The 288,358-nt window shown below is 40.2% G+C and overlaps 1 protein-coding gene and 1 pseudogene across 2 annotated transcripts; one reads left to right on the plus strand and one right to left on the minus strand.

Moving 5' to 3' along the window:
- Positions 1-40,022: 40,022 nt before the first annotated feature.
- On the minus strand, positions 40,023-238,952 carry GAREM1 (GRB2 associated regulator of MAPK1 subtype 1). Of its 2 annotated transcripts, none has more exons than XM_042910137.1 (6): positions 238,815-238,952; positions 162,943-163,083; positions 79,507-79,637; positions 58,156-59,328; positions 42,569-42,735; positions 40,023-41,114 (listed from the first exon to the last, which is right to left on the minus strand). In XM_042910137.1, exons 1-6 carry the CDS (start codon positions 238,933-238,935, stop codon positions 40,220-40,222), a joined length of 2,628 nt encoding a protein of 875 aa, XP_042766071.1. In that variant the 5' UTR covers positions 238,936-238,952; the 3' UTR covers positions 40,023-40,219. The 2 variants fall into 2 exon arrangements, with proteins under 2 accessions (XP_042766071.1, XP_042766070.1); XM_042910136.1 differs by having other exon boundaries at positions 40,023-41,117.
- Positions 176,450-176,785, plus strand: LOC122203381 (annotated as a pseudogene).
- Positions 238,953-288,358: the final 49,406 nt, after the last annotated feature.

Here is a 288,358-nt window from a genome sequence, read left to right on the forward strand (position 1 = left end):
TAGACCGCTGTGGGTAGAAGTTGCCCAGAGCGGAGCTAATTAGCAGAAGAAAGTTGCCTTGTTGACCCTGAGGTAGCAAGCCTTATCTGTCCTATCCCCTAGGCTAGCTAAGATAAACAGACACAGCGCCTCAGGTCTGCTGTTAACCGTCTGCCTGGCGCCAGGATTTTGTTTTATATTGACCTAAACCCCTAACACTGTATATCTTGAAAACCCCCTTTCCCTCACGCCTGTGAGTTAATGTTCACAGATTTATTGTCTCTTTGTGCACGTCCATCACCATGTTTGTAAGCCTTCTGATCCTAATAAACATGTAACAAGGACCCTAACTCGGGGCTCTTGTCTTCTCCCGGACATTAGCCATCTCTTGCATTTAATCCTGTGTCTTGCTTTCTTGCTAGACGAGAAAGAACTCTAGACCCAGAGTCTATGACGGTGGGATGCAGAGAGAGAGGGAGAGAGAATCCCAAGCAGGCTCTGCACTGTTAGCACAGAGCCCCACGTGGGGCTCAACGTCACAAACCGTAAGATGGTGACTTGAGCTGAAATGAAGAGTTGGACGCTTGGGGTGCCTGGGTGGCTCAGTTGGGATCTCATGGTTCATGAGTTCGAGCCCCTCATCGGGCTCGCTGCTGTCAGCGCAGAGGCTGCTTCAGATCCTCTGTCTCCCTCTCTGCCCCTCCCCAGCTTGTGCTCTCTCTCTCTCTCTCTGAAAATAAGTAAACATTAAAAAACAAAAAAAGAGTCAGACACTTAACCGACTGAGCCACCCAGGTGCCCTGTACGGGTTTTATGTAGACATAAGTCTTCATTTCTCTGGGATACATGCCCAGGATAGCAATTGCTGGGTCATATGGTAGCTGCATGTTTAGTTTTTTAAGACACGGCCAGACTGATTTGCAGAGCGGCTGTGCCATTTTCCATTTTCAAAAGCAGCATGTGAGGAATCCAGTTTCTCTGCATCTTCATGAGTTTTTGGTGTTGTCACTATCTTTTTTTTTTTTTTTTTTTACATAGCCTATTCTTTTTAAAGTACTTCTAGATTCACAGCAAAACTGAGCAGAGAGTACAGAGTTCCCATATACCTCTTTCCCCCCACGCCCACAGCGTCTTCCACAATCAGCATCACTACGGTGGTAAGTTTATTGCGATCAGTGAACCTACATTGACCAAAGTATGGACCAAAGTCCATACTTTACATTAGGGTTCACTGTTGGTGATATATATCCCGTGACTTTGGACAAATGTATAGATGACATGTATCCATTCTCCTGCAGGGTAGTTTCACCACCTGAAAAATCCCTCTGTGCTCTACGTATTTATTCATCCCTCCCTCCACTTAACCCCTGGCAACCATTAATCTTTCTACTGTCTCCATAGCTTTGCCTTTTCCAGAATGTCATGTAGTTGAAACCATAAAGGATGTAGCCTTTTCAGAGTGATTTCTTTCACTTGTCACTATTTTTTATTTTAGCCACTCTGGTAAGTGTGCAGTGGTCTGTCACTGTGGTTTTAATTTGCAGTTTCCTAATGACTAATGACATTGAACATTTATCCATCTATCCGTTTATCTATAGTATTTTTGAGCGTACCTCTTTATACAGCTTTTATAATCGTTGCTCTAGGTATTACAATTTTTGTACATAATAATTTACATGAAAGTATATAAAATATGCTTATATTTATATATTAAATGTAGCATATAATTTATGTTCTATGTAATATATACTTATTTATATATTAACATGTATATTTATAGATAGCTATATAGAAATATATATAAATTCTATTATATATTATTATATTTAAATTATGTATAAGTATATATGTTATATATAAAATTTAAATTTTTTAAATTTCTATTTATATATATGAAAAAGATGTATACTCACTGGGTAAGATTTCATAAAGTTAGTAACGTTTACTGCTTCATTAAGCACATTCTTAAGTAAAAATGGCTTTAAAATCATTTATTTATTTGCTGTGAGTGTGCAACTATAAAAATGGCAATGATACTTCGGTACCCCTGCCTTGGTTTGTGCTAAGACACCAGCAGTTTTACCTATGATTACTTTTTGCTCCTATTTTTTTATTGTGGTAAAATATTTTAAACTATAAAATTCATGGGGCATCTGGCTGGCTCACCTGGTAGAATATGTGACTGTTGTCTCAAGGCTGTCAGTTCCAGCCCCAGGTTGGGGTAGAGTTTACTTTAAACATAAACAAATTAATTAATTAATTAAAAAAAAAACCCATAAAAATCACCATTTAGCCATTTTAAAATAGCGGTCAGTACTTTCACAATGTTATACAATCACCACCACTCTGTAGTTACAGAATATTCTCATTACCGCCAAAGAAAATCCTATATGCATTAAGCAGTTATTCTCCTTCCTCTTTCCACCCCAGCCCCTGACAACCACGAATCTGCTTTCTGTCTTTATGGCTTTGCCTAGTCTGGACATTTTATGTAAATGGAATCAGACACTATGTGACTTTTGTGTCTGGCTTCTTTCACTTAACACAAGATTTTCAAGGTTCATCCATATTATTTAGCATATATCAATATATCATTCATTTTTTAAAAAATGCCTATTTATTTATCTTTGAGGAGAGAGAAAGAGAGAGAGAGAGAGAGCACAAGCTGGGGAAGGGCAGAGAGAGAGGGAGACACAGAATCCGAAGCAGGCTCCAGGCTCTGAGTTGTCAGTGCAGAGCCCGATGTGGGGCTTGAACTCACAAACTGTGAGATTATGACACGAGCTGAAATCAGACGCTTAACTGACTGAGACACCCAGGCTCCCCATCCTTTTTATGGCCGAATAATATTCTATTGCATGAATATACCACAATTTTATACATTCATCAGTTGATGGACGTTTGGGTTGTTGACACCTTTCAGCTACTGTGAATAATGCTGCCATGAACATTTTGTACAAGTTTTTGTTCGAACATCTATTGTCATCTCTTTTGGGAATATATGTAGGGGTAGCGTTGGTGAGTCACTTGGCAATTCTACGTTTAACTTTTTGAGGAACTTTCATACTGTTTTCCATGTCAGCTACACCACTTTCACATTCCCATCAGCAATGTATGAGGGGTCCAATTTCTTCACATCCTCACCAGACTTGTGATTTTCCATTTTGTTGTTTAAAAAAAACCATAAGAGACTCCTAAATACAGAGAAGAAACTGAGGGTTGATGGGGAGGGCGGGTAGAGGAGAGGGGAAAATGGATGATGGGCTTTGAGGAGGGCGCTTGTTGGGATGAGCACTGAGTGTTGTATGTAAGTGAGGAATCACGGGAATCTACCTCCCAAAACCAAGAGCACACTGTATACACTGTATGTTAGCTAACTTCACAATAGATTATATTAAATAAATAAATACATACATATATATGTACACACGTACATACACACATACATAAAAGTAATGTCTACACCTAACATGGGGCCCAAACTCACGACTGTGAGATCAAGAGTTGCATGCTCTACTGACTAAGCCAGCCAAGTGCCCTATTTTTCATTTTTAAAAATTTAAAAATTACACCTCGTGGGTGTAAGGTAGAATCTCATCATAGGCTCACAAATACTTTTGCACCAGAAGTTCAAGTGTCAACACAGAAGAGGCAAATAACATGTTAGTATTAATATAACAATATGTTTTATCTCCATGACCCCATGAAAAGATTTGGGAGGCTGTTAGGCATCTATGGGCCACCCTTTGAAAACAGCTGCATTAGTGAAATGCAGGTAGTGCTTTTGGACTTTTCTGTACACAGTTAGTGATGTTTTAGATGATTTTTCTTGTCTGCTTGCCTTTCACAAAGGCTGAAGGTAGGATAGTGGCCTGAGTTTGAGTCCCGGCTCCGTAAATACTAGTTGTGTAATTTTAGGAAAGCTTCCTAATATTTCTGAGCCTCAATTTCCTTAGCCATCAAACGGGGACAATCACTACATATGGGGATTTTTATGTTTTTTAATAAAATAATAAGAGTAAGTTGTCTGGTGCATAGCGGGCATGCAACAAATGGTAGCTATGAAAAGTAGGTAGTGTTAAAAGTGTGATAAATGGGCGCCTGGGTGGCTCAGTCGGTTAAGCAGCCGACTTCGGCTCAGGTCATGATCTCCCGGTCCGTGAGTTCGAGCCCCGCATCGGGTTCTATGCTGACAGCTCAGAGCCTGGAGCCTGTTTCAGATTCTGTGTCTCCCTCTCTCTGACCCTCCCCCGTTCATGCTCTGTCTCTCTCTGTCTCAAAAATAAATAAATGTTAAAAAAAAAAATTAAAAAAAAAGTGTGATAAAATTTATTATCTAAACTGGACAATTTTGAAGGTGAAGAGAGCTGTCACAAATGACTATGGACAGCAGACTTTCCCTGTCTCAGACAAACTTGGAATAAAAAGAAGTAGTGATGAGGTTTTGGAGTGGGGGTGGGGGGGAGGGAGGGTCCGGAGCCGACGGCCAAGAAAGAATTCTTGAGACGTCTTTGGTGCAAAAAGGTGATTTTATTAAGGCATGGGACAGGACCCGTGGGCAGAAAGAGCTGCACTGGGGTTGTGAGGAGTGACTGATTATAAACTATGGAGTTGGGGGAGGTCAAGGCAAAAGGGAGTTTTCCTGAAGGACTTTCATATGCTAAAGAGGACTCATAAGATACTGGAGGTCTAGCTATTGTGAAGCTAAGGTGGTTTTTCTCTCCAGTAAGGCATTAACATTAAGACAGTAGGGAATTTCTAGAGAAATGTTCTACTCTGTTTGTCAGTGGGCTGCAAGCCCTAAGTGAATTTTAATTTTATCTACATTTTCTTCTTGCCTTTGTTCCCCACATCACTATGGAGGGGAGGGTGATGTTAAGGATCCAGGAAACTGAGTATATAGGTTTCTGGAGGTTAGGCTATTGATAAGGTTGCCTTTTTCTTGTAAATCATTAAGACAGTTGCAAACTGATGGAGACTCTTGTCCTGCACGACTGATCTCTATCAGTTAACCATTTGTTTTCCCCTTTCCTTTGTTCTTGGGTAGCCAGGAGTGCCTGAGGAATGTCACACGCATCCCACCTGCCAGGGAGGGAGGTTGCTAGGAGGTTGTTAGCTTGTGATTTGTCCTCAGCTTGCCTTTGGCTCCTTCATCTGTAGGAAGTCACTTTGGCAACAGAAGAGACAGGGTTGCCCACATGCCATTGGTTAAGGGTGATAATGGATTTGGGGATTTGTTAAAAGTAGTGTTTTGTTAGGGTCTAATTAGCAAAAGTAGTTACGTAAGTGCTTTTCCTCACAGTACATGTTCGTGGCAGTTTACAATAAAAATCCTTGTTAGGAAAATTCATCTTTAAAGGTTGATCTCCTTGTTGTGGTTTTCTGTGCAGGACCTTGATCATTTGTGTAGCAAGCCTTACTGGTCTCCCACAGCATGGCTCTTGGATGATTAATGCTACCAAGTTACGGGCAAGCTGTTACTGCTCCATAATCAGGAATTCCCAAATTGAGATGGAGATAATTTTTGAGAATTTTATAGTTTTTCATTCTAGAATAGAAGCATCCCTTCCAATTTCTTATATGTAAATGTAATCATACTACTCATATGTAGTGCATGAATATATCATACGGAATAGGGAGTAAACAGGTATACTTTGGTAAAATGCCATTCATTAACATCATACGGGCCCAGGGCAGGCTGCCCCAAAATGTGCCACTTTGGCATAAAGATTATTTTGAGTTGAAAGTAATAAAAACCCAACAGATGGAGGAAAAGCTCTGTGCTTCCCCCATAACTGCCTAAATTTATATTGGAAAGAAGAACTGCATCAGGAAGAGAAGTATTAACACAGGCTACTCTTTGCTTGGAATTCATCTGCATAATAGGACAACCTTGTTTTTCCAAAGTGTCCTCTTACCTCAGGCCCCTACCTTTTTCCTTAGCTCACACAAGCTTCCTGTGGCCTCATTGTCTTTGGAATTTCATGCATATCTGGACTCCCCATACATACACCTTTTAAATGTGATTTTCTCCTGTTAATCTGTCTCGTGTCAATTTGATTAAGTCAAGCTAGAAGGACCATAATGATGGGGAGAGCAAAGGAAAAAGAAAAATTAAACTTCCTTACGACTTACAGCCCACTGAAAAGTACTTGAGACAGGCAGCGTGACCTTCCTCAAGGAGCTTAGCTGCCTGGATGTTAATACTCCCCTAGAGGCAAGAGACAACTTTAGCTTAACACTAGCCCGACCTCCAGGATCCTGTAAGTGGACTTTAACCTATGAAAATCCCTTTGGAAACTTCCTTTGTCTCTATCCCCTCAAGATATATGTTAACAATCATCCTCCAAACATCCACCTCTGATATACATTTAAGGGTCTCATGATTAAGGTTTTACAGACAGTAGTAAATGACCTTATCCTAACAGCAGCTAGCCCCTCAAGGTCCTGGAAACCTTGCTTCCAAATTCCTTAGAGACTTACCCTATCCCTAAACCCCTCCCAACTTGAAAGTGTAGTGGCCAGTCACACACAGAGAGTCGGGACTTTTCTTTCCAGGAAGCAACTTTATTTGTGCCTGCACGGGCTCAGCGGGCTAAGACGCCAAAAGCCTGAGCCCCGAGCACATCAAGGGGTTGCCTTTTATACAATTTTTGCTCCTTTGTCTCCCATATATGGTAACATACAGTCTGAATGGCCGGTCTGTTACAGAGTTGTGAGGAAGGTAGCTCATGTGCACATAGCCAGGTTGCCTTCCCCTGTCTTGAGGTTTTCACCCCATTCCTTAGGGAGGGGCTCTACCACAAAAGTATATAATCAGATACTCTTCACAACCCCAGTGCAGCTCTTTCTGCCCATGGGTCCTGTCCCCGTGCTTTAATAACATCACCCTTTTTGCACCGGAGACATCTCAAGAATTCTTCCTTGACCGTTTGCTCCCAAACCCCAACAATCCATGCCAATATGGCAGAAGAAGATTTTTTTCCCCAACAATATTGTGTAGCCATACTGGGCCCAAATTTTACTTACATACATAAATTAGAAATAAGCCTACCTACCTTGTCCCTCAGGGACAAGGAGACTAGGAGCACCATGAAGCGAGGCTTTAATCGACCTTCCAAGAGGTGGTGTCTGAAGGACAGGCACACTCGGGGCAGTTAGAGCAGGCAGTTTATCTCCTAGTGCGCAAGTCCCTCCCCTGGTTCCTCATTGGCTGAGTGCTACAGAGGTTATAGCCTTACCCTGACGTCACCTATGCCCATGTAAGGCAGAAAGTAGTCAGACTGGAACAAATATACATTCCCTGAAGTGATGATGCAGAGACTTTCAGTCCCTCCTCCCTTTGCTTTTTGGTGCATGCTCATTTCAAAGCCCATGAAAATAAGCTCGTGAAAAGGAGAGGGGAAGAAAAACCAAGAAGTGAAGTGTCTAAGGGTTTGACACTCCATTGGGGGGAAGATGTGGGGTTCGTAGATATTTCCAGTAGGTTGTAAACTTATTGTTAACTAGACAGCACAGCTTTTATTTGTTATTTCTGAAAATGAATCATCTCCCTTACTTCTCACGCACACACACATATATATAGGTAATATATATAGGTAATATATAGGTAATATCATATATTACATATAGTCAATCGTTGGTTACTTAAATGCTCATTGCAGACCAACCCAGGAAGCAGAAACAGCCTCATGAAGATGGATAGCACATAACTTTTGGGACCTTGGAGATCAGCAGGATCAGAGGAACTAAACTTCCTCTTGGTCAGAGGAAGGAAACTAACATTTTGTGGGGAGCCTTACTCAAAGCTCTGCGTAAGCTGTTTCATATATTTAATTCTCAAAAGAGTCCTTTGTGATAGGTGATATTGCTGAGGGACCATAAGGCAAGCAGAGTGCAAAACACAAGCTGGCACAATCCCCCGCCCCCAATGTAGGATATGTGATATTCCTCAGGCACTCCTGGCTGCCCAAAAACAAAGGAAAGAAAAGAAAAATGGTCAGCTGATAGAGATCACAGTCATACTGGACATGAGTCTCCATCAGTTTACAAATGTTTTAGTAAATTACAAGAAAAAGGCAATCTTATCAGTAGCCTAATCTCCAGAAACCTATGGACTCAGTTTCCTAGAGCCCCTAATATCACCTTCCCCTCCATAGTGATGTGGGGAACAAAGGCAAGCAGGAAACGGCAGGTAAAATTAAATGTCTTTATAACCTGCAGCCCATTGACAAATACTTGAGGCAAATACAGAGTATAACATTTCTCCAGGAACTCCCAACTGCATAATGTTAATGCCTTACTAGAGGGAAAACAACCTTAACTTGACAATTGCCAGGCCTCTGATATCTTACCAGTCCTCTTTAGCATATCAAAGTCCTTCTGGAGGCCTCCCTTTTGCCTTTACCTCCCCCAGTTCCATAGTATAACCAGTCACTCCTCACAACCCCAGTGCAGCTCTTTCTGCCCATAGGTCCTGTCCCTGTGGACACTCCTATCTCCAGGTAGATAGTGTCAGAATTGAGTTGACTTGTAGGACACCCAGCTGGTATCAGATAATTGCTTAGTGACGTGGGGACACCCTCCTCACTCCCTACATAGCAGAATTAGGAGCAGAATCATTGGTTTGGGAATGTGAGGTAAAATCTGACTTGAAATTTGACTGTGACTACAAAGGAGTGTCTCAGACTGAGCAGTTTGCTTTACCAAGGAATGTATTTGACCCACCAATCCAAGGACTAGGCCTTGGACCTATGGCCTTTTCTCATCTCTGCTTCTAACTACTCTTGACCTTCCTAAGACTTAAGGCCTGGGTTCCAGGTTCTGAAATTCAGTAAGCCCTTTTGTCCCAGAGCTGATGGCCGTTGCAGTTTCTGAAAGAATGTCTTAAGATCTTCGCCCTGCTCCCTATCCAGCCACACCCATGTACACAGAACGAAGAGGTCTCCCAGAGGCTTAGGAGAGGCGTGCACGGGCAGGAGCAGGAGAAAGAGGGGAGGGTACAGTATTTCCTTTCTAATTTTCTTTTTTTAATAAATGTTTTATTTATTTTGGAGAGAGAGAGAGACAGAGTACAAGTGGCAGAGGGGCAGAGAGAGAGAAGGAGACAGAATCCGAAGCAGGCTCCAGGCTCTGAGCTGTCAGCACAAAGTCCAATGCGGGGCCTGAACTCATGAACCGTGAGATCATGACCTGAGCCCGAGTCAGACACTCAACCGACTGAGCCACCCAGGCGATCTTCTAATTTTTTTTTTTTTTAAGTAAGCTTTACACCCTATGTGGGGCTTGAGCTCATGACCCTGAGCTTTACCGACTGAGCCAGCCAGGTGCCCCTCCTTTTTAATTTTTTAAGTGACTAGATTCTTCACATGTGTTCCAGTAACTACATTATGACATCCATCTAAACTGTAAGGAGACATTTTAAAAAGGAATCTTGGGTACCTTTCATAAAACGACCTCAAGTGTAAATAGTTTAGTGTTGAGTTAGCTATCTGGGTTTTTAACATTTTCCTTTTCTAAATATTTTCAACATTACATGATCTTTTGGGGTTTAATTGCATTCTTACTCTAACAATCATGATAGATTTAATTTTTTGTCATTGTCTTCTGATAACTGCATAACAAATAAAGCAAAAATCACCCCCGAGTCCTCAAGAACTTACCTATTCTGCATAAATACCTTTATTTATTTATTTATTTATTTTTTATTTTTTTGGGACAGAGAGAGACAGAGCATGAACGGGGGAGGGTCAGAGAGAGGGGGAGACACAGAATCTGAAACGGGCTCCAGGCTCTGAGCAGTCAGCACAGAGCCCGACGCGGGGCTCGAACTCACGGACCGCGAGATCGTGACCTGGCTGAAGTCGGACGCTTAACCGACTGCGCCACCCAGGCGCCCCGCATAAATACCTTTAGATCAAAGATTTCCCCTCTGTGGGAAGAAACCTTAATGCCATAAACCTTAATGACATGAACCTAAATGACAGTGACTTGGTACACCCCGAAGCAGATAGGATTATGAAACATTTCTTTTTAGATGGAGCCTAGGAAAGTTATCTCAGGTAACGAACACGAACGCTGGGATTGTCAGGATGGCACTGGTAAGGCGGGCTGTACTGACAGCAATCGACACTGAACACTTCTTATCTGTCAACCGTAGCCATAGACACGCCCTAGTCACAAGGAAGTTCTTGGCTTCCGTAGTTTGGCAGTGTTTCCTGAATTAATTTTCAGCCTCCTCTGAAAACTCCCAAGCCTATTTTAGGGTACTATAAAAAATGAAGTTAATATCAGAAAAGGGCTGACTACATTTCTCTCCTTGCAAGCTCTGACAGTCCCAAGAAACTTCTATATTGTCTATTCTTAATCTTGTCTCCGAGCTGTGTCTTCTTTTGGCTGCTGCTGCCTCTCTGTCTGTTTTTCTCTCGGTATAGCCTCGTGGACCATTTATAATGACAATAGGAGAAGGAACAGGTAAAGGAAAAGCTAAAGAATGATGGCTCTGAGTGACAGAATGGGAGTATTTTCTGGAGATAATGCTATGAGATCTCACTGACTCATAAGCCATGTGATATGCCAACCTACAAGGAGCTTACAAAAAGGACTCCCCATTAAAGAGAACTCAGTTAAACAGGCCACTTTCTCCAGATGTCACTACTGGGCTTTGATGTCCCAGCTAGTAAAATGCTCCAGCTGAGATTTGATCATCATGTTCTGACCCAAGAGTCCACCCATTTAACCACTGTGACTTGCAGAGTCTGTGAGAAGTGAGAAAGAAATTGTAGTTGTCTTTAAAGACAATACGATCACTGCTGATTAGTCACGAACATTCCAGTGGCATTCCAGGGATGTGAGAAAGAGAAACTCCAGAAACAGTGAAGTTGAAACTCGACCTTTGGCTGTAGAATTCAGGACTCCTTGGGTTATGTATGAAGAAGTTTCAAGTTCGCCTCACCAGATGGGGACTTGATTGGCTTGAAATTCTGACCTTGGGGAGGCTGGGGCTCAAGCTGGCCCCAGGAACGACAGGAATCAGAAACATGTAAGCCACCAGGGCTTCCTCTACTCCTGGCTCTCCCATCTCTGTCTCTGTCTCTCTCTCTGTTGGCTTTATTCCACCAAACCAGCCTCCTCTCTGTAGCAGGAGATGTAGCACCCAGTGGTGCCAGCCTCAGGTGCTAACAACTCGGCCACACACAGGGCGTAGTGCTTTCTGCCTCTGGCTGCATTCTGAAGCATTCCTGGGAAGATTCGTTCCTTTCCCTGGTTTAGGGTAGGTGTCAGTTTCTTGTAGCCATGGGTAAAGTGTTGCAGTTGGTTCATTTTGGCTCAAGTGCACACTCCTGTGGCCAAGGAGGGGGTGGAAACATAGCTGCTGGGAAATCACCTTGTGTTGGATGCCCACTCTTTTTATTATTAATTTTTAAAATGTTTATTTATTTCTGAGAGAGAAAGAGAAAGAGAGAGAGAGACAGAGTGCGAGTCGGTAGGGTCATAGAGAGAGAGGGAGACACAGAATCCGAAGCAGGTTCCAGGCTCTGAGCTGTCAGCACAGAGCCTGATGGGGGGCTTGAACTCGTGAAAACCGTGAGATCGTGACCTGAGCCGAAGTCAGACGCCTAACCGACTGAGCCACCCAGGCACCCCCTGGATGACCACTTTTTCATGTCATTTCATTTATTTCATTTCATTATTATTTTTTACTTTGTGAGAGAGAGAGAGCAGGTGAGGGTGGCAGAGGGAGAGTGAGAGCGAATCTTAAGTAGGCTCCGTGTTCAGTGCAGAGCAAGACACCAGGCTGGATTCCATGGCCTGAGTGTCCTGTTCAATTTCTGCTCTGGATTCCATGGCCTGAGTGTCCTGTTCAACTTCTGCTCGGGTCGTGATCTCACAGTTAGTGAGTTTGAGCCATGCGTTGGGCTCTGGGCTGGCAGTGGGGAGCCTGGTTGGAATTCTTTCTCTCCTCTTTCTCTGCCCCTCCCCTGCTCACACACACACACACTCTCTCTCTCTCTCAAAATAAACAAATAAACAATAAACAAAAAAAAAAAAAAAAGGAAAGAGGAATTTTTTTTAAAAGGAAGGAGAATTTTTTTAAAAAAAGAAAGGAAAAACCAGAAAGCTAGGGGCACTTGGCTGGCTCAGAAAAACGTGTGTCTCTTGATCTTGGGGTCATGAATTTGAGCCCCCACATTGGGTGTAGAGATTATTTAAAAAAATAAACTTTAAAAAACCCCATAAAATATGCCTTAAAAAAAAAAAGAGGGATGCCTGGCAGGCTCAGTCAGTAGAGCATACATCTCTTGATCTCAGGGTTGTGAGTTTGAGCCACACATTGGTTATAGACATTAAAAAATCTTAAAAAAAAAAAAACAACAAACCTGTTAAAAATTATTAGAGGTAATAAATTCTTAAAATTGTATATATAAAAGAAGTATACAAGATTATTTGTACATTTGAATGCCATAATGCTACATGGGTTCTGTACCCAATTTCGATTCGTGTGTGTGTGTGTGTCTGTATAGAGAGGGGGGATTTCCCCCACAAACAAACAATTTTCAAAACAAGAGCTAGTGTCCTAGAATTCGACTCAGTTTCCACACTATCTACCCAGAGACAGCATCAGATTCCACAGGTGAAGGGCTCAGTCCTATAACACCACTCCTCACTCCTCACTTCAGATGCCAGTGGAAAGCCCAAGTTGATTCTTGTGCTTCCCATAAGGGGCTATAGATTGGATGTTCCCATACCCCCAGTCATGCTTTGGGTTTGGTTAACTTGCTAGAGTGTTCACAGAACTCAAAGAAATATTTTACTTACGAGGTTCCTGGTCTATTATAAAAGAACATGACTCAGGAACTGCCAGATGGAAGAAATGCCAAGGTCAAGGTATGTGGGAAGGGGTGTGGAGCTTCCATGCCCTGTCTGGCCACACCACTCCCTCTGTGCCAGGTTCACCAACCCAGAAGATCTCCATACTGTGTCATTTTGGGTTTGTATGGAGGTTCCATTATGTAGGCATGGTTGATTAAATCACTGGCCAATGATGATCGAACTCAAATTCCAGGCCCTCTCCCCTCGCCAGAAGTGAGGGGAGGGGTGGGACTGAAGTTTCCAACCTGCTAATCACAAGGTTGGCTTCCCTGGCAATAAGCCCCACTCTTACGTGTTTCCAAAACCCAGTTGTGCTGGAAAGGGGCTTCTTATAAATAGAACAAAACACCCATTTCACTGTGATGACTCTAAAGCAATTTCAAGAAGAGGACAAGAGATCAAATATTATGACAAAAAACACTCCTGTTGCTCTTATCAGCTCAAGAAATTCCAAGGGTTTTAGGTTATCTGAGTCATGAACCATGGACAATGACCAAATATAATGAGAAATATATTTTGGTTAATTAGATGATTTCTTATGAATCATAATATCACTGATTTCTTTTTTTTTTTTTTTTTTTGCTTGTGCAAATATTGAATTATTGAGGATTAACTCAGGGCACACAACATTTAAGAAAATCATAAAATTGTGGGGTGCCTGGGTGGCTCAGTCAGTTGAGCATCTGACTTCGGCTCAGGTCATGATCTCATGGTTTGTGAGTTTGAGTCCCACATTGGGATCACTGCTGTCAGCGTGGAACCCGCTTTGGATCCTCTATCCCTCTCTCTCTCTGCAATTCCTCTGCTCACACACTCACTCTCTCTCAAAAATAAATAAATATTTTTAAAAAAAAGAGAAAATGATAAAATTGTAACATGAAAAATAAAAAAGGACAAGAGTAAACAGACAGATATATAATATTCCCAGTTGAGAATTTTTTTTTTAAGTTTATTTATTTATTTTGAAGGGTGGAGAGGGGCAGAGACAGAAGGAGAGAGAGAAAATTCCACGCAGGCTCCTCATTGTCAGTGTGGAACTCACAAACTGTGAGATCATGACCTGAGCAGAAATCAAGAGTAGGACACTTAACTGACTGAGCCGCCCAGGTGCCCCATCCCAGATGAGAATGTTAAATTACAGAAGACAATAATTCCTAACTGGATGTAATACATAGGTTTATGCATTATTGATGCATTATCAATGGAAGTTGTAACGGAATAGAAAATAGAACTTGACAATTTGATAGTCACCTGGAGGACCAAAGAACTCAAAATGAATTTATAAATATGTACATATTTACATAAAACTGTTCTGTCATATTTGAAACATTTTAGAAAGTAATAAAAACCAAAACATTATAGTACTAGGTTAACAGAAGATAAATCGCCCAGGGGATTCTATTCCACTGTTCATATATTATAAAATTAATGTCTGATGAAACAGAAGCAATATGACAACTGGAGAAAGAGGCTATGGGGGTGGGGGGAGGGGGCAGTGGTTGGTAATTCTGCTCTCAGCTCACCTCTCTGCCTCCCTGTCTCCAGGCCTGAGCTCCTGCCATTCACTTGGCTAAGTGCTCTTACGGCCTGCCAGGTGTCTTTCTTCTCTACCCGCAAATCATTGTGTTGCCCTGTCTGGTATCCGGCCAGAAAGTGGTATTATCTTGTGGGGTGCCGGCTGTAGTTGGGAGATCCATATTGCACGTTCTAGCCCAGCTTCATCACATAGAGACATTGGGAGTATTAGACACCTACTCGATTCTATCAAAGCAGGACTTTCTTTCTTTAAAAGAAATTTTTTTAACATTTATTTTTGAGAAACAGTGTGAGTGGGGGAGGGGCAAAGAGAGGCAGATGGAGAATCCGAAGCGGGCTCCGCACCGTCAATGCAAAGCCTGATGTGGGGCTCGAACTCTCGAGCTGAGATCATGACCTGAGCCAAAGTCAGATGCTCAACTGACCGAGCCACCCAGGCGCCCTCCAAAGCAGGACTTTCTCACCTGCAGTTTCTTGTAGCAGGTTCCAAGTTCCTGAGTTCTTGTTCCAAGTTCCTTGGGAGCCTGAGGTAGAAGGGAAGGCTTGGATGGGTATGGCTGATAGAAGTGGATTGAGAATTCCTGATTCTCTAAGACTATAGTCGGAGAATATAGTACAGTACATTCTGTAGATATAGTGTATATATCTATATTATCTATTGCCAAATAATTACTAAATAAAAATTATAGTGGTAACTGGATATCAGGATATGGAAAAATTAATGTAGATTTATACTTATTCTATATGCTGCAAAGAATTTGAAACTTCACAGGCCCGAATATTAAAAAATACATGAAAAACTGGAAGAAAACAGAATAGCATATGTGCGATGCCTTAGCCTGGGCAGTAAAAATGAAGTCTCATTAAGAGTAACCTCAGCATAACAAAGGCCATACACGACAAGCCCACAGCTAACACCGTACTCAGTGGTAAAAGATTGAAAGGTTTTCCTGTGAGATCAGGGATAAGACAAGGATGCCTACTCTTGCCACTCCTAGTCAGCATAGTACTGGAGTCCTAGCCTGAGCAATCACGCAGGAGAAAAAACTAAAAGACATTCACATAAGAGAGGAAGAAGTAAAATTGTCTCTGTTTGCAGATGGTGTGGTCCTATTTACAGAAAATCCTAAAGACTCCACCAAAAAAACCTGTTAGAACTAATAAATGAATTTGGTAGGGTTGCAGGATACAGAATTAGCATACATTTCTCAACAGAAATCAATTGAGGTTCTATATACTAACTGAAATATCTGAAAAAATGAAGAAAAAAAATAAAGAAAACAATTTCATTTGTAATAGCATCAAAACAATAAAGGACGTGGGAATAAATTTTAACCAAAGAAGTAAAAGATTTGTACACTGAAAACAATAGGACTTTGACCCCCCCAAAAAAGTCCTTTTTGTTGACAAAAACAATTTGAAGAAGACACAGATAAATGGAAAGATAGTTAGTATTCACAGATCAGAAGAACTAAAGTTGTTAAGATGTACATACCTTCCAAAGCCATCCATAGATCCAATGTAATCCCTGTCAAAATTCCAGTTGCATACTTTACAGACATTGAAAAACAATCCTAAAACTCATATAGAATCACAAAAGACTAAAAGTAGCCAGAGCAATCATGAGAAAGAAGAACAAAGCTGGAAGCATCACACTTCCTGTTCCGAATTACATGATAAGGCTAAAGTAATCAAAACAGTATGATACTGTCATCGAAACACAAACATAGACTGGGGCGCCTGGGTGGCACAGTAGGCTAAGCATCCAAATCTCGATTTCGGCTCAGGTCATGATCTCACAGTTTCTTGCGTTCAAGTCCTGAGTCGGGCTTTGTGCTGACAGCTGGGAGCCTGCTTGGGATTCTCTCTCGCTCTCTGTCTCTCTCTCTGCCACTACCCCATTCACACTCTCTCTTAAAATCAATCAATCAATCAATCAACAAATAAATAAATCAACTTAAAAGAAAACCAACAGCAGATACATAGACAAATGGGATAGAGAGCCCAGAGATACATGCTGGCATATATAGTCAGCTAATATTTGACATGGTAGTCAAGAATACTCAATGGGGATGGAAGAGTCTCGTCAATAGATGGTGCTGGACAAACTGGATAATCACATGTGAAAAGATGAAATTAACCCCCTTACACCACTCACAAATATTAACTCTAAGTGGATTAAAGACTTAAATGTAAAACCAGAAACTGTAAAACTCCTAGTAGAAAACATAGGGAAAAGTATTCTTGACATTGGTTGCAACAGGTTTTTGGATATGACATCAAAAACACAAAAAACACACACAAAAAAAACAAAGACAAAAATGAACGAGTAGGATCATATCAAACTAAAAAGCTTCTGTACAGTAAATGAAACAATCAATGGAATGAAAAGGCAACCTATGAAATAGGAGAAAATATTTGCAAACTATCTATCTGATAAGGGGTTAATATCCAAAATATATAAGGAACTCATACAATCCAATAGCAAAAAAAAAAACCCAAAAAAAACCTAGATTAAAAAATGGGCGGGGGACCCAAAGAGACATTTCTCTAAAGAAGACATACAAATGGCTAACAGGTACACAAAAAGATGTTCAGCATCACTAATCACCAAGGAACTGCAAATCGAAAGCATAATGAGATATCACCTCAGACCTGTTGCAGTGGTTGTTATTAAAAAGAAAAGCAATAACAAGCGTAGGCAAAGATGTGGAGACAAAGAAACCCTCATGCACTGTTGGTAGGAATGGAAATAGGTGCAGCCACCATAGAAAACAGTATGGAGGTTCCTCAAAAAATAAAAACATAGAACCACCATGTGATCCAACAATCCTATTTCTGGATATATATCTAAAGGAGATGAAATCAGGATCTCAAAAAGACATCTGTACTCCCATGCTTATTGCAACATTGCTTACAATAGTTAACATATGGAAATGGCCAAAATATGGAAGTGAATGGATAAAGAAGATACAATATAGATGTACAATGGATTATTCAGTAATGAGAAAGAAAGAAATCCTGCCATGTGCAACATCATGGATGGATCTTGAGGCTATAATGCTAAGAGAAAAGCAAACACCATATGATTTCACTTATGTATGGAATTTAAAAATTGCAAACTCAGGGCGTCTGGCTGGCTCTTAGAGAGCACGTGACTCTTGATCTCAGGGTTGTGAGTTCGAGCTCCATGTTGGGTGTAGAGATTATTTAAAATAAAATCTTTAAAATAAAAATAGTAAGGCTGAACTCATAGAAACGGAGTAGAATTGTCGCTACCAGGGACCGGGAGGTGGGGGGAAAAGGGGAGATGCCAGTCAAAGGATACAAACCTCTAGTTATAAAAAGAATAAGTCTTGGGAATACAATGTACAGCATAGTGACTATAGTCAACAATATTGTATTATAATACCTTAAGGTTGCTAAGAGAGTAGATCTTAAGTGTTCTCATATACACACAAAAATGGTAACAATGTGAAGGTGTTAACTACCTTTCTTGGGGTAAACATTTTGCAATATATACATGCATCAAATCATCACCTTGTATACCTTAACCTTACACAATGTGATCTGTCCATTTTATCTCAATAAAACTGGAAAAGAAGCAAAAGGATAAAAGCAATAAATTGTATTTTTCAGTCTTTTGTCCCCATCTGCTTATGTGAGACCTCCCGGCACTTCTAAGTCCTCTACAATAATTTTGAGAATTGCCAGGGGTTTTCTCACAAGAACTCAATTACGTATGGCACCCATCATTCAGCCATACCTGCTCCGGCTCCTATCACTGTTCCTTCTGCTGTTATGCATATGTTGATATCCTACCATCCAGTACCCCAGAATATGACCTTATTTGAAAACAGTGTTTGTAGATGTAATTAGTTACATCTAGTTAGGGTGAAGTCATACTGGAGCAGGGTGGGCTCCCTAATCCAATATGACTGGTGTCATATAAAAGGGGGAAATTTAGGGATGCCTGGGTGACTCAGTTGGTTAAGCATCTGACTCTTGATCTTGGCTTAGGTCACTCATGATCTCATGGTTGACGAGATTGAGCCGTAAGTCAGGCTCTGTGCTGGTATCGTGGATCCTGCTTGGGATTCTCTCTCTCCCTCTCTCCCCCTCTCCCTCTTTCCCCCTTTCTCTTTCCTGCTCGTGCGCTCTCTCAGAATAAATAAATAAACTCTAAAAAATATATTTAAAAAGAGGAAATTTGCACCCAGAAATGCACACAGGGAGAATATCACAGAAAGATGAAGGCACAGATGGGAGTGATGGGTCTACACACCAAGCACCAAAGAGTGCAGCAAACCACCTAGGGAGGGAGAGGCATAGAACATTCTCTCATAACCCTCTGAAGGAAACAGCCCTGCCTGCACTGTGCTCCTGGAATTCTAGCCCCCCGACCCGCGAGATGATATATGTCTGTTATTTAAGCCACCCCGTTTGAGGTGCCCTATTACATCAGTCCTAGGAAACTAATACACTTGACAAGTCCTTTCTGGAATGTAAATGGTGCTAAGGCAGACACCAAATGTGCCTTGCTTGTCATTGTGTTACCAGGGTCTGTGCACAGTCACTCTTTCTTGAGTGAAAGCCGAAGTCCCTGCTAGTGCTGCTGTGGTGCCCACAGACTCTGGTGGGGCGGGGCAGCTGTGTCACGGTGGCCAAGCTGTGACGCTGTGCGGGGCCAGGAAGTGGCTGTTGTGAGGCTGTCCTTTATTGGAGGCTTGCTGCTGCTGCTGATTGCTAGAGCTTCCCTGGGTTCTCTGAAACCATGCCAGATGGCGTGGCAGTGTTACCAGTCTTGTGTAGGGATCTTATATAAGGATCATGGTTTGGTTTTTTCCTTTGCATTTGTGTTTTTCCTAAGGCTTTGATACGAATCCATCAGAGCATCCCGGGTGGGAGAAATATTGGACTCACTCATCATGTGCAGAACTCAAGATACTGCTTCGCCCCTAAGAAACCTGGTACTGTTTCTTTTTTAACCAGTCACAGAGTCTGATTGCTGAGCCCTCAGGGTGCTCTCTCAGCAGGTGCCTTGGTGGCCATCGGTGACAGCCTCTTGATTGGCCCATCCCACCTGCCCTCCCCACTTGCTCTATTATATCTGATTTACCAGTAAGGACTGTCTCAGTGAAGCTGTGGTCCCAACTCATATTTCAGCTCCCAAACATGTCCTTGCGGGATGGTACTACAGTGTCTTACATCTATGAGTTCACCAAGAACCTGTTTTCAATGTCTACTACTGAATGCAACTAACCACACAATCCAATTCATCCATCCATCGATTCGTTCAATAAATACTTTCAAACTGAAAAGTTTTGGTTCTTAAAATGGGGAGCTTCATCACCTAGATAGTTCATTTCCTGCTGGCAGCGAATGTATGTATAGTAAGTACTTTGGGACCTCAGCATACCAGAGATAGGCTATGTTAATTGATTGACTGATTTCATTGGCTTGTATTTGAATTTAGAGTCTTTTTTTATTTTGTTTTTTTTATGTTTTATTTATTTATTCTTGAGAGAGAGAGAGAGAGAGAGAGAGAGCATGAGGGAAGGGCAGAGAGAGAGAGGGAGAAAGAGAGAACCTCAAGCAGGCTCTGCCCTGTCCGCACAGAGCCTGACGCCGGGCTCGAACTCACAAGCCTCGAGGCCGTGGCTTGAGCCGAAATCAAGAGTCAGATGTTCAACTCACTGCGCCACCCAGGGGCCTCTGAATTTAGTCTTACAAAATGCCTATGTAACTCAACATATGAAGTGACACAATGCTTATTGAGATTTATGGAAATCGTCCAGTATTCTTACCCATGGAATTCTTATCTGTATCATTTTACCAGCAGCCCCTATATGCCTTTTTTGACAGCAAACTGAGAGGGACTTAGAAATGAGAAAGAAAAGGCGTACATCTATAGAAATATGGGTTATTGGTATCTTTTGAAAAAACTCATGCTAAAAATTCTATTTTCCTCCTTCTGTTCAAATCCAATTGTCCATCTGCTCTGCGTTCCTTGCTTCCCTATGGCTCACTTTGCACCTTTTCCAGGGTTTATTCACACTTGTCATTCAGTCATCTGTCCCTTCAAATCAGCAACAGCCACGGTCTTATTTAACAGCAAGATGACAGGCTGTTCCTCTGGCTTTCATGTAGGCTAATTTGCACGATCTGCAGTCCTCTGTTTATTTTATTTTCATTTTCAGCCTTCTGCGGATGTTATCTCCTAGCACAGCAGAGGACGTTTTTGTTTTCAAGCTCAGAGCAACAGATGCTCTGTTGATTTTCCCATAGAGAAGGCAACCAGCAAAACTAGAAGCATGGCGGCTTTGGGGGGCTGGGTGAGCCTGCCGGTAGAGCATGCTTCTGTGACAGCAGGGAAGCTCTCTCTGACCTCTTTTCGATTTTGAGTGCTGAAAACGCAAGTGCAGAGAGGCACAATCTTTTAAAACACGGGATGTTTGCATAAAAATGTTTTGGAACACATGGTAGGATGCTGGATTTAAGGATGCTTGTGGTTCCTAGTCAGCTTTACATACATTCCTAGCCTCCCCGTCATCTCCCCTCTCCCCATCCCATTCCAAGTGCTTAGAACTACTCAGTAAATATTTGTGGAACTGAGTTGAATAGATTAGCACAATTGAATAGATTAGCAAGGTAAAAAGATAACAACACATTTCAAAGAATTATTTTTTAGAAAGAAGCTTTAAAGTACAGACAATATTTCATTTGGATCATTGTTAGCCTAAATAATATTTAGGGTACTTTTCCCACTTGCCTATCGAATATAACTGTGCCATTTTCCCTCTTCTCAGAATGGCAGTCCTTCTGTTTGGCCAAAAGATGTTAGGGAATGAGCAAAACACATCATCCCAAATTTTAGTTTTTCATGACATTTGAACTAGAAAACCATAAACTTATAGCAAAAAGACAACACTGTCAATAATCCAGAATATATTTAATTTGCTTACATTATTTATATTGCTTATTGTTAAACAATTATATTCTTAGAGTTTGATATTTGTGGCGATGTAGCTCGAGTATCATGGCTGCCGTAGGCCTTGGTTCTGGCTATGACCCTTGTCAGAGGCACTGGGGCATGTTGAGATGTTGTTAGTGGGGGTGTGATGAGCATTCTGTAAAGTTTATTTCCTTGTAGAATAATACTGGATATTGATTGAAGGCCAATATGGGTGGAGGAAAAGTGAGTGGAATATGAAGTTTCGAGAAAGCAAAAGGGGCCTGAACTCAGGGCTGATTTGAGAAAATTCTGTGATATATATAGATATATCTATATATCTATATCTATATCTATATCTATATCTATATCTATATCTATATCTGTATCATCTGTATCGTCTATATCTACATCTATATTATAGATATAGGTAGTATCTATCTATCTATAATCTATCTATATTTTAGAGAGAAGAGAGAGTACAAGCAGGAGAGGGGACAGAGAGAGAGAGAGAGAGAGAGAGAGAGAATCTGAAGCAGGCTCCATGCTCAGCCCATGGGATCATGACCTGAGTCGAAATCAAGAGTCAGACACTCAACAGACTGAGCCACCCAGGCATCCCTATTCAAAAATATTTTTAAGCACACTTTTTCAAAAAAAATGTTTATTTATTTATTTTGAGAGAGAAAGAGAGAGCGTGCATGTGCATGAGCAGGGGAGGGACAGAGAGAGAGAGAGAGAGAGAGAGAGAGAATCCCAAGCAGGCTCTGTGCTGCCAGCACAGGGCCCCACCCAGGATTTGATCTCACGAACCGTGAGATCATGACCTGAGCTGAAATCAAGAGTTGGATGCTCAACCAAGTGAGCCACCCAGGCGCCCCCCATTTTTTTTAAGCATACTATTCTAGGCACTGGGGATACAGCAAACAACAACACAAAGTCCTGGCTTTCTTTGAACTTATGGGCAATGCTTAAAACCACAAGAGAAACAGTAGGTTTTGACAAATGTTAGTAAAGTTTATGTAAAAGAGAGTGGCCGACCAGGTGGCTACTTTATTTAGGATGTCTAGTAAAGTCTCTTGAAGGTGACAATTAAGTGGAAATCTGAATATGTCACAAGACCAAATGTGGGAGATACTATGGAATACTTGGAAGCAGGTATTCTTTAGGAATATTTTTGAAAGAGTCCTTGAAATGACCATTCGAGGGAAGGGTTGAAATCTGAAGTCCTGCTCTCAAAAACTTCACCACTGTTCTCACCTGTGTGATATCTTTCTCCTCTGAATCTCCCGCCTGGTACTTTCTGGGGGTGCCCTCTCAACATTCGGCTTACACATCTGTCATAGAGCCTAGAGCGCTTTGATGCACTGATTTGCACACGTGTATCTTCTTGCTTTCTCTGTAAACCTGAGGATAAGCTTTGTGTCTTCCACTTTTTATCTGTGGCTGGCGATTCCTGACATGGAGTAAGAAGTTAAGAATTGCATATGCAATGAATATATTTGTCTCATCTCCACAGCTTCCGCAGAAAGGCAGACCTTGAATCACATGAATTTTTGTACCCCCCTGAGTGCCCACCATCCAGAGGCCATGTTGTTAGTGGTAGGTCAAGAGCTGCCAATGGTGGGTTTGTAGATGAAAGCACTCAAAGCCCTTGCTTAAACCCCACTTGACCTTTGTGTCTTTGCTCAAAGAGCAAAATGGAAAGATGGGCAACCACCGAGAGGGAGATTGAAACAATAGTCCACCTTTCAAGGGTGTTTGTTGGATTATTGACTAGATCAACGTAGGGCTAGATAAAATGGGGAGGGGTAAGGTGAGAAGTGGGGAATTGGGGGAAGGCGATTGATGTATTGGACACAGGGTATTTGTTGAAAAGGTCAAATGATACTCTCAAGGATAAAAAATGTTTCTAGTAAAAGGCAATGCACATTTTCATACGAGAAAAAGATGACACTGTAATTGTGTTAGTTTGGCTTTTTGTTTTCTTGCTAATATTACATCACTGAGTCACACAAGCATGGTGAGGAGGGGACAATAAAAATAAGTTATCAATGCACTATTAACTCAGCGTGCTCTTACCTATTAATAAGACATTGATGTCTCCTCTTATGCGTGTCCCATCGAGAAGCACTTTCTCATTACCTCCAAGCAGCATACACAAAATGGCTTTTCTAATATACTCATGCCTGTGGATGCTTGGTGCTAAAGACTTGTTTAAATGGTCAAAGATATCCTATTTAAGAAACAGGAAACACTTACATTGCACATTATCAACATTAGAATAGGATCTCATTATCCATTAGCTGGTATTTGTGCGATTTATAACTCACTTTAGATTGAGTTTTGCAGAATTTCATGATCTTTGCCACATCATCAGCTGAAAACGTAGGTGCTATGTCTTTGCTCATCACTTTGATATTATTAGCCGGGATTATGGCCTTGTGTTTTCTAGGCTGCAGAGATCTTTTAAGAGATGCTGCTAATTAACTATTAAATAAACGCTTGGATGAAGTTATCTTCATAACAGATAAGCTACTTGGAAATTGCTTTCAATAAAATGGAATGAGTTAAATTTCTTTCTTTCTATTTTTGTTAACCTTTGCCTGTCTTCTCCAAATCTCAGAATGCTATAGTGTGTATTTCTTCTTTTTAGATTTGTGCTCTCTTAAAACTTTTGAAAGGAGGAACTAGAAAAGGGATTTCTCTGAAATGGCCTTTTTGAAATCAAGATGCTTCCAATGGCTACTTACGTACGTGCTCTCTGTTTTGAGACAAATCTGGCACAATGTAACTGCGTGTTCACATAGGGGAAGAAAGAAACCTAATAGAGGCAAATGTTTCAAACCATAAAAAGTAAATCACATGATTTACTTAATGAATAATTACATATTCATTAAGTTGCAGATTTTTATTTTAATGTTTTTTACCATTTTCAATGAGAAAAGATAAAGAAAAAAGAAAACGTTAGGGAAATTGGGTGCCCTGGGGCTCCTGGCTGGTTCAGTCAGTATAGCATGCAACTCTTGATCTTAGGGCCATGAGTTCGAGCCCCATGTGTACAGATTACTAAAAAAACAAAAGAAAACGCTTAAAGCAATTGGGTGTCCTGTACTTTTTTAGAGCTATGACAGATCATTTCATTGGACTGAAAACAAAATGCACGTTTCAACTTCAAGAACAAAAGAAATTCCTTAAATAGTTAGGAAAATACAAGTATCTTAAGACATTTAATATTTTTAGGAAACATTGATCTTTCTTTAAAAAAAAATATGACAAAGGGTGCCTGGGTGGTTCAGTCGATGAAGCGTCCAACTCTTGATTTTGGCTCGAGTCATGATCTCTCGGTTTGTGAGTTCGAGCCCCACATTGGGCTCTGTGCTGACCTGCATGGAGTCTGCTTGAGATTCTCCCTTTCTCTCTGCCCTTCCTCCCCCTGCCCTCTTGCCCCCCTCCCCTACCCCCTCTTGCTCCTCCTCATCCCCACCCTGCTCCTGTTCTCTCTGTCTCTCTCAAAATAAATAAATAAACTTTAAAAAAAAGACTTAAAGAATAATTTGTTTGCAAAAGGAGAGTTGAAATGGTTAATTTGTTTACATTCACTGTTCCAACAACATAAATAGTTATTGCATATGACCAGAGAGGGACAGGCTGGTGGGCTAGTCTTGGGGGACCAGGACTAAGATAAACAGGACATGGGAGCCCACAGTCCAGTGACAACATGAGAATTTTAGACCCCAGTTCACTATCTGGAAGAGACTGGCCCTGATACGAGGGTGTGCATACTGGTTCAAGCAGTATTGAGGACAGGACTGTGGGCAAGCATCGGGGGACAGACACCAACTGCTATGACAGTGGAGAAGAAAAGAGAGGAATTTGCTGAATTTAAGTCCACCAGCTAACTCATGCATTCACCCACCCACTCATCCATGAAATAACCAACACATATTATTGAACACCCACTACCAACAATTCGCTGTCGTGGTTGCTGGCAGGGAAGAGTAAAGACATATAAGACCCAGTTTCTGACTCAGAAGAAATCTAAATGCCATCCCCTTCCTTCCAGTGAAAAGGTCAATCCCTATTGGGTCATTATCTTGCTATTTTACATGGCAAATAATGACAAAGAGTCTCCTTTCCTCTTTCTACTAAAATATAAGCTTGGTTGCTTTTTTTGTTTTTCCTTTGGGCTCAACTTTCTTCTTTCAAAGAAATGAAAGTCTGGCTCTTGCTTCCTAAAGGCAATTTTATTTCTTCAACACCATTCCCGAGACTCTGTTTAGGTTTCTCCAAGTCAAATAAAGTTAGATGTGAGTTAACCTATACAGAGAGGCAGACTGACTCATAAACCATCCTTTGTGGAAGATACCACTGGTTTTCCTCCTTATTACATTTCATCCATGGGGGTTGGGGTGATAGGGGCTGTTGGTAAGAAGACATTTTAGGCTGGAAATGGAAGAACAGGACAAAAATAAATTAAAAGCTCTGCAGATTTGCCTGGAGCTAAGGCTAAAGAAATCAGCTTATTATTTTTGTTTCCTGCTTAGCCTTGCAGGTAAATCTGTTTATATCATCACATTATTTCAAAAGAAATTTCTTTTTTTTTTCCACGACTTCACGACTCTGAGATTAAATGGCACATGCTCTACAGACTGAGCCAGCCAAGCGCCCCCCCAATAGAAATTTCTAATGCAGAAGGTCTCCAATCCTAGTTCTGATTGAGTTTTGTTCCTGTTTTTAGGAATTTCCTTCAGTGTGAAGGACCAGTTAGATTGGTGGTTGCTTCTGATATGCATGTGTGTTGGTGGAGGGTGTCCTTTGGGGTCACATGGCTGGTTCCTACTCTGGTATAAAATTTAAGTTCTAGAACCTCAAACCAACTTGACAAAAGGGATTGATTGGCAGGAGAAAAATAGATCTTGGGCTTCACCAGAGTCTGCACTGGAGGCTTGGGTCTCTGGCTATCTAGAGAGTTTCTCTAATTTCTAGTTTGACCTTGTCAAGTTCTTTCACTCAACAACCACTATTTTAGCCCATCAGCCAACTGGCCACCTAGTATAGTCTATGTACTCTGTTATATATTGAAATACATAAATCAATAAAACATGATTCCCTTCCCCAAGGCACTCAAAGAGGAATTAAAGGCACTTTAATTGTCTTACTGGGTTTATTTATTATTTATTATTTATTATTTATTTGTTTTTAAAGCAAGTTCTATGCCCAATGTGGGGCTTAAACTTATGACCTCGAGATCAAGAGTCACATGCCCTACTGACTCTGCCAGTCAGGCACCCCATTTGTCTTACTATTAAGAAGACTTTGTTTGCTTTAGGGGCGCCTGGGTGGCTCAGTGGGTTGAGTGTCTGTCTGACTCTTGATTTCAGCTCGGGTTATGATCCTACGGTTGTAAGCCTGAGCCCCACGTAAGGCTATTTCTCTCTCTCTCTATCTCTCTGCTCCCATCCCCCAATAGTTTTCTCTCTCTCAAAATAAATAAACATTTAAAAAAAAAGTTTGCTTTAAATTTCTCTTCATATCCATTTATGATAACAGAATGAGTCTAATTTCTTTTTCACTGCATTTGATACAAACTTGACATAACCCCCTTGATAAGAGTCAGGGGAAGGTATTACCAGGAATGAGAGAACACTTCTAATGTTTTAGCATGATTTCATATATGCTTACGTATGTCAGTAAGAAGGGCAAACCTATTTAAACTCGCAAGCAACTGCTTCTTCTGAAATACGAAAATGTTGAAAATACAAATCATATATATCTGATCTGTACCTTGTTTGCCTGAGTCACCTATATAATTTCCCAGGCTCAGGACAAAATGAAAACGTGAAACCCCTGTTCAGAAATTAATTTCAAGACAGCAATCGGCGAAGCATTAGCCTGAGCGCAGGGCACTTGCAAGCTTGAGGCCCAGGAGTGTGCTCAGGAACCTAGGGTCAGACTGACTACCCTGTGGGGTGGAAATCCCGTACTTCTTATTCCCTGCCAACCGCTCAATTCTTAGCGAACCACATGGCCAAGAAGAACTAAATTGGATGACCTCAAGGTACTGGCCCAGATCAGCATTTCCAAAGCCTGGTCTGGAGAATGCTGGAGAAACTTGGGGTTAAATAGAGTCAAACAAGCTTTTCTTGAAAATTTCTCAGAGCCTTTAATATGCTAATATGCATTAGGTATTTCCAGGGGATGGAATATGATACACAGCATTTCTCACAAAATTTTGATGGGCTTGACACAACAAATACAAGCAAGAATCAGGATGTGATCCTGGAGAGGTAATGGTCTAACTTGCTCTAGAGCTGAGTTCTGTCCTCAGCTTCTGACTCGTGTATCAAAAATACCTCTAGCAGGATGGACTGCATTCCTTCAGCGGGCTCTGGGACAATGAGTATGTATTGCCCAAGTGCCTAGGCAGATGCTGCAGGCTGCTTATCCAAGGTCTAGTCTCTCCTCCCTTACTCAGAGAGCCCTGAGTAGTTCAGGGTTAGATATACTCGCCCATGTGACTCTTGCACTTAGGGTGGTTTCGTGACCTGGTTTTAGCCAAGTGGAAATCTATGGAGTGGAGCTTCTGGGAAATACATTTCCTGATTAAAAAGACACAGAGTTGGGGGGTACCTGTGTGGCTCAGTCGGTTAAGCTTCCAACTTCAGCTCGAGTCATGATATGGTAGTTTGTGAGTTCGAGCCCCATGTCCAGCTCTTCACTGTCAGCGCAGATCCTGCTTCGGATCCTCTGTTCCCCTCTCTTCTCTGCACCTCCCCTGCTTGCCTGAGCTGCTCTCTCTCTCAAAAACAAATAAACATTAAAAAAAGAGAGACAGAGACAGAGTCCATTGGCATGTGTCTATTTTTTTTAATGTTCATTTATTTTGAGGGAGGAGGGGCAGAGAAAGAGGGAGAGAGAAACCCAAGTAAACTCCATGCTCTGAGCACAGAGCCTAGTGTGGGGCTCCATCCCATGAACTGTGAGATCATCACCTGAGCCAAAATCAAGAGTTGGATGCTTAACCGAAGGAGCTAACTGCACCCGGGGTAAGTTACCCTTTTAGACTCAGTTTCTTCATCTATAAAAATGGGAAATACCTCTTCTTGCTTCTGTTTAAATTTAATGAGATGATTTCCTAAGTTCCAGTGAATGGAACACATTAAGTACTGAATCAAAGATTTGACTACTGTGCTAACGGTAAACCATCAACTTATAGACAGAAAATGTGTCTTGTTCACTAGAGCAACTCTAGCACTCAGGTCTGTACTGAAAACTTAATACATGCTCAAAAAACCCATACTAAATAAATGGATGGCCAGAAGAAAAATGTTATTCCTATCACCACCTTCTCATTTCTAAAAGGGTTTAGTTCTATTTTGAAACAGAATTAAGTCTTTGAACTAAGTGGTATCACATATATCAACTCATTCAGTTGCCATAACCACTCTAAGAGGTAGCTGTCCCTTTTCCCATTTTGTAGGTAAGAAAATGAGGCCAATAGTCACACTGATCATAAGGCGCAAATATCTGCTGCAAATTCACAACTGGCTGACCCCAAAGGCGTTCAATTATCGTCCCTAGAGAAACAAACCCTCCTTCAGGATATAGGATGGGAGCAAGTGTAAGAATACAATCATGACTGTATGGGTGGTATTTCCAAGCTTTTGCAGGGCATTTGGGTAGCTAAGCATGCAGTTATGAAGAGATCTGTCATTCATTATTGGGTCTATTTCCTTAGGGGTTTAGATTGTGAGTCTTTGAAACACGCATCTGTAGCATATGTGTGGGTGTGTGCGAATGTGTATACACCTGAGGGACACCTGGGATTATAAGGAAAGCGTATCTGTAACTTAGGCTGAGGAAACAGCTTGTAGCTGGGAAACAGCTTGTGAGCACACTTATAATGGTGCTGGGGAGAGAAGGGACGGAGGGAGGACAGGAAATGCCTATGAGCACATCTCAAGTGACACCTGTTCGCAGAAGCAACTATCCAACCAGAGGTGGTGCCCAGGAGCTCCAGTGGGCGATGAATAGCAGGAGGTGACCCTGTGGTCTGGGCAGGGTAGGGTGTAGTAGCCAGGACTGGGTGGATAACTGGAGAATAACTGAGTGTTGGTCAACCTAGGAGCAAATGAGACACACTTTCCCCTAAACGCATGGGGAATGTCTCTTTAGGAGCATGCCAAAGAGTGGAGGGCTGGTCAATAAATATTTTGTTGATAGTAAAAGCAATTTCAAGCCTAACTTTAGCATTCATACATCTAGTTTGAAAAGGCAAATTTTCACTGCCTAGGAATGATGGTAGGCACTTCCCCCAAATTGCTTCACTTAACGAACCCATGCAATGCCACACCAGGTGTCCTCCCTTCTTCCATCTGCCTATGAGATCAATCCAGTCTCTCCAGTGTTGTTTGCCTAGTGGATCTCTTTGGCTGTGAGTAAGAATACATTTATGAAATCAGGTTAGAGAGTGTTTTAAAGCACCCTAACAAGATAACTGGAGATAGAATGAGAACACATACAAGGAATTCAGGGAAATGTGAAATTTGGGCTAAATCTGGGTAAAGATCTAAGAAGGTCCAGGGAAAGAGGTGTGAGAAGAAACCCAGGGTGGGGGAAAATAGAGGAGATGGGGTCCTTTATTTCAGTGAAGAGCAAGTGGTCAGTGAGGAGAGGGGCTGGGCTAGGTCAAGAGATAAACAAATCTGATAGTGAGCTAATCCACAGCCTGGAACATGGCTTCTGGAATTGAACGTGGCTTCTGGAATTGAACAAATCCTCATCTCCAGCAACCACCGCCCACTTGCCCTTTATAATCTTCCTACACCAAAATCAAGCCCTGACCAGGGTGATAGTCAGGAGACAAAAGCCAATGGATGGAAGATGAGTGCTCTAAAAATGGCCAATCCTGGCAAGGTGAGGCAAAAAGTAGAAACAAACAACATGTCTCTCAGAGAGGCAAGGGTTAAATAATAGCGTTTTTTTTTTTTTTTTTTTCATCGAGCATTAATTCCGGTGAGATATACGTAATAGTTAACTGAATAAGAAGAACATGTACTTCATTTTCCCATTCCATATTTCAAACTGTTCTTTTATAGTTAGTTATCTGTGAAAGATAAATGAGTTATCTCAACATTCCAAATAACAAACTATCAATGATTAACCAATTCATGGATCCCAGTAATTTACGTTACTAGAATAGTGGGATCTCTACACGTTGTCTTTTTCTTTCTGCCAGCACAAATAATTCCCATGTCTTCTTATCATCCAGGAGGATTAATATAGAGAAATCTCACTTCTTCAAAATGTATAGATAACTAGCATAGAACAGTGCTGAAGCCTTGGTGACAAGTCATGTGCTATTCTCATCCCAGGAAAACTAAGAAAGAAAATGAACAGTCTGAGGTCTGAGAAAGAGTATAATAGAAAATGGCCCGATTCACAACTAATCTCCATGGAGGAATAGGTGAGCTTTTAAAAAATTGTGATATAGGGGGTGCCTGGGTGGCTCAGTCGGTTGAGCGTCTGACTTTGGCTCAGGTCATGATCTCATGACCTGTGAGTTCGAGCCCCACGTGGGGCTCTGTGTTGACAGCTTAGAGCCTGAATCCTGCTTCGGATTCTGTGTCCCTCTCTCACTCTGCCCCTTTCTCGCTCATGCTCTCTCTCTCAAGAATAAATAAAACATTTTTAAAAATTAAAAGAAAATTGTGATATAAGGGTGCCTGGGTGGCTCAGTTGGTTAAGTATCTGACTATGGCTCAGGTCATGATCTTACAGCTCTTGAGTTCAAGACCCACACTGGGCTCTCCGTTCTCAGTGCAGAGCCGATTCTGTGTCTCCCTCTTTCTCTGCCCTTCCCCCCCTTTATGTGCTCTCTCTCAAAAATTAATAAACATTAAAAAAATGAAAAAAATGTGATATAACTTACATACTATAAAATTGGGTGGACAACTTAAGTTGCAAAGGGAGGCAGAAAAGGAAGAACCAGGAAGTGTGCAATGTAGAAACGGGAACTTCTACCCTGGAGATCTCTACACATACAAATAAATCATGACAGTGTTTGAGGGTCTTTAAAGTCCTGTCCAGGACTCAGATTTTGCGTGAGTTCATGAGTAATCCTGACTCAAGATCAGTACAGATCTTGTCAGATCATCTCTCCAGATTGCCTTTGCTTTAATGGGAAAATGATAATTTATATTGCTAGACATTTTCAACTTTAGAAGGGGCCAGATAATCTTATATGAAGAATTGGTACAATTCTATAGTCTTCACACAGATGAGACACCAAAAGAGAGAGCTTTTGTGTATAGGACAGCGGTAACACAAAAAGAAACATGAAACCAGGAGAGCTGATCATTTTACGACGTGAAGAACGGTGTTTCTGTGACCTGTGCTCCAATTCCCAGAACTATGCCATTTTCCCATGACCCTTAATCTCCAGTCACTGAAATGTGGTACAAACAGGTAAGTCTGGCTATATGAAAACTTTGGCAATCATCCTGTTTCAAGATGACAACTCAAACTCAAACTGAAATGATTTTAATTGTTTTAAATTTTTTTTCATTTTTATTTTATTTTTTATTGAAGTATAGTTGACATACAATGTTACATTAGTTTCAGGTGTACAACCTACTGATTTGATAAGTTATGCTGTGCTCACAAATGTAGCTACCACGCGACTGCAATGCTATAGACTGTATTTCCTATACTGTTCTCATCCCTGTGACTTATTTGTTCCATAACTGGAAGCCTGTATCTCCCACTCTCCTTCACCCGTTTTGCCCATCCTTCCACCTCCCTCCCCTCTGACAGCCCACAATTTGTTCTCTATTTGTGGGTCTCTTTCTACTTTTTTGTTGCTTGTTCATTTTGTTTTTCGAGATTCCACATATAAGTGAAATCCTATGGTACTTGTCTTTCTCTTCCTGACTTATTTCACTTAGCATATCCTAAAGGTCCATCCATGTTGTTGCAAATGGCAAGATCTCATTCCTTTTTATGCCGGAGTAATATTACAGTGTGTGTGTGTGTGTGTGTGTGTGTGTGTGTGTACCATTTCTTTTTTTATCCACTCATCTCTCAATGGACACTTGGGTTGCTTCCATAACTTGGCTTCTGTGAATAATGCTGCAATAAACATAGGGGTGCATGTATCTTTTCAAATTAGTGTTTTGTTTCCTTTGGATTGGAAACTTAAATTATTAGTAATTTACCAGATTTGTAAATTCATCACCTTAAAAGTTGAATTGAGAGACTTCCTTTACCTTGTCAAAAATGGCACTGCTGAAAGTAGTAAAAAGCACAGAGAATGAAACATAAAGTTATTTATGCAAGAGCGGAAGTTTGACATTCTCTTTGTTCTTCCTTGCAGAATCAAATAGGTAGGTTCATGGTTTTATTAAGGTGAAGGAGGGCCACCCGGGTGGCTCAGTTGGTTAAGCGTCTGACGTCAGCTCAGGTCATGATCTCGCGATTGATGAGTCTGAGCTCTGTGTGGGGCTCTCTGCTGACAGCTCGGAGCCTGGAGCTTGCTTCGGATTCTGAGTCTCCCTCTCTCTCTGCTCCTCCCCTCCTCATGCTCTGTCTCTGTCTCTCTCTCTCCTTCAAACATAAATATTAAAAAAAAAAAAAGAGCGAAGGAGGCCTGAAGGAGTTGAACTTTTTCAATCCTAACTTGGAAGTCAGCTTTAGTGTAATTAATGGTACTTGAGAGATTTTGTTTCTGGTTGAGGGTTTTGTTGCTTACAACCAACCAATGGAAAAAAAAAAAAAAAGTACAGCTTTTTTTTTTTTTTTTAAACTCAAGAGCATCATTCACTTTCAAAATTCCAGAGACTCAGAACCAAGAAGAGACAAGGCAACTGATAGGCCAGTTTTGCATTTTGAAAATTCCTCTACCTCTTCCCCAGTGGATATATGTGTAGGATCCAAGGACAAGCCACCCCTAAAGGCCACTTTAGCATCCTGATTATTTTAAATAAAAGTTACTTAAGAGATAGCCCGATAGCCCCTGCAAAAGGATACTCAGGCCCTCTTCTGTCCCCCTGAAAGCAGGAAATAAACCTCCCATGTGAAATGTACCTCCCTGTCCCAGGAGATAAAGACACATCCTTATTATCAGAGATGAGAAATTTAGACCCAAGAAGGCTGTTTGAAAAACCTTTGTTAACTTTTTACTAATTTACTGCCCCAGCCCAAATTCTGTTCAGAATTTCTTTCTAACTGAAGTTCCCAAAGTTAATTGATTCCTCACAGGTTGTCTCTTTGTCTAAAAAGTATAAAATAAAAAACTGCCTGCTTTGGTCATTTCTTTAGGTCTCAATTTCATTACTGGGCCTCTGGGCACACAAAAGAAAACTTTGGTTCTTTCTTCTGTTAATCTGTTAAATTAACTCTTAGTCCAGCTGGAAGAATTTGACGGGTAGAGGAAGAATTTTTCCTTCTCTGCATATGGCTTGGAAAAAGCACAGTGCTCCACTTTCAAATTCCTTATCTTTTTTGAGCCACTTCTTTCTGCTTCCATGACTTCAGGATTCCAATGTGCTTGGATAAGGAAAGTGGAAAATTGAATGAGGGGAGGAGGCCACCAATATGACTGGACTTATGTTTTACTCTGCACTAATCCTTGCCTCACCGTTGTACTCCATCCCAGTTGACTGGAGTAATCCTTGTGTAGCCATTAGCTGGTTGGAAAAGCCCGACACCCTGCGGTCATATTTAGTACTACAGTTGCTTCTCCACTCTGGTGTCCCAGAGGGACTGGCCTGGCTGGATACAGTACCATAGAAGGTATGTGTGCTATGTGTAAGTTGTTGTTTACATTTTTTAAATCTTCTATTTGTCTCACTATCTCTGCTGAGTCATACTTTTTGATCAAAGAGCAGGAGATATGCTCAGAGCCTCCATTTTATAAGCAGGAGAGATTTCTCTTGATTTCCAGCTAGCACTGACTGGGTAGCATCGGTTGAAGATCTTAGAAGACAAAGAAGTTGGAGGACCAGGAAAAGAAACGCTATGCGCTGAAAAAAATTAACTTTTTAAAAGTAATCTCTATGCCCAACATGGGGCTCCAACTCATGACTCTGAGATCAAGAGTTGTATGCTCTTGGGGCACCTATGTGGCTCAGTCGATTGAGCATCCGAATTCAGCTCAGTCAGGTCTCATGGTTCATGGGTTCGAGCCCTGCATCAGGCTCTGTGCTGACAGCTCAGAGCCTGGAGCCTGCTTCGGATTCTGTGTCTCCCTCTCTCTCTGCCCCTCCCCCACTCATGCTCTGTCTCTCTCAAAAATAAAAACATTAAAAAAATAAATAAATAAGAGTTGTAGGCTCTACTGACTGAGTCAGCCAGGTGCCCCCTAGGAAAAAATTAAATATTATTATGGGGCACCTGGGTGGCTCAGTTGGTTAAATGTCCAACTTCAGCGCAGGTCCTGATCTCTGGATAAATCCAGAAGTAAGTGTATGAGTTAGCTAAGTAAGGAGCTGGAGGGTGATTCTTAAGGAAAAACTCATTTCAGTGAAACAAGAATTTATCCAGTGCTTAATCATTCTTTTCAGTGATTTGGCTTTTTCTAACCTCAGGATATTTGACTTTAACCCAACTTATATCTAAACTCAAATTTACTTTGCAATTTTCAGTTTGGAAAAGTCAATGTCCTAGCGTGTATCTGATTAAGCACTCTTAGGACCTTGAGCTAGATACTTGGATGCTTTAGCCAACCCATCGTGCAGGTTCAATTCTGTAAGTTCTTCCAGAGCATATCCTGGAAATCCAGGGAAGTGGCCACCTGTGGGTTTAGTTACAAGTTCTATCCCTGTGAAACAGGATAGAAGGGTTGAAGGCTTAAGTAGAAGATGGCTTGACAATGCTTTGTCTGGTGAAGGAAGACAGGAAGACGTTTCCGTGATTGTGAAGCTGGGGAGGTCTAGTCAGGGCGGAGGATGTGGGTTCCCATTGTCCTGCCAGCCCTTTGATTCTCCCCCAGAATCTCACAGTAAAGTGGTCTGAAGCTACTGCATGCTATTTTGAGTGAAACAGAAGCTCTCTTAAGCAACCTCCATTTGCCACTTGCCAACTTCTCTGTAAAACTCACTGGTGGGTGCCACAGTGAGCTGAATGCTCATGACTTTCTCTTGTACACCCATTTCTGCTCTTAATGCTGATTGTAATTATATAAATTAAACTGTGTAGAGAGGAATCTGTGTTGTTTCTTTTCCCCAAACACGAAGTGTTTTTTGTTTTTTTTTTTGTTTTTGTAAACCTCACCAGTTCATTATATAAATGAATTGTCTTTTGTTCTAACTTCTGACCACACAGGTACTGGATTTTCTTTGAATGCCATCAGGTGACCTGGTTCCCAGCTTCTTCTTTGTACAATAGCCATTGCTTTCCGCCTCTTAGTACGGAATGGGCTTGCAGCATTAAGAATCCCTTCAGACGCGCGTTCTCATCTCCTTCATGAGGATGGGGAACAGAGTTCTAGAAAACTATGCACTAGGTCCGACTCACTGAGGGACTGCAAGAAGAGCAACTTTTAAATTTTCTTTATTTATAGACATTTCAGAACCATTTAAATCAACCATGAATTTTTTTAGACATAACATACCATGTTTATCTTGAGGTACACATTGGGCCCATTAGATGATGCTCTGGAAAGTAATACAACTGTTAACTGGTATTTAACACCCTCGGTTTTCCAAGCAAAGAAACTATAAAGGCGGTTACAAAATTCTTTGAAAAGAATATACCATTTCCATTTAAATCAAGGAAAACTCCCCCATTTTTAATTAATTGAGTTTAATTTTTAGGCTTAGTTTCAACAATGTTTTAAATGGAACTTCGTGTGAAAATGGGAGAAGAGATTGATAGCTAAGAAATGATCTGAGCCCCTACTATATGAGATTGTAAACAAAGGAAATTTGTAATCTGATCAGCTCATTACAAAATTCATAGCCTAAAAATTAGAGCAGCAAAATTACAGAAGATATTTGTACATAGGTTTAACTGAAATCACATTTACCCCTTGTTTCTGGTTTCCACCATGAGATCAATTTTAAAACACCCAGTTTCAAAGACTAAACGGCAATGGGACAAGAAGCGGCTGTGAGAATTCCACACACAGTTTTACAGCCCCCTAGGGCAAAAATCCTCCTTCTCGTCATTTGCACTTTGGGTGTTCTACACTTCCTGCCCTAGCAGCCAGTTGCCTTTGTATTACTAGAAAAAGAGTGGGAATTGACGTATCCAACAGCAGATTTAGCTTTTCTGGTGGATGACGCAGAAATTTCCTTTGAATGGTTCACGAGGTACTTTGGAGAACTGTTTTGTTTTCCAGTTTGTGATTCAAAATGTTAACTTCATACTCTTTAGGCATGACGCGTAGCGACTTGTTACACAGTGTTTGGAAAATGGACCCTCTATCCATCCACAGCCACCCCCTGAACTTCTCAAGGAGTTGTAGGGATGATGTGCAGGTGGTTCTGGAATGTGAGCAGAGGGTGTTTATGTGTGTGTCTGAAAACAGTTGGAATGGATTGTCATAACAGTTTCCCGTAAGATCGTTTTATTTCTCCATGAGACAAGAATAAACACTGCAATTCAGTCGAATGGGCGGCTTGCTGCAACTTCATAAACTTGAATGGTATATGTGGGTTGAAAGAGTATAAATGTAAATTTCACAGTTCATAAAGTTGAGCAGCTCAACTTAAAAGAGAGAGAATGTGCTGGCGTTTACAAGATTCTGAGAAAGAATCGGTCTGGGAGGGTGTGAGTTCTCCCTTCCAGCATGAGTTAGGTCCATATTTTTACATTTTAGCTGCTTGATTTGGCTTATTGCTGATTTTCTGTTTTGATGGGGGCCATGCATGTATGCTCTTGGGACCCAAACAGGGTCCTGTTTAGACAGGCACTTTCCCCTAAGCCCCATGGTTACTGCCCTGACGGCAGGGAACCTGCTAGAAGATGTACTCAATCTTGACTTGGTTGATTAGAAAAGATTCTGCATCTGGGGATCTCTATGCATCGTGTTTTCACTGCAAAACTGCAGCTCTCAGAAGGGAAAGGCCGGTTCCACCCTATTCCCACACTGCCTTTCTGGCCATGATTCTAGCAATGCATGCCTCATCTAGTCAGGGTGCCGAGGTCCTCTACAGACAAGGGTTCAGCTCAGTAATGGCGGCTACCTTTATTTGTGCCTTTAGAGAGGCCAGAAGATATTACAGTTAAAAATGTTCCCAATCAGTAAAAGAGAACACTAGCCAATGGTAGTCCGAGATACTTTCTGCCTCCAACATATTCCAAGTTTTAATGGTCTCATGGTGTTTATTTTTTATCCCTTTAATGGAGACTGCCATTTCTTCCATCTGTGGATTCTTTCAAGACATAACACATTTAACTCTCCATACATCCAACTGCCCAGAAGATTTCATGTCTCTTTTCGTCACACATATGCAGTCTCAGCAACTGTGATTTTAAATATAAACATTAGGAGCTCCAAGAGGGCACAAGCCACGTCTTTTTTTTTTTTTTAGTATTGTCGAGTCACACAGCATGGTTCCTGGCAATAAGAGGTGTTCAACAAATCTGAATACATGACCCAAGGGCCACAGTGCCTGTCTCCAAGCAGTCTCTACATTGCCACCAATATAAGCTCGATATAAATATGCCAAGACAGAACGCAGAAACTATTTGTGTCAAGTTCTTGCAAAAGAAAAAACAAAAAAAGAAACATAAAAGGGGTCATTTGTGTATGTGGGGCAACCTTCATAGTAAACCCAAAGCCAGTCGGTTCCTCCTGCCTGAATTTGAGAATTGTGTCCAGGGGTCAGGCGTTTAAAAGCAGATTCCGTGAGGATTTGTTAAAGAAAAAAAATGCAGCTTTTCAACTGCATCCTGTCTGTTTTTATTTTCAAGGAAGTTTCTGAGAGGTTAATGTTGCTACGGAAGTGGTGGCTTATACAGAAGGATGTTTTCTAACCGGCAAAGTCACTGAGGGTCTCTTGTCATGTGAGTGCGGTACCAGAAACTCCTTTGTAATAAATATTTCAGTTATTCCTGGAGGGGCGCTCCACTATGACGAATTTTACAAGATACTCTCCTTATGGGGTCATTCTACCCAGAGTATTTACATTTTGGGAGAAATGTTAAGGGGGAAAAATGCCCCCTTAAAAAAAAAAAAAGATTTATGATGGCAAATGAGAAGACGCATCAACAATTCACCTCAATTCTATACCACGAGATGGATTAAGCATCTTTAACGTCAAGAAATAAAGCCATCTTGCATGTTGCCTTATTGTGGGTCTTGTCTTTACATTTGTTTACTTATTTTGGTCAGTGGGATGAATAGATAACAAGAAGCCAACCCTGAAGTCATGTTGGCACCTGGTTGGCTGACCTGTCACAGATGTCTGCACATCCAGAATCAGATGTGGGGGGAGACAGGGCTATGGCTGACGGCTTGCTCGGAGAACTCTAGCTTTCCTAAGATATACATTCCTTCAAAAAGTCAAGAATGATGACGAGGACATTATAGTTTGGAATATCTAATCACATTTGGCAAAACCTGTCAGAATCATGTCCTGGAATTCTCAATAATAAAAGTATGGTAATAATACATTTTCTTTGGAAGAGAGGAAAGAAGAGGCTTACGAACTAAACAAGTACTTACTGATACTTTAAAAAATTACTCAACATATCTAGCACGCACAATAACAGAAGATCGTATGTCTGATTTCTGAGCTCTGGTGAAGCACAAAGCACGTTGAGAACACCTAACACGCTCTGAGAAATGCTTTTCAGACCTCTCTCTGTCGGACACCAGGAATATAAGACCCTCAAACAGGAGACAAATAATCCTTTGACAAGACAGTCGTTTTCCCAGACACCAGCATGCGAGTATTGTATGCAAACTACCCCACATGGGCTTACAATCAAATTTAATTCTTCAATACAGACACTCTACTGATTTCCTCTAAGCTTTCAGTGATGAAGACCAGTAAGACTGAGCGTCAAGGGAAAGGGTTCTGAGAATCTTTGGAATCATTCTGCCCACTCTTCCTAAGAGGCAACCTAATTAATGGCCCCAAACCTCAATCGATATTTGAAAGTGAACAGATGTTATCTAAAACATCAGACCAATAATGATGTTTAAAACATGTTTGCATTGTGTATACATCTATACACATATATGTATACGTTCTGCTCTTTTCTTCCACTGCTCGAGAAAATTAGCAGCAGTTACAGATAAATTACTGTGGTCATAATTTGTATTATTTCTAAGGACGTCATACACCTTCTATCAACACATGACTTTTGGAAAATGCCTTTTGATGAAAAGATCCCCACCGAGCGTATAACAAACAGTAAAGTGTCATTTCATATCACTAACATTTTCAGGCACAAGAGTAAAACAATTAGCACTGAGCAATCCAAACGACAGAGCACAGGATAGTTAATTGTCTAAAGTCGATTTTCCCAAAGGAGAGAACTGTTGTTCAAAAGTGTTGTTTTTGTTTTTGTTTTTTGATTCTTATGTTTTTTTCAGCTTTGGCTATTTTGTAATAAATACCATACCTTCTCGCATAAACCTACTTGGGTAAGAATTCTCTCTCTGAACATGCCTTTTGTCTTTTAGCAGCTGTTGAGTGTTGAGTGATGTACAAGGCACACCTCTAAGTGTTCTGTACAGCATTTTTATTGATGTACAAAATAGCCTGTTCACCATTCAAAAACGTAATCTGCATAGTAGGAGTGTCTCTTATCCCTATTTACAGAGAAGGTTTTTAGTGCAAAAAACATGGAATTGTGTCCCAGCGCACCCCCTCTGGCACACACGTACATCAGTTTCGTCCAACGCTAGCTGGGGTTGTTTGGCTATATTTTGGGCCTCCAGCCATTAATGAATTGCATTATTTTCTTCACCTGCAGTTTGCTCAATTTGAAATCCTCCGAGAGGATTTCTTCCGTTAGCTGAACGAGCAAATTCCCGTCGATCTTTTCGCTAACAAAGAACGATATGACATCTTCAGACAAACCGATAAACCGTAACGATTTGGACACTTCCTCTATAGAGAGTCCCGACAGGTCAGCGGGTGGCTGCCACGGGGAGCCATCGCCACAGGACCTGGGGGCCAGCTGGAGGTGAAGCGGAGAGGAGAAAGGGTAGGAGACGGAGAAGATGTCCTGCATGCCCTTTTTAACAAAGTACTGGTCCTCGGAGAGGTCCGGTGACCCGGACTTGGGGTCTTCCTCAGCACCATCAATTTTCAGAGGCAAAGGAGAAGTGTCCGAGGCGGCTTTCTCTTCCACTGGTTTTGGGGCCCTGGGGGGTAAGGCAGGGCACGAGATACTCTGCTTGCTTGTGTCCGCGGCCAGCGTTTTCGCATCTGTGCTCTCCACAGAGTAGCTGGCTGACTTGGGACAGGCAGAGACGCCGCCACTGAATTCTGAAGTGACCGAGCCGGGGGGGCTGGCCGAGAGCTCATGGCCGTCAAAATCAAAGGGTGCTGGGCAGTTTCTCTTTGGTGTGCCTGGCGTCTTCTGTCTGGGGTAACTGTAACTCCTGCTTGGCCCCGGCAGGAAGTCCCCCCTGCTCTGGCTCTCCGACGCTCCCGAATAGTGGTTGGGCCACGAGAGCCTGGAGGAGAGGGTTTCAGCAGAAGGACTGCCCGTCGGGGACTTGGGGTCCACGGAATCGGCTTTCGCTCGGTTACAGGGATAGCAGGACACGGGAGCACTCTCAGAAGGACCGGTGTCACTTTTAGGAACGCTGCTTAAAAGCAAACACAGAAAGGGCGGTGAGTAACATAAAAGCCAACTACCAAGCCCATCTTTATCCCACAGATGTCACTTCTGAGTAGAAAAACAGAGGTAGGAAGAAAAATCTAGGATTTCTTATCATGAATTCGATGAAGTACCTGCTAACTTCACTGGGTTAAAAAAAATCTTTACGTTACTAAGATGCACTGGTAATTACGCATGTGAATTATAATGATTTAATGTGCTCTAGTGGAGATGGAAAAAATACATATGCTTTTTAAACTAACAAGAAAATCATTGTTAGGGGGTGCCTGGATCTTTATGAGGAGACACATTCTTTGGCCAGGTTTAGGCTTATCACCAACAGGCAGTGTCACTCATTACTAATGTCTGTAGTGGGGAAGGGTGGAATGAGGGCAGAAAATGGGAGCCTCATGCCTGTCATCCTTGTGCCATGGGACAACACTACCTCACTACCACCTATGTCTCTATTCCCATCCAAAAGTCTGAGGTAAGAAGAAATGCTTCAAACGCAATGCTTGCCTTGGTTTCTATATAACTGACTAAAACTAGCGTAAGGATTTAAATGTCCAGAGAATTACAAATACCTGCAAAAGAGAGCTATTTTTAACTGTGAAGACCATTATGTGGAGTCGTGCGTTCAGCTCTGGGGCCCTATTTTAAGTGTCAGTGAAGCCAGAGTGTGTTCAGAGGTGGGTGACCAGGCTGACGAGGGACCAGGCAGCGATGTCAGGGGAAATAGCTGGCGGAACCGAGGCAGCCCCTTTTGGAGAAGAGAAGACTTACATCTGACTTCAAATTATTCACAGGCTGACAAAGAGAAGCAGGGAGGATCTATTTTTGTGTTTCTAGACATAAGAAACAGTTGAAAGTTACGTGGAGACAGATGTCAACTGGATATAATGAAAGATTATGGAAAAAATTATTGGCATTTGCCAACAATGGAATGAGTTGTCCTGCAGAAGAAGGAGCTCCCAGCACCGGGAGGGTCCAGATAGAAGTCAATGGCTACCAGACCGTGATGGCCAAGAAGGGAAAGGCAGAGTAGAGAGCCAATAGGACCCTTTCAAGTCTAGGTCCCGGTAGAAGGTGCTGTCTGTCTCCTTGTGCAGAAGTCGGAGCAGAAAGAACGAGATGCCGGTTTGTGAGAACTGGCAGTCCTCCACAGCTTGCGTCTAAGAGAATCCAGTTGGCCTTTATGCTCCATTTCTCACGTAGGCTGCGGTTTCTTTTCTTCCTAGGACCCTGGCTCCTCCTTCCATCCTAACTTGAAACCAACAGGGGCCCCATCATGCTCTTCCAGTGAAATTCTTTGGTTTTTAAGGAACATTTCCTCTCCCACCTCCTGCCTAGGTTACGGCTACCTGGAAACCGTTCTCAGGACCCCGTGAGCTGGCTGACAATAAGACGCATGCGGAGGTGAGCCCTGGCATGGAGACTTACATGTCGTGCAGCCCTGAAGAATAGTAGGACAAGGTGGGGCTGGGAGAGCGAGTCTGCTGCCGCGCTGGCTTGGCTGCACGAGGAGGGACGGAGGGGCTTGTGGACAAAGGCTTTGCGCTTCGGGGTGGAACAGGAGGGGCGTTCAGGAGCCGGCACTCTTCCCTGACCTGGCGCAGAAAAGAACACTCTGGGTTAGCAACAGACTGACAATGCCACCGGTTGGGGGGCGGGGTGGGGGGGTGGGTTTGCGATTCTGCAGGGTCACGTGGCTACTCTTAAACAAAAACAGCAGGGGCGTAAGGGAGGGAGAGAGAAGACCGCAGCAAACAAGGAGGATGATAAACACAGATGCTGCCGGAGATAAAATCCACGCCTGTCGCATACTCGCTGGGACAGACTAATTTTCAAAAGAGACTGCTTGACAACTGCCTGGTGCTGCTGAGATTCAGCAAGTAATGTGAACTACAGCGAGTGCAAGAGACGGTGACATGTGAGATGTATACAACAGAAGCATTGAGAAAATAAGGACGGGGGGGCCTGGGTGTCTCAGTCGGTTAAGCGTCCAGCCTCCGCTCAGGTCATGATCTCGCGGTTCACGAGTTTGAGCCCCGCATCGGGCTCTCTGCTGTCAGCACACAGCCTGGAGTCTGCTTCAGATCCTCTGTCTCCCTCTCTCTCTCTGTCCCTCCTCCACTTGCTCTCATCTCTCTCAAAATAAATAAGCTTAAAAAAAAAAAAAAAAAAAAAAAAGGAAAGAAGCACATAAGGCAACCCTGATCTTAACAAAGGATCAAACTCCTCCACTGAGTTGTGTTTATTCCCCGTTTCCACTGAATTCAATTCGACCCAACCTTCGGGACTGGTGGCTCTTCTCCAGTGTTGAAGCTGCTTCTGAAGTTATGCCCAGGGCTTCTCACTCGGAAGTGTGCACGTGAATCACCCGGGGATCCTGTCGGCATGCAGACTCTGATTCAGCAGACCGGGGGTGGGGCCTGAGAGCTGCACTTCTCACAAGCTCCGGGGACACGGTCACCACACTTAACGGGACAGGGCTGCAGATGGAGTAACGAGGCAGACTTCCAAATCCAAAACATGGCACTCTTTGGAAGAGCCGCCCCTAACTTCATGTTCACCGTGGAGAGGATTAGGGGACCTGGGATTCCCACGGCTTGTGTAAGTCTGCCTGCCATCACCCCCGTTTCTTCTCCATTCACAGAGGCATTCAAGAAATAGGTTTCTTTTTAAGGAAGTGGACTTTTAACGCACTTCTCTGTGTCAGGCAGCAGGGGGCAGTTTATACCCGGTTCTGCTAGTCAACCCTAAGCTACACAGGTAGAAATGGAGCCAATTCTGACTTCGTCAAAAATGTCCTTGCTTGCTTTTAGGCCTTGTTCCTCCCATTTTTTTTTTTTTTCACCTTTGCCTTCAATTTCTTTCTGTCCCAGCAGCTCTGGGCTAATAAAGACAATGAAACAGCACGCTTCCATTAGCTTTGGTATTGGGTTTGCTTAAGACCAAATAAAATGGGTTCACGTTACACTGCATCCCTACCGCCTACACTGTGCGCTGGGCCCCTAACTGGCTTCCCAGACCCAATTCACTTGCCAGAAAAAAACAGATGTTAGGAAAAATCATGTGACCACAGGTGACCAGGCAAACCTCAATTCTAAAATTAGTGGAAGCAATTTAAGAAGTCTTATCCACTGCATTTTTCCCTAGGGCTGAGGACCATTGGGCCCACCCAGAAGACCCACAGCCTTGGTTACCCGGACCCCCTGGTGAAGTCTTTCATTTGGAAATGTTCTTTAGGCTAAACGAAAATATTCAGAGCAGCAGATTTTCTTCTCCACTAGCTGTAGGCTTTCCCCTTTTGAGCTTTTAAAAAGCAGGTGGTGGATGACTACAGAAGGAAAATCTGGGAGGACATGGGTTTGGATGAGGGAGAGAGAGGATCGTTCAGCCAGCCCAGGAGGACTCGTGCACCACTTAGAGGGCTGTCTTTTCCTGAGCCGAGAACCAATTAGGACACTGAAAAGCTCTGGGGGAGTCACCCCACTGGCTGGCTTTCAGGAGTATATACTGGTTGCAAAATAAGTAATCAAGATATTGCATCAGCTTCCCTCCTGTGAGTGATTTGTACCTTAGCCAACTATGCTTCTTTTCTTTCTTAGGGAATGTCTATAGAATTTAGGATGAATGAGAGTTACTTTATTATACACGTGCCTGATTCTGTTTATACTTATGGTAACAGGAATCATGGAAAATATAAGAAGATGGGGAGCCTGTGGGTTAAGTTTGTAAGTTTAAAAAAAATTTTAATGTTTATTTTTGAGAGAGAGACACACAGAGTGTGAGCAGAAGGGCAGAGAGAGAGGGAGACAGAATCTGAAGCAGGCTCCAGGCTCAGCTGTCAGCACAGAGCCCGATGCGGGGCTCGAACTCAGCAACGCTGAGATCATGATCTGAGCCGAAGTCTGACACTTAACCGACTGAGTCACGGAGGAACTCCTAACGTTTTAATGTTTAAAATAAACAGTCCCCTTTCAACACTGAGGTAGAGAAGAGCACAGGGCAAACACGGTTAATGCTGAGTTTGATTTAGAAATTTCTAAGTTCTGGAAGTAGTCATTAAATGTGACGTTTCATTAGGGCTCACTTACCTAGATGTCAATTATGATATGCTGAGATGTCAATGACTTAACATAACTGACTGACGTAGGTCTCAGAACACAGAAACTCAGCCACTTGTACTTGAATTTGACTTACTGGAAGTCCCCTCTTCCTGTTCTTATAACTAACCCCAGGAACTCGAGGTCACTTAGAGCTGGTTCTGCCCCCTACTTCTATAGCTGGGCAGTACCGAACAGCTTTCCAGTAGGCTTCCTGCAGGACAGGAGTGGGCAGGAAGTAGTCAAGAAAAGCATTGGTAGGTCATGGAGCCCAGAGGGGGCGGTGAGCTATGGCTAACTGGAGTGTTTATAGCTAAACTCCAAACTGCATCTGAGATACAGAAAGGGTTAGAGGTGGCCACATGAGTTAAGTGCGTACATGTGAGTCTGTGTGTGGTTCTTGTTCTTAGGGTATGGGGTGTAGTCAGTGAAGGGAAGTCCAGAGGAAGGTCTTCCTCCATTGTCACGGGAGGGCTGTTTGGATGTAATCATGAGTTCAGTGTGAAAGAACTAGGCTGACAGGAAACCCATCTTGGAGAAAAGGTAGTTGAAAACAAAAACCAAAAAAAAACAAGATCTTAAAAGGACCTGGTCCATGACAAGAACTTAATGTATAATTTTGTAGAGGCAAAAAAGAATGGGTTGTGCTCCCCCAAGCATTAGGACCACCTGGGGCTGAGCATAGCTGACTGCCTGCTCTCTACCTCTTACTTTCAATTTGTTACTTTCTTTTCTTTTTTTTTCTAAAGATTTTATTTATTGTTACTAAAAAAATTTTAATGTTTATTTATTTTTGACAGAGAGAGAGAGACAGAGCATGAGTGGGGGAGGGGCAGAGAGAGAGGGAGATCCAGAATCCGAAGCAAGCTCCAGGCTCTGAGCGGTCAGCACAGAGCCCGACGCGGGGCTCGAACTCAAGGACCGCGAGGTCATGACCTGAGCCGAAGTCGGACGCTCAACTGACTGAGCCACCCAGGCGCCCCAAAGATTTTATTTTTTAAAGTAATCTCTACACCTAACATGGGCTTGAACTCACAACTCCGAGACCAAGAGCTGCATGTTCTACTGACTGAGCGAGCCAGGCGCCCCTCAACTTGTTACTTTCAATGCGCTGCTGTAGACGCTCAAATGAAGTCACATGCAGTTTATGGGAAAAACTATATGCTTTGGTGAAATACATACATTTTGGGATCCAGAAGGTATAAATAATGAGGGTTTATTGTGCCCTCTTACCTCCTACCTCCTACACCCTTATAACAGGAATCGTTCTCCTTTTCTTTGCTTCTTGATTGGATTCAACATACATATCCAAGAGAAGTGTAGTTATATTTGAAATGAATTTTATGAATTTTATCTGACAATGAAGGGCAATTTACAAGACTCGATGGCCACTCACCCTATTTGCAGTTTTCCCTCATATTCAATTTCACTTCTAAGTGCCACATTTTTAGCAGATTCCCTCTAAAAGTCTCAGCATGTGGCTTTCATCACGTTTCTTGCCATCTCCAGAGGCACCCTCTGATTGCTGGATAAAGTCCAGCCTCCCCTGCTTCCCACTGAAGCTCTCTGCACTCCTTCTCGCTATTGCTTGTAGCCAGAAGAAATGATTCCATCTCATTTCATCTTTCCAGTTACTTCTCCCACCGCTGCTCTGTACAAACACACAGGTCCAGTCAAAGTGGCAGATTCAGTGTCTCCTCAACACACCTTATGCTTGTCTGCTCCTTCCTCTGCTTTGGTTCTTACTGCCTGTCTCTTCCAAAATGCCATTTCCTAAGGCTCAGTGCCGACCACTGCAGGCTCGGTTTAGGACCCCTGCATGTGGCCACCAGGACTTGTTGCTGCTCCTGAACTCAGCTCACGCTGTTTATATTTACTTACTTTCCAGGTATATTCAATTAGCCTGAACGTGCAAATGGTAAGGACCATCATCTCTGTTAATAGTGCCCTGTGGATGACAGAGTTAAAAAATATATATATTGTCACCTCTAGTGCAAATATGTCCCACAGAATTTAATAGAGGTAAAGGTTAATAGAGGTCACCAAAAATACAAGAAAAAGTTACTTTTATTTTAAAATATATACTATGAGAATGCTTTTTATATTCTTATGTGGAGATTGTTATTTTAAAAAATAATTTTAACGTTTATTTTAGAGACGGGTGTCAGAGAGAGGGGGACAGAGGATCCGAAGTGCGGTCTGTGCTGACAGCAGAGAGCCCGACGAGGGGCCTGAACTCAAAAACTGTGAGATCATGACCCGAGCCGAAGCCGGATGCTTAACTGACTGAGCCACCCAGGCAGCCCTGGAGATTGTTATTGGTAAGTCGGGGCTGTATGTTAATTTTTTGGTGTCCTCATAGAAGTGGTGATCTAGAGAAAAAAAAGGCACCAGCAGACCTGGCACATAAGACCACCGTTGACTCCACCAATATGCTTGACGTAGTAAGAGCGTGAAAATGACAATGGTGGTATTTCTAAGTTGGGAAATGCCAGCCCCCCAGAATAGTTATTACTCTCGGTGAGCATATAACAGAATACACCATGCTTGGTGGACCAGACTCCTCCTCTTCCTCTCCAACGCAGCATTTAGGACTGAACTTCAACTGGCCCCAGCACAGGGAGGATGCGGTTACCTGGATTATCAGGAATAAACCTCCAACACTGGTCCTAAGTGAGGGGGCAGGTGTTCTATCACAGATTATGTATGACCGTGGCTATGGGTAGTTTGGGTGTGTGCAGAGAAGCTCGCCTACTGGATATGGAAGTGTTGACGAACACAATATGGGTTCGGGTGGCAGCAGGGAGAGCAGACTCCCCTCTGTCCTCCGAGCCTCGTTTCGTGACTTCTCTGATCTAAAGCTTTTCCCTCCAGCAGTTATACCTCCTACCATTCTCTCATCTTTGCTCCTTCACAGGAGGGGCTTCCTTTCCTAAAATGTTCAGCGATTAAATTCTTATCAAATGTCAGATACCACTACTCAGGATTAGGACAACTCTCCTTAGTATTCATGCAGCACACTGCTAACCCACGGCTAAATACCGAAATTTTATGTAATTTATTAAAAGGTGGAAATGGTGAGCTCTGCTCTTTCTAGAACATTCTCTAGTCACTTTTCTTTAGTCTACAAGGAATATTCATGTGACTGCCATCTAACACACTGACATAATTTAACAGTCAGGGTTTGAAGTAAGCTGTAAAAGGTGTCTGGGGGCTAAGAGCTGAGAGCAGAGCCACTGTCCCTAAAAGTGGCCATCACTTTCCCTTCTCCTACACACTACAGTAATTCCATTTTGCTATTGACTTGTTCCAATGTATGTTGAGTGCCTATCACATGCTCATTGAGCTAGTGGGTATACAAAAATGAGTAGGTCATGGAATTAGTTGGGAAGAAGGGAGACAAACACATAATCAAGATACAAATTGGCCCTGTTATAACAGAAGTAAGAGCAAAGGTCAGCAAGCACACCATTGGTTTATTCAAGGTGACAGGAGAACAAATTCATAGGCAATTATCCCGAGAAAGTCTTCAGGAAGAAGGAATTACAAGTGCACAAAAGGTACAGAGGCATGAAAAAACCACCACAGTGATGCTCTGGTCTGGGGGCTTCCCCGACTAGACAAGTACTGGTGACATTTATCAGACAGAAACTTAGAAGGAAGAACAGAGTTTGGGAGAAAGAAGGGACCCAGTTATGAAAATACGGAGTTTGAGTTTGATGTTCTAACAGATGGAATCTGAGTGATGGTGGCATTGGGATCTCAGTGAGACGTGAAGAAGGCTGAACCCCTAAGGAATGGGCAGAAGATGAGACAAAGAAGGAGAGACACAAGTGACTACCTCTGACCACTCACAGAACAGAGCTCTACCCGAACAGTGTCCAAGAAGTGAAAGGAGGGGAGACAGCAAGAGAGTGTCAGTGTGAAGATAGTAGGGTGTCGGGAAGTCAGGGAAGGTCTGGAAGATATGCGAAAGCAGGTCACTGGGGATCTTAGCAAAGGAAGCCTGAAAAAAAAAAAAAGCCTTGGAAGCCAGATTCCAGTGAGTCAAAGCTAGAACGGGAAATGAGGGTGGACCTGGGAGGGCAGACCATTCTTTTTAAGAATACTGACTAGAAATGAATGAGGGAGGCAGCTATTAGAAAGGGATGGTGTATTGAAGACGGCATGACTTTTTCTTCCCCCTGAATTGGAAGAAACTTTAAAAAAGATGCCCAGTATGTACAAGCACATAACGTAACCTGGCGGCTGAGTGCTCACGGACTCCTGGGACCTATTTAAGAAGATGTGGAGAACACGCATTTTTTTCATTGCTTTCTGCCTTGGCCATTCCACCACTGGCCACTGTAAAGCTAGAAAAGAAATGAATGGTAACTTAGTGTAAAACAGCTAAAGCGAAGATAGAGCACACTCAGTAGAACGAATGCTTCGGAAAGCTTTGTGTTTCTAAGTGAAGTTGGTCAACAAAGTCAAAACCCCATCTCAATCCTTGGTTGAAAAAGAAATAACGTATCATAGAATGGGAGTGTTTTATTTTCAGAATGCTGTCCGTGAAGTTTAACTTGCTTTCCTGACGCTGGGAACAGCATTTAACCTTCCTTTCCCCTCGCTACTCCCTTCAGCTCTGTCTGGCTGGGAGGGAACTGAGCACAGTGTAAATGACCAATAATTTGTGAAAAATGGACAAGGAAGTCTTCTTCCTAAATAGTCACATGTTAAAAGTAATGCATGAGAATTTGTTCAAAGAACAAAGCTCATTACTACACGGTTAGAAAACAAGGTTACAAGTGTTTGTTTAGAGGACAAAATTCAAATGTTACATACAATTGGGAGCACTTTATATACATTACCTATGACCTTATTTCTTTCTCCTGTGACATTATCTTCCTTTGACACTTCCTAGGGATTAAAGAATATAAGAAACCAAATACACACCAAGTGTTTATGAAACAGCATAGTGTAGGGGTGGGGGATTGTGGTATGGTATTTCTTGGACAGTCTTTATTTCTTGGAACTCCCTACTTGTCTTCTATGGAAGAACTGACACTTTTTACACCCTTTCACTAACTGGACCAAAGAGATCGCTTAAGAAAAGTAAATGGAACCCTTATTATGACATCTTTCGCATAGCCGTCTTTTTGGGGGGAAAAATCAATTTTATAGCCATATACTCAGCTTTTAAATACAACAGCAGTGGATCTGGAGTTGAGGTCATACACTCCCCTTGTCTGTAGTTTAAAATGTACCATCATATGCCTGTGTGTGAAAATCTTTGGTCTCAAAGAGCATGTTGCTTAGAATCATGGACAGTCACCAAAGAGACACCGGCATACTTAGGTGGGTAAGGATCGTTTCACCTCTTTGTTGACAATGATTCCGAAAATACATAGATACTATATGTAAGCTTGATCTAAAACTGGACTCACCTGTACTATGAGTTTTCTTCTCTAAGAAGCCAACTTCAGGATAATGTCAGCAATGGAAAGAAAGGAGTTTTGTAACCATGCTTCCTTGAACTTTGCAACTTTGCCTTCACTGCATGCCCTCTGCCCTGTATTTTACATTGCTTCCCACACTCCCTCTCCCAGATAACAAAATCATTACAGCCTTAAGAAATCTTATTTATAAAGAGGCTTTTATACAGAGTTCATAACCCTGTCACATACCCATCAGGATATTTTCAGCTAAACAGAAATTAAAGTTTATAGTGACAAAATAGCAATAAATGAACCTCTATGTGATTAATTACGCGAGGGCAGATGTGATTTACAGTCGAAATCCTGATTCTTAGATGCATACTTCCCCCCCTCCCCACCCCGGTTTTATACACTGATGATAAGGACCTAACACAGACCTGGGTTTGAAATGACCTCCAATCTCCAAGCCTCGGGCGAGGGAGGCAAGGCGGAGGCTGTTCACTGGGAGGCAAGAAGGGCAAGTGGTTCTGAAAAGAATACTTGTTTAAATTCTAGGGTGTTTCTATGGACTCAGGAGAAGGAATACGCCATTGGGGCAGAGAATAAAGCCCTTTTCTGAGCAAGGAGTATAATACATGATAGACATATTTAAATAGTATATAACCTTCACATTAATGTGATTTTGTGCAAATGGTACCCAAGAGTGCAGATTTGAAACAAGAGCTATCCCACAGAATATTATAATTACTTTATTAACATTCTAATCGTTGAGACTTTCAATGGACACAGGAGAAAAACATTTCTTGGCTTAGAAGCTTTCATTTAAAAACAAATAACCTACATGAAACCAGAGGCAATTAGTTTCAAAATTACCAAAACACAATAATAATTTAGTCCTTATTTCAATTAACAAATGGGAACGTAGGTATAGCTTGCTTACAGGGTACTCCTCAAAAGTCGTAATTAAAATTAATTAAATGTCAAATGCCTTAGGAGACCTCATTAATTAGTGGAATCCTGAGTGAATCTTTTTGTAGAGCAATTACTTTGAAAAATAAATAGTCACTTCCAGAGTAATCTTTTTAGTACCTAAGCCTGAATATTGTGTCAGATTTATTTAAGAAAATCTGTCTTTTAATGCCTTTTCTAAGGTTAACATTTGATACAGGAAAAAATGCCAAAGACAAAATAAAATAAAAATTCAGAGTAAAATCCATTCTCATAGCCACTTTTCTGAGTTTATAAATGAACATCTTTTTATAGCTTTTTCCTAACTTTGGTAGTTATGTAAGGTATTCTTGAGAGAGAGAGAGAGAGAGGGAGCAGGGGAGGGGCAGAGCGAGAGGGAGACACAGAATCTGAAGCAGGCTCCAGGCTCTGAGCTGTCAGCTACAGAGCAAGACAGGGCTCGAACTCACAAACTGTGAGACCATAACCTGAGTCGAATTGGACGCCTGACTGACTGAGCCACCCAGGAGCCCCTTTGTTTTTAAACCCAGTACGTTTTTTGTAATATCTCAGAGACCCAGCAAAATGAAACTATCACATGTGCTTTTGGAATGTGGGGACAATGGCGCCCGCTTGGATACTGAGCTGGCCGTGGAGGGAGATGTGCCTGTTTCCGTCAGCCTCCTTGACCCTTTGAGAGGGTTTACCATACCCTCATTAAGGAAGGACTGAGGAAAAAAGCCTCCACAAAATCATTTTCTATCTGACCCTAAACTGGAGTCTATCCCATATGAAGTTATGGCCATTATTTATTAAATGCTTACCAAGTGCTCGGGCAAAGTGCCAAGCACTTTGTGTGGTATGATAATGCAATGAAGAGGCTGTTATTCTCCCCACAGGAACTGACTCAGGGAGGTTAAGTATTTTGCCAAAGGTACGAAGCTACTATGTGGTAGAGTGAGGAGGATTCCAAACCATGGCTCTTAACGTGCCTCTAATTATCTATCACATAGTGTGGCAGGTCACTTCTCTCCCTGCTTCTAGTTAAATTCCACCGAGACAGGGAAATGAAGTCTCTGGGGATGCTTGGCATTTCTTCCCATGTACCTACCAATTGTTTAGCCAGTCTGAGGCAGATTCACATACCCCAACTCACTTCTGTACAGCTCAGTCCGTTTTTTTTCCAGCACCTACTGGACTAGGTCCGATCAAATGTGGCATTAAACTCACCCTGTAAGTCGTATTTTTCCCCAAACACCAACAACACAGCGTGCTCCATTACAGGAACTTTATTTATGATGGACTTTAAGCCTTATGCAATGAATATATGCTACCAATCCATCTTATAACAAATCCTTGTGCTTAGTTTCTCAGGGGCTATGGGGAATCATGCTCTCACTACGGTTATCGCATTCTTCATCAATATGGCAGTAATACTTGGTTTAAGCCAGTGGCTCACAACCTAAAGTTCCTTTGATGATTTTCTTTTCATGAACCTCAGGAATTGCTGCCATGTCAATAACCAAGAGTGAACAGACCTTTTTTTCTGTTACTGAAGATGATGGAGGATATTAATCCCTGGGTTCTGGAGTCCCCAGGTTGGACACTGTTGCATAAATGATTTTAGAAGAGCTGTGATTCTACAGTTTTGATGATGATTTGTAATTCAGTGTGCAGACCAGAACAGCTTGGGACTCATACATTCTATTTGTAGAATTTCATGCAATATAAAGTCTTTCCATTATTGTTTTCCAAATGGCATCTTTTTTTAAAAAAATGTTTATTTATTTTTAAAAGAGGGAGAGAACGTGGGGCGCCTGAGTGGCTCAGGCGATTAAGCATCTGAGTGTAGATTTTGGCTCAGGTCATGATCTCACGGTTTGTGGAGTTTGAGCCCTGCATTGAACGCTGTGCTGGCAGTGTGGTGCCTGCTTGGAATTCTCTCTCTCTCTCTCTCTCCCCCTCTCCCTCTCTCTCTCTTCTCTCTCTCTCTCTCTCTCTCCCCCTCTCCCTCTCTGTTCCTCCCCAGCTTGCTCACGCTCTCTCTCTCAAAGTAAGGAAATAAACTTAAAAAAAAAAAAGCACCTTCTTATTTAAAAAAAAAGAAAAGAGGAGGTAGAAATAGAGAATATGAGTGGGAGAAAGGCAGAAAGAGAAGGAGACAGAGAATCCCAAGCAGGTTCCGCACTGTTAGCACAGAGCCCTATGTGGGGCTCAAACCCACGAACCATGAGATCATAACTGGAAATGAAATTCAGTCAGACGCTCAACCTACTGAGCCAGCGAGGCACCCCCAAAATGGCATCTTCTAAGGAGGAAAAAAAAAAAAGACAGTTCTTTAAGTTCTTAAAAAAAAAAAAAAAAAGACACTTGTTGAATGTATCCAGGTAAATATTTTAGACCTATCAACCGGTACCCAAAAAATTAAGATGAGGGAGAGAGGCCCACGATGTTATGAAGTAGAAGATGTGTTCAGAATAAATGTATGAACCAAACGGATAATCCACTTAAGAAGGACTGTCAGGTCATTCTGATTTGAGGGCACTTTGCACAATTTAAGAAGGTGAAATGTCACCATTCAGTGATCTGGGCCTGCCCTTTCAGTCTGAGCTCACCTGCAACAACTCTGAGGAGTTCAACTGGCTGCATCCTTTCTCTGTTTGGAGCTATGCTTACTTTCTCCTGGGCTATTCCTATAAGGAAGGGAATAGCTTCTCATATTCTGGAAAAATAACTGGCAGAGTTTTGTTTTCAAAAAAACTGTATTAAACAATCTTTACACAGACACGTGGCGACTAGAGCATAATTTAAAATTTTTTTTTCAACGTTTTTAATTTATTTTTGGGACAGAGAGAGACAGAGCATGAACGGAGGAGGGGCAGAGAGAGAGGGAGGCACAGAATCGGAAACAGGCTCCAGGCTCCGAGCCATCAGCCCAGAGCCTGACGCGGGGCTCGAACTCACGGACTGTGAGATCGTGACCTGGCTGAGGTCGGACGCTTAACCGACTGCGCCACCCAGGCGCCCCAAGAGCATAATTTTAAATAGCCACATCAAAAACAAAGTCTAATAGGGATACATCAACTACTCCTCCACTGAGGATTTTCTATCTGGCCCCACCACCTAGTTTTCCACCTTAAGATACAGGTGGGAAAGTGCTGAAAACATAACCCTGAGGACTCCGGAACTGCAGCACAGTGCAGGAAACACAGTAAGCATGATGGCTGAAGGGGAAAGATTCATTCTCACGGTTACAGAAAGAAACAGCTCCAGAATTTGCTGGGGAGAGAGCGCAGGTCCATGTTGTGACTCAGGACCCTGAGGTAGGAAGTGCAGGAGGAAGAGAAGAGTTAGAAGGACACGAATAGGCTGATAGACACTGCAATGGAGCTGTTGTACCACTGCGTCTTAACAGGCCTGGGTCATGGGCTGTGGCAAACGGAGTTCGTTCACTGATTACCAGCTTTGCTTCCCTTACTAGGAAAGACGTACTTTCGGGGCGCCTGGGTGGCTCAGTCAGTTGAGCGTCCGACTTTGGCTCAGGTCCTGATCTCGTGGTTCGTGGGTTCGAATGCTGCGTCGGGCTCTGTGCTGACAGTTCGGAGCCTGGAGTCTGCTTCAGATCCTCTGTCTCCCTCTCTCTCTGCCCTTCCCCCACTTGCACTTTGCTCTCTCTCTCTCTCTCTCAAAAATAAACATTAAAAAACAACAAATTAAAAAAAAAAAAGACGTACTTTCTTTGACTCCATTCCATTGCTCCAGCACCTTCTATCCCTAAAGACCTGGGGGGATTTGTCACCTTCCCAGATGATGTCTCACTTGAAAGTGGCCTCACTTGAAAGCTTATTACCATCTTTAATTATTAGGCGGGGCAGCTGTTAAGATACAAGGCATGTCTTTCTCCCAGGACTCACTCCAGTACAACTTTCCAAAAAAGTTTTATTTAATTCTGCGGGAGCACTTGAATTTATGCCCCATTAAAGTTTCCTTTTGAAAATTACAAGCTGAAGCCACATCTAACAATTATGACGTTCTCTGGATCCCACATACTTCCTAAAAATGGAAAACTCATTTCATGGTCACAGAGCCAATAGAAAAATATGACTTCATTTGAAATGCCTAATTTTTTCAAGTAAATTAAGTGATTTCAGGTGTTTAAAATGTTTTTTAAAAAGTATTCTATAAACACTGGACATGCTCTGAAAAGATTCTCTTGTAATAAATTACATCGAAGACTGGAGACCAAAATGTTTTCTTCTCCTCTGAGGTTGGCTTTTACTTTCAAATTTAACTCTCACATTTTTAGTACCAAGGTCAAGATAGAGCCTCTTAATATTTATGTTCTTACTCATCTTTCAATTATGCCACAGAACAAACAAGTGGCGCTAGGTTCCTATTTCTAGACTTAGTTACATAATGACTTTGGGTGTGACCACCATGGATGAGTCAATCAATCAGTCAACAAACATGAGTCCCCCCCTATGTGCCAAGTAGGACCAAGTTGCATGGGAACAGCTGGCATGGTCACAGCCCTAATGAAGATCAGGGTTCCAAGTTTCCAGTAACATCAAATAAAGAGCTGAGTTGAGACATACTGAAAACTCCTTACTTTCCAGGAGGAGTGTCTCCTTTACCTGTTTTCTTGGGGGAAGTGGGGAGAGGAACATCCACGGACATGAATGAAAATGCCAAGGACTCTAACTTCACCAAGACTTCCTCCCAATTTTCCATGGCCCCTACTGGGTACAGGGATCTTTGGGCTCGTGTCTTAAAGTCTGTGGAAGATCCTGTAAGGAGCAAGCGCAAGTCCAGATCGGCGGTCTCTGGGGGGTTATATCCTAGAGCAAATGGCCGGGGGGGGGGTTCTCTCTCAGGAAACTGCAGCAATGAGGGCTCTGCGTGGAGAGCTAAGCATGACGCCTGGTACAAAGTGCCGCCTGATGTTCAGGGCTGTCCATGACCTGCCTCCAGCCTTTTCAGCCATCACTGCCTTTCAGACATCCTAGTCACCCTATTCCACTGGCTCAACAGAACTCCTTGTTTTTTTGCACCTGTTCCAGCTTCCACACCTTTGCTTGTGCTATGCTGCCTGGAATGCCTTTCTTTCTCATTTCTCTGCTCTTCCAATTCATGTCTATTTACCAGCTCATTTAAAATGTCATCCTCTCCATGAAGCTTATCTCATGCATCACCCAACCAGAAGTTTCTTTCTCCTCTGGACTGCCACACACATTGTCTGTATATGTCTCTCTTCTATTGTTTATCATATTTTCACTTGTATGACAGTCATCTCATTTCATCTGTTAACTTCCCTATAAAACCCAAAGATAGCAGAGTCCAGTCTTATTGATGGTCTTATTTCTCACATCCCACCCAGTGTTTCCAGGGTTTTGAAACTGGGTTCTGCAAAGCTGCAGGGTTCCACAGAGGTGTCTTGAGACCCCCGGGAGGAACAGAGAGAGAACAGGGACACATGGAGACCCCTGCCCCTCAATGTGCTTCAGTCAGATGAGTTCTGATTTTAATTCTTCTATTTATTGTGATTCATGTCAGCCCTTTTTTTTTAAAGCTTCTGTTAGAGACAAAAAAAGAAAACCACTGCAATAGACAATGTCAAATAAGTGAATAGAACTACACCCTATGTCTCTAATGCTTTCTTGATTCAGAGAAAATGAATTCCAATGATTAAAAAGGAGGAGCAGAGGTTCAGAGGGCCTGTCAATCGAAGAATACAGTCACAACAGAGGGCCCTTTCTCCTGTCCCGTATTGACCTTTTTACATTAAGATTTGATAGAAGCCCTTGGAGCCCTGAACGAATTATGTTTAAGGCATTAAAACAGAACCACTCCAGCTGCTGGTTCTGCTCTGGTGTGTGAGTGTGTGTGCACATACACAGGCACACCTACTGTGCTTTGATCTCAATGTAACTTCAGGGATACAGGAAAGGGTTACATATCATGCCGATGTCTCTTGATCCCTCTCCTCCCACCCCCCAAATATATCTACTCTTCCTTTAGTCTGTACCACTGTAACTGGCTCTAAATACCCACTCTGTGGCTCAGGCTAAAGCTGCAGACGTTTTCCTTGATTTCTCTTTCTGTCACTACCCACATCCAATTTATCAGTAAGTACACTCGGGTCTACCTCTAAAACATGTTCTGAAGCAGCTCATTTCTCCCTGCTACCAACTGCTGTGGTTCAGGCCTCATCATTTCCTACCTCCATTACTCTAATGTGTCTCTTCTCTGGTCTCCCGCGGTCTGCCCTCTCCTCCCTATTATCCGCTCTCCAGGCGGCAGCAAAAGTCGTGTTTAAACCCCTCCCGTTACAAACTCTCAAGGTTTCTCATCAAATGTAGAGTACCACTCTGACTCCTAACTGGTAAAAATAATCTGGCAAGTATTTCTATTTCACTCCAAATTAAGCAGATTTGCTTCTCCGGATACTTTCCCATCGGGGAGTTTTCCTTTTCTTTAGGAAAGAAGATGCATTAGTAGGCGCCTGAGCAGAGAGACGGAAGGGTGCCATCACTCAAAAACAGAAGGGACTTACGGCTTCAGATTTGGGAGGCACTGGAGGCGGAGGTAGGGCGATCTCTGAAGACTTCACTGCCGCTCCCAGAGCTCCGGGGGCAGGAAGAGGAGAGGCTGCGCACTTGGACCGGACAGAACCTCTGGGCTGATCGCATCTGCTCTCCTCGCTCAGGGAACGAGTGAGGGGCTGCTGGCTGGGCTTGCCGTCCTCCAGCCAGAGCTCTTCGTACGGGAGTTCGGACTTGCCTGCGATGCCTGCTGACTCCTCACTGGCTTCCGGGAAAAGGTAGTCGCTCCCACTGTCACCCAGGTCCTGGTAGGGCAGGATGTCATGAGGAAAGGGGGCCCACTCTCCCCCCAGGTCCCTGCAGCCATGAAGGTTCACCTCGCTGTTGCCATGGAGATTGTTGCCATACACACAGACGGAGAGCCGGTGGAAGGACTGGGTGAGCTCATCGCGAGCGTAGCTAAGCGAATTGGGCACGTGGTTGTGGCCAGAGCACCGGCCCTTCTTGGGGCTCTTGCAGTCCTCATTCCAGTCAGTTTTCACGTCTCGGACAGCCCGGGAATACTCATCGATGTCGAACTGTTCCTGGCAGATACCCAGCCAGTGATGGACCAGGGTTTCGGGCCACACTTCTCCCTTCACCAAGTGTTCTGGGAGGCTAAACTTGGGGACGGTCAAGTGCAAAGGGAAGTGCATGGGGAGGATCTTGTTGTTCCGCAGCACACAGCAAACCACCACTGTCTTGGTCTGGATGTTCACAAACTTGTAGCGATGCCCCTCACGGATGAAGTGGAGGTCGTAGGGGTTCCTGGGGGGAGGGCTGGGCACAGTCACATTCACGGGGAGCCTGGTTTTCTCCACAATGTTGCGGATGGTGTGCTCGCCCTCCTGCATCTGAAGCTCCAGGGGACTCCGGGTGCTAAATCTGCCCTTGCACTGGAATGGAAGGCTAATGCTTTCATTGGTCCGGTGATTCATGCAAATGAGGCAGGGCATTTTGCCTTTGCCCAGCTTACTGATGGAATTGAGTTTCCCAATCTTTTTGAAGATTGTGTTGAGTCGTGACTTCTCTTTGAAAGTCTTTGCATACAAGATTTCTGCCTGCCCCATTAGAGTGAGTTCATCCCCAGTACAGAGGGTGATGTTGTAAACTTCGGTGTCCTCGTTGCACTCACCCGAAGCAACCTACAATAGGATATATCAAATTTTAGGTTAGTTTCCCTTAGTCCATTCCCACAAAGAAGGAGACAACTTGCCATTAAGATACACGAGCACACATACAGAGGAAAACGCTATTTTAACATTCCTTGTATAAAATTTATATGGTTAACAATAACATGAAGATAATCATTTAACCTTTTAAAAACACACTCTGCTCTGAAGAAAAAAGCAATCTGTTCATTAATAAAAATTTGAGAAGCACAGAGAAAAGACACAAAAAGAAAATAACACCCACGGGCCTGATTCAGAGACAGCCATGGTTAACGGTTTGATAAACATCCTTCCAGTTTCTTTGTCTATGTAGAATAGCCTATCGTATGAATAATTATTTGGGGACATTAATCTCATCATTCTGTCTTTTCCAGTTATAAAAAACGCTTCCATGAACACCACTGTAAGAAAATTCCTTATTTTTTAGTATTAAAATTTTATGAAACTTTCTGAAATTGGAATTGGGACAGAGGATGTAAAAATGTTTTATTTCTCCCTGTTCTTGAATTTTATTCTACTCATGTTCATTGGAAGAAATATTAGAAAATACAGATGTAAAAATGAACAAATTCTATAGTTTTACCACTAAAGATAATCTATGTTAACAATTTTATATAAACAAGAGAAAAAAAGAAATGAGACGTGTCGTCTATCTCAGAGATTTGTGAACACACACACAGTTTTCTTGTTTCGTTTCTCACTATATTCATTTTCTCATGTACTGACCTTCTGTATTTGATTATCTGGGGATGTGCCTTAATGTTTGACTGGTTCTTTATTATTCGATGAGTTTTCCCAATGTTTGGCAATTGTAAATAGTACTGCAACGAATTTTATTTTATTTATTTATTTTTTTTACAGTTCATTTCCTTAGGATAAAGGCCCAGAAGTTGAATTGCATGGGTAAAGCTATATATACACTTGAGAGGTCTAATATGTACTTGCTGTTGTGCTTTATCAATGTTATAGTTATTTATACTTCTTCCACTTTATGAAATTACCTGCCTCTCCATACTCAGGATAAAGAAGTTTAACATTTGCCAATATTAAAGGTAAAGCATGCATCCTGCGTTTATTCATTCACATTTTATTTCCATTTGCTTTAGTTGACTATTAGGATAGTGAATATGTTTTGGTATTTTTTATGTGGCTATTTAGGTCTCTTTGTGACTGTCTATCTGTGTCCTTCACCCATTTTGCTAATGGGATGGTCATCTTACCTGTTACTTTTCATGTAATGTGAATGTCCTTTATGCTCTATATTTTCAATTTGTTGCTTGAATTTCAACTTTATAACTTCTTTAAGTGCTAAAGGTTTGTCTTCCTATGTAGCAAACATTTTCAAAATTTTCCTTTGTAATTTCATTCTTGGGCATTATGCTTCTACTAGTTAATACAAATCATTGGTTCTGAGTTAGGCGTGATTTTGTCCCCATTCTCCAGGCCCTGGGGACATCTGACAAAGTTTGGAGATGTTTTTGATTGTCATGGCTGGGAGGGTGCTACTTATACCTAGCAGGTAGAGGCCAGGTATGTTGTTAAACATGCCACAATCACAGAACAATCCTTCATGGCAAAGAATGATCTAGTCCAGATTTCAGTAGTGCTGAGATTGAGAAAAACTGATATATTTAACCAATATTTTCTTCTAGTATTTTGATGGTGTTTCATTTATTAACTATTTAACTTATTTAATTAAAATTTCTTTGATGGATTATGAAAGGTAGAGATCTCACTTTCATTTTTTAAACAGTTAATGACTGCCCAGTATACTTCCTAAATAACTATTTTCATCACGTATTTGAAGTGCTGCTACTTTGATCATGCACTAAATTTATATAACACATGGGGTGCCTGCCTGGCTCAGTGGGTAGAGCGTGAGACTCTTGATCTCAGGGTTGTGAGTTCAAGCCCCATGCTGGGCATGGAGTCCAAATAAAAAAATCAAAAAAATTATAAAACACATACATTCATTGTAACTTATATTTGTATCTACTTTGGGGCCATTTATCTTAATGACCTTTCTGCCTACTGTCTCATCATAACTAAGTTGTTTCAATTTCTACGTCTTTATCTTACATTTTCAGATCTGATAACAAAAGCCCTCATTTGTGGTTATTCTGACTCAAAACATTTTTGGGTGGCAAGAAACGAGAAGCAAAGTCAAAAGTCAAGTAACAGTCTGAGAGAAAATATCTGCAATATTTCTGCAAGTAAAGAACTAACACCCTTAATACATACGCAACTTAAATTTTGAGAGAGAGAGTGTGCGCACAAGTGGGGGAGGGTCAGAGAGAGGGAGGGAGAGAGAATCCCAAGCAGGCTCTGCATCATCAGCACAAAGCCCGATGCAGGGCTTGAACCCACGACCCGTGTGATCATGACCTGAGCTGAGGTCAAGAGTTGGATGCTTAATGGACCTGAGCCACTCAGGTGCTCCTACATAAGCAACTTTTAAAAAAATGACCAAAAATCCTCCAGAAAAACTGGCAAAAGTCATAAAAAGCCAATTCACTAAAAAGAAGTGCACAACAGACTTCAAACCAAGGAAAAGATGTTCAACTTCTTTTATAATTAGAGAAAAATAAATGAAAATTATACTGAGATACCGCGTCTTATCTCGAACACTGATAAAAGCTTGAACTCATACTCAGCTGGGGAGGCTATGAGGAAACAGGTACTCTTGTTCATAGCTGGTGGAAATATAAAATGATTTCCCCATGGCGGGGAATTTGACAATATCTAACCAAACTATGCACCCATTTATCCCTCCACTCAGCAATCCTACTTCTAGGAAATTACCCAAAGACATTCCTCCATCAGTATGAAAATACAAATGCACAAAGTTGAGTATTATTTGTATTTGTACAATACCAGAACCAATCTTAATGCCCAAACATAAGAAATTGATAGGATAAACTGAGGCACAAACACAAAATATATTATGCAAAAAAGAACAAGAATGAGTTCAATGAATTAACATGAAATGACTTCCATGATATATTAAGTGAAAAAAAACCCAAAGTGCATAAAAGTTTATACAATATACTACCTTTTCATTTAAGAAAGAAGGAAAAAAAATCAGTATATATTTTTCTGCTTATTTTTATATATATAAAAAAAGGAATACAAGAAAAACAAGCCAGAAAACAATGAAATTGGTACTTAAGGGAGGTAAGGAGGGAGGGACACCTCTGTGAGTGTGCCTTCCTATCGAGTTTTAATGTTTAGGAGATATGCTAATGTTCCAACATATTCCAAAAATAAAATAAAGTCAACAAAAATTTAAAAGAAACTGAAAGCTGAATGCAAATGGAAACAGATAAATCCAATCTTATTTCAAAGAAAAACTTACCACACAGGGGACAGAGACAGAGAAATCATCCAAGTAACTTTAAAATGTTTTGACATAAATTGCCAGTAGGGAAAAAAAGACCAACTACTATGGTGTTCTTTTAGGTAGATTTGTTTTGCATAAGAGAATGGACATAGGGATTCTGAGACCATTTATGTATATTGTAAAAATAAACAAATGAGTAAACATATTCTCTTGAGAGCCAGAGTTTTCACTGTGGAGGGAAGACAGAAATGTGGAACTAGGAAAGGTAAGAAAGAACTCCGCTGGGTTGACTGAAATTGGGAGGTACTGGGATTAACTCATAATTTTAGGAAACTGTACATGCTCGCACACATCTATGTCTTAGCTTTGTTCTTTCCAAGGGATTAGAAGTAAAGACATCACCGAATATACATAGTGTCCCAAACCATTCCCTACTAAAAGGAATCTTGATTCCAGGACTAGGGCAGGAAAGGTATAAGATAAGCTTGGGACATTTTGTTGTGCCAGAAAGTGAAGAAGTGCTCCCGACATGATGGGAACATGTCAAAAGGACATAGGAGTCCGCCTGAATTGGCCTCCATTGGCCAAATCTGGGATGATTTGAGCATCATAATACATAAAGACTGCAATGAATTATAATCTATTGAACAAAGCAGGAATGCCTAAATCCACACTGTTATCAAAATGAAGAATGAATGAAAAAAATGAAGGGGGTAAGGTGACAAATGCACAGGAGTGGTGGGATTCAAGATTGGTCTACACAAGAAATATCAATGAAAGCTTAATTTATAGGATGAATTTGATTGAGTACGTTATGTGAGTGGTCTTAGAGTGTCTTCCTTCAAAATGCATACTGATTGCGAGGGGAGAAAAAGTAACTACAGACTGGAGAAACTTAACAACACTCTGACCAGGTGATCAAATTTAATACAACCAGAGGGGGATCCCCATGTCGTGTGCCTCTGGATGTGATTCCTGATTTTAGGACCTCAGTTATAGAACATTCCACCTGCAACTGCATTACTAGAATCTAATTACCTAATTACAAAGAAAGAACTGACAAACCCAAATTGAGAAATATTGTATAAAATACCTGGTGTATGTTCTTGAAAAACATCCATGTGATGAAAGACAAGAAAGGTTGAAGAACTGCTCCAGGTTAAAGTGAATTAGAGACAAAATGCAACATAACTGCAACACGCAATCCTGGAATGGATTCTGAACTAAAGGGAAAAAAATGCTATGAAGTACATCTTGGATGGATTGTAGAGTATCACATCACTTATGTAAAAATATACTCTTTTTACATAAGAAAATATCCTTATTTTAGAAATATACACTGATGTATTAAGGAGGAAAGGGCATAATGTATGTAATTCACTCTGAAATGATTCAGAAAAATATAAGTTATATGTGTGTATGTATATGTGTATATACGGGGTAGAAGATGATGAAACAAACGTGGCAAAATGTTAAAAGCTGGTGAATCTGGTAAGGTGTTTAGGGTGATCTGTTATTATTGTATTTAGGGAGATCTTTTATTATTCTTGCAAAAATTTTTTAAGACTGCAAGTATTTCAAAATAAAAAATTAAAACAGGGGGCGCCTGGGTGGCTCAGTCGGCTAAGTCCGACTCTTGGTTTTGGCTCAGGTCACGATCTCACCTTTTGTGAGTTCGAACCTTGCATCAGGCTCCATGCTGACAGTACGGAGCCTGCCTGGGGTTCTCTCTCTCCCTCTCTCTCTGCCCCTCCTCTGCTCTGTCTCTCAAAATAAATAAACTTAAAAAAAAGTTAACACAGGACACTAAGAAAATTTTAGATATTTTTGCGTATTTTTCCAGATGAACTTCACAATCATTTTGTCTATGGTTTGCATTGGTAATTTTATTGGCAGTGAATCTACCTGCTGTTTTGGCAAGGAGTGACATCATCATCATATTTATAAATAAGCACATGACAATGCTCATCATTTATTGAGATTTTATTTCCTTAATTAAGTTTGCCTTTGTTTTCGATCCCTGAACGTTGCTGTTCATTTGTACTTGCTGCATATGATTTGTTGCGATCCCCTATGTCCAGGAACCTCACTGCAAGAGTTTTTTCCAGTTGATCACCTTGAAATTCTTAAGTGACTAAATCTTACGTAACCAATGCAAACTTTATCTTTTTTTTTTTTTTTTTTTTTTTTTTTTAGTTTTCAACCCTTCTCCCTGACAACAGTATGGTGGTGAGAGTGTTGTTCCATATTTTAATATGAATATCATCAGTATTTTAATATCAAATGAGGAATTTGATGGTTTGACATGGATTTTTTAAATCATATTGGTAATGTGTCTTACCAATTCTAGTTTTCTAAATGTTTCTACAAGAATTTTTTTTTTTTAATGTTTATTTATTTTGAGAGAGAGAGAGAGAGACAGAGAGCAACGGAGGGGCAGAGAGAGAGAGAGGGAGAGAGAGAAACCCAAGCAGGCTCCATGCTGTCATTGCAGAGCCTGAAGTGGGGCTCGACCTCACAACTGTGAGATCATGCTAAGAGCCGAAATCAAGAGAGTCGGACACTCAATCAACTGAGCCACCCAGGTGCCCCTCTACAAAGAAATTTTAAAAATGTTTTTAATCAAATGCCATTTCTGTATCCAATAAAATAGTCATGTTTATTTTTAATTTTGATGTGCTATGTTTTATATGAGTAGATTCTCCAATATTGAAACAACCCTACATGCCTGAAATAATTATGAGCGTGGTGCACTTACACTACATGATTCTTCTGATACTATTTCCTCTATGACTTATGTATCTCAGTCACAGGTGAAATTAGTCTATAGCTCTATTATGTTATCTTTGTCAGGTTTTCGTATCAAGCTTATTTATACTAAGCTGGAGATAGATTTTTTTTTTCTTTTATGTTACTAAAAAAGCATCTGGGTAAAGTGACCAGCAATGTTCATGTTATTTACTAAGCGGTAATCATCAGTGTGTGTTTAGAAAACCTGTGGCAATCTCTGTAAATAGTTTCTTACTCACTATTCTAGGTCATTCTATGTAATTTTAAACTTTGGAACAGCAATCTGTCAATCCGTATTAGTGCTATAGAAAACAAACAGCTCCATTGTCTTGTTAGTGAAGTGCGTTTCTCTGTAGCAGGCACTATCAGAACATAAATGCCAGCACAATATTATTTTAATGGTAGTTCAGGCTCCCAAAATCCATTTTAGGTGACTCAGATTAAGTGTTGCTATTATTTTTAACAAGACCTCAATTTAATTGTATTTATTTTCAGACTCTGTATTCATCTGGGCGTCTATATTGGAATAAGTTTAGGAATCTAAATAAATAAATTAATAATAAATAAGCACAATTTGGGGGGCCGGGGTGGCTCAGTAGGTTGAGCATCTGACTCTTGATTTCAGCTCAGGTCATGATCCCAAGGATACTGGATGGAGCCCCGAATCAGTCTCTGTGCTGAGCGTGGAGCCTGCTTGAGATTCTCTTCCCCCACCCTGCTGACCCTCTATCCTGCTTGCACACTCTCTAACAAAAATAAAATAATAAAATAAAATAAAATAAATATAAATGAACTTATTTGGAATAATTTCAGATTTGCAGAAAAGGTGCAAAGTTGTAAACCCTTTGTCTAATTTCTCCTGTTAACATACTACTGAACCGTGGCACGTTATTATCAAAACTAAGAAATTAACACTAATACAAGACTACTAAGTCAACCACAAAGCTTTATTTGGACTTAATTAATTTTTTTCCCACTAATCTCCTTTTTCTGTTCCAGGATCAAGCCAGGATATCACAAGGCATCCAGTCCTTTATTCTGTGAGTTTCTTGGTCTTTCCTCGTTTTTTATGACCTTGGGAGTTTTAAAGAATATAGATTAGGTTGTTCTTTTTTCTAAAAAGAGAGGGAGCAAGGGAGTAAGTAGGCTCCATGCTCCTGATGCAGGGCTCCATTCTACGACCCGGGAGCATGACCTGAGCTGAAATCAAGAGTCAGATGCTCAACCGACTGAGCTACCCAGGTGCCCAGAGAAGAGGGTTTTTTTTTAAGCTAATAAATCATTTATAAATTATAGTATTTGGCACGTATCAGGGCTGACTTTCTTTTCCCACAGGACTTGTAGTCTCAAGGCTTCAGTTACTTTATTCTCTTGACTTTGATCACGAAGAGTCCCTATGAAGATTCATTTGCTATTCATTCTACTTTTAGTTTATCCCTAAGGCTTTTATTTTCAGTTAGCATCTAGCTATGTTTACAATAATACAGATCAGAAGTCAGCAAACTATTGTGCATAGTCCAAATGTGGCCCACCATCTGACTTTGTAAATAAAGTTTTATTAGGACATTGCTGTGTTCATTCCTTTATGCACAGTTTACGACTGCTTTCACTCTACAATGGCAGCGTTGAGTGGGTGCAATGGTAACTGTAAGCCCGCAAACTAAAACAAATCTTTTAAAAAGTAGTCTCCATGTTGGGTGTGGAGCACAATGTGGGGCTTGAACTCTCAACCATGAGATCAAGACCTGAGCTGGCACCAAGAGTTGGACTCTTAACTCACTGAGTCACCCAGGTGCCCCACCACAAATGTATTTATTCTTTGTCCCTCTACAGAAAAAGTTTGCCGAGCCCAGGGATAGATGAATGAAAAGATCTATGGCCTTTGGAAATTAACTGGAACAAAACTATTAACTAAGTTATGAGCTGAGTTTGTATCTGCCTTTAGTATTAGGTGACCTCAGGCAAAATGAGAACATTACCGCTACCGTCTACTCTACTAGCTTAATCAGTGTATGTAAACAACTTCCCACAGTGGCAAGTTCTCAATAAATAGAGGCCATTAATATTACTTTTATGAACAATAAAAACATTAAAGAAGTTGTAAAAAGTAAGCTCTGTGCCCAATTTGGGGCTCGAATTCACAACCCTGAGATCAAGAGTTGAATTCTCTACCAACTGAGCCAGCCAGTTGCCCCCCAAACATTTAAATTCTTTTATTTATTTTGAGAGAGAGTGAGCATGAGCAGGGGACGGCAGAGAGAGAGGGGACAGAGGATCTGAAAGGGCTCTGTGTGGACAGCAGACCGTGGGGTTGGTGCCTATGTAGGGCTTGAACTCCTGAACCGTGACACTATGACCTGAGCCAAAGTCAGATTCTTAACCAATTGGGCCACCCAGGCACCCCACAAAAACATTTAACTTCTTAATAATTCTGTTTCATACTGACTTTCACCTCTGTGTAGGTTCATGTTGGCTTCTATTTCTACCTACTACTGTTTTCAAGCCCTAACCACTACTTTAAGCATTATCCTTTCTTCTGTACTGAAGAATTGCTCAAGTTTTTATTCAATGTGTTATCCCAAAATAAAACTTAATGTCAGAATAGGGCCTGAAATATCCTTACAGTTACATCCCAAAGGAAGTGAACATATTGAAATGATTCAAAAAAAATATACCGTTTTAAGGCAGACTAGCCTCCAAAATGCTCAGATGCACTGCTGTACTTCCTTTTTAGTAAAACTTTGTAAAAAACTTGGCAGTTCATCCATTTGGATCAGGATGGAGACAGGGATGTTGAGAGAAAGGGTTCTCATGAGACTTGAGAAACACACACACACTCACTCACACAACAAACTATTTCCAGTTAACATCCAAGGAGCTTCTCAATTGTGACGGAGTAACAGAGCATATGTTTCTTTCTAGACCTTTAAATCAACTTAATATATTTTTCCTAATTTACCTTTATAAACATACACCTTCTAGATTGAAGAAATCATAGGGTCTAGTGAGTACCACACATGAAAAGAAATGAAAGCGAACGTCCGTGTAGCTTGTGAGACACAAATCAAGACGGGACGTGCACAGTTTAAACAGCTCAGAATTATCCTTACTAAATGTCACTCTCTGGGCACATTCAACAGTTTTGTCTACGTTCTTGTGTATGTGTATACTTCTAGAGGAAGTTACTCCTACTCCCATACATAAAAATGTATAACACATGTGAGTACAATCTGTAATTCCACGCTCCCAACCCTGATGGCATCATTAATGCCAGCAATGAGTTCTGCATAAATTATGAGACTAACGTCCCAACCGATCTTGTGGTCACTGTTGGTGACGGGTGAAGAATCTCCTGAATAAATGCTCTTCCTCTGGCAGTTGAGCCAGTCTCCTCTGGTTTCCACAGATGTGATTTATTTGCATAATTTCTTTCCTTTTTTATTTTTTTAAGAGCAAAAGAAACAATGCGTTCTGTCTAAGTGCTTCGGTATGCGTGCCTGCTTAACATTTCCAGTTTCAATGTTTCCTGAAAGGAAGTAATTCAAAGTGTGTTATCTAAACAACTCTAATAGGTCTAATCCAGGAAACTATCAGGGTTTTACTGTTCATAATACCATTCGGAATTAATACCCCATGGTCAAGCAACATTTTAAAACACTGATATAAAGTTTTACACACACCCACACCCACAGACAGCTCTGGCAACAGATAATCTGTTTTCTAAGAACAGTTGTTCTAAAGATCAAACATGTTACAGAGGTCAACATTTCAACTCTTGAAAAAAAAAATCAGGATTGATCTGACTGCTAGATCAAATAACTAATATGTGATTAGTATTAGGTCATTTCCCCCCAAACTTCAATTTTTGTATCTCTTTTCTTTGGGAAAATGGCAGAAAATGAGGAACAACAGGCATGAAGAGTTAAGATAAATGTCAATCCTGAGCGTTCCTCTCTCTTTTTAAACAGGAAATAGGGCAAGGAGGAGAAGTGCGTGGCAATGATTTAATTTGCAGTGGTAGGCAGAGGGCTTGCCAAATGGTCGTTTTCCAGACAAGGCCTCAAAACCTCAGAAGACCAACAACAACAAGAACAACAAAAATCAAAGCCACTGGGCTATCTTCAAACACTGACATAATTAACCTCACAATTGTATCCAATTTATCATTCTGAATGACTCTTGAAAATAAAGGACATCTGACTCATGGTAAAGAAAACACGCAATTAAAAAAATTTTTTTTCTTACATCTGACAAAATTTAGATTGACCAATAATTGATAATTTCTGATCTCTCTGGAATATAGTCAAGAACAAGGCAGTGAGCTCAAGGCCTCTGATCAGCCAAGAAAATATGATGTTAATGTTAGGGCTTATAGAAAAGCCTTGAAAGACCATATCTCAGCATGCTTACTCCCCTATAATAAAAATTCCATTCAAACTGTTACCAGACCACAGCAGAATAGAAGTAGGAATTAAAACTGGACATAGGGATGGTTAATTAAGGCAGGTACTCTAACCAATAAAAGGCAACAAACAATCTTACCGAGACCGTAAAACACCCAATTCTCGGGGTGGAAGGTCTCTTCACGCAAAGACTAAAGTCATACAACACCTCGGGAGATGGAGAGAAGTTTAACTTTTGTTCAAGGACTTCTCTTTAAGATGACAGAAAAGTATTATACATTTTAGGAAACAAACGAAATTATAGTTCTTTTTTGGACAGAACTTCGGATAAAATTCACAGCTCCCCCCCAAACCTGGCTAAGTAGAATTACTTGCACTTGAAAGGTTCCAGAGAGGTAGAAAATGCCAGAGCAAATAATCCCTATTCATTTTGAAAACTCCCAAGAAAAACCCACCTCTCTGATTATTACAATCCTACAACTTGGCGAAGAGATGCTTCTTCTGAATTGTCAAGACAGACACTAGGCATGGTATTTTAAACTAGGAATGATGGTTACACCTGAACTACACTCTTAACACGTACACCCACAAAATTCCCCCAAAGAAGTATCACTTTAGGACGACCATAGGATGGCCGACAAATGCAGAACAAAGGCAACTAGCAAGCTGTTTTTGCCCGAAAGACAAAATGATCAGGAAGATGTCCTAGAATGAAACAGACAAGAGTAGAATCACAAGCAGCCTAACACCTCTCAATTAATGTATTTTCAAGGCCTCGTCTGTAGTTGTTCTGTTAAAATGAGTAAAGAGAGTAGCATGACATATGTTTCACTTGTTAACTACTTTATACATGGAAATAAGATACAGTCCAACTAGTTGGCACAGGGGGAAGAGCTTTATTTTATCTTTTTCAGATGGCAGCTTAAAAAGGGTAACTAATATGTTAAGATAAAAGGCACATGAATTGCCTCAAATCTATGAGTTGGGGATAAAACCCTAGTGGATTCTCAGTAACTTGGAAGCCTTGGAAAAAATCCAAAGTTCAGCATTGAGTTGCACGAATCACTCACGTTAAACTTTAGAACTCTCCTTATTTATTCAATGGTGCATTGAAGCCACGTCAGTGTATCTTTAACGCTGCTTCAAGCAACAATGCAAGAACCCAACTGTATGTAGCCTTGTTTCTCTGATAATACTGGTTAATACTTTAAAATTTTGGGGCTAACCTTTACAGAAGTATTTTTGTTGTTGTTCAAAAGGGTTCACTTAGATATATGCTGCACGGATGCTGACAGTAAGTTAACTTGTAGGATTTTCTCTTTTAAATGCTTGCGTCAGGAAAGATCTAAAAACTTACATGTGTAACATTCATACTGTTGCCAAGTCCCATGTGTGAGACCATAGGTGTTCCAAAGTACAAAAGACAGGAAGATTTGGCTAGGTAGTAATTATTGGACACCTTTGTTTGGATTTTTAAATAAGAAAATGAATTAACCATGCAAGCTACTGAGTCAACGCGAAAGGGTATTCTGATCACAATTGTGAGCCTTATCTGAAATCCACAAATACCATTTGGGGGAGCACAAAGATGACCGGATTGAATCAGGAGACTAAGCTTTGCTGCTAAGTAGTTTTGTGGCTTTGTGCGAATCAATGAAGTCGGCTAACATCTGTTTCTTAGTTTTCCTATTTGCTAAAAGGAGTAGGACTCAGTGTTGTGTTAAGGGCCTTTCCAGATCTAAAACGTGACGATTTTCAAAACCGTCTGTAAATTTCCTAGTCCCGTGAGATTATTTATAATATTTTATTATTTTACTCTCAGTCATGTTTCTCAGTATTAAGAAGCTCAGTTAGCATTTAAGTCTCTGAATCTTAACAGGATTTTTTTTTTCCCTATTAAAAAAGACAACGCTGCAATCCTTCTCCACCCATTAGGATAGCTTTGCTGCTAGACATTATCACCTCTGCAGAAAACAGGTGCCAAACCCAGTAATCACAAGCCAAGATGTAGGTGACAAGAACGTCGGCTCGCTCTCGCCCCAGACCACATGGCAATGGCTCTGAAGAGATCTGTGCAGGCAGAGGTGGTGCCTATGCTCCCGCTCTCACTGAAATCTCACAATTCCCCAGTGGGACGTTTTCCCCAGTTGAGACAATGCAAACTTGTTATTTTGCCTCTGGGGAAATCTATGCTTGGAACAGCTGAAACCTTGGACCTCACTAGCTGGAATGAAAATAGCAACATTATAGCATCCAGATTAGGGTATTTGGACTCTCTCTGACTCGAGAGCACTAATTTTAATGAAGAGGCTTTTGGGCGACAGCAGTGAAGCCAGAATGTCTCTTCCACACTTAGAGATGGCAAGTTACCCATCGCCAAACTGAAGGCCATCTTTTCTTCCCTCTGCTTATGTCTCAGTAAAGACAGAACTGAAATTAGGACTGAATTTGTTAGTCATTATTTTGATGGCAGAAAGTGTATGTGTGGGAAAATTTTTCATCATTACTGGGCTGAGTTCAAAAGGCTGGAAAACATTTGAAATAATTCACTGGGTACCAGCACGATAAGTTTCCAAAGAAGTACTTGAGGTGAAGGGGTATTTTGCAACAACAACAGTTACTATGTACTGAGGTTTTATTTATTTATTTAAAAAAAATTTTTTTTAACGTTTATTTATTTTTGAGACAGAGAGAGACAGAGCATGAACGGGGGAGGGGCAGAGAGAGAGGGAGACACAGAATCCGAAGCAGGGTCCAGGCTCTGAGCCATCAGCCCAGAGCCCGATGCGGGGCTCGAACTCACGGACCGCGAGATCGTGACCTGAGCTGAAGTCGGATGCTCAACCGACTGAGCCACCCAGGCGCCCCTGTACTGAGGTTTTAATATAAAGTCCAGGGTACAAAGTACTAAATAAAGAGTAAGTGAAATAATCTGTGTTGGGAATTCTTTTTTTTTTTTTTTTTTTAAATGGGAAACTTAATTTTAGTATGATTTTATGTTCTGAATCAGGGGTTGGCAAACTTTTTCTTATAGGGCCAGACAGTAGTAATTTTAGACTTGTATGCCATATGGTCTCTGTACAATTACTCAACTCCACTGTTATATTGTGGAAGCAGCCACAGACACCGAACATATATGTATATGGATGCAGTGGCTGTGTCCCAATAAAGCTTTATTTGCGAAACAGGTGCCTTACTCCGAGGCTGTGGTTGGTGAACTCCAATACTAGTCACTTGCAAAGCACGTTAGTGCCATTACTTCATGAAATTCTCATGAAACGTTTACGAGGAGGGTGGAATCACCCCCATTTTGCAGGTGATGACACCAGGACCGAAGGGGTCATGTGACCTTTCTGTGTTCATAGTCAATGCCTGGACTTGGGGTGTGAACTCAGGTCCAAATTCAGAGCCTGAGCTACACTACGCACTCCAACATGCTCTTTAGATCCACGACAGCTTGTTTAAAAGAAGATGTATGCCTGCAAATTGTTGGGTGGCGATTTTTCTTATTAAAAGGTAGAGGAATGAGCCCTCAGTTGGGATGCCCAACTGAAATAGGTCATCTTCTGACTGGAAAAGAACACGACAATAGAGATCGCTGATGAACAGCTAAAAGAAACAAGAAAGAAAATGCCGGTTACAGTTAAAAACAAACATGCAGTAAAGCAGGTAAAAAGAAACAGAACTCTCACCACAGGAACCAAAAACTGAAATGGATAAAGGAAACAGTGTGAAAAGGGCAGGTGACTGTTGTTTTAAAAATATCGAATGCCATTAACTTTGGAGAGATTGGAGCCAATGTACACAGATAATGAGCAAGAGGCTACCTGTCCACATATTCTTTCATCTCCTTCACTATCTCACTTCCCATTTTCTTTTTTTTTTTTTTAATTTTTATTTATTTTTGAGAGAGAGGGTGTGTGTGTGCATTCAAATGGGAGAGGGGCAGAGAGAGAGGAAAAGAGAGGATCTAAAGCAGGCTCTGTGCTGACAGCAGAGAGCCCAACGTGGGGCTCGAACTCACGAACCACAAGATCATGACTTGAGCTGACGCTGGACGCTTAACTGAATTACCCAGGTGCCCCTCATCTTCCATTTACTACCACCTTAGTTAGATGCTCAAACAGAACATAGATTTGAAAAAAATAGCTACTCCTGTCATTTCCTATACAGTATTACCACCTAAAGTTTGATTTCAAGTATTTTATTTATTTTTTAAAGTTTATTTATTTTTGAGATTGAGAGAGTGTGTCTCTCAGAGTGTGTCTGAGCAGGGGAGCGGCAGGGAGAGAGGGACAGAGAAAATCCCAAAGAGGCTCCATGCTAAAAGCATGGGGCTCGAACCCATGAATCATGACCTGAGCCAAAATCAAGAGTTGGGTGTTCAACTTCCTGAGCCACCCAGGTGCCCCCAATTTCAAGTATTTTATATTCTACTACCACTCCAATTTTGCACATCACTTTCTTAACCAGTTCAGAAGTTCCTTAACCCCATATTAGGACTCCTAGGTTCTCACTGGGGTGATACTTCTTATATTCACACTTTTTTTTATCCAGTGAGGAGTCCACGGCTCATCACTATCTGTCACTCTAGGGCGTACTTCATCCACACTTTTTCTAATTTCTGTTACGCTCACCTAGTACAGCCCCAGCTCTGATTAAATGCAACGCTCTGTCTACTCTGTATCTGCATCCTGGAAGCCAAAGATGGCTGGAAGAAAACAGCTGGTGTTGAGTAGTCTCACTTGAAATTTATACCTTGACAAAACTCTGGGACCATCCTACTGTGTACTTCCCTGGCAAAAACTTACTTTCGGATCCCTGAGCTGTTATTTTCTTCCTGTCAAGGCTACCAAAGGCTTCCATTTTGCTGGATTTCACAGTGAGTTCCAAGTCCTCTAATCCAATCACTAAGTAACATTTGACACTGTTGCCCCTTCCTCTTTGAAACGCTTTTTGTCCTGTGGCTTCTGGAACATTCATCCACATGCTCCACCATCTGACTGTTACTCCTTGCAGTCTCTCCTGGACCTCAATGCAGGGGTGTTCCAGGGCTCAGTCTTTGGTCTCTTCTCTTCTTCTCTTCTTTATCTAGTCTCTAGGTCAGAGTTTCCTAGCTCCGGCACTACTGCCATTTTGGGCCAGATCATCTTTGGTGTGGGGCTGTCCTGTGCATTGTAGGGTTTTTAGCAGCATCCCTGTCCTCTACCTGCTAGAAGTCAGTAGCACTCACCCTTCCTCAATCAAAATTGTACCCCGACATTGTCAAATGTCCCTGGGAGGAAAAAAAAATCAGCCCTGATGTAGGTGAACTCAACCTGTCCTATGGCTTCAAATGCCATCGAGGAGCTTTTGAGCCACAAATGTATACCCCAAGCCCATTCCTTGCCCCAAGCTCCAAACCCTGTACATCTCACTGTCTCCTTGATCCCTTTATTTGGAGGTAGTATTTCTACTTGTACATATATTGTCTGCCAATATATATAATCTCAACTGACTATAATCTCAAGTGTTTGCATGTTTATTAACAGTGCCTAGACGTGCAGGAAGTGCTCAAAATATATTTGCTGTTTAAAGAATTAAACATTTAATATATATTAATTCATTTCATGCAGTTAATGATGGGGCAATCAGGCAGATAATTTCAAGCACATCAAGGCATCTTTTAAAAACACATTTAATTTTAGGGTGCCTGGGTGGCTCAGTCGGTTAAGCGTCCAACTCTTGATTTCAGCTCAGATCATGATCTCATGGTCCTGAGTTGAATCCCACTTCGGGCTCCACTCTGACAGTGTGGAGCCTGCTTGGAATTCTCTCTCTGCCCCAGCTCCCCCCCCCCCCCCCAAAGAAATAAATAAACCTTAAAAAACAAATCTTAAAGAAAAAGGACAATTTCAAGATAAAAGGAATGGCTTATTTTTGATTTCTTAAAAGTTATCTCTATGCCTAACGTGGAGCTCAAACTAACAATCCTGAGATTAAGAGTCACACACTCTACCAACTAAGGCAGACACCCTGGAATGGCTTATTTTTAATTCTTTTTTAATGTTTGTTTATTTATTTTAAAAAATTTTGATGTTTATTTATTTTTGAGAGAGAGAGAGAGAGAGCATGAGTAGGGGAGGAGCAGAGAGAGAGAGAGAGAGAGAGAGAGATGCACACACACAGAATCCGTAGCAGGCTCCAGGCTCCAAGCTGTCACCACAGAGCCCAATGCGGGGCTCGAACCCACGAACTGCAAGATCATGACCTGAGCTGAAGTCGGATGCTTAACTGACTGAGCCACCCAGGTGCCCCAATGTTTATTTATTTTTGAGAGACAGAGAGAGACAGAGCATGAGCAGAGGATGCGCAGAGAGAGAGGGAGACAGAGAATCCCAAGCAGGCTCCATCCAGGCTCTGAGCTGTCAGCACAGAGCCCAATGCGGGGCTCGAACTCACAAGCAGTGAGATCATGACGTGAGCCGAAGTTGGACGCTCAACCCACTGAGCCACCCAGACGCCCCAGGAATGGCTTATTTTTAAATAAATTTGTGTATAGTACTAATCCTAGCCATTAAATTTTTGTTCAAGTTCTGCTACAGTCTTGAAAGTAATAACACTATAGAGTTCCCATTCGTTTTCAACCCCTCTGTTCTACTCCATATTCTTATTATGCTTCATTTCTATTTGTTATTATAAGTATATATGACTGTTTATACAAACGTTTCTATTTCTTTATTTCAAATAATAATTGTGCCTTTTGACTCTCCAGATGCCAGTTAGCTACCAATTCTTAACTGTAAGTTATTTCTTGAGCTGTTTATCCTCTTGGTCTAATTTCTGCTGTACCTGAAGCGGAGAGTAGAGGGTGAAGTTTTGAAAGGAGGCCTGAATTCCATTACCACTTAAAACACTGCTTTCTGGATAACATCTATAGTTATATAATATTTAACATTATACATTTAATAGTATTTATTTATAACAGCTGTATTTATGAGTATGTTGTACTGCTGTTGCTTTTTTAAGTAATCTCTACACCCGACATGGGCTTTGAACTCACGACCCTGAGATCAAGAATTGCATGCTCTACTCACTGAGCCAGCCAGGCATCCCTGTTGTACTGTTTTTAATTATTTTTCCCCCTCTCCAAGCAAAGTAGTAACCAGGCACACAATTTCCTTACCCCCACTTGGCTCTCACATTAAGTACTGTGTACATGCATATGCACATTATGACCAGTTCTTAAAGACCATGACTTCCAACACTTTATTTTTGAGGGGTCCAAGTGGTATCCAGACATCTTTTCCATAAATCTCCTTGGTTTATTTATTTACTTGGGTGTTTATTCACTAAGCACACAGACTTTTGTGTATTTCTTTGTGCAAATTTCCTGAGGTTCCTTGATCAATTCTTCTTTGAATATAAGTGAACGATGTCTTAATGATTAATGGCAGATGGATGTGATAACATCTCAAAACTTTGTAAGTAATAGGGGCGCCTGGGTGGCTCAGTCGGTTGAGCATCCGACTTCGGCCCAGGTCATGATCTCACGGTTCGTGAGTTCGAGCCCCGCGTCAGGCTCTGTGCTGACAGCTCGGAGCCTGGAGCCTGCTTCAGATCTGTGTCCCCCTCCCCTCTCTCCACCCCACCCCTGCTTGTGCTCTGTCTCTGTCTTTCAAAAATGAATAAACATTAAAAAAAATTAAGAAAAAAAACTTTCTAAGTAATAGACTAGAAGTATTAAATATTCATGTATGGAGAGCACAGGAACTCAGCCCAAGTCCAGGCAGTTCTATGGATGCTGTAAGCTTGAATTCTGTACACTTACCCATTTGTCTGTGTCTCTGAGCCTTTTTGGGTTTTTTTAAGAAAAATTGTGATAAAATATATGTAACATAAAATTTATCATCTTAACCATTTTTAAGTGTACAGGTCAGTAGTGTTAAATAGATTCATACCGCTATGCTGAATTTTTAAATGGCATCTCTATTACATATGTTTGAATAAACAGAGTCTATCATGATATTCTGTAAAAAAAAAAAAACCCATCAAACTGTATTGATTTCAGTGTTATTCTTTCAATCATTGCTGACTTCATACAAATTCACACACAAAAAACAGCTGCTAGAGGCATTTAAAAAAATCTTTTACAAGAACAATATGCTGCAAAAGACTGAATGTTAAGCTTTAATACTTGACAAAATCTTTAAAAAGTCTTAACACATTTTTATGCTTGATTTCTCATGATTTATCAGCAAATGCATTGCTTTAAGAAAAGAGTTTAAAAGTATTAACTTTCCTTTCTAAATATTTTTTTTTCCAATTTAGGTAATTTTAGATATAAGTTTTAAGGAAAGGTTTAAATCTTATTGAGACAAGAATCAAATCGGATTTGAGTAACTCCTGACCAATGAATCTTGGTATGTTTAAAACTGAGCATGTTCTCATAAATCTTCGGTGTAAGTTCAAGACTCATAGACTGAGCTATTCAAGGACTTAAAAGTTATAAATATTTTTGAATACAAGCATAATTTAGCTAGTTAGGAATTTAACAGGACACAAAATCTACCCATTTTAATAATAAAACCAAAGAAAGTGGAGTAGCAGCTCTATTTTAGAATTGGAAGAATGACTTGGCTTAGCTGACCAAATGGGCAGGGCCACTGTTCCTGGGGGGAGGCTGTCTTAGACATTTCCCCCCTTTCCTGAGGAGTGTGGGTAGAGTGAGTCACCCACAAAGACACTGTTGCATTCTTGGACTAAGATACCCTGCAGTCTGTTTTTCACATAGAGTGGATTTCTAACAAACGGGCATCTTGCCCCCAAAATATTGAAATGTTTACCGAACATGACTTAGTTGGACTTCCTGCTGAATGAAGAGAGGTTAATGCTTTCAATGTGAACACTTTCTAGAATGCTGTAGCAAACGTGTGTGTTTTTGAAGAAAACACAAAGGATTTACAGGCAATAAGGTTGGGCCTTGGTGACAGGGATTCTCTGGTTAGTCCCTCTTCAACAGCAAGTCTAGTCAAAGGAGCTCGCTCATTATGCACCAGGGGACAGAACTGTCCCATTAAGAATGCAAAACAAATACAGCACAATAAACACAATTTAGCTTTTCTCTGATGACCAAACATCAACAAATACATACAGGGCAATATTCTATATATCAATTTTCCCTCTGTGTACTGATATAGATAGACTACAAATAATGGAATGAATAGAAGCTGATGTCAGGGCACAGTCCGGAAGATTCTCCCTTTTTCTTTAAGTAAGTGCTCAGTATTAGTGTTGTCATATGCCTTTTGCTTGCTCCCACAAGTGGAGCATCCAGCCTTACAGAAGAGCTGGCCAAACAACTGTTACATATTAGAGAATAAAGCCCAAATTAAAAAAAAAATCTTTTGATCTGCCTCGACAGTTGTTCTAGCAAAAGATAATGTTAACACAGTAACCTGTTGGAGAGTTAGGTCATCTACAGCACATGCAGTTCTTAAAAAGACCAGTTTGGGCCACTGACACGAATCCATCAGATGGAACTCTCCTATGAAGCACAGGGGGAACTCACTGTGTACATAGTGACCTGAAAGTTAACTTATTTCAGGGAGGATAAATATTCGGTTCTTCTAGAACTACCTTCACGTTGAATGTTATTTCCTCCATGACGTACACGCGTTCAGGAAATGCTTTAGCCACCTCCTCCACACTGTTGAAATATTGCACTGGCTCCTTTATATCCCGGTCTTGTTCCAGCAGCTTGAATTGCCCTAAAATACACGATAAACGGAAGAGATGTGAGATGTTTACGCTGGACAGCTGTCACCGTGGCGACAGCATCCCCTTTCTTTACTCCCACTCTTCTTTGACGAAGGCTTCTGATCACTATCATGAGGGGAAAAAGTTACCACGGCAGAAGGTTTTCTTGAACTGGAATCTATATTGAAAAGTCAGCTTAAAAATGAGTACAAACACATATGTTTTCTCCTTTGCATCTTTTTGTTCACATCAAGAGTTTATTACCAGATGACCAAAATCAAACTGAATGGATGCTTATTTGTAATTTGATCTCAAAGTGAAAACTTACTCTGTTACAAACGATTGCTCATTTTGTTTTTGATAATAATCCCCTTGTCATTTAGTTGTAATTAACACCCACACATGCTATGTTCTAAAAGAAAGGCCGAACGCCCTAGGGCAACTAATTTGTTTAAAGTAGTATTTCAAATTTTTGCAAGTAGGACAAAATAATATAGCGGACCTTTGGCTCCCACAGAATTGATATCCTTGGTTTCAGCAATATGTGGGCGATGCTGAGGGCGCATGAGCCGCTGTAATTTGTGGTGTTTCTGCAGCACAAGTGTGAAGCCTGAGCAGGGCAAGGCTGGGCCAGGGGGTGAGTGGGCCTGGAGAGGAGCCAGTTCCATCTACAGCAACATGTGGCTTCCTTCTCTCTTTTTTACTGTTCCGCATAAAGTTCATGACAGTAGGATATACCATTGTGGTATCTGTACTTTGGGGGGATTGTGAAGAACTTTGAACATATTCCCCAAAATGTCAAGGATCTATTATTGTTCATATACTTTCAATATTTATGATACTTCTGCTTCATTCTAGGAGTTGTTTTCAGTTTAGAATAAACCAAGCCAAAGACATAGTGTTCTTAGCACTCATTTTCTGAATGCTGTTTACACTATAACACTTGAGAAACTTGAAAAGGAATTAAAAGCTATAATGAGGCAGATCTCTCAGCGTGTGTCTACAGGACACCGGGCAGAAACAGGGAAACTTTCATTCATACTCTCAAGACATTTTTTTTTTTTTTGGTAGCATCTACGGTGGAGGCATCACTCTAGATGCTAGACAGAAGTCAATGAAGAGACCAGATGAAAATCTCTGTGCTAAATCTTACACTGTGGCAGAAGACAATGATAAACACGAAAAATGACTAGGGTATGTAATAGGTCAGGAGGTGAGAAGCGTTATTAAAAATAGGGCTGGGTGAGGGGGACAGAGAGTGCAGGGTGGCCAGCGTAGGTATGGCTGAGAAGGTGACCTTTGACGTCATTGGGAGGTGTGTTCTCAGAATTCTAACCGTAGCTTACTCAAAGACCTGTGGACAGATGGGTGGCTGCCCGCTTGGCATGCTGCCAGTGTGGCCGGAGCGGAGTGAATAACAGGTAAGAGGGACGAGAGAGAGAGTCAGAGAAAGAACAGGAGGCCAGATTGTGTACAGCTTTGAAGACTTGTAGCTCTTTATCTGAGTGGGATGGAGAGCCGCCGGGGGGTGTGCACGAAGAGGTGATCTATCCAATGTGCAGAAGGACCACTCTGGCTGCTGTTTTGAGAACACTGTAGAAGTGCAAGGTGTAGAGGCTGAGACAGCAGTTAGGAGGCTCCTGCAATAATCCAGGTGTGAGATGGCAGGGGGTTGGAAATGGCGGGAAAGTGTTACAAATTTGGCCTGAGCAGCTGAAGGAACCCGGGTTGGAGGGGTAGGGGAGTTCATTCTGGGATGTCTATCAGACATACAGAGATATCCCAGAAGTTCATAGATGATCATGTAAGTGTGGAGCTCAGAGGGAGGTCTGGCTGGAAACCCAGGAGGCATCAGCACACTGATTTTTTTTTTTTTTTTAATTTTTTTTTTTTTTTCAACGTTTTTTATTTTATTTTTGGGACAGAGAGAGACAGAGCATGACAGAGCATGAACGGGGGAGGGGCAGAGAGAGAGGGAGACACAGAATCGGAAACAGGCTCCAGGCTCCGAGCCATCAGCCCAGAGCCTGACGCGGGGCTCGAACTCACGGACCGCGAGATCGTGACCTGGCTGAAGTCGGACGCTTAACCGACTGCGCCACCCAGGCGCCCCAGCACACTGATCTTTAAAGCCATGGCACTTTGATGACGAAGAGCACAGGCTTAAGTATAGACAGAGAAGACATCTAAGGTTTGAGTCCCAGGAGAGTAAGAAGGACTGGCTGGGGGAGTAAGAGGCAGATCCAGAAGGGGTGCATTCTAGAAGCCACGGCTTGAGCACTTCAAGAGCGAGAGCGATGTCACATGCCGCTCAGAGAGGACTCTGGAATGAGGGCTAGCAACGGTCGGCTTTCGCAACTTGTATTTAACTGGGGACTTTGACAGGAGCAGTGGAATAGTTGGGCGGAAGCCTGACTGAGGTGGATTTAAGAGAAGGGAGAAGTGCGAATAACAGGGATGGACGGCAGGTGATGTTTGGGGAGTTTTGCAATGAACGGGAGAAAAGACATGGGAGTGCTAGTTAAAGGGAGCACATGGAATGGGATCAAGGGAGTGTTGTTTTTTTGTTTTTTTTTTTTTTTCTTTGCATGATGGATGCTGATGGGAATGACCAACGGAGGGACAAGCAGATGAGGAAGGGATTACTGGAGCATGTCCCTGGGTATAGGAGTGGAGGGGCTGGGCCTCAGCAGGAGCTCACCTGTGAGAGCTCAGTGGGAGCTGGTAGCTCTTTTTTATTGCTTCCATATTTCCAGCAAAAGTCAGAAGGAAGGCATCAGCTGAGAATAAGATTGAGATTGAGAGAGGAGGTGTGGGAGGGCTCAGGAAGGAGGGGAAGACTGTAGTAAGTCCACTGAGAGTGAATGACCCACCATGACTGTTGGACAGCCATAAGTTCCCACTCGAGGTTCATGGTCACGAACTAAAAGTGAAACCAAACAACAGGACAGTTGTACGTTTTTCTCCTGACAGTGTGCAAAAACAGGGGCTGGTCCAAAGTGGGCAGAGACTTGGGATTCAGCCGGGACTGTAAAACTGCCAAGTGAGTATGAAACACAAAAGAGGGGCACAGGAGCCAAGATGTATGCAAGGGAGTGAACATAATATCAGTCCGTGGAACTTGAGCTGGACCCAACATCTTGGGAGGGAGGAACGAGGGTGGAAAGTAGTGGAATCAATGGCTAGTGGGTTCTGATGGAGTCGATTTCCAAATCCTGGATGGAGTGAGCTCAAGGGCCAGGCAGAGGAGTAGTCAGAGTGGAAGGCATGCAATTTGAGAAAATGGAAGCATGCAGCTGTTGGTGATGACACAGTCTAGAGGGCAACCATGGGAGGTTAACGGTTGAGGTGGTGAGAAGCTAGAGAAACTGAGAGGCCAGGGGTATTAGCAGGATCGTATATGTATGCACTGAAATCCCAAGAATGAAGACAGAAGTAATGCTGGAGAGAATGGCAGTGAGCCAGGAGTGAAAATTACGGACAAATGAGGGAGGGATTCTGGGCATGGTAGATAACTGTAACACTGTTGGGGTAGTGGATGAGACAGTCTAAGGACAAGAGATTAAAGCTGAGAGTTTCTAGGGAGGGGGAGTTAGAATGGTCAAGGGAGCCCCAAAGAACACAGAAAACACTCACATCCTCTCAACTTTGGGGCAAAAAATAGAGCTGCCACCCGAGAAGACTTCAGGGAAGTGGAGTTTTCAGGGCATACCCAGGTTAGGGTTTAACAAGATACAAGTAATTTCAGAGAAAACTTTAAGGACATGGGGATTTTGCTGGTGACAGACCTTGAAGGGGGAGTTTTCAGGAGTTAAGGGGTAGGTGATGTTGACAATGTAGAGAATGCACTTAGTTATAATGTAACAGCTCATATACCTTTTAGAAATATGTAGGGGTAGGGGCACCTGGGTGACTCAGTCCGTTAAGCGTCTGACTTTGGCTCAAGTCATGATCTTGTGGTTTTTGAGTTCGAGCCCCACATTGGGCTCTGTGCTGACAGCATGGAGCCTGGAGCCTGCTTTAGATTCTGTCTCCCTCTCTTGCTCTACCCCTCCTCCATCATGCTCTCTCTCCTTCTCTCTCTCTCAAGAATAAACATTAAAAAAATTGAAAAAAAATAAATATGTAAGGATATGAATAAATATTTGAAAATATAGTCAAAATATGTTAGATTATACACTGAAGTATGTTCGATTATATATTATACATATGTTAGATTACATTCATAAAAACAACAGAATTTTAAAAATTATAGGAATATCAATACCACTTATTTAAACAAATTCTGCCTCCACAATAAAGCAACATTTTTGTTTGTCTCAGTTCTATGTAGTCTTTGAAAAAAAAATTTTTTTTTAAGACAGAATCTTAAGCAGGCTCCATGCCCAACTTGGAGCCCAACTCAAGGTGGGATCTCACAATTATGAGATCATGACCTGAGCCCAAATAAAGAGTCAGACGCTTAATCGACCGAGCCACCCAGGCGACCCTCCTTGTACAAACTCTTAATGATTATGAAGTATCTCCAATATAATCTCTGTTCCTTCCTATATTTTCTGACATTTCCCGACACGATACATTTATAATGTTTGCACAGCATTTCATAGTGGATTTAACTATTTTTCTGTTCTTAGTCTGAGTTAGGCTAGGACTGACTTAAGTGCAAACTCTGCCACTTACAAGTTTTAGAGAGTACTAACAAATTACTAATCCGTCTGCGCTTTGTTTCCTCACCCATAAAGTGTGGACACTGCAAAGGGCTGTAGCGAGGATTAACGGAGATGATTTTAAGTACTCAGCACAAGTAACCGGTTAGCAGTTCTCAGGTCCCTTTCCTGTTCTCAAGATGCACAGAGCTTTTCTTTTCTCTTTTTGGCTCACTTTTGTGGGATGAATTTTCTAGAGCAGGATTATTAAGTCAAAGAGTATCACACAATTCTTTGTGCTTAAAATACCTGGCTATCTAGCCTTCCAAAATCCCTAAACCAATTTATATGTCTATGAGTAGCCAATTTAGATTTCTTCCATGGACATCCCAGTTGGACCACAATCTTGCCAACCTTGAGTATTCTTTTTTTTTTTTTGTGTGTGTATGTATATATACATACATATATATACGTATATATATATACACATATATATACATATATATACATGCATATATACACATATATATACATGTAAATATACACACACACACACACATATATATATATATATATATATACATATATATATATATTTTTTTAAGTTTATTTGTTTTTGAGAGAGAGAGAAAGAGAGAGAGCGCACATGTGGGGGCGGGGGCGCAGAGAGAGAGAGCGGGAGAGAAAGAATCCCAAGGAGGCTCTCGCTGCTACCACAGAGCTGGATGCGGGGTTCCAACCCACAAACCGCAAGATCATGACCTTGCCAGATGCTCAACCGACGGAGCTACTCAGGCACTCCGCAGTGAGTATTCTTTAAGTTAGATAAGTCAGTAGGCATCAAAAAGCATCTCTTGCCTGTAATGTGCCATTTCTTTGGAGATCACTGAAGTATTTGAATTTTTCTTGTGCCAATGGCTGCATAAATGTATAAAAAACACATTTGATGGAGTCTAAATTTCTTTTAACTTCTAAAGACATATATCTAAGGGTCTATCGGATATTTATATTTGCAAGTCTAATAGCACGAAATTCAACATGTCTAAACTCAGGAAAGCACAGTGAGATGTTTACCATTCTTTTTTGGCATTAAGCCTTTACCATTATTTTTACTTTTATTATTATTACTTTTATTTTCATTACATCTTTAAAATGCTGAGTATGTTTTACACTGTGGCACACCTCAGTTCATAGCAGCCACACTGCAAGCATCCCATGTGTCTAGTAGTGGCTGTATCCGACGGTGCAGGTCCAGAACATCTCTGCATTCCTTTAAAACTCTGTTTTCAGTGGCGCCTGGGTGGCACCGTCAGTTAAGCGTCTGACTCTTAATTTCCGCTCAGGTCATGACCTCAGGGGTTGTGAGATCAAGCTGTGAGACGGGCTCCACACTGAGCTTCCATGGAACCTGCTTAAGATTCTCTCTCTCCCTTCCCCTCTGCCTCCCCCCACCCCCCCAAAACAGAACAAAACTGTGATTGCAGATACTGTTCAAGTCCTTTATCAGGTGACAGAGTACTCTCAGAGGAAAAAAAAAAAAATTCCTGGCAAGATAGGAGGTTTCCACTCATGAAATGAAAGTGTTAGAACTTAAAAAAAAATTTTTTTTTTTTACTTATATTTTAAAGAGAGAGAGAGTGCATGCACATGTGGTAGGGGCAGAGGGAGGGGGAGACAGAGAATCCCAAGGAGGCTCTGCACTGTCAGCCCAGGACCCAATGTGGGGCTCGAAACCCACAAACCCTGAGATCATGACCTGAGCCAAAATCAAGAGTCAGATGCTCAACTAACTGAACCACCCAGGCACCCTGAGCCTTAGAACTCTTACATTTGGTTTTCCTTGCCCTGTTGTCATGATTGCTGATATTCTGTTTCATATAACAGAGCCTGGGATTCCAGATATAACTACCTCTATCCCTTTAACACCATTTGCTTCTCTCCCAATTTGGGGGCTTGTCCTTCAAGCAATTCTTTAGTTATTTTTCTATCGTGTTTGTGATCTTACATTATTTTAGCAGCCTCAGACATATTGTGGCTTATGGTCCAAATGAATAATCATAATTGGTATGGCCGTTGCATCAATATCAAGTTGAGTAAATTCTCAATTTGTAGTCTCACCTGTGTTTGTCACCTCTGTTGAACAGAAAGACCTCAGAATCACATGCACATACGTGGGGGCACTTACAAGAAACTATTCTGAGACCAATTAACATACACAGATGAAAGAAAAAATAAAAATAAAGTAGCAGCTAAATATGACCAAATGTTGGGGCACCTGGGTGGCTCAGTCAGTTCAGTGTCCGACTGCAGCTCAGGTCATGATCTCACATCTCGTGAGCTCAAGCCCCACACTGGGCTTTGTGCTGACAGCTTGGAGACTGGAGCCTGCTTCAGATTCTGTGTCTCCCTCTCTCTCTGTTCCTCCCCCCCCCTCAAGCTCTGTCATTCTCTCTTCCAAAAAATAAATACACATTAAAAAAATTTTGTAAAAATTAAAAATATCACCAAGTGTTTTAACATTTGAACATACTGTACATCAGAAAAATAGACTCTTTTCATCCATTCTTTAACGTTTGTTGGCCATCCAACAGTTAACTTCCCTTTCCTTCTTTCCATATAGTTCCTTCAGGTTATCTTGAAAGATTTTAGTTTATATGTTTCTTTTTTTTTAAGTTTTATTTATGTAAGTAATCTTGAACCCAATGTAGGACTTGAACCCACGGCTCCTCCAACTGAGCCAGCCAGGCATCCCAAGCTTATGTTTCTCTGTATACATATATTATTATTTTAAACATTTTCCTGTCATACGTTTAATGATCTAAAACCGTATTTTTTAGTTTACATTTCTTACACCCTACAAATGCCTTCAAAATCTAAATATACCAAATGTCTTAATGTAAAGTTTTAAACAATGGGTCACAGTATATAAGTGACTTCTTACTGGGGGGGGGGGGGGGGGCGGTTACCAAACTTGTTCTGTAAAGATTTTAGGTCCCATGCGCTAAATGGTCTCAGTTGCCACTACTCCCGTCTGGTGATGTATCCCGAAAGGAGCCATATACAATACATAAACTGGAGCAGCTGCGTTCCGACCAAATTAAATTTACAAAGACAGGCAGCAGGTCCGATTTGGACTTCAGGCCACACAGTTTGCTGACCTCTGTCCGGCTGGAAAGAGTAGAAAGTATGGATCAGGGTAGTGGCAAGAAGACGGGATATTAGAATGACAGCGACCAGTCCTCATATCCCAACACGCGTAAACAGTTACACTGAGGTCTCTCGTAAGATGCCTTGTGAGGGGCACATCCCAAGCTGACCCTTGTTTATCTCAGGATGGCAGTTCTTCCTTTCAATAGGAGTCTAACACGAAGAAGGGTAAGCTGCAGAGGTGGATTTATTAGAAGAATCCAAAGGACCGGCGAACATGAGTGGCTATATTCTCTCACTGTATTTTAGAAGACCAATTTGCTACGGATTTTTACTTAGCTTCTATTCTTTTACAAAAGAATATGACGCTCGCAGATGAGTCAACTTTAAAGTACTCTGGGAAAGATGCTGAGCTCTTGGCATTACTATATTCCCTGTGACTGCTGTGGCTTGTCAGAGTCAAAGCCTGGAGACAATCGAAAGAGTGAAGAGCCAGTTCCCTGCCAAAATGTGAAATCGATTTACATAGCACATATTCCCACAACCCCCACACGAAGGAACTAATTTTTTAACAGACCGTTTCATGAATAACAGAGTCTTTGTGCCACCAAATAAAAACATTTGGAGATTGTCGAAACATCTGTTCTGAGATGTTACTGTCAAACTTGGGTCTTGGAGAGGAAGGAATACTGTGTTGTTTTTCAACAGCTTTGGTGATTTCAAAACGTCTCCATTGTGAGAAGCATTCTGGCTCAGAGCGCTGAAACTCGCAGGAACAAATTCAACACCAGTGACATGCACGTCAATTATAGCTTAAATAAATTTATGATAATATTGAAAATGCAAAGACTGGGACTAACTGCACTGCCTTCACGATACACTTCTAAAACTATACTGCAAAATTAATATGTTGAGAAGAACTGTCATCGAGAAAATATCCATTTCTGTGGGTGTGTCCTTCAAGATGATCACCGTGATTGATCTCAAAGGATGAGATGTGAAGCACAGCTAAGAGGCCAGAGGTCCTCCCGGAGGCATCTAAGTTTCAGGCACCTGTAGGATGCTAGAAGCTATACTACGACACATTCTCCTTTGCCTGTAGGGAAAAGGTCAGTTGTCGCAAATGAAAATGGAAACACACAAAGAAGAGAAAGCAATAATGCTGAGATGCACAGAGATAACGGGGAGTCAGAGGTGGTCAAATTCAGGTCTGTCATGTTTGTTACTGGAAGGGAAGTTATGATCAATGATCAGAGAGAAAGAAGTTCTATGCCATTGGTGAAGACGGGGCTCCCTGTGATTCGTGCTTCTCGGGTCTCCATAATTGCTGACAACGAGCATGCCCTGTGGTAAATCTTCTTTTACAGCTAAGGTTTTACTGTTCACCACCCCTTTGGCACAGGGGTCAACTTTATGTGTGTAAATAGAAAGAAATGGAATGAGAGCTGAGGCCTCTCTAGTATCCATCTGTGGGACCATAAGTCAAGAGAACATTTCCCTCATTCTGGGAGCAGAAAAAGTTGCATAAACTGGTGCAAAATGATAAAACAGAAAACAAAAGCAACAAAATTGGCATCAGAACATCAAAGCAACCTTAGAACAGATAAAATGAGCAGAAATGGCTACGAAAACGGAAGCCTGGAAGGTTGATGCCATGACTGTATCGATGTGATTCAGTGTGGCATCCCTAGCACCGAACCCACATGGTATATAGTAGGTGCTTATTAAACAGTGAATGAATGAATGAATGAATGAATGAATGAATATATTCTTCTCACTTCTCTTACCTCTTTCAGAGACAGGCCAGCAACATTAACTGCTTTCAATAGGTCTGTTGTGCTAATGAAACACAATCTAAATGGTTCAAATACCTGAACTTTAAAACCAATGGGCCGGGGCGCCTGGGTGGCTCAGTCGGTTAAGCGGCCGACTTCGGCTCAGGTCATGATCTCACGGTCCGTGGGTTCGAGCCCCGCGTCAGGCTCTGTGCTGACAGCTCAGAGCCTGGAGCCTGTTTCAGATTCTGTGTCTCCCTCTCTCTGACCCTCTCCCGTTCATGCTCTCTCTCTGTCTCAAAAATAAATAAACATTAAAAATTAAAAAAAAACAAACAAAAAAACAAACAAACAAAAAAAACCAATGGACCATTTCCAAATATGAAGGAATGAACAATCCTCCAGTGATAGAAATAATAAACCAGTTGCCATTTTTCAGGAAGCAAATAAACCTGGTCAGGAATCTGCACTTATACTCAAGATTTAACTGTACAAATACTCTTGTATTTTTATCTGTACATATGCATGCAGGCTGGAGTTTCCATAGGACTGAAATGTAAAAAGTAGGACTGCCAGGTAAATGATATGCAGTATATTATTTTGAACTGCACCAACCAATATAATGCCCTTTAAAAACTTTATGTAAATGTTTACTTCCACTAACAATGTATGAAAAGTCATTTACTTAAACACTTCACCAAAACCGTTAGCGTTCGAGAATAATTTAGCTTCCCGTTTCTTGAGTAAGGTGAAGAGTTTTACAGGTTACTTAATATATGTAATTGTCAAAAAATGCACATAGCACCAGAGGGTAGAGATATAGGGTGAAAAGTAAGTCTCCTTCCCGATCTATTTCTCAGATCTCTTTGCAGAAGCTGGGCTATTATTCTCTTGTACATCCATCATCCAGAGACAGTATTTGACACAATCTATCTATACACACAATGTCACTTTTTTCAAAACATATGGTAGCATTCAGTACAGTTACTTCATCATTCCACAAAAATCTGTCTCATTCTAAGAGCTGCACAATATTCTACCACGTGCGAATGCCATAACTAATTGAACCAGTCCCCTATTGACGGATATTCAGATTTATTTCAATCTTTTGCAGCCAATGATACTGAAGTTAATATCCTTGTGCCAAAGTCATATTGCATGCTTAATGCAAGTACATTGGTGAGAAAATAACTAAGTGTCAAATAGCTGTGCCAAAAGGTAAGTGCATTTTTATTTCTGATAGATACTGCAGAACTAACCTTCATAGAGACTGTGCTCACTTACAGTTCTAACCAATAACGTGGTTCCTCATACCTTTCCTAAGACTTTATTGCCAAATTTTTTGTCATTGCCAATTTGGTAGATGAAAAATAGTACCTTCTTGGGATTTTAATTCCATTTTTCTTATTATAAAGGTGAATCTCATTTTTATGATCATTAAGTTGTTTATATTTCATATTCTGTGAATTTTCTGTTCTCTCTCGTATTATCAATTTTTGAAATTTCCATTAATCTTGAGCATAATTAATAAAACAAAAACACAAACTTGAAATACAACACAGCATTTTCCTGTTCTAAAATCCAATTCCTACATTGCTTCTAGTTAGTTCCTAAAATTATCATGTTTTTGGAGGGTGGGAGTAGAAATAGAATTGGGGGAAAAGGAATATCAACCCAAAGGCTCAAAACATAAAACCACAGAGAATAGCGATTAAAGCCAAAGAACAGAAAGAAATCATTAGCCAAAATATAATGAGTTTCACCATAAATTATCTGTAGGTGTTTCTATTTACTTCTCTACCTAAGATTATACAACACAAAGTAGTCAGACCATTAGTTTCAATTCTGAAACTGTCCTTGAACTTAACTAGACCTGGATTCAAAACTGAAATCATTCTATTTCACACCAGACAAATGGTCTCCCTATTGTTTTGAAAACAGGAAAACTGCATTTTTCATTGTATCTAACTGGCCAGTTGCTTCTTCAGAATTCTCAGAAATTTTCTGGGGCACCACTACTGTAAACATGATGGAACCTATAAAGGTCTTAGATTTGAACATGGCTGCTGACCAGTTAATGTGGAAATCTTGGGAGTCATTTTTAGCTTTTTTCTATTATCATTTTTCTCCTAGGTCTTGCTCTTTCGTCCCTTGCAATCCCTCTCCCCTCAGCATTCACTGCTACTCTTCTGGCTTTGATCCTCATCACTGCATACTAGTATTATAGCTTCAGGTGTTAAGGCTATCTTCATTTTTGCCCTTGTAGTATCCCTTTGCTCATCTTAAAACAGCCTGAATGGATTTCATCTCACTCAAGAACCTCAGTGTTCAATGCACACTTGTAGAATAAATAAACGTGTAATCGCCCTTCAATTTCTAGCTCCACTCAGGCTCCTCTGCCTTAGCTTTCAAGTCCCTCCATAATCTCGCTCCACTCTGCTTCTGCAAGCGTTTCCCCCACCACCTGGGCAATCAATATCATTCCCTCCCTCTCTGCCTTTTTTCATGCTTTTTTCTCAGTCAGGGCAAAACTATGGATCCTTTTGGTGCCATTCTAAGTTCTGTGCACGACCACCTTCCTCCCTTATTCTACTTCTTCTCCTGCCCTCTCAGCTCTCCTGGAGGAACCCCTCTATCATCCTGGCTCCAAGGACCACCTGAAGGCTAACGACACACCAACCTTCCCTCCAGCCAGACCTAGCCTGAATTCCACATCATGCTACATCCTACTTGGTGTGCATCTTCAACGGCTCTGCCACAAAGACCTCAAAATTGACAGAATGCAAAACTGAACGCATCCTTTTAACTTCTTAAATTAAAAAAAAAGTGTTTGTTTATTTTTGGGAGAGAGAGAGTCAGAGAGCAAGCGGGGGAGAGGCAGAGAGAGAGAGAGGGAGACACCGAGTCCGAAGCAGGCTCCAGGCTCTGAGCTGTCCGCACAGAGCCCGACGCGGGGCTCGAGCTCATGAGCCGCAAGATCATAACCTGAGCAGAAGTTGGTTGCTTGACTGACTGAGCCACCCGGGCGCCCCTCATCTTTTCACTTCTTGAACCAGGCAGCCACCCAAGTGAGAATCCTGGGTGGTCATCCTTGACTCCTCCCTTTCCCTAATCTCTCACATCTAACTGTTGTCAGTTCAACTCCATTCCCCTTCCCGTGTCAATCGGTTCCTCTCCATTTCCACTACTACCGTAAGTTCCCAACTGCACCATCTCCCACTTTGGCCAATTTTCTAGTTGATTGCTTTGCTCCCTGACTTCCATTCTAGGAAACCATTCCTTACACTACTGATTCCAATTAAAATCTAATCATATTTTAAGTGAGGATCATTTGCAGAGGATATTATTTGCAATGGGACTATTGCTAAGGGTGCGTGGGTGGGCTGCAGGGGAAGCACAGTGATAACCTGGGAACGGTGTCAGAGAAGTACCACCATAGGCGTGTAGGGACAAGGGAAGGGCCTAGATACTGGAAGGAGAAAGTGATGTAAACCAGGTCACCTTGAGAAGGGGAGACACAGCTGCCTCCTGGTGATTCAAGGGAGAAAGCCAGAGAATGAAAGACCTGGACCTCACTTTCTTCCTGCCCATCTCTTGCTGGGGCTATCTAGCCACTGGCTGAACTTATCTGGAAATCAAAGAGCAGGAAAGTCTGGTGATTCAACCCTACAGGTCATCCTCTGGGGTGGCAGAGAATGGATTGGGATGTTTGCTCCTCCATCCTCTGACTTTGGTGGCTCTCTATCTACTCTAAGTTTCACTTCTTAATGAATACACAGGCCCTCCAAGATCTGGCCCTCGCTTTCCTCTCAACATGCTAAAACCCAACGAGATCCACCCATAGGGAACTATGCCTCTTTCTCAAACTGAACTCCTCATATGGAATGCCTCTCCTCTTTTGCCTGGTTTTGGCTTCTCTATTTATCCAGAATCAATTCACCCACCACCTACTCTCTAAAAAAAAAATCTTATCCCAGGTATATAATTGACCACACTCTTTAGTGATCTTATTATCTGCTCAGAGATCTTTATCCAAGCATGTATGATATTTTATATTGTCCTTATTTACTTACATGTTTATGTTTGTACACTAAACTCTCTAAAGAAAGCAGGGGAGGTGTCAATCACCATTTTATTCCCAGTGCCCAATACTGTGCAGGACACATAGTAGGTACTTAATAAATGATGGCTGAATGAGGGAATGAATTGAAGCATTAGTTCAAACCCAGTCATCCATGAAGTTTTCCCTGACAACCTCAGTCCATGCTGATCTTCATCTGTCTTTATTACCAGAGTTTAACGTTTAATTATTCCCCACCTATTTCACCTTTTTTTGTATTGTTTTCTTAGTTGACCACAGGTGCCCCGAGAGCAGAAATCGTGTCTTCTGCTTCTCTGACAGCACAGTTTGAGTCCACCCTACAAACATAACAAATGCTTGCTTTGAAGAGTAGGTGTTTATAAGCAGGAAAAAAAAAATTATATTTTTTGGAGTCTGAAGATCAAGTACTTACATGACCAGGAAAGTCTTGTAAACTGGTAAAATTGATAAAAAGGTGGAGATGGTAATCTGATAGCTCTAGCACCTGCTGATTTCCAGAGGCAGGAAATCTGGACTTTTATGTAAACATGTCCAATTTTTAATGGTTTTTAATGGTTGGCTCAAATAAAAATCTCCTCTAATGCAGACACTACTCTCTATTTTTGAGAGGAGGGTATGGCTATTGTGTTGAACAAGGGCTTATAACATCACTGGTCTAGATGATGCTGTATGTAAGTATGTGAATATTGGTCAGGAAATGTTCAAGAAATTTAGGTGGGAAGTCTAGGCTCTTGGAATGCTTCATTTCTCGCTGAAATGATGACCTTTACTGAGAGGCCTCTCTACAGCTTTCCGTGTAAGAGTTATGAGCAAGCTCGTGTAGGTTGACAGCTTTCGTGTAAGTTGACAGCTTTCTGTCATGACATATCCTGAGTTCCTACTCCTGCCCGGACAAATACACTCAATCTGAAAACGTAATAAAGAATGGTAGGTCCTGTCTGCCTCTGAATGCCAGGACACGTTAAATGCCAGCACTGGTAAGGATGAGAAGAGACAGTCACATACCAAATGACCAGCTTCTTAAGAAAGAGACTCAACAGGATATGGAAAGACAAAACAGAAAAGAAAGAGGGGTCTGAGCCTCTGGACCTGAGCCATCTCAGGATCTCAGGACACCTCTTCCCAGCCAGTCTCTCTCTCTCTTCTCACTAGTGTGTGCGCCCACACCCACAACAACGCCCACACACAATCTCACTCAACAATCCATGGGGCGGGGGTGGGGATTACTGGAGACTTGACCTATGAGGAAACTGAAGCTGGCAGAGATTAAGAACTGTGCCTTGGTCACAGCAAGTCAATAGCAAATCAAGGATGGGAACTCATATGTTCTTGCCCTAAGCTCACCTTTATTTTGCTGCTTCCCCAAACTAGCAATACCTCCCTCTTTAGGATGAGCTCAAAGGGTAAGAAGCTGGCTATGCTTTGTGTGTTACTGAAAAAATATCCTGAAGTTAGCAGGATCATTTACTAATTCTATATGCAGCTTTGCTGCATATAGATCTTGGCAATTGGTTGAATAATGACCTTGGCAATTGGTTGAATAATGACCTTGGCAATTGGGTGAATAACAAAACAGGTCTTCTAAGTGTAACTTAGGGTGACCAAAGCATGGAAACAATGTCACTGATCATTTACCCCGTTCTGTGGAATCAGAACCCAGCCACTCTTTTTTTTTTTTTTTTTTAATTTTTTTTTTAACATTTATTTATTTTTGAGACAGAGAGAGACAGAGCATGAACAGGGGAGGGGCAGAGAGAGAGGGAGACACAGAATCAGAAGCAGGCTCCAGGCTCTGAGCCATCAGCCCAGAGCCCGACGCGGGGCTCGAACTCACGGACCGTGAGATCGTGACCTGAGCTGAAGTCGGATGCTTAACCGACTGAGCCACCCAGGTGCCCCCCAGCCACTCTTTTTAGTCTCTGGCATTGTACTCATCACCAGGATGAACAGTTGTATCTATTAAGGATCAGACGCCTATGGTAAAAAAAATAAAAATCAAAGTTCGGGCATCTGAGTAGTTCAGGCTCAGGCCACGATCTCACGATTCGGGAGTTCAAGCTCTGCATTGGGATCCATGCTTACAGTGCGGAGCCTGCTTGGGCTTCTCTCTCTCTCTCCCCCTCTGTCTGTTCTCCCCTGTTAGCTCTCTCTCTCAAAATAAATAAACTTTAAAAGAAATTTTAAAAGAAAAATCAAGGTTCTAGTAAGTAAAAAGTAACTTTGAGGTAGGATGCTTTTGGAGAGATATAAAATAGTCTATCCATATAAGAAATTAAGAATAGCAAAAAAAAAAAAAAAAAAAAGTTCCAGAGAGGGAAGGAGGCAAACCATAAGAGACTCTTAAATACTGAGATCAAACTGAACGTTGATGGGGGGGAGGGGAAAGTGGGTGATAGGCATTGAAGAGGGTACCTGTTGGGATGAGCACTGGGTGTTGTATGGAAACCAATTTGACAATAAATTTCATAAATAAATAAATAAATAAATAAAACAGAAACATTCATATTAAAAAAAAAGAATAGCAAAATAAAGCTTTAATTTTTTTTTTTTTTTTTTTTTTTTTTTTTTTTTTAGTGTGCTGTATGCCCAATGCGGGGGGCTTGAATTCACGACCCCGAGATCAAGAGTTGTGTGCTCTACCAGCTGAGCCAGCCAGGCACCTGGCTTTAGTTTAAAATCATGTAGTTCAAAAAGTGAAGAATCAAAAAAGAAAGGTGAATAGAAAATGGGAGGCAGGGAAGAGAAATGAGGAGAAAGGGAGATAGGGAAACAGAATTTAAGAAGAAATGGGACACAGAAATTGACACAAGAGAAACATGTTAGACACAGATAAGCACAATTTCAACGCAGACAAGGGAAAGGAAGTGCCCACCAACGCAGACGGGCAAAGTGTGGATGTAACAACACAGCCAGACGTTAAACCCTGATGCTGTTTACACCCACAGGCCAAGATGAAGCATGCTGTATAGAATCAAAGCAGAGGTCTCGAAGTGTTCAAGACTACAGTTCTTATGATATGTGCTTCTTTCCCATGCCTTATGGAAGTATTTAAAAAGGAAAAAGAGAGCCAAACTGCACGTCCAAAGTGTGTGTGTGGGGGAAACACTCAAGGATTTTAACATTCCACCATTATTTCTCTATTGAAACATGACCCCATTCTTGGCTTCTTATTTGCTCCCTTTTCCACAGCCTAACAGTAAACTCCCACACACCAGTGGGACCACAGAGGAGAGACAATAATACAAGCAGCTGTTCAAGCTGTGGTTTTCATTAGGAAAAAAAGTGCCTTGATTATAAGGGATTTAGTTTTTAACCTTTCGGTCCAAACTGAAGTGATTAAAACTCCGTATACAGAAACATGAATGGTTTCTTAAAAGTATGATGTAGAGCATACTCAGCATTATCAAAGCAGAGTGGGGAGGGCAGTCTGAATCGGGACATCCACCTTGGCCGAATGCATGGACTTGGATATGGGAAAGCTGGCAAAGACACGAAATCAAAACATATCGTCTGGGTCCTAAATTTCGTTGTCGTAAAGGTCAGGGATACGTTTTCACTAAATTCTTTAGCTACAAAAGGCAAGGTAATCAAGCTGTAAAACAATATGGAGGAACCTGAAACACACATTACGTAAGTGAAAGAAGCTAATCTGAAAAGATTACATGTTGTATGATTCCAACTCTAGGACATCTTGGAAAAGGCAAAGCTATGGAGCCAGTAAAAAGATCAGTGGTTTCCACAGATCAGTGGAGAGGGAAGGATGAAAAGGTAGAGCACAGAGGATTTTTAGGGCAGTGAAAATATCACTCTGCATGATACTATAATGGTGAATACACTTGTACAAACACATGGAAGGTAAAATACCAAGAGCGAACCCTAAAGCCCACTACAGACTTTGGGTGATTATGATGTGTCAGTCAGTGCAGGCTCATCAGCTGTAACCACTGTCCACTCTGGTGGGGGATGTTGATCACCAGGGCAGGCTACACTGTGTGGGGGCATGAGGTAGGTGGGAAATCTTTGTACTTTCTTCTCAATTTTGCTGGGGACCTACGCTTGCTCTAAAACATTCAGTATTTAAAATAAAAAAAAGCAAGGTAACTCCTGAAAGACTTGGCATTTGCTGTGAGAGCAGAGTTGAGGTATAACACTCCCAAAGGCAGGCACATTTTTTTCCTCGAGGCTCAGCACGTGGGTTGCGACTCCTGATTTGCCATGTACTCATTGGTGACTCTTGCCTCCACATTTTCCTTCGCACAGCAGTTCGTGAGTGAACTTCTAGAGTTGAAATCCTGGCTTTCCTTCCTACTGTGCAACTTTGGTTAAGTCATAACCTTTTACACCTCCATCTGTCTCCTGGTACTACAATACAAGGGCAATAAAACCAATATCAGTAATTGGGATAAAACATATCTCAAGGACTTAATACAATAAGTGGCACATGATAAGGGCTCAATGAACACTGATGTGACAAAGATATACTTGTCATGAGTGAAAAGGAGTGTTTGAATCACTAGTTTTTGAATTCCTTTCTTTTTAGGAAGAAAGTATTAGCTCTTGAGAAAACTCCAGAGAGGAGCCATTAAAAAGTATTCTGGGAAACCTGGGTGGCTTGGTTGGTTAAGCGTCCAACTTCAGCTCAGATCATGATCTCACGGTTCACGAGATGGAGCCCCGCGTTGGGTTCTGTGCTGACAGCGCAAAGCCTGCTCGGGATCCTCTGCCCCGCGCGCTCTCTCAAAAATAAACATTAAAAAAAAAAAAAAAAAAGAATAAAGTGGAAAACCAGTTTCTTCAAAAAAAAAAAGTCTTCTATACTGAATATAGTTAAAGGAATGACACAACTGGTCATCAGGTAGACAGAAGATGAGAGGACAGAGAAATGCAGAAGATGGGGATTTGGGGTGGCATATTGCTGCCTGGTAAGAGACTCCTGCTCTGGGAAAGATAGACAGCAGGGGATGACAAATGCTACCTTTTCTATGACAAGCTGCCTCCCTAACCCTCTGCTCCAGGAAGAGCAACTCTAATGAAAATGCCTCACGCTTAAAATATAATTAATATATTTTTGACCACAGCCACTGTGGATGGAGTCCTATGCTTACTAGGAGTCAGTCAACACTACAGTAAAGGATGGAAACTCAAGCAAAATGAAAAGGCCCTACAAGACAGAGACGCCCTCATTCTTGCCAAATCTTTTTAATTAAAAAATGAACAAGCAATGGTCATGCTGTCGCTCTGAGACTGGGGGCTCCATTTTTTGTTGACGTGTTCAACGAAAGAACATGCTTTCCAACAGTAATAAGTACCTTTGTCCTACCCTTCCAGCGAATGGTTTCCTCTCTACCCCTTGGTGTAAGGGCCATTCTCTCTTCTTTTGTGTTCTCTAGTCTTTGCTGACAGAAAGCTCCTGCTCTTGCTCAGCAACCTTCTTCCAATACTTTCTTTTCATCCAAAGGCCTCCACTTTTATTCCCCACAGATCTAGCTTATTGAGCATTCTCTAGTGCCTTTCAGGTTTTGTCCCTATTCCATGTTAAACAGGCTGTGGTGCAAGTGTAGGACTGTGCTCAGTAAAATATTCCATCCAACAAGGGCAGTTATGTAAACAGGCTGCTTCTGGCAGGAACGTCCGATGGGATAAACAAGGCTGGAGAGAAAAAGCACTCTGGGAGCAGTGACTTTGTCAGGACACAGAGACATATTTCAAACAAAAATATTCTTGTTTCTAATGTAAGACCAGCCTGTGAATAAACCTAAATCACCAGGGAAAATTAAAAAAAGAAAACAACAACAACCAATAAGGACTGAGTCAGCAACTATTATTTCTGAAGCTGTACTACGGAGATCGACTTTCATTTTCCGGTGATAGAATTTTATTTCTTTAAAAATAAAAACCCAAAACATTTAAAGTGCCAGGGACATTAGGAGGCAAGTTTAAGAACTTATAACACTTTTTTTTACAATTTTTAAAAGTAGGCTCCATGTCCAACGCAGAGGCCAACATGGGGCTTGAACTCATGATCCTGAGATCAAGACCTGAGCTGAGATCAAGACTCGGAGGCTCAACTGACTGAGCCACCCAGGTACTCCAAGAATTGACAACATTTAAGAACCTACATAGATGCTGCATGGAAATTATGGTTAATAGCTTATCAGTTAATAAGATATGTAATCATCAGAAAAATCAGTAAATTGTATCCATGTTGATACAGAGTCTTATCCCTGTCTTCATTAATACTTGGTCCATAGGAACAGTGATGAAAAGGCAGTACATATTTAGCTTTGCAAACAGGAGTATATGCAGACAATTCACTATACTGAGGTGATGACAGCTCATAATGAAGAAAACAGGTATCAGTAAAACAAACAGGTCCTATAATGCCTGAAACTGGACACCGGCAAGGAAAGAATGACTAGAAAGTTAATGGGTTTTATTTACACATTGACTATACAACATATAGTGATGGACATTCCATGTCAGAACTGGTGTGCTTGGTATGAAATGTACAGTGTGCTAGTGAAATATTTTTGTGTAAATAAAACCACATGTTCATTTAGCCAAATATTACCTAGGCTTAATTTGCATTAATGGTAAGCAGTGTGAGTCGTGGACAAGAGCCCAGCCCAGGAGCGAAAAAACCTGGGTGGAATCTCAGCCCTGTCCCAAAGGAAATCTGTGACTTTGGGAAAAGGACATCTCTCTGGGCTTCAGTATCTTCACTTATCAAACTGGGATGATAATACCTATTTCATGGGATTTTTGCAAAGACTGGATGAGACCATGGATTTACAATACTCTCAAAAAGCAGTATACGCTTGGTTAATAGTGAGATGACTGATATTGTTTTTATTATTATCAAGATTCAATAAGAGAACTGTAGGTAAGGGCCAAATTATTTTTCTTCCTTATTTTACTATTAGTCAAAATAACCCAACAATTCAAAGCATATATATTTACTTTTTACTCTGTTCATGACAGTGTGCCAAGTGCTAAAGACATTTCAGGTACTCAGAGATTACTGGGCAGAACAATACTTACAAATCTGTGGGGTTTTTTCCTCTTTCATTTATATGTAAGTTTGAATTTTCCAATGTCTATCCAATTTCTAGGATGTGAATGATTTAGGGTAGCATGTTTTTTTGCATGCCCTGCAACTAATTCATAAATCCAAAATAATGGGATAATTGATAAACTGAATCACTGACAGATACAGTGAAATGGGATCCTAATTTATGCTGGATGAAATGGTTGACATCCTGTAGGTAAAATAGACAATGTCAACAAATTAAAGGTTTCATTTAACAATTACACTGTATTTCCACTTAGGGTCCAGCTGAAACCTTCCAAGGCTGGGATAGAGTGGGTCGATATTGTTTTCATGAATGTTATTCTTACTAGTCGTAGACTGGCAGCTTTTTCCTTTAACCTTCTGAGTTATTTCAACTTATACAAACATATGTGTGGAATCAATGAAGTTAGAGAGGGTTAGAGAAATGGAAAAAAATCTTTACATTATAGGACAAATACAGGAAAAGACTATTTAGTCTTTGGCGTTGGTAAAACTGGATGACTATATAGAGAAAAACTAAAAAGGAATCCTTCCCTGGCACTATCTCTGGGTAAGGAAGGACAGCAACAATTACACTAAAATTAAGGATTTCAATTCAGTAAAGGATATTATGGGAAAAGCTGACAGACAGGTGATAGAACACATGATGCTTACAAAGCCTAAAACTGAAAAAAGATGATATCTGAACTATTCAATGAAATCTTGCAACTTACAAAAAAAAAAAAAAAGTACCCTTGTCAGTACAAGCATGGACCACTAACATGAACAGGCAATTCACAAAGGAGGTAGCCTAAAGACTAGCAAGCATGTGAAAAGAAGCTATATAGTCAAGTAAATACAAATCAAGCTATTACTTAACAGCTATTAGACTGCAAAACTAAGTTCCTAATGGGGGTCTCCTCGCAGAGGGTGGTGGGAGTGAGGCTGGGGCAGCCTCTCTGGAGAGTGATCTGGCATCATTTAGTCAAATTAACTCTACCTATTTCTGAGTCTCAGCGGCAGTTCCATTCCTGTGTCTGTATCCCAAAGAAATTTTCACCCAAGGCTTAGGGGGAATGCAGGAAGATGCTCACTGCGCACGATTCTGGCTGTCCACCCTTGGGAAATCATACAAATATCCAGCAATAAGAATGGATTTTAAAAACACAGTGTATCTTGGGGAGCCTGGGTGACTCAGTCAGTTAAACATCCAACTCTTGATTTTGGCTCAGGTCATGATCTCATGGTTCATGGGATAGAGCCCGCCGTCAGGCTCTTTGCTAAGCGTGGGGTTTACCTGGGGTTCTCTCCCTCTCTCCCTCTGCCCCTCACCCCTGCTTGTGCTCTCTCTTTCTAAAATTAAAAAAAACAAGCTGGGGCGCCTGGGTGGCGCAGTCGGTTAAGCCTCCGACTTCAGCCAGGTCACGATCTCGCGGTCCGTGAGTTCGAGCCCCGCGTCAGGCTCTGGGCTGATGGCTCGGAGCCTGGAGCCTGTTTCCGATTCTGTGTCTCCCTCTCTCTCTGACCCTCCCCCGTTCATGCTCTGTCTCTCTCTGTCCCAAAATAAATAAAAAACGTTGAAAAAAAAAATTAAAAAAAAAAACACAAAAAAAAACAAAACAAGCAAACCCAAAAAACCCACAGTGTATCTCTAAAACACAGTGCAATATGAAAAAAAAAAGAAATAAGAGATTTAAGACAGTACAATTTATGTAAGTTTAAAATATTTGCACACAAAACATTGCAGTGTTGGAAGAACACATCCAAAGTTAAAAGGCACAATAAGGACATTTAAATAACTGCATATGGGAAGGTGGGAGGGTAATGCACTACCAGGATGAAACAGAATAAAATAAAATCCTCCCCCACACATTTATTTCTAAAAAGGAAACTTTTATCATGAGTATTTAAAACATTTATTTAATGTATCAGAAAGGGAAGAAAAATGAGTGAAGGAGGATAAAAGGTAGGAAGAAGGGAAAATTTTGAGTTTTCTTATAGGCCAAGCATTGGGTTTGACCAACAAGTTAAAATATTCTTTCTTGAAACAACAGCTGCCTTCCAGCGCTCTCTTCAAAATTCCAGACAGGCCCCCACAGGGATATACTCTGACATCACTACAGCCTCCCCTTTGAAGAGAATGGGAAATATCTCCCAACCTAACCAAGTGCTTTAGTTCACAAAAAGTCTATTATTTTACCATTTCCACCAAATTAATGCCATATAGAAAACTTTAGCTCCTGCCCCCTCCCCAATTGTATTCCATTCATTTTAGGGGTAGAACATTTCTTCCTCACATTTAAAAAGATGAAGAATGGTTTTGGAGCTAACCCTTCTTGTATTATAGTGTTCTCTATACCAACAGGAGCTTCTCAACTGGTTTCAGAAGCTGTGAAGAGTTTAACACCACTCTGCATTTACCATGGATTCCTCATCAAAATGAGAGATGACTAGTCCTGTGGCAGTAAGTGAAAATCGATTGGAACAGCTTTCAGGGATGCATCCAAATGTATATTACACAACACTGTGTAAAAATACAAATGTGGGCAAAATCGTGGATTTATAATCTCACTGTGGAAGCAAAATACTAATGTATGAAATAAGAAAATAGAGCAACACATCATTACATTCTAAAGGAGTCACATAAGCTATTGGTTCTCCAATGGGTATGCATCCAAATCACCTGCAGGGCTTGATAAAACACGGAGTGCTGGGCCCCACCCCAGTCTTGGATTCAGTGGGTGTGCAGTGGGGATTAAGACTCAAGTGTCTAAGGACTTTCCAGCTGATACTGCTACTGCTGTGCCCACCCCGAGAATTCCGTAACGGCTTATAAGAGAACTGGCACAAACGAGGAGAAGAGACAGATCACAATGGCACTGTTGGGACAGAGGAGAAACTGGGACACGAGGGACACCCTGAAGGTGGGCTGGGCTGTGGAATATTAGAAAATGTGGAGGTGGGAGAGTGAGGAGGCAAAAAGGGAGGTGATGAGAGTACCTGAGTGCAGGTAGAGCCGTGGGAGGAAATGACAAGCAGCAGGGACAGCCTGATGGGCTTGGTGACAGGCAGGAAGGCAGGTGGGTGAACTCAGTCTACTGAAACATTGTGAGCAGAGGACTGACACGAACAAACCATCACCTTGGACAGCCCTCCTGCCCACTGGGTACCCACTGTGTCCAGCTGCTACCCTCAGATGTGAAGCTGGGGACAGGACAGCTAAAAGCCCCCACCAGTGAGGGCTGCAGCCCGTCTGCAATGCTTTTGTAGCACTTACCACAATTCTGATTAAATAATTATAAACTTTTTTCATGTTTATTTATTATTTTTGTGAGAGACAGAACATTAGCAGGGAAGGGGGAGAAAAAAGAGAGACACAGAATCTGAAGCAGGTTCCAGGATCCGAGCTGTCAGCACAGAGCCTGATGCGGGGCCTGAACCCATGAACTGCGAGGTCAAGACCTGAGCTGAAGTTGGATGCCCAACCGACTGAGCCATCCAGGTGCCCCTTTAATTATTAATTCATAAAAGGAGTTGTATAAAGCATATTTCTCTCAATCATATGTGGGAGCTGCAGTATTTCTGGCATGTTACCCTGCACAGCTTTGCACAGTAAATACATATTGAATGAATGAGCATGCATGCTGGACCTCACACCCAAGCTAGTCAGGGCACAACAAACTCTTCCTGGCTCCCTCTATGGCTCTCCTTTAGAACTCAGTGCCAAAGCCTACGCTAAACCTTGTAATTCTCATCCCACCTTGGGCAGAGCCAAAGGTGCAGGGTGCAGGGAAGGCACACCAGAACCAAGTCTTACCACTCCAAAAAGGGGGAAGAAAAAAAGGGAGGGAAGGAAGGCACTTGAGTCCCCAGTCATAAAATCCCCAAGGCGCCTGGGTGGCTCAGTCAGTTAAGTGTCCAACTCTTGATCTTGGCTCAGGTCACGATCTCAAGATTCGTGAGATCAAGTCCCACATCGGGCTCTGTGCTGACAGTATGGAGCCTGCTTGGGATTCTCTCTCTGCCCCTCCCCCGCTCGCACACGCACACTCTTTTTCTCTCTCAAAATAAGTAATACTAAACTTAAAAAAAAAATCCCCAAGGGAGTTGCCCCCCATTACGCAACCTAGATGGTTAATCCATTCATTCCTCCATTCTGAAGTCTGCATCAGTCCTGTGATGTCTGGGAAGGAGGAGGGGAAAGAGTGACGGCTGTTCCCATCTCTGAATAGAGCACAGTTCTCTCTATGGGCCACCTGACGGGAAGCTGTGAGGAATAAGTGGCTGAGCGCAATACTTGGCACTCAGTGCTTCACACATGGACACTACTAAGTCTAAGCTCTTAATGCTGTCCCCTTGTACCTGAGCCCTGGAAGGCTGTTTGGGCCTTTGAGAATACTGGAATGAAAGACGATGAGTCATCAATATGGTGTAGGACATGGACTGAAATGACAACGACAAAAACAGACACAGCAGGAGAAGGATCCGGATTAGAGGGTAAAAAATTGTTTTCTCTTTGAAGAATCTGTGGCTGAGATGATAATACGACAGCAGAAGTGTATTCAGGAGGCAGCTGAACTTGGCAATGGGAGAAGTCAAGAAGGGAAACCTACAGGAGGTACCAGCGCAAGTTGCTAGAGTTAGGTTTTCTGCAGAGATGAGGAGACAGGACAGGCACTGACTCTTACGGTCAACATAAGTAGGGGTGAGCCAAAAGGACAAAGGACTGAGAAGATGGAGGGAAGTGGGCCATCAGGAAGCGTGGTTAGAAGAGTTTCAAGGACAGCTCCCACTACTGCCTGCTGTTGCAGAGTCAAAGAGCAGAAATGGGAAAGACCGTGGTTCTGACAACTGGAAGTCACTGCGACTTCAGGAGCCAGGGTTCAAGGGGGAAGTGCCGACTGAGAAGACCAATGCGCCTACAGAAGGCTGTGATCCACTCTCTACATTAGAACTTCTAGAGTTCTTGAGTAGCTTACCTTATTTCTCAGTCTACGTATACAAACTCCAATAAAGTGGAAACCTAGCCTACTCTTTTTCATTCGAAAGAGCCCCCAATACTGCAAGCCTATGTGATTTCCTGTGAAGAGGCAGCTGGCTCATGGCATTAGATCTCATCCTCTGCATCATTAGCTGCTCCGAATACTCTTCCTGGCTGGCAATAACACTTGACCTGGTGTTGATTTTTTTTTTTTTTAATTTTAGAAATTACTTCTAGGTGATCATCATTGGTGTAAATAATGTGGGGGGAGGGGGTGCATGGGGAACAGTGGTGCACTGGAAAAAGACTCCGATCTCTACGCAGGCTGTTGTGTGATTTGCAGACAGAAGAGCAAAGTCTATTTCTGTGCCACATGAGCATGAAGCCATAACCACACAGGCCAGCCCCTGCGGTGCTCAGGAGGATGATTCAGGGCAGGATTCATCAGGGATGCTAAGGACCATATTGTGCACTGAGCAGTTAAGAACATAGTGAAATTACAGTTAGAATGAAGCAGGTGTCTGGAGACAGGGAGAAAGAGCAAAAACCCACACAGACTGTAACCAAGCCAAATACTTCAATTCCCAATCTAATTTAGCCACCTTTCCATCAGAAAAATCTATAAGAGAAGAGAGAGCTTTATAGAGGGTTTAGTCAGTCAGACCCCAGGGGGTGCAAATTTCCGAGGCAGCTCTGATGAGTGATGAGAAAGCCCAGTGGTATATATTTAGACTCCACTGGGAACAGCTTTGAGACAGATGACACCCTGAGATGTCACAATTGTTATTTCTGTGGGAAAAAAACCCTGCTGCCAAGTTTTTATTTACCAAACTTCTCACCTTAAAGGAAAAATAAATGGAAAGTTGTAATTACACCAGAACAGTCCCATTTTGGCGGGAGAATGGAAAAGTGAAAGCAAGAATGGTCTTGATATTTTTCCAGCCCGATTAACATATGCAGAAGGAAGCTCCAACCTCATGAAGCAGGAGGCAGTTCCCCCTGAGTGAGGTTCCACTTGGGAAGAGGGTGACAAAGGAGGTAGGAAAATGGTAAACATGGAGTCGTTTCAAAGGGCACAGGCTGTCCTGACAGGGGATAATCTATTACTGGTATTTTTGGCTGGTATTCTGGTCTATCATCAATGTTAACTTTGACAAAAACTAAGGATATCCCAATCTTGTCTTCGTCCCTCAGAATATCTCCCTTGAGCTAACCGGGGGAATATGATGTCTACTAGACTCTCACGTCTCTGCTCCTTCTCAGTGACAGTCCTGTAATTCTACTTCCTTCCTCTCGGTGGAGGTGGGAACAGGATTGGGTAGGAGATATGTGGGAACTAGCCGGAGAACGACAGGGACACTGGAGACAATTGCAACAGGAGAGGGTGGCTGACAGCACCCTTTTGCCACTAATGCCCCCTCACACTGGGGAGCTTTTAGGAACGCCCTTTTCGCCCACTTCTTCCTCCCTCCTCAAATATAGCCACCTCCCCCCTACTGGCAATTTTCAAATTGGCACAATGATTAATGACCCAGGCAAGAACTTAATTTCCTGTCCAGTAGTACAAGGCTGATTTCCAATAAAAGAACTCACTCAAGACAACGATTTCCTCTCCACAGTTTCTAATCTTTTATTCAATTGTGGGCATTCTTCCCTCTCAGTGTGAAAGCAGAATCAATTTTGAACTTCCATTTGGTGAATATTCCAAAGAATCACAGAATGCTAAAGCTGGAAGGGACCTTAGAGGCAATGTAATTCGACCTCCTCTTTTCTTGCTATTCAAGCAGGACTTAAGATGAAGGCTTTGACTCACATCTTCTGTGTGCACATGGTCAAGCTGCAAGCAGAGAGGGAATTACTATCATTAAAGCACACAGCTTGGGTCCTCATTGGTCTCATTATGGAGTTACCTTTAATGAAACAGTCTATTTTAAATTGGGAACTAATCACCATGGGAGAATATTTCTGCAATTATGGGCTCAGGCAAAACACAAACAAAAACAAGTGTCAGTGAAACCCTTCAGACACAGCAACACAATTACCATGTTCAATTATCTCAGGACTCCTTAAATACCCATTGCAGATGTAATGACTTGTCCTGATTTGAACTACATGTATCCATCTCTCGTCTTTATTTCTCAGAAATGCTTGATAGATAACTCCATTGCTTTCTGTGAAATTAATTCTGAAAAACAGAGGTTCCTAAACAAGATGCTAATGACTGCATAATATAGTACCTTCTTTAGATGCCTGATTTCCCATAGACAAATCTAGTTACAATTCAGGAAATGCTCTCTGGGTTTCTGCCTAAGTTATCTGAAATTCACAAGTGAGGGTATGCAAATATCAAGGACTGGGTTGGGCTGGTGGTGGGTTGAGGGATAGCAGAGTGACCACAGTAGCAACAGAGCGTGTTGTAAGCAGGGAGCATTAACACTGGACAAACAGTAATGGACAGGAAGGTAAAAGATCTCAGTGCATATCCTGCTCTGCTTATTAGCTGTGTACTCTTCCCTAAAGATTGTATTCTTTTTGAGGCTCAGTTTCCTTATCTGTAAATAAGCAATAATTGAGGCCTGCTGGAATGTTATAAAGATCATATTAAATAAGTATGTATGAAAGCACCAATCACATCACCTAGCAAATACTGGTGCTCTAAAAATACTTGTTGGATTTAAATATTTTAATCTCCTCATGTTATACTTTCTTCTTAGCTGAAACATCTTCATTGCCATAAAAAACACACACACAGGGATTTATTGCACTTCATTATTAAAGTTAGCATATAGCAACCACAGGATCTGACAAATCAAATTTGCATTGGCTCTGATCGATTTTCCACTCAGATACTCTGATGAACTAAAAATCAAGTATGGGTCATACATGATCACAGAACTTAACGACATCAATGTGAACACTGTAATGAAGCAAAGCCTGAAGACTAGAAAAAGCGTGGGCTTTTTCTATAGGAGTTTCACTAGCCGGCAGCAAGACCCTGGATAGATTACTTCACTTCTCAGAAACTTACCTTCTTCATCTATAAAGTGAGAACCCTACCAGCAACTTCACAGGTAGTTATGAGGATTAAATAGCATTAGCAGATGTATGCAATGCAGCCAGCTGGAATCAGTGCCCTGACTCAACGCAGGTGACTAAAAATGGAACTGCTAAAAATATACCGTCCAGGGGGTCTTTATGGGAATGCTGTTCCCCTGATTCTACTTCTTTTATAAAGCGGTAATGACACCAGCTGTTGCACCTACTATACAGACTTGTTATGAAAATCCAATGAGACAATCTAGGGGGAAGTTCAAACCTATGACACATTAAAAACCGACTCTATATTCAAGGCAGACATTTTTACATTTTGGTATTGTCTTTGGGAAATTAATCCCTGGAAAACATTTTTAATGGCTTGGTTTTTAGCTCCAAAAAGTTCAAAAAGGTGCCAAAATGAAACTAACGAAGCCACGTGTAATTTGTCGTGCAAGACCAAACGGAGCTCCGGCTATAAACTTAAACTTCATTCATACAAACCAAGGTAGATGATATACACAAGGAAAGTTTTTGAAAACTTACGACAGGAATGTAGGTATGGCCAATTAATACACATTTTGTACTACAACTCGGTATCTGGTTTATAAGCTAGAGAGGGGTAACTCAGGACAATTCTGTAGGCCTGTGTGCTAGGACTCAGCTTATCCACTTATGGGTGAGACTGTGGCCCAAGGCTCACTGCTTCCCATCGACATTAGTCATAGGAAAGAAAGACAACTTCGCTTTTATAACCTTTGAGATCCAGATGATCTAAGGTAGAAAGTTACATTTTCAAAACTAAAGTCTTTACCACACTTAATGTGAGAATGAGTAGGGACATGAACCTTCAAAATGGCCAAGAGCTAGACAGCCAGAAGATATTTCCAAGGGTTATAGAATTTCTTAGCAGGATGTTATTTTCTATTGAAAACTCAATCTGTGTTCCAAGCGTTCCCGGCCTAAAATTAGTGGGTGGCTCAATCATCACCCAGAGAACTCAGCCAGTCTGCCACTCTTAAGTTGGACGGCACTTCTACCCTAGCTGGCTCTCTTAGAGGCAGTATTTTCAACTTCCTTGGTTGAATGCAAAACACATTAGCTAACTAAGCAAACAAACTGGAAGGAGGCATAACACGAGACTGAAACCTGGCGGACTCGAGGACTGTGAAAACACGCTCCGATGCTACGGGGCAGTGGGCAGGATGACCCAGAGAGTGAAGGAGGTGGTTTCTTTACAGTTTCAATCTTATTCATCCACAAATATAGTCACCAAAAATGCAGAATTAGAAAGAAATGAACTGCAAACCTAAACTCTTCTAAAGTGAAATACCCACAACCCCAGAGGGACCAAGTAAGGCATATAATCTGGTAAAATTTTTTCCCTCCTACTGTGAATTCAGGTAAGAGTTCTGTCAATATTCATTCTCATACTCGTTCATGTTCTCTGTGCTCAGTTTTCTTTCCCCTTAGAAATAAGTTTTGGGGGTGGGAGGTGTGGGGGGAAACATTCAATTTTAAGTGAAATGACCTGGGTTCAACCCAGCCACTTAATAGCCACCCATGTGGCAGGGAACCTAATGTTGCCAGTCTCAGTTTTCTTATCTGTAAAATGGAAAACCACATGAACTACTGATTGTATGCATGAGTGTATGTGCTTTCCTTTCCAGAGGCAATGCAAACTGCAAAACAGAACAAGGAAACTTTGATGCTTAAATACCTCTAAAGCAACAGCAAAGCTCCTGAACTGGGATAAGTAACAAAAGGCCTCTGGTTCTTTAAGGATCTCAAAATGTTGAATGTTTTGGGCACTTCACATTTAAGCTCTGGATGATCATGCTAAAGTCTGGACCTCCCACAAAGGGATCTGCAGTATTCCACAGCTTTCCTGCAGCAGGTTAATGGCACAGGCAAGGACAGCTTAATAGGTGTGATGGCCAATTTTGTGTCAACTTGGCTCAACCATGATTCCCAGTTATTTGGTCAAAGACCATTCTAAGTATTTCTGTGAAGGTATTTTCTGGGATACTATTAACATTTAAATCAGTAGACTAGGAGTAAAGCAGACTGCACCCCATCCCCAACACTGTGGTCAGGCCTCATCCAATCAGTTGAAGGCCTTAAGAAAAGATTGAGGTTCCTTGAGGAGATTCTCCCAACAAACTGTCTCTCGTCTTTTTTTAAAGTTTTGTGTTTTGTTTTTTTTTAATGTTTATTTATTTTTGAGAGCTAGAGACTGAGCACGAGTGGGGAAGGCGCAGAGAGGGAGACATAGAATCCGAAGCAGGCTCCAGGCTCTGAGCTGTCAGCACAGAGCCCGACATGGGGTTCGAACCCACAAACTATGAGATCATGACCTGAGCCGAAGTCAGATGCTTAACTGACTGAGCCACCCAGGGGCCCTGACTGCCTCTGGTCTTAAACTGCATCTCTTCTCTGTATCTTCAGTCTGCTGGCCTACCCTGAAGGACTTGCCAGCCTCTGCAAATGTATGAGCCAATTCCTTGAAATCAATCTATCTGCCTCCCTCTCTCTCTCTACACACACATACACACCCCACTGCTGTTTCTCTGGAGAAGCCTAATATATTGAGTTTCACCCTTCTTAGTTTTAACACTAAACCATAAAAATTTATTTCAGACTGTCCTTTGCTTCCACTCCAATTGTTGAAGTAGATGCCCATGATGAACGGCTAAAGAAGCATGGCTACTATGTAGGATTCATGTACATCTATTCTGTGAAGCCACGGGCCCCGTGTTGCAGGGAGATCGCTGAGGGCAGAAACGGCATCGTTGTATATGACACATTCTCCACAGGCCTCTAAGAAAAGCTTCTGAAATGAAAGAGTCTTGAGGAGCTAGATTTGGGGCACATAAAACTTACGAAATATCTACAGCCCAGGTCGGTATTTCCTACGCTACACAATTTAGGCAAAACAGGCAGAAGGACTGGAATCCCTGGAGACGGAAGTTTTCTTCACAGAAGACGATGGGCTTGGGCTTGGGCTTGGGCTGGGCCCATGCAGAGGGCTGCTGCTTGAACTACCCCATCTACACCTTCAGCATCTACCTGGTACAGACCTGTATCTTCTCAATCTCTCTCTCGAGCCCAGTCTGCCCTCAGCCTCCCCTGGACAATCCCTTGAGGATGCCTCACATACAATTAACATATACAAATCTCATTGTACAAAATTTCTCTCTAAATCTGATTTTTACCCCGTTTCTTCTCAAATGAAAGTCAAAATCCATAAAGGAATACAAACCAGGAATCCAGAGGTCACCTTCATCCATCGCCACATGGCTCCACATCTACGCCATCACACAGTAGTATTACTTGTTCTTATGAATATTTCTTGAAGCCTCTCTCTGCTGCCTAAGTTCTGCCTCTCGATGATTTTCATCTCTAGTGACTCCAGACTCCACCCACGCATCCATCTACCACACTGATGCTGGAGTAAGAGCTCTGAAATGCAATCTAATGCTATAGTCGTGGCTCTGGCTAAAATCCTTGACAAGCTCCTCAAAGATAGCTGCATACAATTCAAAATCCTTGCCAGAAATGACACTATCCTCCAAAATGTAACAGCTCCCTCCTCTCCAGCATCACTTCTGCCAAGTTTTCATAGAGCCCAGAGTCTCTCCGCACCTGCCTGCAGTCTTGGTTCTGTGGACACCCTTTTCCTTCTCAGTTTGGCAAAATGCTGTGCTAAGTACTGGGGACAGAACGGTGAGTCATATAGACAGTGTTGGCCCTTTAGACGTACGTTTTAGCCAAGTGATGCGGGTGGACAGGGTGTCGGTTTTTAAACAATGACCCAAAGAAATACAGAATCACAACCGGGATAAATGCTGTAAAGAAAAAGTGCTAGGGAGTCAGCGGCATCTGACCTTGTTTCGGGGCCTCAGGAAAAGGGTGCAGAGGAAGTGGAAGAAAAGCAGAACAAGATGGAAGTTACTAATACGCAGGTGCCTGTCACTCATAGCCTTGTAGGCAGAAATGTGAATTTCACCCAGATATTTTTGAGCCTCTTCATTCCCCTTTTCTTTAAAACTTTTAAATTTTTAAATTCATTGTAAAAGCAAAGTACGTTTATTTGAACATCTCAACAATGGAGAGAAGAAGAAATAACCGCAGCAAACACATAGCACTTACTAGTTGCTGGGCACTTTCCAAGCGCTTTCCTGCTCTTATTATCCATTACATAACATCCATAACAAGGTACAAAAAGGTTAAGTTTAAGTAACCAAGGTCATACACTTAGCACGTGAGTGCTGGATAGGGATTCAAGTCGTCTAGACCCAGAGTCCCGCTTTTAGCCACTGTGCTAAGGGCACCACTTGGCCCATCTCCAATCCTACTCCCTTAAAGAATTGATGTAAAGTGTTTTACATACCCTTGCATAAGTTCTTTTGTGCACAAATACATAAAAGCAAGTAGATTAAAGAGAATCAACATATGTTTGAATTCTTTTTTCCTTCAAAAAGAGAAATTTTGATCATTTGCTTTAAGGGCAATAGGAAACCACTTGAGTTGGTTTCTTTCATCACAGAAGGAACGCCATTAGATTTGTGTTTTAAATTCTCTGGGCATACTGTTGCATATTGCAGGATTTCCTTTATCCACTTATCAATGGACATTTAGGCTGTTTCTATATCTTGTCTATTGTGAACAGTACTCCAACGAACACTGGAGTGCTAGTATCTCTTCAAGATCCTCACTTCAATTTTTTTGGATAAATACCCAGAAGTGGTACTGCTGGAGCATATGGTAATGTTATTTTTTACTTTTTGGGGGATCTCCACACTATTTTCCATAGTGGCTGCACCATCTGCGTTTCCACCAACAGTGTACAAGGGTTCTAAAAATTTCTCCACATCCTTACCAAGACTTGTTGTTTATTTATTTATTTATTTATTTATTTATTTATTTGATAACGACCATCTGAACAGGTGTGAGGTGATTTCTCATCATGGATTTGATTTGTAGCTCTCTGATCTGTAACACTATGTATGTTTTCATATACCTGTTGGACTTCTGTATGTCTCCTTTGGAGAAATGTCTATTCAAGTCTTTAGCTCATTTTTAATTGGGTGTTTTTGCTATTGAGTTGTAAGACTTCTTTGTATACTTTGGAAATGAATCCTTTATCTGATACACGGTTTGCAAATGTTTTCTCCCATTCTGTGGGCTGCCATTTCACTCTGTTGGCTTCCTTTGCCATGTAGAAGTTTTTAATTTGATATAGTCCCACTTGTCTATTTTTGCCTCTGTTATCCATGCTTTTGGTGTCGTATCCATGAAATCACTGTCCAGGAGCTTTGCCTCTATGTTCCTTCTAGGAGTTTTAGTTTCAGGTCTTGTGTTTAAATTAAGTCTTCAGTCCATTTTGAGTTGTGCTTTGGGTATGGTATAAGGGTACACTTTCATTATTTTGCTGGTATGCCTAGTTTTCCCAGCACTATTTGTTGAAGAGAGTGTCCTCCCTCCATTGTACTCTTGGTACCCTTGCCAAAGATCAACTGATTGTCTATGTGTGACTTTATTTCTGGGCTCTCTATTCTGTTCTACTGGTCTATATGTCTGTCCTTGTGCCGGTACCAAACTATTTTAATTATTGTGGCTTTTTAGTGAAATCAGGAAGTGTGATACACCTCCCGTTTTGTTGTTCCTTCTTAAGGCTTATTTGGCTATTGACTGTCCCCTGTGGTTCCACACGAAGTTCAGAATTTTTCACAAGAGCACTTTTAGACCAAGCTAGTTAAAAGAAAACCAAAGCAAACCTGTGCTTCATTATAATCAATGTCATAGGTTCCAGATTATTACATATTCTAGTGTAACGTATTACCATTTCCCGAACACGCATTTACATCATCTCCATAGGAAACAGTAGTTGCCAACTCCAGCGCTATCTAGATCCATTTCCGCTTAGAATGACATCCAGTGTCAGCAAGCCACCCACCCCTCAGCAGCCTGCTGGGGGCAGCAGTCCAGGATATTCACAGGTACCTCCCACTCGTAGTTCTTCTGCTCAACGCCTGCATCCAGAGCTGTTGCCTGGTTCCCTTCCATTCCAAGCACTGGGCCAGGGGGTTTCTCCAATTCCTTCCTGGGCACAAAGGCAGTCTTTGGATCATCTCTCACTGTTTCTGGCAGGGTTCAGGTCACCAGGGGCCTGTGTGCATCCTGTTCTGGTCTTCTCACATCCTACCTTGGAGGAAGTCTTGGAAACGCCTTTTGGTAACTGGTATTAATATCACCTCTGTATTATAGTCACACGACTAGGCTGCCTCCCCCGTCCCACCTCCAGACCCCATCTGTCAGGCTTTGTTTCTCTTGGATTTGATCTCTTTTTGGACCCAGATATCCAACTAGACTTAGGCTGGAAAGGCTACATTTTTGTTAAAACCTGGGCCTGTACTGCTGACGTCTTTGCAGACATTATCAATAATTATGTCTAATCATGCTAAATGGAAAAAAAAAGCAACCACTTTTCATTCTGAATAAACAGCAATTTACTATATCTAGAAATGTCTAATTACTTGAATAATTTTTTGGAAATTAAATTAAATGGGTAAAAATTAAGCTTAAAGATTTCTTTAAAAAATTATTTTTTATTTGAGAGAGAAAGCGATCAGGAGAGAGGGGCAAAGGAAGGGAAGGAGGGAGGGGAAGACAGAGAGAGAGAGGGAGACAGAGAGGGAATTTCAAGCAAGCTCCACATTTAGTGCTAAGCCCCATGCAAGGCTCCATCCCACAACCCTGGGATCATGACCTGAGCCAAAATCAAGAATTGGATGCTCAACCAACTGAGCCACCCAGGCGCCTCTAAGCTCAAAGATTAAAAATAAAAAAAGTTTATTTTTGAGAGACAGAGAGAGCGTGAGCAGGGGAGGGGCAGACAGAGGGAGACACACAGAATCCAAAGCAGGCTCCAAGCTCTGAGCAGTCAGCACAGAGCCTGATGTGGGGCTAGAGCCCATGAACTGTGAAATCATGATCAAATGATAAAACACATGCAAATATTTATGCATAAATTGTAGTAATGAAATGGCAGGTCAGAGAGCTAGTAAATGGCCTACAGTAAAATAATAATCTATAGTCTTATAAGCAAACCAGAGCAGAAAAATGTATAAGCAAATCAAATATATGCACGGAGGACAGTTAACTTTTGATTATCTAGGGACAAACCAAATGCAAAGTCATGGCATTTGTGAAAAGGTTAAAATGAAAACAAATTAGTGAAATGTCTATGTACTAGAAGACCACTGCTGGGAATCCAGTATTGCTACCATAGCACAGGGAGTCTTATCCATCAATAACATTTCATCTAATTAAATTGTTAAAATCTGAACCGACACTAAAATCTCACAAGTTTTTAAACTGACAATTAGAAATAGCATTCAATGGTAAACCAGTAAAACAAAAAAAAAAAATCATGATATGGAAAAGATAAAGGACAAATAATTTCATTTTAATCTATATGGAGTTCTTCAAGAGAATGAAAAATAAGGAAACCTTTAAGAAGTCTCTCACTACAACCTTAATAAGGCAATGCTAATTTGGTTAAATTGGCAATGAGTACAGGAAATAGCAGTTTCTGGTTAAATTTGCTCAAATAAGCAAAGGCTTATTTAACTCTCAAGATGAAAGGTAATTGATGAATTTCTGGCTGGGATTTACTTGCGAAGTTGATGAAAATGACATTGGGGGCAACTTGACCTGGGTCTCAGATTCAGATGATGATGGCACTGTTGACTTAGGTAGTCAGAGGAAGGGTCCAGCCAGCCAAAAGCAGACCACGTGTGGTCCAGTGGTTAATCTTCTCAAGGGTCTAAACACTGGATGTGCTTCCCACTAAGATTATATAAAGTTTACTACCCTCTAGGCTGGTTTTATTTGAACTCTGACTTAGGTTAAAGTCTGGGAGTCCCCACATTTATGTTGCCATGTTTATCGAACGTTGACAATATCAGCATCAACATATTGCTTAATCATAAACATAACTGAAAAAGCAAAGTCAGGCAAGTATAGAACTTTGTTTTATTTTATTTCTAATGTTTATTTCTTTGAAAGAGAGAGCGAGCAGAGAAGAGCCGAGAGAGAGAGAAAGAGAGAGAGAGAGAGAGAGCGCATGCATGAGTGGGGGAGGGGCAGAGAGAGAGAGGGAGAGAAAGAGAATCCCAAGCAGCTCCCACACAATGTTAGTACAAAGCCTGACATGGGGCTTGACCCACAAACTGAGATCATGACCTGCGCCAAAAATCAAGAGCCAGATGCTTAACCAACTGAGTCACCCAGGTGCCTCAAGTATAGACTTTTATTTTTTATTTTTTAATTTTTTAATGTTTATTTCTGAGAGACAGAGAGACAGAACATGAGCAGGGGAGGGGCAGAGAGACAGGGAGACACAGAATCTGAAGCAGGCTACAGGCTCTGAGCTGTCAGCACAGAGCCCAACATGGGGCTTGAGCCATGAGATCATGACCTGAGCCAAAGTCAGACGCTTAACCAACTGACCCACCCAGGTGCCCCTAGAATTTTAAATATAACAATAAGATACAAACATTCCCACAAAACAAAATGACTGACTTAACTGGCTTAGATCTATCCATACAAACTCCCAATACAATTGGACCATTTTTTAATGAGAAATCATTTATGTATCCTGCAATGCTTCATCACTATAAAGCATCCATATAAAGCAAATCCTCTCATAAAAATGGATATCATTAGAGCTAACTTGCTATACGAAGAATGCGTCCAAGCCCTGGTTGATGGTTCTTTGTTTCAGACCATACACAGAAATAAAAGTCCAATAAAATCAAAGGAGCCAGATTCTCCTTTGGTGGCAGGAGAACAAATGGTTTATTGTTCTGGTTATTTTGTTGTTGTTGTGTCAGTGTTATGGGAATCAGAAAAATGATCAACTTATTATTCCTGGTTGTTTCGGACAACCAGGTGAAAAGTGAAAGGACATGGCATCATTTGATCTTGGGGAACTTAACAGCATCTGATTCAAGAATAAGGTTCCCCAAACACAAACTTAACATCAGAAGAATGTTTATAAAGCAGAGTGGAACTGCAGGGGAGAAAAGGCCTCACAGAAGGCAGCAGATCTGAAAAGAACTTCCCACAACAGGGAAGGAGGTCATCACCAGGGTTAAAAAGAAGGGAGGAGACAGGGGGTCGGTGTCGGCAGCGTCTCAGTTCAATTTGATCTCAGTCTCCGCTCTGTTTACACTATATTTCTATTTGGAAATAGAATGTGGTGAAGTTTGAACATAAACCCGCCCTGACAGAGCCGGGTCTGAAGCCTTCAATTTATAGCAATATGCATACCCTGTGTCCCCAGCTGCTGGCAATGTACATACAATAATAAAAGATGAAGTGATTTTCAGACAGAGATAAAAAGAATAGGATAGTTGAGACAACATAGGATTAAAGGTTAGTAACAAGAACATTACAACAAACACGTGGTTGCAGCTTTGGTCTACGGAATGCATTGCTCTACAAAGAAGGAAGCCTCCTGTCCTTCTTGAGCAAGGATCTCCCAGGACTCTACTGGCTGCTCGTAAACAGCAGGAAGGAAAAAGGAGCTCATATTGGAAATAAGGCAGCGAGAAATAGTAAATGGAACCAAGTTTAGCAGAACAATCTCTTCAAATGTGAACTGAGGGAACTGTACTAACTGGACAATAGAGAATGAGTTTGTATCAATTTGGGAAGATTTCTTGAGGAAGAAAGGGAATCTTTCTTCTTTAGGAAGTGCCTTGAGTGGTACAGAATAAACAACAGCTTTAACTCAAAATCACAGATAAACCAAATCAAGGTCAATGAAAAAAATTTATGTACTTTGTATAATATGTAAAAGTGGGAAAAGGGAGTATAATAGGGTTTACAAGACAGTTCTTGCCCGCAAACAGTAGTAATATCTAACAAACAACAACCTGTGCGGCTTAGTGGAGCAAACCCAGCCTTTTATGCCATGTAACTATCTCATTTGTTTAAAGACCTCTATAGTATTCCACTATTTAAGTATACCTTAAGCACGCACTAATTTTGAGCTGTCACTGTCATGAGTTAATTTCAGGGAAGGTAAGATCTGGAAGTCTGACATTGCTGGGCTTCAGGTCCCTTTCTCGCTCTGCAAATTCACTCTTGAAACTCCAAGATTCTAATACAGGAGTAAAACATTGGTAGAGGCCTCCTTCCTAATTTGAAAACTACTTTTGGAATCTGCAACTGTTTCTTAGAATAGAGATTTAAAAAATCTCTGAATTCATGCTAGATTTTAATTTATCTAGTTTAAGCCTCTTTTGAAACTTTTGTAAAAAGCCACAAGGGAATGCTGTACAAATAAATTATCAAAAGGATATATTCTATTGCTCAATGAGAACAGAGAGCAGAGAGCCAGGGTGGTCACTATGATTAACAATACCTGTCTTAGTTTTGGCTAGTAAATCTATCTCAAGAAGTTCTATTATTTTGAATGAATCAAAATTTGGCGACTGAAAGAAAACTATACCTCACACTGCCATAAGAGAGATGAGTGGTGGTTAATATCCAACATCAGCCTAGAACGTCAACCAAAACTCAATTTAAACATTAATATTCAAGGCCTTCTTCCTTCCCCAAATGTAAATATGTAATTTGCCAACTCACACGAGAGGCTATAAAAGAAATCAAATATGTGTATATCAATAACTATTAACTGGCATTTTATTTTTTAGGATAATTAGGTCATTAACTCTAAGAAAGTCATATAAACATCATCTCTTTGGTATTTACAAAGAATTGTGTCTGAGGACAAACGTTATTTCACAGAATTGATCATATTTATTCCAGCTGTCCTAATGTAGAAACCAAGTAAGCTAACCAATAACAAAGAAGTATCAGAAGATACCTGAAAATTCTGTACCATGAGCAACTTCTAAGTATTTGTTTCCAAAAATAGCTAGATGCCATTGTTATTGATAAAAACGTAAAATTCAATAAATAACAATACAAAAATATATTATAAACATAGATATAAAATATTTGCTGAATGAGGGAATTCTATAAATTAATAAAATTTCCATTTATTAGATTAACAAATCTTGCTGGTTCTACCACCCAATAAACTTTTGGCCATTCTGTGTTTCCTTAATCAACAGATACAAAATGTATCGTATGGGCCTGTTAACTGTCATGTGGTTCAAAACGGATCCTTGATCTGAAAAAGGTAGAATCAAGTATTGCAAACAATGCATGCTTTTCAAATCTAACCCTAAAACTTCAATGAGCTCAAAAAGGACATTTGCTCCAGTCCAGGGAATGTGAGCACAGCATGAGAAATGTGAACATTCTTGGTAAGCTGACATCATCACGACAACTTTGGCAGGGCTCCAAGTGTCTGAAGCAGAACCCAACGAGTCTTGTTTATGAAGCGGGAGAAAGAAACTTGGACTTTCAGATTTACACCTTGGCAACAAGGAGAGATAGTTAAAAGAAAGGGAACACTTTTTATGTATGGTATCTGGCAACATTCAGTGAAGAAATGAAAAGAAAGAAAGCTATTTGAAAAGTTAAAGACTAGCCGCCCCCCCCAACCCCCGGCTGCCCCGTTCAGAATGAGTCATTCAGAGTCTCTCTCCTCCCTAAATATATATACACATGGAGACATAAAAATAAGTCTATTTATGAAAGTAATATAACCACTTTACAGTTTGGAAAGTAAGAAATAAAATAACCCATAACAGCTCAAACTCAATAGAACTACTATTACATTATACTGATTAGGATTTTGGCTAATATTAGAACATTCTTGCCCCAAGTCCTTTAAAAATAGAGCCATGGTCTTTAAAGATATTAAAAACTGGACCCAAAGACAATTAAATTAGGTTTAAGGAAGGACAAACATTTCTACTCAAACTTGTGGATGTCAATATTTCTGACTATAGATGTGGTCCAGCTAAACACAAGACCCCTTCACTCTAGGAAATTTGAAAACAGCATTGAAATGCAGTTTAAAAACACCTTTATGTGTCAGATCAACTCTTGTAGGTTGTGGGATCACTTTTTAAAGTTCTTACTTGGACGTCTGTCCTTCATTATTTAGCAAACTATAACTTGAAGAGTTTTCATTTCTAATTTATGCAATAAAAGGATAACATGAGTTATAAAAACATCAAAATTCATACTGTAGAAACAAATCTAGCAAGGGCCTACTGGTTTCACAATCCACATGAAATCCAACTAGTCAAGGTTTTACATTTCTGTTCCACATTAAGTTTTATGGCACATCAGGAATGTAAAGCATGATGTTTTAATAAAATTACAATTTATTAGATAAGTTCCTACTTTCTGATGAACATACTATGTTTTTGAATGGTATGCCTAGTTTCAACTGGAAAGAGAGCAAACATCAGCAAAACAGTCAGTGAGGAAGTGAACACCAACATTTACATAGGTGTCTGTATCTTAAATTAATTTCTTTGTCTTTTGGCTAAACTTGTGGTACTCTGTCTTCTCAACTTTTAGCTTTTAGGGTGCACTGTTGTATTTCCATACATCATTAAAAAAAAAAACACTGAAAGTAATCAATGATGCTGTTTTAAACATAACTAAGAAGTAATTTTCATTCAGTTGCATTCAACTGGAAAGAAGCTCCCAAGCACCATGAGCGCCTTCGTCACATATCCTTTTAAATCACAATTATATATTCACTTTCTTGGCTCTCCAACAGTTTTAGAAAGGTTATCTTTAGATTTATTACTCATTAATCTGACTCAAATTTTTCAGTGGAGAAGACTTATGTAAAACTCTTGATGCAAGTAAGAGAACAACAATGACAGTTTTGGGGCCTAATTTACCTCAGATATAAATAATATGATAATAAAGGTTCAGATATTTTCCACAAAAAGCTTTACAGTGTGGATTAAAGGGCCTGTATGACACAAGTTTCATACAATTCAACCAAGTTGATGAAGACACCCTTCATTTAGCAAGTTTAAGCAAGAAAAGTGTGGAGATTACTTCAAGGATGACCGTGAACATTCAGTGGCCTAGAACCTGGGTAATAAATATTTCAGTATCTTGAAAAATGAAAATGTAAGTGTTTCTGAAGCAATACTTTCCCTTTTTATCAGGCCTCTTACTTAAACAGAAAACATCAGTGACACAAAACCCCCAAATTCTGCTCAGCATGACTCAATAGATACCACAGTTGACGTCGCCCCAGCTACTCCATGTTAAAAGTCTCAGTACTTTCTTTGAAAAGATGGATTAAAATATTAGTTTCCATGCCATGAAGAAATGCCTGTGGAAAAGAATCTTTTCCTCAGTGTAGGTACACAGCTGTTGATATGTACAGTTATGGAATTATATGTATCTGAAATAACATATTTTTCTCTGCAAATTACATTATGTCTAAAATACCCAAGCTTCAATGGAGAAATAATATAAATTAAGATGATTCAAAAGTGCCTTTAGAGCTAAATATTCTCAATGTTAAAACCAACGACCCCCTTCTCCCTTTCGACCCCCACCCCAAACAAAGCCCTTTTGAGCAGCTGCAGGGTACACGCTTATCAGAAAACAGGCAGGCACCAATTTACAAACTTATGGTATGCCAAAAGTTCATTTATTAGTCAGTTCTTCAAAACTCTATCATTTTCCCAGGGAAACAAGATCACAATCGGGGATGAAGTCGCCAGATCAGCACACAACACCCGATTAAAGCTATGATAATACTAAGGCAGGGTCAAGAGTTCTAGGACACTGGGAAAATGCATTCCAGGCCAATCCCACACGGGGTGGAAGGAGCCCATCTCTCTGTGTTGCCACACTGACCTGTCAGTGGGAATCCTGACCTCCTCACTGCCGGTCACTGTTGGAGGATTTGTGGGTGGAGGCTCCATAAGGCAGGGCTGGGGAGTGGCCTTAAGAGGGCCATAGTTTCAGGAGATGAGGGGCAGAGCTGGGGGTTTGGGATGACAAGCTGAATGGGAACATGGAGGGATGTAGAGAGGGGGAAAGCGGTGAGAAGTGGAAAGTGGAACAGAAAGAGTAGAGTGGGGTCTCAGGACAGGCCAGTGAGGACTGACGTGAGCCAAAGTTCACCTCCCTTCTTCTTTCTGTGGATCTACGTCCTCTTTCTCCGGGATCAGATTAAACAGACCAGACCTGTGAACATCTGTGATTATGAGAGAAGGCAAGAATCTCCATGGAAGAAGGGTTTGGAAGGAGGGGTGTGAGAGAGACATCCAGGCTGAGCTGGGGTCTGTAGAAGCCAAAAACTCCCCAGGTGTGGCTGTGGGATACAAGACTTCCCAACTACCTCCTTTCTGGAGCTGCTATTAATATAAAATGGTATAAACTGAGAACACAAAGGGAATTAAAATATTTTAAGTACCAAAGCGGTTCAATGAATTTTGTTGTTGTTGTTAGTAACAGACCAACTCACACTAATCTTTCAACAATACATTTCCAGAAGCCAACTAGATCGTCTGTTGTTTTCGACAGAATACTGAGTATTTAGAAGAGTCAGATGTTAATATGGAAATAGAAGTTACTTCAGTTTCTATTTGGAATGAGAACCTATATGTCCATCTTTCTTCACTGACTTTTATTCCACTTATGTTGAATTAATATTTTTAAATGTCCCCACATAAAGAAATGGACAGGGGCACCTGAGTGGCTCAGTTGGTTAAGTGTCTAACTTCAGCTCAGGTCATAATCTCTCGGTTCATGGGTTCGAGCACTGTGTTGGGCTCTGTGCTAATAGCTCAGAGCCTGAAGCCTGCTTCAGATTCTGTGTCTCCCTCTCCCTGCCCATCCCCTGCTTACACTCTGTCTCTCTCTCTCTCTCTCTCTCTCAAAAAACAAAAAACAAAAAGAAAGAAATGGACAAAAAAAGTTCTAATCAGATACTGATAAAGTCAGAAGATTCGTGTTTTTCAACAAATATCTTTTGAGGACCTACTGTATACCAGGTATTTTCTCAGTGTAGGGATAGAGCAGTGTTGGGTCAGAAAAGTTCTTTTTATTTTCCTATTTAAATCCAAGTTAGTTAACATATAGTGCAATAATGGTTTCAGGAGTAGAATTTAGTGATTCCTCCCTTAACACCCAGTGCTCATCCCAACAAGTGCCCTCCTTAATGCCCATCAGCCATTTAGCCCATCCCCCCACCCCCACCCCCTCCCCTCCAGCAGCCCTCAGTTTGTTTGGGTCAGAGAAGTTCTAAGTGTTACTTTTATTTCTTAGTGACAATGCTGCCACAAAGGAGGTATCTCAACTTGCAGCTGGTCTTTGAGAACCACTATTTCTTTACATAATAGCCGTTTCATTCATGTATGGCCAACTTTTTTGACCTTGGCCCAACTATAAAGGTTGAAAGAATTTGTTATACTTTGGTAAGTTCTCAAGTCACTGGTACAGTTTACTGAATTTCTTTCTTTGATTACATCAGGATCTTCAACTCTCCTCTTTAACTTCGGAGTTACATTAGGTAAAAGTACATCAGAAGGAACAAAAAGTTTACCAACAGATTAGGAATAGGCAGACAAAGAGGAGTCACGGAAGGAGAAAATGACTCATCAATTTGACTACTTTACGCTGAAATCATATCACCTTTGGCAAGTGGATTCTGAAGTGTTTTCGTTTTTTATTTTAATGTGTATCTCAAAATAAACATCTTGAGAGGGAGTACGAGTGTGTGCGTGTGCTAGCCTGAGTGAGGGAGGGAGAGAGAGAATCCCAAGCGGGCTCCACGCTGTCAGTTGCAAAGCCCCAAACGGGGCTCGTTCTCACAAACCATGAGATCATGACCCAGGCCGAAATCAAGAGTCAGATGCTTAACCGACTCTCTGATAGTGAATGGGTTCTATGCTGTTCTTTGAGTGTGTGATAACACTGGCCAGTGAAAACTGGACCTTCAGGATTTAGACCTGTTAGTAGGCTAGGGAGAGCTTAATAGAGGGAGAAGGGGGAGTAATGGAATTTGGGGAGGGGTGGGGAAGAAGGGACAACTAAAACTCTCCAAAGCCAAGGAAACAAAGTTCTAACCTTAGAAAGATTATACAATTTTTATTAATACATCGACTAGTTAGAAATAAATGATTACAAAGAGAAGATGTCCTATATGAGTCTATGTTAAGAAATTGATAATTATCAGCGAAGCCAAAGGAACCACAGATAACAGGGTGTAAACCATCTTATAATCAAAACCGACAAATTCATCAGCATTATAAGGCTGCAGTAAAAAAGAATCATTTCATACCAGAGGTTATGCCTTTTCTGCTCCACATTTATATTGTATGCTCCCTATACTGAAATTCCTATTAGTGATGAAAATATTATTTAACAATATAAGCAAAACAAAATTAGCAAAGGATTATGTGAGTTTCATAGACTTTGTGCACCCCTCTAAATATGAATAGCATAGTCTGAAAGTATGAAAAAAATCATTAAAATATATATATATTTGCCAAGTTTAAAACACCTGTATTATATAATACATTCTATTTTGGTGCATAAAAGAATGGCTGGCACATTAGGTCAATAAATATTTGTTACATGGCAATGAGTGTGAGACAAAGGCGAGATCGCTATAGCTAGAAAAATTGCAGTTTTCATCTGGGAGAGTCCAGAATTAACTCGAATTGCCATCAGCACTACCTCCACATGAAAACTTGTTTCTTTTCTACCTACAATGCAAATTTAAGACTTTAATAACACATTGTAGCTAAGAGAGAAACAAGCTACAGTTCTCTCTAAACCTCCACAAAATCAGGATTGATATTCTAATCAATCCCAGAATGGGCTCGGAAGATACCTCAGTTAGCAAAGTCCAAGTCTTTCAATTCATTGCTCAGACTTGGCCCAGAGAGGTTAAATGATTTGCTTGAGGTCACACAGCAGAGCAGTAATTACAATTCTACTCCTGATGACTTCCATCCAGTATTTTGTCTCATGAATGTTTTATCAGACACCAGAAGTCACAGGCAAGATATGAGGGAATGAGGGAAGAAACTACTCTACTCGCCTGACGATAAATTTACCACAGCGATCACTGTTTCAAAAAAACTCTGTTCCAGAAAACTCCACAAACAAAATTGTCTTTATAGGCCATTAAAAGAATGAAAATTTGGCCTGAGAGATGGAAGAAAAAAATTTTAAGAGAAGACAGCCTCAGCATCTTTATATTGAAGGGCTCACGTCTAACCATGGTATGCTATGTTTTTTCCAAAACTACTGATCGGTTATCCAATTTTACAGATCTACATCTAATTCCTTAAAAAAAAAAACAAACTCTCAAAACAAGAAGCCTATTATGAAGGAAAAAATAGTGCAACTTAGAACTGTATCTCTGGATAAATAAAAATATCTTATTTTGCATCTTTGGAATAGATAAACTTTAGGCATGGCTGTTTTATCTGGATTTCTGTGTATAATAATTATTCATAAATTCTACTTTAAGAAACCAAGAATAGAGAGAAAAGTGGCCAAAATTACTAGCTTTACTCTCTTGTTTTGAAGCATTACACTCAACATTTCAAGTCACTAACAGTCAGAGGAAATAAATTTAAAAAATATACAAACGTATTAGAAATTTTTTATTTCATGTTTACCTTTTTAAATACTAACAACTAAAAATCACTGATTTCATCCTGATACTTATAAATATGGGGGAACAAAGGACTTTTTTCCTAGTATCTTGTCACTCTTAAGTTTGATTTAAATTCACAGAAAGAAAAAGAGGGTGTTAATAGGTAAAAAATATTCCATAAAATGAATGGTGGATTTTTAAGCAAACAGAAGCACTTAAAAGGTTATAAGCCTACCAAACTGAATATGACTTAAGTCCACACAATTGTTGAAAAAAAAAAAAAAAGAACACTCAGAACAGTGAACAGGAAAATTCCACACCGACTTACTATTAGAGAAGGCTTATTTTTGAAAATGAATGTATCTGTAAGTGCTCTTTGTTGCTATGAGCAACATTCTTACAACCGCATTCTATTGAATCAGGTCATGATTACCTTTAAAGAGACCCTGCCATTCTAGAGAAGCCCTTTTTCTTTCATTCAGGATTTCTAAGGAAATGGTTTTCATCTTCGGCAACTAAACATCTGGCTTCTTGGTTTGTTTTAAGGAGCAGAATGGGAAAAGAATGAATCACCATGAAGCAGGTCAGGTTAGCAATTCTTTCCTATTTCAAAAAAAAAAAAGTTATAGTCTCCAAAAATTTTTCCGTGAGAAAATTTTTCCGTGAGAAAAATTTTCAGGGATTTTCAAATATGTCTAATGACCATTCACACCAAATCTCTCATGTTTGCTTTCTAACCTCTTACATACAAGCTGTTTAATTAACTATGATTCCACAAAGTAAAAATGCCAGGACGAGAACTGGTAGAAATTATTCAGGTTCCACCACCAGGCTTTCTGAGTTTTCCTATCACAAAGGCAATTAAATAAATGTTAATGTGTGTGTGGGGGGTTCCTCTCTTTGGTTCTTGGAACAGACTCTTCTATTTATCCCTATCCTACTTACTGGCCAGAGAGTTTAATTATTTATTCCTTTGCCCCTCTGCTCACTTACACTGGTTTCCTTAAATACATCCTAACAACAAGAAAGAAGACTACTATTAATTCCATTACCTCTAGATATTGAGAGCTTCTTAGAGGTCAGATACTGTACACATGCCTTGCATGTCTTTCAAACTCTACTATGGTATTTGGTATTATCATGTCAATTTTACAAGTGAGAAACTGAGGCCACAGAGCTAGCAAAGAGCAAACGCAGGATTTGAACCCAGGTTTATCTGACGAAGCCTAAAATCTCCACCAAGGTGTGAAAACTACCCTTATTTACCCCTTGGATGTATGATGATCCAAAACGTCTAGTTTCACCGTTCCCCATGTATTAATGGCTTCCATTGTATCTATAATTTTAAAACGAACACCTTGCTGGAGCCTTGGCTGTGTGTGGCCCCTCCCTGCCTTCGCAGTTTAACCCTATGCTACTCTACGCCTTCCTTTCTGAGCTCTGGAGATACTGACCTTCTTTGGATTCATTTCACACAAAGGGCTTACTCCTGCTTCAAGCGCTTCGCACATTCTGTTCCCTGTGCTGGCAATACTCTTTCTCCTAACTCATCCTTTAGCTTACAAGTCATTGCCTGAACTCAACCTAAATTAGCTCTTCCTTTTCAGCTCTCAAGACATCCTGAACTTTTTATTTATTGGCTTTATCTCCATGTGTAATGATTAGCATCTCTCCCTCCCTGGACTGTGAACTCTCCCAAGACAGAGACTGACTATCCCATCCAACCTGCATCTCCTGCGTCTAGCACAGTGTCGGGCACGTGACCTAAACAGATATCCAGAAAAGCCCCTACAGACTGGGAAGAAGAAAGGCCTCTGATGATTTTGTCATCTTCACCTAGTATTATTCCCAGGCGTGCCCGAGTGAATGTTACCTGCGTGGGAGCTGTCGCCCTTTAAAAAAACTGTTTTCCACAAAATGTAAAGAGAGATGATTTCAGCTAAGCCACAAGTCACAAACATCTCTTTATACTAAACACAGCTACCTCTAGAACACTGCAATTTTAAATAATTTTAACAATAAATAAGATACAACCGCAAATAAATCCTTTGAAGAAATACAGCAGAACACATATATCCAAATCAGCTGCCGTTCGAATGCATCGTTCTGGGGGCTGTGCCATGGCTGCCTTAACACTACGACTGCTCTAGACATTGCCAAAGCTCCTCTCTGCTAACTGCCTTTAAAATCAATTTACTAACCAAACAAGAAATTCTGCCTCCTCACCTCATGGTGACAAGTCATTATCCCTTAGTTGGCACTGTCTGCCCCCTGCTCCCATGCAGGCGTGACACCCTCAGCTTAGCCCCCACCACTGAGCTTGAATGATTCCCATCCCCCAACGCATGGGCGTTTGGCCAGGAGCATAAAGACTCGAGGCAGATCTGACAGGTTCGGTCGGCCTATGGAGGAAGGGGACAGAAGAGACCCTTTCAGAGACCGCACCAGACCGAGTGCTTCCCCAAACTGGCATTGTCAAGGACACACGTGGGGCACACACGCTGCCATTAGTGACCAGCCAGGAAATGGGAACTGACTGCAGAGGGTGTTGCTCCTTACAGGAAGCCAAGTGAGGTCTCCCCATCGGCCAAAAGGGGCCAGATTTCAGTCCTCTCTGTGTCCTTGCTTGGTGGGAGTCCTTTCACACCTCGGAGTTTCCATACATGTCTTTCTCCCCAAATGGAGCAAGCATAGCTTCTCACTACTCCGCTGGGGGACACTGATTTTCTTTCCTATGAAACCCACTGTACTCAGTGCGTACTTCAGAATTAAAAATGATCGGGGCTGGGGGGAGGGAGGGAGGCACACAGAGAGCAAAGAGGATTCTTAGGACAGTGAAACTACTCTGTATGATTTATAATGATGGGTAGATGTCATTATAAAGTTGTCCAAACCCACAGCATGTACAATCTGCTATAGACTGAATGTCTGTGTTCCCCCAACATTCCTGTGTTGAGACAGAATCCCCAACGTGATGGTATTTGGAGGTGGGGGCTTTATGAAGTGCTTACATCATAATCCCTCACAAATGGGATTAGTGCCCGTATAAAAAAGACCCTAGAGAGTTCCCTTACCCTCTCAGACATGTGGGGACACAGACCAATGCCTTGATCTTAGATTTCCCATCCTGAACTGTGAGAAATAAATTTCTGTTGTTGATAAGCCATTCAATCTATAGTATTGTTATAACAGCCAGAACTAATACAATGACCAAAAGTGTGTCCTATTGTATACTATGGACTCCAGAGGTAATAATGATATATCACTATAGGTTCATCAATTGTTATCACTCTGGTGGGGGATGTTGATAATTGGGGAGGCTATGCATGTGCTGGGACAGGGGGTCCCAGGGGGTCCCTGGGAAGGGAAATCTTTATCCCTTCCTCTCAGCTTTTCTATAAACCTAGAAACATTCTAAAAAATAAGTTCTATTAGCAAAATCCCCTGTGTCAAAGGTCTTATTTAAAAGAACAAAGATGAGGACACCTGAGTGGCTCAGTTAGTTAAGTGTTCAACTCTTGGTTTTGGCTCAGGTCATGATCTCACAGTTCGTGCGTGTGAGCCCCACATAGGAGCCTCCTTGAGATTCTGTCTCCCTCTCTCTGCCCCTTCCCTGCTTGTTCTCTCAAAATAAATAATAAAAGAACAAAAAATGAACTTAAAGATGACAGAAGAATTTTCTGGGGTGTCACGTAATATACGACTTCCAAATAACCTTGTGAGAAATGTCTATTTACTCCATTCCCTGTGGCCTGTCATGACTGGGTTCTGAAAACAACAGGCCCTAGAAGGTCAGGGTCAAAGGAAGTAGTTGCAACCTCAGTCAGTCGAGAATTCAAACAATGTATCTATTTGAAGCAGGTCTGGCTACACAATTTGTGCAAAACGAAAATGTGGGGCCCCCTGTCCCTAAATTACTAAGAATTTGAAACAGTGAGGGTAGAACCTTAAACCAAACGTGGGGCCTCTGTGACAGCACAGGATGCAAGTCCCCGAAGCCAGACCTGAGATGAACCAGATAAACATCCCCAAACTTCCCGCGTGCATTCGGTTCACATCCTTCCTACTGAAACATTTATGTATTGTGTCAAAACTGTATGCGGTAGGCTGTTGCAAAAACAAACCAACCATCCCCTTTGCTGCTTTCTTTAATTTTTTAACCAAAGTAAAAACATGCTCATCGTTTTAACAGTCAGATGGTACTGAGTGTCGTTTAATGGAAAAAGAAACACAGCCGTCCCTCCTGCCCCACGTCTCCCAACTGGATGCCTCCTTCCCACCAGAGGTGTACGTTTTTAACTGAGCAGTTTCTTCTGACATTTGTCTCCGGGATTCTAAATACGTATGACTTGTGTGTATCATGTATTGATTTCCTGTTATGTGGGAGGCATATTACACCACCTTTACTCATGTCACATCCTCCCCTCGCCAATTTGGTTCCACGTCTGTTTGGGGATTGTAATCAATATTCAATGCATATATGATTCAGTCCACAGTGGAGCCAAATGGATCACATATCTTTTCCTGTGCAATGTTTCATATCCCCCCACCTCCCTCGGGGGCTGACCGCCTCATTTCTACAGACGCTTTGGTTTTTAAGTAACTATCACTAGTTCTTGTTAATCCAAAGTATGAAAACTCTTCCCATATATGGTTAAACACATCAGGTAATCAATCAGTTCTCTCTTGAAAAACAAAAATGCTTAAGATCATGTCTGCCCATTCCTTTTCTGTAACACCTGTTATTCAACCACTGAGTCTTGTGGAGGGAGACATTCTCTAATTTCTTTTCTGCACTATCTTACACTCCTCTTCTTTAGATAATTTTACTTTTTCGGAAAATTCCTCATATTTAGTTATCCAATCATTCCACTACATTTCTTTATTTGAAGGATATTTTTATTTTATTATTTTTAGTTTGTTATTATCATTATTATCATTATTTTTGGTGTTTATTTATTTTTGAGAGACAGAACATGATTGAGGGAGGGGCAGAGAGATAGAGAGAGAGAGAGAGAGAGAGGGAGACACAGAATCTGAAGCAGACTCCAGGCTCTGAGCTGTCAGAACACAGGGCTCAAACTCATGAGCTGTGAGATCATGACCTGAGCTGAAGTTGGACACTTAACCAACTGAGCCATCAGGCACCCCTATTTTATTTTTCTAAAGTAAGCTCTATGCCCAGTGTGGGGCCTGAACTCACGACCCTAAGATAAAGACTCACATGTTCTACTGACTGAGCCAGCCAGGTGCCCCTATTTTGGTATGTTTTTAATTTCCCAAAGAACTTGCTTATTCTGACTGCTTCTTAAAAAAATATATCCTGTTTTTTCTTAATAAATCCCCTCTACATGCTCATCTCTTTGAGGCACTTAAGGAACTTTTCTTCTGCTTCCTGGAAGGTATTTCTTCCAAGATTTTTTCTCAAGATGGTCACGTTGCAGACATTCCTCACAGGCCTAATGCTACTGTTTGCCAATTTGTACTTATAAGGGAGGCACTAAAACTCAAATGGGAAGTTTTGTGTGCAGCAAAGGGCTTGCTGACTGGTTAATTCCACTGACTGGTGATCAGCTCAAGACCTGTATTTCATTAGGGGACCAAATGTTAATATCCATAGACCCTTCTGGGGGGAATCACTTTTCAACAAAACAAAACAAAACAAAACAAAACAAAACAAAACAAAACAAACAAAGCAAAACTCTCCTGCCTGGAAGAATTATACCTGACCAGTAAACTGCAAAGCCAAGTGGAAGAGGGGTCTGCCTGGGAGTTATAGCGAGTGGTTTGACTTCAATAGAACTGTTTTTAGTACACTTCACTATGGGCCCATTCCACTGAAAACTTGGTAGATTATGGGTGGAATTTCCTTAACTTATTCTAGAGATTTGTTAATGTCTTTCATTCTGTTACATCCTTTCCTTTTGTGTTTGTTCCTAAGGGTAGATATGTGTTCCTTTACTTCATTTTCCTGTGTTTGGGGAGAGAGCAAATACTAACTACCCATGCTGACTCTGCACCTTTCAACAGAGTTCTCCCTTTATTTCAGACTTTATTGTTTGCTTCTATATATATTTCCTTTGAGAGAGAGAGGGCGCAAGTGAGCAAGGGGGAGAGAGAGAGAGAGAGAGAGAGAGAGAGAGAGAGAGAGAGAATCCCAGGAAGGGAAGAGGAAGAGAGGGGTGGGAGGAGAGAGAGAGAAGCAGGGCTCACCCGATGTGGGACTTGAACTCATGAACTGTGAGATCATGACCTGAGCTGAAGTCAGATGCTTAACAACGGAGTCACCCAGGCGCCCTGAATATTACTTTTAAAATACTAAAATGCTCACAGATGACAGGCTTCTGATTTTTTCAGTCTAATTGTTTGATCCTGCTGCGAAACCATAAGAAAAAAAGGCACAGTCCTGTGAGGTCTTCTTGGGCAGGGGAGCTTTTCTTTCCTCTCTGTCACTGCCACCTTCATTAACTCATACAGTAATGTGTTCACACACAGATGACCTACTTTGAAGGTCACCTACAGATAATCTCAAAATCTCAAGATCCTAGATACCCCTATGACTGCATATAACTGGCCTACTTCCTCATTTACTTTTTGTTGGCACAAGTCTAAGGACTCTGGCTACTTTTCATGTTAGAACCATCCAACCGTGGTGAGAAAGGCAAATCTGTTGTAAAAATCAATCAAAAATATAAAAATATCCTCAAATTCAGTTAAAATATTTTTGGATATGTGTTTCCCTGCAATGAAATTAAGAAAGGAGAATCAACAAAAATACTACCTTCTGGGTGCACCTGGCAGGCTCAGTCAATGGGGAACACAACTCTTGATCTTGGGTTTATGAGCTCGAGCCCCACTCTGGGCATAGAGATGACTTAAAAATAAAATGTTAAAAAATAAAATAAAAAGTAAATAAAACAAAACAAAACACTACCTTTGAACAATTGGATCTTACAAACTTTAATAGTAATGATTACCTGAAAATGTATTTGGGTACACAGGCAACCTCTTTAGGTTCTGAGTTTAGATAGAAAATGATTTTCAAGCAAGAGTATTTGAAAATTTGACTCTCCTCTGCCCTCAACAAACGGGGAATGGCATTAAGACATTCTATGAAAGACTTTACATCCATATTTTATAACTTCCCAGTATCCTGTTTAAGTCAATTAATTTAGAAAAATGTATAAATTGTTTTTATTCTTCAGTAGAATTTATAAAATATACTATGTTTACCTCACATAAAATCAAGAAGTGGAATCAAAAGGTAGAAAATGGAATGGAATCTCTCTTTTGAGTCTATTCATCTGTCTTTTGAAGGCATGTGTCAGGTTAGTAATTAAGATGTTGCATACAGTGCATATCTTTCCATTAGTGTATATCTCTCCATTTTAGGTGTAATCACCTATTACATTAAAAAATGACTACTATCAAGCAATGGTACAAAAATGAAAGTTTATTAACCATTTCTACCACCTTCAACAGCTAATAGAAATGACTACAACTGGAATGGCAAGAGTGGGAAAAAAGCAGAAGGCAGAGGTACAATAATTATGCAAATCCTCAATATTTGACTACGTAGCTATGATCTTCAGTATCTCCCAAACCTCCCAAATTCTTGGTTCCAAGAATTCCTATTGCAGGACACAGTCTCTCATTCATTCATCTTGGCATCAGTATTCACTATTCACACTTCCTTTCCATTCTGGTACATTTACCCTTTGGGTACTCAAAAAGATCTCTCTGGAACCTGTCACTTTCTAAGTTAAGACATGTCCTTGGTAAAAAACCTTTTAAAGAATTTTAGTAGGTTAATGATCTAACATCCACTGGAATGTACTGTAAACTATTAATAATATTTGAAACTGTATTCTTTCACTTATAATATAAATATGTAATATAAATATATGTAGGGGAAATATATGTAGCTAATCAATAATTGAAAAACTGAATGTGTGATATTCTCGGTTTTTCATAATCAGCTGATAAAGGCCAATTACAGAACAGAAAAATTACTTGGGAACATGAAACAGTCAAATATAAATCAACCGAAAGAGACCAATTTACATGGTTTGACCAAATGATGGCCAAGCTAGTGCTTACTGGCATAAAGCACACTGCCCAAGACATCACAAGGATAGCCTAACCATCTATTTATACTCTAATCCACTCTTTCAGTGTCAATTTCAAAAGGCCAAATTCAAAATACTTTCAACTATCAAAACAAAAGTGTATTCTAATGAGAGAAGAGGTATTTATCAGCAGAGATTGCATTTTTAAAATAGTAATATCCCACTGATTGTACAGTTGCCCATTTGTGTACCTCTCTGTAACACTGTAAGTTTGTATCTATACTGAATCACTTTTATACTGACTAGCCAAGATTGCTCTTCCAAAGAATCCTTTGGCAAATATGTCACGTGTATAACCATTTAGTTTAAACACCTCTATATCTGGATTCACGTATTAAATTTGCTTAAATTGTGGAGGTAAACTGGGATCGTGGAATACAACTACTTTGTCAATAAAGTATATGAGAGGTTTGCTTTTGAATCAAAATTGATGGGCCTGTCTTAATAAAATATAAATACTCCTGAAAAGTTGGATATACCACAATTTTCCTCATGATTATCACAACAATATACCTAAGCTGCTTCTATTTATTTATTTATTTATTTATTTATTTATTTATTTATTTACAGTGTGTGTGTGTGTGTGTGTGTGTGTGTGTGTGCAAGCAGGGGAGGGACAGAGAGAGAGGGGGCGGGGGGAGAAAGAGTGAGAGAGAACCTCAAGTAGGCTCCATACTGCTAATGCAGAGCCCAATGCAGGGCTCTAACTCACAAACTAGGAGATCATGACCTGAGCCAAAATCAAGCGTTGGATACTTAACCAGCTCAGCCACCCATGTGCCCCACAAAAGTATACCTATGCTTCTTAAGGAAAAAAAATTCCTGTCTCTAGGCAAAACAATCTTACTTGAGGACTTACTTTAAGGTTATTAAAAACAATTGCCTAACCACTCACCATTAACTTTTCATCCATGGCTCCATTCCTTTGCAAAGATAAATGTTACTTTTTGAACATTACTTTGCCAATTTTTTTGATGTTTATTTATTTTTTAAAGACAATGAGAGACAGAGAGAGCATGAGCAGGTGAGAAGAGAGACAGGGAGACAGAATCCGAAGCAGGCTCCAGGCTCTGAGTTGTTAGCACAGAGTCCGATGTGGGGCTCGAACCCATGAACCGTGAGATCATGACTCAAGCAAAAGTGTGATGCCCAACCGACTGAGCCACCCAGGTGCCCTGCCATTGTTTCTTTATAAAATGAACATGGTGCTAAAACTGCATAGTTAATCATCTTGGTTAGAATTATCAGTGATCATCTATATATTATTTGTAGCAGGTAAAAGTGACATAAATAAAATTGTTTTAGAATTTCCTTGATTTTTTTTTATGTTTTTTTAACATTTATTTATTTTTGAGACAGAGACAGAGCATGAACGGGGGAGGGTCAGAGAGAGAGGGAGACACAGAATCTGAAACAGGCTCCAGGCTCTGAGCAGTCAGCACAGAGCCCGACGCAGGGCTCGAAATCACATACCGCGAGATCGTGACCTGAGCCGAAGTCGGACGCTTAACCGACTGAGCCACCCAGGCACCCCAAAATTTCCTTGATTTAATAAGATTTTCAATTCTTGGTGGGAGATCCCTTTTGATTCAGGCACTGAAAGCCTGGGTCTCAGTCTTTATTCCTAACAAACCAGGCTTAAATAAAAGATTTGAAAATTTTGCATATTTTCAAGCACAAGTGTAAGAAAAAGCTTAATGAGCTAACCCAATGCCCCTATTCCCACTCTAGGAACACTGGAACATCCTGAACTTTCAAAAGAGACAAAGCCTCACAGTTGGTGGATTTCCAGTCACAACATGTAGAAAGGAGGGTCATTTTAAAGAGGCTCAGGTATTCTTCCTGAAACTTTCTGAAATAACCAAAGGAGAAGCCCTTGCCAGATCTGACTTTAAGGTATACTCTGATCAAGGTTATCATTCTGGTACCACAAAAGTATAACTTCAACATTCCACTTCCATAAGCATTTATCCTAGGCCTCTCCTTCCCAACATAGAGCATGCAACACAGAAACAGTATGTGTGATAGAAAAACAAAATCTAAAAGCAAGAACATTATATTTATTGATTAAAAAAATATTTATTTATTTTTGGGAGAGTACAGGTGGGGTAGGGGCAGAGAGAAGGGGACAGAGGATCCAAAGCAGGCTCTGTGCTGACAGGCTGATAGCAGCGAGCCCAATATGTACCGCGAGATCATGATCTGAGCCCAAGTCAGATGCTCAACTGACTGAGCCACCAAGGTGCCCCAATATTTATTGAATTTTTAAAAGTCTGGTATGCTAGTGTTACCAAACATTCTAGCTCACGAATACATTAATGTTAGTAAAATATATCTTAGCTCACAAGACTGATGTAAAGAAAACTACTTTATAAACACAAAGCAAATATTAACAGAAGCAGAAAAACATAAGTACACCGGGAGATGAAGAAAATCAGATCAAAATTTTTAAATGTGAAAATATACCACGTGCCAGACACTTATAGGAGCACAAAAAACATCAAGCCTTTTATATATATTATTTTTTTTAAAGAAAATTAAAGAGGAAACTGATTTCCAGAGCATTAACTTAATGAAACCACAGAGTAGTGAATGGCAAAGCAAAAACTCAAACCCAAGACTACTTAAAATCTGTGTCCTTAAGTCATTTATAGGAGTTTTTAAAAATAGGCACAGGGCAATGAGATGGAATTGTTTTTACATCCCAGCCTTCAGGAAGAATGTTGGTTCAAAACAATAATTTCAAATATAAACAGAATCTTTATATATACAAAATTAATTTTATTTTCATTGGGAAACAACAAACATCATTTCAGTTGGCTTTAACTTTGATGTTCTACCATTTTGGCAATGAGAGATATTTTAGTTTATTCAACTGGAAAAAAAAATATGAGCCATTCACATCATCACAAAATACTGTCATTCCACACCCACAGCTACACTAAAGTAACAGAAACCATCTTGATTTCAAATATTCTGGTCACTGTACAAACGTATCAATGGAGATTTCCTGTAAATCCAGTAGTCAAGGGTCCAAATCTCTTACAGGAGGTGACACAAACTTTTGTTATAAGATCATGGTTTCAGTTTTTAGTTCAACAAATATGGACACTATACACAAATATTATATATAAGATAAATGTCCTTTATATATAATGATGGGGAAATGGGAAGTGTAAATGAGGAGGCAGGTTGATCAAAACCTCCCTAAATCTCATTGCTTCATACTCCAATTGCCTTTGAGCTATCTACCACCCATGCCACCAAAGTCCCTCATCCAAAGGTCTTCTTCTCAACATGAATCCTAATTCCCTCAGGCTCATTTTGGAAGGAAAGCAACACCATTAAGATAATGCAAAAAGAAGTGTAATTTTTTTTTCAGTAGGAGTTAAACATATGGATATAATGCAATTTCATAAGTAAAAGTTAAAAGAGGAATTTCAGTGTAAGGCAGGGAAGGATTTATGGAGGTGGCTGAAGACTTCCAGAACCCCTTCAAATAATATTCCTCAGATGTTGCTGAAAGTCTTAGTAAATCATGTATGGTCCTCCAGATCAGCCTCCTGGTTACCAATTCAGCTCCACCTCCCCATTTTTCCATCTTTAAACTGTTGACTCCAGTAGTTTCAAATGTACAAGTTTATTTCATTGAAATATACCCCTATCTCTCCCTATCTGTAATAATCCTCTCCCCTTGCTATCCTGTGACCCAGCAGGAACATCACCCTGTAGTTACACCAATTCTACTCTAGTTTAGTTAGAAGCCTTTTCTAGATGGTCCCGTAACACCTGTGTTTGTCTCTCTAGTGCTCTGTATTGCCTTACATTGTAATAGTATTTCAGGCAAGCTTAAGATTTCCTTGTGCTTCAGTGACTAGCACAGTGTTTGGCATAAAAGAGTCCTCGATAAATATTTGCTGCATAGATGAATTTATAAATAAAGTTATGGCAAGGGCTACTCCAAGAGAAGGCAAGAAAGAGATATGTCTCTATTTTATTTTATTTTTTAATGTTTATTTTTGAGAGAGAGAGAGAGACAGAGACAGAGAGACAGAGGACCCGAAGCAGGCTCTCCACTGACAGCACAGAGCCCGATGCGGGCTCAAACTCACAAACCACGGGATCGTGACCTGAGTTAAAGTCAGATGCCAAAGATAGGTCTTAAAAGTATACTACGTTTTTGGGGCGCCTGGGTGGCTCAGTCAGTCAAGTGTCTGACTTTGGCTCAGGTCATGATCTCACGGTTTGTGAGTTTGAGCCCCGCGCAGGGCTCTGTGCTGACAGCTCAGAGCCTACAGCCTGCTTCAGATTCTGTGTCTCCCTCTCTATCCCTCCCCTGTTTGCTCTCTCTTTCTCAAAAATAAACATTAAAAATTTTTAAATAAACATTTTTATATATTTATAGGAAGGGACTTGCATATATCAGAGAAACATTCTTGTTCACTGAGATCTATCCATTCAAAAACCTAAAGGGTTGGTAGACTAGAAAGCTGTGGCAATGAAGCTTTTAATCATCTTCCCTATCCATTTTTATAAGAAAGTCCACTCACAATGTCATAAGTAGGAGATAAACTTTGGTTAAAACTATTAACTAAAACTAAGTACCAGAGCCAACTGGCAATTATGCAACAAAGAAGAGTGATTGAAATTATATTTTGCTTCCGGCTAGCTGGGAGGTCTACATACCAAAACTGGGTTGGCAGCTTTTAGTTGTTGAGAAAGTCCTACAAATATTCTGGAAAAACCAGTGGGTGGAATTCAGGTCCTCAGTAACACAGCTTTTACTGTCAACAGGTGAAACGCAAAGTTGAGAAACCAAGTATCATCATACTGGAGTCATGTGCTTCACACTCAATACCCTGAATTTAAAAGAAGGAAAAAAAAAAAGCACGGAATCCTAATAGCCCTATTTAAACTTTTAAAAGGAAAAAAAAATGGAGTGAAGTTATTGATGTCAGTTAGGTTACATGGAAAGGGCAAGGCAGGAATCTACTTAACCATCTTAATCTCCCCTAAGCCTTCCCTACTCCTACAGCCATCTAGCAGTGCTAATGTTCTTAATTTATAAACTTGCATTTCACATTTTCAAATGGATCCATGTCAAATAAAACCAGTAACAATAACAAAAAAAAAAGCCGACTTTCTTTTATAATGTATCTATGTAAATCCCTTCATTTTCTGCAAAGCCCCAGGAAGTAGTCTCCATCTAAGTGAAACTGATCAACTACTGTTTTCAAACAGTATTTAAAAAAGACTACCATTAACCATTAACCAGCAGCAGCAACATCAGATACTGATTTCTGACTGGTAAAGGAACCCTGCTTAGTAGATAAGCATATAATACCAGCTGATATGGGTAAAAGCATGTGTTTTCTTACTATAAATTCAGAGGCAATCAATTGGTTGTCTAAAACTAAGACTATAACTTTGAATCTAAGATGTAGACTATGCCTTTTTCTTCTCCTAAGATAGTTTTATAGTATCTAGAAATAACCCAAATTCCAAGGATTTACAGAAAACATACTCCTTTGAGAAATTTCTTACACTTCATCTAGTTTCGAAATTACCTGACAAGACAAAACAGGAAGACCAATCTATGAGTAAGGTCCTCATGGCCAAAGTCCAAATTTTGTTTTGTTTTGTTATCAAGCATCTCCAAGCTGGGCACTCTTCCTAGGTGTGGGGGATACAAGGATGATGTTCAGGGTCCAGTCCCAACGCTGAGCAAGCCAGGAGGACACAAATGAAATGTAATAACCATATGAAGTAAAAGGCTAGGTGGCAGTAAGCAGAAGGAATTCACTTACCAGAGGGATAACCAACTGCTTAGGGGAGCCAGACAACGTTCTGCATGGGAAGTGACATTAATTTGGGCTCAAGGATGCATAGCGAGAAGGGCATTTCTGGCACACAGAGACTTGATATGTTTGAGGTGTTTCCTTCTACACTAATCTCCCACTCCACACAAATCACAGCCACTTACTTTTTACGTTTTTTAAGATTTTATTTTTTTTAGAACAGTTTTAAGTTCATAGCAAAATTGAGAAGTACAGACAGTTCCCATATACCCTCTGCCCCCACACGAACATAGCCTCCCACGTTACCAACATCCCCCACCAGAGTGGGACATTTGTTAACCTGCAATGACACATCATAATCACCCCAAGTCCACAGTTTGCACTAAGGTTCACTCTTAGTGTCGTACATTCCATGAGTCTGGACAAACATATGCTGACAAGTATGAACCACTATAGTATCACACAGGGTATTTTCACTGCCTCCCATCATCCTCCTCATATCACCACTGCTTGGCCCTCCACGGGAAAAAACTGCTTAAGAAATGTATGCAGCCAATGAGGACCGATGATCAATACTGAGCTATTTATTATTTCAAAATTTGACCACACTTCTATTAACCAATAGATCTTCATATCTGTTAGCAATGTGTCAGGGGTGGTCAAGTAATTTTCATGGACTATCAGGCAAAAAAAAAAAAAAAAAAAAAAAAGCTACTTAGTAGAATTGAAAGAGAGGTCTCAATGAATTTCCTTAGTTAGTAAAAACACCATTTTCCTTTTATATTCTGAGTCATTGTTCCCACTGCCTTACTGATAACCTCTAGATTGCAGGAACTCTGTCTTTTATATATTAAGGTCATAGAATCTCTACAGACCCTGATGCTAAGTACCAAGTGATTAAATTATTCATTTTAATGAATGGAAGTGGATCCATAAAGACCCTTCCCAACCCAGCCCTAGTTATTACCTTCCTAACTCATTCCTGGTCATTTTTTTCTCCTCCTTTCACATACTTCTCTCCTCTTCCCCTCCTCCTTCCCCTTCCTTCCCTCTCTCCCACATATGCACACACAATATGAATGTGGCTTTTCAAAAACAGGCTGTGCATTTTGATCAAGAGTCTGAGAAACCCAGTTCCCCGGCAATAATAAAGAACAGTGAAATTACACAAACAAAAGGCATTGCTCAGCACTTTCATTTAAATATAGCCAACCAAGAAAAATCCACTTGGGGATTCAACATAAAATGTAGTAACTGTCCTTTCAGAAGGTGGACAATTAGTCTGCATGTGATCTGAATGGTATACACCTATGCCACTGCTCTCAGTGAAGACAGATCGGCACAGGCATCTGAATGTTACTTTTATTACACTGCCTTTCCAACAAATAAGCTTTAGGGATGATTATATTCCAGCATAGCTCTAAGTTATCAGACATCCTGAGAATGAATGAGTGGAAGTCAAAACTAATTCCGAGAGTACATTCACATTTCAGGGCCATATGCTTCTTTACAAGATGCAGAATGGCTTTCACATCATCAATTTGGACAATGAACCAAATTAGTTAAAGTATGCATTTGTTAAGCATATGAATGTATACTTTACATATATACTTTTTAAGTATTTTTATACTTTAAAGAAACGACAGTTAGAAATTGGCCTTCTAGAGAATTTTTTTAAAGCCTACCAGTTTACAGATCTGGAACTCTTTCCTTCCACTTTCAGAACTAATAAAGAGAGGTACTTTGTTGACAATGTTATTTGTTGCAGGTTATATATATATATATATATATATATATATATAATATCTCTTAAATGTCTCTTAAAAGAGACATATATATCTCTTAAAAGAGACATATATATATCTCTTTTAAAATGACAGAATGGTTAAGTGTATGGCTGTTGATAAAACTTTCAGTTGAAAACAAAATTTTTTTGTGAGGTTGGGTGTTGGGTCAGGTATCATTTCAAATAAGGACTTCTTATTTAATTTCTTCCTGATTAACTACACCACATCACGGGGCACCTCATGTGTTTTAAATACCAAGGACCTTTCTGGCTACTGTGTGGGTAGCAAATTTGGGGGAATAAAACTGGAGGCAGTTCAAAGGCCACTGTAAATGAAAAAGGAAGAGGGTTTGAATGAGGGCAGCAGGAATTTTTTTTTTTTTTTTCCTAAGGATACATTTGATATGCAGAGTAGATAGAATCAGTGGACTTTTAATCACAGGATGTGGGGGATGAAGTTGTGGGCAGACTACCAAATTTCTGGCTTGGGTGGTGGTGCTACCAAACAGGATACAGGAAGAAGAGCAGGTTGAAGGGCGAGTTGATGGAGATGCTCCTAAAGACAAATGTCAGGGAGGGAGAGGAGTGGGCCAGGATGGCACTTTGGGCGACACCAAATACCAGGTGTGGGGGGCTGATAGTGAGAGCTCGGAGAGGAGCCAGGAGTGGGTGGTGACGTCCCGGCAGCCTGGAGGTCCGGAATTCCAAGGAGCAAAACAAACAGTAGTCTTCAATGTGGTAGAAACGTCCAGCCACCAAAGAACTGGAAAATGTCCGGTAAGTAGAAAGTAGGATGCACTAAGGATCTTTGTAAAGGCCACTTCAATAAAGTGATAAGAACAAAAGCCAGAGCACGAGTTATTAGGTAAATGAGAGATGAAGGGTAAAGATGCTTGGTGGAGGAGTATGAAACAGAGACACAGAGTTAAAGAAGGGGTTTGGGTTGGTTGGTTTTTAAAATCGGGTGGTATCTTAACCACGAGAGATGGCCAATATTGACATCTTGGTGACCATCCTTTCAAACATTCCTCTGTGTGTGTCTACAGGTGTGTGCATATGTGTATGTAAAATACATATAAAAATACATATAGACACACACATATATGCACAGAATGCAGATATAAAGAATATTTATTGTTGACAAGATTATTAGATACTGATAAAACAAATCATATCTTTATATTTAAACCACCTTTTAAGTTATGAGAATCACCAATACATACACAAAAGGAAGTACAGTCTCCTTGCTAAATCAAAACACAAGTCCTCTATGTGACGCACTCTACCCTTTGACAAAACAAATGTTCCTTACTTCTGAGAAACATAGGAAATGGACACACCCAATCCTATTGATTTTTAGAAGATAGGGAGCCATTACCCACTTGGAATGTTTCCAGGGGATTAAAGATACAATCTTAGAAGTAGAGCCCTAGGAGCTCTACCTCTGTGGGCAAACAACCTCCTAGCAAGGGGGTACTGATAATATACACCCAAAGAGTGACACCCAGTGAGTCATCAGAGAGGGGCAAGTTCCACCCTGCGAAGCTTCCACACCTGCCTCTGTCTCACCATGACAAAAAAGAATCACACACAGAGCTCTCTGCTGTGGTGTTGCAATGTCAACAAAGCTGGGAATACTGGTTAAACTGGCCCAGTTGGCTGAAGAGCCACTGGATTTGGCTTGGGTTCACTCTACCAGGAAATGGGACAAGAAGTCAGAATTAGAACATAAAAAAAGGTAGCCCCCAAGGACATCCAGAGAAGAAAGCAGGACGTGGGTTGTTACTGCAGAAAGCTGAGCGCTGTGCCAGTTTTTAGGACAGGACACGGCCTCCTAGCAGTTTCATTTTGGTTAGAGTTCTGTCCCCTCTCCCTTTCACTCCTACACTTACTGCTCGCATGCCAATTTCCCTCCTGTAGAAGTTTTCCTAGCGGTTACCAGAAGGAACAGGTCTGATAAAGCTTTCTGTATTACTTACTCTCTCTAGTCTGTATACAGCACAAAGATTTAAAAGCATTAATGAATGGTACATCTCCCTAAACAGTAGATAAATATCTGAATTTTTACTTTTAATTAGAGAATGAAAAACCAAACCATCAAATAGCTTAGCTGGAGGAGACATGCAAAATTGCTCTATCAACTTGGAAGATAATACTGTTTCTTACCTATAATGTCAAAACTCAACTCTTTCTGGACATGTTTTAATAAAAGGGCATTTTATCTACTTAGGTAAAAACTAGGTTCCATTTGTGCGGAGAGGGCATTTCTTTCTACCACCTTGGAACAGAGACAGGTATAAAGTCAATCGAACCCTGGGATACAGTAGACAAGACTGGGTGGAACTCAAAGCCCAAAACATGTTCTTACGGGAGGGGGCATGAAGCGAAGGGGACAGTGAATCACAGGCACTTCCTGCTGGGCACATCACTTCCTATTCTCGCTGGCAGATCACAGAATTCAGGGAACAGCAGAACTCGCAGGTGCCCATGTCCCTCACCTACCTTCACTCACAGACACGCGTGGAAAATGGTGTAAAACATAAACTGAGCTTTCTCTATTCAGGAAACAAGTACTTGATATCATCTTCTGGTTTGGTCAGATTATTAAAAAAAAGAAAGGAAGAAAAGGAAAAAAAAACACCTATATTTTTCTCTTCCTGCACATTTTCTGCAGGAAAAGACGACTCTGACAAGAAACAGTGACGACATGAATTTTCAAGTCTTCAGGGTATATCCTTTACAAGTAAAGCCACCTGAAACTAAGGCATCCAGAAGGTGACACCAAAATGGAACAGGTGCCATATAATACGTTCTTGCTGCCCACAAATATCCCCATAAGATTGCTAAGGTCGGTCACTGTGTGTTGTTCTGTTTTTCAACCCTCAGAGATAGAAGAACCTGGTAATTTTCCATCATCTGCTTTAAAGTGGATCAGATTTACTGTCCATGGTGTCCATTTATGGGAAGCCTCTTATAATTATTTTTGTAAATTAGTCTTCAAGGCCTTATAAAACTGCAGACAAGAATTTCGAGAAAAATAAACCTTAAAATGATACCACTGGGATTCACCCTAAATAAACTATGAAAACACAGTGTTCATGATTGATGGAGAATGTGCTCATGGATTTCATTTTGCCAATAAACTGATTTGCTTAAACCAAGTGTGTGATTTCAGCTGCTCTCATTAATAACAGAGACAAGATTGGTTTGAGTTCTTATACGTGAAATGCTTCAGCTCCCGCTGAAGAATATGAACCCAGTGCTCACACTACTTATTTCCTATCAAATGTTTCAAACGTGATCTTAAAAGACATAAGGGGGTGCCTGCGACTCTTGATCTTGGCTCAGGTCATGATCTCACGGTTTGTGACACTAAGGCCTGAGGCCAGCATTGGGATTCTCTCTCTCTGTCCCTCCTCCACCCATGCTCACTCTCTCTTGCTCTCAAAATAAATAAATAAACTTAAAAAAAGGCATAGGAAACATTCACGTCAATTTTAGAAAGACGACACTCTGCTGAAGGTAAAGGGAGGTCACACGCTCATCTTTTCTAGACAGTTGGCCAATTTCATACAGGGTATTCACTTATTACACACCACTCCACTTCTTGCTCTGTATGATAATTAGAGTGCTTCCTTTAATTTGCAGGTTGGTTTTCTAAATACAAGTTTATGAGTTCTTGGATCAATGACTTAACTCTGCACCTACCCTGCAAGTGATATTTCCCTTGTGTGCACATGCCCATACGATAACGTTCTACCTCCAAATACAAAGAACTAATAATACTCCCCTTATGCTAGACTCTTTCTTAATATTCAAGCAAAACAATATCGCTCCAACAAAAGTAAACTGAGCACTAGTTTTAAGCAGTACTTCTGGAGAAATATATATATATATATATATATATATATATTTATATTTATATATACAAATAAATCATATATCGTAAGGGAAGACAGAAAAGTAAAGGATGAAAGATGAAAAGAAAATACTTGGATGATTCTAAAAATAAAAATTTTTGTAAAACATTTGCCTTTGAGAACAACTCTAAATGGTAAATAAGACATGTAGCAATCTAATACTTGTTCACATATTCATTTGTTCAACCATTTAAACATCTACTATGTACCTAGCAAACTGCACGGGACTATGAAGAATGCAAAGAAAAACGAACTACCATATTCAAGAGCTTATAATAAAGTAGCCAGTACAGGTAAAAGGCATTGTATATCCTGGAGCACCAGACACGGTTTCAATAAAGTGCTATGAGACTTACAAGAAGAAACAGCTTTCCTCTCAAAAACAGCATTTGAGGTGAGGGCATTTAAAAGAGCTTCAAAATCAGGTATCATTTATTCTAAGCACAAAAGACACGCACTTTTCCTAAAGAAGGTGCCAAGTATATGGAAAACCAGGAAAATCTAGTTCTACAAAAAGTAATGCTTTACAAAAGTATAGTTCATTATAGTTTGCAGAACTTTTATGTGTAATACGTTTAATATCATAAATATTATTATCATTCTTTAAAATTTGGGACCTGAGAAAGGATGAAGATACTTTTTTGATGTTACAGATCATTAATATAAATTACAGAGGTAAGCACTAGAAGATATGGCTTCTGACTCCAACTTTAAAACCCACTGCACCTCACACAGTCACCCAAGAGTCTGCACACTTGAAAGAGCAATTCTATTTTCATTCATTCATTCATTCATTCATTCATTCATTTATGTATGTATGTATTTATAGCGAGTGAGTGGGAGAGAATCCTAAGCAGGCTCCACACTGTCAGTACAAAGCCAGATGCAGGGCTTGAACTCATGAACCATGAGATCTTGACCTGAGCCAAAACCAAGAGTTGGACCCTCAACTGACTCAGCCACCCAGGTGCCTGGAAAGAGCAATTCTAAACAATGGTGGAAATGCAAATCCTAAACTATATGGGTTTTTTCACAGATCTGTCTGAGTTTGGGGAGCCTCCCTATCTTACTCATTCAGACCAGTTAAACTGAGTCAAGAATCACTTGGGAAACTCAATCCATTCAAAAGCTGCCAAATGGAGTAATATTTTCCTTCAATTAGGTTTCCTGTAGGCACAGCATAATCATGCTAAATATCCTGCCTATCCTTATAGGTGGTCAAACTGGAAATCATTTCATTAAAGGCAATAGTTAGATCCAGTGATTTAGAATTGATTCTAACAGTGAATAGATTTGTGGCACATGTCTGGCTTTCAATCCAATTTACATGTACTTTTTGGGAAAATGATCAAATAGATTTTGTTAAGATTCAGTACTGACTTCATATGGCCATCCCAGAGTAAGGCCATAATCACTACTGTGTAGCCACATGTGGATTGTCAGGAACCTTAATTTCTACCTATACTTAATGGAATTAAAAAAAAATCTGGCCAATGGGGCGCCTGAGTGGCTCAGTCGGTTAAGCGTCCGACTTCAGCTCAGGTCATGATCTCACAGTTCGTGAGTTCGAGCCTCGTGTTAGGCTCTGTGCTGACAGCTCAGAGCCTGGAGCCCGCTTCGGATTCTGTGTCTCCCTCTGTCTGCCCCTCCGCTGCTTGCACTCTGTCTCTTGCATTGTCTCAAAAATAAATAAACATTAAAAAAAATAAAAAAAAATCTGGCCAATAATCTAAAGAAGTGGTCTCATCATACCTCACCACGTTCAGACAAATGGCTGAATTAGAAGTATGTCACAAACTAATCAGGGTATCTAAAAATAGGTTATTTGGAAGAAATCTGTAAATAAGATCCTTCAGGTAAAGGTAGGAAGGATATTTTAAATATTAAAACAAATCTATACATAACATTTAACATGTTTTCACATGCCAACAAAGAATCACTTGTCTTACTGAATAATGGATGTGTTGACATTTCAAGGCTTAACCTTAAATCTTCATTTAGATCAAAGATCTCTTACAATGGAAACAATAATGTGTTCTGGATGCTGTTCTGTACAACTTTGCAAAAAAATCCATTTTCCATTTGGTTATTTCTCGACTATTAGAAATGTTATGGATTTTTATAACTTAATCTTATACTTGACCACTAAATTCTGCTATTAATGATAATCTTTGGTTCAGTTGATTTACTGGGATTTCCTAGGAAGACAATCGTAAGATATCTTCCTCTTCCTTTCCAACGTTTGGAATCTTGTTTCCTTTGTGTCTAACAATATAAACTACACAGTAACGGCAACAGCAGCAGAAACTAATCACAGAGAGACACTCGGGATATGCCAGTGCTCTTCTAAACTTGTTAGCTACATATATATATATGCTCAATTGGGCCTCACAGGAAGTAAATGAAATAGGTATTAGTATCCCTATTTTATAAATGATGAAATTGAGGCACAGAAAGTTTAGGTAACCTATATAAAAGATCGCATAGCCTCTAAGCAGTTGAACCAGGTCAATGAACCACCTTTTTTCATTGTTATTTTGGTATGTACAGAACTACTCTAGTTGGGGGGAAAGTTACAAGTTGGTCAGGCCACGGCTATGAACTACCTTTCATACCTTGAAATCCTAAAGCCCAATGTGTTGGTACTAGAAAGTAGGGCCTTTGGGAGGTGCTTAGGCCATGAAGTGCTCTTAAAAGAGACCCCAAGGAGCTCCCCAGCCCCTTCCACCATGTGCAGACACGGTGTGCCCAGCCATCTGCAGCTCAGAAGAGGGCCTTTGCCACAACCTGGCACAAAGATCTTAGCCTTCTCAGCCTCCAGAACTGTGAGAAATAAATTTCTATTGTCTATAAGCCACACAATGTGTCGTATTTTGTTATAGCAGCCCCAAAAGACCAAGACAGCCACAAAAGTAAATGTGAAAGTGGGAACCCTCATCTCATTCCTGCTTCCATACTGCTGTTTTTGCCGCAAGGAAAGAAGCGATAAACTTGAGTCTGCCAGGAATCACAGAGCTGCTGATCCACAGGTGATCCACCTCAACACCTTGCAGCCCGAGTCATGCAAGGTCTAGTGTGACTAGTGAATCACAGTGTGGCACTGTCTGGCTGGTCAAGCGTGAAGACAGTGGTCCAGGGGTGACTGGAGACCAGCAGCAAGTGGGTACTGTTTCTCCAAACAGCAACACGCTCATTGGGAATGACAAAACTCACCAGGAACACAGTATCAAAGAGAAGATCATTTCTGTTCTTTAAAAAAAAAAATTCTTTAATATTCATTGATCTTTGAGAGAGAGAGAGAGAGAGAGAGAGAGAGAGAGAGAGAGAGAGACAGTGTGAGTGGGCGAGGAGCTGAGAGAGAGGCAGACACGGAATCTGAAGCAGGCTCCAGGCTCTGAACTGTCAAGCACAGAGCCCAACATGGGGCTTGAACTCATGAATTGTGAGATCATGACCTGAGCTGAAGTTGGACGCTCAACTGACTGAGCCACCCAGGCGCCCCAAAGAGAACATAATTTCTTAATAGTTCCAGCAACAGGTAAAATGCATCATCTGGCTTTCCCTCTATCACTTGACAAAAAAAGACTACTCTGTCACTAAATAACAACATATGAATAGATGTGAACTCAGGAAGAGAGCAGGACAGAGGTGAAGTGAAGTTATATAGGCCAGGAAGTCTGTAGTTCAGTTTAAATGTCTTTATTCTTTAAGTTTCTATAGTTGTCTGCCCTATTCATCCAGACGTGGAGTTTTGCTCACACGAAAGGACTGCTCTTTCCCCAGGAGTTTACACCCTGGGAACACACAGAAAACGGTTCTGCGTGGTGCTCCAATGGGAGAGAGGAACAAAAAGTCCTCGAATCCGTGAGCTTTTCCGCTAGACAAGCGGAAGGAAGAGACTAGATGAGGGGAAGAACAGTGTGTAGGTCTGCTGACTGACAAGAAGCTTTGTTAAAGGTAAAGGAAAGAGAAAAACACAAAAAGGACAATTACAGCCTCAATCAAAATGCTTTCTCATACCTGAGATTATATCCTCTTCATGATTCACCCGGCCTGCCCAAGAGACTTAGAAGCAGTCCCAAAGAACAATGGAACGTATTATTTGCTATTTCCACCTTCCTTATGCAATTTGCGAGTCACAATGGGCCACCCCCCACTTGCTGCCAAAGAGTTATCTCTAAAACACAAATATAATATCACGGGAGTGAGCTCACTGCTGACAAGACACAATCCAAATCCAGAAGATTCAGAAGAACTTTGTGATCTACCCACTGTGGCAGGAGGCAGGTTGAGTACTCAGGCTTCACAGGCTGATGGCTTTGGGTTTGAATCTCAACTTCACCTACTGAATGTAGGACCCTGGCTGAGATCCCAAAGCCTTGGTTTCCTCATCTAGAAAGGGACAGCTTCTATGATTAAATGTGTGATGCCCTGGCCCAGCAACCACACCGTGGGGGTCCCTGTGCGCTCACTGTTGTGGGTCTTAAGAGCCACAACGCTCCCTCCTTCCCAGTGGTCTCTCTTCTCTCTGCACCCATTGCCCAGTGGGTAATAGGTATTCAGTTATTCAGTCAATATCCAAAAATCTCCACAGACCTGCTCCAACAGCACTGCTTCAGTGCCTCCCCTCTAGATCTGAACACTAAATGTGTTGCTGGGATGTAATAAGAAGATGCTGCTGTTAAAATGTAGAGAAGGGAGAAGATATAGCAATAAAAGAAAAATGGTGATACATTTCCATTTAGAGAGTTTGGGAGAGGGGCCCCCAGATCTTGACCCCACACAGATACACCGTATTAAATTCTTAATTTCAACAGCATTTATTCACTCTACTTTTTTTAAGTTTTATATATTTATTTAGACAGAAAGAGAGAGAGCACACGTCTATGAGTGAACACAAGTGGGGGAAGGGCAGAGAGAGAGAGAGAAAGAAAGAGAGAGAGAAGGAGAGAATCCCAAGCAGGCTCTGTGCTGTCAGCAAGGAGCCGAACACGGGGCTGGATCCCTCGAACTGTGAGATCATGACCTGAGCCTAAATCAAGAGTCGGACACTTAGTCAACTGAGCCACGCAGGTACCCCAGTTTCAACATCATTTTAGAACCATATGCTATGAGGATGTATACCGCAATCTAAAGCAGGAACATCAGGTTTTACAATGTTGTTTTATTTCTGTTTACTCCAGGCATTTACAGATATACCCATTTTTAATACAAAAGAAGGAAAGAGCCAGAGTAGTGTGGAGGATAAACAAAGCTTTGCAACTAATGAGATTGCGCCTTTGCTGCCCCCTGAATTTTTCTGCCATGACACTCACAGTTCCTGTTGGTCTGATGCACTGTATGCAGAAAGTAATGTCTATTCACAAAGCGTGTAACATGTTTGTTTTTTAAATTTTACTCCGGGCAACGCTGTGTTATGTTTTAGAAATTAACTCTGACACTGGCTTTCTAGACAACGTTTGTCTGGCGACCTCTGTACAAATAGTGAGAATTTTTTTTTTTTTTTTTTTTTTTTTTTTTAAATTTTTTTTTTTTCAACGTTTTTTATTTATTTTTGGGACAGAGAGAGACAGAGCATGAACGGGGGAGGGGCAGAGAGAGAGGGAGACACAGAATCGGAAACAGGCTCCAGGCTCCGAGCCATCAGCCCAGAGCCTGACGCGGGGCTCGAACTCACGGACCGCGAGATCGTGACCTGGCTGAAGTCGGACGCTTAACCGACTGCGCCACCCAGGCGCCCCGTGAGAATTTTTGATACTGATTACCAGGAGAAAAATAATAGTAAGACTAATAATTTCTGGGTTTCTCCATCTTGACACCACTGACATTTTGGGCTGAAAGCTTTGTCTTGGCAGCTGTCCTGTGCATTACAGAATGTTCTGCAGCATCCTTAGTGTCTACCTACAGATGATAGTAGCTTCCCTCCTCTCAGTGCGACAACCAAACATGTCTCTAGACATTGTTTGTCCCAGAGATGAAGAGGTGCAAACTCTCAACTTGGTTGAGAACCACTGGTCTACCGTAAAGAAAGAAAACAATCATTTGTCTTCTTAAAGAAGTAACAGAGTCATTAAGAACTGTGATCAATTCCATAATAGAAGTTTTGATCTTAACAAGTCAACCTACAATTTGGAGTAAGACTCCAAACATACTTTGCTGTGGGATTATCTCTGCTGTACCTGGCATCAGAACTAAAAGGATAAGAGATTCTTCCCCATTAGGAGGAGGCTCAGCACCTGAGATGAGGAGAATCTTCTGCTAGAAAGTTCCAAATCTTTACTTTCCTACTCTCTTTATTTTTACAAAGAACATGAAAGATTTTTTTGTTGTTGCCAACACCTATTTTAAGGGAAAAGGGTGTTTTAGCAAAAAAGAGAACAATAGAAATAAATTAAACCCATTAAGAAAAATTGTGCACGACCAAATGCCGATGCTTGGGAGGTCAAAAAATTTAAAAGGTCTGTTTCCTTAGAAATGGGACCCCCCCCCCCAAACAAAATCTCAGAATTATGTGTCTCCTGTTATCTTGTTCCTTGCAACAAGGTATCAACTTCTAGCTCATCAGCATTTCCCCCAGCCTACTTCAGGGCTTCATTATCTTTCATCAGGTCTATTTCAACAACTTCCTTATCTGGTTTTCTCTCACCTTCTCATCCTTCTTTCTGGATCAGTGGGGTAGGTGGTGGAGTGTGGGGGAAGGCAGCCTCTCGGAATCTTTTAGAAACAGATTCTGTGAGTGCTCCCCAGGCACAGAGGTGACGGCTCCCAATATTCCAGAACTCAAACCCCTTTGCCACCTGTTCTAAACTTATTTCCCAAGTACTCCTTCTCTCTCTTCCCACAAAGTCCTGAAATCACTTTCACTCTTGCCCACAATCCAAACCTTTGTTCAAGCTGGTATGTCCAGAATGCACTTTTCTCCCAGGTTCACGTGAAGGCCCTCACCTGCCACTCCCAGACAGCATGGATCTCCCCTTATTCAACAGCCCATCACCATTTGTTTGTGCCTCTAGTAGGGCAAATGCTTACTGTCTTCCTCTAACCATGTAGGGGCATAGCGTTCTATCTGCCTGCTCCAAGGGAATATGAGACTAGGCCAGTTCTTCAGCATCTTCCGTCAACCTGATGAAAAAAGTTTGTCCTTTAAAGACGAATCCATTTCAGTTAGGTCAAAAATATTTAGTTCAGCCCTTGAAGTTTCAAGCTTGTGATATGACAGCCAGGACTGTCCTCAAGAAGCCGTCAGCAGAGAGGAGAGTAAGGGCAAGACGAAAACACTCTTGGGCACAAACTGTTAAAGATGGAAACACTATTTGGCATGAACTGTTACAGGGATTCCAAAGTGGAAAGAAGAGGAAGTCCCTTATCCAGATACCTGGTGTGGAAAATTAGGGAAAGCTTCTTGACGAAGGTGGTGTTTGAGGCAGGTTTTCACAGTTGGGTGGTGACTCTGATGGGCGAGCCCCCCAAGTACTAGATACAGAAAGGGGGGCAAGGCCAGGCAGGTGGGGCCAGGGGAACAACGAACAGCACAGGGGAGTTGGTACCCAGTGTGGTGTCTATGGGTAGTAGGGTCCTTAGTCCAATGGACACCAGGCCTCAGAAAGGCTCTGTGTTACACAAGAGTCTGCACCCACGTGGGGACACCTCTGCCAAGTCCTAGCCAGCGAGCAACAGAGCCACGATGGAGGCACAAGAAGCTGGCAATAGCACCGAAGATTGACTGGAAGAGGAGAGGGGACTCTCGGGTCTTCAGAGCAGGTGAGACCCAGTGAGGATAGCTGGGAAGTGAGAGCAGCTTTGACAGGGACTGAAGAGATAGCATCCACAAGACCGGACACACACTAACTTCAGAGATAAGAGGTGGATGAAGACTAAAATTCCCACCCAAGATGACTAGCTTATTGAAGTAAGAAAGCCAAGATGATGAAAAGGTGTGAAGAGCTGTAAGGAAAACAATAATTGCCACTGGGCATTAAACTCGTGGAATATTTCAAGTGTTTATGTACCCACAACATTTCATTTACCTACAATGATTTCTTTTTTTTAAATTTTTCGTTTATTTTTGAGGGGGGGAGGGGCAGAGAGAGAGGGAGACACAGAATCCAAAGCAGGCTCCAGGCTCTGAGCTATCAGCACAGAGCCTGATGGCAAGGCTCAAACTCACGAGCTGTGAGATCATGACCTGAGCCAAAGTGGGACGCTTAACCGACTGAGCCCCCCAGGCACCCCCACCTACAATGATTTCTAACACTTAGAAAATAAAAGCTCTGTGTTTATTTTGCTTGTCTCACGCTCACTCACTGGCTTGACTCACTCTTGGGGACAAACCCCATGATGTTCTATAAACCAGTCCCAACAAGTTGGAGGCCCTGCTAATGCAGACTTCACTAAAAACACACATGAATGTGTCTGAATCATCTCTCCTCTTGCCCTAAATGTCAAAAAAGCCGGCCTGGACCCCGCGGTTCGTTGTTTTTCTGTGTCGAGGATGCCTGAGGACAGATGGGGAAGCAGTTTACCAGAAGGCCAGCACTCAGCCTCATGGAGAGGGAGTCCAAAAGGTAAGTGATTCCAGTTCTAAGCAACAGAGTGGAGTGACTTCCGGAAGTTTTACCAGCACTGCAATCAGTTTTGGAACGTTAATATTATTAAGTCTGTTTTCTGTAAAGAAAAAAAAAACAACTCAAAACAATTCCTAAAAGCTGAAAAGGAACCTTTCAAAAGGTCACCTTTTAAAAAAAGATCTGTACTCATTTAGAGGTACAAATCCAACATGGAAATCAAATTATGAAGTGAGACTAGTCCATCCCCAGTGCTATAAACACTCCATTAACAGTGTGGTTTGAGGCAACTTGTTCAAACTTTCCACCTGATGTTAATCGCATTATCTCATAGGTTAAGTTATACTTGAACTGGAGGTATCCCGTTCAAGTACCAACTTTCCACTCAGCACCAACATACAAGTAGAAAAAATGTAGAAAACAGCAGTCTAGAGTTGTAAACCCCAAAGCCCATCCCGGTTTTGCGCCTGAGTTTTTAATTTTTTGATCCTAGATTTTCTGCTGGTAGAGTCAGTGTATGATTTATAAGGAGAGTCAACGGGCTGAAATGTGAAAATAGCAATCGAGGGATTCTCAAGGTTTTATTAAAGTCATTTTACTAGCATTTATAGATCAAGAGAAGCCACACCAAATACCTCTCCATGAAGTTGCTCATACATTTCCCCTTTGCCTATCTCCCATAAGGCTCTTAAGAAGAAACTAATAAAATATTTTTCCTTTCTTCCCAAATCTTACACACATCCTTTTTGCCCCTTCCCTTAAATCACTACCACGAACTGGGGTACCCCCTGGAAGCTAGCCCATGCTGAGAGCAATCCTTTCCTCTTAGGAAGGCAGTCACTGGATGGTGCTACCATGCTATAAAGATGGAATCATTTCTTCCCGAGTTCATCTTTCACTGGGTTGTTTCCACAAACACTCAGCACTGGAACAAAACCACCCAGTGGACGGTGAACTCTCACTCCTAACAGAAATTACTTAAGACTATAAATAAGACTCAAGGATTGAGGCAGAGTGGTTTGGTGAGACCACCACTTAAGAGTTTTATATTACGATTAACTTTGCTGCTGGCTGGTAAGTCAAGGTCCCCCCCCACTTTTTTTTCTTAATTACAAAAATTTCCAAACAGAAAATTAGGATAATGAACACCCCATCTATCCTTCACCAAAATTTAACAACTTTAAGAGCTTGTCTTACATTCATCTATTTTTATGTTTGTTTTTGCCGAAGCATTTTATAAACTATAATCACATTCCCCCCTAAGTAATTCAGTACGCGCCTCTAAGAAACAAAGATATTTTCTTCATAACTATAAAACTAGTATCACCCCTAACAAAATCAAAATATTTCCCTAATATCATCTCATCACAAAGATCACTCATATTCAAATTTCCTTGGGGTTATTGTTCTTAAGCGTTCAGAAGAGACACGAGAGAGCTATACCAAAGGATGGCAAAAATGCTTGAGTCATAGTTCTACCAAAGGTAGATGTTTACATGATTTCTTTATCCTTGCTTTGGATTAAAGTGTCAGGGTAAATGCTGAAGTGTAGAAGATACATCCTCCTAAACTTCCGACTATGAATCTAGGTTATAACAGCTACAGTGATGAGTTCCTGAAGTAAAGGAGGGGAGGGAAAGAGGGAACAGACAACTTTCAAGAGACAAAAATGGCAATGACAATTTCCCAGACACTAGGCTATGATATTACCTAAATAATCTCCCCCTCTTTTCTCTTCTGATTCATTCCCCCTAGCCTAGAAAGATTCTTCAGACTCCATTATTCTTAAAAATGAGTATTAGAAACGTTCTGCTTTTATGTCCTCTCTCTTGGCTTCTTTGTAACCCATCTTGACAAGAGTAATCGCTCCAAGCTTGCTCTTCCTTCCACTCATTTTTACTCCCGCTTTGTTATCTAATTGCCTTGCTCTTACTCACTGAGATCCACCTTTTAGAGACTGACAATTTCCTTATCCACATTTAAAACATGCTTTCCCCAGGCCTCAACTTGCCTGTTCCCAGCAGGCTCCCCACACATCGCCCTCTCCACCCTCTCCAAGTCCAAGGGGCTCCCTGGGAAGCTCTTCTGTCTTTGCTTCTTCCTGGTAATTTATGAGAATGTCACCTGTTTGCGGATGACTTATAAATCTGGAAAAGGTCAAGATAAATACATATTTACTTAATTTCCCCCTAGAGTCAGAATACAGTTAGTGAACTGTGTGTAAAAGGCGAGGAAAGTGAAAGCATTCTTCACCTTACTGGCTGATTCTTTCTCTCTCTCCACTTTTTTAAGTTGATTTATTTATTTTGAGAGAGAGTGTGCGCACATGCAAAGGGGTTGCAGGGGGAAGGACAGAGACAGAGAGAAAGACAGAATCCCAAGCAATGCAGAGCCTGTCATGGGGCTCAGTCTCACGAAGCGTGAGATCATGACCTGAGCTGAGATCAAGAGTTGGACACTTAACTGAGCCACCCAGGCACCCCCTTACTGGCTGATTCTAATAGATCTCTCTTCTGTACAATAGTTAGAATGCCTTATGTGTGGACAGTGCCTTCTAGCACTTTCCAGGCAATAATAGTGAGGAAGCATGCTCTGGAGTCACATATCCTGGGTTCAAATCACACTTAGTAGGTGTGATAAGATACTTAACGTCTTTGAACTTCAATTTGTACTTGTGAAAAATGCAGATAATAGAACCCACTTCCTGGCTTTGTTGTGAAAGTTCCATGAAGAAATCAAAGTAAAATGTTGAGTTAACAAAGTATCTAGAAAATAGCACTAAATGAATTTTAGTGATTTCAAACTGTGACCTAAAGATTCAAATATGAAAAGTGGTTACTCCTTAAGTATAAATAAATCTAGTATTTATTACTAGAAAAACTGGGGGGGGGGTGGATAATGTTTCTTGTTATACTCTTATTAGTCCACAGGTCGTTTTGAAAGAAAGTTTGGTTATTCCCATTTTAACACATGAGCTATATCTCATGTAATACAGAAAGTACACAAAGTGTTGTTCAATGCTAGCATTTACTTTTGTAAATGGATGATTCATGCTAATTAAACTTGCAACCCGGGAGAATAAAATTAGCTTGTTTCGACATTTCCTTTTGTTCAGTAATTACACTCCAAGGTTAGGTAGATACCACATTACTATAATTTTGCCTGAGAGACAGACTGCACACCCACATTTTTAAAAACAGGCATTGCTGATAGCAACCCAGGTGCTTGCTGAGTAAGAGCCCTGCAGACTTCCTAAGCAAATCTTACACTAACCTTATGCTTCAGTGTCACTTATTTCTGTGCATATTGTAGCTAGTAAGGAAGTAATGAGATCATTTTTGCTTGTTATAGATTCACCGGATTTGCAGGAGGATGAGAATTTAAAAATAGAAGCCAAACGTGGCTGCCATTTATCTCTGATGCTTATGTTCAAGTAGCAATCTGTTCACCCATGATGACGGCAAGCATTCCATTAAATGATTTAAATTTTCACAAACCCTCTCAGAATCCTACTACTTCTCAAATTGGTAGACCAGAGACACACAGATACGTCACATTCTGACCCATTTGGTTTCTCAAAGCTTTGTCTTTGCAGACAGCTATTCTGGGTCGGTTTTCATGAGACAGGTGATAATGAGGAAGTAACATTTATTTAGTACTCATTACTGTGCCAGGCACAGCGTTGAGTCATTTACACACATTAGATCATAAAGAATCTTCGTGACATTTTCTAAGTAAATCTCCTTTCTACAGATTGGAAACTCGGAGCCTTAGGAAGATAAATTAAATTCCAGAGGCAATGGCATATCCAGGTTTTTGTGGAGCCTGAAGTTTATATTAGTTTTAAAGGAAAAAAAAAAGTCAAATTGTGAGTACTAAATTTGGTTTAATGCCCTAAAGGGGTCAGCATAAATAAGGAATCCTGATGTATGAGCTTCAGCAGTAACCAACTTGTGTCTGCTTGACTGACCACTCCAAGCTATAGAGACAAAGGAATCTGATGAACAGAAACGCGAATTGTAAAATGGAAATCACTCACCTTTAGAAAATCTTGGCTATAATGCAGTTCACTAGGTTTAAAAAAGTTTTTTTGAATAGATTTGTTTTTCAGTTCAGTATGTCAGGAGAGACAGGGCAGCGAAAGGGGTGGAGCGGGGGGGGGGGGTGGCACATGCAGGGTGAATGAGCAGGCTTTGATAAAGTGCCAAGCAGTAGCTTACATGGTCTGAGAATGCAGAAAAATTCTGAGTTCTGCATTGCATGTTCCTTAGGAAATCTTTGCCCTCTTGGGAGCAGTGAGAACTTAGAAAGTTTAGATACAATTTATTTGTGATGCCTTCTGAATAAAACTTGTGTGAAAGCAGCAATCGCTTTTCTAAACACTATGCCAATTTTTCTTGAGTGGTTTCTCCGCTGTTAGCAAAATATGTGATGCTGACTGAACACATTCTCTCTGTTGGAATCAATTATTTGTTATACCAAGAAAACTCTTTCTTATCCAAAATGAAAAACTTATTTTGCCAGAATGAGGGAGGTCTTTATTTTTTTTCCCCCAGAGCACATCTAATAATTTTAGAATTCAGAATAAGGTAACTCTCCTTACCATCCATAGTGCTGTTCTGAGGAGTTCAAGTCCTATTTATCTTTTCTCAATTTTATTAAATTATTTCTTCTCACATGAGGAATTTCATGAAAATTTCTGATGAAGGGTATGGGAAAGGCAGTCTGAATCGTGATTTCCTTAAAATGCTGAGTTTTACTATATTCTAGAATATATGTGAATAGAGCTGCATACAGCTGCCCAGGCTGTGCACTACACAACTCCAAAGGACGCTATTTACACAAAGTGAGGAGCAATGCCTAGAACAGGACAGTGCAGTGGCCTCAAATGAAGAGCACACTGACTGAAATGAATGGTTGCTATATAGGCCAGAAAATAAGTACATGCTTGAAAAGACGAAGGGGGCACATGTCACAGAGATACATGGGTTAGCTGTCCCCAAATGGCTAACTTTAGGACAATATGAACATCAAAATAAATAAGAAATGTATTATAACCCACTGAATGAAGTAAGAATCCATAATTCCATAATAGGGGAGTAAGTAAACAAATGGCAGAAAGACAACTAACAAGTAGAGCAAGTAACAGGGGGGTTCCAACTCTTGATTTTGGCTCAGATCATGATCCCAGAGTTGTGGGATCAAGCCCTATGTTGGGCTCTGCACTGAGTATGGAGTCTGCTTAAGATTCTCTCTCTCTGCCTCTCTCCATCTGCCCCTGTTTCCTGCTCATGCTGTCCCTCTCTCTCTCTCAAAAAAAGAAGAAGAAGGAGAAGAAGAAGAAGATGAAGAAGACAAAGAAGAAGAAGAAGAAGAAGAAGAAGAAGAAGAAGAAGAAGAAGAAGAAGGAGACAAAGAAGAAGGAGAAGGAGAAGGAGAAGGAGAAGGAGAAGGAGGAGAAGGAGAAGGAGAAGAAGACAAAGGAGAAGGAGAAGAAGAAGAAGACGAAGGAGGAGAAGAAGAAGACGAAGAAGAAGAAGAAGAAAGAGGAGGAGGAACAGTGGAGTTAAATTAGAAATGTACCATTTTCTCACCTTCATGGTAACAACCAGATCAGACAGAAATCAATAGCTGCGGAAGTGGGGGTGGGGTGATTTAGAGAAAGACCACTCCTCCTTTCAAATGTCCTAGTAATCACAAAGTAATCCTCATGAATGGGAATAGTGCCCTTATCAGAAGAGGCAGGAGAGAGATGGTGGAATTCTCACTCCACCAAGAGAGGACACAGCGAGAAGACTACCACCTACAAAGGACAAAACGACCCTCACCAGACACTGGATCTTTCCTGCCTCCAGAATTGGGAGAACTGAACTGTTCATAATCTACCCCAACTATCTGTTATAGCAGCCTGAACTAAGACAGTCCTATTTCAAGGTTTTTTTTCCTTTAATGTATTTTTTTTTCCTTTTGTGTAAAGTGGTATGATCTTAGAGTCCATGGCACCTCAAATTTTCATTTAAAAAAAGTATCGTTTTCTTTTTTTTTTTTTTTATAAATTAGGTTATTTAAATTAGGTTTACTGTAATTCCAGTACAGTTAACATACAGTATTATATTAGTTTCAGGTGTACAACAGAGTGATTCAACATACCCTGTGCTCATCGTGACAAGTGCACTCCTTAATTAATCCCCATCACCTATCTCATCCATCACCCACCTACCTTCCCTCCGGTGCCTGGATTCCCAGTTAAGTGTACTGTCATCTTCCTTATAGATAAAGAGGGGGCTATTGAACATACCATATCTTTCTTCCCAGTGGAAGCTGAATGGCTGTTAATTAATTTTTTTAACGTTTATTCATTTTTGAGACAGAGAGAGACAGAGCATGAATGGGGGAAGGTCAGAGAGAGAGGGAGACACAGAATCTGAAACAGGCTCCAGGCTCTGAGCTGTCAGCACAGAGCCCGATGCGGGGCACGAACCCAAGGACCGCGAGATGATGACCCTAGCCCAAGTCGGACGCCCAACCGACTGAACCACCCAGGCGCCCCGGCTGTTAATTTAAAAACAATGTTCAAAACAATAAAACATTTACAAATACTTGGGGAAATCTTTTCTTCTGACACTATGAATGCCCATCCCAGAGCAATGGGTCCCAACCTTGGCTGCATAATTTAACCATAGAATTCAAAATTCTGATGCCCAACCCACACTGGCAACCAACTGAAGCAGAACCTCTGGAGATGGGACCTGGGCACTGGTCATTTTTAAAGCTCTCCAGGTCATTCCATTGCGTAGGTAAGTATGAGATCCCTAGATCAAGCATCTATAGCCGTAAAGAATTATATCTTTTATGTATGGATCCAAAGGATTCACAAAGGAGTTTCAGAACTGGTTTCACTGCCTTGGGGTGCCTGGGTGGCTTAGTCACTTAAAGCGTCTGACTCTTGATTTCCGCTCAGGTCATGATCTGGCGGTTTGTGAGTTTAAGCCCTACTTTGGGCTCTGTGCTGACAGTGCAGAGCCTGCTTGGGATCCTCTCTCTCCCTCTCTGTCCCTCCCCTGCTCACACTCTCTTTCTCTCAAAATAAATAAATAGACTTAAGAAAGAAAAAAAAGAATTGGTTTCACTGCCTTAACTATAGAGAATAAACAGATGGTTACCAGAGGGGAAGGGGGTGGGGGGAATGGGTAAAATGGGTGAAGGGAATTAAGACTACACTTATCTTGATGAGCACTGAGCAATGTATGGAATTGTTGAATCATTATATTGTACACCTGAAACTAATATAAGGCTATATATTAACTATGCTGGAATTAAATTTTTTTTTTAAAGTTAAAAAAGAAGAATTGGTCTCACTTGTTGAGGAATGTACAGTCTCAACTGGCAAATGAAGATATGTGTGTATCTGTGAATGAAGACTGGGGGCATGTGCTCGGTGAATGTGATACACAAGAAATGTGGAGGCCATATAGGCACAGTAGGGATGCCCGTACCCTCCTGATGCACGGACAGGCTCTGATAAGAGCAAGGCTGAGGAAGCCTAACTCTGGCTGGGGAATGGTGTAAATGGAAAAGTACCCGGTATGTCCAGGAAATAGTGAGGGGACCAATCTAGCTGGATGGAAGGTTCCTTCTTCCGAGTAGAAAAGGTAAGTTTGGAGAAGCAGATTAGACCCAGCCCCTGAGGGCTTTGAGAAACAAGCCAAGGAGTCTGGTGGCAGTTTGGGGTCTCTAAGGAGATTTGAGTCAAGGACCAAATGCAAGCATTCCTTGGGGAAGACTGCTTTGATGGGCTACGCACAGTGCGGTCAGGGGAGAGACTAAAACTCAATCTACTATGAGAAGAACGTGCACGTTAGATCAAACTGTATATGTGATGAAGCACAATCTTATACCTTCCCTTTCAGTTTTCCACAAAAGACCAGGAGTTTGGGCTTCCTAGAAACGGCACGGATCCCACCTGTAGTGGGACCCCTTGGCAGGAGAGAGTGGACAGGATGCAGGATTGGTCTTGTCTTTGTCCCTTTGGCCTGGCTCCAAATTTCACAGTTGTAGTACTTTCTGCTGCTACCTATTCCTCCTTTTTTCATGAAGGCTACTCTTATGGCCAGGAAATAAAGTTCTAGGGGACAAAGTTTCAGGCTAGAGAAATTCTTTCTTATAATTTTTTTTTAATAGGAGTATCTGAGAAGCTGAGTGATCCCGAGGTCATACGGGCAATTGGAAGACTCCTAGGAACAAAAGAAGGGGCCAAACGATTCATTTACTCAATAAATATTGAACACTTACCATTTGCCGCCATTCTAGACAATGGAAGTACAGCAAGGTCCCTTTTCCTGATAGGCAACTCTCTGGGCATTGTAGAGGTTTCACTCAAAAACAAAAAGGCAGTCTTGTCAAGCCTTTGAAAGGCTTTTGTAAAGCCAGTCACAAAAGCAACATTTAAGTTGTACCCAGGGTTACTCAGAGACACTGGAGCTCAGAGGCTGTCTACACATATTGACTGCCATCCCAAGACCATGGAGACGTTCTTTGTATTTGTAAAATTTTCATTTTATAAATAGCTGATAAGAATCCACATGTAACTACATGCGTTGATTAGAAGTACTTACGACAAAATGAAACTGAGCTTTCACTGATAAAGTCACCACAAAAAGTGTTTGATTCTTCTTTTTCTATGTCATTATATTCTAGTTTATAGACAAGTCCTATTTTCTCACTGTGGAGGAAAAAGTTAGCATATGCAAGTCCCCTTCTTCTGCCTTTTCTTGCCCCTCGAGAGAAGTTTTACCTGCATAATGTACCGGAATCTCTATCTTTGGCCCAATGACGTAGTGCCCCTCCTCCAGGCTGTGGGCAGTGATAGTGGTCCACTGACGGCACGAATGAATCAGAAGGTAGTCATTTTCCCGCAGCCCTTCTATGCATTCTCCTAGAAAAGATAATTTTATAGGAGAAACTTAGAATTAGCATCTGCTTACTCCACACTCTGCAGTGAAATTTCATGGGTTAAAACTGCACTACTGCGGAACTTGGCAGTTCATCCTAATATGACATAAGTTTGCTTCTGAATTAGCAGTAAGAAGGCATTCCACAACAAGCTGACAATTGTACACAGGATTCCATAAAAATGTTTCCCTCTTATCTGCAAAGATATTTTCAAAACCTCATTTTATCTCAATGACTGTTTGCAAGGATACTAAAAGTTATTAAGTGCCAACAAAGTGTTAGGCACTATTTAGATGCTTTGCACATATTATTTCATGTGATACAATAATATTATGAGGTAGATATTGTCCCCTCTCTACAGGTGGGAAAAAAATCAAGATTCAGAATGTTAAGTGATATGTCTAAGCTCACAGATTTAATAAGCAGAAAAGTGAGGATTCGGGGCTAGGTCAGACTGATTCTAAAGCTTATGCTCTTAATCGTTAAAATACAACCACCAAAATACATAATAAACCTATCTCTCTGTTGAAATACTGGTTGAAATTAGATGCCAGAATCTCCTTTTAAATTTTGTGTGTTTTGCCAGTTCTCTCTGGCCCCCTACCAAACTTCCCAATCAATTAAAAATAATGAAGCTTTATAGAATGCAAATGAAATTATTTTTCATTTCGATATCTTCTGAGGTACATTTTTAGCATTTGAACCAATGACAAGTTATTTCAAAAGAAAAATCCATCCCCTGAAACTTAAAAGACATTTTTTAAGACGCTGAAATAAATGATCCGTCTCATGAATCCTGGTTTAGTAATTCTAAGTGCTCAGATAATGCCTGAAAAGGCTAATTTCTTTATACAGAAAATAATTAGCCTTTTTTATTTTTGATGCTTATTATATTGTAATAATCAAGAGTCAGTGATATAATTGTATGTTTTGAAATGGAATTTATAGCTCACTTAAAAATTCTTAAAAGTTTCACTGCTTCTATAATAAAAAAAAAAGTAGAGGAGGCTGTAATGATCAATTTGGTTACCACAATCATAAGCCATCAAATTTGTTCCCAATCCAGTAAGGCCACAGTCTTTAAAAAAAAGTCTTCATACAAGAATACTCTATTGTTGTTGCAGGAGATACAAATGGGATGGGAGAAGAAGAAACAGATCTGGAAACAGAGGTATCCTAGTAGGAACGAGAAGGTCCAATTCACCAGGGGGAACTTTCCAAACCAGATTCCCCTGCCCCTCTCACTTTGGGGCACCAGGTTCATAAAGACAGCTCTCGAGGAGACTGCTGGTACTTATGAGCCCGTTGTGTCCCCCTCAAGCATGGTAGGGCAGGAAAGAAAGATCTGGAATTGCTGCTCCATAGGAGCCACCCTTAAGGCTCCCCACCAGGAGGCAGGCAGGTGGGAAGGGCACACAGACATCAGGCAGGCATTATAAGCACAGGCCTTGAAGCCCAACAGATCTGGTCCAGTCAACGCTCTGCTCCTCACCACTCTGTGGTCTTGGGTAGAAACCCTCCGACTTCAGAGTGGTTGTGAAGATACACAGTGACAGACGTGGAAAATGTGTAGCACCAAATCTATCACATTATGTTAGGAGTGGTTGGGAAACATCGGCTATTAATCTCATTTACTGTAAGCTTTTTCTCCCTAGAATTAACACTCTAATTCAGGTCGTGTTATCCCCTTACAGGTGAGGAAATGACCTTCAGAGCAAGTCAGGAAACTTGCCTATCACTCTGTGGCAGAAACGGACTTTGGGGTTCCTCTACCTCTCTCCCTGTTCTTTCCACACCACATGGACTTTTGCCTTGAAAACGGCCAACGATAATCCAAACAACAGGGAGAAACTGACCCTCAGCTCCAAGTCTCACTCATTCACTGAATCAGTATGACAGGCACTGTTCCCGGCACCTGGGAAACATTTGTGAACAAACAGAGACCCCTGCCATCCAGGATGCTTACGATCCAAGGAAGAAGCGAGACGGTATCAGCAACAAAAATGAATAATTAAATTGTGAATTCATTAGAAAGTGAAAGGTGCTATGGGAAATGGAAAAAGTGAAGGGTAAGAGAATCAGGACTACGGTATATAAGAAAGAAGAGTTTTGCACGGTCATCATTTTGAGATATTCATTTACCCAACAAACATGTCTCTGCTTATTTGTTTAGCTTTTTCTAAACACAGCTTGAGGAATAACTAACATACAAAGAACTGCACATATTTAATGTGTATGATCAGATGACTGTCAAACATTTATTTATGGAGGCTCTTTCACGCACAAAGCACTGGAAGAGTGGGCAAAGATGGAAAGACAGCGTGGTGTCTGCATTCGAGAAGCTGACATTCTCTTGGCGAGATGTATTCACACGTAATTTTATGTAAGGTAGGACAGGCTGGGTGCTACGCAAGAGAAATAAGAAATCTGGAGTGGAGACGGGGACTTTAGCAGAGAAGACCAAGAAAATGTCAAGAGGAATATATAGTTTTGGGGCTCGTCCTTCCTTCATGGATGAGCTGGGCTCAGAAAGGAGGTGGGCAGTGGGGAGTCAGAGAAGGGGTTGGGATAAGAGAACGGCCAAAGCTCCGCTTTAGGAAAATTAACCTGGCAATACTATAAAAGCTGGATCGGAGAAGGGAGAAAACAGAGCCACGGGGTGTATGCAGGAAACTCAGAGGGAAAACACACCACCATTCGGGGAAAAAAGAAATGTCGTTTTCCGCAACTAAACAGTTATATCATACAACTGTTTTAATTTTATTCCACAGTGGGCTCTAAAGAGGCAGCCAAGAAACAATTGCAGTCAAGTTAATCAAAATGAAAATTTAATGTTAAATCCTACTGCTAGCTGCTAGTAAACAGTCTGTCAAGAGGATTCAGAATGATTTTCGAAGCTATAAAGTAGTAAGAAACCAGGGCCTGTTTTTGAGCTTATGTCTTTTTTGTTTTTTTTTAACAACTGCCTGCTTCAGGCAAAATAAGTTTCACAAAAATTGTCTAGAAGTAAAACTTAATATAATCACTTAAAATGTCCTAGGGGAGGCCACTAAGAGAGGCACTACATTAAATGAATTCATAAAGTAAACATTTTTGTGACATAATTAGCCTGTTGCTTAACTACTATATATAACATTCTAAAACTTATATATTTAGCTCAAAGATGTAGTGACAAGAAGTCTAAAAGCAATGTGTGTTAAATTCCAAAATATGTTACTGCCATCCTGAAACTTCCCCACATCTAGCATGCTTCTGGGATATGCTCTATTTGCCTGGTTTGACCTTGATCCCCTCAACATTAAGTCTTACACACCTATTTAAATTATTTTTAATGCTAGGAAAACTAGAATCCATGAATCCTTCTAAGTATGCTTTAAAAAAAAACCAAATAAAAAATTATAAATAAGTATTTATAAGCTGGAAATGCATAAATTCTCCTCCTGTGGCTGGTGGCCTTTATAATCTCCTGATGCACCTTTCTGATTTCTCCTTGTTACCTTCATGGTTCACCCCCCCCCCCTCCCCCCCCCCGCCCTTTTACACATTAGCTATAATTGTAGGAGTTAATCAAGTTCACCATTTCTCTTTCCTTCACAATCTTACACACCCCGCACGGACTCAATTAGTTACGGACAACTCGCAAATGCATGCTCTCAGTTACCAACTTGTATGCAGCGCTCTTTGTCCAGGCTTTATCTTCTACACTTTTCTACCTGGATGTCCCCATGCTGATTCATTCAGCCATCCTACATTCATCCAACAAACACGTACTGAGCACCAGCTATGTTCTAGAACCTGGAGATACAGTATTGAGCTAAGTACCTGCTCTCATGGAGTTGACCTCTTGGCTGGGCTTTCAATCACCGTTTTTCACTCTTTCAATTCATTTAAATATTGCTGTAGATTAAACTTCCAAGAATACAGCACGGCTCATCAGACTGATTCTTCTACTGACATCTGCCTTTAGTGGTTCTCATTCATACAGAACGAGGCCTGAATTCCTTGGCTCAATACTCAAGGTCCTCATGATTGTAGATCATCAAAATATTGGGAGATCATCAGAATAGAAGACCTATATCCCCACACCATACACTAGAGCCCAAAGGACCTGTTCTCTGTGCCACACACACAGTGCAGTCTCACTCACCTGGGCCCCCTCGCTTTCTTTCCTTGGTCCGAGCCTTATCTCCAATCCTCATTTACTCACTAGTCATCATACTCATTTTTGAAAGACCAGCTCAAATGCCACCTTCATGAAGGCATTCCTGATACGAATCCTAATATTTTCCATTTAAAATGCGGCAATTTTGTAATTTTGCTAATATTCTATGCCGAATTTATAAACTTCTGACATTTTAATGTTTATGTATGTTTAAATGGCATAATAAAAATAATTTAACTATACAGGAATTATAGGCATTTTTTTTTCCTTTTGAAATTGGTCTATATACATTTCGTCAATTTTGAGAATCACGGTTATAAGGACAAAGTACAAGGATAATTCAAGACTATAAAGACTGATAGACAAGATCCTCTCTAAACTTCCTGGTCTTACTAGCATCCACAGCAATGCCATGGAGTGGCCCAGATTCGCTGCCCCACGGTTCTATTTTGCTTTTTAAATATTCAGATATAATGTTTACATTTATTTAGAGTATTTTCCCCCACAGGGCGTCTGGGTGGCTCAGTCAGTTAAGTGTCCAACTTTTGCTCAGGTGATGATCTCATGGTTCACAGGTCTGACCCCTGCATCAGGCTCTGCGCTGACAGCTCAGAGCCTGGAGCCTGCTTCAGATTCTGTATCTCCCTCTCTCTCTGTCTCTCGCCCACTCACACTCTGTCTCTCTTGCTCTCAAAAATAAAGAACATTAAAAAAAAATTTTAGAATATTTTCCCATAGACACTGAATCTTATGTTTTTATGCAGCTTGTACCTATTCTAGCATTGTTTAACTTGTAATTAAATTGATTATATTTGAATATACTGAATCAGTATATGACTACAGTGCCTTTATATATGAATTACATAGAATATATCTCAATCAAGTCAAACAGTTGTATAATGTCTATAACAGTAGAATCCAAATTTCTATTAAATGCTTTTTTATTTTTAAATATGAAGCACAGTGTACTTGGATGACAATGTATAATGTTTTAATATTAAATCTGTCAATTTACTGCTGATGGATTTTCTGTTAAAGTTGGGCTGAGAACAACACAGACACATACCCACGTTGGTTTGGTGTTTTGCTATCCTCATGGCACAAAGAACAAATGTGTGATTTTACACAATTCTCTAAGTTGTGTTGTGATTTTGGCAGCTCTTATATTAAAGTGTTTTTTTTTTAATTTTCCACATTTGTCTCTCTTTTTCTTAGTGTTGGCATCTCACACCAGAGTAACACGTTTGGTCAGCAATTTGGGGCTGTATCTCCACAGAAGGCATGCACTTTTAATCCTTTCAACTCTCAGAATACCCGACTTTCCAATTTGCATGGCAAACATATAATCTTATATTGCTGATTATCTTTCTTTTTAAACTATGGCTTTATCTTCATTTAGCATGGTCTCTTCTCAGCATGTGAGGAGAATCGTGTCTGTGGTGGATATTCATGTATTTGTTGACTGATTAATGAAGCCCCATTGAAATAATCTGATTTGTTAATACACGTGTAATGAGAATCAGATTTACTGAACTTGGGATCGTTTTTATCTGTTTGGATAGAAACTGCTCCTTATGTTGTAGCTAAATCTATCAACAATGGGTAAATTAATACGTTTTATGGTATCTGTTACTATTTACTACAAATCTAATTTAGCAGTGGTGCATTGTTTTATTTTACTAATGTTAAAAGAAAAGCTGGTCAAGTGACAACACAGCACTTTACCTCCTCATTGTTAACAAATAGTGTTGTTTCATTTTTTGTGTGTTTATTTTTGAGAGAGATGGAGACAGAGTGCAAGTGGGGGAGGGGCAGAGAGAAAGAGGGAGAGAGACAGAGAATCTGAAGAGGCTCCGGGCTCCGAGATGTCAGCACAGAGTCCAACGTGGGGCTCAAACTCACGGACCGTGAGATCATGACCTGAGCCGAAGTCAGACGCTTAACCGACTGAGCCACCCAGGCGCGCCCCGTACAGTGTTGTTTAATTTTAATTAGGTGTTTACTTGATCTTATAATCCTTTTCATGTAGACAGGAACCCTACTGAGTCAGTCATACACTCAAACCACTGCATTTCTCTTGCAACTTAAACTCTTTTTTTAAAGTTTTATTGAAAAATAATTGACACACATCACTATGTAAGTTTAAAGTGTACAGACTGATGTCTGATGTACGTAAATTGTGAAATGACCATTAACATCCATCATCTCATGTAGATACCATAAAAAGAAAAAACATTTCTTCCTGTGTTAACAACTTCCCTGTTGTTAATGACATCCCTAGCACTGATTTTTCTTATAACTGGAAGTGTGTACCTTCTGACCACTTTCCTCCAATCCCCCGTCCCCATTCCATTAAAAAAAAAATACCTTCAACAGCAGGGGCTGAGTACCAGCCAGGTTTCCTCTTCTTCTGACTCCTCCTGTAGTTAAGGGGTGCCACGTCCCTGTGTGAGCAGAAATGACATTTTCTACTTTCTGTCCCTACCCGTGAAAAATGCCTACAAACCATCCTCTATGCTCTTTTCTCAGGCAAGGGCTGAATACTGATTACAAGGAAGACCTCGGAGCGAGCTGAAGATAGCAGAGCTGCCGGCAGTATGGGCTCCTGAATCGACACACAGTGGAGCCAACCACCTGCCCGTGCCCTCACCGCACCCTGAGCCGGGATGTGAGAAATAAACTTCGACTGGGATGTCGTGGCAGTGATGTGTTGTAGTTTTCCTTTTTCGTTTCAGTGGTTAGATTACGTTAACTAAAACATCTACATGCATGACCTTCGACACCAGCAAAGACTCCCGATTATAGTGATCACAAAGGTTTTGTTACAGAGGCTATTCCTTCTAAGTCCTCTTCAGAAATACAAAACTTGAATTTGCCAAGGTGGCTTGGATGTAGACTAAAAATTCCTTTCCTCATTCTTTTAGTTACATCTTATCCCATAAGCTGAGGGATATAATTTAATGCTGCTTACTTAGCATCCTCAAACACTGTCAGTATGTAAAGTCTTAGGTGTTTTTTCCAAACCAGCAATATTTACTGTGAGAAGAGAACATGGCACTATGATAATGTTTCTTTGTCCCAGGGGCACCTGGGTGGCTCAGTCGGTTAAGCATCCGACTTCGGCTCAGGTCATGATCTCACGGTTCATGAGTTCGAGCCCCACGTCGGGCTCTGTGCTGACAGCTCAGAGCCTGAAGCCTGCTTCGGATTCTGTGACTCCCTCTCTCTGCCCCTCCCCTGCTCACACTCTGTCTCTCTCTCTCAAAAATAAACATTAAAAAAAAATTAAAAAAAGAGTTCTTTGTCCCAAAGAACTACAATCCAAATGACATGACATGGTAAGTAAAAAAAGGATATGGGGGTTGGGGGTGGGGAGGTAAAGGAGGAAGAAGAGATGATGTCGTAGCAAATTGCTCTAAGACAGTTAAAGAACAATCATGAAACCATGAAATTAAAATGTTGTCTGCAATGAAAAAGCAGTAAGGTGTTCCAATGAGAAAGTAATAGAAGGGAAGGAAAATCCTAAAAGAATTAACTAATTAGTAACTAATCAAGAGACAGAAAATATAAAAGGGTCAGGGAGGATGTGGTTATTTTATGTGCTTTATTACTAAAGCACAGGTAATAATTTTGAAATCTGTGGAAAAGAAAGCTCTAGGAAGAAAAGAAACTGTTTTTAGCTTAATGGCTGAAGTATTTATAAGAAAGAGAAGGACAGGACAGGAAGGATCAGGCATAGGTATTAATCAAATACAGGTATCTGAAGTCACTTGATAAGAGCTTCTCAAAACTCATAGAAAAGAGTAAACAAAAATAAAGCTGGCACAGACACCAAGAACACAAAGGACAATGGGTGTCGTACCCCTGGGCAGGCACAATGAACAATTTTAGCCACCTATAACTGTCCCCTACTCCAAATACTGAACAACAGAACGATCCTCCGATGACGGGCACACACCTGCATCTCCACATTCATCCGCTTCAACAGGACAGTCCTTTTCTGGGCGATGGCATCTTATGACCGCTAAGATGCATCTTGTGGAACAGAGAAAAGCCTTGTGGATGGATGTGGGGTGGGAACAGTAGACAACAGCATTTACTTGAGCTTAGCTGCTGTCCAGTTCTAAACACTTCTCAATTGAGAGCATGTCTGCTTCTCTAGTCCTGCCTCTGTGTGTCACGGGAGGAACCTACAGCCCTGAGGAAGACTTTGGCTCTGACCCTGGGCCACATAGCCCTTGTAATCTTCTGGGGACCTGTAAAAACTCTAGTGGCTGGGAGGGGAAGGGCAACACATCGACCACTGAAATCAGAATCTCTCAGTGAAGTCCAGAGACCTGCATGTCCTGAAATTTCCTTGGGTATCCTATTGTGCAGCCCAGGTTCAGAGCACAACCAAGGCAGTTAAGTGCACAGGCCCTGGGGAGACATCACCCACCGGGGACTCCTTTCTTGCACCTATTGTGAGAAGGGGGCAAGATAAAACTTATCAGGTGCTACAAAGCATTAGCCACATAGTAAGCTCTCCAAAAGTGCAATTACTATTATTATCCTCAGATACCTAACGTTACAGGATTTTCTCAGGCTATGACACTTGCATAGCATGTATTGTCTGCTTTTTTATATAGTTTTTGCATTTTGCAGTAATTAAAAAGTAGCCTGTGTTATTTAGCATTTTATGGATACACATTGTATTTCTCCAATTAGACTGTGACATTTTTGGGTGGCAAGGACTTTTCTTGTTTTCTTACCAGCCCAGGGTCATACACCCAGCTGTTATCAGTAAAAGCATCACTGATGATTATTTGACATGGTTATTTAACTATTAAGTTCCCACAAATTGACACATTGAGCTAGCAGATGAAATTAAAGGTATTTTCCTCTTTGTCTTCATTTCACCATAAAGAATAAGGGCAATTCTATTTTCTCAGACTTCATTTTGTATTTAAGCCTTTTTAAAAAACCAGGTTATTATTGGGGCGCCTGGGTGGCTCTGTCGATTGAGCATCTGACTTCGGCTCTGGTTCAAATCCCACGTTGGGCTCTGTGCTGACAGCTCAGAGTCTGGAGCCTGCTTCGGATTCTGTGTCTCCCTCTCTCTCTGTCCCTTCCCTCCTTGCGTGCTATCTCTCTCTCAAAAATAAGTAAACATTAAAAATTTTTTTTAAAAACCCAGGTTATTATTTCAGGCTACTAGGAAGCTTTTCATCAAGAATGTTGACTTAATGAGAAGAACTTGTAGCAGTTTTTCTGTCACGATTCAACTCTAATTAGAAAGTGGCAGAAATTACTAGATATCCACCAATATTTCACTCACTCCTTGTCCTTGGTAATAATCCCCTTATATTAGCTGGGCACATGGCTGCCCAGAATACAGAATAATGTTCCCACCTGCATAGCAAGTAGGTTATAACACTGTTAACTAAGTAATAGTCAATAGGATATAGTGGAAATGTGCAACTTCCAAGATGTATTTTTTAAAAATAGCTTTCATATACCAGAAAATTCACTAACTAAAATTTATAATTCAATGGCTTCAGTGTATTCACAGAGTTGTGCGAACACCACAATCTAATTATAGACTATGTCTATCACCCCAAAAGAAACCTTATATCCATTACGTCATTTCCTACTCCCCCAGCCCAGCCTGAGGCAACCACTAATCTATTCTTTGTCTATAAATTTACCCATTCTGGACATTTCATATAAATGGAATTATAAAACGTGACCTTTTGTGCCCAGCTTCTTAGCATAATGTTTCCAAGGTACATCTATGTTGTAGCATATATCAACACTTCATTCCTTTTTGGCCAAATAGTATTTGATTGTATGGATGTATCATATTTTATTTATCCACTCATCAGATGATGGACATTTGGACAGTTTACAGTTTTGGTAGTTAGAGCATGCTGCTGATATGGACATGGGTGTACAAGTTTTTGTGTGGACGTGTTTTCATTTCTCTTGGAAATATACCTAGTGGTAGAACTGTTAGGTCACGTGGTAACTCTATATTTAACTTTTTTGAGAACTCCCAGACTGTTTTCCAAATTGGCTGCACCATTTTACATTCTCACCAGCAAAGAATGAGGGTTCCAATTTCTCCACATACTCTCCCACACTTAATGGTATTACCCATCTTTTTATTATAGCCATCTTAGTGGTTGTGACATATGTCTCACTGTCCTTTTGATTTGTGTTTACCAAATGATGAGCGATGCTGAGCCTCTTTTCACGTGCTTATTGGCCACTCCTCTATCTTTTTTGGAAAAAATGTTTATTCAAATCCTTTGCCCAAGTTTAAATTTGTTTATTTATCTTTACTGTTGAATTCTTAATAGTTTTCTGTATAATCTGCATACAAGTTCCTTATCAGATACATGATTTGCCAACATTTTCTTTCATTACAGGGACTGTCCTTTCACTTTCTTGCTAGTGTCCTTTGGACCACAACATTAAAAAATTTTTGAAGTCTTTTTTTTTTTTTTTTTTTGGTCATTTGTGTTTTTGGTGTCTGATGTGAAAAAGTGTTGCCTTAACCTAAGGTCATGAAGATTTATGCCTATATTTTATGGGCTTTAGTTCTTACATATTTACGTTTGTAACCCATTTTGAGTTAATTTTTGTGCATGTTGTGAGTAGGCATCCATCTTCATTCCTTCGAATGTGGATACCCGGCTGTCTGAGCACCAATTGAAAACTTTCTTCATTGAACTGTCTTGTCTCCTTGTCGAAAAATCAATTGACCGTAAGTGTAAGGGTTTATTTTTAAATGTAAGGGTTTATTTCATCTTAAATGTAAGGGTATTTCTATCCTCATGCCAGTACCAGAATGTCTTAATTACTGTAGCTTTGTAATAAGTTTTAAAATTGGGAATGTGAGTCTTCCAACTTTGTTCTTCAAGACTGTTGTGGCTTTTCTGGGTCCTTTGTATTTCCATATGAACTTAATGGATCAGCCTGTCAAATTTTTGGCCCTAAAAAACCACGCTGGGATATTTTGATAGTAACTGTGTCCAACCTATCAATTTGGGGAGGATTATCATCTTAACAATATTAACTCTTTTGATCCATGAACATGGAATGTCTTTGCATTTGTTTAGATCTTTATTTCAATGAGGTTTTGTAGTTTTCAGTGTGCAAGGCATGCATTTCTTTTGTTAAATTTATTCCTAAGTATTTCATTCTTTTTGATGGTATTACAAATAGAACTTTTTAAATTTCATTTTTGGAGTATTCATTGCTAGTGCAAGAAGCACAATTAATTTCTGTATATTAATCCTTTATAACCTGAAATCTTACTGAACTTGTTCATTAGTTCTAATAGCTTTTGTTTGTTTATTTATTTATTGTAGATTCCTTAGGGTTTTCTATATACAAGTTCATGTCATCTGCAAAGAAAGTTTACTTCTTCCTTTCCAATCTGGATGCTATGTTTTTTTCTTTTGCTTACGTAATGACTCTGGCTAGAATCTCCAGCACGACACTGAGGTGGCAACCATGATGTATGTTTGGAGAGGATGTGCCCTTCTCTTCCCTTTATTCTTCCTGATAGATGGACTGTGGATGTGATTACTGGAGCTGGAATGGTACGACCATTTGGGACTTTTAAGGGAACTTAGGACCAGAACTGAATCCATGACATGGCAACAATTGAAAAGAAACCTGGGTCCCTGCCACCCTGGGCAACATGCCAACCTATGGTTTTTGTTTTTGGGTCTCTGTGATTTACAGCCAAACCCAAGCCCAAATTGATGCAGGGGTATTAGAATAAAGTAAGAATTGTGGTGCCTGCATTATTCAATCAAAATATATGGACTAGTTTCAAAAAAGAAAAGAATTTTTGATTTTTTAGAAAAAACCAATAGTATTAAAGGTGGCTATATAAGGAAGTACTGTTTAAGCCTGGCTCCTGGTTGTAAAATCTGAACAATGTCTGGTATCTTTTCTTGTTGTTGTTTTAACTTCAAAATAATGCCACAGAGTTTAGAGGAATAGCATTCCTCAATATTATGCTTCTGATAATTTCTTTCAAGCTTCCTAACTCTGTGATTGTAGGGGCTATATTACCAACCACTCAAGTTTACTTCATAATTATTACTCAAAAATCACTAAAAAGGGGCACCTGGGTGGCTCAGTTGGTTAGGTGACTGACTTCGGCTCAGGTCATGATCTCACAGTTCGTGAGTTCAAGCCCCGCATCGGGCTCTGTGCTGACGGCTCAGAGCCTGCAGCCTACTTCAGATTCTGTGTCTTCCCCTCTCTCTACCCCTCCCCTGCTCATGCTCTGTGTCTCTCTGTCTCTCAATAATAAATAAATGTTAAAAAAAATTTTTTAAAAACACTAAAAACATTATCACCCATTTAATAGGCCTCTTTATTTGTATCTAATTACAGATAGGAATGATATATTAACTCACATTTGGATGGTTACATTAACATAGATTATGAGCTTTGGCTTTAAATTATTTATGAAACCAAATCAGGGACATGGCTCTAAGGTGAGCATCCGAATGCAGAGAGAAAAATAATGTGTTTTTAGATTAATGGCAAAAAAAAAAAAAAGGTTATGAGGAATACAGATGAAACAACTTCCCTGAAATTAACCATCAATAGGAGAATTAGTATCAGCATTGAGTACTTCAGTGATATCACAAGGAGAGTACCACAGAAAGGAAATCACTCCACAGCCTGCCAGTTTTGTATCCAGTTGACCATTACTACGAATAAAGATCCAGTAACTACCTCTCAACTCCTTCCCTTGCATCTCACGTTGGCTATGAACCTGCAGCACAGAAACTCTAGTTATTTCTGCTAAGTAGCTGCTTGTCTTCTGAAAATGTGTACGAATGTAAAAGAAAGCAACTTAATTCTTTGAATCATAATCTACAATAATATGCCAACTCAATCAGAGAGGTTTTCTTTCCTTTGAAGCCTCCAGGATATTTTTATTTTGGGAAAATATTCTGATTAAGTTAAAACAAATATGTGCTGTCATACCACGTTGACTAATCCAAAAGTGGTTTCCAGCTCCTTTACTGACTAAAAGTATCAAAAGTTCAGAAAGATAAAACAAATGCTAAGTATTTAAATCCCCTTAGCAACTCTTTCCTTTCTCGCTCTCAGCCATTTTGGCAGCTGCTTTTGGTTGACGCTGTTTGGAACCTAAGGCAGGAAGGCACATGGTATGGTGACCACAAAGAAGGCGAAAAAGTTTCTAGAGTCGATCAGCTCTAGCCTCCAACTCATTATGAAAAGTGGATAGCACAGACTTTGAAAATGAGCAAACATGGCAAAGCAAAACTGGTGTCCTCACCAACAACCATCCAGCCTTGAGGAAATCTTAAATAGAATACTACACCATGTCGGCCAAGACTGGTGTCGATTACTACAGTGTAACCCTGAACAGGGCACAGCACGTGGGAAATACTGAAGAGTATGCACACATATAGAGTATGCTATCATTGATCCAGGTGATTCAGATATCATTAGAAGCATGCCAGAACAGACTGGTGAAAAGTGAATCATGCAAAAGTTTTCTTTAATAAAACTGGCCAGAGCTGGTTTTTTAAAAAATAAATAAATCCCCATAACACCTGTCTTCACCTGAGTGCTATGCATGGAACAACTAGGTCACCTTCTCGTCTCCCCAACTAGATCATGTTTACATTCCAAAGGACTGATGGGCATAGACCAGGTCTATAATAAGTGCTTTATGAATGAACAGTCTTGGGTAGAAAATGGTGAGCATTCACATCAAATACGTGTAAGTATAAATTAAGCACTCAGATTTTATTTAACATTTAAACACTTCGAGGAAAGCAGAGTATTTAGAAAAGACTATTTTTTTTAGTATCTCCTATTGATGTCTTCCTACCCTACACAAACATCCAGAAATCTACATTGCCTAAGATCCCATCTTTAGATGAATATTCTATTCGAAGGCCCAAAGACTGTAGTCTTGGGTTCTAAGCAAGTGAAGGAGTTGTTGTATTTTATGCTTTATGGTTTACTATGAAATCCCAACAAGAAGAAAAGGAACTAGAGATTAATTTAGACAAAGTACTAAGTGCTAATGATGTCAAAGAACTTCATGAGGAAATCTAAGCAAAAAAGGAATGCATGAAACAAAAGAGAAAGATGTTTAAAACGAGAAAGAGAGATTAGGGATATATTATTACCTTTTTTTCCAGTGAACCCTTGGACAAAGGATTCCTTTTTCAACAGATTGACCAGGAATAATAGACCCCTGCTGTATGAAACAGAAGTATGCCTACTTAGGTCAAATCTGAAATGTTATGCTCTGAAATGGTGAAACGAACCTAACATTTGAAAGATAAGAATTCTATGTCAAGTGATGTTTGGAAAAACAGGTGAGCAATTGTAGTATTTCCTCAAACGTTTAAAATACATGAAATCTAGCATGGCGCCCGGGCACATACCATGGAATCACATTTCTGGCAGGCGAGGAAGGGGACTCAGATTTACATCAGAAAGCCGACACGGGAGAACTACTGTTGGGCAATCCATAAAAGACAATAACTGACATTCCTCTCTCAATAAGTCTCACACATCCAGTGTGTCCTCCAGTGTTGGACAGTGAATGTAGGATGATGCATTTGGTTGGTGTGATGTATGTACTTATCGCGCTGTGTGAGGAGACGTTCACACCAAAAAAAGGCACTGAGAGAACCAGACAAGCAAGGCAAGCATTGTTTCGGGATCTCCCCAGACATCAAGCTACCTGAGAGGGCAAAGGCCAAATCACCAGGCACGTTTCTCCCCTTCACTGTCCCCAGCCTTCTGCTTCCACTTATTTAAATGAATTTATAATACGTTAAGTGGGAGGCAGTGTGAAATCTCAAAGATAACCTCAAGTTTGGAACCAGATTTAGGTAATTGTGGTTCTAACACTCACGAACTGTATGACCATGAGCAAATTACCTAATTTCTCTGAGCAACGGTGTTCTCACATTTACGATGATAGCAATAATACTAAGTAAGTTGAAATGATTGAAGGGGAATAAATATAAAGAATTCGGGATAGTACCCTGTAGATAAAAGGCTCAGGAAAAATATGACTTTGGTTTTATTTTCTTCTTCAGTAAGTGTCCTTTCCCTTATTAGCCTGACTCAGGTACACAATACAGTTTCTTTGTCCGATGAGAAAATACTCCACGATGTACAATCATTTGTATTTTATGCTTCACTTCTACTTCAACAAAATAAAGGGATGGTATTCACCATGTAAATATAATGTTAAAGCTAACAATTGTAGTTCAGAGGATAAACTGAGCCATAGGTCAACTTAATGGGATTTTCATTGTCATTTTTAGTTTCAAATTTGATTTAGATCCCCTTGAATTTTATTATGTGACAAATAAAACATACAATATTAAAGAATCAAATTTAAAAATGATTCACTGTCATAGAATGTCATAGAAGTTACACCAGAAGATATGTTCTTTTTTTTTAAAGTTTATTTATTTTGAGAGAGAGAGAAACCTTGTGCACAGCATGGAACCTGACGCGGGGCTCGAACCCATGAACCATGAGATCATGACCTGAGCAGAAACCATAGTCAGACTTCCTAACTGACTGAATCACTCAGGCACTACAGAAGATATATTCTTAAGAAAAAAATTTGAATGACGTATTTGGCAATTTTTAGAACTTTCTCATATTAAGGGATTTCCAAAAATCCCGCACAGCCTTAGAACAAAAAACCAAACAGGATTTTGGAAAAAGGGAAACAAAGATTTACACATATGCCACTGCTGATATTCTCATCATGTTTCTAGTATCAGTACACAAAAACAGTGAATTTTAATATTCTCTGTACAAATCAAAGAGAGTTAATAAGAAAAATACAGATAACACCCGAGGTTTTAGTTTTTCCAGGTAAGTTGCCCTGAAGGCAAGAGCCACACCATACTTTGCCTCTATCACTTCAATACACAAACAGAAAAAACTTCAATATGAAAGAACACTCCCATTAAAATACGAGACATAAACAAAGACTTAAGAAAAATCAGATCACCAAATTTTATAGACAGGTCTATAAAGATATAGTAGGCTTAAAACAAATGCAAAGCATGTCTGATAAGCAAGGTGCAACTTCTCAAAATAGAACTGGAAAACAAAATTTTAAAAATCTGTTCTTTCAAAAAATGTCAAGAAAACCTCAAAACCCCAAACACCAGTAGTTTATAGACACTGACCTGAAGACGTCATCAATTAAATTGGTACTGTGGTTACCTACATCCCCTAACCAACTATACTGCTTACAGATAAATTATTAATATAATTTTCCATGGGAAAATGTAACAAAGAAAACTACCTTGACATCGAATCCTCTGTATACAGGGCCATCTAAATACATAATGTGAGACATGGAATATTTAGCTGACTTGAACAGAGGCAAGATACAGTTGCAAGAGTTCAAGTGTATTACCTATACTTTTTAAAAATAAAAAATTTTAGTGGACCAGAATTATGTTGGCAGTTATAGATAAAAAAGGTCTGTGTTTGCAAAGTTTAAATTGTGCACATTTAATAACATCTTAAAAAGGTTTTCCCAGACATTGACAAGTAAGGGATAGAACAGCCTCAACACATGGGCAGGGGGCAGGGACAGGGTGTCCCTGACCAAGGCCTGATAGCGAGCCACTATGTGAAAGTGACCAAAATGAGTCAAAGTGTTATAAGCTTGCCCAGATAGACAGATAATTGGAATCCATTGCAGCGTATGTAAATATATTAGATTTTTCACAGATAAGGGCAAACCTAATTAAAGAAATTTACCTCAATAACGTGGATACATTAAAAATGAATAAAAAAAGCCTGCTACTCCATCCCCTTCTCCCTTCAGGTCTAAGAAATTTAAAAAAACAAAACTTTTTTGTTTTTGTTGTTGTTGTTGTTTTTTTACAAATTATCCAGTAGACCAGCATCCAGAATGTGATTTCATGACTTATTAAAACGAGAGACTATTTCCTTCCATTTCAATGTTTTTTTCTAGATGCAAGAGAAATACTAGGTAGAGGATCCAAATGTAACCAAAGAGACTAAAATAGAACTATCACACACATATAATCTGTTCTTTTCCCCAACGTGAGACTGTCACATTGAGATGCTTTCTTCTTGGCATGCTTACAGACTTCACTGGTGAGATTCCAATATCCATGACCAGTCAACTGTCCCTTGTTGCTGTGTACTACAAACACCCACCGGCACATTCCACACATCTCCTTCTATTCTAGGTCCCAATTCCACCTCTGCTATGGCAGAGCCACATACAGCTCTTTCGGTTACTTTCTATGTGTGAAATGGGAACAGACCCAGTCCAATGGATAACACGAGAAACATCTACGGTATAACATCACCAAGAATTACGTCATTAAAATGAAAAGGAACAGAAACTTTAAGCATGATACTTGAACAGTATAAACATGGAGAGATTAGAGCCTTCCCTACTTCCTTCCCAGAGGATGAAATCTATACCAAGAATCCCAGTAAGACAGAACCAGTAAGACTGGGCTCAGGTTTTAAAAGAGAAAAGGAGAAAAGAAATTGAAGTCTCCTTAATTCAATGGCTATTAGGAGAACAAATGGAAAACATACCAATGCAAGCTTGAGAGACGGTAACGCTGCAACTCTGAAGACTAATAATTAGCATCAGTAGAGAGAAATGGAGCAAGGGAGAAGTATTAGTTTTCTATTGCTACATAACAAATTACCACAAATTTAGCAGCTTAAAAATTGCACAGAAATCTTGCATTGCATGGCTGGGTTCTCTGCTTAAGCTGAAATCAACTGTTGGCTGTCCAGGTTCTCATCTGGAGCCCAGGGTCCTCATCTAAGCTCATTCATGTTGTTGGCAGAATTCAGTTGCAGTTGTAAAACTGAAGTTGTGTTCTTGTTGGTTTTTGACTGGAGACTGACCTCAATTTCTAAGGGCGCTCACAGGTCCTTGCCTGTGGTCCCCTCCTTTTCTGAGCAATGGAGAACCTGTCTCACATTTGAATCCCTTTCATGCTTTGAATTATCTCTGACCTCACTTCTGTAACCAGCCAGAAAAAAACTCTCAGTTTTCAAGGGCTTGTCTGATTAGTTTGGGTTCACCCAAACTAATAATCAAGTCAACTTGATAACTTGATAATCAAGTCAACTGATTAGGGACCTTAATTACATCTGCAAATGCCCTTTGCCACATAACATGACATAAACTAGTATAACACCAGGGGGTGGCAATCAAGGGGCCATCTTAGAATCGTGTCTACCACAGAAGGGAATATAGAAAGGAAGCCAGTTATTCCAGGAGAGAACAGATACAGAATTTAAGTTGAGTGTTATGGGCAGACTTTGTGTTTAAACATTAAATTCCAAACAGATTTTATAGCTAAGAGCAATCAAAACTTACACTTTGAGATAACAGGTATGAAAACAGTTGTTACCTTGCCCCAAGTGAGTGGAGGAGCCAAATAAGAGTGCAATTCAGCTTTATTTTTAACATCTCAAGTAGGCCACAAGCACACAGTTCACTTAGACTTGAGATAAATAGAATCTTACAATCAGATAAGTTTCATTGAAAAAAAAGAATATAGCAAAAACTTATCAGTCTATACGTAAGAACAGAGTTTTAAGTAATTTCCAACAATTTTACTTGGCTTTTAATCTTTTTTAATTTATTTTATTATTGTTTTTTATGTTTTATTTTTTAAATTTTTTTTATTTTGAGAGAGAGACAGAGTGTGAGTGGGGAAGGGGCAGAGAGAGAGGAAGACACAGAATCTGAAGCAGGCTCCAGGCTCTGAGCTGTCAGCACAGAGCCTGACCCGGGGCTCGAACTCATAGACCGTGAGATCATGACCTGAGCCAAAGCCGGATGCCCAACCGACTGAGCCACCCAGGTGCCCCTACTTGGCTTTTTAAAGTTAACTGAACATAACTGTCAGAGATTTAAATAGTTTCAAAATTAATACTCTGTGTATGATGTTTAGGTCTCCACACTTCTTTGCTATGCTTCTTTGGCTGTATTTTTAAACCCTAGATTAGAGGGGGGAAAGAAGAGAGGGAGTTCTTTTTTCTGAAAAGGAAGTGCTTATTACTGACAAGAGGGGAAACATGTACTTCCATTTAAACTCCTGGGCCTCCCTACCTCTTAGGATGATGCCTCCTGCTACCAGTGGGCATGGGCTCCCAGTGACTCCTCTGTTCTTTGGATCCCATGTTCCTGATCATGTCACCCTGGCTAGGGTTGAAACCACCATCTTGTTCATCCAATTCAAAGGACCATCAGGCAACCACACTCTTGGAAAAGATAGGCAGAGAACATTTCTATTTTATTTTATTTAAAAAAAAATTTTTTTTTTAACGTTTATTTATTTTTGAGACAGGGAGAGACAGAGCATGAATAGGGGAGGGTCAGAGAGAGGGAGACACAGAATATGAAGCAGGCTCCAGGCTCTGAGCTGTCAGCACAGAGCCCGACGTGGGGCTAGAACTCACAGACTGCAAGATCATGACCTGAGCGGAAGTTGGCCGCCTAACCGACTGAGCCACCCAGGTGCCCCAAACATTTCTATTTTAATTGTAAATAAAATGGAATGCAAAGTTGGATGCAAGAGAGATGCTAGTATTTAATCACTCCCGTTTTGTAAACGTGGATGTTATATGCTGTGGAGCTGTCTTCATTACAAAAAATCCAACAACTTTGAGGTTCCTTGGACTATTCCCACTCACGCTGATAAAGGAGTTCCTTCCCCAATATATGTGCTGCATGTACCTATACAGAGATGCAGAATGGGCATAAAGTTCTACCCAGCCCTTCAGATAGAGGATGATGATGAAAGGGTCACTAAAAACAAATTCGGCTTCGCCAATTCATTAGTTTGTCCTAATAAAACTAGTTGTAGTTAGCGTTATACATCACTGCCAAGCACAGACCCATCCTGAGCTCCAAGTCCAGAGTCGACCCTTGAAGGGTTAACTGATAGGGTCAGAGATGACCCTTGAAGAACACAGGTTTGAGCTGTGTGGGCCCATATATAGGTGGATTTTTTAACAGTATGGTACTATAAATGTATTTTCGTTATGATTTTCTTTTTTTTTAATGTTTTTATTTATTTTTGAGAGAGAGAGAGAGCATGAGCAGGGGAGGGCAAAGAGAGAGAGAGAGAGAGAGAGAGGCAGAAGATCTGAAGTGGGCTCTGCGCTGACAGCAGAGACCCCAATGGGGGGCTCAAACTCACAAACCATGAGATCATGACCTGGGCCGAAGTCAGATGCTTCACTGACTTAGCTTTGTGATTTGAATAACATTTTTTCTTTAGGTTACTTTATTATAAAAATACAGTAAATAATACATACAACACACAGAGTACGTGCTAGTCAACTATGTTATTGGTAAGGCTTCCAGTCAACAGTGGGCTATTAGTAGTTAAGTTTTTGAGGACTCAAAAGTTATACAAGGTGTTTTGACTGCACGGTGAGGGATCAGTGCCCATAACCCTCAGGTTGTTCAAGGATCAGTGGTATATCCAAATGCCTTCTGGATGCTACCAGCTGAATGCCCCACAAGAACCTGGAAACTTGGTATTTTCCCAAAATTATCATTCCACAAGATGCCTCTTGTCCTCCTATCTCAGTGAGTGGTATCTCCAACCTCCTGGTCCACCTAGCAGTTATCATCGATGGCTCTTCTCCCTTCATCACCTACATCCAACACTTCACCACATCTTACAGATGCTTACTGATTCAGAGGCAAGACAATATGGCGATTACAAAGTGTGGGCTCGAAATAGATTGCCTTGGTTCACATTCCCAAACTGCCCTCACTGGCACCAGGTTATTTAATGTCTCTGTGCTTCAGTTCTCTCATCTATAAATGCAGATAATAATAATAGTGCCCACTTCACGGGGCTGTTGTGAGGATTCAATGAGTTAGTAAATATAAGGAACTTACGCCAGACATCTGGTACCCTCAATAAATCTCAGCTAATATCATTGTTGTCATTATTGGAACTCAGTGACTCTCAGCTCCATCCCCTTCTCTACATCCCTTCTGCTCTGGGCTTAATATAGGTTCCCACAGTCCTCAGTAGTAGTATTGTGAGGGTCTCTGCCAAGATCCTGGGCCCTGTAATTTAGCTTCCATTCTGTTGCCATTAGAGTCTTACAGAAGCAAATCTGCTGTCATTATTATTCTGCTTGGAAACCTTAATGGCTCTTCACTGCTCACAGAAAAAGACCAAACTCCATAGGATACAGTATGAAACCCTCCCTGGGCTTCCAAAGCAATTACACCAGGAAAGTCTGATGGCCAAAGAAGGGCCGACAGATGAAGAACAGCACAATCCCCTTTACTCTCTATCTTGGCTCTTCGTGGTTTTGTCCTCACTCTTGTTGCCTACAACGTCCTTTCTCCATGGTGTTCAAACTAGAAATTTAAGAGTCTAACACTGCCTCCTCTGCCTCTTTGCAAGGGAGCTGCTCTTCCTTACTTTCTTAAAATGTCTCCTTAATGCTTAGGATGGTCTCAAGTCCATACAGACTTTCCCAAGCTAGATACACATTACTTCGGCATGTCATCTGCCTCTAATAGGTGACATAAACAGAACTACCAGAGATTCTCTGCAGCAATCTCCTCAAGGTTTCTGTCCGTTCCTCGGTATATGCTTCCTTGTACATAAAATGGCCGTTCCATCATCTGATAAGTAGGAAGCACATAATTCCTACTACTTCCCAGCCGATGAGCAGTTGGAGTAGGTTGTTAGCAGTAACTAAGATTATTATAGTAATTAGGAATATAAGGAGGTGTTTAAAAAATCGGTTAATGTATGGATCTGCGTGTATGTATCATATTGAAAATTCTATGATTGATCATGTAACGAAAAGTGCCATGGGTACAAAAAGTCTTGAAGTCTTTCCTGGTGCATCTCTCCTATTTTCCATTCCACAGAGGCAACTGCTTCTGTTACTCTCTTGGCACTCTGCACACATCTTTCCCAGGGTCCTTCTAATTACAGTGACATTTCAATATTTGTGTGTCTGGCTTCCATGCTAAGCTGGGAGCTCAAGGTCTTGGCAGCCCAAGTACTTAATACTGATGCTCAGTTTACATTTGCTGAATGAACTCCTGTGTAACTGGCATTCTGTTGTCATTTTCCACTCTTCAAATTCAGGATGAGTGTCTTAACCATGTGACACTATTTCTTACAGAACAGATTTTGGCATATAAAAAGTTTTCTCAGAGTCACAACAAAGGGATTCTGCTGCTACACTATCCAAATCTCAAAGCTTATCAATTCCTGGCACAGACTGTTAGGAGAAACTTAGTGCAAAAATATAGACTAATCATGTGAGGCAAACCACTTTTTTAAAACAACAATTTTGAGTGGAAGAGTAATAATTAAAATTGAAATCAAAGAATTTTAGAACTAAAAGGAGTCTGGAGAACCTAATAGCCAATTGCCTTCAATTTCTAATTGAGGAAATGTACACAGGGTTCCCAATCAGGTATCAACATAAGAGTAGAAGCAGACTTCCTGTTTTAGTCTTAAGCCACTCTACCCCTCTTGCCAGATGTAAAGGAAAACTGTGTTGCCTATTCTACAAATGTGATGCTCGGATTTCACACAAACACATATGCAGTTCACCTACATTGTGTGTCTCAGCATAGTTTTAAAGCAAACCCAGCTTAGACGAATTCTGTGAACCAACAGAAAGACAGACAGCTGGTTCACTCAGATCAATGGAACAGAATAGGGAATCCAGAAATGGACCCACAAATGTATGGCCAACTAATCTTTGACAAAGCAGGAAAGAATATTCAATGGAATAAAGACAGTCTCTTCTGCAAGTGGTACTGGGAAAACTGGACAGCAACATGCAGAAAAATGAACCTGGGACCACTTTCTTACACCATACACAAAAAAAAACCTCAAAATGGATGAAAGACCTAAATGTAAGACAGGAAGTCATCAAAATCCTCGAGGACAAAGCAGGCAAAAACCTCTTTGACTTTGGTGACAGCAACTTCTTACTCAACACATCTCTGGAGGCAAGGAAAACAAAAGCAAAAATGAAGTATTGGGACCTCATCAAAATAAAAAGCTTCTGCACAGTGAAGGAAACAATCTGTAAAACTAAAAGGCAACCGACAGAATGGGAGAAGATATTTGCAAATGACGTATCAGATAAAGGGTTAGTATCCAAAATCTATAAAGAACTTACCAAACTCAACATCCAAAAAACAAATAATCCAGTGAAGAAATGGACAAAAGACATGAACAGACACTTTTCCAAGGAAGACATCCAGATGGCCAACCGACACATGAAAAAATGCTCAACGTCACTCATCATCAGGGAAATACAAATCAAAACCACAATGAGATACCACCTCACACCTGTCAGAATGGCTAACATTAACACCTCAGGCAATGACAGATTATTGGTGAGGATGTGGAGACAGAGGATCTCGTTCACACTGATGGTGGGAATGCAAGCTGGTGCAGCCACTCTAGAAAACAATATGGAGGTTCCTCAAAAAATTAAAAATAGAACCACTCTACACCCAGCTAGGTATTTTCCCAAGCAATAGAGGTGTGCTGTTTTGAAGGGGCACATGCACCCCATTGTTTATAGCAGCACTATCAACAATAGTCCAAGTATGGAAAGAGCCCAAATGTCCATCAGTGTATGAACGGATAAAGAAGATGTGGTATATATATACAATAGAGTATTACTCGGCAATCAAAAAGTATGAAATCTTGCCATTTGCAACTACATGGATGGAACTAGAGGATTTTATGCTAAGCAAAATTAGTCAGTCAGAGAAAGACAAATATCATATGACTTCACTCATATGAGGACTTTAAGATACAAAACAGATGAACATAAGGGAAGGGAAGCAAAAGTAATATAAAAACAGGGATGGGATAAAATTATGAGACTCTTAAATATGGAGAATGAACTGAGGGTTACTGGAGGGGGTGTGGGAGGGGGGATGGGTTAAATGGGTAAGGGGCACTAAGGAATCTACTCCTGAAATCATTGTTGCACTATATGCTAACTTGGATGTAAATTTAAGAAATAAATTAAATAAAAATTAAAAAAAAAAGAGGTCTGAATGCAGAGTGTGAATCCTGCCACAGCACAAGTTGTGTGATCCTAGTTAACTCACATTAATCTTGAAGGTAGTTTTCATACTCAAATGCGAACAATGGTGTCTGTTTCATAAATTGTTGTGAGGATTAAATTAGAACATCGATGAGTGCATTCCATGAATCATAAATGCCACACAATTGCTATATATTAATAAAATGAAAGGTTAGGTATTAGTTTACACTGCATTTGTTTTTTAGCACTGAAAACTCATCATGAGTTCATTATCGTTTATCCTTATGCCTTATATCCTCTCTTTTTTTTACTCTGGCACTTGCTCTGCTCCTTAGAACTGCACTAGCTCCTAAGTAAGAAAGGAAAGGTAGGTATTACCTGAATATGCAAAAATTCAGGTTTTTCCCTAGGCTCTACCGGCAGTGAGAGTATTATACAAGTATCTTTTTAAAATAAAGCCACAAGTATATAAATAGTCAAAACTGTGTAACACAGATTGCTACTTATATTCAGACAGACTAAAGGTCTCACACAATTTCGATGTCAGTGAAGACTAGAATCATCAGGGTATCAATGCAAGGGGCATTAGGAAATCATCTAAACCTTATCTTTTCTTTAAAGCATATTTAAGTGAGAAGCCTAACTAGAATAAAAATCATAAATTATACTATTTTACATTTCAACACGTTAATTATTTTATAGGTTGTACCTGACTATAGATTATATTTGTCTATTATTAAGTAGAACTATGTCTGGATGTCCCATGGAACATTCATATGCTAACTTCATAGGTTTCATACGCTAAAATCTATGACAAATTAAACTTGAGATATATACTTAGCTTGTGACTTTGAAATAGTACTATAAAAATTTTCGCCAGTTATTTTTCCCTTTGGACATTAAATCTCACTGACCTTTATTATATTTGCCTATGTATAGATACATAAACCTATAAACACACAGTATAACTTCCACTTGGATTCCATTTTTAGGGGGGAAAAACATAGTTACTTAAGATTATAAACTAAGATAAGATACTGGGATAAGATCAAAGCCGAGAAAAGGAAGTAATTGTGAATGTGTCCCATGTTACATATCAGCATTGCATGAATTTGGTTAATACAAATCAAATTACCAGGGCCTGATACATTTCAAACCAACAAGGCAAAAAATTGGATTCTGAAATAGCATCCACGATATATGTATTTGAAACCAGATAACATTATTTTCTCTCAGAATACATATTCATACATATCGACTAAAATTTTAAAAATAAAGTTTTAAGCATGCCTTTATACTGCTATCAAGTTACATATAAATAGAACTTGTAAACATCAGATGTTTTACCCACTTTCCTTTGTGAAACATCCTTATAACATTCCCTTAATTCAGCATGTTGTCAAATAGTACTTATTAAGCACTATTCTCAGTAAATGAAACAGAACAGTCCCTTGTTCTGTGTCGTAATTTGGCACAGACAACGTCCACACAGGCCAGCCTTCCAAAGGGTATATCAGAACTGTTCTAAAGAAAGATCACAACAGTAAGGCCCAAGAAAAAGGCACTTAAAATTCTGTACCAGTCCCAATTTAGTGTTTGTGATTGAGTGAAGTGTCAACCAAATGATCACTCAGCTCCTCCACTCCCCTATTTTTACCCTACTGGATTGGCATACGTTAATTAGTTACTACTCACTTACATATTCCACTACAAATGTGCTTAGGAGTTTCTATATATTTCGTTTTTAAACTCTATCAACTCGGCAGCTCCTACCTTTTTTTAAAAAGAGAACTTTCCCCATATTTAGTGATAGGAGACAGTTACTATACCAATTTACTACACTATATCATGGCACAACATTTTTTTTGGAGACTTTTCCCATTAACAACTGTGAAAACTTCCCCAAGAAAAGAATTTCTATTTTTAAATGGAATTTTCTTCTGTTTGAAGCGAGGATGATTCCAAGTGATGATGATTCTGATTAAACACTGGGGGGAGAAAAATCTGCCTGAGTAGTCTGCTAATTGCTCAGGGCTAACAGTCTCTTTCAGTGGCTACAAGAGTTTGTTTTGTGTTCTGTACTACCTTATAATTTGGAGAAGAAAGAAGAGAGTTGGGGAAGCAAAAGAGAGAGACTAACACTCATCCATCCATCCATCCATCCATCCATCCATTGTATCCAAGAAATATAAGAGAGTACCATGTAAAGTGCTACTTTAGGGCTGAGATTTTAAGTCAGAGATGTTCAGGGAAGGCATGTAGCCGACTTCATAAGGACACAGCGAGCCAAGAACCCCGGGCTGTCGAGTCCAGTCAAAGATGTATAGAACAGCAGTCTGACCACAGATTTCGCGCCTTGCTCTCCTTTGCAAGAAGTACTTCTAAGTCTCTGTGAACCATTTCCCTTCAGTTCGCAGTGAGAAAGGACACACTGCTCAGCATCCTCGTCAGTACAACCCTTCACATATTCGAAGACAGTTACTAAGTGGCCTCTTGAACTTCTCTTCAAACGAAAGATTCACAACTCCTTTACCCCTTCCTCATGGGCCTTAATTTTTAATAGTCCTTTGGTTCCTTCCATTGCTCTTCTCTGGATCCTTTCCAGTTTCCGTTCTTTAATGGTGGAGTCCAAAAGAGAAAATAAAATGTTCTACTAATGGCTTGGCCCACAAGGGGCAAAAGCAGGATTATTTTACTATTCTTAAAGATTGTAAAAAAAAAAAAAAAAAAAAAAAGACCACACTGTATTCTTTTATTGATATTGAAATGTGAGTCCCAGGACCTAAGGTAGAACACACACGACTGCAATTCTCACTTCAACCTCTACTTCACTTTATTGTATGCAAGTTTGTTCTCTTGACTTCCTCCTACGTAGTGGATAAATGCATCACTATTTTCTTTTTTTTATAAGGAATTTATCTTTTAATTCTACTTAGAGCTTTCACAATTTAATCAACTCAATTCAATAATACCTGAATAGCTATTGATCTTGCCACTTATTCAATCAGTTCACTTCTAAGTCTGTTACCCTCACTTACCCAACTTCCCAGGAGAGTTCCTGGGAACTACAAGTTTTGGAGAGCCATATACAATTGCCTCTGCAAAGCAACAAAGTAGGTATCAAATAAAGCAGGATAGGGGCTTTTCATTGGTTCAGAAACATCTCCTTTATTAAAAATTAGTACTAATTACCATGTTGTGAGCAATGATTATTTTCCAGGAACTATGATAAGTATCGTTTTTAAAGACAAGTAGCTCTATAAGCTCTTTTCTCTGAATATACAGATGAGAAAGACTACAGCTGAAATTAGTGAAATAATTAGCCCAGGGTCACCTTGTTCATAAATGACAGAGCTGGAGAGAGAATCAATAGTGCCTGCCTTCCAGTGTTGGACATGGAAATCAAGAGCTCAGTCCTCAGTTGGTGATATGGAAGGTAGCTGTGGTCTGGGTGTAACACCAATACCACCAGAAGAATAAACAGAAAAACTGATAGAAGCAGCATGCTTTCCACTCATAACCACACATGGAAATTTCTACTCCAAAGGGCTGTAGTATTATATTCTGTCATGTCACAAAAATTAAAGTCAGGCATATGGAAGTAAGTGATACTCTGCATTTAAATTAAGCATCTAACCTTACAGAAAAACTGGCATTAAACTCACTTAGACAACTAAAATGACTCACAAATATTTCCGATTTTCTTTCCAACCATAAAAAATGTGACCTTTCAAAAATGCCACATCATTTACTGATACATGAAAGTTATATTTTCTAAATTTGAAAATTAAATTTCTTAGGTCTTAAAAAAATTTCAACACACAACAGCATGAGGAAAGGGAAGGAAAGGAGTCCAGTACAATTAAAAAAGTTACATGAAAGATTATGACTATATATGGAGGGAAAGTATATTAAAGAGTTCTAAAAATGGTGATGGATTATGTAAGAGGAAAAGGAAATCATCCCTTTAAAAAATATAATATCATTAGAAATGCAGTGATCTCTGAGATACAGAGCAGTCACCGGGAGGAAAATTGTTAGAACAGTATGACAGCTTGCGAATGAAAATGGTTGAAAAACTTATCATACTTGCAATTTGATGAATTTTGTAACATTCCTAAAGGCCACACACCATTAGAGGTTTTAATTATAATAAGGAGGCAAATTTAAACATGGTTTTATAATAGATCACTTTGGGGGAGTTGTCTAGTTTAACCCCTCACCTTTAAATGTCACTCTTCCTCCACAGAGGAAGAACCCTAGAGGTGACATTTGGACTCCATGCCCAACTTCCCAGATACAACTGATTGGCTCATGGGTGGATACATCACTCAACATGAACCAATCAGAACATTTCCCATCTTTTCAATTCAGCCCTTTCCTGCATTCCTACCTTTGGATTCCATGAGACTCTTGTATTCTTCTTTGATTAAACACGTTGAGTTTGTTTTATCATTTGCAAAGCCTGGCAAAATTTTACATTTTCAAAACCATTTATACAATAAATTTTGTCTCTTTGTGCACTGCCCCATCCCCTGAAAAAAATAACTCTCAAAAAATGAAGACTGCAATGATCACTTCCTTTCATTAGAGGGGAAAAACAGAACAAGGTCAAGTTTGGGGATCTCGAATCTAGTGACCATATTGCCATTAACGATCTCCATGAAAGAATAAAGGGAAATGCCCCAGTTCAAATTTGTATTCACCATTAAGCTTTATGTACACAGTAACAATGAAGTTAATTAAAACAATGTATCATTCTATACTAGCTATGAGAAATTTATTCCTCTTGGACCTCCCCAGTGATATTCCAAGTCATTTAGTGATTTTGAGACCAATGATCAACCACTTAGGATTGTTTCTATCATGAGAACCATCATATAAATAACAACTTCAGCATTCTGGATAATAATGTTCACCTGCCCAGAATCACTGTTACCAGCACTCAATGACCAAGCCTAAACCTTTCTTCCTAACAAAACAAATCCTTTCATCAAAGGTAGACAGTCACCTCAAAAGGAGAGGTCGCATGCCATTCTGAATTCTGGTGTTGCCATGATATGTTTGAACCTTGCAACACAGTATTGTCAAATTCTAAAAGTGAATTCAAGCCGTAAAGATAGGAGTTGAGAGAAGCCAGAGAGTGCTTCAGCTCGCCAGCTGTGTTTCCAGCCTGGGTTCTTGATAACATTTTAATCTATGCTGATAAAGGACAAGTTACATCTTTAATGAAAAACACTGATGCAACCAGAGGTCAACCTTAATTCTCAACGAACATCCTTTCCAGTTCACCCTTTTTTGGTGCAAGGGAAGAATGATATTCTTTAATTTTTACTGCTGTTGGCCTAGAGTATGCATGGAAGAAAGCAAGAAAAAAAAAAACAGATACATACTTGGCCACTTTCTGCATACCAGGATTGGTTAAAATATTCATAAAAGACCCAAAATCATGGTTTGCCATGGACGCTCCAGTAACATCCAACTGAGGAACACGGTAAAGCAAGAATTTCATTTCAAAACCCGTGTCCCAGTCTATCTTCATCTGAAATCTGAAGTACAGAGGATGTCATATGAAATTTTAAAATGCCTGGTGCTCTTCTGTTGGCAAAAACATCATAGGTCAAATGTCACAGCGTAATCACCAATCGAGTCCTAGAATACTGTTTGCATACCAGTACTACAGTACTCCCATCAGAATGGATAACAGTTGCTGCTGAGTGAGGTCAAACTCGAGAGGAGGGTAGTAACTGGAAGAAACAAGGAACACTGAGGTATAACTTTGCATGCCTTCACACCCAGGAAACAGACCCAAGACAGCCATGTTGGAGTGTGCTGGTATTTCAGGGTCTCTTAAAAATGTGAAATCCAACCTTTAAAATGTTGTCTTAACAAATGAATCTGACTATATTACAAAAGAATGGTATATATAAATACAGTGAAGGCATGTAAGGAGCTGACCCAGGTAGCTTTGGAGGCAGTGTTCCTGACTTGGTATTATAATGTTAAATAAAAAAAGACCTATACGCAAATATTGTACTCTAATGGCAAAATCTGTTTCTCACAGGAATGTGGGCTTAGAAACTCCTCTTTCTCGCTTCTACACACACACACACACACACACACACACACACACACACACACGGGTTGAACAAGCAAGGGGGCCTTAGCCTCACTGGGACTCTCAGAAGAGCCACAGCCTTCCTGGATTCCAGGTAAGATAAGAAATGCCACTCTGTATCTCCGCTGAATCCAATTACAAATCTTGGACAGAATACACAGAACAGGATTCTAAGGACTTTGAAAAATAAGTGATCAACAGGCGGGCTGGAGAAGGGGACATGATTTTGACACAGCAGAACACCGAGGCTTCAAGCAGACTAACGGCAGTGGCAGTGGTAGCAGGAGCTGGGCAGATCCCTGAAATTCTGAGGAGTGGAATCTTCTCCCACCAGAGAAGTGGTGGTCCCAAGAGGATGGGCAAATCCTTGCTGCTTTTTTGTTTCCCTATCCTCTTGCAACATGGGCAACTGGGTACAGGTGCAATCCTGAGAAGTGCAGGGCAGACAGGAAAAACTAGAGTTTGGAATTTTTGGGCTAGTAGACTGGGAAGAGTGCCCCCAGGAGCCAGAACATGGCAGTGGGATCACAGAGGGAAGGGGGCTCAAGAGAGCCATTCCATAAAGTTGTAAAGAACTCACGGGCTCACCTCCCAGCTGCACGTGATCTGAATTTCAACAAACTACCAACGCCTTGAGAAATGAACCGGCTAAGGGGTGGGGCATAAGAGGTCAGATCCAATTATCACAGCAAAGGCTGTGAAAACTGAACTGACATTGGAACCACAGCCCACAAAGGCAGGTTGAAACCTGTTACCTGAACCCAATGTGTTGAATGCCTGCTAACACAGAGCAAAACAAAAATCCATTTTCTGCTTAAAATTTAAACAAGACCCTGAGTTTCAGAACAGAACACCTAACAAGTCCAGATTAAAACCAAAATTACTTGGCATACAAACAACCAGGAAAATTTCAACTTCCAAGGGAGAAGACAGACACCAATTAAAATATTGGAATTATGAGACAAAGACTTTTAAAGCAGCTGTTAAAACTATCGTTTAAGAAGTAACAGTGAACACTCATTAAACAAATAGGTAAAAAGTCTCTGCTCTCCCCCTAAAAAAAAATAGAAAGATGGAACAAACAGAAACCTTGGAACTGAAAACACAGTAACCAAAATCAAATATTAACTGGTAGATTCAATAGCAGAATGGAGATGACAGAAAAAAAAATCATGTAAATCTGTAGATAAATTAATAAAAACTATCCAACAGAAAAGGGAAAAAAAAGACTGAAAAAAAAAGAACACATTGTCAATACCAAAATGTCTATAACTTATGTCATCAGTCTCAGAAGGAGAGGAGAAAGAGAATGATGCCGAAAAAGAAATGTTTGAAAAATGGCTGAAAAGTTTCAAAATCTTGTAGATATAAATTTACAGATTCCAAAACCTCAGCAAATACCACACAGGATAAGCTCAAAAAAATCCATGCCCTGACACATACAAACTGCCAAACACTTAAGAGAGACAGAAATCTTGAAAACAGATCAATTATAGTGACACACTACCTAAAAACACAATGGCTAAAATGGTGACTTACTTTTCATTAGAAATCATGGAGACCAGAAAGAGAGCAATATTTTTCAAGTCCTGAAAGAACTGCCACCCAATGAATTCTACATCCAGAGAAAATACTCTTGACAAATGAAGATGAAATAAAGACATTCTCAGAAAAACTAAGAGAAAATTTGTTGCCAGTAGATTTACTCTTAAGAAAAAAAAAAAAAGGTAAATAAAGTTCTAAACAGAAGGGAAATGGCACCAGAAGGAAACCTGGAACATCAGGAATGAAGGAGAGCAACAAAAATGGTAAAAATTAGGTAATTATAATAACTATTGTTCTCCTTTTAATTTTTGTAAAATATGTCTGATGGCTAAGTGAGCAAAAAATTATAACAATGTGTTTTGAAAATCTCATTGTATGTTGAGCTGCTACTACAGAAGTGATTAGTAATGGTAATTAAAAAGCAGAGTGAGATAAACCCAAAACAATCAGAAGGAAGGAAATAAGAACAGAAAATTTTAAAATGTTAAAAAGAGGAAGGAAATTAGAGCAGAAATCAGTGAAATTAAAAACAGAGAAACAGAGGGGGGAGAAACCAATGAAACCTAAACCTAGTTCTTTGAGAAAGATCAATAAAATTGATAAATTCTAGCCAGACTGACTAGAAAAAAGACAAAAATTATCAGTATCAGACAAGGACGTATCAATAAGACCCAGCAGGCATGAAACGGAAAAAGTAACACTTAAAAACAATTCTACACGTGTAAATTTAACAACTTAGATGAAATGGACTAATTTCTCAAAAATCACAAACTAGTGAAGGAAAACAGATGACCTGATTAGTCTTCTGTTAAATAAATTAAACTTGTAGTGAGAAAAATCTTTCCCGAAAATAAATCCCAAAGCCCGGATAGTTTCATTGGCAAATTCTACCAAACATTTAAAGAAGAAATAACTCCAATTCTATAATTCCTTTGAGAAAACAGAGGAGAAGGATACTTCCTAACTCATTCTATGGGGCCAGAATTACCATGATACCAGAACAAGACAAAGAGAGTACAGGAAAAGAGAATTACACCAATATCCTTCATCGACCTAGAATTTAAAATCCTCAATAAAACATTAACATTAACAGAAACACACTACTTCCAACTGGAGTTTATGCTGGGAATTCATGCCTAGGTTAATATTTGAAATCAACAATAGGGCACCTGGGTGGTTCAGTGGGTTAAGCATCCAACTCTTGGTTTTGGCTCAGGTCATGATCTCACGGTTTGTGAGTTTGAGCTCCGCATCAGGCTCCATGCTGCCGGTGTGGAGCCTGCTTGGGATTCTCTCTCTCCTTTTCTCTCTGCCCCTCCCCAGCTTGCTCTGTTTCTCTCTCTTTCAAAATAAATAAATAAACTTTAAAAAGGTTAAAAAAATATTTGAAGTCAACTAATATAATTCAGCATATCAATAGACTGTAAAAATATACAACCCACACGATTATTTTAACTGATATAAAAAAAGCATTTCACAAGATTCAGCACTCATTCATGATAAAAACTTTCAGCAAACTAGGAAAAGAAGACAATCTTTCTAACCTGATAAAGGACATCTATAAAGAAAATCCAGAGCTAACATCATACATCATAGTGAAAGAATACATGGTTTCCCTCTAAAATCCATTGAGTAGAAGGTGAGGAATCAATTCTACCTACTTTTATTCAACATAATATTGGAAGTCCTAACCACTGCAATTAAGGTATGAAAAAGAAATAAAAAGCATACAGATTGGAAAGGAAGAAATAAAATTGCTCCTAATTGCAGAGAACAAATATCTACACAGATAAAGAATCCACAAAGGTTCTTAGAATAAGAAAGGTTGAAGAATATTAAGTTAACTCAAAAGTCAATCACATTTCTGTATTGTAGCAATGGACACATTGGAAACAGAAATTTTAAAATATAATATCACTTTCAATAGCTCCCCCCCCAAAAAAAACCCACTTAAATATAAATCTAATAAAACATGTACAGGATCTCTATGTTGAAAGCTACAAAACCTTTGAAGGAAATAAAAAGAAGACGTAAATAAATGGAGAGACACAGCAGGTTCTTGGATTGCAAGACTCATTATAGTTAAGAATATCAATTCCCCCCAAAATGATTTATAGACTTACAATTACAATCAAAATCCTGGCAAAAGTTTGGTTTTTGTTTGGTAAATACAGACAAGCTGATTCTAATATTTATAGGGGAAGACAAAGGAATTAGAACAGACAAAACAATTTGAAGTAAAAAAATATATTGGGAGTCTCACTACCTGATGTAAGACTTACTATCAATCATGACTGTGGTATTGGTGAATGGACAGATACAAAGATGAGTAGAACAGAACAGAGAACCCAAAAATAGACAGATATGGTCAACTGGTTCTTGATCATGAGAGGTAGTTTCTATATTGGAAAAACAAGTCACAAATAAGCAAAAGAGGGAGGTTAAAATGAACCTTGTTCTGGAGATCAAGCAGAGGTTATACAAATGGACTCCCCAGGTCATATAAAGATAGATATGGAAGTATGTAGAGATGTATGTGTGCACACATTTGTTTACATACAAATATTTCTAAACTCTATCTGCTGAGAGACGTGGAAGCAGCGACACTTCCAGCAGCAATACACATACCTTCGTTAAAATGAACTAGGGCTCCTTGGAGAACTGGATTCCAAGGCTGAGGCAGAGAAAATAGAAAATGAGTCTGAAGCATCTTGTAGTGTCAGAAAGTAAGAAATGCCTTAAAAAAAAAAACCATGGAGGCACACTGAAGGACACAGAAGCCAACATGAGAACTCCCTATGGCCAAAGTTAGAAAAATTCGGGCAACAAAGTAAATAGCAACAATACGGGATCATAACACAAAGGATAAAACAAGTATCTGATTCCACGCTGATATAAATTAATGGCCGTATATAAATAAATGAGAGAAGAAGAATCCTTACAGAAGAATTCTGACTCATAAATGTAGAAGTGATGAGGGAAATAGGAAACCACCATTAAAACACCACTGTAACATTGCTGCTCGCAAGATCCACAGATCTAAAATGAGTGCGTAATGTGGAGAAAAGGGAACCTTCTTGCACTATTGGTGGGAATATAAACTGGTGCAACCACTTTGGAAAAAAAAACAATATGGAGAGTCCTCAAAAAATTAAAAATAAAAATGTTCTACAACCCAGTAATTCCACCAATGGATATTTACCCAAACAAAATGGAAACACTAATTCAGAAAGATACACGCACCTCTATGTTTACAGCAGCATTATTTACAGTAACCATGAGATGGAAGCAAACCAAGTGTCCATTAATAGATGACTGGTTAAAGAAGGTGTAGTGTGTGTGTGTGTGTGTGTGTGTGTGTGTGTGTGTGTGTGTGTATTTACAGTGGAATATTACTCAGCCATAAAACAGAATGAAATCTTGCCATTTGCAACAACATGGGTGGACCTAAATAGTATTATGCTAAGTGAAATGTCAGACAGGAAAAAAACACCATATGATTTCACTAACATGTGGAATCTAAAAAACAAAACAGAAGAACAAACAAACAAAAAAACAGAATCAAGGGGCACCTGGGTGGCTCAGTTGGTTGAGCGTCTGACTTGAGCTCAGGTCATGATCTCACGGTTTGTGAGTTCAAGCCCCACATCAGGCTCACTGCTGTCAGTCAGCACAGAGCCTTCTTCGGATCCTCTATCCCCCTTTTCTTTCTGCCCTTTCCCCATTTATGCGTGCACTCTTTTTCTCTCTCTCTCTCAAAAATAAATAAACATTAAAAAAAAAACAACAACAACAAACAGAGTCAAATACAGAAACCCAAACTATGGTTGCTAAAAGAAGGTGGATGGGGGCAAGGGCAAAATGGGTAAAGGGGATTAAGAGGTATACACTTCCAGTTACAAAATAAGTAAGTCACAGAGATAAAAAGTACAACATAGGGCATACACTCAATAACATTATAATAGCGTTGTTTGGTGACAGATTACTGAGTGATGCACAGAATTGTCCAATCACTATGCTGTCCACCTGAAACTAACACTACACAGTATGTGAACTATACTTCAATTTAAAAAAAATGAGTGGGCAAAAAGAGAAAGAAGATATATGCACAGTCTCAAAGCATTTCCACCCAAATATTTATTCATTACACAGGGAACGATAGTAACTTTATAATGCAGAACCCTGGGAAACACCACTTTCCCCAAGTGATGAAGGTTAGCATCACCTGTAATTAGCTATATCCACATCATGTACCTCTGACATAACATACTGAGAACACCATCTCCGCAATACACACAACTAATCAATCTAATCAAAAGAAAATATCAGACAAACCCAAACTGAGAAGCATGCTACACAATAAATGACCAGTAGTCTTCAAAAGTGTTAAGGTCATGAAAGACAAGGAAAGACCAAGAAACTGTCACAAATCAGAGAAGCCAAGGGGACAGAACAACTGAATGTAATGTTTTAAAAAAAATTTTTTTTAAAGTTTATTTATTTTTGAGAGAGAGAGAGAGAGAGAGAGAGAGAGAGAGACAGAGTGCGAGTGGGGGAGGAGCAGAGAGAGGGAGACACAGAATCTGAAGCAGACTCCAGGCTTGAACTCACGAACCATGAGATCACGACTTGAGCCAAAGTCAGATACTTAACCAACTGAGGCACCCAGCCACCCAACTGAATGTAATGTTGGATCCTAGATTAAATCTTGGAATGGAAAAAGGACAACAGTGAAAAAAAACCAGGTGAAATCCAAATGAAGGCTGTAGTTTAATTAATAGTATTGAACTAATGTTAATTCTGTAGTTTTGGTAACTGCACTATAATAATTAGGGGAAGATGAGCTAAGGGTATATGGGAACCCACAATACTATTTTTGTAATTCCTATGAATCTAAACTTACTTGAAAACACAAAGTTAAAAAACAAGGCAGCAGTTTTGTTTCTAACATTTGTAGAAACATTTCACAGGCTTACAGGATATCCCACAAAGTCTATTTAACCAATAATGGATTTTTTTTAATATATGAGGAGAAATCAGTGTAGTTATAATGGGAGTAATTAAAGATAATGGTAACACAGGAGTGCTTGGGTGGCTCAGTCAGTTGGGCGTCCGACTTCAGCTCAGATCATGATCTGACAGTTCGTGAGTTCAAGCCCCACGTCGGGCTCCGTGCTGATAGCTCAGAGCCTGGAGCCTGCTTCAGATTCTGTGTCTCTCTCTCTCTCTGCCCCTCCCCGCCGCTCACATGCTGTCTCTGTATCTCTCAAAAATAAACATTAAAAAAAATTTTTTTTAAAGATAATGGTGACACAGACTAAAAAACTGTTTAACATGTTGCTACATAATGAGAAGCAGTACATTTAAAGAGACAGATGTTGTTATAGATGTACAACTTCATGAAAGCATTTAAGAGTTAATGTGCCCTTGGGGCGCCTGAATGGCTCAGTTGGTTAAGCATCCTACTTCAGCCTAAGTCATGATGTCACAGTTCGTGGGTTCGAGCCCGGTGTTGGGCTCTGTGCTGACTGTTCAGAGCCTGGAGCCTGCTTCAGATTCTGTGTCTCTGTCTCTCTCTTTCCCTCCCCTGCTCATGCTCTGTCTCTCTCTCTCTCAAAAATAAATAAACATTAAAAAAAAATTTAAAAAGAAAGAGTTAATGTGCCCAACTTCACAAGGGAACCTGGAAGGGAGAGAAAGACAGGGATGAGTGAAGAGTGTCAAGTCCGAATTCCTAGGGTGTACCAAGCCCAGTTTTACGTGCTTTTCATGCATGAGTTTAGACAATCTTTCTTACTACCTTGTGAGGAAGGTATTGCTGGCCCTGTTTCACACTTTAAAAAAAAAAATGTCACAGGTCTTGTGGCTAGGGAAGTGGCAGAACCAAGTTTTGGTCTCAGGTCTGATAAATTTCAATGGCCCTTTCTCTGAATGTACTGCATCTAATGAAAACGTAGTAAGGCTCTTCCGATAAAGGGCACGTCTTCAGCGGCTGAGAAGGAAAGGCACCAAAGGAGCTGAGGATCATAAAAGAATCAAGACAGAACGAGTCAAGTGTTAACTGATAAAAGAAGGATGCTAGGAGTGGAAGAGGTTTTAGATTCGCCCCACCCACATGAAAGCCACAGGTTTGGGGGATGGGAAGGGATGTCAGAGATGCTGTGCAGAACAAGCCTACAGAAGAGCTGTTCTCCAGAGAACCTCTGAAGGTCAAGGAAGTAGAGCAACATGGAACACGGAGCCAGTACAGCTTTGCACTCTCGCAGTTCCTGTGGCTCTGCTTTCCTATTCATTCAGCGTATGCGTGTGTGTGTGTGTGTGTGTGTGTGTAACTTTGATTGTTTTATACCCCAGTAAGAATATGCCATATATTTACTTACATCTTTCTAACATAATACTTCAAATTAAAAGCTGGAACATAAATTCTGAGTAAAGGTTTATAAAATTAAAGCAAGGTCTCTCTCTTTTTTTTTTTTTTTTTTCAGCCAAATATCCATGTCATTTCTTATCCAACCAGTTAACCTGATGAAGCAGCTAAAGTCCAGTGTGATTTCTGGAACTTCAAACTGCTTTCATTATTAGGACCATTTAAATGCATCACCTTAACACATTTCAACAGCTTCCCTTGAAATTTAGTTTTAAATTAAAGCAGAGCAGGATGATAACAGTTTAAGAAAAACCCATTATTCTGATGAGACACTTTCAGATTTATAATTGATGAAATCTCACATGTGAGGACTTTTATTAGGCTGAATATGTAACTGTGGGGTACTGAAAGGGCAGAGATTTGGAAGACAGAGAAACAGTTTCAAATCCTAGCTGTGGGCCTTTAAGCAAGATGTCTTTTGAGCCAACAGATGTGAAGCCTACTTTGAAGATCCTCATGGAATTAACCAGAAATACCGTGTATATCTCAACCCTGCATCTGCATGTAGCAAGCCTTTGAAAGAAAAGTAACCATATCACGTGCTTCTTCATTTCACACGTGGGCTTTAAACCATTATAATGATATACAATCATTCAAATGACAAAAGTGACAGCTGGGCAACAAACACGTTGAACCAACCAAAGCAATCCGTTCTGGTTAAAATAGCACCAGACAGAGGCGGGAGACATGGGCTTTAGTTATATTTCAACTACTGCTCAGCCAGTGACCTCGAGGTGAGTATGCAACCTCTTGCACCAGCCTCTTCTTGCTGTCTCCTCCATCATATGAAGGGGACAGGTTGGGACGGTCCTGGCACTTCCTCCTAGCATCAAAGTCCATGCTATACTCTACTGGCAGGCTTGGAAAAGAGTTGAGTGAGAGAAAGGGATAAAAACTGACAGATGTGAGTTCTATAGGGAAAGGAAGAAGGAGGAAGCAATTTGCCTGTCTGCAAGCATTCCACAGGTTACCCCAAGCTCTTTGGGTCTAAAACTCCACAATCAAAGATGCTGGTGAAAACAGACTTTCCAGTAGTTATAGGCCAAGAAGAGAGCAAGCATCAGAGATCACGAAGGTCCGTGATGATCACACCTTCAAACAGGTTGCCAGGTGGAATGTTCCAGAAAAGTCGAGGCCATCCCACCTCTGTGGTGAGGACAGATTTACTGATAGTCAGACAGCAAATGGGGGTGGGGGTGGGGGTTACACAGGAAAGTAGGAAAAAGAATGATACTTCAGTTGCTATATTTGCTTCCATCTTAAAAATTAAATACAAATAATCAAACAGATGTTTTAAAGAACATTTCAGTTTTAAATTTGGGAATGCACTTTTATTCAGTTCCTGTGCTCTTCACATTCTTAAACTAGGCAAACTGAACTTACTTTTACGCAGTGTTTATTACCTTCATGCTTCATCTAAAATTGACTGGATTGGTCTCTTTAAAATAGTAAACTAAGGTCCAATAGATCGAAACAACCAAAATTCAGCAGTCTTAAAGACTAGAATAGAACAGTTTATTGAACAAACTGCTGCTTCTACCAAAAATGTGAGGAACATGTACCGACCCCTTCCGTCCCCTATTTCTATATTCTTTCTTTCTTGCTTGGAAAGGAATGAACTTCAGCTGCCATTTCTACATACAGAAAAAAATAAGGAAGAAGGCCTATAACATACAATGAAATAAGAGACAAAAATAAACATGCTTTATCTGGCACAGAAAGCCTGTTTGCTCTGGTCTAGGCTCACGTGCAAGCCAGCAGTCTTGGGATGGCCACCTGCCCTGTGCATTTAAGGGCTCCATCCGTGAACTTCCTTCCATGGTCTAGCTATGCCCTCACACTCTCCTCACTTTGGCCCCCTGCTTGGCTCCCTGATGACTGCTGGCTAGTGCTCCTCCAAGAGGCCCCTTCTGCCCTAGAGGCAGCTGAACCCCTTAACAAACTCACTCTTCCCCTCAGGGAGCCTGACCTTCAGCTGAGAAAGGGGGTCTGAAACAGTGACAGCCCTCCATTCTTTACTGGACCTGGAACAAAAGAGTATCAGGAACAAAAGCCCATCAAATCCTCATCCTGATAAGTGACACTGAAACATGACAAGGAACTGACTGTGAAGGATTTGTACGTTTAAAATGGAAATTATCTTTTATCTTTGGGCAATTATCTAACTACTGAATCTTAGTTTTCTTATCTGTGAAGTGAAAACCAGAATGGTGACATCTTACAAGATGGCTTTCGGGATCTATATGGCTACCAGTAAGAATCTAGAAGTAATTATCACTGGGGCGCCTGGGTGGCTCAGTGAGTTAAGCGGCCAACTTCGGCTCAGGTCATGATCTCATGGTTCGTGAGTTCAGGTCCCGTGTTGGGCACTGTGCTGACAGCGCAGAGCCTAGAGCCTGCTTCAGAGTCTCTTTCTCTCTCTCTCTCTCTCTCTCTCTCTCTCTCTCTCTGCCCCTCCCCCTGCTCTTTCTCTCAAAAGTAAATAAACATTAAAAAAAAATTTAAGACATGAACAGACACTTCTCTAAAGAAGACATCCGGATGGCCAACAGGCACATGAAAAGATGCTCAACGTCGCTCCTCATCAGGGAAATACAAATCAAAACCACACTCAGATATCACCTCACGCCAGTCAGAGTGGCCAAAATGAACAAATCAGGAGACTATAGATGCTGGAGAGGATGTGGACAAATGGGAACCCTCTTGCACTGTTGGTGGGAATGCATATTGGTGCAGCCACTCTGGAAAACAGTGTGGAGTTTCCTCAGAAAATTAAAAATAGACCTACCCTATGACCCAGCAATAGCACTGCTAGGAATTTACCCAAGGGATACAGGAGTACTGATGCATAGGGGCACTTGTACCCCAACGTTTATAGCAGCACTCTCAACAATAGTCAAATTATGGAAAGAGCCTAAATGTCCATCAACTGATGAATGGATAAAGAAATTGTGGTTTATATACACAATGGAGTACTACAGGGCAATGAGAAAGAACGAAATATGGCCCTTTGTAGCAACGTGGATGGAACTGGAGAGTGTGATGCTAAGTGAAATAAGCCATACAGAGAAAGACAGATACCATATGTGTTCACTCTTATGTGGATCCTGAGAAACTTAACAGAAACCCATGGGGGAGGGGAAGGAAAAAAAAAGAAAAAAAGAGGTTAGAGTGGGAGAGAGCCAAAGCATAAGAGACTCTTAAAAACTGCGAACAAACTGAGGGTTGATGGGGGGTGGGAGGGAAGGGAGGGTGGGTGATGGGTATTGAGGAGGGCACCTTTTGGGATGAGCACTGGGTGTTGTATGGAAACCAATTTGACAATAAATTTCATATACTGGAAAAAAATTAAAAAATTAAAAAAAATTTAAGAAATTATCAATAAAATAAGTGTTAAGCTTCACAAAGTGACTAATCTGGAGGCACGATGTCCTCCAAGCTTGAGCTTCAGGATGGAGGACAGAAAGGGAAAAAGCATGGCTCTGACTTTTGTCTCCCACCCAACACACTCCCATTATGTAAGGACTCTTGGTGGGGTGGGGTGGCGAGGATATATTGTGTGGGAAATGCCCCCAGCTGATCCCTAATCCCGCACTCAACCCTGCTTTACACAAAGGTGGGATATCTAAATGTGACTAACTTTTGGCAACTTTATGGAACAGACACTATTATTTGCAAGACGGCGAGTTTAAGCTACAGGACTGCCGAGAATCCTTCTACAGTTCTCTGGAGGAAACACCAGTACTCCTATTTGAGAGACAACAAAACAGGCTCTGGAAGATTGCCAGGCACTGGAAAGCAAGTCCACAGAATCCTAAAGCCCACTTTCTTTGCCCCATGGTGACAACTTCTGTTATTGAACATGAGGAGTTGTAGAGGAGTAGAGTTCTTCCTCCAGAAGGACACGGAAGAAGAATGTAGAATTATATGAAATAAGAGCCTTGGTTCTGCCCTAGGCTGATAGCAGATAAGCACGGAATTGGCTCACAGATCAAGAACCCAAAGAAGGAAAACCACGAAAGGAGAAATTCCATGACTGTTCAGGTAAATTTACTTCTGATAAGGCGATGCATCAGGTTTCCCCAGTCCTATAAAACCTCTTCAGCTGCGAGGGCTCAGTAGGTTTACAAACCTGTGGTTGGCCCTGATCCTGGGCCAGATTTCTGAACCAGAAGATATTGGAAAAGCAGTAAAAATCCTTTGGTTGCAAAGTCACGAATGACCAAGCTATCTTCAATTAAAAAACAAGACTTTAATTGGAGGGTTGTTTTTTTTTTTTAATTTTTAAAGTTTATTTATTCTTTTTGAGAGAGAGAGACAGAGACAGAGAGTGAGCAGGGGAGGGGCAGAGAAAGAGGGAGACACAGAATCTGAAGCAGGCTCCAGGCCCTGAGCTGTCAGCACAGAGCCCGACACGGGGCTTGAACCCACCAAGGAATGGTGAGATCATGACCTGAGCTGAAGTCGGTCACTCAATCAACCGAGCCACCCAGGCGCCCCGGAGGGGTTATTTTTGATAAGAATGTTCCCAGTCAGTGGTTGAGATGATTGAATGAGAGCAACACCCGGGGTTTCCATTGCTCCCCTACAGTCTCCGTCAGCCACCCACCTACATTTCTGACACACAGGTGACCTTTACACTCAGGGAATGTGCTGTGTAAACTAAGGTGTAAGTACTGCCTCCCACACCCTCGTCCCCAACCCTACCATGGGATTCCCATTGTTAGGCTCCTCCAGTAGGGAAGGAGGCCCTCATGGCCAGCATGGGCCCTCGCCTGCAGTTTCTGCACATCTGCTCCATTCTCTCTGTTGGCTGGCCTCTGCTTATACCTGGTTCCCAACTTCCTGATTATATCAGTCATTTATTTGTTTGTTCACTAATTTATTTAACACAAAATAGCACTTATCAATATATAGAGCGATGTTTTAAAGGTACTACAGAAATCAACTTATTAAACCAAAAAAACTCTGAGGAGGCTGGGGTGCCTGGGTGGCTCAGTCCATTAAGCATGTGACTCTTGATTTTGGTTCCACTGAGTGTGGAGCCTGCTTGAGATTCTCTCTCTCTCTCTCTCTCTCTCTGCCCCTCTCTCCTGCTCATGTACTCTCTCTAAAGTAAAAAAAGAAAAAAGAAAAAAGAAACACTCTGAGGTAGAAACTATCATCCTTATGGGTCTTTTACAGATTAAAAAAAAATGAGGCATGGAAAAGTTAAGCAACTTCCTTAAGATCACACAGCTTCTGCTTGGCTATAATGGGCTTCTGGCACCTCTCTACATCATGATATTTTAGTTCCAGATCCCAGTTTGAATTCCCAGCCAACATGCTTAATACTTGCCTTAATACTTAACACTTATACTTACTTAATATTAATACGTAGCACATCGCCCTTATACTTATCATGACTAATAATTAAAACACGCACATTCAAGAGACAAAATGAACCCCATTAAACATGATGAAGTTAAGATAGCTAAGCTTTTGATTTTGCATCTTCTTCTAATACTGCAATACTATATTTTAATTTTACAATCAATCTCCAAAGTTGGGCTAAATCTCACAGTCACTGCTGGCCAGTTGGTGGCTGTGATACATTCTCATTTCTTGTGCATACCTATTAGAACTTGTAGTTTGGAAGACAGTCCTGGAGACAACGGTAGAACATTCCTAAGGAACGCTATCAAACCTCACCAATGCTCTTGCTGGCGCAGAGGGCCATACGATATGGAAAAAACATGGGCATTTATGGATGGAAAAAATAAAGGGGGAGAGTTCAACGTGGAAGGCAAAGAAGACTTAGAAACACCTGAATTTAATTCCCATATATTTTCTTGTTTATATGGCCCAAGAGTGAAAGTCTACATCTAAGGAAGTCTCAAGGCACATATTAACAAGTATAAAATAGAATTTTAGGTGGTAAAAAGCACTGCTAGAGTTTACTGGACACCTGCTTCCTTCCTTCCTTCCTTCCTTCCTTTTTTCCTTCCTTCCTTCTTTCCTTCCTTCCTTCCTTCCTTCTTTCCTTCCTTTCTTCCTTCCTTCCTTCCTTCCTTCCTTCCTTCCTTCCTTCCTTCTTTCCTTCCTTCCTTCCTTCTTTCCTTCCTTCCTTCCTTCCTTCCTTCCTTCCTTCTTTCCTTCCTTCCTTCTTTCCTTCCTTCTTTCCTTCCTTCCTTCCTTCCTTCTTTCCTTCCTTCCTCCCTTCCTTCCTCCCTTCCTTCCTTCCTTTCTTAGCTATATATAAAATAATAGTGCCTCTGACAACTGATGCTTTTCTAAGATATAATAAAACACAGAACGATAAACCATAACTAGGGGAAGGTGTCTCAGAGACTTAAGGGACTTCAGGATGCCAGCTCCTATATTTTGAGAGGGGAAAAGATCCTCTGAGGAAGCCCAGAAGTGCAGGTACAAGTTCTCAAATCATATGAGTCAATATACGGAAAGCAGTATCTTTTGTAACTAAGAGTACCTAAAACTTTTTCCCAAAGTTCACCAAAGTATCTGGGCCCGGCAGCCGAAGTCCATGGACAACCTTCCTTTCCCATTCTCCTCTGGAAGACGGGGCTGACAACAGTCCTTCACCTGGTGCTGGTGCTGTAAGGATTAAATAAACCATCTAAAGAAAGCATACCACTCGGTACAGATTAAGCACTCAATAAATGTTAGCTACTCCCCCTGGCCATCAGTCCAGAAAAGACAGCTTTTCCAAAAACTAGAAGGTGCAGGTGAAAAAATGCTGCTACCTGTTGTACTCAAGCACATGACTTAGGTTTCTTCCGTGATCACGTTCTCTATGTAACGACTGCTCACCCAGACACAAGCAATTCTTAAACAGACAGAGCCTTCCCTTATATCCAGAAACAAAAGCAGCCCCCGCTGCAGTTTTATTTCTGTTTCTATAATCACATCCAGATCTGAAAGGGTTCCTTCTTCGAACACAAGCCAACCCACATGGCAAACCTCTCCATGCACAGCCCCACCCTCCCAACCCCATACAGAAAGAAAAGTGCTCTTAAAGTCATCTGGAGAGACAATGTGCCAATATTTTTGCTTGCATTCCAAAATACAGCAAACTTCCTGTCCCTGGTGCAGCCTACCAAGTTCCTCGGAAAGGTCACTGTAATAGCACTGGAAGCAATTCACAACCAGCCCCAGAGCACAACCCCATGTGGCTGAACACTGCTTCGACCAGTTCTCCAGGCAGGCGCAAACGGTAATTTCTTTCGGCAGAAGAGGTCCCTCTGAAGTGGCTCAAGCAGCTTTGCCAAATACTAAGTTACTGAACGGTTACCTGAAAATTATTATTATTATTATTATTATTATTATTATTGATCTATCATTCAAAAGTAAAAATCAGTATTGAAAATCTGTTGTTCTATTTCATACTAAGTAAACTATTCTACGATTTGTATGGTACCCATTACCCTTTATATCACAAGTATGACGGTATCAGACAACGCGAGAGCTTTCCATTTTTATATTCATTGCCATAATGTGTGAAAGAAAGCTATTTATTACAACACAATTTTTTAACAACTTGAAAAGCTAAGTACACCAAAATAATAAGTAAAGAATACAAACCAATTAACATGAATTCAGTGCAAAAATTCCATTTCAGCTTTTCATTCAATGTGTGATATTTCAAGGAAGCTGAAGCTCTTTGAAATATAAAGTCCATTTTAAGAGATACTGACACCCTGAAATTTAAAACATGTCCTTTATAAAAAGAGCAGTATCACTGAATGGCTGAACTAATAAGCAGTATCACAGAACTAAAAGGCATCTTGGTTTAATGAAAAATAAAAATAACAGCTGACTCTATAAAAAACTTTTGAGGCATATTATTTGAGGAGCAGAATAGACGGTGAAGTTTCCCAAGCTCAACTTGGGTATGGATGTAAATTTCCTGCACTTAGAGCATATGGGATGTGGCAGTTTCCAAGTCACCTGCATGTCTTAAGCTTTTGCCCTCCACTCAGTAGCTTTGTTCATTGTGCAGATAAGAGGCTGATGGGAAGAGAGATGCTTTCATTAAAAGATCCCAAACAAATGTTCTCAGAAAATGAAGATATTGTTCTAGAACAGAGACCAACTGTTCAGGTTAACAGAGCAAGAGTCTTCAGTACTATACTGTCTTGTATTTGCTACTGTAAAAGAGAACATGGGTATTCTTCAGCTCACAATAGCATTAGGCTTAAAAAAACTGAAATTAATCACTGTATGTCAGTAAGCTGACTCCCCCAAAGGATCAACGTAAGACACAAAAGAGTGGAAACTGGAGTTTTTCTGAAAACTTTTTATGTAATTTCAGGTGGACTGAAACGCCAGAAATATTTTAAAAATAAAAGAGCTGGAAAACATGGATAAGCCACCATTTAAAAGTAATCTATACAAAAATCAACTCAATGTGGAAAGACCCTAATGTAAAACTATAAAACTCTTAGAAAAACACAAAGGAGTAAATCTCTGTGACCCTGGATTAAGCAATAGTTTTTTATATGTGACGCCAAAAGTGTAAATGACAAAATAAACAGATAAACTAGAAATCATCAAAACTTAAAACTTCTGTGCTCCAAAGGACAGCATCAAGAAAGTGAAAAGATGACTCACATAATGCTAGAAAATATTTTCAAAACATATCTGAAGAGGGCATGTATCCCCAATACACAAGGAACTTTCACAATTAAACCACAAAAAGACAAATATAACCCAAATAAAAAGGGGCAAGTAATTTCAATAAACAATTTCTCCAAAGAATATACACAAATGACCAAAGAGATACTCAACATCATTAGTCGTGAGGGAAATGCAAAGCAAAACCACAATGAGGTATCACTTCACACTCTAGAATGGCTAAAATCAAAAAGACAGACAATAAGAATGTGCAGAAATTAGAACCTTCATACATTGTTGGTGGGGATGTAAAATAATACACACATTTTGGGAAAGAGTCTGGCAGTTGCTTAAATGATTAAACGCAGAGTTAGCACATGACCCAACAATTCCACTCCCAGGCATATATCCAAGAGAAAAGAACACATAAACACAAAAAATTGTACATGAATGTTCATTATCAGCAGTATCCATAAAAGCCAAAGGTGGAAACAACACAAATGTCTGTCAACGGATGAATGGACACATATAATGAGATGGACCCAAACAATGGACAGTTATTCAGGCATGAACATGAATAGTACTGATGCACACTAAAACATGAATGAACCTTGAAGACATGATGCTGTGTGAAAGAAGCCAGTCACAAAAGGCCACATATTATATGATTCCATTTGTACCAAAAGTCTAAGACAGGCAAATCCATACAGACAGAAAGTAGAGGGGTAGTTCCCGGAGGCTAGGGAAAGGAAGGTGAGAAGTGACTGCTAATGGATACAAGGTTTCTTCCGGGTAGCAATAAAAGTGTTCTGGAATTAGATAGTGGCGGTGGTTATATAATTCCATGAACATACTAAAAACCACTGAATTGTACACTTTAAAGGAGTCAGTTTTATGGTTTGTGAATTATTCCTCGATAAAGCTGTTAGTAAATTTTTTTACAAGTCATCTACGCTGTGCAAATAGCATAGGCCTCCGAGGTAAGGGCCTCAAATCCTGCTCCGTGTATGTCCCCAGGCTAGCTAAATGCCAGTGGCTCTTTCAGCCTTAGTTTCTATATGTGTCAACTGCTTGACCTGTGCTCTAGGATAGAAGGCCCTCCCCAGTTTCAACCAGGTGATCTCTGATCATGCCAGGTCTCAAAACACAGCAACAATCTCACTGCCTCGTTGGGAGTCACTAGAGATTTTTCATTCTATCCTAATTAAGGTACAGTCATCACACGAGGCATAATTGTCAAGAGAATTAATACTTCCAAAACCAAAAAAAAGATCAAAAAGGAAACAGTAAAATCAGCTGAACCAAGCCACCCCTGGAAAGCCCAACCACCCAATAGCTGCCAGCTGCCACCCCAGGTCTTTCCAACCTGCCCTGACAAATTAACCTAGCACTGGCAAGGGAAAAATTCCCTATATCCTTTTACCTAGATGGACTTGTTCAAAAAAATCTATACCGAATGTATATGTTCATATGGAACAAACATCTAAAAGGGTATAACTTCTGAAGACTAACAGAAGGCCACATCCAGGTAAGAGGTGTTCAAGAGACAGAGAAACAGCCCTCTTCAGGGAGCTAATTCCTATGGCTTTCAAGACTCAGCAGGGGCAACAATTCCTCCTGGAAGCATATCCCCAACCTCCATTCCCAATTCCTCCCTTTATGCCATCCTGGAACATCTGTGCCCATGCACGGACACAAGCAACAGTTTGGAGGACATCTCCACCTGGAGGTCTCCCCAACAACTCAGGATCAGCACGTCCAATCCCTGACCTTATCATCTGGTCTTCTCCACTACCCACCCCAAGGCTGTTTTCTTACTTTTCATTTTGGAGAATGGCATCACCATCTATACAGACTAATGGACGCAGGTGGAAAAATCTATACACGTTAGTAAAAAGGATGCAGTAAAGAATTTTCTGAAAAGATATATAGCTTTCACTCAGGATCACACACACAAGGCCAAAAACCGTATTATAGATTTCCCTGAGCATCTTTCAGGAACCAAAGAGGATGCATTCAGAAGCAGCATACCTATTATTTATGTGTAAAATAATACATCAGAAATGCTTAATAGCAGTCTGCTCCTCAAATGGAGTTACAGTTAGTCCTGGAATAACACAGGGCTTGGGACACTGACTCCCGCACAGTCGAAAATCTGCGTACAACTTTTGACTCACCCAAAACTTAACTACCAATAGCCTACTACTGACCAAAAGGCTTACTGACAACATAAACAATCTATTAACACATATTATGTACGTTATATCTTGTTGTATTCTTACGAGTTACTAGAAAATCTTAAGGAAGAGAAAATATATTTGCAGTACTATATTGTATTTGTAAAAAATAAAATGAATAAAATAAAAATCCACATAAGTGGACACGAGCAGTTCAAGCCTGTGTTGTTTAAGAGTTAATTGTATATATTCCCCTAGTACATCACTCACATTGCTATTTGAAAAACAAGGAAGAAAAGGAAAAAGAATGGTATCAATAAAAAGTTTTGTCCAAATGATTGCATATGGTAATATTTAGAACTCATGAATCAATAATTTATTGCCTTTGAATATAAACCAGAAATTTCACGACAACAGATAACTAAGTCAAGCTGAATGGCTAAAGATACAGACTCCTAGTTAAAACTGTCCAAGTTCTGTGCACAAATACAATTTAGTCTGTTTTGTAGGATTCTAATGCACAATCATCTTACTATAGCATAACAAATGACATCCATCTCCTAAAAATGCCCTCCTCTGTGGTAAATCCCAAACATTTAATTAGCATATATAATAATTCCAGAATCAAATCATATTCTCATTTGTCTAACAAAAAATATATTAAGACCATAGCAGATGACAGAAATTACTCTCACAAATTATTTCAGTAGCAAAACCATGTAGCCTGGGAAATATACTGTTGAGGTAAAATGTATGGGGCTCATCGAAAGAACTGCTCTAAGGGGAGCCTGGGTGGCTCAGTTCGTTAAGCATCTGACTTCAGCTCAGGTCATGATCTCACAGTTCGTGGGTTCAGGCCCCGAGTCAGGGTCTGTGCTGACAGCTCAGAGCCTGAAGCCTGCTTCGGATTCTGTGACTCCCTCTCTCTGCCCCTCCCCGGCTCGTGCTCTGTCTCTGTCTCTCTCTCTCAAAAGTAAATAAACATTAAAAAATTAAAAAAAAAAAAAAAAAAAGAACGGCTCTAAGTTTTAAATGATGCTTTGTCACAAGGGTACCACAGCCTTCAAATTAATTCAGTAATAGATGGGAATACTGAAACAATGATACACAGGACTGTGCACGAAAAATTTCTAATGACATTAATACAATAATTCCTTTCAAAATACAGAATGACTACATAATGATCACTCAAAATTGTCACCCAAATATTCTCTCCTTTTCCCAGACTTTCCATTTCTCACTTTCTCAGCAACTTCCCCATGGAATGTATGTATAACATATACATATAACATATAACATATGTAACATATAACATATATATGTAACATATGTATATGTATATGTAACATATGTATATGTAACATATACATATAACATATGTAAAATAAAATCAATCACCTTTATTTTAGAGTTCACTGTCACCTACTATAAACAGAGGTTTTATTTTTATAAACCAAAAGAACCATGCTCTTCATTTTCACTTAATTTCATATTATCATCACACATCACAACAAGGCCAGGAGGGGGGTATTATCTCTTTCACCTAGAAACTGGTTTTCCATATAACATACTGTCCAAACAAGACACTTCTAAGAGTGAAGAGGGCACTATTAAGAGTTATGGTGCGGCAGGAGGTACAAACTGGGACTATCCTAGGCAAACCAGGATCGTTCATATAAGGAAACAGAATCAGAAATGTTCTTTAATTTCCCAAATTTACACACAGGGTCAACAGGGGTTGAAACCCATGTCTGAGTGGGGTCCAAAAGAATAACAATTTCCAAAACAAAGCAAAAATCAGCAGGAAGCCAACTAACATAGTACCAGTGCTTCTGTTTCACATATTGCTATAATCGTGAGCTCTTCAACATGAGTTATGCAGGCTTCTTGAGTTGATTATTATTGCTTCCACTAACACTTGCTCAGATCCCCTTGCAATTCCTATAATTATGCTAAGTAAGTTCATGTGGGAGTTAAATTTTCAAGACACTAGGGGGATGAAACATTATAGAGTGCAGAATGAAAACAGAAAAACCTAGCCCTGGTGAGTGTTACCGAGCACAATCGGCCAACAGTTAACAGGGTAGCAATATCTTATTAAGGGATGTTTACTGTACATACATCATCTCAGGAGGCTCAACTGCCACAAGATATCAATGGCTCTAATTGTACTGTATACATAGACAGCACGGAGTCCAGGCAACTTTGCTGCTTTTACAAGTATATAGGCTGTTCCAACCACAAGCATAAACCAACAACACTCAAAAGGGCTTCACACAGATTAACTGTCAACATCGAGTTCACATTCAGTAGGAGGCTGTGGGTGGGTTTCTGATCATTCATTTACATTTGCAATACAAATTATCCCTCCACATTTTAAGCCAAAGAATCCTTGAATATGCATTACCAAATTTAAGAGATTTTTTTTTTCCTGGTTGGAATTTAGTATGTATAACTCTAATAAGAAATCAGTTAATTTAGCTGTATCAAAACACTCAACTAAATTCTCTATTTTCAAATTTTAGTTTTGCATATTTAAAAGCTTATTAAGTAAAACTGTTCATCGGGGCAACTGGGTGGCTCAGTCGGTTTAGCATCTGACTTCAGCTCAGGTCATGATCTCACAGTTCGTGAGTTCAAGCCCCGCGTCGGGCTCTGTGCTGACAGCTCAGAGCCTGGAGCCTGCTTCAGATTCTGTGCCTCCTCTCTCTCTGCCCCTCCCCTGCTCATGCTCTATCTCTCAAAAATAAACATTAGGGGCACTTGGGTGGCTCAGCTGGTTAAGCTCTGACTTCGGCTCAGGTCATGATCTCAGTTTGTGAGTTCAAGCCCCACACTGGGCTCTGTGGTGACAGCTCAGAGCCTGGAGCCTGCTTTGGATTCTGTGTCTCCCTCTCTCTCTGCCCATCCCTAGCTCATGCTCTGTCTCTCTGTCTCTCAAAAGTAAATGAACATTAAATAAATAAATAAATAAACAAACATCAAAAAAAATTTTAAAAAACGTTCATCATATAAATTTCTAAGTCATTAAGTCCTACTGATATTATGATATATACTTCTCTCTATATTACAAAAACTTTTCCTTGTCTTCATAGAAAAGTAACCTTTTTAAGAGGAAATATACATTAAAGCAACTTTTTCTTCTTTATCATATATCAATGTAGTGATGAAGTCTAGATAACTCTATTTGTTTTTCAGGAATCAATGAACACTTTAATAACCACTTCTCAGGATTGGTAAAAAATGCAGTTCTCTTCTTAAATCTTCCAAATCTACTGGACTAGTTGTAAAAAAAAAAAAAAGATATACTGCTAGCACTAAAAGATAAAGTACTAAATTAAAAAAATTTTAAGGGCAGGGGACTTACACTTGTTTGTGCCTCCCATTTGCTTTACACATCACAGGCACATTCCCAAGGCTGTTATTTTTATTTCTATATGCGGTTCTTAGTGACATTAATGAAAAGAGGTACTGTGGATAATCCAGGAAACCATATGGTTTAGTATTTATGTTGCTGAAATTCATCATGTGTAATTACTAAGGTGGTTTTGCTTTTGATTCTATACTGTGTAGTGTTATACTAAATAATTTCGTTTGTACTGATAAGTATACTCAGAGAGAGCACTAGAGAACCTGGCCTGAGATGGAAATTATGGCACTTCACAAACAGCTAAGGATACAACCAATATAGGATTGTATATTGGACTGCTTGGGGATTTCTCTTGTCCCATTTTCAAAGAGATATCATACATTAAGCCCACTGTTAAATGAATGTACAGGACACTGATCTATGCCCACATTAGCTTCCCCAAATCTATAGACACCTCTTTTATTTACGTAAATAAACAATACTAATCTCAAAGAAAACAGAGGAAGAGTAGATGGCTTAGGACAAGGGTTGCCAACTTTCTTCTGTCAAGTGCCAGGGAGTAACAATTTTAGGCTCTGTGAGCCATACAACCTGTGTCCTAACTACTCAACTCTACTGTGTAAGTGCAGAAACAACCAGAGACAATATATGATAACAAGGGCATGGCTGTCTTCTAATAACACTTCATGTACTTAAACAGGCAGCAGGCCAGATGTGGCCCAAGGCTTAGGTAAACTCATTGCTGTTTGGTCGGTGAAGGGAAGGGTGTATGGGGGGGGGGGGGGGGGCGGGGGCTCAGGCAGAGCAAAATCAGACTTGTGTGCATAATGCAGATAGGTTTCCATTTTTGAGAAGCCTTCTCTACTACTTCTCACTCCAGGGCACTTCCCCACCCCCGAGCCGGATAAAATCCCATCCTGAAAGCTGTCTAGTAAACTGAACATTTTAAGATAAAATAATACTTTGTTGGGTTGTGCCTGTCCCTTCCTAATGGCATCAGTGGCTGTACTGTGCTTGCCTATTTGCCCCACTGGAAGGGGGCAACCGCATACTATGCAGTGACTGAACACACTGGCTCAGGGTTCTGAGTCCCCGCTTTGGGAAAGAGGAGGGGCGGGCAATAAACCCTCTACAATCGTACGAAAAACTTCGTGTTTATACACATGTGTATTTGCAGTTTTCTTCAGATATCCAAAAAGTTAAGCAAGAATCACCACTAAAGTTGTTCCAGTCAATACACAATGTGAAAATGCTGTCCCGTCGAGATGGCACTGGGGGAGAAGGAGGTCGCCTGCTGGTGTTGGAGCCTGAGTATGACCACACGCCCTGATCATGTCTCTTGTGTTCTTGTCATTTCTGAGGGCACCAGCCTATCTTGGTTTCCACAGCATTTGCTTCGATTCCACAGCATCTGCTGTTTCGCTTCGTAATTGTACAATATACTACTCTTCAGTTTGAGGATATTGACTGGACTACAAGTGTGGGCTTTGTGACTGATGTACATCAGAAGCAGAGCCTCTCTGGGAGGAAGGCTAGAGTTTTGCCAAGTCTCACACCAAGGTAAGTGAAGCATATTACTATACATGAGTTTATAGAAATCCCACATATATGCACATATGACTGAAGGCAATTAAGGAACACACATTTTACATGTTCCATTCCACCCCAAGTCTGTCTTTTTTTTTTTTTTTTAATTTTTTAATGTTTGTTTATTTTTGAGAGTGGGGGAAGGAGGGGCAGAGAGAGAGAGGGAGAGACAGAATCTGAAGCAGGCTCCAGGCTCTGAGCTGCCAGCATAGAGCCCAACGCGGGTCTCAAACCCACGAACTGAGAGATCATGACCTGAACTGAAGTCGGACACAACTGTCTGAGCCACCCAGGCGCCTGCCACTCCCAAGTATTTCTCATTGGGGAGGATGGGAGAGGAAGATGACAAACATTTAAAGTAGAAAACCTACCTCTGGAATTCCTAGTGTCCAGTTCAGTTCTCCTCTTCTATTAACAGTTCTGTGGGGCCCCTGTGGCTCTCTTTACTTCAATTAATGCGATCAGGCCTATCCTTGGCACCTTGCCTATTAGTGATTCTTTATTTATTTTTGTAATGTTTTTATTTATTTTTGAGAAAGAAAGAGCATGCACATGTGCGAGCAGGCATGGGCAGACAAGAGGCGGGGACAGAGAATTCTAAGCGGGTTCTATGCTGACAGCAAAGAGTCCAAAATGGGGCTTGAACTCACAAACCGCGAGATCACAACCTGAGCCGAGGTCGGACGCTTAACTGACTGAGCCACCCACGTGCCCCAGTGGTTCAATTTTAATAAAGATGACTGACAAAAGGGTTTCTCATTCTGTAATGTGCAATGTGAGTGGGAAAAGACTCCTCCTGTTGGTCTGAGAATAGGGACAGGCAGGCTAGAGGAACCGTTAAAAGTTAGAACTGGCTGCTGGCTTCACTTTCCAGCTTGAGCTAATTATTCCCATTCTCTCAGCCTCTGTTCCCTGTAGGGAACTTATGCCAGAGTATTTGCAAAAATTAAATGAGATAATGTATATAATGTGTTGTACAATAACTAGCACCATCATTAGTCCTCAATAAATGCTAATTATAATCATCATCCAGGAGTAAACACCAATCAATGGCTTTGCTTATTTGGGGAATACAGAAGTTACCTTTTTTTAAAAATTTTTAAAAAACATTTATTTATTTTTGAGAGGCAGAGAGAGACAGAGCAAGAGCAGGGGAGGGGCAGAGAGAGAGGGAGACACAGAATCCGAAGCAGGCTCCAAGCTGTCAGCACAGAGCCTGATTGCGGGGCTCGAACTCACAAACCGTGAGATCATGACCCGAGCCAAAGTCAGACGCTTAACCGACTGAGCCACCCAAGGGCCCCCAGAACAGTTACTTTTAATAGTTTTATGGGTCTGGGTCAAGAAGGTGAAAGCTATAGCTTCCTTTTCTTTTAATCCTTCATAGTTTAATGCTATCAAAAAGTAGGAAGCTCTATGAATACTTGTTCACCTCAAGTGTAAAAACCAGAATTACCACTTTACCATCACTACTATTGTAATTCTGCAAAATTTCCTTCAAAGAGATAATGGCGATATGCATTAAACCAAGTTTGATTTTTCATTTTCCTGAGAGGTACATAATTTTGAAAGGAGGGAAGTTTATTTTGGGTAATCACATATGTCTACAGGAAAAGTTTAAAGACGGAGCGATTCAGGTGTAGACCCCTGTGGAGGCCGGGCAGGGAAAAGCACAGGAACCTTTTAAGAGAATGGAGAACAGAAAAAAGCATGTCTCTAGACACACTGGCCAATGGGGAAAAGTGCTATTTAACTACCTCCTTTGCCAGTAACTGGAACTATAAAAAGAGTATCATTACAGCAAAGTTAAGCCCGCATCTTTCAGTCTGAGGCACCACAACCAGTTAGAAATTTTATAAGGATTCTAATTTTCTGAGTACTCAGCGATCTTAGTATCAATCAACTTGTAACTGGTCTTCAGATCAAACTACAATAGCTATCCTTTGCAATACTTTTTCCTCCCTGCTGGGTCAGGAAATTGGCTGAAATCCTACTGCAAAATCTAAAGGCACCTTTTAAATTACTAAGTGCAAGTCAGCGATTTTGAAGTCTGAAAACGCTAAATTCTGTTTAAGTGATTAATTCAACTCCTATGCCAACAGTTACTTAAAATTATTTAAAAGTTGTAACAAACTGCTATAAAAAAATACCGCTTAGGGTTGCAATATTCATAACCACAAGCTTATTAACCTTGATCTTTACCATCATCGGCTCAGCTTCCATTCCTTCCTGATCAATGTCATTCACTCCTGTGGCTTGTTCTATGACCTTCACGTTGAAATATTCCACTACTACTTCTCTAGCCCTGAACTCCGTCAAGATGCAAGCCCAGATTTCCAATTCCTTCTGAACGGAATCTCCCTGAAATACAGACCTCAAGTTTAACATTCCCACAAATTAGCATGCTGACTTTCCACACCTCCTACCACAATGATTGCTGGAGTCACATTTCCGGTATAGGGACAGACTACACATCTCTACCCTCTCGAAAGTTAGGTGTGGCCATGAGACTTGCCACTAACAATGGAATGTGAGAGGGACATGAGGTACGTCACTTCTGGGCAGAAGCTTTAAGAGGTCAACACACGAGCTGCCATGTTCTCTCTCCTGTCTCAACAGGTATAGAAACACAAACAAGAGTTTCTAGGCTGGGTCCTCCAGTGAGGATGAGGACACAGAGCAGAGCCCCACCCCCAACCTGTCATAAATGTATAACACATGGAAGAAATAAGCCTTTGCATTTTAAACTACTGCCCTCGCAGCGTTGTTACCTCAGCCTAACCTGGCCCACCAGGACTAGTGCACCCACCTGCAACCTGCTGTTCTGATCTCTGATGAGAGCATCAGCAGCCAAGCCAGTAAACTCAGGACTACTGAACGTTTCCCTCGTCCTCATATCCCATATGCAAACATAACTCCTGGAAATCTTACCTTTGAAATATTTCCAACTCACCCCTTCCTCTTTATTCCCACTTAACTAGTTTTGGCTAGAGGCCATCTTTCTGCTTGATTATAACCCTATAGCTTCCAAATATTGTCATTCTACGATTCTAAACTTCTCCTGTTCTAAATGGTCTTCCAAAATGACACCACAACGATCCTTCTGGAAATGAAATATGATGGGGCACTTCCCATATTTAAAGCCCTTCGACATTTTCCCACTGTTACTATTAACAAGCACTTGAGGAACACTTTTGTAAACAGGCACTGTGCTTGGTACTCTGGGAACAAAGATGAGTCACTTGCCTAACACTGATCTTCCAATCGATATATGGTGACAGAGCTGGTTGTAGAATGTGTTGCTCAATACTACCATTTAGTAAAATTGGGGCAACTCTGCATGGAGCACATCTACTGGCACCATTTTTCCAACAGCATATGCTCACTTCATGTCTCTGTGTCACATTTTTGTAATTTTCACAATATTTCAAACGTTTTCATTACTATATTTATTATGGTGATCAGTGATTATGACTCACTGAAAGCTCAGGTGATGGTCAGCGTTTTTTAGCAATAAAGCACTTAAAAAATATTTATTTTTGAGAGAGAAAGAGAGGCAGAGCACGAGCAGGGAAGGGGCAGAGAGAGGAGACACAGAAACTGAAGCAGGCTCTAGGCCGTGAGCAGTCAGCACAGAGCCCGAGGCGAGGCTCGAACTCACGAACCAGGAGATGATGACCTGAGCCGACGTCGGACGCTTAACCGACTGAGCCACCCAGGTGCCCCAATAAAGCACTTTTTGATTAAGGTATGCACATTGTTTGTTTAGACATGATGCTATTGTACACTGAACAGACTATAGCACAGTATAAATCGAACTTTTATACACACTGGGAAACCAGAATATTCATCTGACTTCATTTATGGCGATATTCTCTTTATTGCAGTGGTCTGGAACCAAACCTGCAGTATCTCCAAGTTATGCCTGTATTCTGTCCTAACACCCTCTGCTATCTGTGTCCTGGAAGCGGGGCAAAAGGCTAAGAGCCACCAGTTTAGCCACAAGATAAAGGTCAAACTTCAACATGTTACAGCTCTTCAAAATCTGCTTCCAACTTGCCTTTGGGGCCTCATCTCCTATCACCCTCCATCAGCGGCCCCTGCTCAGGACGTTCCTAACCTCTGTTAGAAAGAACATTCCCCCTCTTCCGAACCCACCAAATCTCTACTCGTTCTTCAGGGACTAATTTGCTGGTCAATTAACATTTTCTGTGAAACTTTCCTCAAGAGCTCTTGGCACTATTAAGCTGACCTTTAGAATGAAGCATTTCTATGCTTATTACGTGTTAATAGTTGTCTAAGAATAGACAATCTGCTAAGTCGAAGAACTGTCAATAAATATGCTCTCAGCAGGCCTCTGAAGTATCAGAACTACATTTATTCACCTTTGTGTTCCCACCACTTAGTACTATGCTCATAAGACAACAAGCATGGGGTCCATAGCTATTAAATGAACACCATTATGAAAACCACATTCCATAATCCCACCTTATGCATCAGCCTATTGATGAGTCCTAGGGTAAACTCTATTATTTTGAAAATCTAAAAAAGAAGATTATATATTTATAACTTCTAATTTTAAAAGATGTCATTTTTAAAAATTACAGGCTAGCAAAACTTGTGTGTGTGCTCATATGTGTGTCCTTCCACGTACGTGTGTATTTATATACACGTAGTAGTTTCCTATGGCTGCCATAACAAATTCCCACAAACCGAGTGGCTTAAAACAACAGAAATTTATACTCTCACAGTTCTGGAAGCCTGAAATCCAAAATCAAGCTGTAGGCAGGGCTGCACTTCCTTGAAGGGCCCTCGGGGAGATTCTGTTCCCTGCCTCTTCCAGCTTCTTGTGAGCTCAGGCAAACCTTAGTTTGTGGCTGTTATCACTCCAGTCTCTGCCTTTCTCCTCTTGGAAAGACACTTGTCATTGGATTTAGAGCCCACTCAGGCAATCCAGGATGATCTCATCTTAACACTCTAATCTTAATTACATCTGCAAAGACTCCTTTTCCAACTAAGGCAATGAGTAAGTTACAGCTATTTAGACACAGACACATCTTTTTGGAAAGCCACCATTCAACCCACTACACTGTGGATATCTGTGTATGTCTGTGTATTAAAGATTGTGCCAAAGAACGGTCCTTAAATCAGGCTCTACTGAACACTTACATGTTGCCAAGGTGACCATTTGGAAACTGCTGGGTGCTGGGAACACAATGATAAACATGAAAGACAGTGCTTGCCCTCATGGAGGATGGCGGGAGATATATAAATCAAGTTATTCTTTAAAGTTGAAAAATGTACTATGAAGGAAAATTATATAGTTGTATAGAACAGAGAACTTTGCCTTATCTGTTATTAAATGTAACCCTGATATTTTCTCATTAGAGATGGATGACAGCTCAGAGAACGTTCTTTGATTTTCAGTTTAGATTATGTCCCACATTGTATTGGAACATCCACTAAAAAGTCCTTGTTTCACATGTGTGCTTTGCCCTTTAATTCCTCTGACTCAAATATACTGCATGAACTACCATAGTTCACGTAATTTAGGATGCCATGACTCGTAATACAGTCATTACTTCACAAGAATCAAGAAAGAATAAACATGGCTGATTAAACTACGACATGCCATTAATTACAAGATGCATCCCAATTTCAGGGCTATTAAAATGCACACTTCAGAATTAGTGAAATATGTCCATTTCCATTTTCAAATACATCCACCCAACACATCAGGACAAATTAAACAGCTTTTGATTAAGTAGTTATCACCAAATCTCAGTGTTCTTCCAGCCAAATTTTAATGCTGAGTTGGCTTCACCCAGACTCAGAATATTTTTCACCTTCTTTCCACGAGGTTAATGTATGTAAATATAATTCAAGAAGTTCTAAAATAAGACATATCCTCATATACTGAGTCTCTTCTAAGCTGGAGATAACTTGAGAAGTCAGAGACTGGGGAAGAACTCTAAAATCCTTGAGCTGAAGCAGGATGGAATGGCTGCTGGAATTATTCTTCCCTTGCCCAGAACTTGCTAAAAGGTTGGAAGGTGAAGGACACAGGGCATGCACCTGTGTGTGTAGTAGGGCAGGGCTTGCAAATACTTTAGAAATAAACTGGAGTATCCCAAACGCCCTGTGCCAGATGCTGCTAGACCGTGTGAAATGTGCAATGGGAAGAGAAGCCAGGACAGCCTGCTATCTGATGGCTTAGAACGACATATCTAAAAAAGAGAAGTGATAAAACTTCTACACATACCCAGCTCCAACCTAATAAAGTTCCTCAAGGAGTTCACGACTGCCATTTTGTTATAGTTTTACTCAGAGATCATGCAGAAGAAAAGGCTTCACAGAATAATCTGTTAAGAGTTCTTTTCTCACACGACTTATTTTTCCTTTATTATGCAGTCTGGGTTTTGACATTGAGATACACAGGTTCCATGTTGCCCTGTTTTCCCCAAAAATATTTAATGTTAATCCTTGCCATGTGAAATTAAGAGGAATTGGGAAGGCAATGCCATCAAAGATTTTGTGGGAGGTAAGGACGTTGTAAGAGAAATTTAAGTCTTTAAATTTTTTTTTAATGTTTTATTTATTTTTGAGAGAGAGAGACAGAATGCAAGCAGGGGAGGGGCAGAGAGAGGGAGTCACAGAATCCAAAGCAGGCTCCAGGCTCTGAGCTGTCAGCACAGAGCCCAACGTGAGGCTCGAACTCACGAACTGTGAGATGATGACCTGAGCCAAAATCAGATGCTTAACCGACTGAGCCACCCAGGCACCCCACTTTGTCTTTAAAAATAAACAGACACAGGTCATTATGAAATTCTTAAGCAACACACACACACATGTACATTAAGAATGGTGTGTGAAAGGGGCACCTGGCTGGCTGAGTTGGTGGAGTGTGCAAATCTTGATCTTGGAGTTGTGGGTTCAAGCCCCATGCTGGATATAGATATAATTAAAAATAAAATCTTAAAAATTAAAAAAAAAAAAAAGAATGGTGAAAAGTGTGCCCTTCATCCAAAAAATAATGGAAGAAATGTACTTTAAATTAACTAGTCTAAAGTTGAGCGCAATTTGCAAATGCTTCTTGAATTCTGAAAGGCACATTCTCTGCCTCTCTCTCTGTCTCTCTGTCTCTCTGTCTCTCTCTCTCACACACACACACACACACACACACACACACACACACACACACACACACACACGAACAACAGCTTAGTAAAGTATCATTTTAAAACAAATTCTTCCCTGGAGAAAACTTATTGCCAAAGCATCTGGACTATATTCCAGAAGGCATTTAACAAGTTACTATCATTTCCCAGACTCACCAGAGTAGTGCTGGCTTTAAAATGAATTAAAATTTTCTTTAGAAAAACAAATTTCAGGCCTCCCACAGCCTTTGGAAAAGAAGAGTAAGTCAAGATTGGGGTGGCCCTAGCCACAACTTCTCTTCTTTAAAAAATAAAGGATTGTTTTCAGATTTCATCAACTGTAAGTATTCTTAGATCACAGCCCAATGCATTCCCTGAAAGACAGGTGCGATTGAAATGGATTTTTCTACTTTTAAAGAGCAAAATGAATTTGACAAAGATAGTTCAATTCAGTAGTTAAGCATACTTTTGAGTAAATGGGCTGGCACAACAACAGGCTAGAAGAAAATAAAAATCTTACATCATATGCAAAAATTAATTCCAGACAGATTGAAGACTTAACTAAAAAATTTTTAAATCTTCCTAGAATATCTAAGAAACTACATATACAATCTCGAGGTCAGGAAGATCTTTCTTAGCCAAGAATGAAAACACAAGAAAGAGACTTGTCTGTGCATATAAAAATTAAAAACTCTGAATGGATAAATAGAATATAAACAAAGTCAATAGATAAATGTAAGTAAGGAAAACTTACATAATATATGTAAAATATATATATATATATATATATATATATATATATATATATATGGAAACATATATAAGGAAAACTTACATAATATACAAACAGCATCTAGAAATTGGCAAGAATGAGTCAACAAAAACCAGCAAAAAAGTATGATTTCAATTTGCAGAAGAGCATTCTAAGCGGTAATCATATAAAAAGGGCACAAAATCACTAACAGGGAAATGTAAAATAACATAGCAACAAGATCTCATTTTGTATCTGTTAGGTTTGCAAATATTTTTTTAAAACTTTATAATAGCTAATGTTGACATGGATTTGGAGAAATGGTATTCTTACACATCAATGATGGAAATGAGAATTGTTACAGACTTTTTGGATAGCAATTTGGCAACATCTATTATATCATTTCTAGTTCTGTGAATTGTGATACTGGGATGAAAGACCCCCTTTCCCTCATATATATATTTTTAATGTTTATTTATTCTAAAAGAGAAAGAGAGAGAGAGAGAGGCAGAGAGAGAGAAGGAGAGAATCCCAAGCAGGCTCCGTGCTGTCAGCATAGAGCCCAGTGAGGGGCTGGATCTCACAACTGTGAGATCACGACCTGTGATGAAATCAAGAGTTGGGCACTGAACCAACTGAGCCACCCAGGTGCCCCCCCACATGTGTTTTCTATAAAGAGTTAATTTTGATCTTTGCATGTGAGGTTAAGAGAATCAGTAAGATAGTGGTATCAAAGATATTTTGGGGAAGAAATAAAAGATAGAAATCATGGACTTCTATAGAAACAATGAGCAAATTAATGACTTATACATATGGGGGTTTAGTGAAATTCAGAGGCCAATAATTAGAAACAAATTGAACACCAATCAATAGGAGTATTTCCACACTGTAGAATATTGTGCAGCTGTTAAAAATGAATTTGTTTTACATCCCATGATTCAGAAAAATTCTCATGAGTGATATAAGCAAAAGGCCAAAAGACATGTATAATGTAATCCCATTTTTATACAGCAATGATAGATTTCTGTTTCAGTATGTGCCTTTGTATGTGTATATAATGTTGATGTGGGATTATGTGAGTATGGAGAAAATAGAAAGGATATGTACTGTATTATGTGAGTAGGCAGGGTTGGATTGGAGGAATAGGGGTTGAAGTGAAGGGAGAAGGCAAAAAAACCAAACAAACCTAAAATGTGCGCTTACGTAAAATTGTAATGTGTGTCTATGTGTGAACAGAGGATACATGAAAAGGACAGTCACCAAATGCTGATGGTGGTTATCTCAGGGTGGAGGGACCTCAAATTATCTTTAGTTTTTAAATATTTTTATGTATTCAAATTCTTTTTAATGAATGTATTAAGTTCAAAATCAAGGGCAATAAAGTTTTGTTTCACTGTGACAATTTAAAAACTAGATAGGTTAGACTTAGTTCATATATTTCCCTCCTCTTCTCCCTGGGCTCTACTCATTAGCATAAAACTCTTATAGTATCTACTGCACAGTATTCAACTGCATACAGTCTACTCATTGATCTCTTCCCAACTGAGTCAAGAAAGAGAGAGAGAGAGAGAGAGAGAGAGAGAGAGAGAGAGAGAAAACTGTGGGGAGGGGTGAGAACAATTCAAAAACTACCTGATTTACTGTAAAGTTAATTTGAGGCTTCTTCTTTGACAGTAGAAAAGAATCTCAAAGTCATCTCGTACTTCACTTTTAGCAACCGTCACCTCAACCCACTGATAGAACTATTCAGAGAGTTCTCTGTGCCTAGTTAGTAAAGGGATATATGTATATTATTCCCCATCAATCACTGCATATACACAGAGAATTAAACTGGACTTTCCCTCTTATCTGTGGTTCCCTTCTTTTTTTAAAACAATATTTTAAATTAAATCCAAATTAGTTAACATATAGTGTAATAATGATTTATGAATACAATTTAGTGATTCATCACTTACATATAACACCCAGTGCTCATTCCAACAACTGCCCTCCTTAATGCCCATTACCCATTTAGCCCATCCCCCCACCCAATACCCCTCCAGAGCCCTCAATTTGTTCTTTGTATTCAAGAGTCTCTTATGGTTTGTCTCCCTCCCTGTTTTTATCTTATTTTTGTTTCCCTTCCCCTATGTTCATTGGTTGTGTTTCTCAAATTCCACATATGCGTGAGATCATATGGTATGTGTCTTTCTCTGACTGACTTATTTCACTTAGCATAATACTCTAGTTCCATCCACATTTTGCAAATGGCAAGATTTCATTCTTTTTTATTGCTCAGTAATACTTCAGTGTGAGAGTGTGTGTGTGTGTGTGTGTGTGTGTGTGTATGGTTCCCTTCCTCTTAGACATTATAATGAAGTTGACATTTACACAGATGTTCAACAGAAGAAATGAAATGACATCCAAGCCATCATGTTTGCTTCTCTCCCTATCTGGAAGTTGTCTGTGAATTTCTAGTATTTATTCTCTCACATCAGCACTTGGGTTCTAAGCTTCAAAAGGCTCTCAAACTGCCCAAATGTAGCACTTCAGGGCTCATTATGGATTACCTGTAAAAAGAATGAAATATTTTTATAAACTTGTCAACTTATTCTTAACCCTGAAAACCAAATAGTGACGAACCTTATTTGTCAGCTCAATTTCATGCAAAGCACAGGAATTTTCAACAATGAAGTAGCTGTGGGAACCTCTCCATGACTTGAATTCAAACACAGTTGTGAATACACAGCATGGATTTACCAAGACTTTCACGAGATTATTTTATTTTATGCAATGGAAGAGGATTCCTTCTTTCAGAGGACAGGCCACAAGGCAACAATGAACATAACACTTAAAACCAATATCCAGGTTGATAAATAAAAGCAATCATAATTATCCAATTTCAGGAACAGAGGGAATACCTCTTTATGAACATCAACTGAGGAAAAATAGAAGGAAAGTTTTAAAAAGTGATTAAACCCCACATGAAACCTGGAGATTACTTATAAACACTGCAGAAAACCAAGGGAAAAAATACTAGCATTTTATTTTTTATTACAGCTTTGAAAAACTCTACCAAAAAATGGAACAAAGAACTCATAAAACTCACAAAAGAAATATGATAAAATTATTGATGCTATTCTAATAGTAATCAAAGAAATACAAATTAGAAAAAGTGCCAATTCTTAAATGATCTAAATTGGCAAAGACTAAGAAATAACTACGATTTCAGTGATGCACAAAATGATTGGCTTACTCAGTCACTACTAATGTACAAACTTTCCTAGATACAATTTAGCAACACATATCAACAATCTAAAAATAATAAATTCTGAATAATAATCCCACTTCCAGGAACCCCAAATAACTAAATGTTAAAAACTGACCAATTCAGTTACAAAGATATCCTCAAAAATATGAGACTCAAAACAACCAAATGTTTAACAACTAAAAAATGGTCAAGTAAATAGTGGTTTATTGGTAATAATAGATTCCCACCCACAATTTTATTTTCAAAGAATATTAATAATGAAGGAAAATGCTCATGATCTCATGTAAAATCAAAAACATAGTTTTCTCTCTCTCTCTCTCTCTCTCTCTCAAATATAAATAAACATCAAAAAAATTTTAAAAAGGGGGGGTGGCGCCTGGGTGGCTCAGTCAGTTAGGTGTCCGACTTCGGCTAAAGTCATGACCTCTCGGTTTGTGGGTTCGAGTCCCATGTCGGACTCTGTGCTGACAGCTCAGAGCCTGAAGCCTGTTTCAGATTGTGTCTCCCTCTCTCTCTGCCCCTCCCCCGCTCACACTGTCTCTCTCTCAAATATAAATAAACATTAAAAAATTTAAAAAGAAAGTTTTTTATATGGCTTGGTCCCACTTTTAGATACAGTCTCCATTTACATGCCATGCCTGCAAAATAGGAAAAGGTTAATAATGGTTATATAACAAGTTATATAACTTCTGGAATTAAAGCTGATACTCATTTTTGTCATTTTTTTGGTCTATGTTTTCCAAATTCTCAATAATAATGATATCTGCAGAAAACCAGTAAATATCTTTTTAAAACACAACTACCAAGCCTCTCTGTCAAAAAAAATAAAGCAGGGGGAAAAGCACCTTTAAACAACTGGACAATTATTCCCATCGTGTATATCAGATCAGAAAGAAAATCTGAAAAGTATGCATGCCAAAAAAGAAAGTGAGAAGTGTCTTATAATAATAATTTCCCACAAATACATAACTTTTCATGGCTTACTTATAAAGTACTTTCACATATAATAGAGGGCCTTTAAATAGAACTGCTTTAAGGTTTTAGCTCATGCTCAAGGATGAAAAGAGAAAAGTTGGAGCAAGAGGTTCATACTATTTAAGCTAAAGAAAAACCTGAACAAGAAGGTGTCAAGAAATTAGGGCTGAACGCACGGTTAAGTTTTGTGAAGGAAAAAAAAAAGTGAAGAAAAAGCATCAAAGCACAAATCTGAGTGGCAGAGACTGCTAAACAGCTTCTACCATCCAATGCTCCGCTCTCCTGCAGTAAGAACCCACGGGTACTGTGCCCAGTTCCTTACTTTCCCGTCTACAGAAGAGTGTGTAAGTCCTCACCAATGAGATGGAAAGTGAAGTGCTGTGTTAGGAGTTGTGGTAAGGCCATTAAACTTCAGCTAAGGTCATGATCTTCTGGTCTGAATTCAAGCCCTTTTACCTTTCCTGCTGTGTAAGATGCAGGCATGATAGCTAGAGCTCCAGCAGCCATTAAGTGCCATGAAGTGAAAACCACCTCCGAAGGATGACAGAGCACAAAGACATGAGGAGCCTGGGTCCTTGACTCTGGATCTGCCATATCTATCCTGGAGTATATACCTTTAGACTCCTTTTATACGAAATGAATGAAATCTCCATATTGTATAAATCACTATTTTTTTTTTTTTGGTCCTATTATACACAACTAAAGTTAACCTTAACTGATATACCTGGCCATGAGGAGCTTGTGAAAATTTCTTCTGATCCTATCTATTCTCAGTGGCTCTCCTGTCTCCCAAAAAATGGGACCAAAATAAACATGAAAACAAGGAAAAAAAAAACAAAACCCCAAACAGAAGAATATCTGTATAAAGCCTCATGTTATTTACTTATTTTTAAGTAGGTATTCTGAATCTTCTAGAGCTCTATTTAGAGATTAATTAAACTGTTTTTAACTTGGGTCTGGTGCTTGATTGATTTTGTGGGTCAGTGGTTCAAGGTAAAATGGATCTTGCATTATTTCAAACATTAACCTGAAACAGACTAAAAGTGAAGACCTTGAAGCCTAAGCTTCCCGAGGACCAGGAATGACAATGGAATGGATGTCAGTTCTTCAATTTCAACCATCCTTTGCTCATACATTGCTGCTAAAGGAAGAGTGAGGCAATTCAGGGTGTCAGTCATGAATAGAACACCTTCACAGATGGATATCCTTAAGTTACCAACGTGGGCTTCCTCAGGCATTTCATTAACCTTTTTCTGAATGGATGACAGAATGTTATAACCACTGAGTGCTTCCTAACTACCTACAAGGTTAACAGAATATTTAAAAATAGAAAAGTAAACACTTACCTTTTTTCAGTTACTTTTAGATATTTGAATCTAGTTCCTTGCCAAGAGGAAAACACTGTCAATGTGAACTAATTATCAAGAGCCTATTCTCACTTCTAACACCTTAAAGACTGGTATATAGAAAACTCATATTTAAAAAATGTCTGAGCAAGGAAGTTTTCCTCTACTGAGTGGAGAAAAACAGAACATAACTTATTTTAAATCTTTACAGGGAAACATCCTTCAGCACTGTTCATATTCCCTTCTACACTGTAACTAGCCTAATCGTAATAACTTACTGAAGATGTTAAATATTAACCTAAGTAACAAATATCTTCATAAGACTTCACATTGTACTTTAAATTCAATAACTTGGAATTTATTAAACAACCATTAAGTCATCAAAGCCCAACTGGTATTTAAATACTTCAAACTAGGCTTAAGAATTAGCAGAATCAATTAAAATGACTTGCCCTTTAATTATAAAGTAATTCATCCACAACACTGGAAAAAGGCTTGGGAACATTGTTTTTTCCTTCTTCTACCACCATGCAGTATCCCTACAAGGGCATAAAAGGAAACTCACTGTCTGGGATTAAGACACTAAGGCTTCAAGTCAATCTTGGGGCTATTCTAGGAAGATGACAACTGTACCAAATTAGCAGTTGTAGTTTCGTAACACTATTTAAACCAAGTGGCTTACTTTGCTTAGAAGTAAAATCCCTGGTACCCTGGGAACATGAAACATTGAATAGTTAAATGGTTAGCTGACTATCCAATCAGTCCTATTCTTTATTATAGCATAAGAGTTGACCGATTCCAAAGATTTATGGTATTCTAGTCCACATAAGATTAGAAATTCAATGACATAGCTACATGTTAATATGTAGAGGAGGCATCTGAATTCCAGAACAAAAGAACTAGCAAGAAGCCAAAGAATCTAAAATTGAGTTGAAATTTCTAGAAATAATTTAGTTAAAACATTAATAACTGGGGCACCTCGGTGGCATTAAACTTCAGTGAAGGTCATGATCTTCTGGTTTTAGTTCAAGCCCCATATTGGCTTTGCTGCTGTTAGCACAGAGCTCACTTTGGATCCGCGGTTCCCCTCTCTCTCTGCCCTTCCCCTGCTCATGCTCTTTCTCTCTCTCTCAAAAAATAAATGAAAAACATTAAAGAAAAATAAAAAATAAAATAAAATATTAACAACTAATGATCCTAAGAATCATTATTTCATCATGATGGTCAACTAAGTCTTTATTTTCCCTACTGCTAATTTTAGGACATAGCATCTTAGTTTCAAGTTATGTATTTACGCACATGTCTAGCTCAACTGAAACAAAAGTGAAATTCTATTTCAAACTTATAGAGGTCGCAGATGCTTTAATAATACAGATGTGTTGGACCTGAAAATGTTTAATACTGAGATTTGCTCATTCATTTATTAACTGCTTATGGGATATCTCTTCTATGTCAGACATTGTGCTAGGAGCTGGCAAATAGCAAAAATAATTGTTAGATACCTTTAACCTGAAATTCAAGTAAACATTTTTGTGCCACTAGGAGTAGGGGTAGGGGCTGAGATGTGGGGGAGCATCATCATGTGGAAATGTCTTCTAAAAGGCTTAAATCTCATAAGATTTAAAATATTTTAGTATTTTCTATTTTGTTAAATATAACACAATGATACATAAACCAGCAATAAAAGTTATTTTTCAAGTTGCATAGCATAGCTGGTGTTCTTAAGATTGATAATCCTGCTGAAGACCAGAGGAAGTTTATGAGTTTTCTTAGAACTGCAGCTCAGTGAGTAAAAAGACAGATACCTCAGGAATCTCAAACAAAAATAAACGAGTTTACAAGCTGGCCTACAAGGACTTGCCACTTCAATAAGGCAGCCAAATGAGCAAAAGAGAGTCGAATGCTCTTTAAACTATGATATGGTTGATCAAATGGTCAAACCAGTTTTCCTTTTACGGATGACCAAATGTCTTAAGACTTCCAAAACGGCCATCTTACTTGAAAAACAAGAACACCGAAAGAGCGATATCCAAATCTTGTCTTGTGGGTCTAAGTGCTTATCACTGTCCATGGTCTTCTAAAAGGTCCTTTCCTATTCTTCCATAATTTGTAGGCATGGCGAATTAGAGGTGATAACTAGAGGAAAGTAAAATAATATGGTATGTAAAAGAATACTCAAGGGACTTCCTTCATCACCCATTTGGTGCAGAACATTACACATTACACAAGGCATGTTTTTCCTAACAGTTATATAACTATAAGTGCTCAGAAAATCATCATCAACCCAGTAAAAGCAGTGATTAATATCTACTAGAAAGAGATTCAAGTGGGTTGGTAGCATTTGGTCAGACTTGCATGTGATTCTGGATTAAGTTAAAAGCTTCTTTCCTAACTTCCTGTTCTTTCCCAAATCCAATCTTGGGTTAGTTCACAACACTTTCTCTCTGATAAAAACCTTACATCACCTTTTTATAACCTGTGGATTACTAGATCTCAAATACTCTGAGGGAAATAGGTAGGCTAAAGTCACCCTGATAAAGTCAGTATCTTTAGCTTTACAAAAATAATAAAATACTATTTGGTGGACTTCAGTTGCCTAAATGATACACTCTGAAGCTTCTCTCTCAACTGGTCTGCACCTCCATTACTCTAATCTTATCTATGTGCACTCTTTTGCAATACACATGTATTTCACATATATTATGCGTTTAATTATCACAGTAAGCAGATACACAAGAATGCAGGTTGCATGAGCACAGAGGTGTCTGTTATATTCAATGTTATTGTCCCCATATTTGTAACAGGGCTTCATACACAGCAGGGACTTAATAAATATTGATTGAACAAACTAATCAAAAACTATGAGATACATGGACCAGTATAATATACATTTTTTCTGCACGAGAAAACTACAAATCAAAGGGGTTAGACTTGACCAAGATCACATAACTATGAAATGGCAGCTCCTATAACTGAACAGAGGTTTCTAAGACCCAAATCTAGCATCCTTTAAACTACTGTCTCTCCTACCTGGGGCATGCATATGTATGCATGTATGCATATGTATGCCTCTTACAATATAGAATGTCAGGGAAAATGAAACCACAGATAAGCACATCTTCTGGGAACAAGATTCACACAAAGTTAGTTTAGAAAAAATATATACATAAAACATCAATCGTGGAGGTTTTGAGAACTTAATTTCAAAAATAAAACACAGATCTAGAAACACCTTTGATATCTGCAAGAGCCACATGGAGCCTCCCTGAGTTCAGTGTCCATGTTTCTGCTCCTTCAGCCTTACAGGCACTTAAATGGTAGTTAGAGAAGCACTTCAGCACAAAGCCAGGACCAAGTTCCCACAGTGCCAACACACCTGGGGATTAGCATCAGCTCTGATTCCTCTGCACATCTGGAAAGGAGAAGTTGCTGTTGATCACTGCAGCTGCCTCCAACTCCTACTATCTTTTTCTCTCTCCCTGTCATTCCATGCAGGCTCAGTCTTCCTCTTCCTTTCAGTCAACAGGACCATAAACTCATCTTTCAGTGATCTAGGCAATCATTCTTCGAACAGGGGTACACGTTAGATGCAAAGCCAATACTTCCCATCACAGCTGTCAGGGAATCAATTTCCAGAGCCCCAACTTCCCAATATTCTCTGGTCTAAAAATTGACTTGCCTGGGATCACAGAGAGACGTCCAACCCAGGATGAATAGAAGCTGTCCTCCACCACCTCCCCTTCCCAAAGACCCTTCACCCACTTTACAGAAACAATGCATCTTTAGATCTTTCTTAACTGCATTACCCCAGGGTGTAAAGACCTCAGGGCAACTAACAAAGCAACAAATAAAAACCCTACTGCATGTAAAGGATTGAGTCTTTAGCATTTGGGTAGCAATGCCTTTTCTAAATCAGGGAATTTCCAATTCTTTGTTTCAAGCAACCAGAAATATTCAAATATGAAAAGGCTTAAGGTCAAAAGAAATCTAAAACACTGGGTTTCAATTTATATACATATTTTATAACAGAAATAATGACAGAGTGATCCGTAAGACACTTTCAAACATAAAAATACATTACATTAGGATAGAATTCTGTAGCAGAAGAAAATGGGAATATAAATTTAAGGAGAAAAAGGTATAAAAATTTTAACTGTTTATGAAGAACTTATTCATGCATTTTAAAAAACGAAGGATACTGGGAATCACTTATAGACCTACTAGAGTTTTTTTTTTTTAATGACGTAACAATTTAAAAGGTCAAGATTTATAATATACTGAAAGATGACATCCTTTGCAACTGTTTTCACTTAAGATGAAAAGTTTCAGCAATCAGCTTAAAAATATGCTGAGGGTACAAACTTCTACAGAATCGTTCAGGAGCTACAGGAACAAAAAAGTTGGAAGAACACTGTTCTAGACTAACCACTGGAGCCTTTCCAAGGTGAAATAATTGAAGAGACAGAGAATGTTCAATTTCCCTACCTAGTTTTGAGTTAGGATGGGTTGGAGATTAGCATTTGCTCCACCCTCTTCTTGGTCAAAAACACATGTGTTGAACCTGGTTCTACAGCCAACAGTTTCCAAGATTGATGACCAGGTTAAATATCTGATCTCAACTGTATTGCTGCTGACTGGGGTTAGCTAGCCTTTGCCTGTTGAGCATGTATCTCACCCCCGTAAGAAGAATCACTACTTTTGAGTACTTTTCTTTGTGTTTTTCAGAAAAATTCATGAGGCAATACCATGAAGGCTCATTATTCTGTATTTCTCTTATCATATGATGACAAATTTCACCCCTGGGGATGCAATGTTGACTGTGTGTATCTGACTGGCATTTCATAAGTAACATGCATAATGCAAAGAACTGGAGAGTTCTTTACTGTGGGGTTAATATTTTAAGTATGGCAAATGTCCTGAGGAGTGATTTCAACAGGCACATCTAAATACATAAGCCATCACCTCAAACACCACGTTTTTCCTTCTTTTTCTGATTTCGTACTCTCTTCTTCCCCACTGCTCCTTTCGTCTTTTCAGCCACTCCTCTGGGAAGCAGAAAGGAGTCTAAATATGATGGATGAGGCCAGCACTTAATTCGGTGTCTACACTGTTTGAAAAATATTGACTTTCCGGTCCTCAAACTCTCAGAGAGACAGTGGGGCTATTTAGAGTAGACATTAGACCTACTCTAAACCTACTCCCATTTAGTATGAGGAGGTAAAATTTGAGATAAAAGGTCTTTCTTTAGAGTCAGAAAGTTGGCTGAAAATCCCACTCCACACATTTACCAGGTATGTCACTCAATTTCTCTGAATCTCAGGTTCCCAAAGTCCTTAAAATGGGGTGCTGAGTATTTGAGACAATGCATCAAGCAATGAGAAATGTACAGCACGTAGTAGGCATTCAATAACCAACAGTTATAAAATTAGACGTTTAATGTTCTTTAATGACTGCTTCAAATTAGCCAATAGTTCTCTCTTGGCATAAGGTCAACTAGTGGCATGTTTTTCAGTTTCTTTCTGGTCTCTTTTAAAATCAGTGATTTGGAAAATGACTACTTTTCATGGCTAAGTATAGGGTGTGTGTGTGTGTGTGTGTGTGTGTGTGTGTAAAACATACCTGCAGTACTAAAACTGGGAAAAGGACAGACACAGAATGAGGACTGCACAAAACTGGAGATTTAAAAAAAAAAAAAAAAAAAAAAAAAAAAAAAAACTGGAGATTTCACATACAGCTTTTATAAATATGGCGGCATATCCTTAATATGTTCTGGGTGCTGCTGTGGAACATGGTTAAAAATAAGCAAGGAGTCAATGATCGACTCTTTGAAAGACTATCCAAATTTAATTGATAAGCTAACACTTTCCCCTCATCATATTCATTTTTTTAAGGATATTTAACACTGTAAGGCTGTGGGGAGAGTGGTGCTCCCCCAATTCTCATGTGTATCGAACTCAAAAAAGGATTCACATATACTTATTCAGAAAGGCAGGAATATATACTAACCTGAACAAACAGATTTATGGGTAAGGGTATTCATGATATCACAATTTGTAACAGCAGCTCATGTCCACCATTGGGGACTAGACTGTTGGGTATAGCCATCCGCTCGGAATATTATGCAGCTATTAAAAACAAAAAAAAATTTTAATAAGATGGGATTGTTAAGTGAAAAAACCAAGGTATAAAGCAGTATTTGGCTGGGATTCCAAATTTGTGTGAGTCATTGTGATTCTCAAGTGGTAATAAGCGAAAATTCACAATAAAGAATTGGAATTACAGTGATCAAAATCCATTCCACAGCTTGAAAGGGCACAGTGTTAAGACTTGCTACCCACGTCCTAATTTTAAAAAGAAGTGTGGGATGAGTACAGTGCTGATTCAGATCCTTCTTATGAATGACAGGGATAGGACAGCAGATAATAAAGCTAAAAGTTAGGTCTGCAACTGACATTCAGCCTCTTTAAACTTTCAGTTTAATGAAGCTTTTGGGTGACTTTTACACCACATGCATCAATGCTCTCTGCCTAGCTAAGGGTTTTGGCAGAGTGTGCAGTGATGAGAGAAGGTCGGAAAAGGTGAGGACTCCTAACCTTCCAATATACACATTTTTGCACAGTGGAAGAGGAAATGAAACTGTGAATACACACATACCCACACATACAAATTCAGACCTGGAGATATATAGTTATATAGTTAAAGCACCACTTTCCCACCCCCACTGTAAACAGGAATGCCTCAACATACCACCTGTCCTTCTTCCTGAGTTCATCTGCACTTCATTACTAGTTTGAAAACTCCTAGTTTATTCTCACCACTACCAAGACCAACCAAACAAGGATAGAAAGCATGCCATGATTGTTTTCCAGGATTCATGAACTTTCCTGCATTGCTTTCTCCCATCAGTACTTCAAATGTCTAATCTAACCCCACAGATTAAGAAACAGAATAAAAATGCCTTTGGACATTTACACATCTCACGTTACCCACTGTTGTTACTCCCTTTCTGGAGTAACCCGAACCCTTGTGACTTGAAATGACATCTTTCTGCTCAATGCTCTTCTGACTTGGCCTGTGTGACCACAGCTCTATCTGCTTGCCTGCCAGCCTGGGCCCAAGGGCTTCCCGCAGCCCTACAGCAGAGCAAGCATGTTTCTGTGAACAGTCCGAAATCACATGAAGCCCAAATCAACTGAAGTTATAGTGAAAATACAAAACAAAACACACCTGAATGGACACCTTACATGGTACAATTCAAACTGACAGGGGTCTACTTGCTTGACACTGCACTTGTTTGCAGAGGTCACACTGCAGAACAAACAGCTGGGGGATGTTTGGCTGGTTTCTGGTGGTCAGTTTCAGAAAATACAAGCATTTCTTAATTCTGTGCTCAGGTTCCAAATCAATATAGGTTTTGGTCACTTAATTTTTTTTTTGCCAGGCTGGAAATGTGCTAAGCTAATAATTAACCTTAAGCATACCATCACTTCTGCTAAAAACATTTTCTACACTCAGCCCCAAATTACTTTCAGTTCGGTTAAACAAAACAGACAAGCTGTAATAAAAGGTCTCTGAGAAATGTGATCCCTTTAGTTGGTCACCCAGGAGCTTTTCCTCTTAAATCTGCTGCTTCTTGTGGGGGTGGGAGGGGGGTGGGGGGTGGAGGGTGGAAGAAGGAAGGAGAGCATCCAAAATAAAGATGCCACCCAAAGCACAATGATTTTGTAAGAAAGTTGCCTAAGATAACTCTTCAGGGTTTCCCAGGTTGAGTAATTCCTGCAGGAGGGTGGGGAGGGACAGCTCGCCTCCAAAATTACAATCTGCAGAGGTTTCCCCAATGTTGATTTTTTTTTTTTTTTTTAAGGCGTCCTTTTTAATTACACTGCAAGGGCTCTGATTTTCCCATCTCTAGCTGTTGCTGGGGGTAGCTGAGAGCAACGCGCCAGGGCTGCGGCAGCCGCTCGGGCCAACTCCAGCGCCGGGGGTGGGGGCGGGGGTGGGCGGGCAGCCCACTCCCCACCCGGTCCCACCCTCCCGAGCACACGCGCGCACACCCATGCCGAGACTGCGGTCCGCGCCGGTCTGCCCTGCGCCGGCGGCCGGGCCGAGACTCACCGCTGTCCAGCCGCGCGATCTGGGGCAGCCGGTAAGTGCTGACCAGCAGGTCGAGCGGAACGGCCACCGAGCTCCACTTCACATCCTTGAGGCTGCAGCCCAGCGAGGGCGCCGGGTCCATCTTCCCCGCCTCCTCCTGCCCCGCGCTCCCGCCGCCGCCGCCGCCGCCGGCACCACCCGCGCCTCGGCGGCGGCCGCTGCTCGCGCTCGCGGTCTAGGGCGCGCAGGAGGCGCCGGGCACTCCGGCCACGGGCAGCTCGGGGGCACGGCGGCTGAGGCGGCCGGGAGGGAGGGGGCCCGCGCCCGGCTCAGCTGTCGCTACGCGGCATGGCCGGGACGCCCGGCGTGCCCTCAAGCCGGGAGAGGACTCGCAGCAGCCCCGCGGCTGCGGGCGGCGGCGGCCGGGGTGGCTGCGGCGGCTCCCGCTCCGCCTCCTTCTCTGGCCCCGGGTCTGCAGCTGCGACGGCCGCCCGCTCGCCTCCTCCTCCTCTTACCCCTCCTTCCCTCCGCCTCGAGCGTGTGAGGAGGAGCCGCGGGTCTGAGAAACGCCATAGCAGCGCTCCCAGCACTGACCAACAAGGTGCGAGCAACGCCTGCGCAGCTCGGGGAGACGCCGCCTCCGCCTCCGCCTCCCCGGCGCAGCCCGCTCCGCCTCCCGCTCGGCCTCCGCCTCCCGCGGCCCGGCGGGCTCGGCTGGGCGTCAGCCTCTCGGCCGCGGCCGCCGACGCCTGCGGCTCGGCGCGCTCTGCAAGCTTTAGCTCTCGCTCCCCCGTCCGACCGCTCCGGCGCCCTGCAGCCTCGCCGGGCGCCACGGCGCGCCCTGACTTCTTCGCAGCCCAGGGCCCTTCCCGGAGCCCAGCGGGAGCGGAGCAAGCTCGGGAATCTTTCTCTCAGTCGTGGCGCCGGGCACGGTCCCCTGCTGCTCCTCACTCTGCCACCGGAGTTGCTAAGGCCACAGAAGAGACCTCTTTGGTGCTCACCTCTTGAGAGTGCCACAGACAGACCAGGCGGGGAAAGGCAGGCGTGGAGCAAGAGGCCGAGCCATTCTCCCCCAACCTCACAACTCTGTAAACGGAGCTGGAAGTTAATCCTACCAGTCTAGACTTTGCTAGGCAGCCTGGAAAAGGCCGAAGCACCCAGATGGAGAAAGGTGATTATGAATGATCAGTGCCCACAGAAGGGAAGGTGCCCATTGGGTTCAGTACCTTCGTTGTATGGAGACCGTGGGGGTATGAGGCCACTGACCCCGATAAACACGCCAAGGGAAAGAGCAAACGAGGTTACTGGGGGCCTTCTGCGGCCAGCTGTTTTCACATGCTCTTCTCAGTCAATTCTCTTCGATCTTTAAGGTTGGGATAATTCCAGTTTTCTAGACACGCGTACCTAGACATTAGGTAGTTTGGCAAGATTACACAGTTTGCAGATGGCAGTGCTAGGATTCAGACCCACAGTTGACTTCCCAGGATAAATCGTCCTGTTTCCCCCAGTATTGAGCATGGCCTGCGCGCTGCGGGACATAGCTCAGAAAGTAGAGGTGGCTGTTCAATTCCTGTTTATTTAAGCCTATCCTGACTTTTATGTGCTAATCCTTTTTTTAGCATAGTTTTACACCAGGAGAGGTGAGTGGTTGTCAGGTGGAAGGCTTGCATATCAACTCTGTTTTCCAACACGTATTCCATGTTCGGTGCATGATAAAACAGACCGAGCTGCTTCTGCGTCGCCCACCCAAGAGGTCTTGAAAACATCCTGCCGCCTCTCAGTGGGCCGACTTAGGTCTGTGTCAATGAATAAACCACTCTGTTAGCAACTTAAGAAAACCCCCAGGTTTTCAGAAAACCACACCTCCTTTGTCCTCTCACTTTGAAACATTGGCAATACTTTTCACAAAAATTTTTTGCTGCAAGTTCTGACCTTTGTGTCATGCACATCATTTTTTTTTTAAGTCTTGGAGAAAAGTGGGAACTATTTTAATATATTACCCAGAATCACAGGTCCATTAAAGTTACACGATTTTGCTCATATAAAGAAGAATTTTTTAAAACCCTAAGGAGCTAGGGGCGCCTGGCTGGCTCAGTTGGTAGAGCATGTGACTCTTGATCTCCTTGTCATTAGTTCCAGCCCCACCTTGGGCATAGAGTTTACTTAGTAATGATTTTTTAAAAAGAAGAAGAAAAAAAGAAGGAGCTAAGTGCCAGCTATTTTTTTTCTATCTAAATTATTTTTTAAAATACATTATATTTTGGGGGGGTTTAATTTTAATTCCAGTTGGTTAACATACAGTGTTATATTAGTTTCAGGTGTACAATACAGTGATTCAACAGTTTCAAATATCACCCAGTGCTCATCATGATCTAAATAATTATTTTTGGAAATAAAGTTCAAACTCCGAAAATGACATAGGAAACACTTAATAATGGGCAGGGTTGGGGTCCTTCACCCAGTAAGTAGATCCTTAAACCTCATATGATAGAATGAGCTTTTAAAAATCATTTTCTGCTGTTATGATATCCTCTTTAAAAGCTTCAGGGAATAGCATTACTGTAGTTCCCTCTCATGCAAGGGTTGGTGACTTAAGAACTAGAGACAAGATAAAAAGTTAAAAGATTAATGCAGTCAACTTTTTTTTTTAATCAATAAAGGACATACATTAGATTTGCTCTTATTGCTGACCTAGCAGAAAAGGTTGCATTTTAATCTTAAGTATTAAAGGGAAGACACTTTAACGAGCCACAGATTCTTATGTAAGTCTCATGTCCTAAAGAATACTTACAGAAAAATTTTATTTGTGATATGGAGAGAGTTCTAGTTAAGCTGTGAGGAAGGTCAGCTAAGAAAGGTAGTCTTTCAGTCTGGCTGAACTGTACTTTATGAGGAAGTATGTTTCTTAAGATTGTTGGACCAACGCAAACCGTGTATATAAAGGCATAACAACTGGATGCAGGAGCCAAACTTACAGGGTTATGTAGTTTTTTAAAAAAGGGAGTACCCAGGAAGTTTTCTGTAAAGCAAAATTCCATGTCCCTTGTGTCCTACTGGGTACTTTATAAAACTGAGATTTATGGGAGGCAACACATTATCATGACTAAAAATACCAACTCCAGAGCCTGATGGCATGGATATGATTAGTGCCTCTGTTTCTATGTAGGATCTTGGGCAACTTACTCTTTCCTCCTCTGAAAAATGAGGATAATTGCTATAGGCTGAATGTTAGTGTCCCTCCAAAAGTCTTATGTTAAAACCTAATCCGCCAAGTGATGGTGTTTGGAGGCAGGCCTTTGGGAGGAGATTAGGGCTATGAACCAGTACGTGGCCCTCTTAAAAAAATTTTTTTTAATGTTTATTTTTTAGAAAGAGAGAGAGTGTGTAAGCAGGGGAGGGGCAGAGAGAGAGAGAGAGAGAGAGGGAGACACCGAATCTGAAGCAGGCTCCAGGCTCTAAGCTGTCAGCACAGAGCCCGACCTGGGGCTCGAATTCACGAGCCTTGGAGCCGTGAGGATCATGACCTGAGCTGAAGCCGGCCGCTTAACCTACTGAGCCACCCAGGCGCCCCAATAAGTGTCTCTCTTTAGACATGGAATCTTAGAGCACATTGATCTTGGACTTCCCAGCCTCAGAAGTCCGAGCAATAAATTTCTGTTGCTCACAAGCCACCCAATCTGTGGTATTCTGTTATAGAACTTGAGTAAGCTAAGACGATAATAATAGTCATTGTTTCATAGGGCTGATATGAGAATTTAATCATTTAATATCTGTTGAGCATTTAGAATAGTGCCTGACACATGGAAGTGCTATGGAAGCATCCACTGATATTATTAAAAGAAGTATTGGCTTTGAATGGGACAAATTTTAGAGAAAAGATGAGGCGACACATGGAGCTGTGAGGTAATGATTAGATTTGGGAAGAACAGTTTATATTAGCAAGAAGAAGAGGAACATTCCTCAAATGGGAAACCCAGGTGGTTGCTCCCAGCTGTGAGACCTCACTCCCCAAATCTAGAGTCTCCACCATGAGCCTGCCCTGCTGCACAGCAGATCCACGCAGTGACCTTGATGACTCTTCATATGCTGATCTAATGATGCTGATAAAGCCAAGGGTGAATCAGGCACATGATACTGTAGAACTCATATGAGGGATGCTTCACAGCTTCCGAACTGTGAAACTACTATTTACACATACGTAACTTGTTAATTCCCTGCATTATCAGCTTTGAAAAATAAAAATATTGCATGTTGGTTTTCCTCATATCAGCGTGTCCTGGGGCACATAATATGCTAGCAGTCAATTGTGATATCAAAGTTCACAGCCCCAGTGGTTTCTAGGTCTCTAAACTCTTTTCCCTTTCAATTAATTTCCACACCATTGCCAGAGTTGACTTAAAAGTTACTCCCTGACTAAAACCTTGTATGGTATCTGTATTCTCACTGTCTGTGGAATATAATGTAAAGCCTTCTGCATGGTATAAAACGTTCTTCCCGGGGTGCCTGTGTGGCTCAGTCGGTTAAGAGTCCGATTCTTGATTTTGGCTCAGGTCGTGATCTCATGGTTTGTGGGTTTGAGCCCCACATTGGGGTCTGCACTGACAACGCGGAGCCTGCTTGGGATTTTCTCTCCACTCTCTGCCCCTCCCCTCTTCACGCTGTCTTGTCTCTCTCAAAATAAATAAATAAACTTTAATTTTAAAAAAGTCCCTCCCTTATGTGACTGAGTCTGCCTCCCCAGCCTCATTTTGGTTGACTACCTTCCGACAGCCTGGAATCTAGTAGCAGTATCTTTCTGTAATTACCCAAAGGTACCATGCTAATATACAGCCACGAAGAAGTCGTTCTCTCAGTGTGGTACCCCTTTCTCTCTCTTCCGTGAAACTCCTATTCCATCTCCAACTACAGTAGATCTCCCTTCATCTGCGGTTTTGCTTTCTATGGTTTCAGTAACCTGGTTAACCGCAGTCCAGAAGCAGATGACCCTTCTTCTGACCAAAGGTCAGAGGTCACAAGTAGCCTGTCTCAGTTCCTGCCTCTCTCACCTCACTTCATCTCCTCATGCGGCCATTTTATCGTCTCCTGTCATCACAAGAAGAAGCGTGAGTACAGTACAATAAGATATTCTGAAACAAAGAGACCACATTTACATAACTTATTACAGTACATTGTTATACTTGTTCTATTTTATTGTTATTATTGCTAATCTGTTACTGTGCCTAATTTATAAACTAGACTTTATCATAGGTGTGTACATACAGGGAAAAAAATAGTAGAGCTAGGGTTCAGCGCTGTCTACAGTTTCAGACATCCCCTGGGGATCGTGGAAATATCCTCTGTGGATAAGAAGAGAATATCGTACTTGTATTTCGTGAAATGCTGTGTCTCCTCCTGCAAAATGCTGACCACTTCTTTTCCTGTATTCCCATTGTACCTGGCAATACCCCCTTTTTAACTGTGTTAATTACACTGTGATTTATTATCTGTTCGTATGTGCGCTTTCCCTGCTAGAGAGAAATTAACTGTGGCCACTGAAAGTGTATTTTAGTCACCTCTGTTTCTCCAGCTCCTGTCACCATGCCTGGCCCATGGAAAGTGCTCAATTAATGTTTGTCAGGTTGAGTAACAAGCTGAGTCATGAGTCGTCCTCTGGCTCTAGATTATTTCATAGGTCACTACATTTCTGAATTATAAACAATTATTATTTATCAAGTCCAGAAAACAACAACATTTCCTATCAGTTTGGATCCGAATTTTTTTCATTCATCTGAAAATTTAAATTTCTTTGAAATCAAGATCTGCACTTTTGCCACTGAACTGGGAATGTACCTTTGGACTATCATTTACTAAAACTGTTAGTGTATTGTTAGCTTATTGTTCGTTAATTTGTGGTCTCCCTTACTAGGACTTTACCCTCAGAGGTGCTTACTTTATTATCTTTGCATCCCTAGCACCTGGCATATAGAAGGCACAGTCTCTCAATAGATATTGGATAGATAGATAGAGAGAGAGAGAGAGAGAGAGAGAGAGATGATAGATATAAACAGATAAATTGGTCTTTCTTTTATCTATCTATCTATCTTATTGAGAAAATGGATAAATGAAATCCCATAAACATATCTGGGGCCCCTGGGTGGCTCAGCCAGTTGAGCGTCCGACTTGGGCTCAGGTCATGATCTTGTAGTTCATGAGTTTGAACCCCATTATTGGGCTTGCTGCTGTCAGCCTGTCAGTGCAGAGCCCGCTTCAGATCCTCTGTCCACCTCTCTCTGCCCCTCACCCACTACTCTCTCTCTCTCTCTCACAATATAAATAAAACATTAAAAAAAAGCATATCCTATATGGGTATTTTTAAGAAGGATTCAAAAACATATTAGGAAATTTATTTTATCATCTTTTCCTTTCTTGCTTTTGATATAGGGTCTGACCTTCTTTAATAGATAAATAATACAGACATTACAGTGCCAAAATAGGAACATTAAGGAGAAGTATTCTATATTAAGGAAAAATATCCCTAGTTACAAATTGGGTATTGTGGGACATGTTTGTTTTTCAAAACAATACACAACATGTTGTATCCCCGTTAAAAAAATTTTTTTAACATTTATTTATTATTGAGAGACAGAGACAGAGGATGAGCACGGAAGGGGCTAAGAGAGAGGGAGACACAGAATCCGAAGCAGGCTCCAAGCTCCAAGCTGTCAGCACGGAGCCCGACACGGGCTGACTTGAGCTGAAGTCAGACGCTTAACCCACTGAGCCACCCAGATGCCCCTGTTGGATCCACATTTAAACGTACATATCGCATTGTGACCCAGTACACACATACATTTATAACTGAAACAAAAATTTTATAAAATAATACTTTTTTGTGTAATTCTAATGTGTACTGCATCCCGATCTTGTAATCTATTATTTTACATTTAGTTTTTTAATATTAGTCATGACCCACTAATTTTATAGGTCTATAACATGACCTATAGTGTTAAAAACACTATTTTAAGTAATATTGTTTTAATTTTTAAAATGTTCTATTTATTTTTGAGAGAGAGAGCACAAGCGGGGGAGGGTCAGAGAAAGAAAGGGTCCAAAGATCCAAGGCAGGCTCTGCGCTGATAGCAGTGAAGCTGATGTGGGACTCAAACACATGAACCGTGAGATCATGACCTGAGCTGAAGTTGGATGCTCAACCAATGGAGCCACTCAGGTGCCCCCAAAACTACTGTTTTGTACATTAAGTGTTTATAGTTCATCAAAACAGGGAATATTATGACTGAAATAGTAGGAACTTATGAAATGCAACAATAATCTGAAATGAAAAAGGCAAATTATTAAAGTTGCCAAAGTTATCGTGGATATGTGTGCATATGTATATAGCTTTATCGGTTAGAAGTTTGGGTTTATGTAGCATCTAAGTCTTTGTAAATGGTGTTTTTCCTCTCAACCAAGCACAAGACCTCAGTTTGAGAAGCTGCTGGTAACAAGTAGTGGTCCTGGGTCTGGTGTAGTTTTGTAAATTATGAGCGAGGCTTTCCAAAGGAGTGGTCAAGTGATTCATAGGTTAGCTATACAATTCTGCAGTTTCAAGAAACCCTTTACTAAAGTAAGGCACGGTTACTAACTAATCACTAATTATTCATTTCAAATACATTAATAAATTATTTTTAATGATACATTTAAAGAATTGTTTAAAGAAATAGGTAGCTTAATTGGCTATTATCACTTATGAAGTAGACAAGCTAAGGTTCTTTTACCTAGTAGAGTCTATAGTTCATGACATAATTTAGATTTTTCTCAATAAACTTATATGATGTGACAAAGCACAGGTAGAAAAACTTTCATTTTATTTGTGCCAGAATAATAATTAATATTATTAAATATTTCTTAGTGCCAAAATCTTAGCAGGGTATGTAAAAGTTTATTGATGACATTCTGGTGATTTTGAAGCTTCAAATGAGGTTTTTTAGAAAATTTTTTTAATGTTTATTTTTTTTTTTTTAATTTTTTTTTTTTTAACGTTTATTTATTTTTGAGACAGAGAGAGACAGAGCATGAACAGGGGAGGGGCAGAGAGAGAGGGAGACACAGAATCTGAAACAGGCTCCGGGCTCTGAGCTGTCAGCACAGAGCCCGACGCGGGGCTCGAACTCACGGACCGCGAGATTGTGACCTGAGCCAAAGTCGGCCGCTTAACCGACTGAGCCACCCAGGCGCCCCTAATGTTTATTTTTGAGAGAGAGACAGAACGTGAGCATGGGAGGAGCAGAGAAAGGGAGACACAGAATCTGAAGGAGGCTCCAGGCTCTGAGTACAGAACCCATGAACTGTGAGATCATGACCTGAGCTGAAGCCAGATGCTTACCTGACTGAGCCATCCAGGTGCGCTTAGTTTTAATGTCAGAGGCAGTTATAGATAGCTTCCATTTTTAAGGCTTTTTCAAGAAAGATAATGAGATTTTAGATTCCTACTGACAAATACTCTAAAGAAAAGCCATCATATAAGTTTCTACCCCTCTTTTGTAGTAAGCAGTGAAAAAAAGACAGAAAGATTGTGGTTATACTACACACCTCTCCTGCAACCTGATCCAAACTGCACGCACTTTTCCACTTTGATCGTTCTTATTATTCAGGTTTCTGGTCTATGAAGACTAGAACATGTCACTTTAACTTACTTAGAATTGCTTAAGATCAGGGTGCCTGGGTGGCTCAGTCAGTTAAGCATTCAACTCTTGATTTGGGCTCAGGTCATGATCTCCCAGTTTGTGAGTTCAAGCCTCGAGTCAGGCTCTGCACTGACAGTGCGGAGCCTGCTTGGGATTCTTTTTCTCTCTCCCTCCTCTCTGCAGATTCCCTGTTCGTGCTCTGTCCCTCTCTCTCTCTCAAAATAAGTAAACCTAAAATAAAGTATGAATCTTTTTAAAAGTTATTTTTTACATACTGCCAATTTACTTTCCAGAAATGTATAAATTTTCTCTTCTGTCGCTTCAAAACTAAAGATACTATGTTATCTTTTCATTTTACATAATTAGGCAAAAGCTTTAAAAATACTTGAACAAGTAATAAGTGACAAAAATTGAGTGTTGTTAGTAATTAGTCCATATGAGCCTATGCATGAAGAAGATGCATGAACCTGGGTAACACATTCTTCCTAAATTTAGTAAGAACGCCTATTAAAAGAAGAATAAGAAAAAATTTTGGAGATATTTGGGGAGGCCAAATTTAATAAGAAAATTATCAGACAAAGGACTGGAGTCCAGTAGGAGGCCATTGAATGTCAAGACATGAAATGTAAGAGGGAGCACCTGGGTGGCTCAGTCAGTTGAGTGTCCAGCTCTTGATTTTGGCTCAGGTCATGATCCCCTGGTTTGTGAGTTCCAGCTCCATCCACATGGGTTCTGTGCTGACAGTGCGGAACCTGCTTGGCGTTCTCTGTCTCCCTCTCTCTCTACCCGTCCCCTGCTCTCTCTCTCTCTCTCTCTCTCTCTCTCTCTCTCTCTCTCTGTCTCTTAAATTAAATAAACATTTTTAAAAAAAGAAATAGTAAGAGAATATTTATGTGTATCGTTATCCATTAAAAATTTATATGCACTTTGATTAAAATGCTATATAAAGATTATGCCTCTGTTCCAGATCTACATTTATAGATTAACAATATAGAAAGATAAAACATATATAGCTTAAGTTGATTTACCCTCAGAATCCTATGACATTTAAATAAATGCTAGGGAGTCCTAGAGAAGGGAAAGACCAAGTTCCACGTTGCTCTACACTATCAAGCTAAAGTAGTGAAAGAAGGTACCATTAGAATGATTATGAAAACTCTAGGTGTCATCAGAGGTTCTGACTGTGTACTTGTAAAAAGTATCTCTGCTTTCCTTCTCTAACTCCCATCCACATTCTATTTTGAGATACATTTTTTTTTTAATTTTTAAAAACATTTTTAAATGTTTATTTTAGAGAGAGAGAGACAGAGCACAAGCAAGGGAGGGACAAAGAGAGGGAGATACAGAATTCGAAGCAGGGTCTAGGCTCTAAGCTGTCAGCACAGAGCCCAACGTGGGGCTCAAACTCACGAACCATGAGATCATGACCTGAGCTGAAGTCAGAGGCCTAACCGGCTGAGTCACCCAAGCATCCCTATTTTGAGATACATTTATCTTGTACTATTGTTTATCTCAGATGATTAAAATATCTTTATTGTTTTCACTACTTCTTCTGCAGCAACAACTTGAATTCCTATGTACTATTTTCCAAATATTTTATCCCTTTATATCATCTATGCTCTGTACTTTCTTTTTCCTTCCCTGTTACATACTTTATAGTCACACTGGAACTAGTACCATCAGTCTTTTCCAAGGACACAAGTCATTTATTACATTTGTTTTTGAATTCATAAAAATGGGAATGAATCACTATGGAGAAAGAGAAGGAAAAGGAGGACAGCAAAGTAGGCAATATTAATATAAAACTTGGCTTATTACATACTTTATTGTTATAAATGCTTTAAATTTACCATTTAAAAAGAGAGTAAAGATACCATTTTGAAAATAATGACTATGTTCCACTTTATCCATTATGTGTCTAATTTATCAGGGATATAGGGACACCTGGCTGACTCAGTCAGTAGAGCATATGATTCTTGATCTCCCAGTCCTGAGTTCAAGCCCCACGTTGTGGGTAGAATTTACTTAAAAAAAAAAAAATGAGAGAGAGAGAGATTAGCAGGAGAAAAAGAAAATATTTATAATAACTGTTGGAAGAGAAGCCATATCTATCCCATTGTTGATATGTTTATCATAGTAACTAATGTCCTTTCAGTAGAGCACTATACTGTAGTCTGTCCATTTCTCCATTCATTAAAATTTTAAATGTACTTTGATTAAATTTCTATATCAATATTCATAGCTTATCTCCAACTCTTCATTCATCCATCTACTCATCTATCTATCCATTCACTCAATAAATATTTATTGAATACTTATGTGCCAGAAACTATTCAAGCCAATAGGAATGGAAGGATGAGTTCTTGCTCTCAAGTGTCTTAATCTAGTAGGCGAGCCAGAAGCACAGTAAATACATGTAATTACAATCCAGTGTGTTAAGGTTAGAGGTAAGTAGTGGTATTTTGAGAGTGTAAGCAGAATCCTCTTACTTGGGAAGGAATTGGATGAAAATACTATGGACTTCTTTGAAGAGATGACTAACTAAAGAAACATGCAATGAAACAAATTTGCTAACTCAAGACAGAACATGAAGAGAGGACTAGGAAGTGAACACTAGGAAAAAGGAACAGTGTGAGAAACAGCTTGGCTTGGAGATGAGAAGAAGCATATTATATGGGAAGAACTTAATTAGATTGGTTTTGCTATATCTTGAGATTTCAAGTAGGAAGTGGTCAAGATGAGGCTGGAGAGTTAGACAAGATTTAGATCATGGAGAGATTGTCTGTCCTATGAGGAAACTTGAACTTTATCTTAAAGGACCTATAATAACTGATCTGTGGTGTTAGTGGTGGGAGCTACTGGGCCAGGAGGGTCGTAAGCAGGGAGTCTGTTAGTCAAGTTTGAATTTTGAAAAGAAAGTTTGAAGAGAAAGAGTATACAAGCTAAATTTGAAGAGGTTAAAACTGAACAAACAGAAGCAAATTAGGAAGCAGTAGAAGTTGGTCATAGATGACCAAGGGTTGAACCAGGATAATATATTCCCAGAGATAGAAATAAGGGAACAGATAGAAGATATTTATTAAGGAGATAAAATTCTATTAAATTTTATTAAGGAGGTAATAAACTTATTAAGAGTTTCTTCATTCACTTCATGGGGTGAAGGAACTCTCCCAAAGTCATGATGATTCCATTGGACCAAGCTGATCTGTGTGGAATCCAGTTTAAGTAGGCATATGGTTAGTGCACAGGGACAATTATGAGGAACCAAGAAGAACGTTGAAATAATAATAGTGTTGAACTATCAAGTCAACCAGTAATAGAGTAGAGATAAAGAAGTCACTCTGAAGGGACAGGACAGCTCCCAGGTCATAGTGTTTATAGACAATACCTACACTTAATGGGCTGCAGCAGCATAGTGTATTTCAGGCTGATACTATTAAACTAACTTTCTTTGCTCTGATGACGTGGATAACTTAGCAATGAGATTTTTTGCAAGTTTCTTGCCTGAGGCTCTGGGAATGATTCTTCCATTAACAGTTATAGGGAGGAAGAGAAAACAGTATGTTAGGGAAAGAGAGAATGGGTTTAGTTTTGGACACCTTAAATTTGAGTCACCTGTAAAATACCCAGTTGTGAAGTAAGCATTTAGAAACAGGGAGCTGGAGCTTGGAAAGAAATTAGAGACAGACATGCATATTTGATAGCTGAACTCATATGAATGGATAAAATTTCTCAAGAAAGAACATACATTGCAAAGAGAAGTGGGACAATGACACTCCACTGGAGTGTTTGGGTGACTCCAAACAGAGGAGGAATCAGTAGAAGATATTGAGAAAGAATGGTTGGAGAAATAGGAATAGAAGGATAATTTATGCTTTCCTTTTCCTAGATGAGTTCCTTCTCTTAACTTCCTACATGAAACTCTCTCTTGGATAGAATTAGTTTTGTTCTTTTCTATAGTATTTTGGGTAACTATTACCATAATGATAACCTAGTATGGTTATCTGTGTGCTTTTTTTTTTTTAATTTTTTAATGTTTATTTTTGAGAGAGAGGGGGGTGGGGGAAGGGGCAGAGAGAGAGAGGGAGACACAGAATCTGGAACAGGCTCCAGGCTCTGAGCTGTCAGCACAGAGCCAGACATGGGTCTCGAACTCAGGAACAGCGAGATCGAAGTTGGACGCCTAACCAACTGAGCCACCCAGGCACCCCTGTGTGCTTTTCTTAAATGTTTATTAAATAGTAAATTTCTTGATGGCGTTGTCAAGAAGTGTGATGTTCTAAGAATTTACCTATTTGCAGGCTAACAAGTTAGCCTGCCACAGTTTCATGGGTGTTGGCAGTAGACAGGAGATTCCTGGTTCAGAGACAAAGAATTACTCTTAGTATATCAGGCAGCATGAACTTCAGTTCTCCTTGTCCTAAGTCCCATGCAGTGACTCAGAGTGGCCCAGGTGGATGCTGCACAGAGAGTGTGTTTATGTTATAGCAAAGAAACCCCTACATTAGGAAAGCAAATCTTTGACAAGCAAACCTGACCTTCCTATTACCCAGAGAGAGATGCCCTTTTATTTATTTATTTTTTAAATTATTACATTAGACATTACAGAAACTGCCTTCTGCTCTAAAGGGAGACATTACTTTTACCTTCTAAGGCTGTTCACTATAGAAATATCCTTGAAAAGCTGATCCAAAACAAAATCTGTCAATGCCTCTGCTCGCAAGATGTGTGGAAACGTCGGAGAACCCAAGGAGATTTGTATCCCTATAGGCACACTTAATGTCTCGTATATTTGTATATACCCCTTGCACCTCCCAAGTAAGTGCCTTGCATATGACAGGTGCTAATAAATATTTGTTGAAATAATGATTTAGAAATAACATCAACAATAGAAATAGTTTACAAGATGTTTCCCCAGAATTATTTACAATAGGCCAGTACAAAGATTGCTTTAACTTCTGCCATATGCTATTTAGATAAGCAGTGCATTTATAACTGTAATGTTCTTGAGAATGACAATGCGTATTGTTTTTGCTTCCTATAATCTAAAACAGAGCTTAGAACATAATAATAGAGAAACAAAGATTTGTTAAATAAACTGAAATATGTGGGGGATCCCACAGATGCAAGTGATGCAGAATTCATAGTAGGTTGTTTGTCCTTCTTTGGCTTTGCTGCTACTCCTTGGTAACAGTGCTTGCAGTTTTTATGCTCTCCAAACCATCTGAAGAAAGGAAGGTGAAAACACCAATTCCTGCTAAATGTTAGTGACTTAATAGATTACTTCTACACAAAGCTTTTGCTTTTTCTTTTCTTTTCTTTTTTTTTTTTTTTTTACCTTGAGAGCAGTCTGGATGTTCAGGATATGATGAAATGAACTTTCTCATATCTCGTTGGTGGAAATGTAAATTGGTCTTTATTTACGTATTTGGTTATTTTCAGTGAGGCTTTATTATTATTATTATTATTATTGTTATTATTAATGTTTATTTACTTATTTTTTAAATTTTTAAAAATTGTATTTAATTATTTTGAGAGAGAGAGCACAAGTGGGGGAGGAGCAGAGAGAGAGAGGGAGAGAGAGAAAGAATCCCAAGCAGGCTCCACACGGTCAGTGCAGAACCCGATGTGGGGCTCAAACCCATGAACTGTGAGATTATGACCTGAGCCGACGTAGGATGCCCAACCTACTGAGCCACCCAGGTGCCCCTAATGCTTATTTATTTTTGAGAGAGAGAGAGCGAGAGAGAGAGAGACAGTGTGAATGGGGGAGGGGCAGAGAGAGAGGGAGACAGAATCCAAAGCAGTCTCCAGTCTCCATGCTGTCAGCACAGAGCCCAATGCAGAGCTCAAACCGACAAACTGTGAGATCATGACCTGAGCCGAAGTCAGAAGCTTAACTGACTGAGCCACCCAGGCGCCCCTCAATGAGGGTTTAGATGCCTACCCAGCAATTTAATTTTTGGAAAACTGCCCTAATAAAATTAACTACAGAGAAGTTTTTTTGCACAAATATATCAAATCCAAAACTGTATTTGTAATTGCATAAAATTTGAAGATTTTTATTCATCTTAAGAAGGGGTTCTACCCTGAAGTAGTGAATCTCTGTTTAGAGCATGGGAAGACACTGCCAAGTTTTCCTCCTTGGAGATCTTTAAGAATAAATTATCACCATTGCTAGACAATTTAAATATTGGTGCCATGTGTCTTTCCCAAGATCTTTTCCATTTCATTTAGTCCAGGTTATACAATCTATCTCTCTCTATAATGCAAGATAATGCGGTTTTCAATTGCTTCTCATATTTGAGGGTTGATCTTTACAGTGATACTCAGCTAGAAGGAAGGAATTGAACTCTCTGGGGATGCATATTCAATATTAAACATTTAACCTTTCTAATGGTGGGGGGGAAAGTATTGACTTCAAAATTGTTGCAGAGTCTAGAAAGTTGCTTTTTAAACTTTGTTTTAATATAGAATCATCCTGGGATGCCTGGCTGGCTCAGCTGTAGGGCAGACCACTCTTGATCTCAGGTCTCACATCAGGGGTAGAATTTACTCAAAAAATATGGAATCATCCACTATTATTTGTATTTACTCAAAGACATTAAGGAAATCAAATGAGATCTTAGCAACTTATGTCCTATTATTCTGCCCAAAAAAAGTGTCACCAATTCAGATCAAATCAGGAAACAGGAGGCAGAGGACAAGAATACTTACCTAGGGCTTATTTCATGTAAAAATATAAAATTCTCATGAAGTCTATTTAGTCCTTTCAGGAGTTTGTTAAATTAAGTGTTGCTACTAGGTTTGCACAATGTCAAAAAGCAAATCCCACATCTGGAGGGAAGATGGAAGTAATTTAATAAAACATTTGACCTTTTCATATTAGTCATAATTCCATCCAAAAAAAAGGAATTAATAGAGTTCTTTTTATTAGTAAGTCTCATCGATGCCAAGATATTCATCGGTATATTTAACTTGCTATTATTTAAAGTATCCACTCTTGGGTCTCATTGATATGCATGTGAGATTTGGTGTCTTTGATTTTCAGGGAACACCCCCCCCCCCCCCCCAGTGAGCAATTTATACCACCTTTCTCAGGATTTTTATAAAAAGATTTTTATTTTTAAGTAATTTTGACACCCAACATGAGGCTCAAAGTCACAAGTCTGAGATCAAGGGTCACATGCTCCACCAACTGAGCCAGCCAGGAGCCCTTACACCACCTTTCTCAGGATTAAAAAAAACACAAAAGTTTGTACAGTTGGCCAATATGGGCTTTTCTACTTTCTTTACATTTCTGTGGTCGATCTATAAAAGTGAAAAGACAGGATTATTATCTTCTGGGTTAAATCCATCTCAGGCTCTCTAGGAAGTGAAGAGGGGAATGTCCGATTACTTTTCTGACAAAAGTGATAGAGAAGGTAAAAGATAGGGTAGGAACTGAGAGAAAACATGGAAATGGGAACATGGAAAATGAAGGTAAATGTGGAACAAAGGAGATGGAGAACTGTGGGGTGCCTGAGGAAAAAGCCTCCTGGAGATGACAGAGCTATGGTATTGGAAAAGAACCGTGTAACTGGGGGTGGTGGGGACAATAAAGAATAAGTAGAAACCCTTGAGGGAAATGATGAGGAAGGGGGGGTTTATGGGAGGGTGGGGGAGAAAGAGGAGAAGGGAAATCATGAGATAAAATCAAATTTGTGCCAGTAAGTTTTCTTTTCCTGGCATGGAAGGTATAGTAATGCAAAATTTCGTATATCCTGAGAAATCCATTATTGGTTTGTGAGACCCCCTGCCAAATTTATTTCAATCACCTGTAATACGTACCAGTGGGAATATTGCTTCAAACATATAGAGAAGCTAATTTAAGCCAACAAACATTCCATTTTAATTACTCAAGTACAAACATTCCACATTTTCCCCTTGATTATCAAATGGATGTGTTTACTGGTCCAAGAACATGGGCTATATTATACACCACCTGACAATACTGAGAAAGGTTGGGTTAGTATTTCATTACGAAACATTATTGAGATTTTCTTGGATTAATGTAAAAGTCATTTTAAAAATAGTTGTTCTTCTTTCTTTTTAACATAGTGAAATTCTAGAAATACAATTTATTTAAGGTTTGATAAAGTAACATGAACAGCCACCATTTTGATACTCTTTAGCCTAAGTAGTCCTTTTGTATGCAAGTAATATTCCTACCCATCCATCCACACCACTTACCTTTGGATCTCCATTATGCTCTAAAGAGACACCATGTTATTGCCTTAAAATAGTTATAAAAAGCAACCTTTTTATAGTAGCTTAAGGATAGAGCCCTCACTCTCATTTTTTGCTTTGTTTTATGTTTTAGCATAGATTCAAGAAAGGAATAAAAGATAGCTGGCAATTAATATAGTCAAGTTATTGCCCTTAAGTATATTTATATAGCTATTAAGTACCTTACTCTATAAATGCAGTGTAAAGTAACTTTAATTCTCACCATGAACAATTTATGACCATTGTAGAAGTATGGGAATTTTAGTTGAAGTACTTGCAAAGAATTATTTAGTACTAGATTTTGTCATATTTTAAATGACTTGCTTCCAGTTGGGTAGAAGACAGATCCCCATTTATCATAGAAGAGAAACCTATTTCTCAGGGGCTCTGGGGAGAGAGTATCTTCTACCTTTCTCACTTACCTACAAGGCTGAGTTGGGTGAGGGTTGAGCTGGGCAGCTGCAGGCTGTGGGTGGGTGTGGCTCAGACAGCAGACTGGGTGGAAGCAGATTCAATGGCAGTGATCCCAGGGGAATTTGCTTGCGTTATGCCTTGAGTAGGGTGTGTTAAGAGAAAGAGTTTATCCGTTGGATGGTGTGTTGGTAGTTGAAGTGAAAGATACCTGTGATCATTTACTCATCATGATCCGAAATTACTTCCCACCTAAGGTAGCTTTGTGCCTTTCAGGTCCACCTCTTTTTGGTACCTTATAGAGCTGGGTATTCTGGCTAAGCCTCCCTCAAAAGGTTTGCGGCTCGAAGAAAGGAGGCAAAATGTCCTTGGGAATTTCCTGAGAAACCTGAAGAAGATTTGATGTTTTTCAGATCTTCAGGTGAGGGTGAGATATATTGATATTTGTATAACTTCATGGGTACGTAAGCTGATAAGCCTGGGACCTCTGTGTTAGCGCTATGGGGTGGGAGAGGAGAAAAATAGGAGAGGAAATGCCAAAGGAACAAAAGATTAAATGATTGAACTGGTTTTTTATTTTTAAATTTTTATTATGAAGTGTTTCAAATAATAGAAGCATATGGAGAATAATATAATGACTAACTGTATATCTACAACCCAGTGTTAACAAATATTAACTTTTTGCTTTATTTACTTCAGATGTATTTAAAGAAAAAATATTACAGAGACAAAGCCTCCCTCCCTGTTCCCATTTACAATCCCTTGTTCCTTCTTTTTCTTGTGGTGATCTTTACCCTGTTTGGGATTTCTGTTATCCCCATTAATGTTTCCATATTTTTACTACATGGGTATATGCCCATAAATAATATCATCCTGCTTTGCATGTTTTAAACATTTATGTAAGTGACACATTTACACATATTCTGCAACTTCCTTTTTTGACTAACCATGTTTAAAAAAACATTTTTAAAAAATGTTTATTTATTTTTGAGAGAGACAGAGCACAAGCAGGGAAAGGGTGGGGGCAGGGGAGATGGAATCCAAAGCAGGCTCCAGTCTCCGAGCTGACAGCAGAGAGCCCGATGTGGGGCTCAGACTCACAAATTATGAGATCATGAACTGACTGAGCCTCCCAGGTGCCCTGGCTAACCATGTTTTTAATATTTACCATGCTAATCATTAATCTCTAATCTTCTAATTATTATATATTTCATTGCGTGAATAGTCCAGAATTCTCCACTGATAGACACTTTAGGTTGTTTCACATTTTATGGTAACCACTATTCTTTGTCTCCTTATATTAAATATATATTCTATCTAAACTTTTGTCCTTTTTTTGATTGCTAACATAGGTCAGTCATATCTTTCTCTTTTGTTCTTGATAAATCTTGCTAAAGAGTTATGGATCTGAGTTGCTGATGTTGTTTGAGAGAGCTAGTTTCTTTGGTTTGGTTGAATTATTTTTAAAAATTTTCTTTTTTATTAATTTCTGATATTTGCTTTACCTTTTACTCCCTTCAGGTTTACTCTGTTCTTCTTCTATTCTCTTGAGTTGATTTCTTTTTTTTTAATGTTTATTTATTTTTGAGAGAGAGAGGGAGAGAGAGAGAGAGAGAGAGAGAGAGAGGAAGGGGCAGAGAGAGGAAGAACTTGAAGCAGGCTCCAGGATCTGAGCTGTCAGCACAGATCCTGATGCAGGGCTCAGACTCACAAACCATAAGATCATGACTTGAGCCAAAGTCAGACACTTAACCAACTGAGCCACCCAGGCACCCCCTCTTGAGTTGATTTCTTAACTCATGTGTTTTCAATCCTTTTTGTTTTTGTGGGTTTTTTTAAAATATATTTTTGATAGAGAAAGCGTGAGTGGGGAAGGGGCAGAGAGAGGGAGAGAGAGAGAATTCCAAGCAGGCTCCACACTATCAGTGCAGAACCTGATGTGGGGCTTGAACCCACAAACCATGAGATCATGACCTGAATGGAAACTGACTGAGCCACCCAGGTGCCCCTCAATGCTTTTTTTTTTTTAATGAATATATATATAGGCTTGAAATTTCACACTAAGATCAATTTTGGCTTCATCCCACACATTTTAACATATAGTACTTAATTACATTTAGGTCTAAATATTTTGTAAATTCTATTTTGAGTCTCTAACTGATGGCTTATAAGGAATATATTTAAAACATTATAAATATCTGTAGCTTGTTTTTATTTTTTTTAAGATTTTATTTTTTTTAAATTTTTTAAAGTATTTTCTACCCCCAACACGGGGCTCGAACTCACAACCCCAAGATCAAGAGTCACATGCTCTACCAACTGAGCCAGTTAGCTGCCCCAAGGAACTTTAAATTATTTGATTTCTTTTGATAACTTTTTCAATTATTGATTTCTAACTTTGTTGCTTTGTAGTGAGGAAATGTGTTCAGTACATAATTCTTCAAAATTTATTGGACTTCTTTTGTGTCCTACTTGCAATCAATGCATGTGAATGTTTCATGTATACTTGAAAATGTATATATTCTTTTTTTTAATGTATGTTTATTTAGAGAGAGAGAGAGAGAGAGCAGGGGAGGGGCAGAGAGAGGGGGAAAGAGAGAGAATCCCAAGCAGGCTCCACACTGTCAGCACAGAGCCTAATACACTGCTCTATCCCACAAACCGTGAGATCATGACCTGAGCTGAAATCAAGAGTCCGACACTTAACTGACTGAGTTACCCAGGTGCCTCCAAAATGTACATATTCTATTTGTTCGGTAGAGAGTATTACACCCATTCATTTGTGCAAGCTTGTTAATTCAACAGTGAAATATTTTCTATCCTACTCATTTTTTTTTTGTTTGATAAGACTTTCTTTTTATTCTATTTTGTTTATTAAAAATTTTTTTTTTAATGTTTATTTATTTTTGAGACAGAGAGAGAGAGAAAGACAGAGCATGAACAGGGGAGAGGGAGACAACAGAATCTGAAGCAGGCTCCAGGCTCTGAACTATCAGCACAGAGCCCGATCCTGGGCTCCAACAAATTATGAGATCATGACCTGAGCCAAAGTCAGATGCTTAACCAACTGAGCCACCCAGGTGCCCCTGTTTGATAAGACTTTCTGATAGAGATTTGTTAAAATTGCCTACTATGATTTTCTACTTGCAACTGCATGTTTTTGTTTTTGTTTTGTTGTTAGGCTCATAAAAGTTTATGATTGTCATATCTCTTTGGTGGCTTGTTCCTTTTACTATCCTGTTGCCCATCTTTATCTATCTTACTCTCTATTTTCTCTGATATTTATATCTTTCACCAGATTTCTTTTCAGCAGTATTTGGCTAATATATCTTTTCCATTACTTTCTTTATATATTTCTGTGCTATCGTGTTTTAGGGGTATCTCTTAATAACAATGTATAGCTGGATTTTCAAAAAATACAATCCGATCTGAGAAACAGAGTTGTCTTATTGTGGAAAAGTGCTAGGTTTACTTAAGGCATTCCAATTTGTTCATTGCTTTAATCTCCTTTGTCTCTTTGGTATAAAATTTCTTAGTGAGAAATACAAGATGCCTCTGTCCAACAGTTCCAAGGAAACGGAGAACTAAGTTTATACAGTAGTATATCAGGATGCCCAAAGCAGGCAATAAATCCAACACTTAATTTGGTTTTCTTGTGTGCCTGCGGAAATTAGGAGAGAAACGATTCTGCAGGTACACTAGAAGAACAATTTAATAAATTCTACTTTGCTATTATTTTCCCCTTTAGTTTTCATAGATGATAAATCTTGGGAAGGAATTTTGCCATAATCTACACAGATAGATGATTTCATACCCTTACTAATTTGTAAACTCTTCAAAGGCAGACGTATCTTATACATGTTTATCTATCTATTGCGTACAATTGAAGCTCAAGAGTTGACCTAAACTGAACTCTTAATTTTATGGAGGGAAGAAGAAAAAGAGAAAAAAAAACCAGTGGAAATTTACAAGGCAATTTTTTCTTCAAACCATAAATTACTGTGAAAGAATGGGGGTGTTGCTAGAATTTTTGTTGTACTTTGTTACCGATCTGAGTTATGGCCTCAATGACCATTTTTACAAATATGCCAAGTATATTATTAATACTTTGCAAAAGAATACATGATAGGAAATTTCAAAATAAATATATAAAATATCCCCCTGCATCAATCACTACACTGTTAGCTCCTTGAAGGAAGTACCATGTCTTCTCATTTTTGTGATCCTAGTATGTTGTAACAGTGCCTGGCATACAGCAGGCTTTCAATAAATGTTTGAGTGAATGGATGGATAGATGTCATGCAAATCAACATTATATAACCTTACCTGTACTGAAAATTTGTAAATTCAAATAATTTCTTTCCTTACCTTCAAATGCAGGTTGAAATGCTTTCCATTCTGCACAAGATTTCTGGCATCCCAAAGGGAGAATAAACTGTTCTTTTCTTTAGGATCCTATTTTGTCCATTATGTTCAGATAGCACTTTTTATATCACATTGCAGGTAGCTATTTACACATTTGTCCCCATTCTAGTTTATGGAGAATTGTTTCTTAATCACTTTAGAAATCTGCTGTAAAGGCATGCCTGGGTGGCTCAGTTGGTTAAGCATCTGACTCTTGGTTTTGGCTCAGGTCATGATTTTACGGGTTTAAACCCCATGTTGGGCTCTGCACTGGCAGCACAGAGCCAGCTTGGGATTCTCTGTCTCCCTCTCTCTCTGCCCTTTCCTGCTCGCACTCTCTGTCTGTCTTTATCACTCAAAAATAAATGGATAAACATTAAAAAAATAATAATAAAACAAAATCTTCAAAAAAACCCCACCTCCTGTATATTTGTTGCATGATCTATAATAGAAGCCTCAGCAAATATTTATTGAATTAGATTTTAAAAGAGTAAAAATTAAGTGCCAATACTTGTTGAACATCTACTAACATCTACCCTATGCAAGAAAATTTAAAGAAGTTTTTCCTTTGGTTCTCATAATAATTCTATGAAGTATGTATTATTAATCCCTTTAAATGTATGAGGAAAGTAAGGACAGAGCAGTTAAGACAGTCACTGAGTTAAGACCTAGGTCTTAATCCTAGGCTAGCCATTCAGTAAGTGAAGAAGGTGGGACTAACCCACATGCTCCTTTTACCTAACCATGCTACCTCAGCTCACTCCCAAAACAAAACTGAGCTTACACCTGGAGACTTTGTCACTGGAGTCTTCTTTGGATCATACTATTTACCTCAGAATGTACACTATTGTTTTTTTTTTTTTTATATGAAATTTATTGTCAAATTGGTTTCCATACAACACCCAGTGCTCATCCCAACGGGTACCCTCCTCAATGCCCATCACCCACTTCACTATTGTTTTTAGTTGAGGTATGTTCACCTCCCAAATCGAGTATTTCTCCTAGAATCCAAACACCTGGAAAGCAGGGATTATGTCTTGTTATACTAAATGATCAGCCAGTCAGTTGTCCAGAACATTCTTTGATGTGATACTTGGGCTACAGATCTGTCTTTTAGTTGCTTAAAATCTATGGGAGAATTGAAATAAATTTCAAGCCTGGTAGTGAACCTTAATGTACTTGATGATTATGATAAAGAATTTTCTTCACGGCACACCTGGGTGACTCAGTCAGTTGAGCGTCCAACTTCGGCTCAGGTCATGATCTTGTGGTTTGTGAGTTGAAGCCCCACATCTGGCTCACTGCTGTCAGCAAAGAGCCTGCTTTGGATCCTCTGTCTCCCCTCTCTCTGCCCCTACCCTTCTTGCACTCTCTCAAAAATAAATAAACATTAAAAAAAAAGAATTTTCTTCACATTTTTTGGCTTTGTGGTCAGATATGCCTGTGCTTAAATCTTTATTTTGATTCCTTACTAGCTCAATGCTCTTGGGCAAGTTACTTAAGTTATCTAGGCCAAAGTTTCCTCAACTGTAAAACAAGGATAAAGATGCCTGCCTCAGGGATTAAAGAAGATAATGTTCATCCTATAAATGGTAGTAGCCATTGTTGTTATTATCACCCCCTTCCCCAAAAATATGTTATTCAAAAACAATGAGTAAGTTAGATTTGTCTATATAGGTTAAATGTCTAGCTAATACATATTTATTTAATACCACCTAGTGGTCTCAGGGCTACTCCCAAACCAATGCAGAGACAAATGAGTAGAGAAGTTCCCCAGACAGAGGTTAATGCCCCAGACAGAGACTGAAGAGAACACAAGTATCATTTCCTTCTATTCCTGTGCAGCAGTTTATAGGGGCATTAGAGTAGGATGTGACATAAATTTTATAAAGATATTGTACATTAAATATACATACTATTACACCCCATCTAGAATTACAGCAACATCAATTATGAGCATTACTTGTCAGTCACTATTACTGGTGTTCTCTCTATAAACAAGCTCAAAAGTCCTGTGGTGATCTATTAGAGGTTTTCTGTATCCTTCCTCCACCCCCTTCTGATCCTTTTAGGCTCTTATGAGCAAACTGTTGATCATGACTAAAAGCAGCTAAGTGCTTTCTTTCTTGGTGCTTAGCAGTTTCTCTGGAAGTCAGCAGACAATAATGTAGCCCTTAATACAGACTCAGGCCAAATTTAGTGAGTGGGGGAAAGAGCATGACATAAAGTTAAGGAAACATGGTCTTTCAAGAAGATAGAATGAAGAAAAATATTTTCAAGGTAACCTTTAAGTCACATGGCTGGGAATGTTTTCTTTTGCAAATTTCCTTTATAAATAAATCACTTTTGAACCTTTAGTCCTGTAGGAAAAAGTACTGGAAGAAATGAAATGGGCTAGTTGTAAATGACAGAAATAGATATTTGAAAGTTACATATACCAGATATCAGCTTGTAAAATGGTAGAAAAACTCCTCTAAATCTTGGGATAAAAATAAGGGTAAATGCTGAATTAGCACCCTCACTGTTCATTGTAGAAGAAAGATCCCTTCAGTAGAAAGAAACCCCATCTTCTGTGGGTACTCTATCAAACAGGAACTGCTTGGGCAGTGTTCTTGCCTTTTCCCTTGACCATCCACTCGGACGTCATAGTCACCAGTGACGTTTGGGATAAATTCGAAAGAGACACCTCTCTTCCTGGATCAGAGTCCACTGTTTTCCCCCCTGCTATCCAATACAATGGCATTGCCATCCTATCAATAATTTCACTTTGGATGTAGAATTATACAATTAGAAACATAAAGGATATGTCATATCAACATTAATATTTTTGTAGTAAACATTACACAGCTGATTTGTTTTATCAATAATATATATTAGGAATACAAAAATTACAGTAAGTCCTCAAGTGATGAATTTGTTTTGTAGAGATGCTGTTGTACCATTTATCACTCATGCTTTGTGGTCCCCTTTGGGTTTTTGAGGCAACATAAACCACAATTAGGCATGCTGTACCAGCCCATTTACTGGGTAACTCCATAAGCTGAGTTTTTAGTGGGACCTGAAATAAGAAAGAACTCTGAAGTAGTTCAGGCTTCTGTTCAGGCAGTCTTGCCATGTGGACCCCGTGGCCAAGCAAAACCGATGGGCTGCTCTATCTGCTGGTGGCAGATAGAGATGCTATATAGCATCTGGCAAGCCCCAATAACAGAATCACAACAGATACCCTAGATTTTTGGAATAAGGCTATAGTCTATTCCGCCAACAACTATTCATTAGAAAAGAAGATCCTTGACTGGCTGCTGGTCTTGGAACAGACTGAATGCTTGACCATAGGATATCCAAATTGCCACACTTGTGCTTTCTGATTCACTGAACCATAAAATTGGATGTGCACAGTGCATTCCATTATAAGATAGAAGTAGCATATATCAGGGGTCAGCAAATTTTATCTATAAAGGGCCAGATAGTAAATATTTTAGGCTTCGCAGGCCATATGGTTTCTGTTGCAACTATTCAGTTCTGCTGCTGTAGCTCACAAGTGGCCATAAGCAATTCGTAAGTGCATGACTGTGGCTGTGTTCCAATAAAACTTTATTTATTGACACTGGAATTTTAATTTCATATCCTTGTAAGAGTCATGATATATTATTCTTTTGATTTTTTTCCCAATCATTCCATTCTTAGCTCACAAAGATGTAAACTACAAAACAGACACTAGGCTGGATTTGGGCCATGGCAGTGGTTTGCCAACCCCTGGTATATACGAGACTACACCCAAGTAGGTCCAGAAGGCACAACAAATGGCCCAAGCAGAACCAGTGGTCCAGGCTCCCTTGGTGCCTGCTTACTGGTTTTCCTTTTGTCCTTCAATCCTTTCTAGATTACATTAACAGAAAAGAAGATATGGGCTTGGCCTGTGAATGGGTCTGCATGGTATCCTGCAATAGGAAGATGTGAATGGCTACTGCATCACAGTTCCACGGCCAGTCAGCTCAACTCTGAGCAGTACCTACATTCCCTTTGTGTAGAAGGAGAAATGGCCTGAGAAGTAGTTCTGCGTTCACTCAAAAGCAGTTAATAAAAGATTTTTATACTCAGGACACTTGGAAAGAACCCTATTGGAATATCGATCACAATGTGAAAGTGGGGAGAGGTATGTGGATGAAGTTTTTGGAATGGAAAGAGCATGAAAATATTTGTGTCTCATGCAAATGCTCGTCAGAGGCCATTCATAGTGGAAGAGGCTCTCAATAATCAGGTGGACAAGATGAGTCATTCTGGGGGCACCTGAATGGGTGGCTCAGTCAGTTGAGCATCCGACTTCTGCTCAGGTCATGATCTCGCAGTCGATGGGTTCGAGCCCTGTGTCAGGCTTTGTGCTTGTCAGCTCAGAGCCTGGAGCCTGGTTCTGATTCTGTGTCTCCCTCTCTCTCTGCCCCTCCCCTGCTTGTACTCTGTCTCTGTCTCTCTCTCTCTCTCTCTCTCTCTCTCTCTCTCTCAAAAATAAACAAACATTAAAAAAAAAAAGATGACTCTTCTGTCCATGTCAATTCGCGTCTTTCTCCAGACAGTCCAGTGCATGCTTAACGGGCGGTAGTGGCAGGGACAGTGGCTGCACAGGCTCACCAGCTTTGTCTAATCCTTATCAAAATTGATCTGACTAGCACTATTTGCAGAGTGGTGCAGAGTCTATCAGATTATGGTTATTGTGTTTGTCCATTAATAGTTAAAAATGGGGACGCCTGGGTGGCTCAGTTGGTTGGGTGTCTGACTTCAGCTCAGGTCATGACCTCACAGTTCCTAAGTTTGAGCCCTGCATTGGGCTCTGTGCTGACAGCTCAGAGCCTGGAGCCTGCTTTGAATTCTGTGTCTCCCTCTATCTCTGCCTCTCTCCCACTCATGCTCTGTCTCTGTCTTTCTCTCAAAAATAAATAAACATTTAAAAAATTTAAATAGTTAAAAATGGCCAAGGAATAGCAAGAGATGCCACACTGGATCACTTGAGTGACAAACATATTATTCCATGCAGACTATATAGTAGCAACCCTATGTCCTTGTAGTGATTAGAGTCAATTATCCCTTCCAGTATTTTAACTTTTTGTGACTGCTGATCTACTGGCACAAAGATCCCAAAGTGACCAGGTGCCAGTGGTAGCATTAAATTTAATGGGACTCTTAATATGTGCTCTAGTGAAAAGTACACTCCCTTTGAGAATCAAACCTGTAGACACACATGTCCTGTTGTAATCTGTATATGCTGCTATAACAAAATGCCACAGACTAACTTATAAATAACAGAGATTTATTTTTCACAGTTCAAGAAGCTGGAAGTATAAGATCATGGTGCCCTGTTTGGGTGAGAGCCCATCCCAGCTTCCAGACTTCTTGTATCCTCATGTGGCAGAAGACAGACAAGGAAGGTCTCTGAAGTCTCTTTTATAAAAGCATTAATGTCTCTTTTATAAAAGCAAATTAGTGTTCTCTCATGACTTAATCACCTCTGGAAGTCCTCACCATCACATTGGGCATTAGGATTTGAACATATGAATTTGAGATGGGTGGTTAGGACATAAACATTCAGACCATAGAAGGGCCTAACATTGCAGAGATGGGAAGCATGCATTCTCCAAATGAGTCTTTAGGAGTAGTGGAGGACAAGGCCACTCCTGTTTTTATTCCCTGATTCTCTAATCCATATATTTTACCGGAGATAGAATAATATAATGGCATTGATTTAAGGTACATAGCGTATCCTGAAGAATATTGCCTCTTCCTAAAGGAATGTCATCTCTAAGCTGGTACCTTAGCTTCACCTTTGAGAGACTGCTCTAATGTTTGATCAGGCTGGCAGGTGCTGGATAATGATGTATGTGACAAGAGCAATGGAATCCACGGTCATGTGCTCACTCATGGCTCCTGTGCCAAAAAGTGTCCCTTGATACAAAATAATAAAACAGGATAGGACAGGAAAAGATGGATGTGTCAGTTCTCAGCAGAGAAAGCAAATTTGCCCTTCCTCCACCTTTTTGTTCTTTTTGCCCTTAATGGATTGTATGACGCCAACCAACATTTGGGACAGTCATTTGCTTTACTCAGTTCACCAATTTAAATGCTAATATCTTACAGAAATCCCTCACAGACACACCTAGAAATAATGTTTTACTCACTACCTGGGCATCCTTTAGTCCAGCCAAGCTGACACATAAAATTACCTATTACACAAGAGCTTCCAGAGTACTTATAGCTTCTTGCTCATCAGGTCTGATTAACATGATCTCAACAATATAGGGGACCAACGTGACATTCTCTGGAATGTTGAAGTGGTCCAGGTCCCCTTAGATCATATCATGATAAAGGGCAGGACAGCTGTAGGGTAAGACCATGAATATAATCTGTTATCCATCTCAGTTAAGTCTCAACTTCTGATTCTTCTCTTATGAAGAATCCCTTATAGAAGGGATGAATTCACTAGCATATTCAATATCAGAAGCTGACACTGGAGTTCCACCTTGGTTAAGTTTGTGAAAGTCCATTTTTATTTGCCACGATCTATTGATTTTTTCCAAGAGCCAAACTGGTAAAATAAATGGGGGTATAACAGTTGAACTAATCTCTCTATTCTCCCCAGGATGTGTCATGATTTTTAGGTTGTGTTGGCAGAAGCTAGGGAATAAGTTGGACCCAGAGACTTTCCCAGGATCTTTTTAGCCTCCTCATGCCACAGAATTGATAGGGGAAGAGGTAGTTATTGTCAGAGAGAGAGAGGGCTGCCAGATGTCAAGGTGGTTGACTAAGACAATGAGCCAAACTGAAAGTAATTAAGACTTTATTCACTTATTCTGATAGTATAAGCAAGAGGCTAAACAGGAAAGAATGACAAGGTCCATTGTTCCATTTTCCCCATGGAGGGGCACTGGGCAACGGTCAGACATATCGGTGCAGAGGGGGTGACACTGTGTCACTCTAGGGAGCTGGAACAAAAAGCTCTTCGGGCTGGGGGCAGACAGGGAGGAGAGGGGGAGGGGCTCAGAGTGGAAAAGTATTGAATACTGGGCAAAGGGGAGAAAAGTGTTCAGGGCCCCCTAATAAGGAGGTCTTGGCAGAGTCTCCGGAAAAATTTCTCAGCCAAGACCTGCTGCAGTTTTTAAAAAGGCTTCCAGCTGGAGGCTCCTAGGCTAGGAGTACACGTCTGTGGAAAAGCATGGTGGGCTCAGGGAGGGGGGCGGGGCATGGCTCTGAGTCCCAGACTGCAGCTACCCCGAGAGGCTGCAGTGCCCTGCTGTGCACCACCTCTGGTGCCAGAGAGTAAGTAGTTCTTCCACCCACAGGCCTGCAGAGAGCATCCTTGTAATTGCCTTTGGTTCAGCCTGAAAGATCCCACCTAGGATTTTGGTCCTGTATGCCTGGGCAATTGATTACTGGAGAAAATTGGTTGCTACTGCATCATGGAATAGGACTACGTCTGGAATCCAGAGCATTTACTTTTAGGGGGTTTGCACTCCTTTTTTGCATAATATTCCATTTCCCAATAGTCTTACAGTGGAAAACTGAGACAAATGAATAAAGGCAAGACCCACAGAAATGAAGGTTTGGGTCACCCTACCAGGTCAAGATGCCCATCGGACTGAGGTGGTAACAGAGACATGGAATGAGTAGTGGAAGAAAGCAGTTACCATCACCAGGTTAAACCACGTGTGCCTGTGTGTGTGTGCGTGTGCGTGTGTGTGTGTGTGTGTGTGCGCGCGCACACACACACACACACACACACGCACACACACACACACACTAGCAGCAGTTATGCTCCTGCAATGTAATTGGTTTTCTCTCTCCTACTTTACTGGAAAAACACCTAGTAGAGGCCAACATTTTTTGTTTAATGTTTATTTATTTTTGAGACAGAGAGAGACAGAGCATGAATGGGGGAGGGTCAGAGAGAGAGGGAGACACAGAATCCGAAGCAGGCTCCGGGCTCTGAGCTGTCAGCACAGGGCCCGACGCGGGGCTCGAACCCACGGACCGTGAGATCGTGACCTGAGCCGAAGTCGGATGCTTAACTGACTGAGCCACCCAGGCGCCCCAAGGTCAACATTTTAAGTTCAGATGGCAGTATGAGAGAGTTGACTGCATCCTGCCACCATTTAGTAACTGACAGTACTCTGTGTGTACTGTTGCTTGAGGACATAAATCTTTCAAAAGGATGAGGGAGAAGATACTGAGGGGCCAAAAAAGGTATATTTTGCTAGATATCTTCCATTTGTTCCTCTACATCCACTTTCCACATCTTTCTATCCTACTCTTTGCTCCTGGAGACAGCTCTGTATGGTCTACACAAAAAAATCCCTCCTGCCTTCTGGTTTCTGATTGGGTTTGGCCAAGGAGGAAACCAGGCAGGAGATGGGCTAAAGGTAGAGGGGAGTGAGGTGAAGGTATTTATTTTTTCAGCTGTTTCCTGCAGGTTTGCTTAGGTTGGTGGTGACCCTTGACCCAAAGTCATTACTCCTGTCAAGGGCATAGCTCATTTCAAGGTGGTCTCTCTCCCACAATACTCCCCTTTGGCTTTCCAGTGGCTGCTCTCTCCCCTCACCCTTCAGCCCTACAAGTAGTAACAACTGTACTGTTATTATACTGTACTAGTAACAATACTGTTACTAGTCCCTGGGTACTGAGTGACTTGTGATATTTTCCAGTATCTTGCCCGTGACTTTGTAAACAGTCCTTTTGTTAAAACTCCCTTGAATTAACCTAGTGTGTGCCTTGTGTTTTGTGTTCAACTCTAATTCATAAAATCTATCCCCACCTCACCTTTTAAAAATTATTCTGAGCCTGGTGTTCTCAAGTCAAAACCTTTGAAGTTATTCCTTAATAATGATAAATTAATAGTGATAAATTAACTGTGAATATTCCAAGTTGATATCATTTATGACTATTGTGCATCATTCACTAAGATATTTCCTGGCTCACTCCCTTTAATCAAGTGACCAGATGGCTCCGGGGGATATTTCTGAAAGGCAAATTGTAGCAAATCCCTGCTGTCCCTGAAATCCCTCATGGCCCACCTTCACATACAAAATGATGCTGATACTCCTTGGCATGCTGCATTAGGACCACTGTCCAGCCTATTCTGGCACAGTTTTCCCCTACCCACTCTACCTTCCGGTCAGAATGAACTCATAGTTCCCCCACTGGAGAGTCTCAGCACAAGTAGCTGACTCCTCTCTGCTTTGCAAGCCATTTCTCCTCTTTCAAGTCTCAGCTCAAGAGTCATCTCTCCCTGCAAACTTCCTTCCAGCACTCTGGCATGCTCCTTCAATGTCTATGGTCTCCTTCTTCCTTAGGCTTCAGAGAAGCTGGTCTTTTTATAAATCATCTTTCCTCTGAAGTAAAATCTTCCCTTCTCCACTTTGATGCAGTCATTTCCTTTGAGTTGTTGTAATTCTTAGTTCTTTTCCCTATAGAAAATCTCCCTCATAAGAGGGAAGAGATCTTCCTCTGAAATTGTCATTGTACACTAGAGACCTGTAGTAACTTAATTCTCTGATTCCTGGCAAACCCTCAAGAAATCTTTGAGTAGATAAGTTACTAGGTTGGAGGATTAAGCCACACACTTATTTTAATATGCAAAAAGTAAGCAAAACATAATTTTATTCAATTCCAGAATCTATATAAGGTAAATAGAATTTTGCATACCATCACATATTTCCTATGAATTAACACAGTCTGCTGTCTTTAAAGTTTTATTTTTTTATTAAGAAATTTTTGGGGGGCCTGGGTGACTCAGTTGGTTAAGTGTCCAACTTTGGCTGAGGTCATGATCTCACAGTTTGTGGGTTCAAGCCCTGCATCGGGCTCTGTGCTGACAGCTCAGAGCCTGGAGCCTGCTTCAGATTCTGTGTCTCCCTCTCTCTCTCTGCCCCTCCTCTGCTTACGCTCTGTCTCTCTCTCCTTCAAAAATAAACATTAAAAAGAAAAGAAATTTTTTAATATATACTTTTTTTTTATTTGAGAGAGAGAGAAAGCACAAGCGGGAGAGAGGGGCAGAGGGGGAGAGAGACAGAATCTTAAGCAGGCTCCACACTCAACATGGAACCCAACACGGGGCTTGATCTCATGACCCTGGGATCATGACCTGACCTGAAATTAGGAGTCAGAGGCTCAACTGACTGAACCAACCAGGTGCCCCCTAATCTGCTGTCTTTAAAACCTTAAAATTGGATAGAAAATAATAGTCAACTTAGGTCAAAATAAAGTCAGGTACTTGGTTTGATTTTGTAATCTCTTAAGTTATAATGTACAGCATGCTTACAAAAACATGGAAATCGGTTTGATTTTTAATTCAGGTTTTAGTAGGCAGCAGAGCTAGAGTTAAGGGTTAAATATTGCTTTTGGCCCAAGACGGCATCCCAACTGTAAAAAAAAAAAAATTCAAAAGTGTCTGCTGCAAATTATAATATATGTATTTGGATACAAAGAAAATTAGTGTATTCTTTCTTTTTACTCAAAAGACATAAATAGGATCAAAAAAAAAAGCAATAGGTACAGTGTGTGAGAGCTCTTTTGAAACATTATGTTTTAATTTTCTCTTCAAACAAGCTTCTGAGTACTTCCCTTGTATTTCCATGGACAAGATTAGGAAAAAAGCAAAACAGATGATTCATTATATGTGATTTGGAGTTTTTAGGCTTCACCATAAGATTAATTTGGCTTTTAGTCTAAATAGCTAATGCAAGGGCAAATCTAAATAAAGAAATGTACTTACATTAACATCTTTTCTTTTCTTTCCATGTGATTTGAAAAAGTGAAGGAGGCTGAATTACATGCTGGAATTCAGGGGAAAAAACGTCAATTTAACTCAGTGCCATCATTCAACACGATGTCTGTATTATAGAGAGAACAACATATCCTACCCTACCATTCTATTCCAAGTAATATTTAATTGCTTTCTGAACCTCTTCCAACTTCAATTAGTGTTAATTTAGTGTGTAACTAAATATATCACCCTAAAATAATTAGGAATGGTACGTTGTCCTCCATAACATATGTGGTTTGTATTAGCAGCCTTGGTTTGCAAGAGTCTTAAATAGGGAAATAGACGAAGAATCTATTTTCTCAATATGATCTATTCTCAGCCATCCATATACACACATGCACACACATACATGAGCTTAATTAGCAATTGATTCCTTTTGTCATTTTGGGAGCACAGGCTGTTATTGGTTATATAGATTATGGTTCAAGTGCCTTGGCATGATATAGCAGACCCTCCACGATCTGACTTCTGCTTCATCTCTGGCCTTGCACCCCACACTCCAATTCCAGTAATGTGACATGTTTTGTTTGGCTCTCTCACACTTCTGTGTTTTTGTTTTTGTTGTGCTACCTGCTAAAGTACCTTCCAGCTGAGCTACAGCTGCTCACATTTCCAGGCTCCTTTTCAAGTGTTAGCCTGCTAGATATTTTCTATCTGCTCCTCCAATTCTTCTTCTTATCCTTTCTAACTCATCTGAGTGCCCCAGGGGTTGATGTGGGAAGTTTCTTCCATCACTGTGCTCCCCTGGGCTCCAGCTTGCAATTGAAGTTGGCCAGTGGGAGGCGGCTCTGACTGGAAGATTAGAGGGCAGGAGGAGGGGGAGGTCTGGATATTTATTCCCTCCACTTCTGCACACTCTCATCCCTGCTGGACTGTGGTTTGGCAATGGCTTTGCTCTTCTAACCAATGCCGTACCCCCACAGCTCTGACTCTCACTTGTTATTGGAGACAAACCTTTCCATCCCTTCAGGTCTATGGGTTTAACACTTCCGGACACTCTTGTTCACCCTCAGGACTTCATCCTTGTTGGTTCTCTTAACCTTGCCCTTACCTCTGTGAATAGTCCTTAGAGTGAACTGTTCTCATTTACACCTTTGAGTGTGCTACCTCTCCCTGGGACATTAATACAGTTAGCCTCTTTTTATACTAAAAAATTATTTTATTTTAGAGACAGAGAGCATGCAAGCAGGAGAGAGGGGCAGAGGGAGAGAGAGAGAGAGAGAGACAGAGAGAGGGAGAGAGAGAGGGAGAGAGAGAGGGAGAATCTTAAGCAGGCTCCACACTCGGTGCAGAGCCTGATGCGGGGCTTAATAACACAACCCTGGCATCATGACCTGAGTCGAAATCAAGAGTCCGACGCTCAACCAACTGAGCCACCCAGGAGCCCCCAGCTAGCCTCTCTTTGATGCCATCTCCTGGGATAGAATTGAAGTTTTGTGCTTTCACTGAACCCATTGCAGACTTATATTACACAACCTGGCATACCTGATTGTACCATTTCCTAAAAAGCTTATTTCCTTCTATAGTCAGAGGAGTCCCTGTCAACATCACTAGGGTAAAATGCAGTGCCTTGCACATATTTGGCTCTCCTTAAACATTTTTTAAATAAATTGATAAATATTATGAGTGGTTGGTGTGATTGTTAATAAAGCATGTTTTTGAACATATATCATCTCATTTAGCCATTATAATAATTCTCCAAAGTGGGATTAACATCTTCCTTTTACAGATGACTAGACTGAACCCTAGAGAGTATAAATAGTGCAAGTAACAGTAAGTGAAAAAGTAAGCCTAGGTCTTTTTTTATTCCAAAGCTTGTTCTTGTAACCTTTAGGCTATAATGCCTGAATAGTGATGAGTTCCTATAGAAACCGATTAGAAAGCACTAGAAATATTTTTGAGTGGCTTCCTTATATTTTCCAAGATGTCCCAATCTTCATTTTGACCCTTGCTCAAAGGCAAATGCAATGTGTTAACTACATTAACAGAATTGTTCAGGCAGCTGTGGAATGTTAATCTTGTGGTATTATATGTGAATTTTGAAAAAATCAGTGCAAAAAGTTCAATACAACTTATACATTTGACTCCCGATTTTTCAAACTTATTATTTAATTTTACTTGGGAATGCAGAATTCTTTTGCCCTAGTGGGAAGGGTGAAATGGGATCGATCCATCAAGGACTAGGAGGGATTGGAGAATAGACATAATCTGGTTGGAACAGATTTCATTCATGGAATCATAGTAGAAAACCACCCATTTTATACCCATGCCAAGATCTACCAAGACAACAACGCAAGGCTACTTTCTTGACCGTCAGGATCCACAACTAATAATCAGTCACTATATAATCATAAACAAGAATCATTCTAAATACATCTATTTGTTCTTCAAAATGTGAGACAATTGGACACTTTAATTTATTTATTCAATACGTATTTATTGAGTGTCTACTAGAGCTAGCTGTTTCTAATGCTTGGGAATCATCAGTGAACAAATAAAAGATCCTTACCCTTGTGGATCTTGTGTATTTTCATGCAAATGCATTCTGTATATATGGACAACTGAAGAGAGCAATTTTCAAAATTATAGCCTATCCCAGGGGCTCCTGGGTGGCTCATCTGGTTAAGCATCTGACTTCAGCCCAGATCATGATCTTGTGGTTCACGGGTTTGAGTCCCCATCCAGCCCCATTGTTAGGCTCCACGATGATAGTGTGGAGGCTGCTTGGGATTCTCTCTCTCACTCCTCTCCAACTTGTGCTTTCTCTCTCCCTTAAAAGAAATAAATGAACTTAAAAAAAAGAATTATAACCTATCCCAAATTTTATTTTTTATTTCCAGAAAAATTTAAAGAACACAGAAGAAATCCATATAAAATAGCTAACACAAAATGCATGTGAGTTGTCAGGCATATTTTACACATATTAACTTATTTAATCTTTGTAAAAGTCCCGTGACACTACATTCATTCCCATTTTAAAAATGAGGAAAATGGGGTAGGGAGAGGGTGAAAAAACTTGCCAACATCACGCATATTTGCCTCTAGCACAGTTGGAACTTAAACCCAGGTTCTGTATCCTCATGGTCTTTGTTCTAACCCACCATATGATTCTGTTTTGCTGGGATTGACCTTCAGCCAAAGCCTCACAGAAGTTTTGATATGGATTTAGATTTTATAAACTCATTCAGTAGAGTATCTCATTCATTTCAGGAATCCCCCAAATAAGTACTTTCAGAAGGGAATAACTTACTGCTTCTAAGACAGCCTGAATAGAAATATGTTTCTGGTAGCTTATTCTATCAGGTCCTGGTTCTATCTTGAAAACTCTATAGAAGAATATCATTCCTTTCTCACATGACAAACGCTTTCACTTTTTGGGAGGCAGTCATCATTGCCCATCCCTTTCCTAGAGCCCAACCTTTTGACACCTAACTCTTTTTTTAGGTTAAAATTCTTGTTCTGCAGTTATCTAGAAGCAAAAATGAAAATAAATTGAATGATGAAAAATTTCGGCCATTTCTTTCAATGTCATTTCCAGTGTTGCATCAGAAACAGGGTGGGGGGGGAAGCAATCCACAAGCACAACAATAAATGAGGTATACGATTTAATTCTGGATATTACAGGGAGGCTTAATGAAGCAGAGAAGTGGATCTCTAGAAAGGAGAGATTAAAGTCTGGAAAAGAAGTATACCTGTCTGGGGATTAAAAAACAAACAACTTTAAAAGGTCAAGGAACTTAGAAAGGAAGCTCATAAAGGTAACATTTGGACTCCTAAAGTAGCCGAAGATGAGAACATTTAGCTGAGAATGGACTTATTGAAATAAAATGTTGACATAAGAAATCATTACTTATGACTAATTACTACGGAAATTGTAGCAGAACTAGATTTGGTTTGTATTTCAGACCCTCCAGAGTATGGTTACTTCTGATAAAATAATAGGTGTGAAAATGCATTAAAAAGTTGGTAATAACTGTATAGCAATTTTATTTTTTTCACGCAAAATTTTAATTTAGGTAGAACAAAAATTATCTTTCATAGCACATAACAAGACTAATGAAATATTAAAGACTTTTGCTTCGAACTCAAGCTTGAAAGTTACTTGGATAAACCTGAATGGGTAAAAATGAGACACATCTGTGTGTCTAAATATTTTTCAAATATTAAAAAAAAAAAAAACAAAACACTCAGTAGCACAAGAAATCCCAAGGAGAAGATGAGGCAATCTAATGGTCATCTCGTTCTTCCAAATTGAACCTTAAAAAGTATGTTGTGGGGCACCTGGGTGGCTCAGTCAATTACATGTCCAACTCTTGATCTCAGCTCAGGTCACATGTCTCATGGTTCATGTGTTCAAGCCCCAAGTCAGGCTGTGTCTGTGCTGACAGTGTGGAGCCTGCTTGGGATTCTGTCTCTCCCTCTCTCTGCCCCTCCCCTGCTTGCACCCTTTCTCTCTCTCTGTCTCTCAAAATAGACACATAAACTTGAAAAAAAAAAGTATGTTGTGGCTGAATTAAAATGAACTATGACTCCATATAATAAGGTGTGAAGCTTTGATCAGATACAAAAAAATTATTAGAATTTGAATGATTACTATATGGGATCATTTATTCACAAGTCTAGAGATGAATAAGGGAACAAAGAATTCTCTTCAGGTCCAGTTTGTTTTGCTACAACGTGTGTCTCTGACTGAGAATTAACAAAATTAACTCATATGGGATGGGTAAATAGGGGAATGGTGTCAACAAAATGCTGGGTTCTCCAGGGTTTATAGCTTTTCTGAGCACATTAATGCTTTGTACTTCCAAATAACAGCAGCTAAACACAAAGCAACAGGGTTGAAAGCAGCAAGCCATGGGAGGTGCCCAGTTTTGCAATTTCATACCAAGTTCTCTTGCTCTTTGGCTGTGTGCTGTCTTAGGAGTGTTTTTTAAGAGTGATTCTTTCCAATTTTTGTGCAATTTATCTTGTCTCTACAATTTATATCAGCCTTAACCCTTCCCCATACCCATGTCCCTCAGTCTACAATCACTTTTTCTTAAGGTGGCATCTTATATATTCTGTAGCATTATTTTGTTTATCAAAAGCTTGGCATGTCTTTTCAATCGCGCGATGTTTTTAAAAGATTGTTACCGATCCCATTAGTTACCAGACTACCCAGTTTTGAGTTTTCTGCCTCTATTTCCATCTCCCCCCTACACCTTGTTTTATTTAGTACGCTGTTTTGTTTCCGGTGGGAGAGTCTGTTGTATGAATGGAGGGCTCCGTCCTTGGATTCCCCAAGAGAAGATTGAAGTGGGGATTCGCGCTTGAATTAAGAATTAAGACAGCCATAAGGAAAGTAGCAAACACAAAGCAGTTTATTAAAGCGAAAGTACAAGCGCAAGGTGGAAGATCAGATGCAGGTTTCACAAGTGGAAACAGTCCCTAGGTTGTTCTGGGATTGGATATTACGGGGTCTCTCTGGGCTGGGAGAAGATATGACACCCGATGGGGTGGTCTCCAATGGAGGCTGCTTCCAATTGTTTGAGGGAACTCCTCCCACAGGCTGGGAGGTGTACTTTTTGACCCTACAGGGTTTGTACGGGAACCATCATGGCAGCCTTTCTCCATGACTGGCGGGTGGGGGTGGGGTCGGATTTGACGTGTTAAAATGAGTCTAGATGTTACCCTATGGCAGCGGTGGAAGAGGAGAGCGCCTGCTCTGTACCTGTGGCTCTTGATCTGTCAACCCTGAAGTCTTGGAAGCCACAAGGTCAGAATGTCGTGCGCTGTGCCGCGGGGTTTTAATGTGTAGCGTATTTATCATCGTCCCTGCCCCCAGCTTATGTACCTGTCATTCTCCTTCAGGGATTTGGGACTCTGTGCCAGGGAGTTCCTTCCACTGCTAATGTTTAGTGTCACCTAACAGTTTTAGAGGATGTGAGGTTTTTCAGGAAATGCCTTTTAATTTCGTGTCTTCACATGGCCTCCCTCCTAAGATGTCTATGTACTAATCTCCTCTTCTCCTAAGGACACCAGTCTTGGTTTAGGTCCCACCCATATGACCTCATTTTACCTTAATTATCTCTTTAAAGGTCCTGTTCCCAAATATAGCCACATTTTGAGGTATTGAGGATTAGAATGTCAACATACAAATTTTGAAAGGAACACAAATCAGCCCATAACCATACACGTATCTATAAATCTTTTTTTGTAGCCATCCATATCTATCTTAAACTGTTAAAGGCACATGAGTTCATACTTAGGTCTTCAACTCAAGGAACTTTTAAAGAAAACTAATATTAAAATAATTATAAACTCACAGGGAACTGCAGAAATAGTACAGAGAGGGTCTAATTTGTGGTTTCATCCAGTTGCTCCCAATGCTTATTTTATTTATTTATTTATTTATTTATTTATTTATTTATTTGAGAAAGAGAACGTGTGTGCGCAAGTTGGGGAGGGATAAGAAGGAGAGGGAGAGAGAGAATCTTAAGCAGGCTCCGTGCCCGGCTCAGAGCCTGATGTGGGGCTCCAGCTCAGGACAATAAGATCCTGACCTGAGCTGAAATCAAGAGTCTGCGCTCAACTGATTGAGCCACCCAGGCGTATGCCCCCAATGGTTATATTTTAGATAACTATAGTATAATAATAAAATTTAAAAATTAACATTGGTAAAATTGGGGGTTGTAGCTGGACACCATTTTACCATATATACTGATTCATGTAAACACCACCCAATCAAGACATAGAACCATTCCGTCAACACAAGGTCTTCCTCCTGCTGCCTTTTATAGTCACACTCCTCACCCTGCCCCCCTTCCTCATGTGATCTCTAGTTAGTGGCAACCACTAATGGCTTTTCCATCTTTACAATTATGTTGTTTGGGGACGTTACATGAGTAGAATCATACATTATGTGACCTTTTGAGATTGATTTTTTTTTTTTTTACTCATGGATCATCCAAGTTATTGGGTATATCAATAGTTCATTGTTTTTTATTCCTGTGTAATATTCCACAGTAAGGATGGGCCACGATTTGTTTAACCATTCAAGGTTAAGGGACACTTTGGTTGTTTCCAGTCTTGAAAAATTATAAATAAAGCTTTTTGAACATTAGTGTACAGGATTCTGTATGGGCATAAATTTTTATTTCTCTGGGATAATTTCCAAGGAATGTGATACTATTTGAAATATAATACGTGGAAAGGGGTGCCTGGGTGGCTCAGTTGGTTAAGTGTCCAGCTCTTGATTTCCATTCAGGTCATGATCTCATGGTTCATGGGATCGAGCCCCATGTTGGCCTCTGTGCTTTCAGTGCAGAGCTTATTTGGGATTCTCTCTCTCCCTCTCTGCCCATCCCCTGCTCACACTCTTTCTTTCTCTCAAAATAAATAAATAAACTTAAAAAAAAAAAAAAGATGTGGAGAGAAGTGATATCACATAACAGTGCAACCAGTAGAGTGATCGTCATATTCATGAGCTTGCTAATTACTCCATATGGCAATTACTCTGTACACTTCTGATTTCTGGCTCTACCCTCTAAGATATCTTTATTTTTACTTTTTGTGAAATTCACATTGTTCTCTTCCATCGTTCTTTCAAAGCTATGGCTAATGATGATGAATATGCTTGTGGGCTTACATCATCAGAGATTTTCAGGGTGGAGTCTGGGGACCCTTGAGAGTCTCAACAATCCTTTCAGGGAGTCTGTGAGGTCAAACAATTTTTATAATAATTTGAAGATGCTATTGATCTTTTCATTCCCTTTCTTTCCAGAGGCTACATGATGTGTGATGACGTTATTACTACTGGAATGTGTGCTTGTGTATTAAAATTTTCTGTTTTAATTCTTATACTAGATTGATAGATGATACAGGTATAGACATAACCTACATAAACAAAAGCTTTTGGAGATCCTTAATAATGTTAAGGGTGTAACATAGTTCTAAGACCAGTTTGAGATTCACTAGTTTCCATTATTTGTATTAACATTTCTGGTTGTTCTGTATACCTTACCAGATCATAAGCTCTTCGATGGCAGAAAGTATATTTTTGCAATTCTTTATAACTGTCAATAGTGCCCTACAACAGTGATATGGGAACACAAGAAGTGATTATAAATGGATGATAAAATGGAGATGTGATTATCAGGTAATAATCTTGCTTTTCTGGGACATATTTATGAGATATAATTTAAGAAAGAACTGCCTACTTAAGCCACAAGACAACTTGCATCCTTAATTTTCAGAAATAGACTTCATGGTTCTATTTAAAACAGGGCCTTGGGCCACCTCTGAGATGGATCACAAGTAGATTTATTTGGATAGGGGTGATGGGAGAAAACTGAAGTGGTTTATCATTTGCCAAAATATCATCCTCTGTGGAGGAATAATAATAGTATAACTTTGAATAGTTTCCTGCCCCGCCACATACCCTTACACCAGAAAGAAGTCATTTTTCATAAAAATAGTAGATTAAAGGTTTTGCTGTGGTTTTCAAGGGTAGAATAACAACAACCCTTTCTTTCTCAAGATTCCCATAGGCTGCCCTTTTAATATGGAAGGACACAATTAGAATTGGTATATTGTACACCTGAAACTAATGTAACACTGTATGTTAACTACACTGGAATTTTTTTAAAAAAGAAAGCCACAATTAAACATATTGTAATTTAGCTCTTATTTTGCACTGGATACTGTATTTTTTAAATGTAAAGATGAAAGCCAAAATTCTTATCATAAATAGATACACAGTTTAATAGTGATTTAATTTTTGAATCCCCAAAATGGAGCTTTAAGCCCCTTCATAGAACCCTTGATTCTACCCTCAAAGGAAGGTGTTTGCCCTGGGACACTCACTTTTTCCCTAATATGACTAAATAGGCTCCAGTCCTCTTATACTCCCAAACAATCTAATTTGTAAATAACAAAATGGCAGAACAACTCTAAATAAGAACATTTGGACAAACCTATCCTAGGTACTGAGAAAATGCTTATACCAACCAAAGATACATGAAGTGATAAGACATTTGCGATCTTGGTGTATTTGAAAGCTACAATTTGACAAAGCATTCTATTTACCATTATTTAAAGGGATTTTTTTTACAAAGAGAAAAATACATTTATGTATGGTTTTAAAAATGCTACATGTCCAATTCTGGAACTAGGAGTCCCAAGTGGAAAAGCTAGTATGACAATCTTCACTTGACCTCTATAATATAGAATGTCTCTTCTTTATTGTATGACTTAATTCTTTTTATTTCTCTGCAATCCATGTATGGCCCATCTCCTTTCTCCTGTTACAGTTCTTGCTTTTTAATTAGGCTAGTGCATGCTAATGCACAGCTGATTGTAGGGGAATATTTTAAGTTTTATTTTAACTACAATACAATAGTCTTGTGCTAAATATTTGCAAAGGTCAAAATTTTTTACATGGAAAAGGCACTTGCATGGAGAATGAAGGATATATTGAGTAGCTTTCCATATACCTAGCACCTGGTGTGTGTCTAGTGATTGAAATAGGAACATGTGTTGAAGTTCTTTTATGATACTATTATCAGTTTATTCAGTTATACATGTATTGTGTACATTACTTGTGCCAGGAACAGTGTAAAGGATAAAAAGTTAGTACGATATTTTTGCCTTCAAATACCTCAGAGTTCAGAAGAGGGGACCTATTTCTAAGCACATCTTTTCAATATACTACGATGGTAAGAATGGTAGTGGCATGCATAAATACTCTGAGAACAAACATTTGGGGCTACCTAACCCAAACTCAGGGAGTCAGGGATGGCTTCAAACATGAATTAATCCCTAACTGAGTAACAAAGGAATTCATGTCAACTGATGAAGAGAATGGGGAGGAAGGGCAGCGCAGGCATAGAGAAAGCCAGACTAAAGGCTCAGAGAGGTAAACAGTAGAAGAGCATCAGTAGGACTGGGAAGGGGCCACCTAGAGATAGGAGGGCCAGTAAGGATCCTTAAGGGGCTGAAAGTCCATCTCACTGGTCCAGGATGGAAATGTAAGGATAATGACAAGAAAGGGACAGACAGGACTTACTTTCTTTGCTATTCTTCACCCTTGAGAAGGACCTCAACACCTGCAGTTGACCTTGGGGCTGGCTGTTAATCCACTGGGGTCATGGAAGAAGGAACAGTATTCAAATGAAGTGTTAGTGATACACTTGAACCCCTTGGGGCATGGGCCTTTCCTCTCATCTATCTATGTACCTACCCCACATAGAAGCCATAGTTACATCAATATCAAAGATCCCACTGGAATGCTCCTCTTGCATGGGGAGAGTGCCCTCTCTGGATCACTTTCCTTTTGGTTTGTCTTCTTCTGGTGGTTGCTTTTCTGCTGTTGCCTGCCATCATTCTGGTAATTCTCTCATGCTTCTGCTGCAACAAGGAACACTCAGACAAAGCATTTCCCCCAAATGTAGCAACATGGGTGGAGTTTAGGGGGGAAAAGGGTGGAATAATTTGTTTAAACTTGCTTTTGGGGGTGCCTGGCTGGCTCAGTCAGTGGAGCATGTGACTCTTGATCTTGGAGTTGTAAGTTCAAACCTCATGTTGGGTGTAGAAATTACTTAAAAATAAAAATCTTAAAAAAAAACACACACAACTTGCTTTTAATCTAGGCCTAAATATAGATGGACAAACTGATTCTCCAATATGGTTTGGGCAAGATCCCCACATAAGAGAGTCAATGGGTGTTTGGGATCTCACTAGTAATAATGAATGTATAATAGAATCTTATTTCCCTGCCCTATGTTCCATACACTCTTGAAAGAAACAAAGCAAAATTTTCCCTTCTTTACCCATAAGAGGGTTATCCAAGTGTTTGTTCATTAGGAGAACCAGAAAGAGGGTAAAGGAGGTTTTGCAATTTGCATAGTGACAAGGTCTAAGGAGTGGCTATGTGATTATGTGATTGAAGTGAAGGGAGAGTAAAGGTCATGGAGCTGAGAAGGTGAAGAAGCTCTATCACATCAGGATGCCAGGATGTAGGAACCAGGGTGGAGATGAAATATAAGTTCTAATTATCAGAGTCCTGAATATGTTTGTTAGAATAATTTGGCATGGGTGCTCTGAAATGTTAGAGAATAGTAAATGGAAGGTGTGAACTTTAGAAGGAGAAGCTCTTCGTATTGCACAAATGTGGAAGAAGAATATTTAAAGTGGATAGTTCACACTTGTTTGCTCACTTACTTCATCTAATGATAGTATACTGGGTCCTAGGTGGGTATTGGCTTGCTAGTCCTACCATCACAAAGTACCACTAACTGGGTGGCCTAAACATAGAAACTACTGTCTCACAGTTCTGGAGGTTAGAAGTCCAAGATCAAGGTGTCAGTAGGTTGGTTCCTTCTGAGGGCTGTGAAGAAAGGTCTGTACCATGCCTCTTTAGCTTCCAAGTTTACTGGCAATCTTTGGTGTTCCTCGGCTTCTAGAAGCATCATTCTGATCTCTCCTTGGATCTTCACATGGCATTCTCTGTGTGTGTATGTGTGTGTCCAAATTTCCCCAGGATACTGGTCATATTGAATTAGTGCTCACCTTAATGACCTCATCTTAACTAACTATATCTGCAATGACTATTTTTTTTTTTAACGTTTTATTTATTTTTGAGACAGAGACAGAGCATGAACGGGGGAGGGGCAGAGAGAGAGGGAGACACAGAATCGGAAGCAGGCTCCAGGCTCTGAGCCATCAGCCCAGAGCCCGACGCGGGGCTCGAACTCAGGGACCGCAAGATCGTGACCTGAGCTGAAGTCAGCCGCTTAACCGACTGAGCCACCCAGGCGCCCTGCAATGACTATTTTTGAGTAAGGTCACATTCTGAAGCTCTCAGGGTTAGGACTTCAATATATCTTTTTGGGGTGACACAGTTCAACCATAAAACCATCTTGAATTTGAAAATCTTGATGTATTTAAAAACTTAACTATGACAGTAAAAACACTGTCATTGGCGATTGTTAAAACGAATGACTTTTTCCTCCAGAGACACGACCAATAAATTCAATTATTTAAAAATTGACTTGCAAGCTGAATTAGCATCATTCATTTGTATTCCATCCATCCACCCACCCACCTATGTGTTCAGCCCATGTGTTTTGCCCACCTACAATGTAAGCTTGGGATAAATAAGATATGGTTCATATTCCTAAGAAATTCACAATCATAAGGAGGAAACAGATACATAAATAATCACAGGGTACCTTGTAATAAGCGCCGTGATAGATGTTTTTTCCTCATCAGTACTTCCATCTTTTAAGAAACTTGTTAAATCTGCAGTGTGAAACTTACTGATGGAAGATGCAGCTCAATTAAAGCAGGGGCCATGGAGCAATTTCTATAAGACTGTTCACATTCTGTGTCACTAAATTTTCCTTTGTGGAGTTTTAAAACTTGAGAATCTGTTGAAAGAGAATATTCACTGGGCCTGAATACATGGCTGTTTTGTTGAACCAAGATAATTGAGACTTAGATATGATTATAAGCTGTCGTGAATGTATGTGTACTCAGGGTTTCTCAACTTTGGCATTATTGACACTTGGGGCTGAATACATTTTTTTGTAATTGTAGAGGGCTGTCATGTGCATTTGTAGGATATCTTAGCAGCATCCCTGGCCTCCACACACTAGATGCTAGATGCCAGCGGTGCCTCTCTCAACCCTGTTTGTGAAACTTCCCCCACCCCCATTCGTGACAACTGGACAATATTGCTGCAGTTGAGAACCACTAATGTGTGCTTGAATGTCATGGACCCGTCATATCTTATCCAATTTAATGTGTGCAGTATTGACCTGGTTTCCTAGTCAATCTCACCTTTCACTTCAGTTTAAGCAGGGAAATTTACTTTAGTTGCTTATTAATTTTTTGGAGAGGGGGATTGGGAGGTTACCAGCTTAATCTAAGAGCTTAAGAAATTATACTAATACCTAGCAACTTGGGCTGGTAACTTGAAGCTTGCTAACTATTAGTATGATGGACTAACATTTTAGTACAGAGAATGGAAGCAATGAAGGAAAGCAAGAAAGGGAGGAGACAAAATAGACAAGAATGGCTTCAATGCTTGTCATACTAACTTTAGGGATGGATTTTGGAGCTGGTAGGAGGTGTATGAAATGAAGAAGAAGAGCTCAGTGCTTTGGCCAGTCGCTCCTCAGAGGCCATTTTCCTCCCCCCTTGTACCACTGTCAGTATTCTATCAGCTTAATCTTGAGTTTTTGAAGGGATGCTCTTGTACCCCTGCTGCTTCAAGTCATTCCACTTCCCACCATGTATTACTATGGTCAGGACATAAACATTAGACTATCAACCCTCCCTAGTCTCACTTGTGCATTCCTATAAAGATGCTAAGCATTGGGGTGCCTGGTCGGCTCCATCAGTAGAGCATGTGATTCTTGATCCCGGGGTCATGAGTTCAAGCCCCATATTGGGTGAGGAGCTCACTAAGAAAAAAGGATGCTAGGCATCTCTGGCTTTAGAATTGGAAAATCTAGCTTGACTATCAGAACTTGACTGATTTGCTGACAACAGCCCTGGCACAAATAGTTTTCAACAGCAGTTATTTTACTGAGCTGAACTTTCTTAACATATCAGATCATTACTCTTAAGTACAAATACGTAGTCTTAGTGAAGTAACGGGGCATAGCCTGTATTGGATTTTGATAGTTCTGGCATTTGGTTCAGCAGTAGCTTGACCCTGAGTTAATTAGACTGACAATTCCTGCTGGCTGTTTAATCAAAATACTGCAACTTTCAACTTCATCAGTAATTTAGTTCATTTGTCTTTATTATGATTCCATGATTATTTCTGGTTGGAAGACTAGTATTTTTGATAATTGTAATATTAGTGATGAATGGCAATATGTCTGTGTAAAGAAATACGCATTAGTATATCTACAATACCATGATGGGCTTTAAAAATAAATTCCTTTGAAGGAAAGAAGATAACAACTATTTCTCTAATACTCAAAGCATCTTTCCCATGTTTTGATAATTTAAATTACTATCAATTATAAGAAACCATTGAATTCAAGAGGAGAAAACACAGTTTCTTCCCTAAAATAATTTTAATGTTTCAAAAACTTGCAGAGATAGCTTTATAGGAGGTGTAAGAATAGGGCTGCCTGGCTGGCTCAGTCAGTAGAGCATGTGACTTGGTCTCAGGGTCATGAATTCAAGCCCCACATTGGGTGTAGAGTTTACTTAAAAAAAATCGTAGGAATTTTTTAAAAAGATACTCCTCCAATCTACTTCCTTAACAAATCACTTATATTTTCCATGTTTTTTTCCAATCTTGTTTGCATGCATAACCAATTTTATACAGTTGCAATTACAGCGTAGATCCAATTTTGTATTCTGCTTTTTTCACTTAGCATTATTCTTCCATAATAATTTAAAGAGAGTTTTATTTACGGTTATTTCAAATGTAGAGAATATAATTTTCTAAACTGTACTTAAGTGCTCAATTTAAATATTTTAATGGCCAACCCAAATCATGAAACGCACTCTAGATAGGGGTGCGTTATAGTTAATGCTTAATATTGCAGGAAGCAACTTACATATACATTAGATTAAAGTCCAATGTTATACACAAGTGGAAATGAGGACATTGAAGGCTGGTCGTCTTTATGTATTTGGACATTTTTCTACAGTCAGATGTACTTCTAGAATTGGTTAGCCTGGCTGCTAAATCTTCATGCCCTGAACTAATTCAGCCAGTTGTAAAATTGTACCTTTCTGCAGATGACTTAACATGTGCACCTCATTTATACTTGAACTTGGTATGATTCAGATAGCATTATCCTAAATGATGTTAAGAAATTGTTCATTTTCTGTGTCAGCGAAAAATGAGGAGAGGCCAACTACATTTCGCCTGAAGAGAGTCATGTCAGAACTGACATCTTGGCAGATACAAAAATGCAAGTAAGATATTTTAACAGGGCATACTAAAACTAATGAACTGAGGACCAATATACACTTCTACATTGTATTAAAGTGGCATTACTGAATTTACAAATGTTAAAAGACATGCTTTATTAGTTGCTGTAGGAGTCCTGTTTCATTTTAGTGTATCAGTTAAAAAATAAATTTGCTTTCCTTTTGTGCATTTTTTAACCCTTATTCTAAAATGTGGGTTGAGAAGATGGATTGTAAAAGTTAATTGTTCTAGTATAAAACATTAAAAGGAAAATGGACTATTTATGTATCTCTATGTATTTATTAAAGAAACAAAATCTGAACAATGAATTTTTTTGCTTGACAAAGTGAGTAGCCTAGTGAGGTCTCCCACAAGTAATATTGTGCTTTAAGCTAAAAAGCTAATAGGATACTTGGATATTTTGAAATTAGTGAATTATTTGCAAGAGCTGAAGAAGATTGTTTCCACTTAATTCACTTTCTATTGGGCTCTTATTAATATGTGGTGTCCAATTTTAATTTCTTTATTTTCAGGGTGATTTTTTTCCCCCAGAGAATTTAGGAAAAAGGACTACAATTGATGAAAAGGGTATCAATTGGAAAGATTAAATCTGACTGGGTTGTTTTTCCTGGAGGAGAAACTAAGATGTTTAACTTAATACTCTCTTCAGGTAGATTGGCTATTATAAGGTCAACAAGACCAATTCAGTTTGTCCCCTCAATTTTATTTAGAACAGAGGGCCTCAGTGCATGGTCCCCACCCCTGCAGCATCAGTACCCCTGGGTATCTTGGGGCCCACCCCAACCCACTGTACAGATGAAGCCCAACACTAGTTTCAATCAACCTTCCAGGTGATTCTGCTGTGCACTAAAGTTTGAGAGCTAACAGTTTAGAAATAGTTTAGGGAAAAGAACAAATATTAAAAATTGAGATAAATTAAAAGGAAATGGATAGGGGCGCCTGGGTGGCTCAGTTGGTTAAGCGGCCGACTTCGGCTCAGGTCATGATCTCACAGTCTGTGAGTTCGAGCCCCGCATCAGGCTCTGTGCTGACAGCTCAGAGCCTGGAGCCTGTTTCAGATTCTGTGTCTCCCTCTCTCTGACCCTCCCCCATTCATGCTCTGTCTCTTTCTGTCTCAAAAATAAATAAACGTTAAAAAAAATTAAAAAAAAAAAAAAAGGAAATGGATAAATGAATTTGCTTTGACCTCAAGAAGAACCTTTCTAGGGGCACCTGGGTGGATCAGTCCGTTATGAGTCTGACTCTTGATTTGACTCAGGTAATGATCTCACAGTCATGAGATCAAGCCCCACATCAAGCCCTGTGTCTGGACATGGAGCCTGCTTAAGATTCTCTCTCCCTCTCCTTCTGCCCCTCCCCTGCTCAAGCTTTCTCTCTCTCTCTCTCAAAATATTAAAAAGAAAAAAAGAAAAAGGCTTTCTAGGTATTGTGGTTATACTGTACCAGTATTTATAGGATGCTTCAGTATTTTTTTTAAAGTAAGCTCTAGGCCCAATGTGGGGCTCAAACTCCCAATCCTGAGATCAAGTAACATGGTGTATTGACTGAGCCAGCCTGGTACCTCTCACAAGCTTATTCTTGAGGCTGCCTCAAGTGGAAGGGGCACGTCTTCGCAATAGAAGATGAAGAACATCTTCATGATGAAGAACAGAAGAACTTTGCTCCATTATTTTACTGAAATACTTAAAGATTTGTATATCGCTTTAGATATTCTTCTCAATTCCCTCCCTCAAGACACCCTGAGGATCTGTATACTTTCCATCCACTTGTTTTGGAAGAATAAGTCATATTTCATCTGGAGTTCAAATGAATCAGTTCTTTAAATTCGTCCCCTGTGCTCAATCCTGTAAAATAACATTTAGGAGAGCTTTGGGAGTGAAACAAAATACTCTTATTCAAATGTAAAATGAAAATGTAAGAAACATTATGAACCTCTTTGTCTCTCAACTGTTATTTTAAAACTTGGGAAAGTACTGGCCTGGAAGTGGGAAAGGAGTTGATGTTTCCTCCACTGGCTTTGCCAGGACCCCCTGGGGTTTACTCTTGAAGAATGGTTTGAGTTTGTCTGCAG

Source organism: Panthera leo, chromosome D3 (genome assembly GCF_018350215.1).
Source record: "Panthera leo isolate Ple1 chromosome D3, P.leo_Ple1_pat1.1, whole genome shotgun sequence".
In the NCBI taxonomy this organism is placed as follows: domain Eukaryota; kingdom Metazoa; phylum Chordata; class Mammalia; order Carnivora; family Felidae; genus Panthera; species Panthera leo.

Bases quoted from the DNA above. Each gene is read 5' to 3' on its own strand.
- GAREM1 (XM_042910136.1), bottom strand. From the start codon at position 238,935: ATGGACCCGGCGCCCTCGCTGGGCTGCAGCCTCAAGGATGTGAAGTGG. The intron at 59,329-79,506 runs GTAGTTCTAGAA...ATCCTATTGTAG, and splicing joins AAATAACATTCAACGTGAAG to GTTGCTTCGGGTGAGTGCAA. The intron at 42,736-58,155 runs GTAAGTCCCTTC...TTTCTGCGCCAG, and splicing joins TGCCTCCCAAATCTGAAGCC to GTCAGGGAAGAGTGCCGGCT.